Source organism: Pristis pectinata, chromosome 19, assembly GCF_009764475.1.
Source record: "Pristis pectinata isolate sPriPec2 chromosome 19, sPriPec2.1.pri, whole genome shotgun sequence".
Classification (NCBI taxonomy): domain Eukaryota; kingdom Metazoa; phylum Chordata; class Chondrichthyes; order Rhinopristiformes; family Pristidae; genus Pristis; species Pristis pectinata.
Genome location: NC_067423.1, coordinates 35,625,621 through 35,913,978, shown reverse-complemented (window position 1 = coordinate 35,913,978; position 288,358 = coordinate 35,625,621). Strand labels below are relative to the sequence as shown.

The 288,358-nt window shown below is 41.2% G+C and overlaps 3 protein-coding genes across 5 annotated transcripts; 1 reads left to right on the top strand and 2 right to left on the bottom strand.

The window, feature by feature from the left end:
* Positions 1–29,528: 29,528 nt before the first annotated feature.
* Positions 29,529–39,542, bottom strand: rergla (RERG/RAS-like a). The gene is made up of 5 exons (XM_052034007.1): positions 39,327–39,542; positions 39,149–39,205; positions 37,837–37,910; positions 36,840–36,988; positions 29,529–30,538 (listed from the first exon to the last, which is right to left on the bottom strand). The coding sequence occupies exons 1-5, from the start codon at positions 39,376–39,378 to the stop codon at positions 30,268–30,270; spliced, it is 603 nt and encodes a 200-aa protein (XP_051889967.1). The 5' UTR covers positions 39,379–39,542; the 3' UTR covers positions 29,529–30,267.
* Positions 39,543–109,228: 69,686 nt separating this feature from the next.
* LOC127580469 (serine/threonine-protein kinase 33-like) lies at positions 109,229–185,070 on the top strand. The gene is made up of 12 exons (XM_052033993.1): positions 109,229–109,482; positions 111,751–111,870; positions 152,076–152,189; positions 156,044–156,148; positions 171,468–171,606; positions 172,382–172,467; positions 173,282–173,375; positions 173,480–173,555; positions 175,336–175,448; positions 176,932–177,017; positions 179,105–179,284; positions 183,929–185,070. The coding sequence occupies exons 2-12, from the start codon at positions 111,754–111,756 to the stop codon at positions 184,100–184,102; spliced, it is 1,284 nt and encodes a 427-aa protein (XP_051889953.1). The 5' UTR covers positions 109,229–109,482; positions 111,751–111,753; the 3' UTR covers positions 184,103–185,070.
* Positions 185,071–186,784: 1,714 nt separating this feature from the next.
* On the bottom strand, positions 186,785–248,246 carry arhgef39 (Rho guanine nucleotide exchange factor (GEF) 39). 3 transcript variants are annotated; one of them, XM_052033886.1, is made up of 13 exons: positions 248,210–248,246; positions 245,189–245,282; positions 225,013–225,188; positions 224,808–224,902; positions 221,918–222,038; positions 220,999–221,117; positions 207,299–207,369; positions 203,737–203,865; positions 200,988–201,217; positions 198,242–198,330; positions 192,030–192,162; positions 191,756–191,853; positions 186,785–188,868 (listed from the first exon to the last, which is right to left on the bottom strand). In XM_052033886.1, exons 2-13 carry the CDS (start codon positions 245,229–245,231, stop codon positions 188,811–188,813), a joined length of 1,362 nt encoding a protein of 453 aa, XP_051889846.1. In that variant the 5' UTR covers positions 245,232–245,282; positions 248,210–248,246; the 3' UTR covers positions 186,785–188,810. The 3 variants fall into 3 exon arrangements, with proteins under 3 accessions (XP_051889846.1, XP_051889848.1, XP_051889847.1); XM_052033888.1 differs by lacking the exon at positions 248,210–248,246 and adding an exon at positions 229,436–229,531 and having other exon boundaries at positions 245,189–245,227; XM_052033887.1 differs by lacking the exon at positions 245,189–245,282 and having other exon boundaries at positions 248,210–248,245.
* Positions 248,247–288,358: the final 40,112 nt, after the last annotated feature.

Below are 288,358 nucleotides of genomic sequence, written 5' to 3'. Positions count from 1 at the left end.
TCTCATGTTGTCCCTCTTCATCTGCCAATTACCTTCAAAATGAAACCCACTGCTGGATTTAGCCACAAAGTACCACCTCGTTGAAAGGCCAGTTATAAGCAGTCTGGTGATGGCCACCTACAATACTGGGCATCTTGCTGATGTGTGAAGACATTCACCAGCATTCTCTGGTTATTGAAGCCAGGATAGTTAGCAGGCAGGAGGAACTTGATGCACTGTCAACGGTAGATTGACGAAGATCCCCACATCCGTCTGCGCCTCAAAGAGTCAGCGGGGGATGGTTATAGAGCTGATGGATGCCACAGAGGCAGGGCAGAGGAAGACCAGAAGTGATCAACATACCGAGAAAGGAATTTTATGTCGGAGGCAGTGATGAAGTGTGTGACAATATGGCAAGGACAGCTTACAAGAAATTCATCCCTGACTGGTAGAATTGAACACATTATGTGATTGTACCATTCCACTGAAGTCGATGAGTTAATTTCAGAGATAGAGTACAATGTGTTGATGCAAAAATATTGTGTCTAGCACTACTAACCAGTTAGATCTTGGAGTAAGATGATGCTAGCTCAAGTGACAGTTAACTCTTTGGTCAGATTGGTCTAGGTGAGACATACAAAGGTAAAAGTTGTGATTACTACTCCTGCCTTTGAACTTCACCTATCAAGAGCGTATATTAAGGAATTAAACATTCTGTATCCTGAAATATTCCTCTTATTAAAGTATTCTATTTTTTTAATCCCCAAGCACTTAAAATCCGAAAAATATTTCAACTTCTTGAGCATCTTTCCTCCTGAAATCTTGAAGCTGTTATGTCCAAAGTTTAACACCCATTATTCCTGTTTTATTCTATCTTCTCTTGTACCCTAGTGTAACCACATTTTGCATAATTAAATTCTTCACCCCTATTGAAAAGGAGTAAATAGATACGTTTTATATAGTGCAGGGGACAAAATGTTTGCACTCAAATTGTTTAAGAGGAAAATGAACAGAGCTTCTCATACCATTCTGTCAGATATTCCCATGTCAGGGTATTTGCCTACTTGGATCCCTACATTTGATGTATGTTTGAAGGTAGTGCATTGGTCCAGTCTGAATATTCCAGCACATGAGGTGTTAACTTGTCCCAATTAGGTGGCACAGCTACTAGAGCTGCTGCCTCACAGCTCCGGTGACCCAGGTTCGATCCCGACCTCGAGCCCTGTCTCTGTGGAGTTTGTACATTCTCCCTGTGACCGCATGTGTTTCCTCTGGGTGCTCTGGTTAGAGTAACGTTATTACAGCTCCAGTGACCCGGGTTCAATTCCAGCCGCTGTCTGTAAGGAGTTTGTACGTTCTCCCCGCGTCTGTGTGGGTTTCCTCCGGATGCTCCGGTTTCGTCCCACATTCCAAAGACGAACAGGTTAGGAGCTGTGGGCATGCTATGTTGGCGCCGGAAGCATGGCGACACTTGCGGGCTGCCCCCAGCACGTTCTCAGTAATGCAAAAAGACGCATTTCACAGTGTGTTTCAATGTACATGTGACTAATAAATAAGTATCTTATCTTATATCCCAAAGGTCGGTAGGTCAATTGGCCAATGTAAATTGCCCCCAGTGTGTAGATGAATGGCAAAATCTGTTAGGACATTGAAGGGAATGTGGGGGAGAATAAAATAGGATTAGCGTAAATGCCTGTTTAATGGTCAGTTCAGATTTGGTGGGTCAAAGGATTTGCTTCGGTACTATATGACTTCATGACTAATTCTAGCTGCCCAAGATTTTTTTTCTAATCTGAATCACAGGCTTCCATGCAAGTGAATGGCACCAGTCCAAGATAGATCTGAATTAAAATATCTGTTAGTAAGTAGTAAGTTACGATTGATTGGGAAAATTCAATGACAGAGGATACAAAGTGTGTAAAAGAAAATCAGTGCTGGAATAGTAGTAGTATTTAAGAAAAACACAGGCAAGATATGCTTTATTTCCAAAGCACATACTCTCTTGTTCTTCAATTGTAGAGCAATATCTCATTCCCCTATTCCATTAACTTTGCAATTCCCCTTCCTATTCCAATTTCCATGTTGCCTCTGGATAAAAGTGACAATTTAGTGTATATTTTCTCCCTCTGTGCATCTTTCACAGAAGCAGAATAAATGATGGTTTAATAAAATAATCAGAAGTATGCTTGCCCCCTAGTACCAATTAGTTTCACTCAGAAACCTAAAGAATGTTTTCATCGCATGACACTAGTTCAGGCTCCCTAATTAAAAAGGAGAGTGATTTGCCCTCTGGGTCAAGCAAGCCACAGCAGATGTAGAGTCAGAAATGGTGGCCAGTTCTGGATGTGAGGTTGGAGGTACCACTGTAACACGGTCGATCAGTACTCACATTTTAGCAAGACTCCACTTCTGCACCTGAGCCTTGTAGTCTGCCCTTGTCATGTTTTATTGAACAAACAGAGATCTATGGTGCATTATTTGTTTCAAATCTGTGCTTCAGTTTTTAACATGCAGTTTCTGACAGAAATATATCATACTTACTGCAGAAATATATCAAGTTACTGCGAGCTGATAGGCTGAGTTCTAACACCACTTTGGAAGGCCCAAGACTGTTTTCATTCATCATACTGCAACATTAAAAATCCCGGTGGAACACTGATATTGGATTCATTGCAGGTGATTTTAAAACTTTTGGTAATGGGGCAAAGAAGACAATATCAATTTACACACTATACAGCCCATAGTCACTAACATTGAAAAGGGAAGCAAGAATAACACACAAGCTGAAGTCACCCCTTTTTATCTGGACATCCTTCATGACCACAGAACATCAAAGAACTTTACAACCAATGAAATACTATACTTGTGGTAATGTGAAAACACATTAATCAATTTATGTGTATAATGTGATAAGTGATGGGATAATTTGAGGGATAAGTATTGGAGAAGACATTAAGAGCATTCAAACTAGTTACGTTGGATCTTTTGCATTATCTGACCAAGCAGACGGAGCCTGGGTTTAATCATCTGAAGCTGGTAGGTTCAAGGCCCACTCTGGAGACATTTGCTCCAAAATCAAGTCAACAACTCAGTGCTGCACTAGAGTGCAGACTCGATCTTAGAGCAAATGTCTTCAGAGTGGGCCTTAAACCTGCAAGCCTCTGACAGAGTGCTGCTAAATGAGCCAGGACTACAAGCAAGTGGGTGAGAAGCAATCTCCAGTCTGTAAACCAGCTGGATAAGGCATCTTAGAAACTTGCAATCCTGATATTAAGCATTAAGTGACTCTGACCTACTGCAGAGAATTCAGCTCTTACAATGAAGAATTGCTCAATATTAATTTTTTCATATATATTTCTATTCAGCTATCAATATTTTATGAGAAGGAGCAACTCTGAGTGCTTTAACAAGATTTGAAGACCATAAATATCTCTACCGCAGAATTTCAAGACTTTACTAGACCAAGAAATGATCAACAATTTAAATTTACTATTGATTATTACTTATTAAAACAATTATTTGGACCTAATAATTAACTTTTAAAATAGCAAAAAGAATGCAATGGAAAATAGCCAACACACATTTTTGTTACTTCTCCAGTTACCAATGAATATCTGGCTGCAAATTAATAACAGAGTCCTGCAGAGCAGAACATTTTTTTTGTGTCTGTTGGTATGGGCTATAAAGACTTACTGGTCAAAAGGCAAAGTTCCCACTACACACACTATTAGTAGGCAGCTGTTAACTTCTGTAGATCAAAAAAATCTATCCAAAGCAAATATATATTCTATACGTCAGAAGCCAAAACATTTTTATTGATGTAAACTTCCGTGTGATTAGATTATTGTCATAGCAATGCTATATTTGAACTCGTTGAGCCTTGGTTTCTCAATTTCCACTGTTACATTTGAACAGAAATGCCTCTGAAAGATACCAAATGATAACAGCAATTTGCATTGGCGCAGCATGATATTTTTATCTGCAAATTTGTATAGCATAAACCAGGCATTTAATTCAGGCAGTGTTGCTACAGATCAGTAACTGGTCATTTGACATCTCGTTCTTTCGTCAGTAAAAATGATGCGTCAAACCTACTTCTTGTAAAAGTTTAAAAAAAGGCACTAATTATTGTGTGACACTTGTGTTGGCCATGATGCAGAATGTGTGTGGAATTTAAATTGGAACTTCTCAGCTTAAAGAACAATTTATATTGTTGCCAAACTCAAATGATAATTGTTCAGTAATCACATACAATATTAAAATGTACAATATCTTTATTAGTCTATCTAAACTGTTCGCTATTACCTTTTTACCTAACTATGATCCTTTGCCTATCTTGGAGCCTCGGTGCCAACCGGAACACTATTCATGACCACATAACCTCGCCTATTGATCATTTAAAATCATATACATATCTAAACAAGGGCAAAATTAATTATTTGCACATGTCCTGAGTGCCTGTGCTCTGTGTGCCTTTTTCAGTGATGGGGTTAGTTAACAGTGTATATACTGGAAAGACTCAGATCACAATCCAACATGTGATAATGGAATATGTTTATAAACAGATTTTTGGATTTTACACTTAAATGTCTTCTTTTTTTTTTTGCAAGTGCTCCCTAGCATTTATTCTGACTTAATTGCTTGCTCACATGATCCTGCAAACGGCAAAAGCAGAGGAATGTGTGGCTCCTCAAATCCGCTCTGCCAGTCAATAGATCATGGTTGAACTGTCACATCTATATGACCTTCATCTCGCTTGATTTCTCCAGTGCCCAACATCCATCAGTCTTGACTATTCAGACTTTGAGTTTTTGGCCTGCTATCTAGAAGGACAATGGCAGCAATCACAATATCATCTACAAAACTGATGGAGAAATATATCCACAGTTCTTCACTGTCACTGAATCAAAATCCCGTAGCTCACCACCTGATAGCAGTGTGGGAGTACCTTCACCACGAGTACTGCAGCATGTCAAGAAGATGACCACCCACCACCTTCTCAAGGGATAAGCATTAAATGTTCAGCTGCCAGCAACACCCACGTCCCATCAGTGACTTCAAAACAAATATTTCTCATGCAAGCAGAGTTCTGATGTTACCTGCCTCTGCTGGAGAAGATCTCCTTGCCAAGTGGAGCACTATTCATGACCACCTGACTCAACTTATTCATTCAATCAGGGGCAATAGGTTACATTGAGTAATCACCCTTGCACATGCCCTTAATGCCAGTCCTCTATGTGCTTTCGCCAGTGCTACTGGCTCCATGCAATGTTCCTCCAGTGGGTCCTGCCACGCCGGTGGAAAGCAGCTAATTTGCAGAGGAGGAGACTGCAATAACAGTGGAGGGGGATCTCGAGCTCTTCTTGACCTAGGAACCCTGCTTCCACCATGTGGTCAGCAGTCTGATTGACAGGCAGCACCGAGGGCTCTGATGGAGTGATAGTGGTGGGATCGGGAATACTGTAATCCTAAAAGACTCGGCAGATATGTGGCTCAACCAAGTCTCTGTCATTCTCCTGTGATGGTACTTTAGCTTTTACCCTAATAAGCTTCTGGAACATGGGTCGCTAGAGTGCTTCAAAGAGCCATTGAACCCTGGAATTCAGAGCCACAACAGCAGTATTCAGAGCAATTCCAGTGTAGCACCCACAGAAGTGGATTTTTAAGCTGGAAAGGGTGCAGAAAAGATTTATGAGGATGTTGCCAGGACTCAAAGGACTGACTTATGGAGAAAGGCTAGGACTTTAGTCATTGGAGCGTAGGAAAATGAGGAATCTTACAGAGGTGTATAAAATCATGACAGGTAGAGATAGGGTGAATACACACAATCTTTTGTAGAATCTAGAACTAGAAGGCATAGGTTTAAGGTGAGAGGAGCGAGGTTTAATAGGAACCAGAGGAGCAACTTTTTCACCCAGAGATTGGTCAGTATATGAAATGAGTTGCCAGAGGAAGTGGTTCAGGCAGGAACATTAACAACATTTAAAAGACAGTTGGATTGGTACATAGATAGGAGAGGTTTAGAGAGATATGGGCCAAACACAGGCAAATGGGTCTGGCTTAGATGGGCATTTTGGTTGGCATGGACCAGTTGGGCCAAAGGGCCTGTCTCCAAGCTGTATGATTCTCTGACTCTAGGTAGAAAACTACAGTATACGATGTTGTTGGAAGTAAGGCGGATAAGATATTGCATCATCTTTAACCATCTTTGTGCTGCAAATGGCAACAGACTCTGTGGCAGCTACTGCAATCGTGACATGCACACCCTCCTCCCTTCTTGACCACTGAAATAGTGACACTCTGGAGGTCACCACCAGTCCATTACTTCTATCAGTTGACTGTGTTGATTTCCTCTCTCAACAGTAAAGGAATTGTGTTGGTGAATGTGTTACAAAGTTCTTGGATGATGTGCCTCTGATAGTTGAGTAGCTGGATGTATTTGGAAGCTGCATGATCTGAGTACATGCCTTATTGCAGTGTTAGTTCTGTGACGGTGGAGTGAGATATATTCATGTTAGGGAACAGCTGTGATTAATTGAGATTGTTGTTAGGCAATGTTCAGAGATCAGATTAGTTGATGTGACTGTGGTCACACCTATGGTGCTGCTAAACTTTTACCAGACCTACAACCACTTCCAAGCTCTTTACCTCTGACTGGCTTCAACTGCCATCACCTCTCACTGCTGCTTGTTTATGGACCTGGAGGCTTTCAAGAACACTGAAAGCAGGGAAAATCCCTTTGTAAACATCAAAGCAACTGGGTATATGTCAGAAAACTAAAGAGCCCACACTCTGCCCTGCTGCTCTATGGCTTCCAGCAGACTGACTTCTGTCAATGGTGGGAGATGATGAGTATTTTGCTTTTAAGAGGTCCAGTAATCATTTTGCACCAATCACAAAATCACACCCAGTGAATAAGTGCTGATAAAGAGCATGATTAGTGGTGGCCAGAGAGTCCAATCATGGTGAAGCCTGAAATGGCTTAATTGGGCACTTGATTCCAATGCACCTCTCCCAAACCTTATCCAATTTCTCCACTGATGTAGTTAACCACAAGCAGCTATGAAGCAGCCAATCAACATCATTCAAATGGGACCTTAAAAGAAGAGAAATATGAAAGGAGCAAATCTGACAGGCTGTAAATTTGATGATTGTAGGGATATGAATTATTTGAAAAATATATGCTAGAAATGTTAACTTGCAATGTGTATACTATGTTCAGGGCTCTCTGTACAATCCTGCGAGTACCATGTTGAAGATATAAACCTGTTTTGCTAACAGTCCCTTGGAATGCAGTGAGAGTGTGTCTCATGCATTCATGCTTGAATTTCACTGATAAGAAAATTCTTCCCTTTTGTTTTTATCTCAACATAAGTGAAGAACTTTCAAATTTTCCATAATGTCTTTACTCAGGGGATTGTTGGAGTACAGAATGTTTTACTGCAGGGAATGTCTTAAGTCAGAGGCTGTTTCATCTTTCAAGGGAAATGGACCCAGCATTTGAAACAGAGTAAATGCCACAGGACTGTGGGGGAGAGAGCAGGGTAATGCCATTAGTCTTGCTCCATCCATAGGCATAAGGGACTGAGTGAAGATGTTCTGTGCTGTAAGCTTCCTTTGAGTGCTTTACATCAAAGAATTCTGTAGTCGACCTTGTTATCACTGTGAACGGAAATTTCAATCAGACCATCTCAAAATGTATTGCTCAGCGTACTTGATTTTAGCAAGTCCTTATTTTTAACTCTAGCAATAGTCAAGTTGAGTTTATTGTCAAATGCACAAGTACTGTGAGGTACAGGTACAATGCAGCAACATCACAGGCAAGTAGATTCAGACAACAACACACAGAACATAAGTTATATGTAAATTATACAACATAGCAAAGAAAAAAAGACTGTAAAAAACAAGACATTAGTGCAAAAACACACAATCAGAGACAAGTCTGTGGTAGTGCAAGAGGTGGTCCATAGTGTTCTGTTGCTGAGGTAGGATTAGTTAATTCATTTCAGCAGTGTTCAGCTCTGTCAACCACTAAGGCACTGCAGTGCCCAGAACACTGACAGTACCCTCATAACATTGAAATATTTGTCAGGACTGGACTGAATCATAATGACCCTTCGTTGGGTTCTCTCAAAATTACTAATGCCATTGGCTGTCCTGGCTCATGGTATGATAGTGTAGCGGTTAGCATAACATTATGACAGCGCTAGTGACCCAGGTTCCATTCTGGCCACTGTCTGTAAGGAGTTTGTACGTTCTCCCTGTGTCTGCATGGGTTTCCTCCGGGTGCTCCGGTTTCCTCCCACATTCCAAAGATGTATGGGTTAGGAAGTTGTGGGCATGCTATGTTGGCGCCGGAAGCGTGGTGACACTTACGGGTTGCCCGCAGAACACTCTACACAAAAGATGCATTCCTCTGTGTGTTTTGATGTACATGTGACTAATAAAGATATCTTATCTTATTCTCTCTATAAACTAATTCCAACTCATCCGCCAACCATGACTGAACATGTGTTTTCTTGTAAATACTGTCACTTTATCTATGCACTTATAATGTTTAAAATTTCCACAAACAATTCCTGAGCATTCCCTTTTCCAGTGTAAGTAGTCTGCTTCTTCAGTCTCTGCAGACACTTAATACGAACTCTCAATTTTGTTATCCTTTCCAATATCTGAAAACCTTCACCAAACTCCAGTTTGGGACAAAGTGCACTCAATGCAATCACTTTCTGAAAGTTATGCTCTATTCTGGACAGACTGATCTACTTATTGCCTCATTACATCATGTCCTTTGTGTTTGCTTATACTGGCACTGTTTCGCTATCCTTTCCCAATTTCATGGCTTTGTAATATTTTCCAACTGGACAACATCATCTTCTCAGTCGCGCTCTCCAAACCCTCCTGATTCAGATCTCTGCCTGTTTTCTCCTTTCTCAACATGTGAGATTGTCCATTTTAGCAAAAAAAAAATGCCTCTTGTTCATTTTAGAAAACTGAGCAAGAGGCATTTTATCTAAATGGTGAGAGACTGCAAAGATCTGAGATACAGAGGGATCTCAGTGTTTTAATACATGGTTTGCATTAGGTAGGACCTAATTCGGGAAGTGAACAGAAAGTGATTGTTTCTTGCTGAAGGTATTAAATACAAAAGTAGGGAGGTTATACTTCAATTATATAGGATATTGGTAAGACCACATGAGGAGTACTGTGTACAGTATTGGCTTCCTTATTTAAGGAAAGCTGTTAATGCATTGGAAGCAGTTCAGAGAAGGTTTATTCAACTAGTACCCAGAATGGGTGGATTATCCCATGAGGAAAGATTGGACAGGCTAGGCTAGTATCCAGTGAGAAGAGTGAGGGAGGACTTATTTGAAACTTATAAAATCCAGAGGGGTTGTGATGGGGTGGGTGTGAAGAACATGTTTCCTCTTGTGAGAGATATGAGAACTGTTTAAAAATAAGGGGTCACCCCTTTAAAGAGAGAAATGAGGAGATTTTTTTTCTCACTGAGGATCGTGAATCTCTGGAACATTCTTCCTCAAAAGGCAATGGAAGTGAAGCTTGAATTAAGGCAGAATTAAATAGATCTGTGATAAGCAATGAGGTGAAAGATTACCAGAGATAAAAAGGAAATGCAGAGAAGAGATCAAATCAGATTAACCACAATCTTATTGGATGGTGGAGTAGGCTGAGACTAAGGACTCATGGCTTAAATGAAGCAGGGGTGAAGAGTTTTAGACATTGGGTGAAAGAATTATGAATGTGGGAAATCTAATTGCATTTTATAAACAAGCAACAGAAGTGCATATAAATGACATCAGATCTTGATCGCAATGAAATGTTTCAGTATCCATTCATTCTCTGGCACGATACAGTTTAGATTTGCACATAACTCAGTAACAAAGCCAGACCGGTCTCTGGAAGAAAGTTGAGTGAGATTCCCTGGAGGGAGGAGCCTCGTTCCGGTTTATTGTAGAATTAGTACAGCATCTGACTTCCATTTCAAGTGTGGCACTGGTGGGAAACGGTTTTGGCTTCACAATAATATTACACTTGTGGAGAGTGGCTGCCTATCAAATAATTTGGGGACATGCATGGAAATAATACTGTGCACTCAGAACAAAAAACGCCAGTATGAATTAAGATAAACTCCTAATACAGAGTTTAATTATTTTCATTCATGTATCATGAGGGCTGTTTAAGTTTAAAAATAGTTGCAAACATTTACATGTTCATATCATGAGGAGCCATTTTACTGCTAATTCTGCAAGCACATAACTACATGAACACAATTGTAATCTAAATGGATGTCCTTCCATGATTATTTTTGCTGATAACATATAATATGTAATTCTCCTGTGTCAGCATTGATAGTTGAGAAACAGGATGAAGCCACACTCGGCAGGTAGAATACAGTAACATCTGTGTGATCACTCATTTGAGATAGAAAAACACATAACCTTAATTAAATTGTATTATAATTATGAGGAATGAATGGGAGGTATGAACAGGAAGGAATGAGCTTTTGTACAACTGGGGCAAATCATTTAAAATTCTGTTTGCAAAATAATGTAAGGAGATGAATAATTCTGTGCCTTTATATATCTTCCCCACTTTGAAATGGTGTGAATATTTTTAAGAGAAATTAAGATTACATAGTGTGGATGTCTGAGATTGGCAAGGACTGACCAAAATAATAACCAAGGAGCCTGCTTACTATCACACACACTAAAGGAACTATCACCAGCATCCTTCAGCAGCTCAGGGAGAACATTGTATGAGATACAATGATTGTATGATAATATGATTGTACTGGCTAAATGCATCTTATTCCTTGCCAACTTCTGAGGAGTGTATCAGTAAATCAACACTTGCACTGTGATTGCAACAGTAGCTTCTGATCAGTGTTGATAAGAATTGATTGCACAGCAAGAAATTGTTTATAACATCTATGAGACATTACATAAATAAGTTAAGAGTTTTTCTAAATATATCTGAAGTCCAGAACAATGATTAAGGAGCAGGTTTACACCAATCAAGGCAGGAAAGAATACAAATCCTGGTGATTCAGCCCATCTTGATCATGCTGGCTGTTTAAAAGAGTAATCCAATTAATCCCACTTCCCCTGCTCTTTCTCTACGGGTTAGCAGTTTCTTCTTCAAAGTACTTATTCAATCTTCTTTTGAAAATTGCAACTGAATCCACTAGTGCCTCCCTTTCAGGCAATGTATTCTCGATTATAATCTTTAAAGCTATAAAATGATCACAATGTATTTGCACCCTGTGTAAAACCCAGGTTTATCACTGCAGACAATAATTCATCCAATAGCAGGGTGATGAGTAAAATTAAAACACTACAGAAACAAATCATTTGACCCAATCAGGGTGGGGTTTATGCCCCACTCAAGCTAAGGTAGCCAGCAAACTGTGAAGCATCACAAATCTCTGAACAATTTGTGTTGCTTCTTCATTAATCATTCACAACCATGAGCTGACCCTCAAACCCCCTGTGAATCTTAACTGGGAGCTAGTATTTAATAATGCAGGGAGCTTTGGAGCAATAGAAGTTCCTCCAAGAACAAATGAAACTATGGAGTCATCAAAAAATGTTAAGATGTATTATAAAGTTATACAGATAAATTGAAAAATGTTGTATCTAAATGCATGAGGCACTTGTAACAAGGTGGATGACTTAACAGCATAGATATAGGCATAAAATTTGACTGCCATTGTGGAGATATGGCTGCAAGTGATCAAGGCACACCAATGCCTCCACTTTCTCAAAAGGCTAAAGAAATTCGGCAAGTCTCCGACGGCTCTTAACAATTCTTACAGATTCATCATAAAAAGCATCCTATCTGGATGCATCACAGTTTGGTATGGCAACTGCTCTGCCCAAAACTGCAGGAGATTGCAGCTAGTTGTGAAAACAGCCCAGTATATCACACAAATCATCCGCCACTCCATTGACTCCGTCTACACATACCACTGCCTCGCGTAACATAATCAAGGACCCCTCCCACCCCGGTCATTCTGTCTTCTCCCTCTCCTGTCAGGCAGAAGATACAAAAGCCTGAAAGCACGTACCACTAGACTCAAGGACAGCTTCTACCCCACTGTTATCAGACTCTTGAACTGACCTCTCATATACTAAAGATGAATTCTTGATCTCTCAGTCCACCTCACTGTGGCCCTTGCACTTTATTTGTTCACTGCCCTGCACTTTCTCTGTAGCTGAAAACACTATCTTCTGTATTCTGTTTTCTTTTCACTGCCTCGATGTACTTATGATTGGCATGATATGCACAGATGGCATGCAAACAAAAGCTTTTCACTGTATCTCGGTACACGTGACAATAATAAGCCGATGTCACCAATGTTACCAAGGCTAGGAGCTAAATCTCCAAGGATTATTAATATTTATTGAGAACAGATCAAAAGGCAAAGGAGGTTGAGCGACACTGTTAGCAACAGATGAGGTCAATGCAACAATGAGAAAGGATGTTCGTTTATAAAATGAAGATATACCATCAGTCTGGGTGGAGCTGAGAAACACCAAGGGGTGGAAGACATTGGTAGGAGTTGTCTATGTGCCTCCAAACAGTAGTGGCAATATAGGGGAGAGCATTAAACAGGAAATTAAAAGTGTATGTAATGATGGTAGTTTAATCTGCATATAGACTGGCCAAACCAAATCAGCAGTAATACCGTGGGGGAGGAATTCCCGAAGTGCATATGGGATGACCTTTTGGACCAGTATGATGAGCGACCAAATGAGTAACAGGTTATCTTGGAATGGGTATTGTACAGATCCATTTGGGAAGAATGACCATAAGAAATATGGAATTCTTCAATAAGAGAGGTAAGTGAAGTAGTTAAATCTGAAAATGAGGAAGGAAACTATAAAGGTATGTGGAGTGGGTTGGTATGATAGCGAGGGTAGCTATATTAAAAGGTATGACAGTAGGAAGGCATTACTGGTGTTGGTATTGGTTTATTATTGCCATGTGTATCGAGATACAGTGAAACATTTTTGTTTGTGTGCCATCCAGGCAGATCATGCTATGCATAGGTACACTGATGTAGTTAAAAGAAAACAGAATACAAAATGTAGTGTTACATTTACCACCTTCCAATTTGCAGTGATTATTCCATTATCTGTAGAATTCTGGAAAATGATAACCAATGCATCCACTTTGTGCATAGTTACATTATCTAGTATTTAAGGATGCAAATTATCAGGCTCTGGAGATTTACCAGGTTTCAGTGCACTTAAGCAATGATTGCAGGAACAGTCTGGCACATAAATACAAAAGAGAAAGCAACTCATCTGTGGGGAACAAAAGTAGTTAAGGATAATATTAAATCCAAAGAAGAGTGATGTCAGATTGCCAGACAGAGCAGCAAACCTGAGGACTTGGAGCAGTTTTGAGTTTGGCAAAAAAAAGGAAAAAGATTGATTAAGTGAGCAAAAATACAGGGAATATAAAAGTGGATTTTAAATGATCCTATGAATATGTAAAAAGAAAGAGATTAGTGTAGTTAAGTACAGATTGCTTACAGTCAAAATAGTTGAAACCCAAGCCTGTACCCTGTGGTACCCCATTAGTCACTGCCTGTCACTTGGAAAAAGTCCCAATTGGGAAATGGCAGAGCAATTAAACAAATACTTTTGTTCTGTCTTCACAAAACGTTTTCCGAAAATGTTGGGGAACCGAAGGTCCAATGAAAGCGAGGAACGGAAGGAAATTAGAATGACTAAGAAAATATTATCAAGAAGTTACCAGCACTGAAAGCCAGTAAATCTCCAGAGCCTGATCATTTGCATCCTTAAGTACTGGAGAATGCAAATAGTGGATGCACTGGTTATCATTTTCCAGAATTCTGCAGATTATGGAATAGTTCCTGCAAGTTAGAAGGTGGTAAATGTAATCTGACTGTTTAAAAAAGGAGCAAGGTAACAGGAAACTGGAGAGCAGTTAGCCTAACATCAGAAGTGGGGAAAGTGCTGAAGCCTATTATCAAGAATGAGATAATAGGACATTTGGAAAATATTAAGAGTCAACATAAATTACTGGAAGGGAAATCATGCTTGACAAATCTACTGGAGTTCTTTAAGGATGTAACTGATAGAATAGATAAGGGAAAACCCGTTGGTGTGGTGTATTAGATTTTCAGAAAGCCTTTGATAAAGTCCAACACAAGATACGATATCTTTATTAGTCACATGTACATCGAAATACACAGTGAAATGTATCTTCTTTGCGTAGAGTGTTCTGGGGGCAACCCGCAAGTGTCGCCGCGCTTCCGGCGCCAACATAGCATGCCCACAACTTCCTAACCTGTACGTCTTTGGAATGTGGGAGGAAACTGAAGCATCTGAAGGAAACCCATGCAGTCATGGGGAGAACTTACAAACTCCTTACAGACAGTGGCTGGAATTGAACCCCGGTCACTGGCGCTGTAATAGCGTTATGCTAACCGCTACACTACTGTGCCTGCCCTGTGTGTAAAAAGCTGGTGTGTAAAATTAAAGCAAAATGCATTAGTATGGATTAAAATTTGGTTGACAGACAAGAAATAAAGAGTAGGAATAAATAGGACGTTTTTGGAGTGGCAGGCAGTGACTAATGGGGTCCCGCCAGGAACAGAGCCAATGCACAAGTAGATATGGGTGTTCATGGGCACTGAGAGCAAATGTAAAGGTGCAGCAAGCAGTTAAGAAGGCAGTTGATTAGCTGGCCTTCACTGCAAGAGGATTTGAATACAGGAGCAAGGGAGCCCTGCTATATTTATGCAAACCCCAGGTGAGATCACACAGAGTATTGCTTACTGAAGAAAGGATATGCTTGCTATAGAGGGAATGCAGTGAAGGTTCACCAAGCTGATTACTGTGATGGCGGGACAGTCGTAAGAGGGGAGATCAAGTTGGCAAGATTCAGACTCACTGGAGTTTAGAAGAATGAGGGGAGATCTAATTGAAACTTATAAAATTCTGACAGGGCTAGACAGACTGAATTCAGGAAGGATAATTCCGATGGCTGGGGGCACACAGTCTCAGGTTACAACGCAAGTAATTCAGAACTGAGATGGGGAGCAATTTCTCCACTCAGATGGTGGTGAACCTTGGAATTCTCTACAACAGAGGCTGTAGAGGGCAAGTCACTGAATATACTTAGGAAGGTGATGGATAGATTTCGAGACACAAAAGGTGTCAAGAATGATCAGCAATGATCTCATTCAATGGTGGAGCTATCGATCAGGTCTCCTCGGTCTGAGCCATCCAGTCTTTTTTGTTTGTGAGTGTTCAACGGAAGTCTTAGGTTGCACCTGAAAGTTCCCATTTATGATAGCGGTAGACTGAACGTCCATTGTAGCACCTCCAAAGTCATTAAGTGCACAAAAGCATCACAGAGCATCGAACATAGAACAGTACAGCAACAGGAACAGGACCTTCAGCCCACAATGTTGTGTCAAACTAACTAAGCTGATGATATCTGATTAAACCAGTCCCTTCCGCCTGCACATGGTCCATATCCCTCTATTTTCTGCATATATTGATGTGCCTATCTCACCTGTGCTAATGTGATTTATGCACAGAATTGCCCAGATCTGTTTCTCGGTGATGTAGTAAACTTCACCCAGAAATGTTTACCAGTGCCATTTCTCTGGGGTAAAGTAGCTTTTATGGATGATTTGATTATGAAAAATGAATGCAAATGGATCTAGTTTCTGGGTTTTCACATTCTACTTATTATATTTGATTGCCATTCAAAAACTGTTCTTAAGGTGAACTGGGAATAAAATATTTAGTCTACTGTTTTTCCACAGCTAATCAGTAGTCCCAAACTGCCCAGGGATCAAGGAACTAACATAATGCATGTTGTTTAAACAGTTAATTAGATGTTTATTCAAATGTGGTTACTGGTCCATAATGCAGAAGCACAAATAAAATTCATCTTCATCAATTGTAACATCTAGCAGAAAATGCCAATTAATTGGACTGCATTTCAAAAGCAGCTCCTTCAGAGTGCCTTCAAAATTGGGATTTATTGGTACAGAAATATAAATTCTTCTTACAAGCATTTAGTAGAGTTATTTTAATGTTGTGAAAGGTCCCAAATGATTTCTAGACTTGTTAATGGACAGACATTAAAAGAAAGGAGCTGGAAATACTCAGCAGGTCAGGCAGCATATATGGAGAGAGAAACAGAATTAATGCTTCAGGTCAATAACAGTTCGCCAGAACTGGAGACATGAGAGAACATGTGTGCTTTAATTTCGGAGAGGTGTGGGAGGATGGCGAGAACAAAGGGAATGTGGAGCTGAAGACAAGGATTATTCAGTAACACAATGCTTTTGGAGCTGTCTAACCTTGGTCTGCACCCAATTGCAGATGGTCACTTTGTTCTCTCCACCCATATCTCCACCCTTTCCTCATATCTCCCACTCTCTATTTCCTTACAATAAAAAAGGAGGCCATTCAGCCCATTGAGCTTATGCCAGCCCACAGAGCAATCCCATCCCCAATTAATTTTGCCTGTAAACTATTTCCCCACGTGTTCCCATGCAACTTAAAGTGGCCCAGTTAACCTACCAACCAGCACATTGTTGGGATGTGGGAGGAAATTGGAGCATTCGGAGGAAGCCCACGCAGTCACAGGGGAGCATGCAAACTCCACGCAGACAGCACCAGAGGTCACTGGAGCTGTGGGGCAGCGACTCCATCAGATGTATCAATATGCCGTCTGATGAAGAGTCATTAACCCAAAACATTAGTTCTGCTTTTCGCTCTCCACCTTCCATCATTTTTTTATTTTTCTTTCCAATTTCCAGCACATGCAATCTTTTTGATTTTCAATTAATGTTATCAGACTGAACTGACCAGGTTTATTTTTAAGAGGTAATTTTAATCAAAAAATCAGCTCTCGTATTTTGAAGAATGACTGTAGAGTGTAGAGGGGATGCACCAGGGTGTTGCCTGGGAAAGAATGTTTCAGTTAGAGGAGAGACTGGATGGACCAGGTTTGTTTTCCTTGGAGCAGGAGGTTGAGAAGCAGGACCTGATAGATGGCTAAGTTTGAAAAGGCCATTAAAGGGCCTCCACTCGGATGTTGCACACAACATCTGCCCAACCTCAGTTTTCAATGTTCAGGATAACAGAAACTGCACTTAGGAGTGCTCCCTTCACCAATCACATCCATTTTATATGTGCCATCTAGGCTGTATGTTGCAATCGACAGTTCCTTGTAGTGGCATTGGATCACAGACAGCACAGGACCCAATTGGGGCAGATCCTGACATGGAGCTTGCCCAGGTACATGCCCCCCTTCTCTCCCTTGAACCAGATGAACTAATGAAGGGTCTTTGACCTAAAAACTCCTGTTGCTCTTTCCACAGATGTTGCCTGACCTGCTGAGTGTTTCAAGCATTTTCAATTTTAATTATGCAAGAGACTAATGTAATGTTGGGATATTTGTCTTAATAACTTGTGTGTATTTAAATGTCTTCAGGTGTAATTATATGAATTTGTATTATGGATTTATTATTTAAAATTATTAGATTATCAGCTTTAGTATGTTTCTGAATGTCTGAAACATTCATGCTTAGAAACTCATTGGCAGAGCTCCATTTATTTCAGCATTGTGCTGGGAATATACTTTCTCGAGGACATAACATGATAATGGGGATTCCTCAATTTACAAAAGAGATGCATTCCTTGAAAATGTTTTGCAAAGTGAAAATTCATAAATTGGAGAGACTGGGTCAAATGCATTAAGGGAACTTTGGTACAGTGTCTTCCCACGTACAGAGTGGCTTGTTGTTCATTACAACAAAATTATATTTATAGCTCAAGGATACATATCCCCAAAGTGTCAATGGTGTTTTAGTGAATCATACATTTGTAAATTGATGAATCATTCTGGATCATTTCATAAAACACTGGGAAGCTGATTGGGAACTTCCTGTTGTAAACTGAATATTTAACATCAGATGTGCAGCAAATGAGGTCATTACCTGCATGATCAATCACTCTGCTTTCCTTATGCATCACTTGGCCATGACCTCACCAAGGTATGACCTTTACTTGCCTTCTATCCTTCAGATGTACCCCCCACATCTTGCCCCAACTGGATCGATGGACCCCTCACTGCTTCTTCATCCTTCTCCACCCCAAAACCCTGGTTGCCCACATCCAGACCACAAATTTTGGGCCAAAAGGGATTCTGGGACATGTTTTGACATAGGATGACTCAGTGCAGGACAGGAATGGATCCTTCTAGGCCAGGACTATCACCACCAAAGGATAGATGTTGACCATACCCACGATGCTCTAATCAATCCTCTGATCCATAAGGGACTGATGAGCTCCATTCCTCCATCCCGACACTAACTCAACCTCTAAACTCCAACCCAACCCCTTAAAAAGGGGTTTCCCCCCATCCCCCTCCCCAATGCCCCTCAGATCTCAAGACTCAGGCTCCAACCCATATTGCAACTGTTCCTTTTCATGTTCCCCAGGGTGTGAAGGGGAAAATGCAATGCTGGCTCTGTGGTGGCACTGATGTTTGCAATGGGAATCCATGATAAGAAATGGCCATTAGCTTCCCACACAATATCCATTTGGCATGCCTATGCCTATGTATTAACACTGCTGGGCTTTAGTATTTTGATAGGTTAAGCCGAGAACTGGAGCATGACTAAGTCAACATTCCTTTTCGTCCCCATAGTTGGTATGAAGTTATGTTGCAATGGTTAATTCCCATCACAGACCCCTCCACAACCTTTGAATCTGGCTCTTAACTGTTTCAGATGGGGGAAAACAATGCATGTACAAACTTTCTTCTCAATGGCAAGTGCAGACAGCTCATTGTTGACCTCAAATCCAGGACCAAAAGGATTTCTGGGATATACAGTGTCCCAGGATCATTCAGTGTGGGATAGGGTCTGGGACTGGACTTTGTCAGCCAGGAGTCTACCAACCAAATAGTCATGAAAATGAGAATAGGACTCTTCAGGTGCGAAGAAACGATTCCACTTGGAATGAAATAAAATAGAAACTCTCTTCAATAGCAATTAATACTGGGTTAATTGTTAATATAGGGAAATACACAGAGTTACATCAGCTTCAATTGATATAGTGTCCAAGGCTTTTGTTTGAATCAAGTTATGATTTCTGCCAACTGTGTGAAAAATGCCTGTTTCTAAATGTGACACTTACTAAGTGGAATTAGCCAAGCTGCCGCTATTTGAATGGCAACTGGTAACACTGTGGCTGAGTTCCAGGACAAGTAAATAGAGTCCTGGACTATTGAGCTGGAGACAGGAATTCCACGTCCCACCTGAGCAAATGGAGAACTTAAACTCGAGTAATTAAACAAATCTGGAATAAAAGGGCGAATGAAAATGAGTCTGCTGGATTGGTAATATAAAAATGCTGGCCTTGCCTGTAAAGCTCACATGAGTGAATGATCTTTAAAGAATGTGTAATGACTCACATGAATTAAGTACACACTAATGCATGCATTGCCCATTTTCTGCTGTGCTATGTAAGTGGTTCACATGAATTAAGTACACACTAATGCATGCATTGCCCATTTTCTGCTGTGCTATGTAAGTGGAGTATACTATAGGGTCATGAAAGTTCTTCAGCTTATCAACACCGGTGATCTTTGATATAAAGTCATTCTAACCATTGGCACAAAGAGAATAGATGTAAAACCAGCTTAAGGCAAGGTTAAAGAAAGAATTGGAGCAAGTAGTCCTTACCTTAAAGAAGCACTTTCTGAAAACAAGTCAGCCTCAAAATGCCTAATCAAAAGTTCATCAAACATGAACATAACATTTTCAAAATGAGATGATCAAAAAGATTTGTGATAATCAAAGTTAGAGTTGCGTGAGCTTAAAAGAGCTCTTTCTTTGGCTAGAGATAAGCAGGAGTGCTTTGCAATCTCACAGGTAAACAGGAGAGCTTGTTCTTTGATTTTAGATAAATATTATTTTTCTTAACATTATCACGTTATGTCATTTTCCTTCACTCAGCCTCCAGGGGCTTTTAGTTTAGTTTCTGAAAACTGTTCTTTAATTATATCTCATGTGTCTTCTTCCCTGTAATATTCTGCGAAATGAATCTTTTATTCCCCAATTTCATTCATTCTGATGAAAAGTTGGCTTCGTTTCTTTCCCCATTGATGTCTCTTGATCTGCTCAGTCTTACCAACACTTTCTTTTTATTTGTTCCTTTCATTTCTATGTTTTTTTTTCATTTCCCAAAATATCCGTGCAAAGGTAGTTTGCTCTCTGCCAAATAACTGACTGAAATAAAGAAATATTGTTTCAAGGTAAACAGAACTCGGCACTCTCTCTTGATAGAATATTCCTACCACTCCCACCCCCATCATAATGCATTATAAAGCATCATGGAAAATAAACCGACTGGAAATAGGACATAGAACAGTACAGCACTGAACAGGCCATTTGGCCCACCATGTTGTGCTGATCTTGATGCCATTTTATACTCTTCCTGTGTATCATCCATATCCCTCCATTCCCTTCATATTCATGTGTCTATCTAAAAGCCTCTTAAGTTCTACCAAACTGCCTGCTTCCACTATTACCCCTGGTAACCCACTCCAGCCACCTGCCACCCTCTGTGTAAAAAATTTGCCCCTCTCATCGCCTTTAAACTTCCTCCCTCTAACCTCAAAAACATGCCCTCTGGTGTTTGACATTTCTACCATGGGGAAAAGATTCTGACTGTCTACCATATCTATGTCTCTCATAATATTAAAAACCTCTATCAGGGCTCCCCTCAGGCTCCAATGCTTGAGGGAGAACAACCCAAGCTTGTCCAATCTTTCCTTATAGCTCATTCCTTCTAATCCAGGCAGCATCCTGGTAAACCTGGTGCACCCTTACCACAGTCTCCACATCCTTCCTATAATGGGGTGAACAGAACTGCATGCAATATTCCAAGTGCTATCTGACTCAAGTTTTATATAGCTGCAGCACAACTTCCTTACTCTTATACTCAACACCCTGACCAATGAAGGCAAGCATGCCATATGCCTTTATCACCTATCCACTTGCATAGCCACTTTCAGTGAATTATGGACTTGGACCCAAGATCCCTCTGTACTTCAATGCTATTAAGAAGCCTTCATTAACTGTATACGTTCTCCTTTCATTTGACCTCCCAAAGTGTAACACCTCACACTTGCCTGGATTAAACTCCATTTGCCACTTCTCTGCCCATGTCTGTAACTGATCTATATCCTGCTGAATTCTTCAATAGTCTTTTACACTGTCCACAACTCTACCAGTATTGGTGTCATCCACAAACTTGCTAACCCTTCTACATTTTCATCCAAATCATTGATATACATCACAAACAGCAGAGGTCCCAGCACCGATCCTTGTGGAACACCACTGGTCACGGACCTCCAGCTAGAATAACAGCCTTCCACCCCTACTCTCTGTCTTCTATGGGCAAGCCAGTTCCGAATCCAAACTTGCAATTTCCCCTGGATCCCATGCATCTTTATCTTCTGAATCAACCTACCATGAGGGACCTTATCAAATGCCTAACTAAAGTCCATGTAGATAATGTCCACTGCCTTACCCTCATCAACACCGTTGTCACCCCGTCAAAAAACTCAAGTTTTTTAGGCATGACCTGCCCCACACAAAGCCATGCTGACTGTCCCTAAGCAGGCTGTGCCTTTCCAAATGCACATAAATCCTATCCCTAAGTATCCTCTGCAATAGCTCCCCTACGACTGATGTGAGGCTCACTGGCCTATAATTACCTGGATTATCCCTATTTCCCTTCTTGAACAATGGCACAACATTTGCTACTCTCCAGTCCTCCAAGACCTCACCTGTGGCTAGTGAGGACACAAAGATCTTTGTCAAAGTCCCAGCGATCTCCTCACTTGCTTCTTTCAATATTCTGGGATACAGTATATGCCATCAGGCCCTGGGGATTTATGCATCTTAATGATTTTCAGAAGACCCAACACTACCTCCTCCTTAATCTCAAAATGTCCCTGCACATTAGCATGCCCCATTCTGCTTTCACTATCCTCCCAATCCTCCTCAATAAATATCGACGCAAAGAACTCACTTAGCATCTCAGCCACTTGCTCTGACACCAAGCACAACTTCAATCCTTTATCCTTGAGTGGACCTACCCTCTCCTTAGTTGTCCTCTTTTTCTTAATGTTAAGCATAAAATGCCTTGGGATTCTCCTTGATCCTGCTCGCCGAGGACATTTCATGGCCCCTTTTGGCCTACCTAGTCGCTGACTTGAGCACTTTCCTGCTATCTTTATATTTCTCAAGGGCCCAAATCTGAAAAAAAACACATGGAAATGCTTGTCAGGCAGCACCTGTGGAAAGAGGAGCAGAGTTAATGCTTCAGTTAATGAATTTGTTTTTTTACCAGTTGGTTGAGATGTCTGCCTATTTTGGATGGACGCCTCAAGGATATATGTAGATCACAAAAGGATCATAGAGAGCAAGAGCATGATTGCAAGGTAATTTTGCAGGTTAGAATGTCCACTGTAGATGGTCTTAAAAGTAAACTCAGTTGGAGGAGAAATAAGATATCTTTATTAGTCACATATACATTGAAACACACAGTGAAATGCATCCTTTTGCGCAGAGTGTTCTGGGGGCAGCCTGCAAGTGTCGCCACGCTTCCGGCGCCAACATAGCATGCCCACATCTTCCTAACCCGTACGTCTTTGGAATGTGGGAGGAACCCGGAGCACCTGGTGGAAACCCACGCAGACACGGGGAGAACGTACAAACTCCTTACAGTCAGTGGCCGGAATTGAACCTGTGTCACTGGCGCAGTAATAGCGTTACGCTAACCACTATACTACCATGCCTGCTCTAACAAATGAACCTAACAAGTGGAGAGAGAAACAAGAGTTAATGTCTCAGGTCTGAGACCCATTTCTGAAATGGGAATGAGAAAACTAATTAGTTTTCAGTTGCAGAGAAGGTGGCAGTTGGAAGCAGATTCTGCTTCTTTGTCTGTGTTGAGTGTTTCTAACAGCAGGGCTGTGGGACCTGCCCAACAGGTTAGACTATAATAATGGGCAGAGCCAAAATCACAGATGGATGACTGCTGGAAGTGATCAGTTCTGATCCAGAAGAAAAAAAATCAGTGAGTTACCCAAAGATGGAGAATCCAATATTGAGTCCAGAAGGCTGTAATCTGCCCAGATGGAAGGTGAGGTGTTGTTCCTCAAGATTGCGCTGTGCCTAATTGCAACAGACATGTCAGAGTGGGATGGAGAATTAAAGTGTCAGGCAACTGGAACTCAGGGTTGTACCTGAGGACTGACCGCAGATGCTCTGAAAAGCGATCACCCAATCTGCCTTTGGTTTCTCCAATGTAAAGAAGACCACATTGTAAACAATGAATGCAGTACTCTAGATTGGAGGAAACGCAAATGAATCACCGCTTCACATGGAAATAATGGCAGCATCCTGAGACATCAACTCTGTTTCTCTCTCTACTTGTTAGGTCCATTTCTCCTCCAATTGATTTTACTTTCCAGACCATCCACAGAGGACACTCTAACCTCTAAAATTATAGAGAGACCTTAGGGTGCAAGTGCACAGCTCCCTGAAAGAGGTGACACAAGTAGATGGGTGGTGAAAAAGGCAAATGGCATGCTTGCCTTCAAAGGCCAAAGCATTGAATTAAGAGTTGGGACATCATGTTGCAGTTGTACAAAACATTGGTTAGACCACATACATTGTGTATAGCTCTGGTTACCACACTGCAGGAAGGAAGCAACAGAGTGCATTAGAAATTTACCAGGAGGTTGCCTGGAATTTCTAATTCCAGGCAACTATAGTTATAAGGGGAAATTGGATAGGTTGGGTTTATTCTCACTGGAATGTAGGAAACTGAGGGGTGACCTTACAGAGGTTCATAAAATTGAGGGACATAGACAGGATAATTGGAATCTTTCTCCCAGGGCAAGAACTGGAGAGCACATGGTTAAAGTGAGAGGGGGGAAATGTAAAGGAGGTCTGAGAGTAAATTTTTTCACACAGAGAGTGATGAATATTGGGAATAAGCTGCCGGAGGAGGTACTGGAGCAGATACAATTACAATGTTTCAAAAGCATTTGGACAGGTACTCAGATAGGAAAGAAGAAGAGGGATAAAGGGCCTAATGCCGGCAAATGGGAAGAGCGTGGCTAGGCATCACATTGGCATGGACGATGTGGGCTGAAAGGGTCCATTTCTGCACTGCATGATTTAATGATTCTACGGCTATTTGAGTTGGCTGGATGGCATGCAAGGCTTATTTGCCTTGAGCCTGATTTTCCACCCTGTTGAATTGTGATTGAGGTTATCGAGGGAAGTCCAGAAACATGATCCCGAGGTAAAAGATCAGCCAGGACCCAACTGAATGTTGAAGCTGGTTGTCAACCAAAGGGCCTACTCCTACTGATGTGAATGGAGGGCATGCACGTGAAAAGGATCTGGGCTATCTTCAAGTTCTGCAATTTATTGAAAACTTCTTCAAAAAAAGCAAGCCACATTTATATAGTGACTTTCTTGAATTTTTCCAGACATCCCAAAATGCCTTACAGCCAATGAAGTTCGTTAAGCTGCAGGGAGGTGTAGACAAGGTGGCGGTGAGAATCTGTGGGTTCATGGCAGATATTGGTGGATAGTTTGTGTCCTGAGATGGATGGAGACAGATCCAAAAAGGAAGTGTCAGTTTGTAATTAACAGTGGGATGTTTGCCCAGTATCGCTCTTTCTTTTTAAACACTATCTTCAGACATAAATGATGGAGGTGTGCAGATGGGTTCATCAGTTTCTTTTAAAATGTATTATTAACGCAATTGGTCATTTGTAAGATAGCAACCTGATGGGAGCCAATGTAGATGCTGCCCACGAAACACTTCACAATTAGCTCCATCCACTTTGCGGCATCAGTTTATTCAACTCCAGCACATATTTTCTTGCTTCCACAAGAAAGAGATGCAAGGAGGCCCCCAGCCCGCAGCAGTGGGAGATTTTAAATCACAAGCCTAATCTCGGCATCTGCAACTAGACTCTCTGATGCAAACAGATCAACAGATTTGACTCATTTCAGCAAGGAATGGGTGGCTACTACAGCAGGCATTTACTTGAAAAATTGTTAAACAAAAACAGCCAGCCAAGATAATGACACACCCAGGGAAATCATTCAATCTCTGGAATGAATTAATTCACTGAAGGGACGAAAAGATCAACTGATATTCTCTCCTTATTTTGTTATGATTCCATGACACCGGATTGAATTGCAAACTCACAACATTTAGAAATGTTTTCTTCTGAAAATCCTACTTCTTTCCTCCAGCAGTTATAACTGGATAGCTAAAATTCTTGAAAAAATTCACGCTGTGATAGACTAGACTATTGTTTAGCATTAGGAAATAATAATCACAATAACCTTACAATATAGATAATTATACATGTGTGAATTATGTTTGTTCTTCATGAGGCTGCATGGGTTTTGTACTGGGTACTGTAGTTTCCTCCTACATCGCAAAAGGGTTAATTGCTTCCAGTTTAGGTGGGTGATAGGAGAATAGGAGGGGTTGAGTGGAATGTGAGGGAGAAAAGGTTACAGTGAATTAAGTGGGGGAATAGGTATGATGGGATTACCCTGAGGGCTGGCATAGAGTCTCCAGGTTGAATAGTCTTCTTGGAGACACAACAGATTGCAGATGCTGGAATCTGAAGCAACAAGATGCTGGAGGAACTCAGTGGTCACGCAGCATCTGTCGGGGGAAATGGACAGTCAATGTTTTGGGTCGAGACCCTTCGTGTGTCCAGATGAAGGACCTTGACCTGAAATGTCAACTGTCCATTTCATAGAACATAGAACATAGATCAGTACAGCACAATACAGGCCCTTCAGCCCACAATGGTGTGCTGACCTTTAAACCTCACCTAAGACTATCTAACCCCTTCCTCCCACATATCCCTCTATTTTAAATTCCTCCATATTCCCTCAACAGTTGGTACCTGACCACTGAGTTCCTCCAGCGTCTTGTCAATAGCCTTCTTGTATGTTGTAAGCAAATATGTCAAATGTGTGAAAACTGCTCAAACCTAAAAAAATGTTATGCTCTGTACATGAGTAACTATAATTAAGTGCTCTAAGGTGAGGTGCGCAAACTTCTGAAATGCTACTGTTGCTCTTTCATTTAAGACAGATCAACTTCACTGTTTCTTTCTTATTTAAGAATAACTACTCTGGAAGAAGCTATTATTCTCTTAAAAATCTTGGGAGAGGGCAATCTTCCTGAAACAAGAAACTCTTTATTTCTTTATAAAGCCTGGCAGACAAGACAAATGGGTTTATCATATCTACAAATCAAACAGAGAAGACTCATTCCTGGAAATAGCAGTTTCAGGTTGGAACTTTGCCCGTTCTATTCAGATGCAGAAGATTATTGTTGAAAGCTTATAGATAACATGAGCCCGGCCTCTTCGATCATTGGTGAGATGAATAAGCAACTGCAGTGTACCTATTGTCCTAATGCACTTGAATATTAATTTGAAGCCCAAATCTAGCACTTGTGCTTGTGTTCATTCAGCTATTTTCACAACCAGACCCTCATTCTCAGTCTGGCATAGCCCAGAGAGATCCGTGAGTTTATATACTAAAATCCTATATCTAGATTACAGCAATTCAGGATAATTTGGCAGGAATTTGTTTATAGGAAAAATAGGATCAGACTTGCATGTTTGGCTGTAATTTCTCAGTCAGAAACTGGTAATGAAGCACAATTGAAGAGAGAAGTATTTACCTATCAACACATAGCAAGGAGGAATAAAAACATCACTCATGATGTTGAAAATACAAATACTGGGCAGTCAGAGAAAGTATATTCTCCTGGGGAGATACAAGATGCGAAGTGGACAGTAGAGCAGGGAGGAGTATAAGTAATTGCCATAAGGTACATGGTTGCAACAAGAATCAAAGAATCCTTCCTGCATAGTTGGAGTCTCACTCCTAACGCATGCTGCCCTCAGGAAGGCTGGAGTAGGGACGAGATGATCACCCACCTCATTGTGGATTTGCAAAGGTCTGGAAAAGGATGCAAGGGCCCTTGTCGAGGTTCATCCCAAGCAGTTGCTGACCTATCAATTGTCCCCAGGGATGCATCAAGTCACTGAGAGAAGCATCAAGTGCTGCTGGAAGATCATCAACTCAGTGAAAGACGCACTTTGCTCTGCCCAAAACATGTTACTCTTCCAGTGCAATAAGATGCTGCTGACTGGCACATTCCAGGCTACAGGAGTACGTGCTAAGGTATGCACTAGTGCAGCCAATGCAAAGGCTTTGTGGGGAAGGACTTCAGTCTACGGTCCTTCTGCCACTAGACATTGCGGGGATAGTCCCTGTGTCAACTCTCAAATACCAGAAGTTTTGTATTACCCAAAGTGGGCCACATGGGTGGCAATGACAGTCTGCCTACAGAATGTACTCACACTACAGATGTATAGGCCCGATAACACTCTGAATGTACTGACTGAGTAACACTATGAATATAAAGAAAGCCAAGCACTGATTTTGTATTTCTTGTATGTTTTTACAAATAACTATTATTTTTTTAAAATAACTGCAATAAGTCTGCCTGTATTGTTATCATATCTCTCTCAGTGGCTAGGGCTTATTAAGGGCACAGGAATGGAGCATGCTGAGATCATAATTGATGGGGTAGGGGAACGGTAGTTTGTTCGAATGCACCGGGAGCATACAGTATGTTTTCCCCTCCCACTCCCCATCTTGCTTTCCCTCAACTCCATGGCACTCTATTGCAACAATGTTGTAGCTACAATGGAGAAGGTACTTTCAGGCTCTGCCTCACTTCCCAGCAGCCACTGGGGGAATGGCACAAGCTCTGTGTACACTTGCCAGCCAGATACACACAGCATTTTAATAAAGGGGAAAGAGTGTAAACCAATTTTGTAACATGTTTGTACTCTTGGTTCATTAGGTCAACATTAGATTGAGTTCGCAAAACTACTTACTGCACAATGACACAACTTATAGAGCTGTTGTCTCACAGCACCACTGACCTGGGTTCAATCCTGACCTGTGGTTCTGTCTGTGTGGAGTTCACACATTCTCCGTGACCGTGTGGCTTTCCTTCAGGTGCTCCACTTTCTCCCACATCCCAAAGGTGTGCGGGTTGGTAGGGTAATTGGCCACTGTAAACTGTTCCTAGTTTAGGTGAGTGGTGGAATCTGGGTGGGGGGGGGTGGGCGGTGTGGGGGGTTTATGGGAATGTGAGGTGAATAGGTTGGAGGGAAAATTATTGGGAAATAGGATTGCTCTCTGAGCTGGTATAGACTCAGAGGGCCAGGTGGCCTCTTTCCATGTCATGCAGAAATCTGAGAGGGAAATTCTTCCTTGGTGGCACATACTAGACGTGCACAGCAATATTGGCACGCAAACAAGCCTCACCTCTGTCTACACTTCCCGCTGCCTCAGGAAAGCAGCCAACATAATCAACGACCCCTCCCACTCCAATCATTCTCTCTTCTCCCCTCTCCCATTGGACAGAAGATACAAAAGCCTGAGAGCACGTACCACCAGACTGCAAGGACAGCTTCTATCCCACTTTTATCAGGACTCTTGAACGGACCTCTCATACGCTAATAGATGAATTCTTGATCTCCCGATCTATCTCATCATAGCCCTTGCACTTTATTTGCCAATGTGCACTGCACTTTCTCTGTAACACTTTATTCTGCATTTTGTTTTTCTTTTTACTACCTTGATGTACTTATGTATGATTCTGCCTGGATGGCGTGCAAACAAGAGTGATTCACTGTATCTTGGAACATGTAACAATAATAAACAAATTCCAATTTGACTCCTGAAGTTTGGTTCCACTGACTCCATCTTCTAGTTACCTCTCCTAATCTTTCAACAAACTGTCCGTTATTGGCTGAATAAACCTGTGGGGCACTTCAAGATAGTTTTAAGATAGTGTTGTATTTTGTTACCACTGTCCTCTTAAGAAAGGAAGTCCAGGAACATAAAATTTTTAACACAATACGCTAAATGGCATAACACAATAAGTGTCCTTAAAGGGACAGGCCAGATTACCACCCAAGTGCCACATGTAATTTCAGACCCCATGCCTACTTCAAGCAACATCACAGGAGATAAGTTATTATACAGGTCAAATTTTCACTCAACTAAAACCTCTGTGAGAGTAATTCATGCAACAGCAAGGAATAGGAAGAAGCAGCAGCAAAGGGTGTGTGTTACAATGGAGCAGCTCACTTGGCAGGAGCACTTGTCAAAGCATCACTGTACCTGCCCATAAGTTTCCATTAATTAATTTTATTGGTTAGAAATTATGAAGATCCCAGTATTTATTTCCAATATGTGATGGTCCATTGGCAAGCGCACATTTAAAATGTCCTTTGAAGGAATTTAAAGGACAACATTTAAAGGAATTTAAAGGAATTAAAAAATAACTGTTGGCACATGTTGGCAGTGTAAAAGGTTTTAATTGCACAACACCAATCACAATTGAAGTAGAAAAAATAGAAGGAATATAGAATGACTGGTTGCTTAATTACATAAATTGGTACAATAAGTATTATGATGTACAAAACTTTCACATATTTACACCAGGTGTATGACAAACCCAGTTTTATTTTTGTACCTTTGTGTGTCCTGAACACATGTTACAGATATAAACCCAAGTGTCAAAAGGAGCAGTGGAGGTTCATTTTGGAAAAGCTTGCTAGGTAGACAAACTATTATTTCATACAGATCAACCTTAACATTCACTTATAATCTGTCCCACAAAGTGATTACACTTAAATAGTTATCAAAATATATAACATTTAGATCTGACTGCACAATTAGACTTTTCATGATATTGTACCAATATGTATGGAAGTCACTGATAATACATCAGAATATCATAGATTAAAATTAGTGCTTCCAAAATGAGCTCTCCCTAAGGGGAGCGAATAGATGTTTGAGCAGCAAATCTTAGTAAAACCGGTTTTAAGGCTACATTATTCCCTACACACTGATTTATGCCAGGAAAGCCAATCAGAACAATCCTTATTTTACATTTTCATTCGAAACAAAAACATCTACTAAGAGTTTGCTTTTTTTGTTATTTCTCTGTTGATCTGGATTAAGAAGGTGGGAAACACCAGGTATTTTTGGAGGCCTTACATTTGTTATAACATGGGCATTGGGAGGGAAATTGCATTGTGTTACACAGATTTCCTTCTTTTACCAAACACATTGTTAATTAATTTAGCCATTGACTTTGAGCCACTGGGTCGTCTTCTACGATTTCCACTTGCATTCCTGATGGCCTTTGAAAACATCGTTCCTACCTCCTGGTGATCTTCAGCTGCTGACAGTTCGCAAAAGTGGCATTTGTTTTCTCCAGCTAAGAGCAGCCCCTCCTCCTCTCTCACTTCTCTCATGTGGCACAAGTCTTGCTTATTGCCAACTAAAAATATCACTGATGTAACATCTCTGTACAATTGAAAATAAATTTAAGTGTTTAGAACAGGCAACAAAATCTTAAACCTTTTAACTACACAAACTTTTCTGCAAACAAAGCCAAAAAATAATTACATATTTTCAGGTACAGCTCTGTAATTACTAATTTGCAATCCAGAGACACAGATTGCCTAAAGGACATGTTTTTGTTCATATATAGTTGCTTTATCTCATGCAAATAACTTCTGATAATGTTTCCAATTCCACTGTAATTTCAAATTCAGATCTTGTCTGCGTGTGGTTAGGCCAGAGACAGCTATTCATGGAGAAGACCCTAATTATACATGGGATGCTCATCACTTGTTGCCTGCTGTGGATAATCACTGGGAGAAATTCATCCTTGGTCGCTAACACCAATGCATGAGAGAGTATCAGCTGACCTTGCTCCTCTCCTCCTAACCTTCAACTTCTCTGACATCAACAGGCTGACTGCATAGAGCTGTGGGTGCATTTAGAGCCCACAGCAAGGGAGAAATGTCTCCCTTAAAGCTTAAGCTTTTCCCACAGTGGACTTTCTGATTATGCATATCGGTAAACTGCCAGCACTGCCCCTCAGTTTTGTACTGAGCAGGTTAGATACCCTGGGTCACTTAGAGAATTGACCCTCTGCATACAATGGACTAAATGACCATCAGATTTCTGAACGGTCCATGAACCCATGAACACTACCTCGTTATTCCTCTTTTACACCATTTATTTATTTTTGTAACTTATAGTAATTTTTATGTTTTGCACTGTACTGCTGCCACAAAACAACAAATTTCACGACATGTCAGTGATAATAAACCTGATTCTGTATTCTGTATGGTTACAGCAGATCACGATGTATGCAGTACAGGAAGTCCCCGACTTACGAACGCCCATACTTACGAACGCCCGTACTTACAAACCGACCTTCGTGATCAGTTTGTAAGTGGGCCCGGCCCCCGATCCTACCACGGAGGCAGTACACCTTCTTTGGCCCAACCCCGGGCCAAGTGCGTATGTGCGGCTGGGGCCATGTGCGGCCGCGATCCCCGGCCCAAGTGCGCATGCGCGGGCACTGTTCCGAGCTACATACAAAATTGGGTTACGAACAGTCTCAGAAACAGAACTCGTTCGTAACCCGGGGACTTCCTGTATATTTGTATGTTATAGCAGTGTACAGTGTATGTAATATTTTGGAGTGTTGGAACAGTGTATACAGTGGGTTGGATGGGACTCTGTCTACACTTCCTGCTGCCTTGGAAAAGTAGCTAACATAATCAAGGCCCCCACCCACCCCGGTCATTCTCTCCCCTCCCCCATCGGGCAGAAGATACAAAAGCCCGAGAGCACGAACCACCGGACTTAAGAACAGCTTTTATCCCACTGTTAAATGACTCTTGAATGGACCTCTCATTTGCTAAAGGATGAACTCTTGATCTCCCCATCTACCTTGTTGTGGCCCTTGCACTTTGTCTGCACATTCTCTTTAGCTACAACACTATATTCTGCATTCTGTTTTCTTTCTACTATCTCGATGTAATTATGTGTGGCATAATCTGTCTGGATGGCATACAAAATAAAAGCTTTTCATTATATCTCAGTACATCAAAGTCAAAATCTAGTTTATTCTCATATGCACATGTATGCACAGGTGCAATAAAAAACTCACTTGCAGCAGCATCACCAGCACATAGCATCAGAGAAACATTCATAAGAAAAACATAAATTAACAACATAAATTATACAAAAAAAGAACACAATTAGAACAAAAAAACAAAGTCCATTATAGCGCAGAGTGGTCACAGTGTTGTTATACTGAGGTAGTGATTAGGGTTGTGTAGGTTGGTTCCAGAATCTAATGGTTGAAGGGAAGTAGCTGTTCTTGAACCTGGTGGTGTGGGACTTCAGGCTTCTGTGCCTCCTGCCCCGTGGTAGCTGCGAGAAGATGGCATGGCCCAGATGGTGGGGATCTTTGATGATAGATATTGCCTTCTTGAGGCAGCACCACATGTAGATACTACCAGTGGTGAGGAGGAATTTACCCATGAGTTATTGGGCTGAGTCCACTACTCTCTGCAACTTCTTATGTTCCCGTGCATTCAATTTGCCATACCTGACCATGATGCAACCAGTCAGGATACCTTTAACAGTACATCTGTAGAAGTTTATTCATGTTCGATGACATGGTGAACCTCCTTAACCTTCTAAGAAAGTAAAGACGCTGGCGTGCCTTCCTTATGACAATAATAAACCAATACTATATATGTTATGTTTTGGAGAGTTGTAGCAGTGTAATAGTGTATGCAGTGGGCTGGATGGTTATAGCAGTGTAATTGTGTACGCAGTATTCTGGAGTGGGTGGCACTAATGCAGCAGTTAATGTTGTTGCCACCCAGCCCCAGTGACCCAAGTTTGATCCTGTCCCCGTGGGGTTTGCATGTTCTCCCTGTGACCACGTGGGTTTCCCCATGATGCTCCGTTATCCTCCCACATCCTGAAGACATGCTGATGGAAGGTTAATTGGGGGCTGTTAACTGCCCCCAATACGGGTTGGTAGCAGGAGAACAGAGGGCAATTGATGGGCAAGTGAGTGAGAATAGGTTACGGGGAAATAAGTAGGGGAAATGGGACCAATTCCTCAGAGAACTGACAGAGTTGGGCTAAATGGCCTCCTTCTGTATCACTGAGAAACATGAGACATATGAAGTATCCAATGTAAGCCCTGCATGACCTTTCCAGCTCATGTTCAGAACACACTGGAATTAATACCTAAAATTGGTCAAACCTTTCTTTAGTCCAAGTATTATATTATTGGTGTGCTACAAACATTTAAACACTGTCCTATTCAACTAACTGTGAAGTCGACAAATAAACTTGAAAAACTAAACATTTTTTGTTTCACCTTATTGAATGCCCTGCTTTCTAAAGCAACATAAATTGTATCACTTAATGCTGAATCATAGACATTAGAGGTTGTTAACCACTCTCCTAGCTAATACAGATTTCTGAAATGCTTTAGTATTAGCCTTGGCTGATCAGGAATACAAAAAACAAATCCAGGGCCTCAGCTATAAAGAATACGATGCAATTGTTTCACTGGAGACTTGCATAACTTTGGGAAAAATATTATGACTTTTTTGCAATTTTTTTTATGATCAATAATTACAATGGCAGATGTGCTGTTTTTAAATTGATAACTCCAATTATAATCTCATTAGTAAGAACTACTAATCAACCAGTCACCAGGGACTGGTGATAAAACTGGTCATTCACAAGGAACCTGCAGTACTGAGCATTTACCACTTCTCAAATCACTTCAATGACTCCCTATGAAATGAAGCTGTGATTGTAGTTTGTGTACTGTGTGACAGTACAACAAAATTTAAAATTAAAGTCACCTATTTACTCTTGAAAGCTAACGTACAGTATGAATTACTGTTGAAAAACAAGTGAGATGACTAAGTGTTTTATTTTTGGGATAAACATGCCTAGACTAATTTAAATAGTTACAATAGGGGCAGCACAGTGGTGCAGCCAGTAGAATTGCTGCCTCGCAGTGACCCATGTTCAATCCTGCCCTCCAGTGCTATCTGTGTGGAGTTTGCCCATTCTCATATGTGGGTTTCCTCTGGGAGTTCCAGCTTCCTCCTTCATCTCAAAGGCATGTATGCAGGCTGCTGGGTTAATTGCCACTGTAAATTGTTGGTAGAATCTGGTCAGCACAGAGTTAGTGGTCTAAAGGGCAAATTTCTATGCAGATCCTAAAATTAAAGGTAGCATTGACATCTTCAAATATGACATTTTTGGAATGAAAATCTTGTTTTGGCCCTTCCTGCAAGATGTTCCAAAATTTACAACATTAGGAGCCTAAAGAGATAAAATTGATGTCAACCAGACTCCACAAGAAAATAGATTTGCCAAAGTTGATACTTGTGGAAAACAAATGGTTTTAATCACATCAACCCTTTTTAGGTCAGAAGTTCTCAAAATGTTTCTCCTGTACCTAACTTTGGAGAGAATTTTCAAATTTCTTCTCTCCTCTCCAACCAAAGTGTAAGTTTTGAATTAAAACATCTGGTTTTCTAATTGCATTCCACTTTTAACTTGATCAGTTTGAAAACCTAGTCCATGCACTGGGCACACAGCCCACAAGGCTCATTTTATTTGCTTCCAGAACAGCAAGATTTACAGATTATGACAAAAAAAAGACAATTTAAAGCACATAAAATTCTGATTATTGCATATCTGAAGATGAGCCTAGATTTTCTAATAAAATTACACATTAGAAAAAGCAAGGCGATAACATGTGCACATTTCAACTTCACTAGTAATGTCCTGTGTAACCTAACTTTTTACAGATTTACCTTTTACCCATTCACAACAGAATTTTTTCTGCACTATTTATTTATTTTTGTAATTTGTGGTAAATTTTAATGTCTTTGTACTGTACTGCTGCCACAAAACAACAAATTTCACGTCATATAAGTCAGTGATAATAAATCTGATTCTGATTCGTAAATAGAGAAGGAAGATCGTGATTCAACTGTTTCATGAAATTGGATGTACTCACAGGGTAAATATGATGAGAAAACCTACGGAACAATAAAAACAGCTTTGAAAATTCAGTCTGTGTGTTCATTTTTTTTAATGATCGGTATAATTTATTCTTCAATATTTGTGAAGCTAATTAAAGGAATACAGTCACATGACAGTAACCAAATTACATGAGTGTCCTTTGTTCTCAGTTCTTCTTTAATTCTCCATCCCACACCCACTTCCATCTCGCTCTCAGCCTACACTCGTCCAGTGAAGTGTAATGCAGGCTCACAAAAAAAAATCTCATCTTTCTGTGAGACATTCTCCAACCTTACAGCATAACTTTAATCATACTTGTTTGTCCCATTAACAGCATCATTTTGGTCATTTAACCATTACTACCCTCCAGCTGATCACAGGCATTTCCTACTTGCTCTTTCTCTGCCACTTCCTTTCCCTCGGTTCTGTGTTTGATTACTTCTAGGTCTTCATCCCATTCCAACAGAAGGTTATCAATCGACAATAGTTAACTCTGGTGCCTTTCTCCGGTAATGCCGCCTGACTAGCGGTGATTCCCAGCATCTTTTAATTCTCTGTTTCTATAACTACTGCAAAAGATCTCATGCAGATGTTAGCTACTGGGGCATACTGATAACATTTTCAGAGGATGCTATTCTGAGCCTTGCTTCATGCTCAAATGCTACCTTGTTTAATATTCAACACTGGACCATTCTGCCTTCAGTTGTAGGTGACTAAACATCGGGTTCTGACAAAAGGCATCAACCTCAAATGTTTCTCCCTCTATAGATGCTGCCTATCCTATGACCATGTCCAGCATTTTCTAATTTTACTTCAGTTTTCTGGCATCTGCAGTATTTTGCTTTCCGATCTAGTGTTGCCTTATCGTTCCGTTCAAGCTTCCCTACTTTGCATGTGCACACACGAGTACTAGTTTTGCCAGTAACTCCCCATGTATCATCACACACACACTCACATAAGATACAATGATCCAAGACTAATATAATAACTATTCTTTGCTGCTTTGTCTTTCATTCCCCATCCCTCAATATGAGCTACTCCCGCAGCTCATATAGGACAATTATTTCAAGGATGGCAGCATTATTTCTAACACCAGTCTCACCTACTGGGGAGGGAGTGAAAGCTTCCTGTACTCCCAGATCAGCTATAAACACTTGGTCAGTGTGCAACACTTCAACCCAACTAACAACAAAAAAAAAACCTTCTGCAGAGTGCCCACTGCATATTTCACTATATTGGCTGAATGAGGCTAAGACTAGTTGAATACAGGACTTCTGATTTACTGCGGAGACTCTAGAATCTTGGATCTATATCCTGAATGAACAAAATACAAGCACATATATCTAACGAATTAACATGGCAAGTATGTGATGGAGCAATAACTGTGACAGTCTGGTACGAAGCAGAACATGCTGGAAATAGTGAACAGGGCAGGCAGTATCTGTGAAAAGAGAAGAGTCCGGGACCTGAAATGTGAACAGTTTCTCTTCCACAGATGCTGCCTGACTGGTGAGTGTTTCCAGCATTTTCTGTTCTTGTTTCAGACTTCCAGCATCTGCAGTTTTTTGATTTAGAGTGACAGTCTCATAATTGTTCAAATGAGTGGAAAATATAATAATTAAAAAAAGATTGTTGTAAATGAAATGGTGGGCAGACCATTGGGAAGATCCAAACCACCCAGTTTAAAGGGATGACCAGAGTTGAAGACAGTAACAAAATAATGTGCATTTACCTTTTGCAAATCTCACTATTCACTTCTCGTAGTCGTCGAATGAGAGTCTTCGCTGAGACAAAGGAGGAACGATCACCGATATCGTACACCACAACAAACCCATCAGCCCAGTTCACTTGATCAATTAGTGATGACTTATTCTCCAAATTCTAGAAGAGAGTCATTACAAAATAAAACTATTTTTATCTGTGCTTTAAAAGAGAATATTCAACATATTGAGCATTAATTCTAATTTAGTTCACAGTTACAGTTATTTGACTAAGTTTCTTCTTATAAAAAAGTGAAAACTTAAATAAGGTTGGTTAAGTAGAAACAAGAAGGCATAACCTTTGGTGATTAAAAAAAAGTGAGATAAGAGGCTGTGGAATCCATTGATAAAAAAAAGGAAATAAATCATCATTAACAATATACAAGGAACCTGTAATTCTTATCCACTGAGTTTTTTCAATGGAAGCAACCTCCCCAAACTTCACTCCTTTTCTCCAAGTCTTTTGACAGAGTTCCTTTTCAAATACTCTTACTCCTTCAATGATGTTTGTGGTGAGACAGTCACAACGCAATGAGGCTCTGTTACAACATTTTGTCCGCTTTTGCTCTCTGTTACTCCAACAATAGTTACAAGTTATGTCCCTCGTCACTGATCACAATTTCCTCCTGTAAATCCATCACTAATTTAAAAAAATATATTTTGCCTTCCAGATAGTCACAGACCCTACTACATCCCCAAGGACATCTGAAAGTGCTTTGTTTTTAAGCAATTACAATGCAAGCGGAGTCAATGGCATTTTCTGCAGGTTTTAAGTTTTTATGTACTTTTCCCTTTTTTGAACAGTGTGTGCAATGGTTATAACGGAACAATCTACATGTCTAACATAGCCAAAGAGGTCACATTATCAATATAATATGACTCAGAATAAACAGAGTTTTCTGCTACCAGCAATGAGTCATGTCCTCTGTTTCACAAGACACGAGAAATCTATTCGAAAGAAAGACTTACTTGGGAACATGGATCAAATATTTCTAAATTAATTTGCCGGCCGTCTATGGATAAGCGTTTTTTGTAAATGCACTCTGCAAGAATAATCAGAGGTTTAATCAGATTATTACACAGCAATATTACTGCTCCTGTCCCCAAATCTGTTTCAAAATAATTGTCTGAGCAATTAGACACACAGTTTAAAATGTAAAAACATTAAAAGCTGGCACATATTCTATTCTGAACTTAAATATGTCACGCAAATATTTCAATTTTATTGGCTGCAACTTAAAACTTGTATCTGAATAATTTTGAATACATTCTGGTCTTGTTGTTGCTAATATAAAAATCAGGCACATTGATCTTTATCAAGCCTTTATCACAGCATTTCCAAAAGAAGTTTAGTAACATTCTTTATTGACTGTGGTGTGCAATCACTGCTGTCATGTGGACAAACATGTGCACAGTAAGGTCCCACATTCTGCACATTTTTAAGCCACACTCATAGTTTGACAAGTTGTCTTCTGAATTCTGAGACAAGAACAGAAAATGCTGGGTAAATGCAGCAAGTCAGGCAGTGTCCATGGAAAGTGAAGCAATCAATGTTTTCCCAGTATTTTCTGTTTCCCTTTCAGATTTCCAATATCTGCAGTTTGTTTGATTTTCACATCTTGTAAAGCTGATGCCTGCCATGACTGAACAATTCTCATGCTGTTATTTTACAATGTTTAAAAAATGTAATTTGTTTAACACCAAGATTAAACGAAAATTGCAACAGAAATAAATGAGCAAAACACTGCCAACTGCATTCCTTGCTGGACAGGTTTCGACCGCGATATCACTCCCTCCAAAATAAAAACAGAAAATGCTGGAAACACTGAGCAAGTCAGGCAACATCTGTAGAAAAAGAGAATTAACCGTTTTTGGGGTTGAAGGGTTTTCAACCTGAAATGTTAACTCTTTTTCTACCCACAGATGCTGCCTGACCTGAGTGTCTCCAGCATTTCTTGTTTTTATTTCAGATTTCCAGCATCTGCACTTTTTTCAATTTCGTTTACTCCTTTCAATTGCTCCTACTGTGGAATATCAGCATCACTCTGCTTAAGAGATTCCAGGAGGCATTTGGTTTTTCAAGCTTCCAAAAACATTCAAGTGTCCAATTATTGAGGTCATATTATACAATTTCTTCTACGCTTGCAGGAACGATGCATTATGAAACAAACGCCTTAACATCTTGAAACCCACACATTTATCAGCGGGGTCGCGCGTTTACGCAACGAGAGCTGATATTTCCTGGAATCCCTGCAGCATCCCCAGGGTCTTCAGCGCTTACCTGAACTGGACGCGTACTCGCCAATAAAACGCTTGGTCAGAAAACGCACAATGAGAGCTGTGAACACAATAAAAGTCTCGTTACACCCAGGAATACACAAGAGGCTTCAGAAATGCCTTCCAGAAATTTAACGCAAAAACACTTATGAGAAGTGACCTGAGCAGCGATGTTCGCTTACCGGATTTCCCAACTCCTTCGGTTCCTAACACAGCAAGTTTGATTTCATTCATGCTGTCAGTGGCTATTAGTGAGCTCTAGTCAACCTTCCCTTCTGCGGGAGTTCTTAGATAGCCCTCGCTCTCCTGCGAGACTACGCGCATCAATAGAGCCCTATCTGTTTGCAGGCACCGCAAACCGGCGATCTCCTTTTGAGGGAGCGCCTCGGCTTGCGTCACTTGGGCGCTGTGGCTGTCCATCATCCTCCCGGGCTCCGGGGAGGCGGCGGTTTTCTGTTTGGAAAGCTTGCAAAAGTGGAAGGTGCTTGTTCATTCCTCTGCGTCTGCAGTGGGGGAAAAATAGGGGAAGGCCTGCAAAAAAGACCAGAGATAAGATTTTTCTTTGAATAATAAACATGTCTAAATAGATGGCAGGGCATTTCAAAACTATCATGGAGAGTGTGACGAATAAATCCTGGGCTGGGGAAAGGGAATAAAACGACTAAAAATAGCGCGGGGAAATAAAAACAAGGGATAATGTGGGAAGACTAATCCCAACTCACGTGGATGGGTGGAATAATTACAGAATGCAATGGAAAGTAAAGGTGCAGGATAATACCAGAATATTTATGTTAAATGTTAACGGAAAAAATATTACACACAGAAATGCACCTTGAATGACGTAAACTAGGCAATGGGGGAGATGCATTCAACTTGTGAGAGGGGAGTCCATGTTACGAAAAGTTTCAATAATGCAAAAGATACTGTGTTGCACGACTGGCGTTAAAAAATAAGCCTGAACTACTAAATGCACTGACTACCCCGAAACAAAAACTTTAGAATAATATTTCGGCGCCTCAGCATCAGTGGCGCCAGTGCCAGGGTTTTGAGAAGCGGTTTGTTCAGAGATGGAGTGAAGCTGTCAGTTGGCGCACTGGATAATGTGGCTGGGTGTGCTGGTTTGCTCTTTCAACATAACTTTTATGACCGATTGTAAGAGTAAACAAAAACTATTATCTTTTATCACGTGAAGTTACAGATGCCACAGTTACACCAGTGAAAGGTTGTCCGGTTCTTTCTTGGAGAGTACTCCTTCCGTTTCATGGGCTAACGTGAAAGGGCGTTTAGCTACTGGAAATAAAGCAGAATAATCCTTTAAACAATCTTTTAAACTTCCCGGGATCTGTGTCCGGGAGCGTCACTCTCAAGTGCACATCGTCGTTCACATGGATCAAAGGAGGTTTGGTGCTCCTTGTTCCAGGATTGGGAAACTCCAAACCATACACCAGGGTTGGATGACAATTCTGGGACTGCAAAGGGCCGCAGGTGATGTGGCACTTTTATAAATCAGGTCCTGAAAGAGTGAGGGAAGGAGCATCAATGCAAAATTGTAAACTTCCATTTAATCAGACCAAACTACAGTGGGATAACCAACTCCAATTGTCCTTGAGATTGATCATGTGACATTCTGATTTCATGACATAAGATTGGGCGATCATGTGGTATTTGTTGCATTTGCTTTATAAGGGTTGAATCCTCTGTAATTTTTTCGTGATCATTGCTTTATGCCATTACTATTGTTCGCATGAGAGGTGTTGTTTGATTCAGAATGCTGAAGAGTTAATAAAAAGATCCACCCACAGGAATGAGGAGGCATCATCTCCAGAATTCACCACCAACATGTTTCAAACATTTTTAATATGAATTTTTAATGGATAAGGCATCCACACCAGCAGTTAAAACTCTCAGCGGTGCGCTGTTTCAGCCTATCTAACTTCTGTGTGCAAACCAGCTGCTGTGTTTGCCAATATAAACAAGGTGATTGACTTTTAAAGGTGAGAAATTGATTGCAAAGTTCTTGGGGAAGTAATGAGGAAGTGAGAAAGTGCCTAAGATTTTTACCCCCTTAACTCCAGCCTTAGATGATTTTTCTCTTGGTCAAGCTAGCTTGAAAGAAACCAGTTCACACCTAGAAAAAGCTCTTTCTGAAAATGTTTCCCCATGGCAGGTACTGGTATTGGTTTATTATCGTCACTTGTACCAAGGTATGGTGAAAAACTTGTCTTGCATACCGATCGTACAGGTCAATTCATCACACAGTGCAGTTACATTGGGTTAGTACAGAGTGCATTGATGTAGTACAGGTAAAAACAATAACCGTACAGTACAAAGTGTCCCAGCTACAGGGAAAGTGCAGTGCAATAAGGTGCAAGGTCACAACAAGGTAGATCGTAAGGTCATAGTCCATCTCATTGTATAAGGGAACTGTTCAATAGTCTAGTCTTATCACAGTGGGGTAGAAGCTGTCCTTAAGTCTGGTGGTACGTGCCCTCAGGCTCCTGTATCTTCTACCCGATGGAAGAGAGAAGAGACAATGACCCGGGTAGGTGGGGTCTTTGATTATGCTGGCTGCTTCACCAAGACATCGAGAGGTAAAGACAGAGTCCAAGGAGGGGAGGCTGGTGTCCGTGATGCACTGGGCTGTGTCCACAACTTCTCTTTTTGACATATCTCCAATGAAGCAGTGTCTAATTTCTCAGGGTTTCAATATTTTAGTACAATTCAGCCTGAAATCTCAAAATGATCTCGCTAATCCCTGGATGGCATTTTCCAGCAGAGATGAGAAAGGCAGCCTCTTGCCCCATCCTGCTAGTCTCTCAGCTGCTCCTTTATAAGGGGAGGATGAACAATACCACATGCAGTATTTCCAGCAAGAGTTTTTTCCAAATACCTCCCGCCTTGACCTGCCCCATTTTGTGATACTCCTTGTGTGGTGTCTACAGAAGAAGAGGAAATTTGGTTACAATGAACTGTTAAGCAGCTGAAATCACATGTGAAAGTTGGGTCAAGGGTCAAATAATTGGCTGATGGTCAGAAAGATGCCATTGGATCATGGGTTTGGGGATGGGACCAATCAGACCATATCAGTAATCAAACTATCATCATATCGCTTGGGATATCACTTCCTTTTGAAGCTTGATATTGCAGTTGGGTTTGAATAAAGAAATTCACTGACCCATTCATTGTGTGTTATTCTTTCAGAACACCAGCTCTACTTTTTTTTCCCCTTTACAGCCTTCAGCTGCATCCTAAATAATGTCAATATCCTGGTAGGTTGCCTCTCAGACATGTTGATGTAACATGTAAATTTTAGCTACTTAGTCATACAAAGTTAGCAGCAACTTAAAGATCACAATTTATTATACTGGGTTACACCAATTTGTCTTATAATGCTGCAATTTTACAGGCATAGCTTCAGATGTCAAAAAGTAAATTGCATTCTCTGTCAGACAGAATTTTACTAAAACCATTTTACACTCTAATTGAGTAATAAGATTGCATTTTCTTCCATATCTTTCACACAGATAAAATGTATTTATAAAGCATGATTTTACCACGCAAGCATTATTATTTATTATATAAAAGAAATGAGTCATGGCATGAATGCAATAGGTAATGTCATTCAGGACACACAAACCACTGGCATGGCAAATGTTCCTTCACTTTAAAGCAAAATCTGCTGGAAAAGGAATTTTCATCTTTTGGTCAAAGTAGCCAGTTATGTATGGACAGCATTTGGTCTAATATTTTTTAGATTCAGTACAATCCCATAAGTGAGTTTTAAGTTTAGATTTGTTGGAAGGAAAAGTTGTCTACTTACAATTTGCCACCCTTCGAAAGGCTCTTTGGCTTTGTCACTGCCTTGACATGACATGAGCCCATTTTATAACGTTTTCTAGTGTATTTCAAACCTGTCTCCATCATGTACTCCAATGACTGAATCACTAAGTCATTCACTAAGTACTGTTACAAATGTTTTGCTTCATACCATCGTAATTAACAGTGCCAAACAAGTCCATTTTGCTAAATTATCTCTCTAAAAGGGCTCATTCTCTTTCAATAGATATAACTGCAATGTACTGGTGGGTTCCTATTCTAACTGCATGTGATGCATTATATTCCTGGCAATGCAAGGAGCCAGATAACTGCTAAAATACATGTTTCTTGTTTATTCCACTCTCCCCAGCCATACTATGCATTTGCACACACACAGACATATGTCACATGTTTATATACGCTACCCTGCTTTCTCCTAATTGAAAAAAATCATTCAGCCTCTCTGCAGGGTGTCTGAGTCTTTGGTCTTGTTGTTGGCATATCCACACAAAGGAAACCATTACTTCTTGACTCAATTCAGTCAAGTTAGGTGTTGTTCCTTCCATAATCTCCATTGGACCAGTTTCTAGGATACCCTCAATCATATAATTCTCGCAGGAATGAAATAATCCTAGTCCTTCCAAGCAGTTGACCCGGGTTCAATTCCTGGCCATCGCAGGCTGTTGATTTTTATGGCGGTATGGTAGTGTAGCAGATAGCATAAAGCTATTACAACGCCAGCGACCCGGGTTCAATTCCCACCACTGTCTGTAAGGAGTTTGTATGTTCTCCCCATGTGTCTGCGTGGGTTTCCTCCCACACTCCAAAGATGTACGGGTTAGGAGTTGTGGGCATGCTATGTTGGTGCCAGAAGAGTGGTGACACTTGCGGGCTGTCCCCAGCACATTCTCAGTAATGCAAAAAGATGCATTTCACCGTGTGTTTTGATGTACATGTAACTAATAAATAAATATCTTAATTTTGTCTCCTATTTTTGCTAGATATCCCTTCATAGCAGATGCTTCAACTATCAACTAACATCCCATTTCTGAGTGTTAGATTGGCTAGGTAGTGCCCCTCTCCATGGTTTGAGTCATGGTTGTGTTTTTGCCTCAACCGCTACTCTTTGGCTCTCCCCTTAAGATTAAACTTAATCATGTTCAAAGTCTTCTTCACTCTAATAACTCGGATATAAATCTTTGTGGAATATTGCACTATTCCGTAGTTCAGCTGAAAGTTTGCATCACCACTTGGTATGGAGGCTCCAATGCGCAGGATCAAAAGAGGCTGCAGACGGTTGTAGACTCAGCCAGCTCCATCAAGGGCACAACCCTCCCCGCCATCAAGGACATCTTCAAGAAGTGGTGCCTCAAGAAAGCGACATCCATCATTGAGGACCCTCACCACCTGGGACATGCCCTTTTCACATTACTACCATCGGGAGGAGGCGCAGAAGCCTGAAGACTCAATGTTTCAGGAACAGCTTCTTCCCCTGATATCTCCATCATCAGATTTTTGAACGTTCCATGAACCCATATACACTACCTCATTATTCCTCTTTTGCACTATTTATTTATTTTTGTAAGTTATAGTAATGTTTATGTCTTTATGTCTTGCACTGTACTGCTGCCACAAAGCAACAAATTTCACAACATATGTCAGTGATAATAATTCTGATTTTGATTCTGATGTCTCATTGTTAAAGTCCACCACCTTTGTAACTTTTAGTACTTCTATTTCTGCACTGTGTCCTTATTCACTGATGCCTTTATTGCACTATTTTACATTTAAGTGACATAGTAAAATAAGCCTGGGCTTCATACCATTTTGTATCAAATACTCAAATAGAAGTGAATACAACTGGAATAATTACTGAGTCTAGTTGTCTTGGTACACTAAAACACGAGAAAATGGATCTAATTCTTCAACAATATGCTCTATGTAGTACCAGACTCAAACCAAGACAAGTGAAGGTGTTGTTGAACCCTTCCTCACAACAATCAATATGTACATTTGGGAAAGGTTCATTAGCTATTTCCTGACGGATACAGCAGCTACAAACTCTTCAACCCATCCCCAGCCAATAAGCCATACTTCTGGCTTACTTCCATGCTCTCTTTACCACAATGGTTAATGTGAAACTCTTCTGATATCTGTTTCTTCAATATACTTGGTATGACAGCACAAATTGTGTTCTATCAACAAATCATGCCAGCATTTATAGTACACTCTGACTTCTTTCTCCGTCACAACTTCTTTGTATACTCCATCCTTTCATAACTTCTTCATATACTCTCTGCTGAGGATTTAGTTTATGACAAGCAAGGCTTCACAGAAAAAAATCGTTGTGATTACCTGTTATCCTCATTCGAAGACATTGTAGCTAACTACAAATGAATGACATTTCTGCACCTGCAGAAAATTGCTGAACTACTATGTTAATTTTCTGGAGAATTGTCCATATGATATTTTAAGCCTTGAAGCATTGTGAAAAGCATGGATGTGACCTTTTCAAGAGCAATAATTAGCTTGGGCTGATGAACTGATAATCTCACATGACTATGCAAGAGCAGAGTTTGAAAATGTGCAGTGCAGATTTTGTTTTAACCAATGAGTGGTGTTGGAGGATAATTTTAAAGATGAAAAATTCTATTGCAAGTAAGTAGCTTTAGAATTTCTCTAAACTGGACCAGGATTGGCGCAAGTTTAGTTTGTGATAATTCTACTGATCTTTCATGGAGCCCTGTTCATTACTTCCTCCCTCAGAGGGTCTCCTAGTGCAGAAGGTGGCACCTTCTCTGTCTACTTTCTGCAGTTGCGACACTCTTCATTTCTTGCTGAGATATGGTAATTGGACATCAGACCATCAAAACACATCTCAATCCTGTCTTCTCCAGATATCTACACAGTACAAGCATAGAAATGTTAACTGGTGTTTGATATTAAATTTGAGAAGGACAAAGATTATATACAAGATTTCACCTTAAATAAGACAGATTTCAGCGGAATGAGTCGTACCCTCCACATTAATCACAGAATAGATAAACCTGTAGTTCAACAATGGGAAGTTTTCAAAGCAGTAGTTAGATCACACAACACCAACATGTGTATCAATATATCTATAAATTCTGTATGTAATTACTATAATGTTTGAATTTTTTAAATTTTGTTAATAAATTGTAGTAATATGTCTCATTGTGCTGCAATGCCATAATATTCAATATGTAATTAAATGCAGAAAGTAGTATTTTTTTCTTCATTTTGAGTTAGTAAGCTGTTTAAAGCTCAAAGCTTAACACTGTCCAGGACAAAATAGGCTGCTTAATTGGCACTGCATCAACCACACTAAACATTCATTCCCTTCACCACTGGTGCACTGTGGCTATAGTGTATATCATCTGCAAATGTTTCTGCCCAGGCTACTCCGAACTACCACCAAGAAAGATAAGGACAGAAGGTCCACGTGAACACCACCACCAGCAGGTTTCACTGACAGGCATACTCCACCCTGAATTGGACATACATCAATAGTCTGTTGGTGCTACTCCGTTTAGTGCCTGGAACTCCCTCAAGTACACCAGAAGGACTGCAGTGGTCCAAGAAAATGGCTCACCTCTACCTTCTCAAGGGCAATTTGGGATGGTATATGAATGCTGTCTTTGCTCTGCCACTAAGTCCCAAGCAAATTCTTGCATTTTTAAAATCATGATTTTACATTATTTTTGTATTTCAAGCTTCACTTTTCATGTCACAGCTGACTTTTTTAAAGGTGGAAGCAATTTGTAAAGGTTTGAAATCCTCGAAGACAAGTTAGACTCAAAAGTGTTTGCAGGTTTGTTGCTGTTATGAAAAAAAACACCTACTAAATTCCGGAAGTGGAGTTATTTAGGCATATCTGACAGGATTTACCTGCAGCTCCCACAGTTCACTTGAGAAGCAATCCTATAATTTTACTATCTCCAACACTTCATCTTGTGACCTGGTACTAGACAATAATGCAGCAGTTAAATTACTGGACATGATAATGTCAGGATTAACGATCCAGACACCTGGTTTAACAATCTTGAGACTTTTCTAATCCGGGACGGATATGGAATTTAATTTCATCAGATTAAATAAAGTGGAATTAAAATTAAATGTGGCTTCTAAAATTGAGCAGGAAACCACTGGCTTATAAGGAAAACCCTTCTAATTCACAGATCTAGCCTATATGTGACTCAAAACCTGGTGCAATCTGGTTTTCTATTAAATTCCCTTTGAAATGTTATAACAGCCCATTCAGAATTAGAATCAGAATCAGATTTATTATTACTGACATATGATGTGAAATTTGTTGTTTTGTGGCAGCAGTACAGTGCAAAGACATAAAAATCTATAAATCATAAAATAAATAAATAGTGCAAAAAAAGAAATAATGAGGTAGTGTTCATGGGTTCATCAATCGTTCAGAAATCTGATGGCGGAGGGGAAGAAGCTGTTCCTGAATCATTGTGAGTCTTCAGGCTCCTGTACCTCCTCCCCGATGGTAGCAATGAGAAGAAGGCATGTCCCGGATGGTGAGGGTCCTTAATGATAGTTGCCACCTTCTTGAGGCACTACTTCTTGAAGATGTCCTCGATGGTGGGGAGGGCTGTGCCCGTGATGGAGCTTGCTGAGTCTATAACCCTCTTGCGATCTTGTGTGTCAGAAGTTCCATGCCAGGCTGTGACGCAACCAGTCAGAATGGTCTCCATCATACATCTATAGAAATTTGTAAGAGTCTTTGGTGACATACCAAATCTCCTCAAACTCCTGATGAAGTAGAGACACTGGCATGCCAGCGGTTTTTCAGTTGTATGAAAACTGTTACATTTAAGTAGAAATGGAAAAGAAATTTAAACATTGAATTCTACTACTTCCAGCCCAGTCAACCTTATAAAATATTTCTGGGAACAGGCCTCTTTTTTGGGAGAGCTGTACCACAGACCAGATAAATAACAGCCTAACCTAATGACACTCACAAATTCATAATTTAAATACAATATGCTGAAAACCTCTATCATATTCCTTGTGTGAATCCTTTCCACTGACAGAGCAGAGCCATTAGAGGGACTGATACAGTGATGAATATGTGAGAGGCAATAGCCCTGGGAATCCTCAACATTGACCCCAAACACGGTGAAAGTCTCATGACAACAGGTCAGACATGGGCAAGAAAACCTCCTCTTCACCACCAACAAACCAAATTGATTTGGAAATATACAGTATATTGTTGGTCCTTTATTATTTAATCAATTTAAATCCTGAAACTTTCTACCCAACAGCACTATGGGAACACTTTCACCAGAAGGACTGCAAGAAGCAACTCCTCACCATCTTCTCGAGGGCATGTAGGGATGGGCAACATGCACTGGCCTTGTTATTGACACTCAGACCCTGAAAAGTTAATAAATAAATAGAAAGGCCAACTCCAGCTCTTACTTGCTAGATTCTTATTTGCTTATGTACCAGACTTCCTTGATTGATGGATATTGAATAATACTTGGAAGCAGCATCTAGGGTAACAATAGCAAAGAATGCTCTTTATTTGAGGGTCTTCAAGAGTGGCTTGGTAACAACACACCAGTCCAAATTGGTCGGGTCATGAAGGACATAGATCCCAGATTGGATCCATGGCAGCTAGTGAGCCAAAACATGAGAGATAAAATTATCTTGACTTCATCCTCACCGAGGTACCTGTTACAGATGCATTTATCCTTCACAGCATTGAAAGCAGTGATGACAATACAGTCCTTGTGGAAGCAAGGTCCCATCTTCACATCAAGGACACTGTCCATATTCTGGAACACCAAGGACCACCTGATGCACTGCCATGGATTTGTCCCTGATTGTGTCTTTATTTTGCACTCAGTTTTTGCACACAGTCTTTTGTTTTCTCTCTCTCTTCACTGTCTTGTATAATTTATATTCTGTGTATTGTCTGTATCTACATGCCTGTACTGCAGCCACAAGCAAGGTTTTCATTGTACCTATACTGCACTGTGCTTGTGTACATGATAATAAATTTGACTTGACTTGAGGTGCTGCTACCGCCATGCTAAATGGGATGATTCACAGCAGATGTGACATGTCAAAACTGGGCACCCATAATGTGCTGTGGAAATGTCCATCACCGTCAAATGCAGACTGAAGGCCCAGCAGTTCCCTCACTCTACATCTAGAATCAAGCCAGGAGGCCAACGCTGGTTCAATTGGAAATGCAGAAAGACATGCTGGGAGCAGCATTGGATGTACCTAAAAATAAGGTGAGGCTGCAACACAGGAATATATGGGTACCAAACAGGAGAAATAGCATGCAATAATCAAAGCTAAGTAATGCCACAACCAGATCAAAACTCTGTCTTCCTGCAACTTCCAGCCATGAATGGTGGTGATCAATTAAATTAACATGACATACAGGTTCCAAGAATATCCCCGTCCAATATGTAAGTACCAAAGTCAAGGCTGAAGCTTTTGCAAACATGTTCGGCCAGAAGCACTGAATGGGCGGTCCATTTTTGCTCCCTCCCAAAATCATCACCATCCCGGAAACCAGCCAATTCTATTCGCTTCATGTGACATCAAGAAATAGCTGACGGCAGTGGGAACGGCAAGGGGGTCAGAGAATCTCCAGGCTGTAGTACTGAAGAGTTACACTCCAGAAATGACCATGCTTCCCACTAATGAGCTCCATTAGTGAAAGACTAAACCATGAAAAAGTGAAATCCCCTCACAGTGCAGAGTAAGAGCTCTCTGCCATCGGAGCAGAGTTTAGCCATTAAGCTTTGACAGTCAGTGACCCTATAAATGTAGCAGTGGAATGCAGACTGGTTAATCTGATAGCTCTCATTAGGGCAGCTTGAAGGAAGCATTAAGAAAGTATCAGTGCAATATTTATTAACCATGCTTCACATTCTGTAAATGAATACTGTTTTTCTCTCCCCTCAAATGCTTCCTCTTTTAATCTATCGCCACTGTTATTCAATGAAAGGAGAAAATTTGATATCAAGGAATGGCTCTCAGGATGCAGTTGGCTGTGCATGTCCCTGAGTGGGTTCAGAAAGTTCCACTGGGACTGATGCCACTACTTACTGGGCTGTTGTGACTTCCTGCGCACATGTAACCGACAGCTCTGGAAAGAGCATTGTAATTCAACCATGCAGAAATGACCAAACAACAATGACCAGGTTGTTGCAGTACAATTACAACACTGATAACTGCCTGACAATGTGGAAAATCACCCAGATCTGTTCTGTCCACAGCAAGCAGGACAAACCCAATCCATCTAATTTTGGCTCAATCAACTACCCTAAATCACCAACAAAGTTACAGGAGGTAACAAGCAGTACTCACCAATAACTTGCTGACCGATACCCAGTCTGGGCTTCACCACTGGTCTCTGGCACACTCAATATTCACTTCCTCTACCACCAGTGTACAAAGGCTGCAGTGTGTACCATCGACCAAATACAAAGCAATTATTCACCCAGGCATTCATACAGCACTTACCAAATACACCTCTGCCACCAAAAACAACAAGGGCAGCAGGTGCGTGAGAACACCATCACCTGTAGGTTCCCCTCCAAGTTGAACACCATCCTGACTTGGAAATATATTTCTGTTCCCCACTATGGCAAACTGGGAAATAAAGTGCAATCCATTTGGTAGTCTCTGGATTGTTATTAAAATTCAACTGCTTTGTTAGTTTCCATCAAGGAAAGCGGGTCATTGACCTTATCAAGTCTTGCCTGCATATCTCTCCTGATAAATACTATGAGGATGACTCTTCACATGCTCGGTGCAATTTGAGAAACCAGGACCTTTAGATGTATTAAAATTGTTATTCTCTGGGTTTCTGAGCGGGGCACTTAAATTACAGTGGCAAACCTTAATGCTTCCTTCAAGCTGCCCTAATGAGAGCTATCAGATTAACCAGTCTGCATTCCACTGCTACATTTATAGGGTCACTGACTCTTCTTTGTCAAAGCTTAATGGCTAAACTCTGCTCTGATGGCAGAGAGCTCTTACTCTGCACTGTGAGGGGACTTCACTTTTTCATGGTTTAGTCTTTCACTAATGGAACTCATGGACTTTCAAGCCCTGCTGCATAACAAGAGAACTCAGCAGAAAGTATCAGTGCAATATTTATTAACCATGCTTCACATTCTGTAAATGAATACTGTTTTTCTCTCCCCTCAAATGCTTCCTCTTATAATCTATCGCCACTGTTATTCAATGAAAGGAGAACATTTGGATATCAAGGAATGGCTCACAGGGTGCAGTTGGCTGTGCGTGTCCCTGAATGGGTTCAGAAGGTTCCACTGGGACTGATGCCACTACTTACTGGGCTGTTGTGACTTCCTGCGCACATATAGCCGACAGCTCTGGAAAGAGCATTGTAATTCAACCACAAGGTGATGGCATCAGGCTAAACAATTCCAGCAACATTGAGCTGGAGGGTGACACAGTGGCTCAGCTAGTAGAGCCACTTCCCCACAGTGCCAGAGATCCGGGTTCAATTCTGACCTCTGGTGCTGCCTGTGTGGAGTTTGCGCATTCTCCATGTGACTGCTTGAATTACCTCTGGGTGCTCCGGGTTCCTCCCACATCCCAAAGAGTGCAGGTTGGTTGGTTAATTGGCCACTGTAAATTGCCATTAGGCTGTAGCTGAGTGATAGGTCCTGGGGGGAGTTGAAGAGAATGTGGGACAATTAAGAAAGGGATTAATGCTGGATTAGTTGAATAGGTGGTCAATGATCATAGAACGTAGAACATTACAGCACAGTACAGGCCCTTCGGCGCACAATGTTGTGCCAACATTTTATCCTGCTCTAATATCTATCTAGCCCTTCTCTCCCACATTACCCTCCATTTTTCTGTCATTCATGTGGCGATCTAAGAGCATCTTAAATGTCCCTGATGTATCTGTCACCACAACCTCTGCAGGCAGTGCATTCCACGCACCCACCACTCTCTTTTTAAAAAAAACTTACCTCTAACATCTCCCCCATACCTTCCTCCAATCACTTAAAATTATGCCCCCTTGTGTGAGCCATCTTCGCCCTAGGAAAAAGTCTCTGACTGTCCACTCAATCTGTGTCTCTTATCATCTTGTTATCAAGTCACCTCTCATCCTCCTTCGCTCCAAAGAGAAAAGCCTTAGCTCGGTCAGCCTATCCTCATAAGATATGCTCTCCAATCCAGGCAGCATTCTGGTAAATCTCTTCTGCACCCTCTCCAAAGCTTCCACATCCTTCCTATAATGAGCTGACCAGAACTGAACACAATACTCCAAGTGTGGTCTTACCAGGGTTTTACAGAGCTGCAACATTACTTAGCAGCTTCATGTTTCTTTGCTGTATCTCTTGCTGTATTATACAGGTAAAATAAAATAAGTAATTAAATGATAACTATTTAGAAATAAAGTTAATTAAAACACTAAATATATTTAAATTTAAACTAAAGTATAACAATTATTAAAATTTACTTCCCTTGCCCTTTATCTCCTGATTCCTTTTGAAATCATTTAGGATAGGCTTGGCCTGGTGTAGGATCAAAGGGCCAATACCCCATTGTAACAGTGTGGAATCCAAGCAAGGCTAGACTGCACCACTGGTCTTCATGCATGGTCCAATGGTGGAGCATGAAAACAGATGCGGTGCCATCTGTTGCGTAGTTGATCTCAGAGATCCGCAGCACATGTATAAGAATCTGAGACTTATTGAAGTTTCAGAGTCTGAAAGATGGTGGTTCCAAATGGAGCCATGGCCTCCAGCCTAGGAAAGTTCACCACAATTAGAAGCTAAACTTATAACCTCTGCCAAGTGACACAGAAGTGCACTGAGGCATTGTGGATTATATTTATATTTATTTTATAATGCAGTGTGGACAGGAACTCAAGAGAAACCAATATACATCCCTCACATATGCAATTAGTCTCACACTAGTGCCGTGCCTTGATAGTAGTGAGCGCAGTAATTGCTATGGTTAACACAATACTGTGGATGTGGTCACAGCTGTGGTGCAGAACCATGTTTTGTACACAGCTTCTGGATGATAGCAACGTGACTATTCAATAGGGAAGGGTGGATCTGATTGTACACCTAGCATAGAAATGTCCATTTTATTCTGTGCCTTATTCCAAGTCCCTGCCCACAATTCCCCAGCTCACTCTGCCTCTCACCATCACTGTCAGTTTGCTCACTAGCCCAAGTGGTGTCAAGATAATTGCAACACCCTCACTACCCACTTATCTAGGATCAGTTAATTTATCCCACTGTTCAAGTCAAGAAGCTCCTGGCCATGTAGCTTAGAGCCACACTGCACATTTAGTTTACTCACTTGTTCATCCAAGATCTATGGATCTTTTATAATGTCATTGCTGATCTATTTCTCTTCAAAAAGTTACAGATACAGGAAATGTGTCAGATGTGTGCATCAACAAGAATTAAAGTCATTTTATACTGGAGAAACAAATGTATGATATTAACAGTCGCTGCAGTGGTTGCATTGATCTCTGAATATTTTACAGAAATAATTGCTTATAATTATTGATAAAGATTGTGTTCCTCAGATATAATTTACGGAATTTAATCAACTCTGTGCATAATGAATAAGCATTCTAATTAAAATGTATTAAATTATTCATTAAAATCCCTAACTGGATAATCAATATAATTAAAGTTCTGCATTGAGAGTTATAAGAAGATATTCCTTTAAGAAATATAGCTTCATGATGTCTCCATATCCACAGCATAGTTCATTTTTAAATATCATCCTTCTGGCAGTTAGCAAATTAACATCCACGTCCTCGAAATGGAAGAGTTCAGCCCTCAGAAGTTGAGTTCTGGACATCTTACACACTGTTTAATAAGACATTGTAATCAGGGGTTGTAAATAACTGCCTATGTCCATAAAAATATCGCAAGCATTTCACCAAGCAACAGAAGGATTTATGCATGGATTGAGGCAATCAAACATTAGAAGTTAATTTGAAATCCTTCTTTGCTCTTACAGCAGAAAATGTTTCTTGGGTTTGGTTGACCTTGAAGGCAGTGGAAAATCAGAAGTTCACAAAATCAGAATGAATTTTTTCATTAAAATTTAGTTTTCTTTATTAGGTTTATCTTTTCTCAGCAAGTGAAGTGTATTATGAATCATATACAACGAGAATGTTCTGCTTCATCTACCTGGAAATCCATCACTTTGTGCTTGTCAAAGTGTCATTATTTATGGGGAATGGAATTCTTTTTGTCAAGCGGGTCCAAGGCAGATATGGAATTGCCCCTGCCAGGGAATCTAATCCTGCTGTTCCTCCAAATTGGATAGCGATTTTTTTAAACCAAACCATATTGTAGCTCAGAGATATGAGAATTTTCTCTCATCATTCTAGGCTGGATTCGAAACCAGATCTCAGAAATTAGAGGTCAGTGTCCAATCCATCACGTCTCCCAATTCTTTTTCTAATCTTGTGCGCTTTCATTTCCCTGGTATTTGCTAAACATAATGCATTAAAATTCCAATAATCTAAGGTAAGATATCTTTATTAGTCACATGTACATCGAAACACGCAGTGAAATGCATCTTTTGCGTAGAGTGTTCTGGGGGCAGCCCGCAGTGTTGCCACGCTTCCGGCGCCAACATAGCATGCCCACAACCTGTACATCTTTGGAATGTGGGAGGAAACCAGACCCACCTGGAGGAACCCCATGCAGACACACGGGGAGAACGTACAAACTCCTTGGAAACTCCTTACAGGCAGCGGCGGGAATTGGTTACACTAACCGCTACACTACCATGTCTGCTAATCTGGTACCTTTCACTTTTTTCACATGTTACATGGTAGTATAATAAATTTCCCAGTGAACTCGGTGAGTTTAAAGGGAATGAGACATATACAAGCATGTCCTGGCTTTGACCACAAACCTACCCACATTTGTGACTCCTGGTGTTCTGGATTCCAATCCTGGTCTGATTGGATCCTTAGCTCGAGCTGGACACCCTACTTGCACTCTGAACCCTCTGAACTCACACCTGAGTGAGCTGGATGCTGGACCATGAACATATGAATGCCAGATTATCAGAGCTTTACTGCACTTTGCACTTGTATAACACCTGGCATTTTCCTTAACAGCAACACCAATTGGCCAGAGAAATAAGACAGAGTTATGTGAAAAACCTGATTGAAAAACCCAATGATTGGTTGACTAAAAACAGAATCTCCAGTTTTTGCAATGCCCTGCTATGCATTGATTTATAGGATTTTCCTGAGGCAGTTTGCATAGGTTAATCTTTTATGAATGTGGGTGTACTTTCATTTATTTTCTCCAAAATGTGGAAAAGAAAATCCACTTTGCATCATTTTTCAAGTTTGATTTATCGAGTATGCTTCAGAAAATTCACTGTAATCTCCTAAAAAGAACGTCATCTGATTCAGGAACATTGTGATGAAAAGTGTGACACATTGCATGAGTGTCTTGAACTCATTTAATCATATGTAGTAAACTGGATTACTCATGTTGCAACATTTTGTGTAAATCATAAATCCAAAATGGAACCAAACATTTGAAACAAATCCAGTGTGTAAGGTGCTCAGATTGTCAGGGCAACATGAATTCTGTAGCCTTGCTGTAATACTTTCCTTCAGCTACTGTATCAAAGTAACTTTGTTCACTAGGTTTCCTGGATATATTCAGTAAGCTTCACATTACCTTCTTTCAGATTCAGATTAGTTTATTTTGATTAGTACACCAGAGAGCAGTGAAATTTATTGTGGTGGGTTGTGACGGCAGTGAAGCAACAAACTAGTAATGGGATACATTCATTATTTGATCTGTAATAGAAACTAATTAAAATGTATGTACTTTTGTGGGTTCTGCATACAATCTTGATTCAATGGTGACTGGTTCAATCTTAAGTTTCCAAAAACCAATTGCACCGGTGAACCTGAAATTGCATCTGTATAGGTCAGTTTCTTTTCATGTGCATTGTCTGTAGCTTTTCAGAACTACATAAATAATATTGAACCCTGATACATTCTGAAATGCCAGAATGATGGAATATGTTCAAACTTTTAAACTACAAGTTGGACTTCATACTCCTGTGATCTAATGCTCTGGAGCCTGGATTTTTTTTTGGCCGACAATCAAATTAGCCTTCAAAAGGAATCTTTAGAAATAAAAATGATTCCTTACCTTCCATTTGTTGTTTCTTAATGTTACAAGACTAGCTTAATTACAAGCTATTGCTGTGTTTTTTCATTGCAGCTGGTACAATATACACACTTCAATGTAATTGGCAGTGAGCCTGGGGCTGTTTTAGCCTTACGAGAGGATACAATATTTTCTGTTTTAAAAACAATTGCTGCCCAGGGCCTCCTATCTTGCAGAAAGACCTCTTCCTCCAGAAAATGTACCTCTGCCAGTGATAACCACCAGCTGGGCCTGCTTAGGACAGGATGATGCTGTCGCCAGCTGAAAAGTTGTAAGCATTACTCGAGCCAAAAGAGCAAATGTGAAGAAGGATATTCTTACTGTAGGAAAATCAAACAACGGTAAGTGCTTGAAATCTGAAATAAAATCAGAAAAAGCTGGTGACACTCAGCAGATCAGGCAGCATCTGTGGAAAAAGGAACAGAGTTAACATTTCAGGTTGAATGGTTAACTCTGTTTCTCTCTCCACAGATGCTGCCTGCCCTTCTGAGTGTTTGCAGCATTTTCAGTTTCTTTTCTTCACTAGGATGTTGCCTGGAACAGGGAGCTGTAGCTACAAGGAGAGATTGGACAGGCTGGGTTTATTCTCACTGGAATGTAGAAGGCTGAGGGGTGACTCAATGGAGGTTTGTAAAATTGGGAGACACATCAATGGGATAGATAGTCAGAATCTTTTTCCCAGGACTGGGGAGTCAAGAACTAGAGGGCGCAGGTTTAAGGTGAGAGGGGAGAAATTTAAAGGAGATCTGACGGGTAAATCTTTCACACAGAGGGAGGAGGGTATATGGAACAAGCTGCTAGAGGAGGTGGTGGAGGCAGATACATTGGATAGAAAATGCAGAGAGGGATATAGGCCCATTGCGGGCAAATGGGAATAGTGCAGACAGGCATCTTGGTTGGCATGGATGAGGTAGGCCAAAAGAGCCTGTTTCTGTGCTGTATGCTTCAATGAAGTTACATATCACTTTGTAAATAAAACTATGTACGTCGACTCTCATTATTTAGACCTCCACTGCAGCAAGACAACATGGAAAGGATAATATCCAATTCCAATAGATAAGATAGGATAAGATAAGATAAGATATTTATTTATTAGTCACATGGACATCGAATACGTTATATATCCCATATCTTGTACATCTTTTTCATTGATTACATGCACTTCATGCTTTTTATTACACACCACACAACATCACCCATTTATTGTCACACTTGGGAAAGTTCAGAATAAAATACCAGAGAAGTAAACTTCGAAGAACTGGGTCAGGGAAATGGAGAAAGTCACTAAAAACTACTAATGGGAAATTGCTTGAGATTATGTGAAAGCAAAACTGTGAGAGATCTGGAGAATTAATCAAAAAAAATTGAGAATCAATTAAATCAGTCGAGCTTGGTACGTTGCCTCATCAAGTACAATTTTTTTATATAAGATATCTTTATTAGTCACATGTACTTCAAAACACTGTGAAATACATCTTTTGCGTAGAGTGTTCTGGGGGCAGCCCGCAAGTGTCGCCACGCTTCTGGCGCCAACATAGCATGCCCACAACTTCCTAACCTGTACGTCTTTGGAATGTGGGAGGAAACCGGAGCACCCGGAGGAAATCGACAGGGAGAACGTACAAATTCCTTACAGACAGCAGTCAGAATTGAACCCAGGATGCCGGCGCTGTAATAACATTACGCTAACCACTACACTACTGTGCCTGCCTGATTTGAAAATTTTAATATTCAAATCAACAAAATGCAAATGTCAAAAATTATTTGTCTCACAAGGACTTGATTATATTTATACATTGAGTTTTTAAAATTGAAAACCACAGTCTGGGCTTGAATTTAATGGGTGCAATTTCAAACCTTCAATAAGAATGCAATGGAATCAGTGATGGTGAACAGTAATGACAATGAGATAAGACTGTTAGTACAACACTGCTCCAACGCAGCTTCTGGGTTTAATGGGGCACATTGGGGTTGTGTGAGAAATATTCCAGCTGAATTCTGGCATTTCATATTTGAATATGGGTGACTACTTGTTGACTAAACCAACATTCTTCAGAGACATCAATGACCTTTCTGAAAGTTTCTTTCCAATTTTAACTTGAGCAGTGTAGGGTTCCTGGAGCTGAAAAACCAACCAGAGAAAGGTACAATTTTAGCTAACAATCCGGAAGTGTGTTTAAACGTACAGTTGTCACACAAAAATAAGTACCTATTTACTATAGTGACTGCCTTAGTTCTGTCTGGGAGATATGCGGCAGGAAGTGTTTTGTGGATGTAACTTTGTTCACCTTTGAGGATTTCAGGTTGACAGGATCAGGATGGAGAATCATTGGGTGTGTTTGATAACCCCATCAGAAATGGAAGAACTTTGCCAGCCTCAATATTGATGGTGTTCTGTGACATGACTTGCCGATGTGCACAAGGGCGCTGTTTAGGAAAGGGTCTGAAATCCTGGTGTCCATGCATTACCAGTGGCAGTGACCTGTGCTTCACCCAGAACATTACTTTTGTTATTAATTTTTCATGTCGAGGGGCACCCCTGGTGAGACCAGCATTCATTGCCCATTCCTCGTTGTGCTCGAGAAGGTGATGGGGATTATTACTCCAACCTAAAGAACCAATACGAAGCAGAATACTTGTAATATGTTCATGTTACATTTCATGTTGGAAGTATAATTGTGTGCATAGTGCCTCAATATCTATATCTCCACTGTAGCAAAATACCATCACCCTTCTCTGGGCTGATAGCAAATTGTTCCAACCACTCTGCTGCCAACCAGATAGGTGACGGTAAGTGATACAGTATAAGTTAACTGTCACCCTGGTTATGATAGGGATGTGGTGAGGGGTATGATCTGCCTGCACTTGATTGAGAGCTCCACAGTGGCAGCTGCTCTCTCTGCGGCAGATATCCTTGCAATTCTCCACACTGCCAGATCATCAACGTTTGATTTGGATTATTCCTTTCCTTCTGCTGTTGTGGAGAGTGTGCATGCACATCTGTCCCCTGCTAAGGTGCCAAAGCACCTCTAATATTCTTCTTTGAAATAATACTACATGTGTTCAGGCACCCAGCTCCTTGTAAAACAGAATCATTGCACCTTATCCTTTACACGATGTTTGTCCATGCTCCTCTTTAAGGCATGAAGCTCACTACATACAGTATGGACCCTTCAAGCCGTAAGTGTTTTCAGAAGGAATGAGGTCCTCTGAGGAAATGGACCTGCTGTGGTTCTCCCAACAAACACCTGCCTGTACATAGAGCAAAAAATAAACTGCTGGAGGAGCTCAGCAGATCAGGCAGCATCTGTGGAGGGAAATGGACAGTCTTGGGTTGTGATGTCCAGATAAAGGGTCTCGACCTGAAACATCGACTGTCCATTTCCCTCCACAGATGCTGCCTGACCCACTGAGTTCCTCCAGCAGTTTGATTGTTGCTCCAGCTTAGCTCACATGGAGCTCCCTCTGTAGATGCAGACAGCTTGGTGAGGTGGTCGCTCACTCATTGCAGTGGAGGTGGTCACAGATGGGTGTGAAGGGTCTCAATGGCCCAACTTCAGCTTACGTCATCTCACCATGAGTGCCAGTGAACTGGCTGGCTGATTGAAGGGCAACTGTGAATGGATGCTCAAAGTGGGAATGGTAGGAGCATGAACATTGTCAGCTTAAGATAGGGCAGCAGAAATGTGGTCCACAGGAACCGGGGGATCAATAATCCTACAAGATCTTGGAAGATAGATTGCTGGAATGCCATATGCACCTTCATAAGCTGATACAGAGCCATGGAGGCAGCAGTCTGAGTTGGACAGTAACCCTCATGTATTGAGCATGTTTGCAGTGGAGGTTGAGAAGGCACAGTGGTGCAATTAGCAGAGCTGCTGCCTCATGGGTCCAGCCACCCAGGTTCAATCCTGACCTCTGGTGCTGTCTGTATGGAGTTTGCACATTCTCCCTGTGACTGTGTTGGTTTCCCCCAGGTGCTCTGCTTTCCTCCAACGTCCCAGAGATGTGCAGGTTAATAGGTTAATTATCCACTGTAAGTTGCCCCTAGTTTAGGTGTGTGGTAGAATTTGGGCAGAGTTGGTGGGAATGCGAGCAGATTAGACTACAGGCACAATTAGTGGGGGGGGGGGTAATGGGATTGCTCTGTGTGCTGGCATAGAGTTGATGGGCTGAATGGTCTCCTGTGTCTCAGGAAATATAGAAAATGAAAGTACGGAGACATTAGTCAACAGGTGCTGCACCTTGGTTGGGTTTCTAGGAGCTGATGTGGTGAAAAGGACAAGTTGCAGGGTCCATGCAGGGGTGCAAGATTGGAGCTGCGTTCCCCATTGCTTCAATAGACATCCCGTGCAGACTTCCAGGAGGGTCAGAACATGGACAAACATGTTTATGCCCATCAGCCTTGGTCCATTGATTACCCCATCCCTGTCCTTTGGAGTAGAGTTGGTTCATAATGTTACCTTCTGAGGAGCTGATCACAATCTGGGATGAGGGAAGAAAGATTCAATATGAATCTACCTCCACCTTTGATGACCTCCTGCTGGCCAGCAGCTGTGTCAAGCTTATCTGCATCCTACCTTCTGAGTGGCTCACCCATGGGCAAGGTAGGGCCCCTCTTCTGTCTGATGCTGAATTTAATAGTGGCTTCCCACTTTCTCCATCAAGAGAGAAGATTGTTAGTGGAACTGTTACAAAGCATCTATGGTAAAAGTGATGTAGTATGAACAGCTGGTACATTGTAAAGGAGTGGGATATACATGTGAGTGGTAAGGGTGTGATTGTACATGCACATGCTAGGTGTTGATAGATTATGATTGTCATTAGGTCAGTAATGGAAGTGAGGGGGATAGAATCATTGAGTTACACAGCATGGAAGCAGGCCTTTCAGCCCAACTTGTCCGTGCTGACCAAGTTGCCTACCTGAGCTAGTCCCATTTGCCTGCATTTGCCCCATATCCCTCCTAAACTTTCCTATCCGGGTGCATTTGTACAGTTGCTGACAAGTGTAAATTCATTAAATTTCGAGCAGTTCCTAGGAACAATGTTGCAGGCACCTCTTCATTTCTAACCTAGAGGGCTTCCTGGGACCCTAAGCACACAGGACCTCCTTCCTGGTGTTTTGGACTTAGAGCATCCCTGAGAGACACAATGTTAAAATGGTGTCTGTTATAGTACACAGGCTATAGTAGAATCACGATTAAACTAAGCAATTCAGAGTTCTGGACCGTTGATTGAGGGACATGAGCTCAAGTCCCATCACAGTAACTGCAGAATTTACATTCAAGTAGCTCAACAAGGTATGGATTTTTCAGATAAATTAGTCTCAGTAGTGGTAGCCATGAAGCTATTAGATTTTTGGAAAAACACATCTGATTCACAAAACTCCTGCAGGAAACGATATCCCTAGACTTAGCCCATAGGTAGCTACTGTCTCATCAAAGTGGCAGATTGTAACTGGTTTCTCAGTCCAGGGGTGATTAGGGATGGACAATAAATGCCACCATTGACCACAATGTCCGCATTCTGTGAAAGGACAGACTTTAAAAAGTTATTCTCATCGGAGGCGGCTGTTCTTTCTGTTATCTCTGACAGTGGCTGGTGGTGGCGACATTTGTCTATGTATTACAACATGGCTCCACTATTCTCCTCAGAGCTGCTGATCAATCTTGTTTGACACATTAAGGAGACACAAAGTAGAGGTCAAGTACTTCTCACATCATCTGAGCATTCTGTCATTTAAGTCCCACTGGTTGCTGACAAGGGTCACTCACTGTGGGGTTTTGAAATAGCTGAACAAAGATGAAAATAATGCCATTTATTTTAAACAGAATTCAGTGATTTCTGTTTGATACTTTCCTTTGCTTCACAATCCATATTTCATTGCCACCGTGGCTTTCTAAATCAGGACATACATTTCAGTATTTTATCAAATTTGACACCCAAGTGATCTATCGTTTATCATAGAAGCACTCAGCGCAAGCTGCTGAAACATTTTAATGTACTGCAAATTATTGTGAAATATCTAATTAAAGCTCATCGTGTAATTAATGTGGTAAAGTTCAAAGCAACAGAAGGGTTATTAAAGACTGCATCACTGCCAATAATCATATATTTAGACTGAGCTAAGCTGTCACATTAGAGGGGCCTCTCTCTATTTTTCATCCATTAAATCAGAAGGATCTTCTTGCACACTTAAAACATAATGTTTTCATAACTACACTAATTGTATAGATTATTTTAATCATACAGTATCCTTGAGATACTGTGATGTATTGTTTACACCATTTATATATTTTGCAAAATTCAGTGCTGGAAGGTCTTCAGAGTCAATAAAAGAGCTGCCATGTTGGAGGAGTGTTTTCCAAGTTGTTGTGCCAGTTTCCATAGATCATTAATCTTTACATGACAGCCAATCAGCAAGGCAACCAAGTAAACATGACAGTTCAGACTCCTGGGGCCAAGGATTAGTCTGCTTTCCTTTGAATATTTTGTTTTGAATGTGCATAATTAGACTCATTAAACCAGCACTGTTAAAAAGGGTAATGCTCTGGTGTTATACTTGATTTTAAACCTGTTTCAAAGACTTAACATCAACTCTTGCAGATTGCTCACCTTATCTTGGGGCTATTTGAGCCTTGCTTTTGTTTACATTGGATACAGGTTGAAGAGGACAGCCTGGCAAGGTTGCAATACCCAAGGGTCCAATTATGGAATGTGAAAAAAAATTATACAGCAATTTCTCAAGTTATGTGTTTTCTTTATAATGCCACCAACTCTTTGGTTACATGCCTTTGATTTACAGAACTGCTTTTCACTACAACACCATTCTCTATGTGTTGAAATGCGTTGTACTAAAATGCTCACAATGCTTTTCAACCGGCCTTTCATAAAATATTGCTCAATATATTTTTTTCCAGCAACTTATTCCTTTTACAAATTGATGGAGTCAACAAATTAATGCAATTCAGCAGGAGAATGTTTTGACAAAACAGAAAAGAATCTATTATTTAAAACACTGAAACATTAACTCTGTTTCTCTCTCCAGCCTGACCTGCGGAATATCTCCAGCATTTTCTGTTTTGATTTGTATTTCAAGCAAATTTTTGTTAAACAATTAGCATTCAATATAATCCAATATTTGCCACCCGTTACTTGTATGATAAAAAATTGTGTTAATGAAATAGAAGACTCTTCTTATGTTAAAGTTGCAAGACTGTGGGAAACCTCAGACTATTATTTCAGATCCTGTATAGTTTTACTACATTGTAGGATAAAATGCCTTTGTGTTGAATTTATGGGATAATAGCTTTATTTCTGATAGATATTTCCCCGTGGAAGGAAAATATGTCTCATATTCCTACTTCTGCAGAAGTTCTGATAACATGCAATAATGTGGGACTGAAAGTCCGTTAATCTATGAATGCATTCTCTCAGTGGCACTGTGCGGGGACCCATGCCAACTTGTCCCAGTGCTGTGAGCATGTGACTTTTCTGTGCACCCCTTGTGTAAGGGCTCATCAGCTTAGGAATTATTATTTACCTTGCTTCCCCCATTCGTTCACACTAAATGCAAGTAGATTCATGAGTGTCGCACATCTGTTGAAATGAATCTGTGCCAATTGATGTTATATTTGTACATTTTAAAGGGAAGGTGATCACTGAATCCAATCACTGTGGAAATCACTGTGCAGCTTGGGGAGGTGCAGAGAATAGGCACAGGTGTACAGATCCTGGTGAAAGAGGTGGACACTGGAGAGACGTCCAGCAAGGTTTGGTACCCTGGAAGCCACCAAGGACCAAACCGAAGATCTACCAGGAGGAGGTGACCAGAGATGTCAACACGTGATGTTCCCATGACCACGAGTTTAGTGATGTCACACATGAGGCCAATGTTATTCAAAACAATAAAAACCCCACAAACAATACTCTCCCAACTACTACACTCACACAATTAGCACTACAGCAACACTTGCATGTGCAACCCACCCTTTACTTGTGCTTCCAGCCATTCAACTATGCTAGGAATATCATGTACTTCCATACCACTAACCAATAGCACAGACCAATAACCTTCTGTCCTTCTCATTGGAGAAGGATACTTGCAGTCGCTTTCCTACAGCAGACAACTGCCAGTGATGCCTTCAGAAAAGAGGGTACTGTCAGTTTATCGGCTTGACCAACAGAGTCAGCGGCAGTCCTACATTCGTTGCTCTTACCTGGTGAATCTACTCAAATCCCATTCGCTTGGCAGTGGGGCAGGGGTTAATTGCCAGCTAGTGAACCAGAGACCCAAGTTCAAATCCCAGCACACCAGCTGTGGAATTTAAATACATATCAATAATGTAGTATTTTGGAAAAACAAACAACTGATCTCAGGAATGATGGCCATGAAAGCTCCTGGATTATTGTAAAAAAAAACCATAAATCCTTCATCAGAGGAAATATCTCAGTCTGGCCGACATGTGACTCCAGATCCAAACGTTGTGGTTGACTCTTAAAAGGCCTAACACTCAGTTCTGCAAGGTACAACAGAGCAAAGTTCCCATCTCAAAATCTCTTCTCCCCACAACATTTAAAATGGGGGAATTAATGTTTCCCCTCATTGTTATTTTTAAAAGCTTCCCTACAACCAAGATTAAACTGGCCTGGGATTGCCCTCCAAGCCCTTAACCTCTTTTTAGAATAAGAGCATTACATTTGCCATTTTCCAGTCCTTTGGGACCTCCCTTTCACCCAGGGAGTGTTGGAAGATTTTTTTAATCTCTATTGCAATCTACATTCCTCTGTACTGCAACCTCAAGGATCCATCCCATTGGAACCAACCTTTCTCAGACCTCCTCTTTACCAATTTTCAATCTATCCATCACCTCTAACAGTTCTTCTTCCACTAATATTTTGGCAGCATCCTCTTCCTTAGTAAAGACAACTAACCCACAATATATTTACAATAAATTATGTTGGGGAGGGGCTAAACCATTGCAAAGAAGAATCATTAGTTTCCAAAGAAAAATGAACTGAGGACAATGGATCTGATCTGGAAAGGCCCCAATATCTCATGATAGCTCCATGGTCAATGGGTAAGGAAAATCACATTAGGAAGTGCATTTTGTGTCTTGTTAATGTCCAAATCAATGGATAGAAAATTGAAGTGAAACAGAAAATGCTGGAAATATATAGCAGCATCCATGGAGATAGATACAGAGATAACTGATGATGGTCTGGTACAGCAATTTGAAAGCGCAAGAACATAAGAAGCTGCAGAGAGTATTGGATTCAGCCCAATACATCACAGGCACATCCCTCCCCACCATTGGTAGCATCTACATGAGATGCTGCCTCAAGAAGGCAACATCCATCATCAAAGATCCCCACCATCCGGGTCATGCCATCTTCTCGCAGCTATCATCAGGCAGGAGGTACAGAATCCTGAAGTCCCACACCACCAGGTTCAAGAACAACCATTCAGTTCTTGAACCAACTGGCACAACTCTAATCACTACCTCAGTATAGCAACGCTATGACCATTTGGACCACTTTACACTACAATGGACTGTTTTGTTTATTTCTAATTGTGTTCTTTCTTGTTAAAATTGTGTATAATTTAAGTTTTTCTCATGAATGTTGTGCCTCTGATGTTATGTGCCTGTGATGCTGCTGCAAGTAAGTTTTTCATTGCACCAATGCATAATGTACTTGTGCATCTGACAATAAACTCGACTTTGGACTTTGAACTTTGAAAAGTCATCATCCGATGGAAGATCTTTGACCTGAACTGTTAAGCTTCCTCTCTCCACAGACGCTGAGTATTTAGCATGTTCTGTTTAATTTCAGATTTCCAACATTCCGTCCTTGGATGGAAAGTTTAAACTGTGACATCCTGGGCAGCTGTGGTCCAGAAGGGATGGAACTTAAAACTGTCAATGATTCTGGAATTCCAAAAACGAGGAGCCATTTGAAAAGGTGAACTTCAAATACATGATAGGAAGAACTTAAGTACATTGAACCTGGGAGATTATTCAGTATTCCAATAGAACACATTGAAGGAGAAATGCTGAACATGCAATTCATTATTCCAAATACTAACAAAAACAGACAAATATAATCCAGAGAGCATCAACGAACATCTCAAACTGAAATAAACAACAGACATACCTTACGAAACTTGTAGTGAGAAAGAGGATTTTTCCAAGACCAAGAGCAGTTCAGGCATAGCATCTCCAATTATAATACCCCACTCACAAACAAACAAGTGTTCCCAAGGCAACAGTGTTATCACATCAGCCAAATTTGAGATTCTCTAGCAGTGCTGCTTACATAAAATCTCAGTTATCCAGCGTATGTTGGACTTTTCAGACGCTGCTTAACCTGATGGTAGCTCATGTGCTCCCTCCGTTGGCCCACCCACTTCCCTCCAAAGCATCAGCTACTGAAGTATGCTGGTCAGTGAAGGGGTGGATAACTGTGATTTTCCTGCAGTTCTTAAACCCAGACTAATTCTGAAGAGAAATGAAACTTTTTTCCTACGCTGGACCCCAATGCTCAATTCAGTCTTCATTTATTCTACAACTACAACATCACTGTGAAGCAAAATTACTCCAGAATCACACTGCAGATGTAGCTTGTTGTGGAACATTTTATGTGAACAACTCACCAGCACTCAAAAGATTGGAGAACACTTAACCATATTTTACTCAGTAGCTGAGGTAGTCAGGTTGAACAGTCACTATCTAGTAATTGTAGGATGGTGTTCTTGGTTACTATGTCATTCACTGTCTACTGTAGTATTTACACTTGCAAAATATTGGCAATGTTTCATGTTATGGAAAAAGCATACAAAGCTTATTTTCCCCTCAATGTAATGAGAAGCTATGACTGGCATGCACTCATGGAACAAAATTTAATGGACAATGTTAATTCAAGAAAGGGTTGTATATTACACAATCTAAATATAGCTGTCTAACAAATATCATCCTGCATTATCATTTTTAGAAGCTGCTATCCACGTCAATACTAAACTGCAAAGCAGTCATGCAGTCCTTGCTTTCCATTGCAATTTCTTTGATCTCTGGCTTTGAATGATCCACATTCACAACCCTCATTCTGCAAAAGCCCTTAAAACTTGCTAAAGTATTTCTAGTTGACTTTCATTGTTTATTTTCACTCTTATTTTATCAATTTCTTGGTGACCCTTACCTGCTTTTTAAAACCTAACCAATCCTCAGGCTTACATTTGCAGGCTTACTTGAATCTAGTGCTACCCAGTTGTTAATCAGCTGGTACCATGTTTTCAGGAGAGATTTTATCCCTTAAAGGAATGCACCCTCATGATATCTTTACATGTTTGGCATTCCTTCCTTACCATCAAAACTGTTAATCTAATTTTGCAAACTGCCTTGACCAAACTGCCCCATATATCTCCATAATAATAAAAGCAGAAATAGTTTGAAGTGAATAACCAATACTTAATTTGCAAAATGAATGATATTAAGCAAATGTTGCATGGAAACGCATTAAGCTATTGTGGAAATTAATTGATAAGACGAAATGGTTGAACATTTGATAATTCTCTCTGACTGAAGAACCACAAGGAAGACTGCAGTAGGAATCATAAAGATTTGAAGCAAAAGCAGAAAATGCTGGAGCATTCAGCAGGTCAGGCAGCATCTGGAGAAAAACAGTTGACATTTCGGGTCAGGGACAATTTTTCAGAAGAGTATTGACAAAGGTCCCAGACCTAAAACATTAACTATTCCTCTCTACACAGATGCAGTCTGACCTGCTGAGTGTTTCTGGCATTTTTTGCTTTTATTTCAGATTTCCAGCATCTGCTGTTTTTTGATTGTCTTCCAGTCATAAAAATCTGCTTTGATGCGACACAACCATTCCTCTGAATGCAAGAAATTGATAGATTTCCACCTTTGCTTATCATGCAAGGAGAATACACCAAAGATACTCAATGTTTTGAAGGAGCATCTAATCATGAAGCACAGAAGCAGGCCTTTCACTCCACCCATTTACACAAATCCTATTTTATTCTCTCCACATTCCCATCAATTCTTCCCAGATTCTAGCACTCACCTGTACACCAAGGGCAAATTAACCCATCAACCTATACATTCACGGGACGTGGGAGGAAACCCACATGGTCGCACAAAATGTGCAAACTCCACACTGACAGCACCAGTGATCAGGACTGAACCGATGTCACTGAACTGTGAGGTAGCAGCTCTAGTAGCTGTGTCACTACGTTGCCCAACAAATGAAGCCACAGAGAATTCCTAATGAAACTTACTAACTACGTCATTTAAATTTCACTGCCTATATTCCATAGGTAACTTTCCACACTCCACGCGAACTATTGCTTTCCACAAGCACCCATACAAGTCCTCAGAAGCTTCAATTATCTCCAGGCATATGAACTGAACGGATCTTGACTCTGCACCTGAACATGTCCGAGGAGAATTTCTGTCATAAGCTTCCTCCAAAAGAAAGATACACGCAGGAAGCATGTTTGGAGATTCCAAGGTTCCAACACATGATTCCAGAGATGCCCTTCCATTAGTGGGCTAAAAGTCCCTTCCACTAGTTCAGAGAATTATCCTTGATATATTCAGTTCTTGATACATTTCAAGAATGGACAAAGAGTTCAAAATCCAATGCATTTTATTCACTCAAAAGCCAGGCTACAGTGACAGTGAGGTTATTAAAAAAAAGAATTGTTAGCTTGAAATATAATTGTATCTAATTTGATTTCTCTGCAGCTAATTTATCTCAGCACAAAGAAAAATATTCTGCTCATAAACTACCAGATAATAATTTATTAGGTATTGAGTATAACTTGGAATGGCAAATAAGAAATTTGAACAACTTTATTCTTTCTTTCTTTCATAATTCTCATGATTTATTTTTCATGAGAAAAATAATTTTGTTTTTGAAATGCCTTCGTTAGAGATGCGATCATTCAGCTTTCATGTGTGCCCTCTCATGATTAAATGTGTTGCTCATTGTCATCACCACAATTATTAGGATGAGCAATGAGATGGATTTATTAAGCACCACACAGTGAATAAAACAAAAATCCTCAAATGCCTCAGCAACGTAAAAGGTTTGAAAGGATGAAATGGAAGTGGAAAGATGAAAAACATAAAAGTATGGCTGAAAGTGTGGCTGTCAGCAGGGAGGGTGATGCGCAGGCAGTCAGAGTTGGAATAACAAGGAGTTTGCTGGGAACCGGTGGTTGGCGAAGGTCACAGAGACAGGTGTTTGGTGAGATCTTGATGGGATTCAAACATGAGGGTGAGAATTTTAAGTTTGAGGACCGGTGGGTGGGGGAGGGGAAATGAAAATCTTAAGTAAGTTAGCAAGTTATATAGAACCATGGAGTTGTTCACCACAGAAACAGGCTGACTTCATCCATATGGACTATGATACCTGTCCATCTTAATCCCATTTGCCCTCATTAGCCCCGTATTTCTCTCTGCTTTTCCTATCCAAGTTACTGTCCAAATGCCTTTTAAACATTGTAATAGTATCTGCCCCCACCACCTCCACTGACAGCTTATTCTAAATATTCACCACCCTTTGTGTGAAAAAAATTATTCTTCAAACCTCCTTTAATTTTTCTTTAATTTCACCTTTAAATTTAAAATTAGGAATGATAGGTGAGGAGGACTTATTGTATAAGGAACAGAGAGAGGACAGGGGGTAAAGAAGCCACGAGTAGTACAGGATGGGAATGACAAGTATTCACGAGGTTAAGTGGTGGATCTTTGTGCTGGAGTGGCCATCATGTTGGAAGCGATGGATAGGGAGAGTATTGGAAATTGCGCCAAGAGAACTAGGTTTAATTACAAAAACAAAACGTGAAATTCAGGACCAGATCCTGGACAAGCAATCTGATAATGTAGAGGAAGTAGATTTGCTGAGACAGCTAGTGGACTAATAGAACTAGGTGCCATCTTCTTGTATATGGAAGCGCAGCCAGGGTTTCCTGATAGCTTTGCTATTGTGAGATAGGTAAACACAGCAAAGCTGGGAATGCTATTGGTATTGGTTTATTATTGTCACTTGTACCGAGGTACAGTGAAAAACTTGTCTTACATACCATTCGTACAGATCAATTCATTACTACCTCAGTGCATTGAGGTAGCACAGGGTAAAAACAATAACAGGATACAGAGTAAAGTGTCACAGCTACAGAGAAATGCATTGCAGGTAGACGATAAGGTTCAAGGTCAAATAAAGTAGACTGTGAGGTCAAGGGTCCATCTCATCGTATAAGGGAACCATTCAATAGTCTTATCACTGTGGGACAGAAGTTGTCCTTGAGCCTGGTGGTGTGTGCCCTCAGGCTTCTATATCTTCTGCCTGATGGCAGAGGAGAGAAGAGAGAATGACCCGGGTGGGTGGGGTCTTTGATTATGTTGGTTGCTTCACCAAGGCAGCGAGAGGCATAGACGGAGTCCATGGAGGGGAGGCTGGTTTCCATGATGTGCTGGGATGTGTCCACAACTCTCTGCAGTTTCTTGCTGTCCTGGGCAGAGCAGTTGCCACACCAAGCCGTGATGCATCCAGATAGGATGCTTTCTATGGTGCATTGATAAATGGGCAGTATGGAAGGACAACAAGACTGTAGATTTTGAGGAGGGGGCATTGATAACTCTAAAAGGGAGAAGTACATGCCTTGTGGAGAGGAAACCATGTCAGCTAGAACAGGTACAAGGAATGCTGGGCCATCAGCACTTCAGTGGGAATGAAGTCAAAGGAATAGGATGTGAGCCATGTTCATGAGAAGAACTTGGAGATGAGAGATGGGAAGAAGCTAATTAAAGCATGGATTCAATCAAAGGAAAGCTTGAGAAACAAAGGGATGATCAGATTAACAGTATTCTAATGAATGTAATCCATCAATATGTACCAGTGCAGTCCAGCAACATACAAAACTAATTTGCATTGTTGCATTGCATGTGCGAATGAACCCATGACATTGAGAAAAAAAATAACATATATTTCAGGGAAAACCTGTTGAAATAAAGTAGTAAGGAAAGATTTTTTGAGGGAGAACAGCAATGATCTACTTGTTCACCATTTTATCCTTTAGATTCTGTTAATATCATGCAATATTTTTGAAAACGTTGCTGCCGATTTGGTTTATTGACTTAATCATGTTGAAAAATGATACTCTTCACATATGCTAGATTGATTACCCCAGTATCTGACTAACTTTTGCTTCCTAATATATTCAAAACACATAACTTTAGCCTGTTATTTTTGTATTGGGATGTTCAGTGATATGGGAAAATCTATTTCGAGAAAGCTAAAGTTAGACCTTCAAAGGCAAACAAAACATTGTGACCCTGTTATCAGGAAAGGAGACAGTTCCAAGTCTGAATGTTCAAGTGTAGATTGTGAAAATCTTGGCATTTACAACTGAAAAGCAAATTAAGATCCATTTAAAGTAACAAATACAAGGTCAAACATTGATTTATATCAAATTTAGAATAATAGCCAAAATATAGTTCTAATCACACATACCATTTCCATATCTCTTTAACTTATTTCCAACATCCATCTTTCCAATCTCAACATTATTCCTAATTACAGTGTGTTTATTCATCTCTTTTTTACCTAATATTAGCAAAAATGCAAAGAGACGTTTCATTCCAGCATTTCATTTCAATTTATTTAACTCTTAGTTTAACTCACCGGATGCAGTTTTACCTCCAGACTAGATGAATATATACTCAGACCCCCCTTAGAATGCAAACATATAAAACGACAGAACTGCAGGAAATCCAAAGTAGTTGATGACATGCTACAGAAATACAAATTTGCTGTCACCTATGCATAATATATTTTGGAATCATCTTATATACAAGTGCATAAAAAATTAATTGTTAGGGATATATTTTGTCTGACTGTTAGGACAACACAGATGAAGAATCCAGTGCTGTGACATTTATATTAAGCTCGAGTACAATTTGGCAATATTTCTGGTTTGACATTCCTTCATTTTGGGGTTACCTGGTGCATAAAGCAGTTTCTTGCCTACAGTAAAAATCCCTGTTTTTCATCCATCATCATTGTTACCCATACCATGAAACAAACCTGACGTGGTATGACAGTTGATGCAAGTGTGTTGGTGGGATTTAGTTTTATGAAAGTTTGCGCGAATGGAAATAACTCCTGCCCACTGGAGGATTTTTTTTCTCCTCACTGTTCCCATAAGACACAGGAGCAGAATTAGGCCATCCTGCCCATCAAGTCAACTCCGGCATTTGATCATGCATGATTGATTTTTCCTTCTCAGCACTATTCTTCTGCCTTCTCCCCATAACCTTTGACAACCTTACTAATCTATCTCCATTGACCTTTTGGTTCCTTTGGAAGAAAATTCCTTTATTCCTTACTTCTACTCGATTTAGGATTCAGATGGTAATGACAGTTCAGATGCAAAGATGGAAACAATTTCAACTCTTCATTCATAAATGTAACCAAAGAGATCTTTATGAATGGTGTTAATGAGATAATGAGTATACATACATTTGTTCTGACTTCCAAGTAATCTATTTTGGAATCATCAAAAATTCCAAACACTAAGACATTTATTGGTGATATATTATGTCCAGCCTTTGGAACAACGTAGACAGAACAGGAAACATAGATTAGAGCAGGAAACTAAATTCAGCAATGCACAGGTAAACATCTGAAATAGGGAAAATGTCACTAAACCATTTAGTTTAATGAAAGTATGTGCTAATTAAATTATGATAGTTAAATTATTCTTCCCTGGTCTTCATGAATTGCTATACTCCTTTATTGCAGTTGCTAAAGAGAGCTTATGAACTAGTTTTAGTAAATTACATGTGATTTACTGTGTTTTATTAAATGTGTGTTGTAGGACAGATTTTTACATTAATATCACACTGACTTTCCTCTGAGAAACTGATGACTCATTTGCTTTGACAAAATAAATGAATTTATTCTATTATAACCCAAAAAGTAAGAAAATAACATGACCAAAATGTTCAAAAATGACATACAGATGTGAAGCAGTAACAGATGTGAAATGCTTCAAAAGTATATATTATGAATTAATCCATCCCATGCATTGTAAATCTGTACTGCTTCTGCTATTCAGCTCTAGATCTTGAGTCTCGACTTCTACATTTTATATTTATACAGGGAGGTGTCACGAACCAGCAACAAAAGAAACACACTGAGCATGATTCAGTGTTAAAAACTATTTTATTAATCACTACTTATGATAATACGTAAAATAAAGGTAAAAATGTTAGTATGTTAGAATTCAAAAATGTTAAACCTCGAATGTTAACCCCAAAACTAAACTCGTCGTTTGTGTGTGGGTGGCAAAGTCCAAAACTCCCAGTTCCGGAATGGTTCTTAAAGTTCAGTTCCGCAAGCCATAAGGTGAAACATGAGCAAGGGCTTCTTCAACAACCACCGTTGTCAGAAGATAAGACGTAGACGTAGAGAAACATAGGGAGAGTAAATACGAAATCCAAATGTTCCATGATGGAACCCAAGCGACACTTCAGCGTTTACTCGGTAGTGACTTCCTCACCCCGAAAAGCATCCGAATCGTCGTCGTCCACACACAAATACCTGTTTCCTTCTACAGGTCAGCAACAAAGTGAACTCCACCAGTTTACTTCCAACTTCCATACATGGATTTCTATGGCAAACACAGTTATTGTTTCTCATCCATCGATAGAGAAAACAAGCAGGCTGGTGTCTCTCTCCCTTCTCTCTCTCTCTCTCCTTTCTTCTTCAACAACGTCCTTACGTCCTTTATCTTCTATTGACGTAAGCACGCCCCACACACACATACACACACACTCTCTATCTTAAAGGGACTTTCACTGAGTCCGTAACAGAGGGTTGATATACAAATCAGAGAGTTCTGCTCAGCTGCTTGCTGCTTGCAGTCACTGCTATCCTGCCTGCTAAATCCTGTCTTAACTGGTGTGGTCCCTGGCATTAACTTTGCAAAGAAGCCACCCTAAGATGATCAGCAATACCGGTTAATCCTAATGAAATACTAAGGAAATGGCAAAGGAAATTTAGCATGTCCCCAATGACCCTTGCCAGTTTTTACAGATACGCCATAGAAAGTATCCTATCTGGATGCATCACGCCTTGGTATGGCAACTAGAGAAGCAAAGGACTGCAGATGCTGGAATCTAGATGAAAAACACTATGATATTGGAGGAACCCAGCAGGCCAGGCAGCATCCGTAGAGAAAAGCAGGCAGTCAACCTTTTGGGTCAGGACCCTTTTTCAGGTATGGCAACTGCTCTGCCCAAGATCACAAGAAATCGCAGAGTTATGAAAGCAGCAGAGTCGATCATGAAAACCAGCCTCCCCTCCATTGACTCCATCTACACTTCCTGCTGCTTCGGGAAAGCAGCCGACATAATCAAAGACCCCTCCCACCCCAGTCATTCTCTCTTCTCCCCCCTTCCATCAGGCAGAAGATACAAAAAGCTTGAAAGCACATACCACCAGGCTCAAGGACAGTTTCTATTCCACTGTTTTCAGACTCTTGAATGGACCTCTTGTGTGATAAAGATGAACCCTTGATCTCTCAAACTACCCTGTCATGGCGCTTGCACCTTATTTGTCTACCTGCACTGCACTTTATCTGTAACTGGAACATTATATTCTGCATTCTGTTCTTGTTTTTGCTTTTGTACAATCTCGATGTACTTGAATGATCTGTCTGGCTGGCATGCAAAACAAAACTTTTCACAGTATCTCGGTACATGTGACAATAATAAACCGATTACCAATTATTTTCACCCGGTGCCCCCGGACGAAACGAGCTTTCAAAGCTTGAAATTTCTGCATGCCTCACAAACATTTAAAAACATTCAAGAACTATTGAAAATTAAATGGATTACAAAATATTTTAAATAATAATATTAAAAAAGATTGTAAACATAAAATCGCTACACACACTTAGGATAATACCATAAGATAAAGGAGCAGAATTAGTCCATTCGGCCCATTGAGTCTGCTCCGTCATTCAATCATGGCTGATTTTTTTCAACCCAATTCTCCCCCCTTCTCCTCATAAGCCTTAAGCCCCTTACCAATCAAGACCTATCAATCTCTGCCTTAAATACATCCAAGGACTTGGCCTCCAAAGCCCTCTGTGGCAACAAATTCCACAGATTCACCATGCTGAAGGAATTTCTCCTCATCTCAGTTTTAAAGGGGCATTTGTTTATTCTGAGGCTGTGCCCTCAGATCCTAGACTCTCCTACTGATGGAAACATCCTCTCCACGTCCACTCTATCCAGGCCTTTCAGTATCCGGAAGGTTTCAATGAGATTCCCCCTCATGCTCCTGAACTCCAATGAGTACAGGCCTAGGGACAACAAATACTCCTCATCCGTTAATTAAATACGTAATTAAATACATTTAAGGTAACTCAATTCAATCACTAAATTAATGTACCTCTCTCCCTTATGGTTATTCCTCTCCATTGGCACAAGGTCAGTCAGCAGACTCCAAAATGCAAAGCTGGAAAACCGGAAACTTCGTCCTCTGTATCTGGAATTCATGAGAGGTCTAGCTTTGGAGAGTGGTGAGTTTGCAGCAGTTTGGGACTTAGATTGTTCACACACACACACACACGCACACACGCACACACGCACACACACCCCGCAGGAGCCCCGAGGCTCCACACAGTTAAAATTCCACATTGAGCTGTGGAAGTTTCAGGCAATAATATAAAACAAAATGTATAGGCCCCAAGTGTGTTTTTGGAGGTCAGCATCACCAAATATACAAAATGGCAGGAGGCCATTTGGCCCATCGGAGTCTGTGTTTATACAAATTCTTCAAATGGCACAATCCACTTCTAATCCCAATCTTTTGCTTTCAAATGCATTTCAGACCTAGCACACATATTAAAATGCCTTTGCTCATCTGCAAATGAGCAGAAGTTAATTTTACAAACACTGTAGAGCTTTTGGAGTTTTGTCATCAGAATTTATCTACAGAACAAGCAGCATTTTAACACAATGAGCTCTCGGTGCATTAAGGTAATATAAATAGTCTTTCCAGTTGAGTAATAGGATGGCTATTTGAATAAGGCAATGAAGTAGAAAGATACACATTATACTCCCATTTCCTTTCGTCATCACATTCCTGCATGAATAAATTCACACAAAGTTTGAAAACACACAACATCCATTATAGAATATTTGGAATGCAAACTTCTGTACGGGAGGGTAATTTGACAATTCAGACTTTACAAGAAATCTACAGGTCACGCTAACCTTCACAGATTTCCTCTATGTAATCCTGGTGAAAGAAGCTCTGCACCAAACACACCAATTTTTTAAGCTCCCTTACGACATTTATATGAGCAGAGCTGTTGTACAGATCTGTAGTCCAAGATTACGGGCAAATCCCCAGCCATTCCATCTTGATTTAGTCAGATCCAGACTGGGATATCCTTGTGACCAGACATAATTAGTAACCACTAGTTAATGTGATAACTTATGAGCCACTCCCTGTTGAAAGTCTTGTTGCATTTGCTGTTAGCCTACTTATTGCCCCCTATCACCCAAAAGTCTGCACCTTTTGATGTTCTGCTTCTGAAGAGCTCATTCAGTCCTTGATTACTAATGCCTGTTAGGTTTTGATTGCTCTTCAAAGGACTCTAGAGGGTGACATCATCATTTGTGATGAGTTCAGATTTTCAATTGTCTTTATTTACCTACAGAAAGTACACATTGGATTTGGTGTTGTCTTGGTTATTTGTTCTGACTTCTATTTTTTAAACCCATGACTTTTTTTAAATATTAAGAGGTTTATTTACAAATTCACTTCTATATTACTTTCATCAGAATATTTACATGGTTCTCAAATAAAGATATTGTCGTTCCTGTCCAGGATGCACTTCTGCCTCTTTGGAACCTACCAGTCGCGGAAGAAGGTGCCGGTGGACACAGCATACTCCCTCTCCAGGGACATCCAGGCACAGTCGTATCCCCGGAAGAGGGGCAGGCAGTCGGCTCGAGCAGAACTGCCGATGGCCTTTGCTTTTCTCTGGGTTTTGGTTGACCGTGCTCCAAAATAACAACCTCGGGATATCCCTGTAGATATCCTCCCCACCAAATTGAAGCAAAAATCAGACAACTAGTTTTCTAGTTACTAATTATCATCCAGCCTGCTACACCATTAAATGAATATTCATTTGGAGATAGCTTATTATTGTTTGGCAAGTGGCGCTGACTCCCAGTAGACCTCTGCATTCCAAGCTCCTAATTAAAATTTGAAAAACAATACCACTTGAGGCTTTATTCATAGGTATTAATTAGCTCATAACCCCTTTTCTGTCAGAGAAACTTTAGAAGTTACACTCTAACTACCAAAAATTAATAAGAAGCATTGATCTGCCACAAAATAGAAAGTTTGAAATGGGATCAGTTAGCACTCTCATATCATTCTGGTGCTTATTATCATTTAAACTTCTAGCTTGCACCAAAAGTCAGTCTAGTTATAGGAGGGGCTAATCCATGTTCATCACAATGAACCTTGCATGAGGGTAAATCCAACACTCTAAGCATTCACTCCCTCCACTACCAGTGCAAAGTGGCGGTAGTGTGTCCCATCAACAAATTGTACTGCAGTTACTTTGCCAGTTTATTCCAACAGCACCTTCTAAATTCACAGTCTCTACACTGAAACGGGCAAGGGCAGAAGATGCAAGGCAGCACCACCGCCTGCAGGTTCCCCTCCAGGTCGCACACCCTCGTGACTGAGAAGTATATCAGTTGTCCTTCATCATCATCTGGATCTAAATCCTGGAACGGTGGGAGCACCTTCACCAGAATGGACTGGAGCATTCAAGAAGACAGCTCACGACCACCTTCTAAAGGCAATTTGGGATTACTAGTGAGGCTCCAATCCAAAAAATGAATAATGAATAAAATTAGCAGGAAGTCCTCTTGTGACGTCACCCTGTACATGTCAGAGTTACCATTAGGGTTTTGAATAGAATATTGATGTATCTTGTCATATGAATATATAGTATATTTCCCATCCTGTTGCTCACATTAGTAATGCTAAGGATACTGAGGAATCAGAGGTGGGGCATGTAGTAAGTGCTGCATGCTTGGCAGTTGCCTTTGGATGTATCATTCATGTATTATTCCTACTGTTAACCATTAGGCTGTTTCCCTACATCATACTGGGTCTACTGTAGACCAATTAATTAAGATTGATTGCTTTAGTAAGTCAGCAGACCCAGTTGCACCAGTTACCCATCAGATGGTAGGAAGTAAACCAGATTGACCATGATTATTTCTCATCCAGTACTTTTATATCCCCTTTCTGGGAGTGAGCTCAAGATCTTGCAGTGGTCTGTTGGGAAGGCAGGGTCTGACATCATTAAGAGCTAGGCTTCTTGGATTTTGTAGCACTGGAAGAGAGTGTTCCACACTTCACTCCAGGAATGGAGGCAGGATATGAGATCACTCGAAGGGGGAGGCTCGTGCCTAAGCACATAGAGGGAAGTCCACTTGCAATGCATGGAACCATGAGAGGGACTTTGGGATCAGGACCAGGATGAGCTGAGATTACTGAGTGCTGAGTAAGCAGTGATGGCAAGTCGAAAGAAAGAAATCCGAAAGTTCAGCAGGAATCTGGAAGGTGAAAAGCAGGAGTCTTAGTTCCTAGGTATGGAAGGGAGTTTAGTCCACTAGCCTTGCAAGGAAGGAGGACCGGGTGAATAAGGCCAACACTTCCATTTTCCCCTTTCAAAACATCAGCCTTTGGCAAATACCCAATACTTTTCTGATTGAAAAACACCATCATGCTGGAGGAACTCAGCAAGCCAGGCAGCATCCATGGAGAAAAGCAGGCGGTCAACGTTTCGGACCAGGACCCTTCTTCAGGACCCTTTTCTGATTGTCGGGCAGACAGAGCCTATCTTTCTGTGCTTTCTACAAATATTTAAACTTAACAAGATAAATAGTGCTATCATGGTATTTGGTTTCTTGATGTTTATTATTAGAGTATGCAATGGCAGTAAATGATTACCTCAGATCATCTTAGTGCATTTGCCAAATTTTTTTATATAAAATTGTTAAGTCTCAGAAATATTTCAGGAGTGATTATTTTTTTAAAAAACCCATCCTCTGATGAAATAATTTGCCTTCTTTTCCAATCAGAGAGTGCATAATACAGCTGTAGCTTATTCCCATATCTCGGTTCTATTTTTGTACAAAGGGTTCATGAAAGCTAAGTATAGTTGCATTACCACTATATTAATTCATCATTGATTTGAAAAAAAAACCTTTGAAAATGTACTCTTCAGCTAATCTTTTGGATATAAGTAAAGAACAACTCAAACTTTTGAGGATGAGTGTCAACCCCCATTGTTTGAGTGCTAACAGCTGGTAAATTTGACAAACTCCACATGCTGAGAATCTGTGGATGTGATTAAACTTCTTTCTTCATTGTTGCTGTGAAAAGAATTATCCAGTCAAAGTTCAGACGGACACCCTCAGGTATTCACTTCACCAATACATTTTGTCAGGACAATATACAGGCGAAGAGGCGGAATTTGCTTCACACTGCTGTCCAGCAGTGGGCTGCCTTTTATGACTAAAGATCTTCACAAAGGATTAAATAAGAAAACTCTGTTACAGCACCACCCGCAGGTGTCACATGCAGTCTGTTGTAATTTGTTCTCAAGATGTTGGCCATTTAGATGTCCAGAGATTGAGGAGCACATTAATGTGACTGAAAAGCTTGCTTTTACAGGCTATTTCAGAATAAACTGTGTTGTTATGGGATTGGAGTCGCATATTAGCTGCACAAGGTGAGGACATGAAAACATTCGTGAACCAATTAGCCTTTAAGATAAGATAAGATAAGATAAGATACCTTTATTTGTCACATGTACATCGAAACACACAGTGAAATGCACCTTTTGCGTAGTGTGTTCTGGGGGCAGCCCGCAAGCGCGTCACGCTTCCGGCGCCAAAATAGCATGCCCACAACTTCCTAACCTGTACATCTTTGGAATGTGGGAGGAAACCGGAGCACCCGGAGGAAACCCACGCAGACACGGGGAGAACATACGAATTCCTTACAGACAGCATCGGGAATTGAACCCGGGTCGCTGGCACTGTAATAGCATTACGCTAACTGCTACACTACCATGCCTGCTTTTTATGACAATCTGACAGCTTCATGGTCATTTTTACTGATAATACTTTACATTTCTGGATTTGTATTAGGCTGCTTTCAAATACAGCTGCCATGGTGGGAGCTAAATTCACCTTCTCTAAATTACTAGTCTTCTACTGTAATCATTATACTACAGCTGTAACAACAATCTGGCCTCTATTAGTTTTCAAATTTCAATAAGAAATGTTGACAGGTGACAGGACATACCCATTTTATTAAAACACAAAGAATATTTTTTTTTCCAAAGCTATTTTGTAGCAGATGTTAGTTCCAACAAAACTACCATGCTGACATCTGAACAGATCACTCAACGCAGGGTCAATATTTTTAAGTGATACAGAAGCTGAACATTGTAACCCTTCATACCACATGGAACCATTTTATGCTCCTGTAATCACCTGTATTCTGTGGTATAATTTGCAGTGTAAGTATTATCAGAAATATAAAATATTACAATTGTCACCCATCACAAATGGACTCGTGGATCTCCTGGATGTAAGTGATGAGGATATTTGGCCCATTGCCTGTTCCTGGGGAGCAATTCCATTCATTCCATTTCCCCTCTTCTTATCTCCCTGTACCTCAGCAACACATTTCCTCTCATAAATGCCAAACAACTCCCCTTTGGTTCATTTTGCCACTAATTTATACCATGTGATAATTTACAGTAGACATTTAACCTACCAGCATGTCCTTGGGGTATGGGAGGTATCCGGAGCACCTGGAAGAAACCGACACAGTCACAGAGAGAATGTTTTATCCAAGTATGCTGACTTTTTGCGAGATGACTTCAACAGATCCATTCATTACATTTATTATTGTAATCATTCTACTCTTTTAAATTTCAGTTCAACGAGTGTCAGAATTACTAGGAATGTTCTCTTAAATCTACTTGCATGTCTAATGTCTAATACTAGAGGGTATGCATTTGTGAGAAGGGACAAGTTCAAAGGAGATGTGTGGGGCAAGTTTTACTTTTGCACAGAAAGTGGTGGATGCCTGGAATGCACTGCCAGGGTGGTGGTGGAGGCAGTGTCCTGATAGAGGTGTCTAAGAGGCTCTTAGATAGACACATGAATATGCAGATAATGGAGGGATATGGGCTTGTGAAGGCAGAAGGGAATAGTTTAGTATGCTTTTAATTACTAGTTTAATCAGTTCAGCACAACATCATGGGCCAAAGGGCCTGTTCCTCTGATGTTTTATGTTCTAGGTCTGGCAATCTTCCAACCACCAGGAGTGACCGAAAGGATTAACTCGATCTCCCAGTCTACCTCATAGTGGCCCTTGCACCTTATTGTCTATCTGCACTGCACTTTCTCTGTACTTTAATACTATATTCTGCACTCTGTTTTCTTTTTACTACCTCAACATAATTACATACAGCACGATCTGTCTGGATGGCACGCAAACAAAAACTTTTCACTGTATCTCAGGTGCATGTGACAATAAACCAATACCAATGTGTGAATTCCACAAAGGCAGCACCTGAGGTGAAGATCGAGCCCGGGTCACAGGAGCTGTGAGGCAGCAGCATTAACTGCTGCACCATGCACCGCATTCTTGTGGGAATGTTTCTTTCAGCAAATATTCCACAAGAGAAATATCCTTCAGGCAACAAATTACTTTGTACCGGAAAATTATTGCATTGTTAACCTTCTGCTAAATAAACAGAATTTGATGATTTATCCCTTTTATGGACGGGTAACTTCAAACACCTGTTTAATAACTGGTTATGAAAGGCAGGAAAAAAAATGACCACGTTTTTGAAAGGCAAAATAAAACCCTGCAGATCCTGGAGATCTGAAATAAAAACAGAGAATGCTGGAAATACTCAGCAGATCGGGCAGTATCTGTGGAAAGAGAAACCAAGTTAAGGTTTCAGGTTGATGAAGTTTCATCAGGACTCTGCTGAGAGGTTCAGTTAGGAGGTTATCACCCTGAATCGTCCACTTTGTTTCTCTCTCCACAGATGCCGCCTAACCTGTTGAGTGGTCTAGCTTATCCTGCTTTTATGGAGGGATATGGGCCAGGTACAGGCAGAAGAGTAAATTTAATCAGGTACGTTGGCTTAAATAGTTTGGCACAACATTGTGGCCCAAAGGGCCTTGTTCCTGTGCTATACTGTTCCATGTTTTATATTCTATTTTCAGACCACCAGTTTACGGACGGGTAACTTCAAACACCTGTTTAATAACTGGTTATGAAAGGCAGGAAAAAAAATGACCACATTTTTGAAAGGCAAAATAAAACCCTGCAGATCCTGGAGATCTGAAATAAAAACAGAGAATGCTGGAAATACTCAGCAGATCGGGTTCATCTTCCTAGCAGCCAATGGCCTCCTTCTACTACAGAGTTCACTTAGAAGTAGCACATACTTCTCAGTCTGCCTGAAGTTACTTAGAGGCTCTCTGGTTGCATCTGGGAAGTTACCCCAATAGACTGCAGTGTCTTTGATGAAATGAGATTATGTGACCTTGTGCTAAATAAATCAGAGATGGAGAGTAAAAGTCAAGTTTATTGTCATGTGCACAAGTGTATGTGCACACAGGTGCAATGAAAAACTTACTTGCAGCAGCATCACAGGCACAGAGCGTCAGATAAGCAGCATTCACAAGGAAAACATGAATTAAACATAAATGACAGTGTTTGACAGGGCAGAAGCTGGGAGAATATTTCCACAGGCTGGGGTCTAGAACCAGGAGCCACAGTCTCAAAATAAGAACATCCAGAATAGAGATGTCCAGAAATGCCTTCACTTAGAGGGGGTGGAACTCTTTACCCCAGAGTGCTGAGGAGCTCAGTCACTGAGTACATTCAAGACAGCTATGGATTGACTTTAAATGGCAAGAAACTCAAGGGATATGGACTTAATGCAGGAAAGTGGTACTGAGGTAAAAGATCGGCCATGATCTTATTGAATGGCAGGGCAGCCAAGAGAGAACAAATGGCCTCCTCCTGCTTTTGTTTCTTATGTTTTTCAACCCACACTGATAAAGACTTACACTGACTTCCCAACTATTAAGCAAACAATGGGACAGTTTGCTTGATGAGAATAATTGGCAAGCCCCCCAAAAAAAACGAGAAATCTCATCTTCCTATCAAAAACTATGATGAAAATTTCTTCCCATTTGAATTACAAGTTGGGAACATTCCCAATCTGGACAATTGTCAAAGTCTCAAAGATAGTTATCGCCTAGCCAACTCTGATCCCTCTGCTTTGGTTTAGGATGGATCCAAGGCAGAGTCAGAGGACATTGCATCTTTGAAAGTTCCACTGAACTGTAGCAAGTTAAGTCAAGAAAGTTAGACAGCTAACTCAAACAGCTTGGTCCGTGGAGAACACTGACCATCTATCGAACTGCTCCTGTCAACTAATGTTTCCCAGCTGAATAGAGAGCTGTAGATCACTGCAAATCAACATGAAAGGGTGAAATTAAGATTCCAGCAACAACAGATTGATGTCTCCACTGCTAATTGCGTCAATGTCTATGGAAGTGAAAGTGAATGAGAACCCATCTGCTGGTCAGTTTTACCTCAGTGACAATTAGAACCAGAATACATCCAGAAGGACTGCAAGAAAGAGCAGCACTCTGAGCCAAAGAAATTTAATCAAATGGTCAAAGAGATGAGTTTTAAAGTCACAGAATCACACAGCATAGAGACAGACCCTTTAGCCCACTGAGTCCATGTCAACCGTCATTCACCCATTCACGCTAACCTGCTCTCACCTGATTTTTTTATTCTCTCCACATTCCTTTCAACTCATGCCTAGATTCTGGCACCCTTACACATCAGGGGAAATATACAGTGGCTAATTAACCTTCCAACCTGCACATCTATGGCATGTGGGGCAAATCCATGCAATAAAAAGGAGAATGTGCAAACTTATACAGACAGCATTGGAGGGTCAGTATTGAACCTGGGTCACTGGAGCTGTGAGGAAGCAGCTTTACTGGCTGAGCCACTGTGCTGCCTGCAACAAAGGCTTTTATAGAGGAATGGTAGCTGCAAATACAAGATTAACAGGTGTCGCTGACTGTAGACACAGTCTTTTGTTGTTTCAAAAGCAATGGAGTCAGGTGGTGGGGGAGATGTTTCAGAGGCAAACGTTGGGGAAACAAAGTATTTTGGAATTTATTGGAACAGAATAAGGTCAGGACAGGAAAGAGTGAAGTGAATGGGAGGTGGGGGTGTTAAACATTAATTGGGGAACTGTGAGATAAATGAGATCACCCAGCCAGAGAACCTAAAGAAATCCTGACTGCACCACCAGCACTGTGACAAAGCCAATTTAAATTTTAAAAAACTTTAAAAATTATTTTCTAAAAAATTTTATTTGCAGCGTGGTAACAGGCCCTTCTGACCCAACGAGTCCGCGCTGCCCATTTTAAACCCAATTAACCTAACCGTATGTCTTTGCAATGTGGGAGGAAACTGGACCACCCAGAGGAAACCCACGCAGTCACGGGAGGACATACAAACTCCTTACAGACAGCGACGGGAATCGAACCCCGATCGCTGGCGCTGTAATAACGTCACACTAACCGCTACGCTACTGTGCCACTATTCTCTATTTAGACTCTACTTAGTCTAAATATACTCTATTTAGACAACCAACTTCTGAGCTTGTAAATCACTGGGAAAAGCAAGTGACTCTGATAGAACGCTCAAGTAACATCTGATTTACAGGTCCTGATTTTACTGCAGGTGGGTTTATTCTGGCTGAATAACAACCTTTCCAAGCTTCAACATGTCATTTTTTAATGCCAGACTTCACGTTCACATTTAGACCAAAACTGCTGCCAGATTTCTATTGTTTTTGTCTGACTGGCTGGAGTGAGAATTTCGGCATTCAAAGGCCACTTTAGACTTCAGGGTGAAGGACCCAGGTAAGTGGTGTGGAGGGAGGGAATTGGTGAGGGAAAGGGAGTTGATGGAAATGGGAAGAGAAAGGCCATTGGATATAAAAGTGGTCCACTCCTTGACTGGAATCTGATTGAAGGGAACACAAACTGGGTGCCTGCAGGGAACGACCAAACCAGGCTTCCAGCTGAGTTGTGGGGAGGGTTTCCAAAAGCCTCAGTAGGACACAGGGGAGGCCACAACATTCTCCAAGGGATCTGCTAAAGGGCTCTTGTTCTGCTCAACAAGAGAATTTTTTTTAGGCTTACCAGAATAGGCTGGGGATTCTGCTCAAGGGAAATCGATGGTGTCTCCTAAACTCCCAGATAAACCAATGTCAGGTCATGGTGACATAATAAGACCCCAGTTTGCATAAATTTATGAAGTTCCTGCCTAGACCAACCATAAAATATAAAAGCAGAATTAGGCTTTTTGGCCCATCGAGTCTGCTCTGCCATTCAATCACGGCTGATTTTTTTTCAACCCCATTCTCCTGCCTCCTCCCTCTCACCCTTAACCCTTTTACCAATCAAGAACCTCTCAATCTCTGCCTTAACTACACCCAATGATTTGGCCTCCACAGCCCTCTGTGGCAACGAATTCCACAGATTCACCACCCTCTGGCTGCTTTAAGTGGCCACAGTAAATCTTGCAGATAAGTGGTAGAAGTAGTCAAGATCTGAGTAGGAGAGAAATCTGCTTGTTTATAACAAACTTCTGATAGTCAAGTACAATTAAAATTAGGTATAGAGGTCATAGAATTACATATAAAAGAGCAGGCCCTTCAGCCCACTGAGTCTGTGCTGACCATCAAGTTCCCATTTACACTATCCAGATTCAGATTTATTGTCATATACACCAGGGTGCAAAGGAATTCTTGTTCACATGAAGTTCACAGAGTAAACAGTATGCGGGGCAATAATAAATACAACAATAAATACAACGATGAGCGCAAAACAACAAAATGGTTCAAAGATTGTACTGCAATCCAAAGTAGTGCAAACAGAAATGCTAAATTGACAATAATGGAATAACCAAGTGATGTTGCTGAAAATAAGTTTTTCATTGCACCTGTGCATACATGTACTTGTGCATATGACAATGAACTTGACTTTGATTTTAGTTAGAATTAAGAGTCCAAGGTCACATTGTCATAACCCACATTAAGTGCAGTTTACAGTGACCAATTAACCTACTAACTTGAGAATTCAGCGACTAAATTGTCGAGGGAGCCCACTGTCCTGAAGTGCTGCCGGTGTTGTCTCCCTTTGAGAGCTCTTTCACTGTATTGGCTCATGAAAAATTACCCCAGGAATGAGCTTGCTGAGGAAAGAGTGACAAAGCTGGGGGGGGTGGGGGGGGCTGGAGTTTAGAAAAGGGAGCAAAAACTGGAAGGCACAGAGACTGTGTAAATGGCACTTCGGAGTCGAAGAATGGACCAGGAACACTGTGGAGTGTTGGTGGCAAACCTCTGAGGCAGAACTAACAAACTCACACATGAATAAAAATAGCCTTGGCAAGAAGAAAACATAACAATTAAATCATGGCCTCTCAAACCCCACAAGAGGAGAGACAGTTCTATTTGTCTTCTTCACCCTCCCTTTGAATCTGTTATCAGGCACAGCAGGACTAAAAGTTGAGGCTGACTTCTGAAGACCATAAATGGTAATTGGATGGCAAGCAACTGACATGGCATTCACTTCTGAAATTATCTCCATAGGTTACAGTGTCAGTGTTAATGAAACCCTTGGATAAATCCATTGGCATTGTTGCCCATTTGTTAAATAGTGGCTTCAGATATTTCAAAACATTTATGAAACCTTTGACATGCAAAATCGGATTCAGTGATCTCACTCTGCAAGAATGCCACCAGAGACTCCAGGCAAAGGAAGTTTATCTCCTTTATCTCTGCCCATTCACTGACTAATTTCACTCACTGTCACAGCCAAGGCTTCAAGCAGTATTTGCCTTAGAATACGGCAGCTTAGGACAATTTCCCAGCAGGACAGTTTTTGGAGAATTTGGAGAATATCTTAATTGCAGCTTGGTTTCTGTTGATTGTGGTCAACAGGGTGTAGACTGGGCAGGCTGAGTTGAATCCCACCTTTAAAATTCAGATTGCAGAGCGCACGTTTGTGATTGTGTTGTAGACAACCAGTGATAAACAGTGGAATTGAAAGAAAGACCTAGCATCTATATTGCACCTTTCACATCCTATACTGGGTAAGGTTGGCATTAGAGTGAGGCTTGTACAGGGCGAGGTTGGTATTGGAGTGAGGTCCACACTGGGCGAGGTTGGCATTAGCAAGGACTGTACTTGGTGAGTTTGGTGTTGGAGTGAGATTTGTGGGGAATGGAGTTGGTATTGCATTGAGGCCTGTACTGAGTGAGGTTGGTATTGGAATGAGGCTTGTATAGGGTGAGGTTGGTATTGGAGTGAGGTCCACACAGGGTGAGATTGGTATTGGATGAGGTTTTGCGTTTTCAGTCCCCGACCTGGAGAAAAGTAGTGTGTGTGTTTAGACTGTACACCACTTTCCTTATCCTGTTACTTTACAATTAATGCTTATTGGTATTCCAATATCAGACATACTCCAACAGTAGTAGCACAGTGGTGCAGTGGTTAGCACTGTTGTCTCACACCTCCCAAGGACCTGTGTTCAATCCTGATTTCTGGTGCTGTCTGTGTGGGGTTTGCATGCCCTCCTTGTGATTTTGTGCGTTTCATCGGGGTGCTCCAGTTTCTTCCCATGTCCCAACAATGTGCAGTTTGGGAGGTAAATTGGTCACTGTAAATTGCCTCTGATGTAACTGGGTGGCAGGGGAAGCTATGGTGGTGTTGAAGATGATGGGGACATGAGAGGAAAAATGGGATTGGTGTAGCTAGAAGTCAATGGGACAAAGGGTCTCTTTCCCTGCTGCATAACTCTATAACTATGACCAAGAGTGGAGATAAAGCATGAATGGCAAGAGGTGGCCGGAGGAATAATTGGAACATTGCAGGAAATAAAATCATGACCTCACTTGTTTTGCTGAGGTTAAAGATCTGCTTCCTTTAATAGTAGTGGACAAATGCAGCCTTGCAGCATGGGTGCAAACACACACACACACACACACACACACACACACACACACACACACACACACACACACACACACACACACACACACACACACACACACACACCTACATGCACACACAATCACCAGTGCAGGCACAGTAGTGTAGCAGTTAGCGTAACGCTATGACAGCGCCAGCGACCCAGGTTCAATTCCTGCCGCTGTCCGTAAGGAGTTTGTACGTTCTCCTTGTGTCTGCGTGGGTTTCCTCCGGGTGCTCCGGTTTCCTCCCACATTCCAAAGACATACAGGTTTTGAGTTGTGGGCATACTATTTTGGTGCTGGAAGCGTGACGACACTTGTGGGCTGCTCCAGAACACTCTATGCAAAAGATGTATATCACTGTGTGTTTCGATGTACATGTGACTAATAAAGATATCTTATCTATCTTACACACACACACACACACACACAAACACACACACAAGAGTAAGCGAGCTATCAGATAACAACAAAATAACCCACAATTTTCAGTCAATGGGCAACAACTCGAACGTGTCATTAAACCTGTGTTGTTCCTCCAGTGAGAACTGAGGAAGAGAAGCCACTTTATCACTCACAGCCTGCATTATCCCATGTATAATTTCATCACTCTGGAGGATGTGGAGACCACATGAAGTGCACCCACAAACAGGGAAGAAACCTTTGAAACCCAGCTAAGCCACTTCTCCAGCCTGCATACCCTGCGCACAAGTTCCAGCTGTAATTCTATAGACATTGTGAAATCAGTAGGATGACCAGGTTCTACAATTCAGCCACTGAAGCATCAAAATGTACCCACACAGTACTCAAAAGCTCTGTACAAACTGAATGAATTTCCAGGCCCATACACATTCTGTAATCGTAATAATTTTTCTCAATGTTACTGACACAAACAGGGTGTAGTTTGTCAACTCTGATAAGTGCTTCAACTAATCTGGATGCCAATTTTTTACTCCAATGGTTCATTTTCAAATTCCTTTTCATATCTAAATGGCACTCAAATCCCTGTTTCTATTCACAAGTCTGCTCTCATCTGATTTTATAATCATTATAAATTCATGTTCATTTTATGAACGCTTTTCTTTGGAATTGATGATTTGCTCATCAATGTTTTGTTCCAATCTTTGGCCTCCTTTTTATAGCCCACTTAACCCATTAACTTGTCAGATTAATTGGCAATTAATACACATTAATGCTGGGTTTAAAAAATATTACATTTCTCTGTTTGGCTTGACACCAATGACGCACCAAGTTAGGACAAGTTCTATAACAGAAGCATAAAAGCTCAGGAAACAGATAAATTCAGTCAAACCATGTTTCGAATAATCTTCTTTACTGAGCAAAAGTTGCTTTGCTGCAAGCTTTTGTGAGCTGTTTTTCATATGGATTATAAATTAGACATTCAATCAGGTGTGGCTTGATAAGACTCTGCAATACTGGAGCAAAGTAACATCTAAATATCTGTTTGATATGATGCGTGGCCATGGACAGAAAGGCCACGCGGAGTTGGTGTTCGAAATAACGGGTGATTTATTAAAACTGGTGCGCACCAGGAGACCAGTCAAAGCAGATCTACCTGAGCGCGAACTTGGTACAGCTTCTTGGTTCAGCAATTCTCAGCTGACAAGATTACACAAAAACTTGATTAATAGTAAAACTAGGTTTGGATAACAGAATGGTGACTACAGAAGGACTTAATAACAAACTAGGTCTTGATTACAGAATAAAGTGATTATCCACAAGTCTAACAGTAAATCCAATTTTCTATTACAACAATGGGTGCATGCTATTATATAATTAGTGAAGTTCCTGAAACTTGTGTGTTGTCACTGCTGCAGTCCATGCCTCTACTTGTAGGGTTTGCCTGCGGTTCCCTGTTACCACATCAGCACAATCCACATTCCTATTTACTGGTTATTAGCCCTTACTATTCTTTCCCTTACAACAGGCTATGAGTGAAGGATGAGGAGCAGCTTTACCACAGGGGTTTTCCCACCGTTACTTAGGGGATGACCCACAGGGATTTTAAGAAATATAGTGAAAAACTCCACGGACTCTGATATGCTAAAATGTTGACATAACTAGCTCTCCCATAGAGTCGGAGCATGTACTGCCTATAAGAAACAGAACATAAAAACATGAGAAATAGAAGCAGGAGCAGGCTATTTAGTTCCCTTTTATCAATGCAGTCATTCACTAAGTTGATGGCTAATCTTTTACTTTAGCACCACTTTCCAGCACTATCCTGATATCCCTTTATTCCCATAATATCCAAAAATCTATCAATATATTCAGCGATTGAGCCTTCACATCTCTCTTGGGTAGAGAATTCCAAAGAGTTACTGCCCGCTGGGTGAAGAAATCTCTTCTCTTCTCGGTCCTGAATGGTCAGTTCCTTATTTTGAGACTGTGAGCCCTGGTTCTAGGCACCCCAGCCAGAGGAAACACTGACTCCTCACCTACCCTGTCAAACTCAGTAAGAACTGAGTATATTTCAATGAGGTCACTTTTCATTCCTCTAAACTCTAGAAATTATCGGTCCAATCTGCTTAATCTCCCCATAGGATAATACTGTCCATCCCAAGAACCATCTTTGCATTCCCTCTATCGCAAAGTTGGGAAGACCAGACCTGTAAACAATATTCCAGATGCAGCCTGAGCCCTATATAATTTCATTAAGAATTATCACAAAAGTAATAAAGTTTGTTGATTAGTTAAACTGTTTGAAAAGATAGAAAACTGAAACCATTTGTTTCTTGAACCAACGGGCAAAACCCTAATGACTACAGTTTAGCAACACTATGACCACTTTGATCACTTTGCACTAAGATGGATTTTTTTGTTCTAATTATGTTCTTTCTTGTAAAAGTTGTGTGTAATTTATGTTTAATTTATACTTTTCTCATGAATGCTCCTTATACGATGCTATGTGCCTTTGATGTTGCTGCAAGTAAATTTTTCATTGTACCTGCGTATACGTGTACTTGTGCATATGACAATAAACTCCACTTTGACTTTGACTTTGATATGGTGTTGGAGGTGGTATGTGCATATGACAATAAACTTGACTTTAGACTTTAGACTGCAGAAGAACTGGATCAAAATCATGGAACTACCTTTCCGCAGCATTCGAGAACTACCTTCACAAGGACGGCTGCAGCAGTTGAAGAGGGAAGCTCACCATTATCTTCCCAGATCCTGAAAAATGAATGAAGTAAAAGAAAGATGAATCATACCACTACACACTACCTGGAGAAGAAGTGTTAATGTTTGCCTGAGAAGTTTTGAGACGACTGAGAACATCTTGCTGTAATACTGCATGTTTCCACCAAGTGGCAACATTGTACTTTGTAAATACCTCCATGAAGCGTTCAGCACACAGTTTTCATTATGTAATCAATAGCTCACTGATACTTTGTCAGAGGTGGGTGAAAATTCAGCTCCGTTTGCTCACAACTTCTTAAAGGAGCAACTTTATTGCTTTGGAAGTCAGTTGAATAGAATGAACAGAGAAAATCATAGCACATTAGACATATGTAACATCTTCGCAAATGTATTAAAAGTTCACTATGCTTACATCAAGAGAGCTGTGGGTTATTTAATGAGGTGGAACACAACCTATATAAGTGTTGAGTCTTCACACTCCTACTACAGACTGAGTTTTCCGGTCAATGTTATGTTACTATAGAGCGGGCACACCATAGACTCTCCTGTCCACTAGAGTCACAGCGTGCTAAACACATAGAAACAGAGATCACAATATATCCATGTGCTACACCTTCAAAACCTGAAATAAAATGCTGGAAGCACTCAGTTCTGAAGAAGGGTCTCTGATTTGAAACATTATCTTTGTTTCATTCTCCACAGATGGCACCTGGCCTGCACTTCCAGCATTTTCCATTTTATTTTGAATTTCCAGCATCTACAGTTTTGTTTGGATTGTCATAATCCTCTAGATCAGTGTGCCTTTGGAAAAAGACTAGTTGGGAAAAAGGAAAAGAATAGTGGGATCATCCTCTCAGATCACATGAGAAAACATTCATTGAGAAGAGACTTCCAACAAACGGGAATATTTTAGCTGACCCAAAGCTGTTACCTGACAGGAAAGGGAGTGGAAGAGTACTCCTGGCTCCCTTTGCAAAGGCTTTTGGATGAGGAATTTCTCCTCAAATTCTCTTTCACATCCATCTGGTGTTACAACATTGAAGCATATGGTACAAGCAGCTGAAGGATGAAGGTTGGTGATACTCAGAGGGAGATGTTTAACTCCATGCTTGACCTGACACCATGGAGACCACATGGGCTCCAGAGTCAACGGGCTGGATCAAGCTCGATTTGACCCACACCAACGGGCCATGACACCAGCCCAGGATGAACGCAGGTTGCCATCAAGCTGAACCTTGAGGCTTGTAGCAGGGTGTGGTGAGGTGACTAGGTATCATGTTGCCCTGATAGCCCTTGACAGGAAGTCGGGTAGGGGCGGTGCTTTCTGTCCTGTCAATGCTGGGAGGTATTTTTTTACAATAATTGGATACCAATTCTTTAAATGCATTTTAAAAATAAAAAATAGACAACTAGATAATCAAAAGTATTAAAATAAAGGAGAAAAATAAAAATGTAACCTTTTTTTTATTCACACCACCAGGCTGGAAACCACCAGTCAAATGGTGTCTCTGACACCTTGCTTGGAATAGGTTTAGCGAATTGCCGTAAGCTAGTGGTCAGTTGCCTTTTTCTCTTGGTGGGGGTGTCAAAGACAGGAGACATAGGTATAAGGGGAGAAGTAAGAGGTTTAGAGGAGATGTGAGGGGGACTTTTTCTCCCCTCGCACAGAGTGTTGGATCTGGAACTCATTGCCTGAGGAGTTGGTGGTGGCAGTTACTCTCACAACATTTAAGAAGCATCTAGATAAGAATTGCCAAGGCATAAGATAAGAGGTATCTTTATTAGTCACATGTACATCGAAACACACAGTGAAATGCATGTTTGCGTAGAGTGTTCTGGGGGGCAGCCCGCAAGTGTCGCCACGCTTCCAGCACCAATGTAGCATGCCCACAACTTCCTAACCCATACGTCTTTGTAATGTGGGAGGAAACCGGAGTACCTGGAGGAAACCCACGCAGACACGGGGAGAACGTACAAACTCCTTACAGACAGCGGCCGGAATTGAACCCGGGTTGCTGGCGCTGTAATAACATTATGCTAACCGCTACACTACTGTGCCTGGACCAAATGCGGGTAAATGAGACTAGTATTGATCTAGCACAATGGTCAGCATAGACATAGTGGGCCGAATGGACTACTTCAGTGCTGTATGACTCTATAGCTCCCCTATTTGCAACAGGTTCACCTAAGTCTTGAACGTACTTACTGAATGCCAGTGGTCTCCTTTCATCACAACCAGCATCAGGGTTGAGGATTCCTGGAACACTATCTACCGTTTCTTACCACCTGGGATGAATCTGCCTTGCCTGTGGGACAGGTCACACTCAGGAATCATTCTAGATGTAAGATATGATACTGTGTGTCAGACAGTACAATGCAATAATGTTGCTTCATTATTGCATTGTACAGCTCTCCCACTGCAAGCACTTGGCCCCAAATAGTGAAGAAGTCTTTGCCGGGTTGACTGCAGGAAGGGTGGGGGGGGAGAATCAGCCTTTTCTTGTCCACATTCAATGCCGGGTGATCTCTCAGTTTTATCCTGTGTGGTGATTTAGGAGAACCAAGTGACTTGCTTGGCCAGTTAATTCAGAGTTAAGTACAATGAAGATAAAAAGAAACTGAATGTGCTGGAAACATAAAATAAAAACAGAAAATTCTGGAAACACTCAGCAGGACAGGCAGCATCTGTGTAAAGGAAAACAAAGTTAATATATCAGGTTGAAAACACTTTGTCAGTAACTGGGATAGAGAGAAATCAAATTAGTTTTCAGTAACAGAGAAGGTAGGGGATAACTACATGTTACTTTGAATGTGAAGTCATTCGTTAGCCAGAGTGGGTTAGGACGCTAGGTTTCTTTCCCAAAGGACGTTAATAAACCAAATATATTTTTATAATAATGCAGTTGTTGTCATCATTGGTACCGTAGCTTATTATTCCATTAAATCTTCTGGTTGCGACGTTCCTGGATCATTAATCCAGGCCTTTGGAATACCACTCCAGTAACATAACGGCTACTCTGCGTACAAGGAATATGCACTTTTATTGAGAAAGAATACAGACAAGGAATATACTGTTTTACACAGATACAGGACCCGTCTCTCTGTTACCCCAAACCATGAGTTCTTGAATCTGCTCCAAGTTTCCCCAGCCTTATAATTGCCCAAGAGCTTCATCCCACTTATCCTAGTCATCTCAGTGTCAGCCAATCATGACACAATTCCTAGCAACCTCCATTTCCTCTCTATCACTCATTTCACCAAACTCAAGTATTGACATCACTGTTCACATTCCTCCCACTTTTATCATTGCAACTTCCTCCAGCTTCTGTTTTGATAAAACTTGATTGACTGAAATGCTAACACCCTTCTCCTTTTCTCCCTTCTCAGATGTTGCCTGATCTGCTGACTATTTCCAGCAGATAATGTCTGCCAGAAGTATACAGAGCAAGGTCAATGTATTACCCTGTGTAATCTCATGGGCCAGTACATCCCTCACTATACCATTATCATTAAGTCAGGGGACCATCCTTGGCTCAGTAAGGAGTGACCTAAGATCCGGAGGGCTACCTAATAATAACACATAGACCATCGGACTAGGTGCATGCTGTACTGTGGAAATGGGATGTAATAGGTATAAGTAAGCACTCTCACAATCAACAGATCAGATCACAGCTCCACATTCTTTGTCGTGAAAGGTGGTGGACAATTTGCTCACAAATGTGAGGACAGGTTCCTTGAGCATCCCCATCATCAATGAGCCCAGCATGTGAGTGCAAAAGTCAGGGCTGAAGCCCTCTTTAGTCGATTCAATTAATTCCACTTGATGTCAAGGAAGTATGGAGGCTGGAGGGGCAGATTGCACAGTGCTGACTGGCAATATTTGTCCCTCTCCAAGGGCAAGGTGGTATATCACTGATGGCAGCAGCATCCAGCTAGATGGAGTCAAGCATCTTCCGTGTGTCCTAACCCCCAAGGAGGAGTCAGCACAGGCCATTATTGGGATACCCATTGCTGAGACTATGGCTCTACAGAGTCTGAAACCATAAAAATCAGTCCCCGTGTACCTAATCCTCTGTCTCCTACCACAGTCTCAAGATGAGGTGCTGGCTATTCAGGAACCAGAGAGGGTGGTGAATCTACTCAAGGGGGCTGTGGAGGTTCAGTTGCTGATTATATTCAAGATGTAGATGATAGGTTTTTGGTTATTGAGGGAATCAAGGGATACAGGGTTGGTGCAGGGAAGTGCCACTGTGGTATAAGATCTCATTAAGTGAGAGAACAGTCACAAGGGGCAGAATAGTCTCCTTCTGCATCCATTTCTTATGTTTTTACATGCATTTAGCAGTTCACGTAATGCTACTACAGCGCCAGTGATCGGGGTTCAATTCCGGCCGCTGTCTGTAAGGAGTTTGTACGTTCTCCCCGTGTCTGCGTGGGTTTCCTCCGGGTGCTCCAGTTTCCTCCCACATTCCAAAGACGTACGGGTTAGGAAGTTGTGGGCATGCTATGTTGGCGCCAGAAGCGTGGCCACACTCGCAGGCTGCCCCCAGAACACTCTAAGCAAAAGGTGCATTTCACTGTGTGTTTCCATGTACACGTGACTAATGAAGAAATCTTATCGTATCTTATCTCAATACCTGCTGCCTTCTGACTTACAAGGCCACTGCACCTACCTCTTTCCCATCCAAGTCACCATATTGGTGGCCCAGTGGCTTAGCTGATAGAGCCACTGCCTCACAGTACCAGAGACCCAGGTTCAATCCTGATCTCAGGTGCTGTCTGTGTGGAGTTTGCATGTTTTCCCGGTGACCATATGGGTTTCCTCTGGGTGCTCTGGTTTCCTCCCACATCCCATAGATGTGCGAGTTGATCAATTAGCTGGCCACTGTAAATTGCCCCTGGTGAGTAAGTGAGTGCTGGAATCTAGGGGGAGTTGATGAGAATGTGGGGAGAATAAAAACATGAAATTATTGCAGGATTGGTGTAAATAGGTGGTTGATTGTATCACTGCCAGGGGTGGCAGTAGAGGCTGATACAATTGGGAAATTTAAAAAAGACTCTTAGATAGGCACATGGATGCAAGAAAAATGGAGGGTTATGGGCTGTGTAGATTGATCATGGAGTAGGTGTTTATATAGGTCGGCACAACATTGTGGGCTGAAGGACCTCTACTGTGCTGTACTGTTCTATGTTCTATTGTTGCATGGACTTGATGGGCTGAATGGCCTGGTTCCATGCTGTATCTTTCTATGGCTCTACCCCAATACATTCCTGTACTTCAGCCTCACCCCAGTCTTCTGAGCAGATTTGAACACTTAGCTGGATGTGGTCTCTCTAGTCATGGTGTATTTTAAGTGGAATGCCCAGTACTGAACGCATATCTTGGAGCAATCAGCTGTAGTAGAAGTCTTGAGGCCAAGACATACTCCTCCATCGCATCCCATTTCACTCCTGTAAACTTTAAAATAACGATGAAAATCATCAAACACTTATAGAATCATAACAACAACCAGAAGAGATCAACTCGCCATTAATATGCATGTAGTTGGCATAACTGACATGGCTGGTGTCCTTCCTGATGAACAATCAAAAGGTGGATCTAGGCTGGGGAGTTCCAAAATGACAGTGTTGATATCAAATCAGTGTTGTACATTGAGCGACATGATTTGCTTACTTTTCTTAGTTGTGTATTCCCAACCTTTTTTCAATCTGGTAGCCAACTCAGTTCACCACAGATATATGCCTGTGTTAGACCATAAGACCTTGAGATATAGGAGGAGAATTAGGCCCTTCAGCCCATCAAGTCTGCTCTGCCATTCAATCATGGCTGATGTCTTTTCAACCCCATTCTCCCACTTTCTCCCCACAACCCCCTTACCAATCAAGAACCTATCAATCTCTGCCTTAAATGCACCCAATGACTTGGCCTCCACAGCCGTCTGTGGCAATGAATTCCACAGATTCACCACCCTCTTGCTGAAGAAATTCCTCCTCATCTCAGTTTTAAAGTGGAGTCCCTTTATTCTGAGCCTGTTCCCTCGGATCCTGGACTCTCCTGCTCGTGGAAACATCCTCTCCACATCAGCTCTATCCAGGCCTTTCAGTATTCGGTAGGTTGCAATATGATCCCCCCTCATCCTATTGAACTCCATTGAATACACGCCCTCATACGTTAACCCTTCCATTCCTGGGATCATTCTTGTGACCGTCCTCTGGACCGTCTCCAGGGCCAGCACATCTTTCCGTAGATACGGGCCCAAAATTGCTCACAGTATTCCATATTGTCCCCACATGCCATCCGTGACCCCCGAAGTGGGCACTACTGATTCCAATTTGGCATACCATCTGTCTTTGCTTGTTTCCACCAGACTGCTCAATGATAAAGACGGAATAAGGAAATGTAAATACTTACCTGTTAATGAGGCACCTATTCCAATAAAGCCCACAGGATGCTTCTCTGTGAGCTGAATGGTTTAATTATTTTCTTTAGATAAGAGGAGCAGACTTTGGGGTAACTTTTTCTCCAGCAGCAAGGTGTAAAGGATTAACAGTGCTAAATATGTGGAGGAAAATTGGCAGGGTCCACCCTGTCTCCTCATTGCTCAATGGAAGCAGGTGGTTGGCTAGTTCCTTTAGAGCTTCTCCTCCACTTCCTCACCTGGTTCTTTCTGCCCAAGCTCAGCAGGTGAAAATCTACCCCCAGGACTGTCTGGCAGAATGAGTTAGCCACGTGACTTTCTATGGACAAACCTGACTCCTAACCTCGTGAGTGCCATAGGAAAAAGGAGGGGGAGGGGGGAAGGAATTAGAACCACTGGACTTCAGGGACAGAAATAATGTGTTCTATTGCAAGAGAAATGGTTTGATGAATTATGCATTGAACAGTCCATTAGCCTCTTTATCATATTCACGGTGGCAATATTGAAGCATATGCATAAAGGATGTAGTAGTCACAGTTTGCTCAAAGCTTGTTTGGATTCTATGGAAGCTCAGGGGACAATATGTACATGTTTGTTTTGCCTGGACCTTTTGTGTTCAGTAATGTTGATTTAATGATGCATTTGTCTACTCTCAAGCACACTTACTTTTGTGCATTGTGCAAAAAGGATTCAGCAACAACTGCTTGCATTTATATCGTGCCTTTAACGTGATAAGACATTCTGAGGCACTTCAGAGGAGTCAAACACAATTTGGAGCAAATAAGGATCTATTGGGGTAGATAGACTGACTTTAAGGAGCCCTTTGAAGAAGGGGAGGTAGAGAGGTTTCAAAAGGGAATTCTGGCCTTGCCAGCTGATAGTGGTGGATGTTCCAGAGGAAGCCACACAGCCCAGAGATTTGTAGGTAAAAAAAGAAATAGAGAAGCAGAGCCATGGATGAAATTGAAAATAAGGATGGAAATCTGAGATTTTTGGAAGTTCCCTATATTTGGAGTGGTGACTATGGGATTCAAAAGCTTGTACTACCTCACACAGCTTCCATCCAGGAGGCCTGGCAGACTTCCTTGCCAATCGACCATGACTGGAAAGATGCAGAGAGGCCATTCAGTGCAGGATAAAGTGCTAGGAGGAGAGAGGGAGAAGAGCTCTCCATACCTACAGTCAATGAGATCCATAGGAGGCGCTGAGGGAAATTTGAAAAGTGTTGCAGCCTCCAACAAAGCAAGGCTGGTGGTGGCCAAGGTGAACACATTCCATCATTTTTAGAACATAGAACAGTGCAACACAGAACAGGCCCTTCGGCCCACGATGTTGTGTCGGACTAAGTAAGCTAATGACACCTAATCCCTTCTCACCTGGAATACTGTGAACAGTTTTGGTCCCCTTGCTTAAAAAAAGATATGGTAACATTGGAGGCAGCAAGGCAGATTCTCCAGACTAATCCCTGGGGTGAGAGGGGAGTCCGACCAAGAGAGACTAAATAGTTTGGGCCTGTATTCCTTGGAGATTAGAAGAGTGAGAGGTGACCTTACACAAACATATCAGATCCTAAGAGGGCTTGACAGGGTAAATGTTGGCATGTATTCGCTGGTGGGAGTCTCGAACAAAGGAACATAACTACAAGATAAGGGGCTGGTCATTTAAAACTGAAGTACTTGGAAATGTCTTTTTGCAGAGGGTGGTGAATCTCTGGAATTCTCTGCCCGGGCAGGTGTTGGAAGCTGGATCATGAGCAGTATTTAAAGTGGAGGCTGACAAATATTTAATAGACTGAGGAACAGAGGGGTACAGAGAAATGGCACAGAAGAGGCCAGGAGCAAATCAACCATGATCATGTTAAATGGTGGGCCAGGCATGGAGGGCCTGATGTCCTATTCCTGTTCCCGTTTTCTTGTGTGGGGATACTGAAATAACTGACTAGATCTGCTGCAATCCATTGAGGCAATATATTCCTTTATGTCCTGAAATGTTAACTCTGCTTCTTTATCCACAGATGCTGCCTGACCTGCTGAATATTTGCAGCGTTCTCTGTTTATTTTTGGATTTTAAGCATCTGTGACTTTTTGCTTTTGTTTCTTTTTACAAGCTCAGCATTGTGAGAACAAGGAGGCAGGCTGGGCCCTGCAAAGTTTGGAAGCATTTTAGAAGCTGGATCATACCCTTCATTTGTGGAATGGCTCAGTTTGAATACAAACTTTATAAACATAATGTTGCTGTAAAATCAACCACATGGGCTAACAGTGATCTGGCAATAACAACAGGACATATCTATATCTCAACAGGTATAATGTCACACTAACAAAATAATATTGAAACACAATATCAATTGATTTTTGGTGACCTTTTAAAAAAACTACAAAAACGCTCATTAATCTTTGTTTTGTCAGGTGAGTTGTAAACTATTGCAAGTATAACAAATTGAATGTCATTTTCAGCCATGTGGTATGATGTATATCACCACTCATGAGGTGACCATAACTCACTTCCAACTTTCTCATTTGAGAGTTCTCTCATCAAGCTGCACAAATAATGATATATATCATTTCTTATGACATATCTGCTTTTTTATACCTAAAAACAATTCAATGGAAATAAAATAAAGCAACTTGTAAAGCGAGAGGGCAAGGCCAACTGTGGCTCGAAAGCAGGTAGAAGAAAAAGCCTTCAAAGTACGTGTCAAAGAAGTGAAAGGAAGATCTTGTGGGGAAGTGAGATATTGCACACTTCAGCTTGTGATAGGATTTAGATGCAGCAAGATGATAAGCATCTCAAGACGTATGCTGTGACGTTCAGGTGATATAGCACTTGTGAGAGAACCTGTGGCCTAGCATTCTGACCGACACAATCTGGGAAATTATGGGCCTCACAGACTGTGATCAGGCCAAAGTTCTCAGCCCCTTTTCTACTGAGGTCATTGGATCACAGTCTTTCACAGAGTAAGAGCTTTATTTTTTTTGTAAAATAGAAAATCTTAGTGGGATAGGCTGAATATAATTTTGTAACATTCACTGGAGATTCAGTGCAGTGAGTCATTAGATGGATATTTTCCCTTTATATTAAGTGGGTCCAACAATGAATCACACATTCCTTGAGTGAATGTCACCTTGACAGGATCTCAAGTATTTTATAAAAGCTTTGTGTTTGTATTGTGCACTTAATGGCCTTACTGTGACCAAAGGCACATTCTATGACTTGACTAGAAATTAAAACAGCCAATGTGTGCAGAGCAAGATCTGACAAACAACAGTAAGTGAGTGATCGATTTGTCTTTGTTGATGCTACTACAACTTTGTAGCAGAGATAGGAGTAGCAGAAGAAAATGTGTCCATTGGAAGGAAAGCAAGGAGGAATTATAATCATTAAGCATTAAACTTGAATTTTGTATGTGTCAACTATAAGGCTGGAGGTTGTGGAGGGGAAATCTGAGGAAAAAAGGTCCACGACTCTATGACCTGATGTATGATGAAGGGGGTCATAGTCCAGAGGGAGGTATGATGATGCATTAGGCCTCTGCAAGATAGGGGTTAGTTCTCCAGACCACAAAAGCTTCACCCTTGTCAGCAGTTTAGATTGATAGTGGGGTCTTGGTCCAGATGCGGTATCCATGGTCAAAGATTTTGTGCCTGTCTTCACAATAGATGCAGGAGAAATAATGGGGAACTAAGGGTCTAATGACACAGAGGAATTTAAAATAATTAATGCTGCAAAAGAAGAATTAAGGGGACTAATAGGCAACAAAGCCCTTGAACACTGTAGACATCTACACATATAGTGGATGGTTTAGTGATGACCTTCCTCAATTGACCAGATTCTGAATCAGTCCCAGCAGATTGCAAGGCAGTGAACCTAAGGAAGGGGGGAGGGTGGGGGTGGTGGGAAGTTCAGAATTAAAGACCAGTTAACCTGAAATCAGTTGTCAATGAGACGTTGGAATTGATTATTAGGGATGTGGTAACAAGGCACTTAGGAAATCATGATATGACTAAGCACACTGAACATGATTTTTTTTGAAAGGGAAGTCATGTTTGACAAATCTGGCATAATTAGCAGGGCAAGTCAGGGGAAACCAGTTCATTGTGATGTACCTGGGTTTTCAAAAGCTAGCTGATAAGGTAACGCACAAAATTCGTTGCTGGTAATCGGTAATTGGTTTATTTTGCAGGCCATCAACACAGATGGCATGCACAACCACATCAATACATTGAGGTAGTACAAAGGAAAACCAATAACAGAATGCAGAATAAAGTGTTACAGTTACAGAGAAAGTGCAGTGTAGACAGATAGTAAGGTGCAAGGCTATGACAAGGTAGATTATGAGGTCAAGAATCCACCCTATTGTACAAGAGATCCGTTCAATCATCTTATAACAGCAGGAACAGTGGACTCATGTGCTGGATCACACTCATGTTTTCCATGGAGAATGGCCATTGACATCTTCCTCATAGAGCGAACCTGTCTCTGACTTCTGTCATTGCCTACTGAAATGTGGAGATCGGAGAGAAGCTGGAGGTCAGATGTTGCTAGCCAGTCTCCGTACACCTGTTTTTTAATGTGTGTTGGGTGACAATTAAAATGGGTATCAGTCTCTCATCTAGGTCACTGCTCCTCGCCATTGGGTGAAGGGTCACTCAAGCAACAGGTGGATGCAACCGTAATTAGGCTGACATTACAAATTTAAGACGTATATGCAAAAGATCATGCGCCAAAGTCACCAAGGATTGATAAAATTCTGGCAGGGAGCTGAGTGCTTCTGTGAAACATGGTACTAATGGCTGCTTATGAGATGAAAATAGGAACTTATGAGAGCCAGTGCATCTGTGCAAATGCCAAGCCTCTATTTTAAATTTCCAATTTGTTGGCCTGTCTGACATCTTCCTGGATTTTAGCCATAGATTGAAGTAGAAAGAATAGTTCAGTGATGAGAAAGCTGTCAGGATAAATTAAATCATTAATTTGTTGTTTGGATGTTTATTTTTGAAGTGGGCTATAAGCAATGAATAAAGAGAAGATGGTAATGTACTTGGCAATATGTAAATAATATATGCTAAAGTCCAAATGCAGGAGAGAAAATTGCAATCAAATGAATCTCATCATACATCCCTGCTATTATTCAATAGATAATAATATTCTTTGGGGTTAGCTAAATGGAAATATAATCATCTCTAATGAGAGAATATTTTCAATGCCTTTTCAAAATACCCATGTTAATGACTATAGTGTTTCGTCCAGGAGTGCTAACTCTGTAAATATTACACTGAAAATAGCTCATTTCATTCTGTTAAACTGTATTGCAGTTTTTCCAACTCAATTTAGAAACTGTCTCTTCCTGACCTTTACGTTAACTGCTTGTTTTATTGACACAATGCAAATGATGGGCACAGTAAAAAACACATACGCAAATCTTTACTCATTTGATTGCTGGTTTCTGAAATGCATTGGATCATTTTACAGCTGGAGATTGCGATTAATCACATTTTTAATGAATACCCCACTGCTTCACAAATCCAAAAGGGTTGCATTATGATGCTAAGCAATTATTTTCATTGTACCTTATCACTTACTGCTGATAATTTGAAGAGACTTTGAAGGACTAAAGTATGTTTGGCTGTAGGCTTTTCTTGAATTCCTTTCAATTTCAACTGTATTATACGTTTCTTGAACTAGAGGCAAACATAGTAAAAGCTACAAATTTTATTTTAATAAGGAAACAAATAAATTTTTGAGCAATGATACCTGAAAAACTGATAATTTCAGTCAAGATACCTAAAAGTCTGTTATAGATTCAGATATTCCAGGCATACATGTATAACCCAGGAAATTTTTGTTATCTTTTACATGATTGAGTCCCCGATGAGCATTTTAATCATAAACTGTAATCACAGAACAAGTGAGGCAGATGGTGCAATCGCCACACTACTGGCAATTCTTTGTTAAAAGTGCTCAAAATTATGCAGAATTTTGATGGTGTAGATAAGACAAAACTATGTTCACTAACAGGAAGTTCAGTAATGAGAGAGTATAGATTTAAAGCACTTGTCAAAAAAATTCCCGGGGAACAAAGAGGAGATAATTTTTAAGCAACAAGTCATTATAGTCTGGAACATACTGCTGAAGGGAACCAGATTTGAGAATAAATTTCAAAAGGCAATTAGTTCAGGAAAATTTTCCACCATTATAGGGAGAGAGCAGGGGAGTGGGACCATAGAATTGGTCTCTCATAGGGTTGGCAAATACAGTCTCGTTTGTGTTGTATAATTCCATGATCTTTAGTCTTTCTGCAGCCACAGGAGATAAAGTTATCTATTTTAAATTTAAAAGAAACATTTATCTGTTCTAAATAAAAATTTTAAATGGAAACAATTAGCAGGTCAGGCAGCAAATGTGGAAAGAGTAGCAGAGTTAACATTTCAGGTCAAAGGACCTTTATTAGAACTCTCTATTTTCTCAGTCTTAGTGGAAACACCTGTAAACATAAACATTCGATTTGTTACATAGATATTCATGTTTGAGGTGTACACAGAAAATTACTTCATATTTTCCATAGAAAGACGAGTAAGCCTACTTGGAAGTTTTGCTTCCAACAAGGTGCCAGTTTATTCTTGAGACCTGTATATTTACCAGACTTGTTAAAGCATAAAGAATAACGGAATCATTCTTTTGTTTTCACAACCTGGGTGGTAAAGTGAATGGACGCTTTGCGTAGCTGCTACTGAATTAATACTATGAAAAGCGGGAAAGTTTTGTAAAGAGCAGGCAATTGTCCTGCCAGATTACTGCTCAGCCCAATACCTTCCCCTGTTTCTCATACAATTCACAGCAGGGTTTGTGTTGTGGTAGCGTTAAATTTGCTCAATACCCAAAGTATATTGTAGGTAATGAATATGTGAAAAAATAATTATTTTTTAGTCAGATCTATGCCAGATCTGTCAAAAGGACTTCAATGTGGATAAGTAATGTGCATGCAGAGGTGCAACAACAAACATGTACAGGCTGAAAAGAAAGCAGATTTGGGATAAACCGTTGATGATCCTGGAAACACCTCAAAATGATTGGATTAAAGTCAAAAATCTTAGGTCATGGAGATCATAAAGAGGTACAGCATGGAAATAGGCCCTTCGGCCCACTGAGTCCATGCCAACCATCATCCACCTATTTACACTAATCCCAGTTATTCTTCCCACATTCCTTCAATTCTCCCAAGATTCTACCACTCACCATCATACTAGGGACAATTTACAGAGACCAATCAACCTCCCAACCTGGACCTTCTTGGGATGTGAGAGGATACCAGAGCACCTAGAGGAAACCCACACAGTCACAGGAGAGAACATGCAACTCCACACAGACAGGGCCCAAGGTCAGGAGTGAACCCAGGCAAACCAAAGCTGTGAGGTAGCAGCTGCACCAACTGCACCACTGTGGTACCCACATCTTATACTGATTCTCGTCGGTTCAGCAGATGACCCACTTAGAAGATGCTTTGGTCAGCCGAGAATTCCATGGGTGGCAATCCCAGTGGCTTCACTGGAAGTACAAATGAAGGTGCCCCCCCCCCCGACCCCCCAGGAGTGGGATTGAACCACATTTGCCTGGAAGTGGCCATCATAAACATTACCTTTGCTGCATATGCCCCCTACTGTTGATAGATTCATGCCACTTACTGACCATTAGAGAAAAAGGATGCGGAAAACAAATCCCCATCCAGAACCCACCACTCATTCAAAGGTCCATTTCTTCCACCTAAATTGAATCCCACCAGTGAGACCTATACACTTTTGGAAGACAGCTAAGAGAAAAATACCTTGTTGTGGTCCTGGAATCATATAGAGTGCAGACCCAGCAAGGGAAGGAAAATTTCTGCGGAATATTCTTCCAGTTCATGGCAAAATATGCATGGACAGAATAAACTTGTGCTGCTGTTTATTTCTTCTCACCTTAATTTTTTTTTAAATTTGTAAGTCCTTTCATTGCTTCAGTGCTTTTGATATCACCATCATTGTTGGAGGTCCGGGGCACATTCCACTTAAACGTGGCACTCTCAGTTAGGTTCAACAAGTTCAGCAACAAATTAATCAATGACCAGTGCTTGCTTGATCTTTGTCATGCTGTAAGGAAGAGGCTGGTTTCAGTTTTGCTATCTCCAGAGGTTACTGTAGCTGATAGTCCATCTCAATGTTGCTGGTAGATCTTTGCACTGGATTTCTTTTTTCCAGCATGCTCACCTCTATTATCTACAAGAACATAAGAACAACATAAGAAAATAAGAGCAGGAGATGGCCACAAGCCTGTCCAATCAGTAAATATGATCATGGCTGATCTGCATCAGATCTCAACTTCTCTTATGTGCCAGTTCCCAATATCCCTTAATTTCCCAATTTTCAAAAAAATGATCTACCTCCTCTTAAATACCTTCAGTGATCCAGATTCACTGCCTCTGGGAGAAGAAATTTCCTGCACACTTCAGTGTTAAATAACTGCCCCCTTGTCTTGTCACTATGCCACCTCATTCGAATCCCTCCTTTCGGTAGAAAATTCTCAACATCGATTCTGTTATGTTCCTTTAAGATGATTTGTTTCAATAAGATTATCCTTTATTCTTCTAAACTTCAAAGAATACAGATCTAACTTCTTTCTTTAGCTATTTGTCAGAGGACAACCCTCTCATCCCAGGCATTAGCCAAACCCATTTCTTCTAGACTGTCACCAATGCTAGTATACCTTTCCTTAAATGAATCTGGAGAAGGATCTATTCTTGACCCCTCTCTATTGTCTCACCTTGGTCATTCTAATCATTCACTGAAGAATTATTTGTTATTCTTATCATTAAACATTATATAATTAAATTTAATCAAGTGTTAACTTCCATAATGTATTTGGAGATCATGGCATTTTAAACCTTTTGTAAAGTAAAGGAATTATAAAACAGGAGGCCATGTAAATTGTCTTGGGTATCTCACAGGAATAACACCCCACCTCAACTCATTTACCTGTAAATGTTTGATCTCTGGTAGCTGCAGGCTTGTCTTGGAGATTATACCTCACTGTGTTTATGAATAAAGAGGTTGAAAAGAGCTCAAGGATAATTTGCCCCATCTTATTCTACCTTTCCTTATCTTGCATGCAATACTTTGAAAAAATGATAAGCAAAAGAGAGCCCACGCGATCCACCAATCTCCCCAAGGAATTGCCTTTACAAATGCACCTTTGCATTTCTTCTCAACATGATTCCCACTATAAAGCTTCACTTGGATAAGCTGTCCTTTATGCAAGTGGGATTTTTTTTGATGTTGGGTCGAGATATTCTTCTTTAGAAAAGTAATAACATACTCCAAAGTTTCATCAAGGTGTCTCGAATTGCAAATGTTTTGAGCATTGGCTGGTACACTCTAAAAATGCTTGTAAAATAGCCAGTGTTAGACAACTGCTTGGCTGCACTTTTACCTTGAATTGTTCATTATTAAGGAGACGTTCAGAAAAGTTGTTGCTGCCTGTTATTGGTCATACCTCTATTCTCTGGAGCTCAGAACTCCCATTACTTATGTTTGTATGTTTACCATTCTTGACTCAGATGGCGTTCAGCTGTACCAATATGATGAAGGCACAGATTGATTTGTTTCTGTCAAGGTCACCAATATCATAAATTAGTTTTACATATGCTAAGTCATTCACTCAACACCAGACTCCAAGTGTGTATAAAACTTCATTCCTAACAGACCTGGGTTTATTTACAGTGTTGAAGATTCCAGTAAGAGTTCATTGAGATAAGGATGCTGACGTAATTCCATTTGTAGTACCCACTTGACATTCAGTTCACAATCTCAGACAACAGGGCAGCTTGTGATGGAAGAAATTCCAAGCCAGCCTGCTGGCAGATGTATCATTCTTAAATGTCACCCAATGTGTCTTCAGGGAAGGTTACATGTTGAAAACACTGGTGCTGCTCTGTCAAGACTTTTGTCTTCAGGTACATCTCTCTAAGTATAAAAAGAAAACTGCATGAATATTTATTTAGGTGCAGTTTTACAGTAACCTTCCTGCACATAACATTCTTCACAGACAACTTTTCTGAACGTTTCCTTAATAATGAGCAAATTCAAAGGTAAAAGTGCAGCCAAGCAGTTGTCTAACACTGGGCTATTTTACAAGCATTTTTAGAGTGTACCAGCCAATGCTCAAAACATTTGCAATTCAAGACACCTTGATGAAACTTTGGAGTATGTCATTACTTTTCTAAAGAAGAATATCTCGACCCAACATCAAAAAAAATCCCACTCGCATAAAGGACAATTTACAATGTTCACGACAGTGATCGATACAACCAATAAAGCAGCTGTAATTGTTCTCATTGTCAAGAGTTCAAGCTGCTTAAGTACTGCCCTCACCCAGAAAAAGAATCACTTCCATTAAATGACATTGATGTTAAAAATTAAAATTCACAGTTAGTGATACCATAGATTCCCCAACATGAATATAATGATTGCACACTTTAGTGAGCTTAACTTAATAGCCTATTGAGTTAAAGGGACTAGTTGCAGACCAAGATGTATTTCAACCTATTCCTTGGCATTACTGATCACCACTAAAGTTATGACCTCAAGATTTAAAGTGGCATTGTTCTCAGGAATTTATAGCTGATAGATTACTACAATAAACAAACCTGCAATCCTTTTCCTGATTACAATATTTTAACCAGCCAATCATTTACAATATGTTAACACATAAAGACTAACTTCTATTAAAACACATGGAGGGGGAATTCTATTCTGTATCCAATGACAGTGCAGAATGCAGAACAGAAAGAGAATTAAGTTAATATCCATCATCTATGGCCACCAACATTTATCAACTAGACATTTCCGAGGATACCTATTAAATCCCAAAAATATATGGCGAATTAAGTGTGAATAATGTGTAGCAGATTACATCCAATGGTGCTTATGAAGATGTGAAACTTATAAGTTAAATATGCTCCTGCCTAAAAAGAGAATAGAAACAAATTGTTTACAATCAGTAACTACTAGTTTTTTCCCTGAAGAAATCTGGCAAGGTTCTAGATGTGAGCTGGCAATTGGTAGGTTGGTCAGTTTCATTGGCAGTCTCATTACATAAGCTGTAACAAAGACTTGTAGAAGCAGAGTACACAGGAGCCACATCGGACGTTACCATGCAACGTGAAACAGGTTGTGAGACAAGGAAGTATTAGGTTTCTATAAAAAGAAAGCCTCTGAGCAGATTGAATAGAAAATTCCATGGAAATATGATCCAGAAAGAAGGAGATGGAAAGTGATTAGAGTCAGCTTCTCAGTTGGGTGACTGGAAATTAATTTTTAGAGTGATGTTTTGCAGTGTGACAGTTCAGAATTATATACTTGTGGGAGCTCATTATCAGAAAGAAATGAAGATGTAAGAGATTTTTTTTATGCTGGTCTCAAAATGTCAACAGTGTAAGTATTTTCAGATCATCATGTTTATGCAATGCTTCCACATCATGTTTTCTGTTGATTTACTGTTCCAGCAGACAATCCCGGTCACAATGAAGCTGAGCTGTAATTGCCTTTTCCCTTCAAAACCCCAATTGTAAAAAGCTCTGAAGTGTATCTACCTAAACGCTGTTCATGCAGTACACAGGCAGGATACATCTGTGAATTGTGCAGATATAATGTGATCTATTGGACTACTACCAACCGAGAACTTGAGGCCGGCTGATAGAGTTAAACCTATTTCGACACAATTGCTTTAGTTTCAAAAGAAATATTTAATAGTATTAAAATAGATCAAGTCATTGGAATTGAACCATTGTGCCCTGATATTTTAGAAAATGCAACTGTTTTTGTGACTGATTCATACATAGAACTAAAATTAGAGTTCGACTGTGAAAGTGCAACACCAGCGTACACTCTCAATGTGATGAGGTGTAGGTTTGTAAAATTTATATCTTCCATTTTATTTCTTTTTGATTTTCAGAAAATAGTCCTGTATGGACATACACCTTAAGTTCACACTTGATCATAGCACAGCCATCGACATTGTCAGTTAATTCCCTGAAATTTTAATCGATACAGCACACGGAGGAAAATCTCCCGATTATTCTAAGTCATCAAACCACCAAGCTACCCGGTTTTCAACCCTTTCTCCCATCCTGGATGCAATTTCTTTTCCTTCACTGGAATGGTAGAAACCAGAGCCAGGACAAGGCTCCATCCTAACCCCTACCTCAAAACCCTCCCCCGATAGCCTTCACCAAGATGATTAACTCCAACCATCTTGTTTAATTACTCGGTGGAAAATAGCCAATCTCCTTGCAAATGCTTGTGTTTAAAGAACATGTACAATTTTGTTCCACTCTGATAGAGGCAGATGCCGCGGATTTTATCATTAGAATCATATGGCAAACCAGAACTTATACCTGTTTCATGACCTTGTCAATGTATCAGAGTGATGAAGCACTTTTTAGATGTCGTTACCATTGTAATTTATGAACATGTGGCAGTCCAACAAATAGCAATGGATAGATTACTAATTAAACTGTTTTTAAGGGAAAAATCTTGGGCAGGACACTGGAGAACACTCTGAACTTCGCTGCTCATCTTTGAAAAGTCCTCTGCGATCTTCTGTACCTGAGGATGTAAATAGGGTAATATTCCACCTGAAAGACAATACTTGTAACAATGTGGGACTTCTTTAGCACCATAGCTGACCGACCATTTAGAAACATCAACAGGATTGTGCAGGAATCCCCTCTGCTCTATTTCAAAATGAGCCTTGGGTTCTTTTATAACTGAGAGGTAGACGGAGTTTCGGTTTAATCTGATTCAAACAATGGCATAGCGGACAGTGCTGCCCTAAAGCTTCAGCCTATGTTATGTGCTCAGTCTCGAGAGTGGGACTTGAATCCTTGACATTCTGATTGAAAGATGAGAGGACTAACACTGAGCCAAGGTTTAGACAACAAGGTTCACACTATGAGGTAAATGTTTGAACTATTTTCCCCTCAGGTTAAGCTCTGGAGTCATTAAGACGTGTTTTCTGTCAGAAGCAGGTATCCTCACTGGACTAGAGATCAGTTCCCTGGCTAGCATTTCAGTATATAGATATACATACTTACTTAAAGTACTCCAGTGATTTTCTGCTCTTGAGAGGAGACGATATTTCTTATTGAAGGTAAGAAACATCCAGTTTGAAAATGACACAGTGGAAGGCAACCAGGGCAGAGCAGAAACACAGTCATACCCCTTCTCACTCAAAGTAAGGTCAAACTGTGGGCAGTGTTCATCTTTTTGTGTGTTCTGGAAATGGTTAACTTCTCCCTTGGAACCTGACTCTCCACTTACCTTTACTCTAGGTCCTTGAAGTGTCTTAAGTAAATGTTAAAAAGAATGTTGTTTTCTATTATACTTCCTTCTAAGGCCTCAATTTGTGTTTGGTATATAAAGCAATACTTATCAACCAAAGTCAATATGATTTCCCTTGGTTCCTATTGATCCAACCATATTCAATGAGGTAAGTCATTAAGAATCAACAAAGACATTCTCCGCTGACTGCAGTCATACCTAAGGCAAAGAAAGATGATTGTGGTTGTTGGAGGTTCAATCATCTCTCAACCATAGATATCACTATTGGAGATCCTCAGGTTATGACAAATATAAATAGAGCCTAACACCCAATGAACACAAAATAATATATTCTGTGCCATCTGCTTTTTTCATTAAAAGGTAATGGTTGAACAGGAACTTGATTTTCCTCACACAAAAATGGCATTTCTGCGAGCTTCTTCCGATGGCTTGGAGACAGCTGTACCCCACACAAGGATAGAGGATGAATCTGTTATCAAGGTAGAGTCTCATGACCTTTTTACTTACATTTTAAAATAACCATGAAAACTACCACCAGCATCATCACTTAATTCCCAACAAGAATAAGATGATGTAATTTCGTAATCTTCATTTGTGTGATGGATTTGCAGATTATTCCTTGTTATTGAACACAGGTAAAATGTAAAAGCTTATCATATCTCAATGGGTGCTTTAAACTGCAGTCACCCAAAATCCATAACAATGGTTCCATGTTCAACATAAGCTCTCTGGAAGTCAATATCAGAGAGGATTGCAGATGCAATATGTTTCGATGTGCTCCACGGTTGAAAGGTTGCATATCGAAACTTCCACTGAATCAAATCTCATCCCCGAGAGATTTAAGTTTTCTAACTAAATGTACAAAAATAAAGAATATTATTTTGGTAAATAAAGAGAAACTACATCCACTGGTGGGAGAGTCAACAACTACAAATGCAAGATAAAATAATTAGAATACAGATTAAGAGAAAACCTTTTACTTCATAAATTGTGCTTTGGAATGCACTGCCTGAAAGTGTGGTGGAAACCTATTCCATAGTAACCTTCAAAAAGAAATTGAATGTATACTTGGATAAGAAAATCCTGTAGGCTATAGAGAAAGAGCAGGGTAATGGAAACCGTTTAATAGCTCATTTTATAAGCTGGTATGGATTCAGTGACTGGAACAGTTTCCTTCTGTGCTGTTTGATTCACAGATTCCATGAACCATACAATAAGAAAATATCATTAAAATCACGCTAATTGTTAGATTTCCCCCAGACAGTTCAGATCACCAATAAAAACAATAACATGAACCACTTAGCAGGTTAGGCGGCATCTATAGACAAAGAAACAGAGTTAACATTTCAGGTGGATGAACTTTCATCAGGACCTACTGAGCATTTCCAGCATTTTCTATTTTACTTCAGATTTTCATTATCTCCAGTTTTTTTTTGCTCTTCAATTGAAAATCTCCTCTTGGTCTAGCTTTGTGAAAGTGCAGTGTCAGGATATAAATGGAGTTGTCTGGAAGTATACAAGCCAGGTTCAATCATTGGCCTGCATCGTTTGGCTTCAGTTGGGTCCCAACATGGTAAAACTCTTTGTCCAAAAAGTTTTCCCTTATTTGTTTGGAACTGCAAAAATCTGACCACTGGGAGGACTGGAGATGACTTTGATCCATGGATGCTCAACTTCCTTTCCATGGTTAAATATTCTCCCATGACATCTTTCAAATGGAGGCTAATTAGGTTTTTACATAACGAAAATATGGAAATCGTAGGATTGTATCACTGTAATCTTTCTCTGCTAATTCAGGATTCTGTATCTTCTTCTTCTTCTTCGGCTGTTTCTTGGGTTGAGGATGATTTGCTTTCAATCTGGTTTTCTGAGGTCACTGTGGGACCACAGGTGGGGCAGCGGTGGCTAACGGGATAAGGGAGTGGGTAGGTTGGGAGGTGATGTGCTCCTTCTGCCTCTTCGATTGGACCTCTGTGTGCTCCCAATGTACAGACTTGAGCCCCTCAATACCATGCCCAATGTTCCTTCTCCACTTTGGGCCAGAGATTCCCAGGAATCAATGGAGATGTACCACTTCTTCAAGGAAGATTTGAGCACATCCTTGACATTTTTCCTCTGTCCTCGGGGTAATCTTCTCCCACAACAGAACTCAGAGTAGACTATCCGTCAGGCATGCCAATGACAAGGCCAGCCCAACATAGTCAACTAAGAGTAACTAGTGTCTCATTGCTGGGGATGTTCACCAGGAGCGGGCACTGACATTTGCTACTCCTTCCAGTGAACTTGGAGGATTTTGCAGACACATCATTGGTGGTATTTTTCCAGTGCTTCGAGATGCCTGCCTTAGCGATTCCAAGAAGCATATTGGAGAGCAGGGATCACTGCTGCCTAGGAGACCATGAATTTTGTTCCAGGTCTGAATATTGATCTTCAAATATCATTTTCCTCAATTGACCAATGGCTGTGCTGGCGTATTGGAAGTGCTGGTGAATTCTGACATTGATTTCTGCCTACACAGGCAATTTAACATCAGTGCGGACTTGATACCACTTCAGCCATAATGTCAAACTTTCAATGTAGAATAATTTCTTTCTCTCTCTCTCTCTCTCTCTCTCTCTCTCTCTCTCTCTCTCTCTCTCTCTCTCTCTCTCCCTCCCTCCCCCTCTCCCTCCCTCTCTCTCCCCCTCTCTCACGCTCCACCAGTTTATAGCCTTGCAGTCCTTAGATAACACACACACTACTACTACTGTCCAGGTGCCTTAAAGGGACATTCACCAAGTAGCGACCTGGCTCATTACATTGTGCTGCATGACTCTATGTCTCTAATACTCCATGTCTTCCACCTCCCTAATGGAGCTGCAAATGTATCAATGAACAATGCAGATGGGAAAGTCCTGGGACTCATTCCTGCTCTGCTGGCTAGTGAACAATTAACCTCAACATCTCCAAGTCAGTGCCTGGAAAGCTCATGTGCAGTTCGAGTCACCACACTACAGGAAGGATCTGGAGGCTTCGGAGAGGGTGCAGATGGTTCACCAGGATCGGAGTGTATCAGCTATAAGGAGAGGATGGACAAACTTGAATTGTTTCCACTGGAGTGTTGGAAGCTGAGGCCCAACTAATGGCAAGAAGTAAAATTATGAGAGGCATTGACAGGGTAGATAGTCATAGTCTTTTTCCCAGAGTGGAAGGGTCAAATGCTAGAGGGCATAGGTTGAAGGTGAGAGGGGGAAAGATTAAAGGAGATTTACAAGGCAAGATTTCTTTTTACACAGAGAGTGGTAGGTGCCTGGAACCCTCTTCCAGGGGAGGTGGTAGAAGCAGATATAAGAGTGAAGTTTAAAATGCATTTAGACAGACACACGAACAGGGAGGGAATAGAGGGATACAGACCACGTGCAAGCAGATGGAATGAGTTTAGATTAGCATCATAGTCAGTGCACACATGGTGGGCTGAAGGGCCTGTTCCTGTGCTGTATTGTTCTATTTTCTATGTTCCTGCTTCTGACCCTTGCCAATTGAAGCATGCAAGGACTCTCAGTGGAGGAATTAGTGTGAACTCACTTTACAGGTGTTGTGTCTTCCTGAATTGAATGGCACACTTCTCACTATTAAAGTATAATTCCCACGACCAGATGCTTGCTGATGTGGATCTTTGGCACAACCATGGATCATTGTCTTCAGAAAAGGAAGAAAGAGGAGTCAAAATTGTTATGCCGTGCTCTTTCTTTGAAACAATTCAAAGCATTTCAGGTTGGCAACCGGGAGGAAATGCTGATGAGCTGACAGTCAACAATCAATGAGATCAATCACAATGGTAAACAGCTGAAGTGTTTCTCAGACACAGAGCAGAACTCACCCCTTTGAATATAACTCAACTCTCAGTGAGGGCAGTGGGAGTACAAGTGAAGACTGATTCACACCCGGAAGAAAAAAAATCCCTCTTGCATACTCACAATTTGTGTGATGCACAATCACTTGCCCTCATTATCGGAATACTTTCACATTGGGAATAAAAATTGTACCAAAGGACTTCTAATAGGTCCTCTCTTTACCATGCAATTACTGTAGATGACAATAATGAATATATATGAATTACTTTTAAACAATAATGGGTCATGGATGCAAATATTCCTAGATGGTAAAACCATGTTTAGTTAGAGTGGAACTGTCAGATTAAAAGAATCATAACATTACCTTAATCATTTTGTGGTGTCTGTTAATGACTATTATTTTGCATTTCCCAGAACGTCTTGCGCTGCATTGCAGACAGAGCTAATTAAACCAGTGTTCTGTGCTCCACACTTTAATCATTCTGCATCTTATTCCAGTCCATAACACTCCTAAATGTTTATTAGACTAATAACACTGAGTGCCACTAACATTCTAACTGGTTTCTGATCATCATATCCAAGGCTGCTGTTAGGGAAATGGAGCAGAACATAAGACCACAAATAGACCATTCAGCCCCTCAATCCTGTATCAATTGTATCATGACTGATCTGCTCCTCAACTCCTGTTACTGCCTTAGGTTTATAATCCTTGTTACCCTTACCTCAAAAATAAGTTGAATATTTCAATTGACTGAAAACCTGGTCATTTAGGGAAGAGTTTTCAAAATGTACACTGCATTTTGTGTGGAAAAATGCCTTGAGATTTATTCATATGAGCCTGGCTGTAATTTAAGGTGGCACCCCTTACACTGAATTTGTCCGCAAGAGGAAAGAACTACTCTGTAACCACCCTTCCAGAAGCCTTTGCTATTTAAATTCAGAGAACCATAAGCCAAGCTTATGAAGCCTGAATTCATAAGTTAACTCTTTAATTCCTACTAACATTCTGGTGAAACTGCAATACCCCACACCACCCACTTCACCTTCACCACGTCAATCTGAACAGATGATGTTCAGAGTAGATAAGGTCTAATGAAGGTGCTAGACAGCTGAAGGATCACCGCTTCTATTTGGAATTCTATTCCTCTTGCAATAAATTTCATTTTTTAATGAGATTTCTTAACTTTTCTTTGTGATTAAGCACAAGATTTCAGTCATTCATGTCCATGAACACTTAAATCCTTTTGGACTTCCACCCTTCCTGGTCTTTTATTCCAATCTGTCCTGCTTGGTTCCAAAGTGGTTGACTTTCCCCCTTGCGTTTAACTGCCACAATTTTGCAAAATGTGCCAACAAGGAGTTGGTCAAGGTGGTAAGGTCTTAAAGGTCAATTTAATGACAGGCATTTATCATACAAAGAGGCCTTTCCTCCGCATGATATTACAGAACCTGGCCTGGGACTTATAGCCCTGACTCAAACTCACACTTCTTCCTGAACATCACAAAATTACCCCCCGAGTTTTTCAAAATAATGTTTTTTTTGTTTCCTTTTCAATGACAGTTTATTCTGACTGCCAAATTATGTACTAATGATGACTGTTTTGGTGCATTTTCCAAAGAACTTGATGGAAAAAATTAACTTAAAATATATATTTTATGTGTCATTATTAAATATTAAATTATGGATATGAAATTAAAACTGAAAATCTATCTTAAATGATGTACGAAACTGATTATACTTTTCATCCTTAAATTCCTGTTACCACTGAGATGAAGATTTAATTATATAAAAGACCATGGGATTAAGAATGGGCTGTTATACACTTGATTGAATGCAATAGTGTCCCGAGGATATTAGATCCCTTCATCACTGACTTGAGAGAGACACTGACTAAATTTAACCTTTTGAAAATTTCAGTGGCATTTCAACATTAAGCATGAAACAAGACAGTGATGTCCCAGAACTCTGAAACCTGTACAGGATGCAGGCTTTCACAATGAAAAATTGAGCACTGATCTCTCTGTCCATTCCTCTGATCTGCATTCTTAACTAAAGAAGTTTATTAATAATGACAATTATAACTTACCTTTACGTCTTGTAGTATCTCTGTATATTCAAAATAACTTCACAATGCACTTTGTTGAAAGGCAATGAATTAAGGCTAGATGTGCTGCAAAATATTTTATTTCTATTATGAACTATAAGCCCAGCTTCCCTCTGTGAAATTAAAAAAACTAACATTCAGCATATACTTCCTGTTGTCATATTTCCTGTCATAATTTTTTGCACCTCTGTCAACCTTATGCAATGCCCTTTACTATCTGTAATTGAAAGATGTAAATTAGTATTTATGATTATACTTCGGTCTTCCAGCATAAGGTAAAACTATTACCTTTTCAAATCAATTTCCACAGCCAGGTTCCCTCTGGAGAAGTTTGTTGTAAAATTTTAATTTGCTTATTAGTTACTCTTGGCTTCAATGTCCCCAGCAACAACTTTCTGGACCATCTCTATGTTGCGGTTGCTTTCCAGTTCTTTGTCCAGTTATATCATTCAAAACAAAATAAAAACTCCTCAAAAAATATTGGCCAGACACTTGCACAGATCGTCAGGTTAAGTGCAAACCGCTTGTAAAGAAAGTAATGCACCTTTGTTGGTGTATTTTAATTTTTAATGTCAGCATTAGATCCAGTGAGGTTGTTTACTGTGGCAAGTGGAAGCAAAATCGGGATTATTGGCTGGGCATTTGATTCTAATAAGTGCTCTATTATATTTAGGTAGATCTCTTTGAGAATGAGTAAATCATCCTAATATAAGATTGCTATGTGTTAATTAGAATTATACCTTTGGGTGTTTCCAGCCAGTGGAAAGAAAATTAGAGTTTACTTTTACAGAGATGCCCTGCTGCTTGAATGCCTACCGAGACTGATTAACTATTTGAGTTTTCAGACAGTGAGCCTTTCTTTGTCTGCTCATTGATGTTTTAGGCACTGTTAGCAGGGAAGTATGCTTGAATTATGGAAGACACGTTTAGTACTATCTGCCCCAGAGGTGCGTTACCATGCTGCTGCCGCCTGCACACCTTGACTTTGGCAGCTTCAGCCTTGTTTTCCTTTGCACTAAGGACATATAACTTAGGGCATCTTATTAATTCACTTTCTTTTTAAGTTAAGAGCTAACCATCTCATTAGAAGAAAATATGCCTCTAGTACAATAGACTAATGCACCATGGATGTATGCTGAAAGCTTTGTCACTTCTTCAAGCCCTTGAGCCTTAGAGAAACAATATAGAAACACTGGAATTGGGGAAGGCCATTCAGCCCCTCGAGGTTGTTCTGCCACTCAATTAGATAATAGCTTTTGGAAAGAAATGATTGACAGATCAATCTGTCCAAATTTTTCAACGTGGGACTTGAGATTTAGGGATTTTTTTTTTGCCCAAGTTTTTAATTAAACACAGCCAAAAGTGCAAGCTAATTTCAAGGGAGAAAGATTGTGTGTGGAGAAGCTTAGTACAGAGAGTGCGGCTATGCAGCTAATTAAGCTATTTTACCAACTTAAACAGAGACCATGCAGTTTCTGTTGGAACATAGTTTAAAGAATGCAACTTGTAATGCAAAACTAAAAGCTCCCACGGTGAAATCAACCACTATTGTCTTGCTATCAGTCTGAAAACTCCTACAACAATTATTATGATCAGTTTTATAAAATTTTTTGCTTTCTTAGAGCTATTGAAATAAAGTTTTGTTAAAGATGTATACTGTTACTGTGAAATCCTTGGTCTCTGGTAAGCCAAGGTTTACATGGTTCTTGCCAATGGCATGTTGCATTTGTCATTCATAATCTGTGTTATTTCAATTCATTTTTGGGTTTAATTTAATGTAAGAAACCTCGACAAGTCCAATACAGTAGCCTATACAAAGAGTCTGTATAAACAGACTTGCTGAGGTTACTTACATTAAATAAAAAGAAACTGCACAATTGTCCCTACATGTAAATAATAGGAGTAAAAACTCATTACAACATTAAATATACAATTCTCAAGCACAGCACATTTACTATTATATATCTCAATACTACAAATCTTATACTTAGTGAAATTCTTCCACAACATAACAAATTCTCTGATATTGGGTCAGGATTGGTAATGTGCACACACATGCAGAAACTTACTGAGAAGACTGTAAAGAGAATCAAGGGACATGTGGCAGGGTGAACAAGTCCAGTTGAAATGGAAGACAAGCAAGGATCTTACTGTAGATCAGATGATCTCAAGATGCTGAGAGGCCTTCTTCTGCTCCTATTTTCTTATGTTCTTATAATGGTGTCATTGCTGTGAGTTTTCTATAACTTGAACAAACATCTGCTGGATACTTAGAACATAGAACAGTACAGCACAGGAACAGGTCTTTCAACCCACAATGTCTGTGCCAACCATAATGTCAATTTTTAAGACTCAAGGATTTTTTTATTCCAAAATAAACTTTATTCATCATAAAAAACACTCTATATACAATAATAGAACAATGCAAACCTTTACATTCGTGTCCTGATCAATCATTAGTGTTACTGTTTTATATAAAAAACACAGCACCGATGCCACTCGTGTGGCTCCCTGGGGTGCTACCCCAATCCCGTATTTACAATATTCAAGGAGCTTTCTCGCCTGTCCCCGCCCCTCCCTCTCCAGTGGCAGAAGAACCCTAAACTGTAGTCCTTCCCCACCGAGCCTTTGCATTAGACTCAAGTATGTCTTACTTTCATTTGGTCTTCTGGACTAGCACCGCTGTCTTGGTCTACTAAGGTTTGTAAGCATACCTATTGAACCATATTACATATACGGTGACCATACTGTTGTGGATCCTTTAACATCAGCTAACCTTTTTAAATTGTTTCAACACTCACCTCCTGGTTTCCAATTGGCCCATGACTGTGCCAAGAATTAGTTGCCCCTTTGCAGTTAGTTCATTTGTCTGGTGTTATCAGTGAAAACAAAATTACATTTCCCAGATCTTCAGTTTATAGTATATCACACCATTAAATGAAAATTCTTAAAAAGCATGGCAAATGAATCAGTGATTTTATACAATACTGCAGTGAATTAATATTGACTTGTAGCAATTAGTTTTCATGAGTGATGCTCTAGAAATGTGAAAAATCGACAAGATATTTTAATATCTCACGTGTTTAAAGTCAAAATGCAATAATATTGAACACATGGGAATCAAGCAACATGTTAAATTTAATCTGTAAAGAATGTGAGAAAATAAAATAAAATGGCACTTCAATTGAAGGTTGCTTGAGTGATGTGCGTGAGTGCAGACCCAGTCACAGGGCAGACAAAAGCTTGTTACTTAACATATAAAAAGCCAAGAGAAGAAAAGTAATTCACATAAAAATTAATTTGGAAATAGTGAGTTGATAAACTCTGGTATGATATAGTAATGAATCTGTAGATAATATACTAAATGGTAAACTAAATTGTGTACGGTTTGAATGCACAATTATATGAAGTATACTTCATTTAATATCCCTTCATTCTTTTGTTGTGCTGGGATTTAAAGCCTCTCTCAGTTTTCTTTTATTATCCATTGATTCCTTTCATTTTGTGCATTTTTTTAGCTTTCTCTTTGTACTCATGCCGATGCTTTCTATTTTGCAAGAACCCTCTCCACATATCTCAGCTCCCCCTTCAGAAGCTGTACTTACTTTTAATCAATTCCCTCTGCCTCTTCATTCATTTTGAATGGAGCACTTTGTTTTTTTTTGTTGTTTGGATATAAGCTATGTCTGAAGCAGTGAAGGTGAACAAGAGTGACCGGCACACAGAGATGGTAAAGAGAAGAGAAGATTGAAGACGGGTAGGATGATGGGGATAGATTGAGAGTGTAAAAGAAAATCAGCCAGGACTGGTGACAAACAGTTCAATAATATATTTGTGACAATATGAAACCCCTAAGGCTTTGATGTTTTTTTGTTTTTTTTTACTTTAAACTTAGTGTTGACACTTCAACAGTGTTAACAATAATCTACAACCTTGAATGTTCAGTTTGGAAAAATAAATGAACAAACCATAATGCTCTGTTTAAAAATTTCATTGACCTTTGTCTGATTATCCTACATTGTCATATGTTGTTGAAACTTAAGACAATTTTAGAATAAAAGTAATGTACAATATCCTGATTTGTGTGTTGAAACATTAGTGAAATCCCAGTGGTAAAACTCGAATGGAAACAGTCTGCAGATCAGGCAGCAACTACGGAAAGAGAAACAGAGCGAACATTTCGGGCTGAAGACCTGAACAAGGATGTTTCCAGAACTCGAGGGATTGATTCATAGAGAGAGGTTGAGCAGATAAGGACTTTATTCAGTAGAGCGTAGGAGAATGTGGGGGAGAGGGGGGTGGGGGGTGGAGGTCATCTTTCAGAGGGGTATAAAATCAAGAGGAGCATATATAGGGTGAATACACACAGTCTTTCTCCCTGGGGTTGGAGAATAAATAGTGAGAGGGCATAGGTTTAAGGTGCGATTTAGTAGGAGCAACTTTTCCATATAAGAGAGTGGTCCTTATATGGAATGAGCTGCCAGAGGAAGTGGTTGAGGCAGGTGCATTTACAACATTTAAAAGGTACATGAACAGGAAAGGATTAGAAGGATATGGACCAAATGTGGGCAAATGGGACTCGTTTAGATGGGCATCTTGGCCGGCATGGTCCATTTGGGCCGAAAGGCCATTCTCTGTGCTGTATTACTCTGTTTCAAAGACCCTTCACCTGAACTGGGAATCAGAGAGACTGAACGGGCCGGATCTCTTGACTGTATGGTACTCCACCACCCCGACAAAACTGAATCTATTCCCAACCTCATCCCCACATGGAAACATCTTCTGCCTCACGGATAAACATCCCTACCCACTGAACATTAGAAGTGGAGCTTGCTACCACATGGTGGAATTCAGAAAAGGAGCATAGAGGCCTAGAAGAAAAGTAAATAAGTAAACAAAGAAGAAAGAAATAAAAGGATAGACTGACAGCATTAGATGTAAACTAAAACAGGAAATGCTGCCAACACTCAGCAGGCTATTATTTCCAGTATAGCTTCATTTTCTGTCTTATCTCAAATTTCCAGCATTATCAGTAATTCACTCTTAGAGCTAGACGTAAGACTTTTAGGAAGAGGCTCACGTGGAGCATAAATAATGGCACAGAGCAGGTAAATTAGTTTATTATTGTCACGTGTACTGAGGTACAGTGAAAATCTTTGTTTTGCACGCCACCCATACAGATCATTTCATTACAGAAGTGTAATAAGGTAGTACAAGGGTAAACAATAACAGAATGCAGAATAAAGTGTTACAGTGACAGAAAAAATGCAGTGCAGGCAGACAATAAGGTGCAAGGCCTTGATGAGGTAGATTGTGAGGCCAAGAGTCTACCTTATTGGTCTAGGGGGCCATTCCTTGAGCCTGGTGGTACGTGCTTTCAGGCTTTTGTATCTTCTGCCTGATAGGAGGGGGGAAAAGAGAGAATGTCCAGGGTGGTGAGGTTATATTGGCTGCTTTACCAAGGCAGCGAGAAGTATAGACAGAATCCATGGAGGGGAGGCTGGTTTCCATGATGTGCTGAGCTATGTCCACAACTCTGCAGTTTCTTGTGGTCATGGGCAGAGCAGTTGCCACACCAAGCCGTGATGCATCTGGATAGGATGCTTTCTACCATGCATTGATAAGAATTGGTGAGGGTCAAAGGGGATATGCCAAATGGACTGTCACTATGCAGTAAGTTCCACATGAAAAATAATTTATTTGGTGAGATTCCCATGGCAACATTTCATCACATATTTTCTTTGCTATTTGAAACCAGGGAAGAATCAGATTTTTGAATATTTTGGAGCTTATCAGAATCCTGAAAAAGTAAACTGAATTTGGATTATAAGTATGGTATTGAAATAAATGAATGCATCTTAATTAAAGAATACTAACTTGTGGGTCTTTTGAGATAAGATAAGATATCTTTATTAGTCACATGTACATTGAAACACACTGCAAAAATGCATCTTTTGCATGGAGTGTTCTGGGGGCAGCCCACAAGTGTCGCCACGCTTCCGGCACCAACATAACATGCCCACAACTTCCTAACCCGTACGTCTTTGGAATGTGGGAGCAAACTGGAGCACCCGGAGGAAACCCATGCAGACACGGGGAGAATGTACAAACTCCTTACAGACAGTGGCCGGAATTGAACCCGGGTCTCTGGTGCTGTAAAGCCTTACGCTAACTGCTACACTACCATGAATTTACTCAGACACCAGCATTCTTGCTGCACGATTATAAAGTTTTGAGTTCAAATCAAATCAAGAATTTGAACAAATAACCTACGCAGTACTAAGGAAATGCAGCACTGTCAGAAGCACTGCCTTTACTGTGGGATGATAACTCAAGGCCACAAATATTTTTGTCGGGTGCAGGTAAAAGGTTCAATCTACAGTTTAGAAAAACATTTCCCTGATGGTTCAGGCTAACAGTCTGCTCTTGTCGTTACCATCACACTTCATTAAGGCACCAGTTTTCATTGGCTCTTTGTGTGACCTTGTAAATAGGGGTACGACATATACAGTGAATGGTAGGGCCCCAAGGACTGTTGATGAACAGAGGGGCCTTGGAGTCCAGTGTTCTCTGAAAGTATAAATGCCGGTAGATGTTGGCATGCTCGTATTCATCAGCCAGGACAGAGAATCTAACAGTTGGGACGTTATGTTGCAACTTTACAAAATATTGGTTTGACCGCACTTGTGTGCAGTTCTGGTTGCCCCACTATAGGAAGGATGTGATTGTGCTGGAGAGAGTACAGAGGTGATTCACAAGGACATTTCCTAGATTGAAGGGTTTTAGTCATAAGGAGAGATTGAATAGGCTGTGCTTGTTTTCCCTGGAATGAAGGAGGTTGAAGGTGACCTGACATATAAAATTGTAGGTGGCATAGGTAGGACAGATCATCAGGATCTTTTTCCTGTGGTTGGGGTATCAAGAACAAGAGACCATAGGTTTAAGGTGAGAGGAAGGAGTTCTAACAGGGATTTGAGGGGTAAGTTTTTTTTAATACCTAGAACTCGCTGCCTGAGGAGGTGGTGGAACCAGATACAATCACAATGTTTAAGAGATATTTAGACAAGCACTTTAATAGACAAGGCATAAAGGGATATGGATCTAATGCCGGCATATGGGATTTGTGTAGTTGGCACAATGGTCAGCATGGATGTGATGGGCAGGAGGGCCTGTCTCTGTGCTGTACGACTCTATGACTCGATTTTTTTCATTTCAAGATTAGCTAGTGGAAGAGACTCAAGGGGCCTAATAGCCTCCACTTGCTTCTATGTTCCTGCGAGTCAATTTTTTTTTTGATGATGTTATTAGCTGCACCAAGAATGAAAAAAGAACTGAGGAGGTCTTATCCAAGACAACATCACTGAAGAAATACTGTGAGAAGGGATGAGAAGTCCCATGTGACAGTGACAGTGAAGAAAGTGGGGGTTACAACTTAAACCTTCAAACATTAGCTTTTTAACATAAAATCCATTACTTGGTGGAATTTAATAAGAATGCTGTTGGCCATTCAAATTAAAAAATAGCTTTAATGAGGTCTCAGTCCTCGATTTCAGTATCGATTTTTAGCACCTGCTTGCTATAAAGAACCATAATAATCCTCATGTCAAGCAAAGCAAGCTGTGGGATGGGTATTGAGGCAGAGTAAACGAGAGAGAGAGCAAGAATGATGTGAATTCTAATCATCTTTAACCTTCAATGTTACTCTTCTTAGTATTTTGGTTTTTATTAGAGATCATTTGAAACAGTCAGAAATTGTCTATACCAGAACATGTTTTTCTCTCCAGTACCTGTGGTCTTACCCAGAGGACTCAATTAAATGTCTGTGTTGGTAGCTGCTAACTCCCTTATTAGGCTTATTAATTTCAATGGAGAAAGTCAATACCTTCCACTGTAAATTGGGCTTTGCTACATTTGGAGAGTGAAATCTATTAGACACCTCTTTTGTCAATATAGGTTAACAGTTTTAAACTGAATATATATAGTCTGCAGAGATGATTCAATGATCCCAGCTCCCAGTGGAAAAATGTACTCATCTATTGTGTGGATTGGAAAGAGGAACACGAGGTAAAATTTTAACATGTTGACACAATGGGAGAGGGAAGGCAGAAGGGATCTGTTAGCACACAGAAATGCAAAGGGCAAGGATGTACAAGTGATTTTTTTTTAACCCAGTAACTGTATTAGTACATTAGAACTGGGCTTCCTGATCAATATGTGCGTGTGATGATGATGTACGTGGGGCCACAGTTTAAAAGGCTGTTGCAAAGCTGACATTTATTGGCTACAAGTCGATTGCATGAGGAAGACTAGATGCTGAATGCAGATACACTCAGATTGCCCCTGGGTTTAGTGACTTGTCTATGAACATAATGTTGTGGGGGGTACATGGACTCATCACCTTTGAAGAAGCCCATTGCCGGATTTGAACGCATAACTCATGCTGCTGTTTTGATGTAGTAGAGAGGGAATGCGGTCCTCTCAGATCACAGGCACTTGGAGATGGAGAAATGTGTGTCCAATAGCCATCTGGAGGAAGATTTCAATTGCATCATATAACACACATTCACTCAAGTGGAGTGAAGTCAGCCGCAAAGGGAAAATGACCTTTTGCATTTTGATAAACTTAAACATTCCCACAAGAGTTCAATGTCACCTTTTCTAATCTCCACCTAACCTGCAGAATGTGCACGAGGTAGATGGCTTCTCATCAGAGGCAGGGTTCACTCCCTCTCGTGGCTAGAAAGATAGTTGGGGCTTTACCTGGTGACTCATGGGTTACAACAGGGAAAGAACAAAAATCAGGGAAAGGAACAGTAATTGAATGGTCCTGTAGTACGATAAGATGGACTCCTGACCTCACAATCTGCCACGTCAAGGCCTTGCACCTTATTGTCTGCCTGCACTGCACTTTTTCTGTAACTGTAACACTTTATTCTGCATTCTGTTATTGCTTTTCCCTTGTACTACATCAATGCACCGATGTGATGAAATGGTCTGTATGGGTGGCATGCAAAGCAAAGTTTTTTACTGCACCTTGGTTCATGTGACAATAATAAACTAATTTACCAATTTCATTGGAGGGTGCAAAACTGTCCATCCCTGCTCAGCACGTAGATGTAGCAAACCATGTCAATGGACAGGAATAATCTGCAGCAGATGTACGGCCAGGTGTCCTAGCCATACTCATGGAATCAGTAGAGCAGTGATGTAATATAACAGGTCTTTGCAATGATGCCGTTGCCCACGGAAAGAAAGACTGTCTACACAAAGCATCAAGCACTGCAGTGGTATGAGTGAGTGGCACAATGGTGCAGCTCGTAGAGTCACTGCCTCACAGTGCCAGAGACACAGGTTCTATCCTGACCTTGGATAGAGTCATTGAAAGATACAGCATGGAAACAGGCCCTGAGACAGATAGACACAAGCTGAGTCCATGCTGTTAATCAAGCATCCATTTACACTAATCCTACATTAATCCCGTATTTATTCATCCTCACAGTCCCATCAACCCCCCCCCCCCACCCCGATTTACCTCTCACTTGCACAACAGGGACAATTTACAATGGCCAATTAACCCATCAACCCGCACGTCTTTGGGATGTGGGAGGAAACCAGAGGACCCGGAGGACACACAGACAGCATCAGAGGTCAGGACTGAACTCGGGTCTCTGGTGCCGTGAGGCACTGAGTCTGCTATTGCCTCACTGTGCTGCCCTATCTGTGTGCAAGAAAGTGGTGCTAAGGTAACATCAGATTTTATTGAATTGGGCACAAGAGGTTGACTAACCTACTCCTGCTCTTATTTCTGATGTTACTATGCAACCTGTTCTCCTACTGAATACTTTTAACCTAGGTATCAAACGCAACCAGGGCAAAGTCACCTCTAAGTTCCAACACATGTTTTATCTACTGAGAGTGCAGCTCTGATATATTCCTAGGACAGAAGCCTGAATTTGGCAGGCAGCTATACATCAACAGTATTTTCCACCGACATCAACAAAAACTGTCAACAAAGATGGGACAGATCCCAGTTGCACGGACTTTCCATTTTCCCAAGTCAGTTGTTGCCAGCTCTCAGTGTGAGGTGATCCTTGGCATCCAGCAGCTGTGATGTCATCAAGCAGGCTGATTAAACAATTACTTTGAAGAAATCTGAGAGGAAAGGAAAAGCTAATATTTTTAGTATTGGTATATTATTGTCACTTGTACCGAGGTACAGTGAAAAACTTGTCTTGCATACCGATCGTACAGATCAATTCATTACACAGTGCAGATACATTGAGTTAGTACAGAGTGGAGTGCACAGGTGAAAAAAACAATAACAGAGTACAGAGTAAAGTGTCACAGCTACAGGGAAGTGCATTGCAGGTAGACAATAAGGTGCAAGGTCACAACAAGGTAGATTGTGAGGTCAAGAGTCCATCTCAACAGATGAGGGAACTGTTCAATAGTCTCGTCACATGGGATAGAAGCTGTCCTTGAGCTTGGTGGTATGTACCCTCAGGCTCCTGTATCTTCTGCTCGATGGGAGAGGAGAGAAGAGAGAATAACCTGGGAGGGTGGGGTCTTTGATTATGCTGGCTGCTTCACCGAGGCAGCGAGAGGCATAGACAGAGTCCATGGAGGGGAGGCTGGTTTTCATGATGCGCTGGGCTGTGTCCACAACTCTCTGCAGTTTCTTGCGGTCCCGGGCAGAGCAGTTGCCATACCAAGCCATGGTGCATCCAGGTAGGATGCTTTCTATGGTACATCAATAAAAGTTGGTGAGTGTCAAAGGGGACATGCCAAATTTCTTTAGCCTCCTGAGGAAGTAGAGGCACTGGTGAGCTTTCTTAGCCATGGCGACTATGTGGTTGGACCAAGACAGGCTATTGGTGATGTTCCCTCCTAGGAACTTGAAGTACTTTGCATTCTGTAATATAAAGAATGGAAGGAACAAGTAAAATTAGTGTAGTATACATATAAAATTATAACTTTATGTACCATTACAAATTCATCTATGCTTCATGAAAGGTTTCAGCTATTTTCCAGTGAGATCAGTTAGCAAATACCTGAAATTTTCATCAATTTACTAATTTCATTTGGTGGAGAAGATGGCATACCAGCACAGTCTGTAGTAGGGTGTTGAATCATTAATGTGAGCTTTGGGATTTCCAGGTTAAACTACAAAAGCATGGAAATCCAAATGTTCCCATCAGAGTCAGGGTGTAATGGCAGGAATACTGATAGTGTTAACATTGTTACAGCCACAGAATTGGGCCAAAATGGTTAACACAGAGCTGAATGTATTTTCTTATTTAATGCTGAGATAGCAAAGCAATGATATGATTTTGCCTTTCGTATTCACTTCAGAAAAAGCCACCTCCTCTTGGAAATGACTCAAAGATCATGTTTGAGATGAGAAATTTCTTTATGGCTTTCGGTGAAAACAACAGAACAACTAATAGACAAATAACAATGGAGAAATGAAAGACTGCAGATGCCAGAATCTGGAGCAACAATTCAGATGAAGGGTCTCAGCTCAAAACGTCGACTGTCCATTTCCCTCCGCAGATGCTGCCTGACCTGATGAGTTCCTCCAGCACCTTGTTTGTTGACATAAATAACAATGTCTAGATGTGCAGTCAGCTTAATGTTGGAAATGTCAATATCAAGTTATAAAAGCTTGGTCAAAATAGTCTTCTGTTTATCACCAGCAATTATCTGTATTTGGTATTAAACTATGAATACCACTAATTTATAGTTAATATTGAAGAGGCTTTAGGTGCAGTTGTTTGAACCCGACTACTTTCCATTGTGGTTTCTTTTTAAAATGGACATGAGTTCTGATAATGTGGACAAAATGAAATGATGAAAATCTGACCAAAGTATGATAAATGCCAAAGTTATGGACTGGATAATGCACACAAAGAAAAATATTGGTTAACATCCCACTCCCAAACAACTCACTCTCCCCTCATAAGGCAAACACATTGTCCCTGGAACAAATCTAGAGAATCTTCGCTGTACTCCTTCTGTGACAAGTGCTTCATTTCTTAGGAAAGAGGATAAAAACTGTTCACTTTACTCCAGGTGTGGCCTCACCTGGGCTCGATTCTATTACAATAAGATGTAATGCTGTATTCAAATCCTCTTGGAATTAAGGCCTCACACCAGGTGACTCCTCAATCGCTTGCTGAATCTGTGCTTTGGTCTTCGGTATCTTGTGTGTCCTTTGAGTATCAACACTACCCAATCTCTAACCATTTAACAAATTATCTGCTTTTCTGTGGAGGACTTCACATTTTTCTACCTTTATTTCCACCCATCATGTTATCGCTAACTCACTCAACTTGTCCATTTCTCCTTGAAGCTCGATGACTCTGCTCAACCCTATTATTCTTTCCCAGATGTTCTCTTTTTACATCCTTCATTAGAGATTCATCCATTTTGCTGCCACTGACATTCAGCTAATAATTTTCTGTCTCCCTCCTTTTATAAATAGTGGGGTCATATTTGCTCTTCTCCAATCCACAGGAACAATCCGAGAACCTTTAGAATTTTGGAAGATGATAACCAGAGTATCCATTATCTCTTTCAAAACTCTGGGATGTGGATCATTGGGCCCTTGGGGTCTATCTACACTCAAACTCACTCACTTCTCTAGTACTACAGTTTTATCAATGCATATTTCTTTCAGGTTCTCATTCTGAATGGACTGTTGATTCTTCAATATATCTGGAAGGTTTTGTGTGTCATCTTCTGTGAAGGCAGATGCAATATAATAGTTTAATTACTCTGCCATTACCTTATTCCCCATTATAAATTCTCCTGTCTTTGTCTTTAAAGGGCCCACATTTGCTCTTGCTGATCTTGACCTACCTATAAAAGCTCTTATACTCTATTCTCATGTTTCTCACTGTTATATTCTATTTTGTCTTACTTTATTAATTTCTTGGTCCTCCATTGTTGATTTCAAAATTATTCCCAATCCTCAGGCCTACCAGTATTTCCAGGACATTTCTAAACCTCTTACTTAGATTTAATACTATCTTTAATTTCTTAGGTCAGCCAGAGATGAATCAATCTTTCTTTTGTTTTTTTTTGGTCCCTTAAAAGATATGTTTTGCAATTTAGACATTTCTTTAAATGCTAAATATTATCTGTTCACTTTTAAACTTATTATTGTTTTTTCTGATCTCCCACAGCCAACTCTCCTCTCAAAACTTCATAGTTTCCTTTGTTTAGAGTTAAGACCTTAGTTCGCATTGAACTACAATGCCTTCAAATGCAATGACTTTCCCTTGCTGGTTCCTCAACATATTGTTCTCAAAGCTATCTAGTACAGATTCTGTGAATTCACCTTCAGCTTTATTACAGGAAAATTTGATCTATTCAGTCTACATTCAGGTTTAAAGTCTCTTATGATTACTCTATTGTCCCATTACATGCACTTCTAATTTCCTGATATATGCCATGTCTAATATTACAACTACTATTCAGTGGTATAAATAACACCTAGCAATGTTTTCGATCCTTTGCTATTTTTTGGCCAGACCTAAATGGATTCTAATCCTACATCATGATCTGTCAAGCCAAGACCACTTCCCACCACTGCACTAATCTCTCTTACTGATACACACTTACCTTTTTGCCTGCCCTTCCTAAATGTTTAAATATCCTTGAATATTCAGCTCCAGTTTTAATCACTCTGCAGCCACTTTTCTGTAATGGCTACTAGATCAGACCGGTTTATTTCCATTTGTGTTTTTAAATTCATTTATGCTGTTGCAAACATTCAGATACAGCAGCTTTAATTTGTCATGTTAATATTTTCTGTACTTTGACCTTCCTTTCAGATGTCCCTTTATAATTTACCTCTTTGACCAATATTTGGTTAATTGTCCAAACATCTCTTCTGCTTCTAGCATCAATTTTTAGCAGGTAGCACTAGAGTGATGCATCTCAGAACAAATTGGCGATGTTAAAGATGCTCTACAAATGAAATTTGTTCTAAACTGTAAAGGTTAGGCCAGACTTTTCACTTCCTGGGAAGAGATGTGGAGCAATGAGAGGAGAATAAAAATTGCACTGAGTTCCATGCATTTTGTGCTTTGGGTTGATAAGAACTAGGCAGATATACAAGCATTTATGAAGAGCCATTTGGCTCCATTTTTCAACAGTAATATACATAAGACTATACAAACTCAATTCACTTTGGTCCTGTACAAATAATAAAGAAAGATTCAGTGGAGCTATCTGACCTACATGTGAACCAGATTCCGGGAAGTTAAATGACAACATTGTAACCAATTACAGTAGGAGCTCACTAGTCACTAGTCACTTCCAACGCCACGGCCAAGAAAGCTCACCAACACCTCTATTTCCTCAAGAGGCTAAAGAAATTTGGCATGTCCCCTTTGACACTCATCAACTTTTATCGATGCACCATAGAAAGCATCCTATCTGGATGCATCACAGCTTGGTATGGCAACTGCTCTGCCCAGGACCGCAAGAAACTGCAGAGAGTTGTGCACACAGCCCAGTGCATCATGGAAACCAGCCTCCCCTCCATGGACTCTGTCTATGCCTCTTGCTGCCTCGGTGAAGCAGCCAGCATAATCAAAGACCCCACCCTCCCAGGTCATTCTCTCTTCTCTTCTCTCCCATCAGATCAAAGATACAGGAGCCTGAGAGCACATACCACCAAGCTCAAGGACAGCTTCTATCCCACAGTGATAAGACTATTGAACGGCTCCCTTATACGATGAGATGGACTCTTGACCTCACAATCTACCTTGTTTGACCTTGCACCTTATTGTCTACCTGTAATGCACTTCCCTGTAGCTGTGACACTTGATTCTGTATTCTGTTAATTGTTTTTTACCCTGTACTACCTCAATGCACTCTGTACTACCTAAATGCACTGTGTAATGAATTGATCTGTACAAACAGTATGCAAGACAAGTTTTTCACTGTACCTCAGTACAAGTGACAATAATAAACCAATACCAATACCAATACCTTTTACTGTCACGAGTATTTTGTCCTGCTTTTAATCTGTGAAACCCCTTTATGGCACAAAATGATGCAGATTTTGTTATTTGGAGGAAGGAAGTGGCTGATCTGCATTTTCCAGACAGCTCTGGAAGGAACAAGTGATAGGAACACGCTGTCATTGTGCTATTTGTTGCAGAGACAGTGCAAGTTCCCTGCACAAGCCTTGCCCTTGTTGCACTGGAATTTTATATGTAATGGGAATTCAAGTCAACTGACAAGCTCAGTATATGGTCCAGTGATCGCTGGGTGTATATACTGAAGTGGCAATTCACATCCCTCTGCAATTACTCTGCAGATTTACTTTGGCTAGAAGTACCAGCTGATACATCAATCATCACAAGCAAACAAGCTAAACAAGTTCAAATCTAATTTTTGTCATCAATACAAGTTCAAACAGCCAATAAAAATTCTTCAAGAGTTTCAAAGGAGGGTGATTAATTCACTCCTTGCATTCTCCCAGAACAGGAATAGATCTGTCCACTGTACTTGACCTGCACACTCTTCAGGTTAGATGAGTGACCTAAGAAATCAAATCACTACACTTTTATCAAGAACTGCCTGGTTTGCTTTAAATCTAAGCTTCAGGATTTTTGGGAGATTTCCACTTCAACATTCTGAATTAAAGTATTTGAGAAATGCTTAATCCAGAGAACTTTGTACTTTACAAGTTAATAGTTAATAGAAAATATTGTTCCCAGGTGTCTACCAATTGTTTAATGAAATAACTGAGATTCATGTCAGCCTAATGGAACTCAGATGTTTATTTTGTATTGTTTAGAATGTTAAATTACTTTTAGCTTATGACAAATAATTCCACCAAGCCTTTGATATTCAATCTGACATCAGTCATATTGTGATTCAATCCCCTGGAAGTATTTGATTAGCAGCTTGAAGTTACTTATTCCCTTCAATCTTACACCAGCTTGACACGCAAACCTAAGTTATGCAAGAACTGGTCATTATTTTCAGATTCCATAGAATGAGGCCAAAAGAATATTGTGGTGAATTTGTTAAAAGTTCCGTGATATACCACACCCAGCTACATCACACCAGAAAACATGGGTCTTTAAAAAACAATTTTTTCAACATTGGTATCATTGTAAGTTGTTAAAAGTTAAGGATTTGAAATCTTTAAATGCAAAGCCATTGTTCATTTTAGTGTCATAGAAACTCTAATGTACTAATAGGTCTGTGCAAGACCATTCCAAATGCCTGAGATATATACCAGCAGCTCTTGAGAAATTGTTCATAGTCTTACATTTTATCAATGAGCAACACTTCAGTGGCTTGGTAGATAAATGATGAAATGTGGGTGGGCTTGGTGTTGTTGTGTTTAGGATTACCAGGTCAACCTGTGGCCTTACTAATGATCCCGAAAAGAACTTATGCCCTTAAACCTGAATGGATTTATACTTACCTCAGTCATCAGTTGGACTACCCCTCACATGGAAAAAAACAAGCTCCCTCAGTCAAGGCTAGCACCTGCCTTTTACTTGTAGCAAATTGCATTCAATTCTGGTTGCCCTATTACAAGAATGATGTAGAGGATATGGAAAGAGTACAGAAGAGGTTTATCAGAATGCTGGTTGAATTTGAGGCAGGTGCTCCAGGAAGAGGTTGGACAAACTTTCTCTGGAACAGCAGAGGCTGAGGGGAAACCTGAGAGTTTATAAAATTATGAGAGGCATAGGTGAGTAGACAGCCAGTATCTTTTTCCCAGGGTCAAAATGTCTGATACTGGAGGGAATGCATTTAAAGTGAGAGAGGGAAAGTTCAAAAGAGATGTGTGGGGCAATTTTATTTTACACAGAGAGTGGTGGGTGCCTGGAATGCGCTGCCAGGGATGCGAGTGGAGGCAGATACAACAGAGGCATTTTAAGAGGCTTTCAGATAGGTACGTGACTATGCAGAGAATGGAGGGATATGCACCACATGCAGGCAGAAGATATTAGGTGTCATTAGTTTAATTAGTTTGGCATAACATCGTGGGCTGAAGGGCTTGTTCCTGCGCTGTATTGTTCTATGTTCGATGCTCGAACAAGCAAATATTGCCGTAGATCAAGCTGCCGTGGTCCTACTACTAACTTCGTGAGATTAAATTGCTCCTTGGCTTCGGTGCAATTCAAGTTCTGATTCTACAGGAGGTTAGAAGAGGGCCAAGTATTTCAAAGAGCTAATGAGGGGGAATGGAGGCAGATGGTATGACAGAGTTAGAACCAATAGTCTCAGGGATGGACAGGAGTTACATTTGTCATTTGGTTTTAACCATTGCTAATTGGACTGGAACTGCATGACTGGCCAACTCCTAGCCAGCTCTTGCTGGGAGTCATTTATGTGTAGATCTACTTCAGGTGTTTCTTCCAGGCAACTGGATATATTCATGTAAATCTACCAAACCTAAGGCTTATGCAGGACAGAGACGTAAGCTAGCCTATCTCAGTCCAGATGAAGGGTCTCGACCCAAATCATCACCTGTCCATTTTCCTCCATGGATGCTGCCTGATCCACTGAGTTCCTCCAGCATCATGTGTGAAGCCTATCTCATGTTCATTGTGCAGGATCAGTGGAATTGCCCTCCTCACTATGAATGTCTGATGAACTGTAAATTAATTAGCAATCTAATTTGAACATCACCATCAAATATTTCTCATTAAGTGGACATTGACTGGCCAAGGTTTTGCACAGGAACAATGGAACAATATCTTAAATTACAGTTAGGTTGGATTGATATGAAAAAAAGTTTACATTTACATCAAGGTCACTTTATACTTTCTAGATCCAATGAATACGTACTAGTATTTTGATATTACAATAGAAAGATTTTACTCACTAGGATTCCTTCTCTCTACTAAAGTACATAGACTTCCAATCTCTGACTTCAAGGCTTCATTCTAACCGGTCTAGTCAGGTCCTATTTGTGTCAGTATTTATTTTTTATTGATTGTCCTGTTAGAGTTGAGAGTTTGAGGATTTGGAGAGGGAATCCTTGGAGCACTTACCTTATGGATGAAGTGTTCCTAAACCTGAAGACCGGAACTGGTTAGTTTTCACAGTTACACAAGTTATTGGAAATAGAATTAAATAGTCCCAATAGACCACATAATGTGGCTCTCAGCGTAAAAGCCTCAACATGCTCAATGCAGGTGGTTGTTGAACGATGCCATTTTACTGGCATAGATCTTCATGAGAAGCAAGCATGGAGTTAAATCTACAATGAGCTTATAGTTCCCATTACCATGGCTTCAAACTGACACTAGAATCTAATGATGTTGCTACTTGAGTATTTCATTAATACAAAAATAATCAATTGATTAAAAATATCAAGTCAAAATTTAGTTCATTATCAGATGCACAAGTACATGTACGCACAGGTGCAATGAAAAACTTACTTGCAGCAGCATCACAGGCAGATAGAATCAGAGACAACATTCGCAAGAAAAACATAAACATAATTATACTCAATATATAAGAAAGAACACAATTAGAACAAAAATAAGTCCACTGTAGTGCAAAGTGGTCATGATATTGTTATACTGAGGTAGTGATTAGGGTTGTGCAGGTTGGTTCAAGAACTTAATGGTTGAAGGGAAGTAGCTGTTCCTGAACCTGGTGGTGTGGGTCTTCAGGCTTCTGTGCCTCCTGCCTGATGGTAGCTGTGGGAAGATGGCATGGCCCGGGTTGTGGAAATCTTTGATGATAGATGTTGCCTTCTTGAGGTAGTGCCTCATGTAGATACTTCAGATGGTGGGGAGGGATGTGCCTGTGATGTAAAGGGCTGAGTCCACTGCTCTCTGCAGCTTCTTCCATTCCTGCTAACCTGCAGAAAACACTGTCTTTGTTTTGTATAATCACCATGGAACAAAATAGTGGAATTGCGGCAAGTTTTTAAAAATATGCAAGCTTCTTGAGGAATTCAATATACTGTTTCAGATGCTACTGGGGAGAAGAATATTTACAAAGACAACTCAATCACTTTGTTAAGTAGTTCTATGGGATGTTGAGCATCCACTTAGACAAGAAGAGATCCTCAGTTTAAGATCTCATCCAGAGGACAGTAACTGTAATGTAAAGTGGAAGATCTAAGAGTAACAACCTACTGCTGGATGTTAACTTTCTGTTCCATAGTTTGCAGGGAAGACACACATAGCAAAATGGAATGTGTCAACCTGTCATGGAAATTGTGAAACTGAATTTTTTGCCTTGTTAATTATTAGATTCTATTAAATAGCTGTGTAGTCCACTCATGTCCTTCAAGGAAAAAAAAAGCTGCCCTTCCCCCCTTACTTCATCTGACTCTATGTAACTCCAGTCCCACTCTATTGTACTTGATTGCTAATGATCTCAGGACAGGTAGGAATGGGCAATAAATGCTTCAATTCAATACAATTTTGCCAGGGTAAAGATAACAGAAGCATGGGGCTCTACTAATATTATTGCCAAACTGAGGTAATGCCTTCAAAAAGCACTACTTGTTCTTTCTCACCCCACTGCATTTCCTCAATTATTCTTGCATTTCTTGGCAACAAGAGTTAATTGTCTTTTTTTCCTGTGGGACATTTTCAAGCTTGTGTTTTATGTACAATATGTTGAAAAGCAGATCATCCATGAAATCAAAACAAATGATTACCATGGAGGTCAAAACTACCACTGTTTGAATCAGATGCCTGTATCCTATTAAAAGAAAACCGAGCCGAAGCCAAAGACTTGAATTAGCATTTTATATCATCACTAATTCAGCTCAATACAGGAGCATCAAGGTAAATTGCCAAAAGCATAAATCCAAGTTTCTCTTTTGTCAGTCTAATAAATTGTCTTCCAGGACACAGTGACTCACAGATTTACGCTTTAAAAGAAATGACATACAAGTTGTGTGGAGTTGCTACTGTGATATATTGTACAGTGGAGATGATGTTTATCATGCTACCTGTAACATTTTGATTCTTACTCAGGGAAAAAGAAAGCATCGACTTTGAAGATCAGGAACCCAGCTTTTTGTTAATGTCTCTCCACTTTTTTCTTCTTGAAGACAGCTCATTAATGCTGCTTAAGTATTGTAAACTAACAATTCCACAAAAAAGATCAGGCTCGCTGAATATAAAACAATCCTTTGAAAATCTCAAGACTCGTAAACCAGAGATTTAGGAGTTCATTGTAAATAAAAACTGACTAATTTGCATTACAGCCACACAGTACTCAGGGAGGATCAGGCTGTTGTGCGTCATGAGAACCGTAAAAATAGTTTGAGGAATGTTATTATAAACTGGTGAACATTGTCATAAAGTTTTTGCACTATTTTATCACTGATATTGAGTATCTGATACTGTGTGACACTTCCCATTTCTTTCCATGTGGCAAATGAGCTACCTGTGGAACAGCAGGAATTGTGTTTCTACAGCCTCTTTCACAATATCGGAAGGCTTCTGATGCAGTCCGTCTGGAACAAGGATGAATAACTTCCACTCCGGTTTTGTAGGCTCTTAGGTGGCTGATGAAGGCAGTGTGGGAACTGCAGATTCTTTCACCGATGGGGCAGGTAGGTTAGTAGCCTGTGAGGTCTGTGCTCCTTCTGTGTGGTCCCAATACATAGACTCGAGGCTCCAATGCCATTCTGAATGCTCTTTCTCCACCTTGGGTGGTCATAGAACATAGAACACAGAATAGTACAGCACAGGAACAGGCCCTTCGGCCCACAATGTTGTGCCGAACCAATAACATCAGTAATAAAATGCCCAACTAAACTAATCCCTTCTGCCTACACTATGTCTATATCCTACCATTTCCCCTCACATTCATGTGCCTATCTCAGAGCTTCTTGAACGCCCCTATCATATCATGGGCCAAGGTTCTCAGGAGCTAGTGGGGATGCTACATTTTTTTCCAAGGAGACTTTGAGAATATCCGTGAATATTTTCCTCTCTTCACCTGACAGAGTTTGGAACAGAGCGCCTGTTTCAGGAGTCTGGTGTTGGACTTGCCTGACCAAGGTAGCCAGCTCTGTGTAACTGGGGCATCAGAACTGAGGATGTTGGCCTAGGAGAGGGAACTGATGCTTGTTCACTTGTCCACCCAATGTACTTGGAGGATTTGCCCAATATTGACAAGATGTTACCAGAGTCTTGACATGTCTGCTGTAGGCAGTCCAGGTCTCAGAAGGATAGAGGAGGGCAGGATCACTGTTGCCCAGTAGACCCCAGGTAGTTAGCACAAGTGGACTTGTTTCTTTTCTGGAAGATGGTCATGATTATAGCATCTCAGAAGCATATTCTACTTTTCCCAGATATGAGCAATGAGGCTGTGGATTTACAACTGAAGCTTTTCACTGCCGTGTTTTAGGACATCAGCAGGAATGCTGTCTGCTCCCAAGGCCATTTTATTTTGAGTTGGGATATAGCTTTCTTAACTTTTTGTTAGTCGGCAGTTGCAGTGAGGCTGACCCTGATATGTTGCTGTGGGAAGGACTCAAGGACAAAAAGTGTCTCTTCCATCAGGCATAGACTGCCTCCCTGTCTCTAATGATTTCACCTCTGAACCTGGACCTCAGGGAGTGGAACCTTTGGTGTTTGGGTTTGTAAATAGCTTTAACAATAGTGAAGAGTCCATGCATGTTGGTGAGTTGCCCATCGTGCCTCACTGGAGGATTGCATCCCTTCCCCCCTTAGCTTTAAAAGTTGCCCAGGAGGATCAGTTTGTCCTCCTTTTGAGACGAGGCTAGGATTCCTTCAGGGTCATGCACATCTCCACCCGCCATCTGTTCTTTAAGTCAGTGGGTTTTTGCTGGACCTCTGCCTTCAGGTGTCTATAGAGTCGTTTCTTTCCACTTGAATAAAGATGAAGCTTCCAATTCAGGAATGCCTTACACTTTCAGTTAATTAGCTCCTTGATCTCCTCATCATTCTCTTCAAAATCAGTCCTGGCTCTTCTTGTGAGAGAAGCCAAGAACTTCTCCACAGGTGCCAATTATGCCAGACTTCAGGACAGCCCATAAGCTGTGGGCTCTTTGCTACTTTTGCAGGCTGGGAATTGACAGATTGCTTGTGAGGCACTAGCACTGTATGATTATCTTTGTGGAGTACTTCAGAGCTTCAACATTGCTTCAGCATCAAGAATGAGCTAGTCTGGTGTCATAGTAATTCTCCCTGCTGAAGTAAGCAAATAACCTTTGATACTTTAGCTCTGGCACAGAACCAACACACAATAGTCAACAGTACATTCACACCAAACTTTCAGACAAGGCCAAGAAGGACGATATCAGAGTGGAAGAGACTCAATCATCAGCAGGTGTCACTGGCAATGAAGGAGGAGGAAAAGCTGACTTCAACAGGGTCCTTCTCTTAACATCATGCTTGGAGCACAACTTTGTCATAACAAATACCCTGTTTCAGCAGAGGGAATAAACACAAGACCTCATGGCAACACCCCAACCCAAGAACTGGCACCTGTTAGAAATATATCATCCTCTGATATGCCCAGCTTGTTGATGTTTTCCTGTAGTTTTGCTGAGGTACTATGCACAGTTCCCTCGTGCATGGAAGAAAACAGTACTACATGAATATAAATATCTTCACATTGTTCTAAAGTGATTCTAATGCACTGCAAATCCTGCAAATTCTTGAAGTGGGATATTATATTTTTAAAAATTTAATCTCAGGATGTGGGCATTTAAGGGGCTTGTTGAGAGAAGGTGATGGTACATTTGAATATCTTGTAAACCATTTCAGAGTTGACCATATTGACAAAGCATTGCACTCAAATTGATAAGGAGAGTAGGATTCTTTCTTAAAGCAGCATTAGTAACTGATGGATCTTTATAACAATGCAACAGCACTTGGGTCACCTTTACTGATAGCAACTTTTTAAAATACTATTTATAAGTCTGATTTCACACGTTATTAATCACATAAAGTAACCACCACAACATGTGTACTGATGACAATCCAATATTTTTAGATTTATATTTGTAATCTACTGTCTTCAGAAATGGAATATTTTGCTATTTTGCCATGGTTGAGGGTGAATTAGTCAACCCAAAATTGTCACTAATCCTAGTGACCAAGGTGGTGCTGTTTTAGTTCTAAACTGAACCTCAACCTCATAGAAAGTGAACACTGTTCCCTGCCACTTCCTCAAACTTTCCACTGACCAATGACCCCAGCACAAAATATCAGGTTATTGTTTCCTTCTGAGCCATAAGCTCATTTCCTAAGGAAATCTTCTCTCCCCAGCCCCACAACATGCACAGCCCACTTCCACAACACCCCTAACACCTACAAGAACGATGATCCCAGTAGATGCATCATTTCAGATTGTTTGTGTCCCAGAGAACTAATTTCTTTCTACCTTGACTCTATTCTTTACCCCCTTGTCCAGTTTTTTCCCACTTACATCCACATAACATCTGACTCCTTTGACAGTTCCCTGTTTCCTAGTCCCAAGTAGTTTGTTTTTTACCATAGATATCCAATCTCTTTAGGTCTCCATTCCACAGCCTGAAGCCCCTTCACTTCATCCTTAAGACCCGACTAGACCTCATCAACCATAGCCCACTTCACCTGAATAACTCACATTGAATAACTTCTCCTTCACCTCCACTCATTTCCTCCAACATCCAACTTTGGGAACCTGCATGGATCCAAACTACGCCTCTCTCTTTGTGCAATAGCTGTATCAGTTCCTGTTTCAGTCGTCTTTCAGTATCCCTCCCTCACCTTGAGGAACATCAATACCAATATTTTTTCTGCTTCCTGATCTTATACAGAACTTGAAAGTTTCATTACCTTGGCTGCCAACTTCCACTTTGCATTCACTTTCCTGTGGTCTATCTCTGACTCTTCCTTTCACTCTCCCAACTTCGATTTCAAGGAGTAGGTTAGTGACTAATATCCATTACCAGTCCATGGACTCCCACAGCTGCCTAAACTATCCTTCCCCTCACTCTGATCCCTGTAAGGTCTATTCTCTCAATTTCTCTGGCTGTCACATCTATTCCAACAATGCCATTTTCCACACCAGTGCTTCCCTCTTCCCTTGACCACAGTGACAGGACTCTCAACTGAGTCTATTCCATTCCATTCCATTCCCCAAACTTGTCTTGGCCCCTCTTCTCTCACCCAGCACAAGGATAAGGTTTGCTTTGTCCTCACTACCACATGGACGGCAATGGAAGCCTTTACCACCAGCCTCCACATACAATGGATCATCCATCCTAATTTCTGGCACTTCTAACATAATGCCGCCACCACCAGAAAAAAAATCCCCTCCCATCCTCCTTCAGAATTCTGAAAAGACCATCCCATCTCCACATCCAAATGTAATACCTAATTATGGAAGTTAATGAGCTCAATAGTATTGTGATTAGTTATCCTACTAATGATCTCAGGTGCAGACTGTGTAACGAAGGCTTTATTGCCTTCAATGCACTTAGAAAACATTATAATATGAACCATAGCAAAGTAATTATTAAGGTGCAATACGTCTGTTGCAATAGAGTGAGTCGTTTCCATTCTTTTGCTTGCTATTATGCCAAATGTGCTGCCCTTGCTAATGTTAACAAGCCAGTTGAAGTAGATGGAATAATTGGTCCAGAGCAAGGGGAAGTTAGATCCTTTAATTGCTCCACTTGCAATATCTCATTCAGTACAAAGAATGGCTTGGGGCAGCACGAATGAGATGTGCATCCAGGTATTAGGAATACTAAATTGGTAAATTGGTTTATTATTGTCATATGTAAGAGATACAGTGAAAAACTTTGTTTTGCATGCCATCCATACAGATCATTTCATTACAACAGTGCATTGAGGTAGTACAAGGGAAAACAATAACAGAATGCAGAATAAAGTGTTAGAGTTACAGAGAAAGTGCAGTGCAGGCAGACAATAAGGTTCAAGGTCATAATGAGATAGATTGTGAGGTCAAGAGTCTATCATCATACTAGGGGACTGTTCAATAGTTTTATAACGGTGGGATAGAAGCTGTCCTTGAGCCTGGTGGTATATGCTTTCAGGCTTTTGTATCTTCTGCCTGATGGGAGGGGGGAGAAGAGAGAATCCGGGGTAGGTGGGTGGGGTCTTTGATTATGTTGGCTGCTTTATTGAGACAGTGAGAAGTGTAGACAGAGTCTGTGGAAGGGAGGCTGGTTTTCATGAAGTGCTGAGCTGTGGCCACAACTTGCTGTAGTTTCTTGCAGTCTTGGACAGAGCAGTGATGCACCCAGATAGGAATCTTTACCTGCCGTACAGAAACTTATTAAATGCCCACCAAATGTGGTATGTCATTGGGCTGACCACAGTGATCTCAGGACATCACTTTCTCATAGGTGTCAAAGGAATTGGTTAGGCAATATCGTTCAATTATAAATCCATGTTCTGTGCTGTTACTTAGGTAATTACTGTAAAGGTCATCATTAAGCAGACCCTATTTAATCAAGCCATTATTTTTACACAAGATTGATGAGACGAAGTGTTCTGTAGTCTTCTGTGTTGGGGTATATCACTGTTTTACAATGTATGCACAATATTAACCTGTATCCAATCTCCTTGTACCTCCCTGGTGTCCACTGATTCAAACTCGATAACATGTCAATACCTCAAACATTTCTCTCCAATTTTTCTGCATTGTGCTGAGAGATAAATATTGGCCAGGGTAACTTACTTCTGTTGGTATGATGCTCTGTGACGACAAGGCTTTGGTTTACCCACTCTTCAGAAAGACAACAGGACTGACCATACACCAGTTCTCAGCTTTATGCTGTGCTAGAGTCATAGAGTTATGCAGCACGGAAACTTGCCCTTCAGCCGACTGAGTCCACACCAACCAGCATCCATTTACGCTGATCCATTTTTTACTCTCCCCCACATTCCTATCAATTCCCCCACGATTCTATCATTCACCAACTCACTCAGGTCAATTTACAGTGACCCATTAATCTACCAATCCATACGTCTTTGGGATATGGGAAGAAACCAAAGCACTTGGGGGAAACCCACGCGGTCACAGGGAGAACATACAAACTCCACACAGACAGCACCTAAATTCAGGATTGAACCCAGGTCACCAGAGTTATGAGGTAGCATTCTCCTAGCTGCACCACTGTCCCATGGGCATGGAATATTTGTGGTGTACTCGATAATGGAAGATGTTAGTGGAAGCCATTCAAAGGCAAGAGTTGGAACAAGAGCAGTAAATAGGGATATTTTCTAAACATGCACTCTTGTTTTGGTGTGCACCCCAATTACATTAAAAGTTTGGTGGCAGCTTGTTTGAAATAAAATGTTAGATTAATCTTGTCTTCCTCCAAACCGACCAGAGCCTAACTTTCCGGATAAACAGAACACCGCGTTTGGTCATCTTTGCTCACAATTGACCGTATACTCACTTGGATACATATTATATCTGCTTGTTCCTTCCTTCAATACATAACTTCTTCTCTTTCAGTCTCTTTCAGTATGAAATGTATATTAGAAAAAATGTGTAGTCATATGTTGCAAATTGCTTTGCAAGTTTTAATGATACAAAGCCAATAAAATCTGTTCTTTTTTAGAATTAATTACTCTGGAAAAAGTCATCAGGTGGGTAGAATATGCAAAATGTCTGTGTTGCTGCTGATGTGACAACAATCTGCTCTAAACAAATGGCCAGATCTGCTACTATGGTAACAATAATTACCTTCTGATGATATTTGTTAAAATGAAAGAAGGATATCTGGAACAATTTTGCAAAGCGGCGCCGATAGATTAAAATAAAATGATAGATAACGTAACCATAACTTTCTGAGCTAAGAAAATAAGCAGAATATTAACAGGCTTGTTAACCCCCTTACAAAACCGACACGTTAATTAGGGTCTAGCCCTCAAAGAAACTGACCACTATGTATAAGAGCATCCAATTTAAAAGTAAATGTAACATAAGAACTTCCAAGTTGGTAGAGCCAAGGGCTGCAAACAGTCAAGTGTGCACGGAATTGCCTTTGGAGATTAACCAGCTGAAATCATATAGATTGGTGGTACCAGGAGTTGTTTCTAGCCTGTGCGCAGTCATTATAGAGATAGTTATTATGGACGTAACAATTTTAGTAAGCCATAGCCATTACCTGCTTCAGTGCCACACCAGATCCCCAACAGTACAATCACAGCTACCGCTGGATAGGAGGTACAGAAGCCTCAAGTCCACACCAGCAGGTTCAAGAACAGCTACTTCCCTTCAACCATTCGGTTCTTGAACCAACCGGCAAAACCCTAATCACTACCTCAGTACAGCAACATCATGACCACTTTGCACTAAAATGGACGTTTTCTTTTGTTCTACTTGTGTTCTTTCTTATATAATTTGGTATAATTTATGTTTAATTTATGTTTTTCTTGTGAACGCTGCTTATATGATGTTATGTGCCTGTGATGCTGCTGCAAATAAGTTTTTCATTGCACCTGTGCACACATGCACTTGTGCAGATGACAATAAACTCAACTTTGACTTTACTTCCTTATTCCTAGAGTGGGGAATACCTACATCCTTGATTCGACACATAAATTGTCCTGCTTGTGTTAGTGTGTGTCTGTAAGTTTTAAGCCCCAAACTTCACAATGTATATTCACAGAGCAGCACATTTAGAACAGTTCACTCTGTGCTGAGAGTTGGACAGTGTGGTTCATCTATTGGGAAAGGACAACAATAACAACAGTGTTAACATAGTACTCATGCAGAGCTGTACTTGAGGCTCATTTTGGGTCTGGCTTGTACTTCTTTCAGCCTAAATATGTGCTCTGTAAACCATTTGAAATGCCTTGGTGCGACTGACTGTACTAATGCTTATCAATGGGTCACATTATTTGATGCACAGTAAAAGACACAATTACATTCTCTTCCAAGTTCCAATTGAATGTGTAATTGTTTCTTGAGAAGCCTAAATAGATAAATAAACTCATGACTCAGAGAACCTTTCATGGCACCCTCCTTTAAAAGGCAAGGCTGCCAACGTCTCTGCAAAATGACCGAAGTCTGGTACCAAATACACATCAGGTAATTGTTTTCCTCTGCATAATCTGAAAGCACAGTTTTGCATTATTCAGGGAGAGTTTAGATTAAACATTATTTCAGGCAGGCTTCGTCTCAGCAAAATTAAGGCATGCGGGGAACTTCAGCAAATGGCATGTATTATTAAGTACTGGAGAATCATTCATAATTTAGAGGATTATATTTCAAAACATCAATGACTCAGTAATATGGTTTACATAAAGCTTTGACCAGGTTTTTGCCTCCTCACCGACTAAAAGGCTGACCCAACCACAAAATAAGCATCCAAAAGGGCACTCGGTGGGAGCCACTGCCTACGTTCAGCAATGCAAAATGATTAATAATGAAAAGCTGGGCATCCTATATCTCTCTTATTATTAGTTCCATTGGCACCCCTTGCATAACTACATCGCTTGTCACTGTCTAACTCGTGGTGTTAACACATAATTTGGCATTACTTCCACCTTTGAGGAGCGAATGCTCACACATGCCTTTCGATTCTTTGCAGAAAGAATGTCTTGAACCTGGCACTGACGCTGACTAGGGACATCCTCTTTCTGCAGTGATCAGTTGATGGTTTCGCTCACCAACCCATATAACATGCAAACTCCATCAAGACAAACTGTAACCTGAATATCGAAGAGTAAAAAGGTTTTGAAGCTAGCAAAAGGCGGAGGGGTGGCCCTGTTAATTAATGACAATCTTAGCACTATCGAGAGAGCTGACTGAAGTTCAGGAAACAAGGATGTAGAAGCAGTTTGGGTGAAGTTGAGAATTAATGAAGTCACCTGAGGGAGTGGTGTGCAGACTGCTTAAAGATAACAATTCAGTAGAACAGAATACGAAGGGGCTTGTCAGAAAGGTATGGTGATAACAGTGGGGGATTTAGACTGGGAAGTCAGATGGGCAGGAGGAAACCTAGATGAGGACTTCATAGTGTTTTTTTGGGATACCGTCTCAGAACACAAGACTGGAGTCAACCAGGAAACAGACTGCACTGGACTCATTATCGTGCAATGAGGAAGGATTAATGAATGACCTCATAATGACCCCAGGTAGCAACAATCACAATATGATTAATTTTTACATTCAGTATGAGGGGGAGAAGAAGGGGTCCAAGGCTGGTATTTGAACCTTGAATAAGGGCAACTAGAAGCCCATGAAAACAGAGCTGGCTAAAGTGAGCTGGCAAATTAGGGTAAACGATTGGTCAATTGAGATACGGTGGCACACATTTAAGGGATCTTTCAGGATCCATAGAATGCATTCAACAAGAAAGGAAAATTCCAAGGGGAGGACCCATCATCTGTGGTTAATTTTAAAAAAATAAAGATGGTATCAAAATTAAAGACAGAGCATTTAGTTTACAAAGACCTGGTAAGTTAGAAGAATTGACAGAATATAGGTAACAGCAGAGAATGAGTAATAGATGAACAAAGAAAACTAAGAATGCATGATAATGTTGAAGTAGAATTGTAAAAACAAGTAAGAGTTTATTTGGATTTTTAAAGCAGAAGCAACTTGACAAAGTAAGCAGTCGTCCTGTAGAAAGTGAGTCTGGAAAATACATAATGGAAAATAAGGATTCGGCAGATGACTTAAACAGGTATTTTGCATCAGTTTTCATTATGGAGCATTCATGTAGCACCTCAGAAGTAGCTATAAATTGGGAAATGGAAGAGAGGGAGGAATTGAGGAAAATTACAATCACCTGCGCAGTGCCTCAGCCCATGTCCAACCTCACACCAGTAGAAGGTTAAGAATAGTCAGGAGAAAACGTTTTCATATTGATGACTTAGTGGAACTCTTTGATGTAAGATTGTACAATATATATACATCATCACCAAAATACAATGCAGGTTGCTGACCATATGCAAACATTATCTGTGTGGCTGGAACAGCATTTTCAAAGTCAAAGTCGAGTTGATTGTCATATGCACAAGTACATGTGTGCACAGGTGCAATGAAAAACTTACTTGCAGCAGCATCACAGACACATAGCATCAGATAAGCAGCATTCACAAGAAAAACATAAATTAAACAAAAATTATACACAATTTTTATAAGAAAGAACATAATTAGAAGCAAGAGAAAAACATAGTCTGTTGTAGTGCAAAGTGATCAAATTGGTCATAGTGTTGCTATACTGAGGTAATGATTAAGGTTGTGCTGGTTGGTTCAAGAACTGAATGGTTGAAGGGAAGCAGCTGTTCTTGAACCTGGTGGTGTGGGACTTCAAGTTTCTGTACCTCCTGCCCGATGGTAGCTGTGAGACACTGGCATGGCCTGGATGGTGGTGATCGTTGATCATAGATGTTGGCATCTTGAGGCAGCGCCTTCTGTAGATACTACTGATGGTGGGGAGGGATGTGCCCGTGATGTATTGGGCTGAGTCCATGACTCTTTGCTGCTTCTTATGTTCCTGCACATCCGAATTGCTGTACCAGACCACAATGTAACCAGTCAGGGTACTTTCAACAGTACATCTGTAGAAGTTTGTTGGAGCGTTCAGTGACAAGCTGAACCTCCTTAATCTTCCAAGAAAGTAAAGATGCTGGCACGACCTCCTTGTGATTACATCTATGTGCTGGGGCCAGGACAGGTCATCCAATATTTAAAGCTGCTGACCCTCTCTCCATCACTGATCCCCCGATGTAGACTGGCACATGTTTGCCCTCCTTCCCCTTCCGGAAATCAACAATCAGCTCTTTAGTTTTACTGACCATTCATATCATCACCATTGACCTTAATGCAGTAACCTGATGAATTAAGCTTTGTGTGTGGAGGGGCACATAAGATGGCAAATGATTAACTCAGCGCTGGGGTCAGGAACAACTGAAGATAATTGTAGAAATAAATCAAATCTGACCAAATTAGCGAAGCTAAAGGGGATGAACAAATCACCAGGACTTGGAGGATATTGAAAGAAGCAAAAAGAGGCAAAGGCAAAAGATCTTCTCTCAATCAATCAATGCTGCACAAGCATGGTGCCCGTGTAAGTGGAGAGTAACTGATGTCATCGTCCTTGCTCAGGAAGAGGGAATGATTAAATCGAAAACATTAGTTATTCTAACATCGCTTGTCGACTAAATTTTGGAATTCATGATTTGAATTAAATGAAAGGGAAGTGACAGTTGACTAATTTGAAGAGGTGATCAATTGGTTAGGTAAAGGGAATACAGTAAATGTCATGGACTTTCAAAAGGTTTTGATATTCCACTTGCTTCTCATGCATTGTAAAGGAAGACCAGAATGGAGGAGAGGTTAATTGACAGAGTTAGGGTAAATGGGGTGATTTCATGATTCAATACTTTAAGTGGTTCCTCACACACACAAAAAAATTATGAAGTCAGAAATTCTACTGAATGCAAAAGGATGGCTGGATGCTTGCCCTTGAACTTGCAGGAATTAAAGATTAATCTTCTGGAAACTGCTGAAACCAGGCAAAATTCTTGTAGAGACAGACATTACAGCATGTGAGATTTCTGTTAGACATTTGAACACTCTAATTTCTGTTGTAGAAATATCAAACAAGGGATAAGAAGGATGTTTGTCCAGCAGTTAGGTATCAACCAATTGATAATTAAAAGGCTGTCTGCTTTCCCATTGGCCTGGGAAGGCAGTTCATTGTGTCAGGTAACCAATAATAGAAGTGAGACAGTGGGGCAGAGGTCACACGGTGAAAGATACAGGCGTACGCACATTCAGGGTTGGCTGACCTCTATTAAAGTGCTGTTTTCCGCTGGGACCATCAGGTGAATATTTCTGCTCATCCTCTGAGAAAAATAAGTAATCCATTTAAATCCAATTCATGGGTAAACTGATTCAAATAAAATTTTGTTCTCCAGCTAAAGGTGTTTCCTAAATTTTGAGGTCCAAATACAGCAGGATCAAGAAAATTCCAGCACCAGTGAATATAATGAATTTTGATTAATCGTCAATACATTTTAGTGCAATCATTTACTTGGAGTGTTTCACTTTTCTAGGGCAGGTGTATAAATATCGTCTAGACGGACAGGAAGGAAGGAACCTCACTCTGTTGATTGTATGGATCCAAAGCGAAATGAAATCAGTTTCAACATATCTTTGGGGGAACATGAAAAGTACAAGGCTGCTCATTAATTTAGTAATTAACGTAATTAAAATTGTAATTTTATTCAGAGATGCCAGAAGGCTGGTTGGAGAGGGGAAGATGGGAATGTCACATTAGTGCACGTTATTCTGAGCTCGCATTTAAAACTCACGGGGATAGAGGATGAAATTATCTTTTATTTTAATTCACGGAATGTAGACATTGCTGGCAAGGTCAGTCTTCCCCAATTCTCCTCCAGGAGGTGATGAGACATCGTCTTGAGGCTCGACTGTCCCAACAGTGGAGATACACCCACATTGCGGTTGGGTTAAGTATTGCAGTATTATGATCCAATGACAATGAAGGAATGGCAACACTTTTCTAAGTTACAGGTTGCAAATTGGGAGATATTTTTGAAGAAAACATGGCACATTATCTGAGTGCATATTGTTAATGCCACACATGGCACGGCAGGACTGCAGAGGGCTCCTTCTGGAGCTTAAACCTTGAGCACTACAGATAAGGTATGGTAAGGTCCCATTTTCAGGTGGCTTCATGAGGTTCAGGATCAATGATGGGGACTCCCTTCCTTACTGTACGCCACTTTGTTGTCACCTTTGGAAAATCTGTCATGCCTGTTGGAAGGACATACTAAAGGACATTAGGTGAAGCTATGATCTTGTGAATGTGATTATATCAGGCTGTTACTTAGCTAGTTTCTATCAGTAAGTTCCCTACCATTGGCAAAAGACCTCAGATGCTAGTAAAGAGGACCTTGCACCATTGACTGGGCTGGAAGTGCTTTTGTAATGTCCAGTACCTGGGTCAATGACCCATATGGCTTTCTTGTTATTATTGATTTCCCCAGCAAGCAGATAATAACGTGTCTTACAGACATCAGTTACAAGTTTGTAACGTTGGATCGTGGGTCTGGAGTCACATAAAGGCCAGGCTGGGTAAGGCTGACAGATCTCCTTCCCCAAAAGTCCAACAATGAACAACATAGGTTTTTAACTGCAGTCCAGTAGTTTCATCGTCATCTTTACTAGCACTGGCTTTATAATTTCAAGTTTATTTAATGATTTGAATTTAATTTCTTCATTTGCAATGGTGAGATTTTTAACATTACAGGAATGTCAATTGGCCACAGCTAACCACAACGTTACAACCAAGGAGGCCCACTGCACATGATGTATTGAATTTCAACACCCCCAACTTAATGGTGGATAATTTGTTGCAGCACTCTCTCTTGCTGTGTGCTTTAGGGTGACAATGTCACTGAAAGATAGATGTACCTGGAATGATTATCTAGAGTCTCTACAAGTACTCCTGTGCATGTCTTGTGTTAATGTGTTGATATGGTTTTGTGTTAATGTTAGGTACAGTTGAAGGTTGTTGGCTGTGGTGTCTCCTGTAAATATGGGGTACAAGTTGTAACAGAAAATGTTTTGTTACTGTGAGTGTACACAGCCAATCCAAAATATTTCTCATATGCATGACAACCTGAAATATCACCTGGAAACAACGCAAATTCTCTTATAAGGTACTTCTCCTATCTAGTAAGGTGCATGGGAAACCAGGAGGTGAAAAGAAGGCGAGATGACCTTGATACGGAAACACTCTGTTCAGTATTTTTCATTCCCTCTGCACTTTCCTGGCCAAACATGGGCTGGGATGACACTTTGATATCTATTGACCATCACTTCTTGTCTGTTGATTGAAAACTATGCATGTTCTCTTAAGATTGTATAGTCTGGTATTGGCTTCCTAACACTTTCAAAGGATGTTGGCTATTACAATCACAGACAGGTGATTCCTCCAGGCTTGTGGAGTAGGAGAGGCATGTACTAGAATATGGCCATCCCTGGACCAATGGCCTCATAGAATTCTGCCACAATTCGTTATCTTTGTTTTAATTTTGGCTCTAAAGTTTTTGCCCACATTACCTTATCTCATTCCTTTTTTGTATCAAAGTGCTAATCCATGATAGTGATTGTTTCCTGTGATTCTTTCAAGACAAGTGAGGGCAGTAGTGGGCAGCATGGAAAAGTGGTGAGGGAAGTTGATAATTCCCACCTAATTGGACATTCTTCATACTTGGGGATGATGTGTGGACTTTTGCCTCCAATGTTGAGGTCCACCAGTGGAGCAGGACTATAACACGTCCCCAACTCTAAGTGTACCTGATCACTTGCTGTAAAAAAAAGTGAAGTTATTTCATTCTATTGTGCTGACGTCTCTCTTGCTGAGAAACTATAAATGTGCGGCAAAAATCCTTTCAGTGCAGCCACGTCTGTGGAGGGAAGGTCACTTGGTGGGGCAAACACTGGAAACTCAGGCTATCATTTCCCTTGACTTCTCATTCATACCTCCCAGCAGAGGGGACAGTACACAGGAGCGTGAAGTTGTCCTGAAGTTCCGAAACTTTGCCACTTGGGTTCGAAAAGCAAGATATGTTTTAAAAAATTAACAATGTTAGCTCAAATGCCAGTTGAGATTGAGGTTAAATTGGGTATTCAAATCTATGACCCATTATGTATTCAGATCTATGACCCATTATGTTAATTATACTTTTAGCAGTATTGTGTTACCCTGCAGTGAATCACAATGACTCTTCCAATTGTTTTTCAGCAACTATACCAGTTTGAACAAGATCTGGGAAAAGGCAGCTTTGGCGTTGTTATCCAAGCCACACACATTCCCACAGACACCAAGCGGGCCATCAAAATACTGAACAAAGAAAAGGTAAAGTCCTTTCCAAAAAAATAAGTACATTTTCCATGTGTTTTAGGACTGACTAAACACAAGGCATATCAACTGTGGGAGTGGAAAAGGTTAGGAAGATGGGCTGGAGGTGGATATTGGTTGGAAGCAATCTCTGCACTGGATAATCTGAGGTCTGGTTAGCCTTGATGGACGAGGCCATCTGAACACCCTGATTGTCCATCCTCAGTGTGTGCAAGTTACTGTCATCATCCTCTTGCAACACCTCCTACAGGATAGGTATCGGCCCAATGGAAGATTTTACAGGGAAGTGCGGACAAGTACCCATTGATATTTCCTTCTGTAATTGACAGCAGCTTTTGGAATTCTGCGCAAACTCAATGTTTCAGTCGGGCCAAAGGGCTTGTACTGTGCTGTAATGTTCTATGTGATTAGTGTAAATGGGAAATGGGTGATTGCTGGTCAGTATGGGTTTGGTGGGCCAAAGAGCCTGTTTCTGTTCTCCCTCTTTCTGTGACTCCAGGATAATATTCTGTAAACTGTCTTATTTGCTTAATATGCATTCTAGTCTTTTGCAAATCATCCACGAGGACATCCCAATTCCTCTGCATCTCTGGGTGTCCACAACAGGATGTGAACATTCAGCAATCTAGAAAACACTGGCTGGACCCCACTTGGAGTATTGTGTGCAGTTCTGGTTGCCACACTGTAGGAAGGATGTGGTTGCACTGGAGAGAGTGCAGAGGAGGTTCACCAGGATGTTGCCTGGACTGGACCACTTTACTTATGAGGAGAGATTGGACAGGCTGCGCTTGATTTCCCTGGAATGAAGGAGGCTGAGGGGTGATCTGATACAGTAAGATTAAAAGAGGCATTGAGGTAGATAAAGGCATGAGGTATCTACCTCGAGACGTAGGCAGTCAAAAATCTTTTTCCCATGGTAAAGGATATCAAAAACAGAGGGCATAGGTTTAAGGTGACAGTTTTAAAGGGGATTTGATGGGTAATTTTTGTTTTACACACAGAAAAGTGTGTGATATCTGGAGCGCACTACTAAAGGAGGTAGTGAGAATCAGATACAATGACTAGGTTTCAGAGACATTTAAAAAAAACATTTAAATAGGCGAAGCATAGAAATATATGGTACTAATACAGACATATGGGATTAATGTAGTGGGCAAACAGATCACATGGATGTGGTGAGCAGAAGGGGCTGTTTCTCTGTTGTAGAACTCCTTGACTCTATCTCTAGGTATATGCTTCTTTTTTATATATTTTCTGCCAAATGCACTTCCATTTGCCAGATCTTTGCCCTTTACTTATATATATATACAAGGGGATATATATATATATCCCCTTGTAGTCTCCCTATGTCCTCTTCCCAACTTATTTTCCAACTCCTCTCTCTGTGTTATGACCATGAACCAAACTGCACTGCAGTTACGAGCCCAGGCTGCACTGATAGCACCTCTCAAACCTGCGATCTCAACCCATCAAGAAGAACAAGGGTGGCATGTGCATGGGGACATCACCATCTATTGGTTCCCCTCCCAGTTACATGCCATTCTGATTTGGAATTATATCGCTGGTCCTTCAAAGCTACTACATCTAAATCCTAGAACTCTCTCCCCAACAGCACTGTGGGAGTGTCTTCAGCAGAAGGTAAACCGTGGTTTCAAGACCAGCGGCTCACCATCCTCTTGTCAAGGGCAATTAGGGGACGGGCACAAGTGCTGGACTTGTCTGTGACAGCAAGAGCCTGAAAAAATGAATCAATAATACAAAATCCTCCTGGTGTATCTGCAAGCTAAAATCCATCCTTAAACTTTTGTTTATAAAGCCAAGGATCCTGTTTGCTACGGTTTCTATTTTTGCCCTTCCACATATTTAAGGACACCTGTTCCTGTCCCCCTTCAAAATTGCACTTTTAATTTACTACCAAAATATACCTCTCTCTGCACTTTTCTGGATTGTTTGATTTGTCATGTTTGCCCATTTCTCCCATCAGTTTATGTCCTCCTGAAACCTCTTATTATTATCTTCTTCATTATCTATTACATTTCTGAACTTCGTATCATTTGCAAACATTGAAATTATGTGCTGTGTACCCAACTCTAAGTCATTAATATTTAACACATAGTGCAATGGTCTCAATACAAACCCTTGGGAGACACTTTTACTTCCCTATGCTTTAAAATATAGCTGTTTGCCACTACTTTTTGTCTCATGAAAATTTTGTATTCACGCTTGCACTGCCAACTGAATCCCATGAGCTTCAATTTTGCTAACAATTACTTCTTGAAGTGGAGTCATTGTAATAATAAAATGTTACAGTCAATTTGCACGTAGCAAGGTCCCACCAACGGCAATTTGATACTGACCAGATTATATATTATTTTTAAAAGTTGCATGTTCAGTTACAGCTTATGGTTACAACCAAAAAGTCTAATAAAAGCAATTTCCTTGAAATGCACCCTCGGTCCGTAACACTAAATATGTTATATAATAGCAATTGCACACTGCACTCTGCCTTGGAAATTTAGTTCTATTAAAGTTCATGGAACTTCTAGACATAATTCCATAAAGTGATAGTCAGGGCATTTGAGAAGAACTCTTTGATCTGTGCAGGAGAGTTTTATATTCATACCTGACACCACCAACATTGCAAAGCTCCTTCCATTTACACTTCAGGACCATCCTGAAGGTAAGAAATAACACTGCTACCTATATATCTAATGTGATTCTTTTAAAAGCCTGCATTACGTTTTCAGGTCTCGGGAGTGGAATTTGAAACCAATAATTCTATCTGTTCTTATCAAAGTAGATGTTCACAGTCCTCCCCTTTATACTCCATCTGCCACCTTCTAACCCAGTTACTTTATCTTTCAATGTCCTTCTTCCAGCCTCCTTACAGCTGACTTTCTAACCAATTTGGATATATTAAACTAGATTTCCACCCCCCAACCCATCTTAGTCATTGATATAGATAGCAAATGGCAGAGGCAGTCCACATCACTCCTCCACTAGTTTGTATCCTCCCAATACAAAAATGACCCATTTACTCCTACCTCTGCTTTCCACCTAACCCAGTGAGCTGTAATCTTGTCTAATGACTGCTTGTGTGGCAGGTTATCAAATCCCTTTCAAAAATCCAAATATACTGCATCGACAGCCCAGCGGGTCGCACCCTCACAAATCTCTACACAGTTTTACAAAGGCTGACAGTTGGCTGACTGCTCTGTTTTCCTGCTCCCTCGTTTCTTAAACAGCAAGGGTATATTTGCCATATTCCAACCCACAAGGGCAACTTTAGAACTAAAGGAAATCTTTAAGAACAAAACCATGTGTGCACTAACTCTGCAGCCACCTCGTTTTTATGGTGAATATTTTGGGTGGAGTGCACATTGTGTTAGAAGATTGAATAGATACTTGAACCAATAGATGATGGAGAGGGATCTACTTATAGTTTGACCAGGTGGCTTGCAGAAACGTTTTGAGAATGGTCCCTTGAAGAAACTTATCTTGTGTTACTGAATTTGCTCTTAAATATTTAGCAATTATTTGTTTTACTCTCCTGCTATAACACTATGGGAGGCACTATTTTTACCTGCCTTGACACTGTGTGTTGATGAACTATTCCTCATTACCAAGCCATCATGGATATTACTCACACAATGCCACCTCTTTCTGAGCTCACTGGATAGCGATCATCAGCAGTGCCTCTGGCTGACTGTAAACCCAGAGACCCTGAGATCAATTGCAATGTCTTGGGTATTGGCTGAGAAAACAATGAATTCATATTTGCCTTGCCTTAGTCTCACATTCATACTGCCAACCATCGCAGTTTTCAAGTGACTTTTGACTTCTTGTTTCAGGCTGGAAGCTATGCTGTAAAGATGTTGGAGAGGGAGATTGCCATCTTGAAGATGGTGAACCACGAACACGTCATTAAACTAGAAGAAGTTTACGAAACCACAAAGGTAATGGATCTTTAACCAAGAACTTAAGAAAATATGCTTTACTTTTTAAATCTGTAAGATCTCATCAAGATCTAGTCTGGTTCATTTTTGGACACTGAGGAAATATGTCCTGCATAAAATTGGGTTAACTTATCAAAACTATTTGGAACTTGCATTGTATGACGAGTTAGGATAGAACATGTTATGTTATACCTCATCAGATCTCCAGGAAGGTAATTACCATTAATAAAAGAACATTTGATAACATATAATTAGATTGTGGCTGAACCACATCTTTACTGCTAATCTAACAAAAATCTTTCCAGACCAATTTGAACTTTTCAACTGGCTCACTGCTTTGCACTGGAAAGTGCTCTGATGACATAACTGATCTTTCTATTGCGTCACGTGTTTTCTCTAATTAAAAAGGATTTATTTATCCCACTTTTCTCTCTTATTTGCATTCAACAGCATTTATTTCTTCTTATTTTCTTGGATATGGGCATCACTGGCAGGGCCAGCATTTATTGCCTATCCCTAATTGGTCTTGAGAAGGCGGTGGTGAACTGCTGTAGTCCTGCTGATGAAGGTGCTCTCTTAGTGTTATAGGGGAGGGAGTTCCAGGATTCATACCCAGTGACAATCAAGGAACAGTGTTATATTTCCAAATCAGGTTGGTGTGTGATTTGGAGAGCAACCTGCAGATGGTGGTTGTCCTATGTGCTGTTGCCTTGGTCTTCTTGTTGGTCGAGGTTGTGGGATGGAGAGGTGTAGGTGGAATAGCCTGGGTGAGTAACTGCAGTGCATTTAGTGAACGGTGCACACTGTGACCACTGACCACCAGCAGTGGAGGGAGCGAATATGAAATGGTGGTGGATAATGAGCTAATCAAGCGGGCTGCTTTGTCCTGCATGACGTTAAAGGTCCAGAGAGATATTGGAGCTACATTCATCCAGAAATTCCATTATGCTCTTGAATTGTGCCTTGTAGTTGATGGAAAGGCTTTAGGGTATCAGGAGGTTAGTCACTCACAACAGTATACTCAGCCTCTGATTCGCTCTTCCAAGTATTTACTGTATGTGGCTGCTCCAGTTGAATTTCTGGTCAAGCACGAGCCTAAGACATTGACGACAGGAACTCGGTAATGGTAATGCCATTGAATATCAAGGGTGGGTGGTTGGAGACTCTCTTTTTGTAAATGGCCATTGCCCGGCACTCCTGTGGCATGATTGTTACTTGTCACTTATCAGCCCATGCCTGAATGTTGTCTAAGTCTTGCTGCATGCAGGTATGGACTGCTTCATTTGCTGGTGAATTGTGAATGGAATTGAACATTGTGCAATCATGAGCAATCATACCACATCTGAACCTTATTGTGGAAGAAAAGTTATTGATGAAACAGCTAAGATGGCTGGGTCTAGGCCACTGCCCTGAGATCTTCCTGCAGTGAAGTCCTGGAACTGGGATGTTTGACTTCCAACAGGCACAACCATTTTCCTCTGTGCAAGGTATCGACTTTAACCACTGAAGTGTTTTCTCTCTGATGCCCATTGACTTCAATTTTATCAGGGCTCCTCAATGTCACACACAATCAAACGCTGCCCTGATGTCAATGGCAGTCACTCTCACCTCAGCTCTGGAATCCAGCTCTTTGGTCCATGTTTGGACCAAGACTGTGATGAGGTCTGAAGTGAAATGGTCCTGGTGAAAGCCAAAGTGGACTGACTCTCAAAGGGTTATAATTAAATAAGCAGTCCACTGGTACATCATCAAATGGCCACCTTGCATGGCTAACTGTAACTTTCAGCTGTGAAACAGTGGAACTAATGAATTGCCAATTCTTTAAAAATATAACAAGTTAAGAGATAGAAACAGAGGTAGGAGTAAGTCATTCAGCTCCTTGCAGCTGCTTCACCGGTCAATGGGATCATGTCTGATCTTTTATCTTAGTGCCATTTTCCTGAACTAGCCCCCTATCACTTGATTCCCATTATATCCAATAATATGCTGATCACTGTCTTGGATATACTCAGCGATGACCCTCCAGGGCCTTCTTTGGTAGAGAATTCCAAAGGTTCACCATCTTCTGGGGAAAGAAATTTTCCCTCATCTATGTTCTGAATAGCTGAACCATTATTTTGAGACAGTGATCCCTTGGTTATGGACACAAGAGCAAGGTGATACATGATCCCTGCATTTACCCTGCAAAGCCCTCTAAGGATGTCATAGGTTTTAATGAGATCACCTCTCATTCTTCTAAACTCAAGACAGTATAGTCCCACTCAGCTTAACCTCGCTTCATAGCACCAACACCAGCATTCCAGGAATCAACGCAGTGAATATTTGTTGCACTTGCTCTATTGCAAGTAGATCCTTCCTTTGATAGGGAGACCAGACCTGTAGACAATATTCCAAGTGTAATCTTACCAGGGATCAATATAATTGTAGGAAGATGTCTTTACCCTTGGATCCTCTTGCAATAGGGGCCAACATATCACTTGCTGCACCTGCATGTTATCTTTCAGTGATTCGAGTACAAGGACACCCGGGTATCCCTGAACAACAGTGCCTTTTAATTCCACAACATCTAGGAAACACCTTTGTTTTTGCTACTAAAGTGGAGGATATTCTAGACACGATATTCCACCTGCCACATCCTCGCCCATTTACTTGGACTGTCTGTATCCCCTTGCACCTTTGCATCTTCCTCATTACCCACACTTCCACTCAGCTTTGTACCATCATAAGACTTGGATATACTGCACTCAGACCATCATCCAAATCATTAATATAGATTGGATACAGCAGGGTGCAACCTTTTAGTCACAGTCTCCCAACCTAAAGCCGACCCACTTATTCCTGTTCTTTGTTTACAGTCCATTGAACAATCCTTAACGCACCTTAGTACATTAACCACCAACCAAACATGCTCTCTCTTTCTGTTTAATAAGCTCTTGTATGGCACCTTATTAAGGCCTTCCAAAAATCCAAGTATACCACAATCACTGGTTCACCCTCATCTATATTGCCACTTATAACCTCAAAAACCAAACAGATTTGTCAAACATGGTATCCCTTTCATCAATCCATGTTGACTCTACTCAATCCCATTATTTTTTTTTAAATGTCCTGCTCCACTTCTTTAATAATAGATTCAAGTCACTTCCTTCCTACTGATGTCAGGCTAACTTATTTGCAGTTTCCTGTTTTCTCTTTCTCTCTTTTCTTAAATGGTGTGGTTACATTTCTTACCTTCCAATCTTTGAGAATCATTCTAGAATCTATGGAATCTTGGAAGAGCATCTTTTATCTCCACAACCATCTTTTTCAAAATCTTGGCACGTAGGTCATCAGGTCATGGAGATTTATTGGTATTCGATCCCATTAACCTCTCCAAAACTTTTTTTTATTAAGATCAATTTCTTTCAGTTCCTCATTCATTATCCCATTTGCTCAATTTTCCTTTCCACTGAGGATGGCAATTCATCTTTTTACATTCTCTACCAAAGTTATTACCTGGAAGTTCATCACCTGTGGGTGTTGCTGAGGGTCTTATATTCTGCCACTGAAACCCGAGTTCCATTGGCTTCAGGGGAACTGAATTTCAGACACGAATCACAAGGCATTGACATGATTACATCGGACATTTTGGGCCACTACATGGGGATAAATGTCCTCCCTGTGTGTCAGGGACCTATAAAGGTAGAAAAGTTGAGATAAATCCTGTTCTTACCCAAGGTCCTCCCTCACAATCAGGATTGGATGTCCTAGACAACTTGCCTTCTTTTCCTAGGCAAGGCAAATGTGGTACCCCAGCTACTAGTTTGGGTGAGATGGGCTAATGTGGCTTGGACAGGGAATTACACCTATGATTTCCCTGCCAAGGCACCTGGTGAATGGTAACCTCACCCTCTGAACTATTAACAGATCATATGATCTTTTAAAAATATTTGTGTTGTTTTGAAATTTACCAAACCAACTGACATTAAACACCACAAAGTGAGCACTCTGGACATGCTTCATGGACTTTGCAATAGTTTCTCTCCTTAACTCTTCTCAGACCAGCTGCAGCACATACGTGCTGGGTCCTGTGGTTTCGAATGTCTGAATTGGATGAAGAATGGACATATTGCCCCATTCTCGACACCGATTTGTCTTCAAGTAATAGATGGTAGCTTATTGCCTGAAATCTCTTTAGAAAGTCAAAATGTTAACCTGCCAAAGAATAATTTGAGTGATGCAATAGTATTTTTTGTATACCTGATGTTCAACGTTTAAAAATAAATCATCAATCAAAATGATCTTGTAGCAAAAAATATGCATTCATCTACACTCTATATTCAGTTTAAAGGGCCAAAATCAGAAGATAATCCATTTTTAATCAGTCTACTAAACACAAACAAACCCAATGTTTATATTAGAAGGGAATCATTACTGATCATAGTCATCCATAAGGCTAATTGGGATTTTCCAAACTTGCTACTGTTGAGAGCATTGGTTGCTGGCTGCATATGTTGGAAACTCTGGGTACATCCAGTAGGGAATTCAGGATAGGGTTACCCATTGGCAAAGTAGGCTCAGAATATTTCTTCCATTTATTGCAGCTAATTTCAGGTTGACTCCTATTTAGGTTGCAGTGGTTAGAGTGTATTACACCAAACTAAACAAATCATACTTTGAAAATGCCATGAATTACACAAAATTTGGGTGTGGTGCTTCCAAAGTTATTGGTAAAAAGTGCCGGGTGAGCTATTGGATTCTTTCCAATTTGTAGAGACGATTGATGGGACCAAATTGACTATAAAAACAAGCTTGCCTTTTTCAATCCTGTGTTATTAATGTTTGTTTGTGAGCAGAATGTCTGATTAAAATGCAACATACCAGAGGTTCTGAATACTTAATATTTCCTGCAGTCTCAAGACCTTTTGAAGTATCTCTCCTCCGTGATTCCCCTGTGCACTGAGTTGTTGCTGGTCAATGCAGAGTACACCTATTACATGCAAGATTTACTTTGACTTTACTACATTTACACACCTCATCCTTGTCTCTATATCAGTAGGTCCTTGATTTAAGTATCTGCCAACAATGCCCACTCTACATTAAGGGAATAATAATTAACTGCGACAGAAATGTTGAAGGGGTATATTTCTCTGTTAATAGATCCCTTTTACTTTTGTTGCCACAATCAAAAATCACATTTTCTGCAGGTGATATTTTAAAATTGTTAGTGTGTTGTAAATAATAACAAACCAGGAATAATTCCTCTCATTTTCCCAAATTTGTAAATTAAGCCTGAGCTGAACAGGTGGTGGAAGCAGTTTGCACGGCTTTGGGAAAAAGCAGTCCCATGATATATTGCCTCCTAAAGGAATGAGAAGTTTTGTGATTATGTGTATGAGAGAACAAGAGCAGTTGTAGGTGAGTTTGTGTGCGAGAGTGCATATATGTGTGAGGGAGCGTAGTGTGTGACAATGTGTGCACGAGTGTGAGCCTGTGTATATAATAGAAAGCACGAGTGCCTGTGAATATATATGAGTGTGTAAGAAAGAGAGTGTAGTATTATGAGTGTGTGTATGCGTGAGAGTGAACATTTCTACATGAGAGTATATTTGTGAGACAGCACTGTGAGTTGTGAAAGGGTGTATATGTGTGCGATAGAGAGCAAGTGTGAATGTATGAATAATAGTGTATTTGTGCGAGATTCTGAGTGTGTGTTGCCATCACAAGATCACAAGACAAGGGAGCAGAGGTAGGCCATTCGGCCCATCGAGTCTGCTCCAAGGAAAAGGGAAAAAAGAAAAAGAAGTGAGAAATGGGGGGGGGGGGGAAGAAAAAAAAATCATCTGTGTTTGAGCAAAGAGAGGTGTTGACAATTCTTGAAAGACAAGAGACTGCAGATGCTGGAATCTGGAGCAACACACAAAACGCTGGAGGAACTCAGTGGGTCACGCAGCATCTATGGAGGGAAATGGACAGTCCATGTTTCGGGTCGAGACCCTTCACCTGGACTGGGAAAAAAAGACAATTTTCTTTTAGACAATTCTTGAGATAGTTTGCATGCAAGAAGTGATAGGGAATGTTCATCAGAAGGTGTGTATAAGGGACTGGAAACAAGTTTAACTTTTATTGCTGGAAAAAAAACAAGGCAACTGTGAATTGGAAATCATGGAGAAGAGAAACAGGCAGGTGGTTCGCTATCTCTCATTATTAGACTACTGCTGATTGTTAAAGGAGCTCTTAATGTGTGAGAGTGAGTGTGTGCAACTGCAAAAGATTATGTGAGTTCAAACATATCTGAAAGCAGAGGAATTTGGTTCTAATTCTAGGAGACCCCAGTGGACGTATTTAGTTTAGTTCTTCCCTAATGAATTGGAAGGTGTCACCCAACTTCTCAGTAAGAACCTTCAGCTCCAACAGACACGACTAATTGCATCAGTTAGGCTGCTGGAAATCTGTATCGTGCATTCTTGAACTGTAAAATAAGAAAATATTAATAAACTTGCAGAATGGATGTGTATCTGCAAAATGAACTACAGTACAGTTGAGTGTGAGGTGATAAGAAGCATAAGAGGATAAGCTCCCTGGAAAAATGTGCCTGAATGAGGTAAGAAAGAGATGAATCTGATTCTGCAAGCAAATAAATCACAATAATCAGTGATAAGGGCAAGGCTGAGCAAACTAAACACTAGGGTTTCTTACTGAAGGGACAGATCTAACACAAGAGCAGAGAATTTATGTTAAGCTCATTAAAGCTTAATTATACCTCATGTGGAGCTTTGTCAACAGATCTGGTCACCATGTTATAATTGGATAAGATGCAAAAATTAGGTACTGGAACAATACCAGAAATAAGAAGTTATACCCATCAAAAAAGACTGAACACTCTGGGATTCTTTTCTCCAGGAAAGAGAAGTCTATATGAAATAGTTTGATTAAAAAGTCAGAAGAAAGAGGTTTCCATGGGCGCTAAAAATCAGACAGTCACTCATGGATCCAGTAGGCAATTCAAGAGGAGCTTGTTCACCCAGAGAAAAGATGGAACATGGACTGGCTGAGGTGACTAATTTAGATGCTTTGGAGAGGAAGTTATTTAAGCTATGAAGGAGGACAGAATAGAAGAATAAATTACATGACTTAGAAATTAGTTAGATGACTAGTGATCGGAAGCTTATGTCGAGCATAATTAGCATCATAGGGTATTGAGCCAAATGGCTTGTTTCTGTGACATAAATACTACAACCACCATAAACCAGTCTCCAGCAATTAAAACTCATCAGACTATCTGCAGAAATCACTGTCCAAGGGTTCCCAGGAGCTGACGGATGAATGGTTCAAAATATGAAAGGATATGGATAACCAATACACTCTAACCCAGACAATATCCTGGTGAACCTCTTCTGATTCCCCACATCCTTCCTGTGATGCAGCGACCAGGACTGCACACAATACTCCAAGTGTGGTCTGACCAAAGTCTCATACAGTTGCAAGATGACATCCCAATTTTTATACTCAGCACCCCAACCGACGAAGGCAAGAATGCTGTACACCTTCTTTACCACCCTATCTACTTGTGTTGCTACTTTCAGGGAGCCATGGACTTGTACCCCAAGATCCCTCTGTACATCAATGTTCCTGGGGGTAATACCACTAATTGCATATCTCCCTCTTACAATTGACCTCCTAAAGTGCAGAAAATTACCCACCAAACGTACTCCAACAATATCAAAGGGCTTTTACTAAACTAAGGACCAATTAAAAACCTGGTAGCATGTTTTCAAATGGACTGGATCTGACACTAGCTTATCTATTTTATGGTCATACTAGTATGATGAGGACTCTCCAATACCAACTGCCCTCTAATCCTTGTACAGAGATGATTTATTCAAACACCTTTGACCAAGCTGGAATGTTTTGTTCTTTCCTCTAACAGTGAGGAGGATTGCCATTTCAGGAGGAACCCGGCCAATGCCAGCCACTGGCTTCCTGACAGACAGCTGATTCCCAGTATGCTGACGCATTCAGGTGATTTTAAGCCAATTCACCAGGGAAAAGCAATGGTGTAGGGTGGAGAACTTGCTTGGCACTCTGCTCAATATTGCCCTATATTGACCGGCAAAGAGTAAAATTACATATGATGTAATGTTAGAACTACACCTGATCTCAGCAGCTTCCCAACCAACAGGTTAGATTAATATTGCCCCAATATTTCTGTTGGTGGATGATGACACTGATAATAGTTAGGAATTACCATTTCTTTCCAAATTCAGTGCCAGTGAATTTAAGCACTAACTTGCTAGCTGATTAGAAAATAAAGTGCTCCTCCAGTTTAAATCTAAACCAGTGTGTGGCCGACAATGAGGAGCTAAGCAACCAAGAAATGTGACTCTTTCCTTCGCAAATAGTGAAATTGGTCCATTTCAAGAATATGGTCATTTTGGGGCAGAACTTCAGGAAAGAAAATCAACCACAAGAGCTTTCTAGATGTTCACTGAAATCCTTCATGGACGTGAACCTGACCAGTATGATCAACTTAAATCCAGTCCTCAGGTCAAGTCAAGTCAATTTGAGTTTATTGTCATGTGCACAAGTACGGTGAGGTACAGGTACAATGAAAAACTTGCTTGCCGCAGCATCACAGGCATGTAGGTTCAGACAACACACAGAACATAAATTATATCAGACAGTGAAGAAAAAACTGTGCAAAAGAAGAGATTAGTGCAAAAAAACATGATCAGAGTGAAGTCCATGATAGTGCAAGAGGTGGTCCATAGTGTTCCATTCCTGAGACAGGGTTAAGGTTGTGCAGGTCAGTTCAAGAACCTGATGGTTGTAGGAAAGTAAATGTTCCTGAACCTGGTGGTGTGGGACTACAGGCTTCTGTACCTCCTGCCTGAAGGTGTATTACATTTTTGATTTTATATTGTGGATTCCTAATGCCCTTTGAACTGAGCAATTAAGGGGGTAGGGAATTGGCAGAATAAACACAGATTTGCTGGGATCATCCACACCCCACCAAGAACGGGCTGCCATCTGATATAGTAAATGCGGGCTCACTCTTGAACTTTAAGAATAAATTGGATAGATACATGGACGGGAGTGGTCTGGAGGGTTATGGACTGGGTGCAGGTAAATGGGACTAGTGGGATAACGTTTCAGCACAGACTAGAAGGGCCGAATGGCCTGTTTTTCTGTGCTGTAGTGTTCTATGGTTCTAAATTTAAAGATACCAAAGGAACTTCTGCAAGGAAAACAAAGTGATGTGAAAATCAAAAACAAAACTGCAGATACTGGAAATCTGAAATAAAAGCAGGAAATGCTGGAAACAATCAGCAGGCCAAAGGCCATCTGCTCATTGTCACCTTCTGTCAGATTTTGTTCTATGAACAAGAAAAAATCCCAGGGCTGTATAATTATGTGACACTGCCGTGACCAAAGACTTGATAACATGACCTCCAATGTTTCAACCTGCTCTGATGAGGTTCCATCATCAGAAGGGCTGCAGCAGTTCAGGAAGAAATAGCTCACCAGCCCCAAGGTCAATACACACTGGCAAAACCATTGCAGTTTGATGCTAGTGGGTCATTTCAAATGGCAGTTGAGAGTTACCCCACTGATGTGAGTCTGGAGTCACCTGTTGACCAGATCTATTAAGAGAGGGAATTTCCTTTCCTGAGGTCATTAACAAAGCAGATGTGTTTTGTTTCAGTAACGTAGTTCTTTAGGTGTTTCTTTTGGAGACAGCATTTTGTTTTCCCACTGAAAAAGGCCATTTTTTAAAAATGTATGGCCAAATGCCCTTCAACAGCTGCTAGCTCTCACTGCTATATCCCAGGCACGGTAGTGTAGCGGTTGGCGCAACACCATTACAGCACCAGTGACCGGGGTTCAAGTCTGGCCACTGTCTGTAAGGAGTTTGTACGTTCTCCCCGTGTCTGTGTGGGTTTCCTCTGGGTGCCCCGTTTCCTCCCACGTTCCAAAGACGTGCGGGTTAGGAAGTTGTGGGCCTGCTATGTTGGCGCCGGAAGCGTGGCGACACTTGTGGGCTGCTCCCTGAACACTCTACGCAAACGATGCATTTCACTGTGTGTTTTGATGTACACGTGACTAATAAAGATACCTTATCTTATTCTCTCCAGGTTCTTGTCATATTCCATAGCATATCAGACACTGGGAACCCAGCTTTTATTATTGGGTGCTGACGTCTAAAGAGGGTGCAGGCACACGCAACAGAAGTGAACTCTTTAATGGGCACCACAGTCACAGGGGTTTAAACACATAACACCTTAACTTCAATGAACTACCCTATACTTGTCCAAATTGGAAATTGCCCATTCAAGATTAAATTAGAAACCTACTTAAAATTATATGCAAGCCTCATTAAAATCACTAATTGTAGTTAGGAGTGCAAAAGTGCTGAATCACATTTTGTTAACTGAGCAGCAAAATTGTTTTTTTAATGTAAGTCAAGATAACCAACAACATCAACAACATTACAAAAGTGATCCTTTGAACGCTGCTCGTATTCTTCCCCAAGCCCATCTGGTGAATATCAAATGACAAAGAGTTCTGCTTAGGTCATCGTTTAATTGAAAATAAAGTCACTGAGAAATGCCCTCCCTCCACTGGTGCTGTAATGGGACTGATCTGGGAAGAGGGAGGGTTGCGCATGGAACTATTGAAGTGGAGAAGGAAAGAAACTAATGCTTTGAGCCATTTCCCAGTGGCCATGGTAACATTGCTGGGATACACACATTGCATTCACACTAAATGACGCCACCCTTCCATTTCCTTTAAATCAGTCAGCTGTGCACAAACTGTAACCTTTACTCCTGTGCATCTGCAGTGTGCTTGGATTGCTACAGGTATGTGGTGGTTATGTGAAAGACGGGCATATTGCTGAATGATTTTCATGATAGATATGTTACCCTAAGAATCAGAACTGTGAACAAACCCTTCATAATTTGAGTTTTGTGCTCAGACACTTTTACTGGGACTGTTCATCTACATTTCACAAGCATTTTCTGTAATTGTTTTCTGTTTCCATGGTTGATGAATCAATCCAAGACCCTGAGGGCAGCACAAGTTCTAACTAAACAAAACCCAGATTTTAACATGCTTTTTCCCAATTCTCTCAGGTGAAATATAAACCTAATGTAAAAAAGTTATCGATTGGTAATCTTAATATCCAGCTAGTATCTAGGAAAGCTCACTGGTGAAATAGAGAAAATGGTAATTAAAGTTAACAACTTACAAGTTTCAACTTTTCCACCAACATAACAAGTGATAAGACTGTAGATTGTTACAGCCATAGAGCAATACAGCACAGAAACAGGCCCTTCGTTACAACTCATCCATGCTGACCAAAGTGCCCACCTAAACTAGTCCCATTTGCCCGCATTTGGCAGTATCTCTCTAAACCTTTCCCATCCGTACACTTATCCAAATGTCTTTTAAATGTTGTCATTGTACCTGCCTCAACTACTTTCTCTGGCAGCTCGCTCCATACACGCACCACCCTCTACATGAAGAAGATGGCCCCCAAGTCCCTTCTAAGTCTTTCCCCTCTCAACTTAAACCTATGCCCTCTAGTTGTTTGTTCCAAAGTCTTGTTCTAAGTCTATTTTTAAAATCACTGTCATCAGTAATGAGACCATTTGTGAAACCAGAAGTTAACAGACAATCCAAACCAATGCACTTTTGCTGAACATTAGCTTTAGAGTAAAGATTTGATGCTTAAAAATGTGTCCTGGGTTTCTAGTGCTGTATGTACAATATGTTCATGTCAATGCATTATAGTCTGCCTCTGAAATCCATTCCATCCCTTTCTATTCCATTCTGTAGACCATCACTCTGTTCAGGCTACTTTGAATGCCTTTTGAGAGATCGAATGCTGTCTCCAGTCTTTCCCTGAGCTTCCACTGCACGAGATTTTTATAGTCATCAAGTAATACAGTATTTGAATACGCTGTATTTGAAGCAGTTTTATCTATCAGATGTCTGATTTCTCTTCTTTCTGAAAAATACGTTCTCCAAGACTTCCTTTAAACAAAATATCACATCATTCTCAATGCTAATTGGGTCGTAGGCTTTGGTCTTCGGGGACCTTGGGTTTTTCAACATCCTTAACCAGACTTCAGAAAATCTGAAGTTGTCTTTCTCTTCCCTTGTGCTCATATGCTTATAGGCAAAGGCCTTGCATTACACGACTCACCTTAGGTTTGCCTGATATTACCAACTTCCTGTAGAGTGGCGAATATTAAACACACAATAAAGGTTTACAAATTTAGTGTCATTTAATAGAATTAATTTTGACGGAAGCATACAATGTGCTCTGAGTGTCTTCCCTCATTAGGAAGTCCCTTGGGATTGAGGATGATTTGCTTCCACTCTGGTTTTGTGGGTTGCCTGCAAGGTGTTATGCTCCCTCTTCCATTTAACCTGGGCTTCTATCCACACCTGATGCATGGACCAGAGGTATTCTATACCATCTTGAATTCTCCTCCTCCACTTTGAGTGGCTTGGTCCAGAGATTCCCAAGGAACAGTGAAGATGTTTGATTATTCCAAGGAGTCTATAGGCATATCCTTGAATCACAGAGTCTTGGAATCATAGAGTTACACAGCACAGAAACAGGTCCTTCGGCCCAACTAGTCAATGCTGACCAAGATGTTTTCCTGTGCTAGTCCCATTTGCCTGTATCCTCTGAACCTTTATTATCCATATACCAGGATCGTGATGCAGCCTTGTTTGACAGCCACCTTCACTGAGAATGATTCTGTTGTAGACTTATTGGTTAAAATTATGGCTTGCATGAGAAGTCGAAGCAAATGTAAGATGGAGGTGTATTTCTGTGGGCAACTAAATTTGAGGAGGTTGCTCCACTGTCCCTCTCAGATGATGAACTCAAAGGCTTTCAGGAGGTCAAAAAAGGCCATATATAGTGTTTGATTCCTCTCCCTCTACTTCCCTTTGAGTTTTCAGTGTAGATCACGTCCATGCGAAGGATGGAATCCACACTGCAGTGATTTAGCCACTAGGTGGAGGTGTTGAGGAGGCCTCTAAATATGGATCATTCCATGCTACCTGAAGGGGGTGAATTTCAAAGCAAGGTTGTTCTTACAAAGCCTAATTCCCCCCAAAAAGCATTCTCACATAGCAGTTCTTCACAAAACAGGTTGTACCCTGGGATATAAAAGGAAGCAATTCTCAGCAACAATAATCTTTACAGGCTAATATATTTTATGGGCAAAACCAAATCAATTAATTTAAAATTTGAGCATTGTTCTAAAGTATTTGTGCTAATGGGTATTATGACAAAGAATGAGTAAACACTGCTGAAAACCTTTGTTTTCTTAAATATGCCAGCAGTGTGTCAGCAGTCAGAGTAACTACAGGCTCGATGTAGCCAAGCTCTGTTCTGAATGTATTGAACTTCCTTTGAAGTATGGACTGCCTTCTCCAATCTTTCTCTAAGCTTCTTTAAAGTGATCATTTGGATACGAGGCAGCTACATTTTTCACAGATCTGATCTGATTCTTTCCAAAGCAGGAATTCTATACAAAAAACTGCATCAGCGTAGAAGTTAATTAAGCAGTAGATTTGTTCTTCAGATGACTTGGCTTTTACACCTTTCATGAGTGAAGTTTTTACCGCAGTTTCTGTAGAATGTTGACCCAGAGGCTGTGCCTTTCCTTCTTCAAGCAGGTTCACAAGTAGAGAACAAGCTTCTCAATAGCTTTTCCGAAGAGGAAAGTGCCTAAATATTTGAAATTCCAATCAAATCTCTGTTCTGTATTGATTGCCTGAACAAGGTGTCCTGTGGAGGAGAAAAGTATCATTACACAAGTGCTGGATTTCCAAGCAAGGGTGGATGTCAGAAGTTGCCATAAGTTTTATAGAATAATGATGGCAAGAGCTAACAGTTTCACAATCATTGCAGATACTAGCCAGTGGTCTTCAAAATGCTGCTAACTTTATGCAAATACAGTTGTCAAATCTACCTACATTTTCTTAAAAATTAAGATTTTTTGAAGTTTCTATTTTTGGTTACCTAATTGATTATTCACCGATCTATTTGATATTACTTTCCATAGAATTTGTGTTACAGCAGTCAGGATAATGAAACCTGTGTTAGAATCTAATCAGACTTAGGGATTTCTATGAGCCATCTATAGAATCAGAATCAGAACTAGAATAAAGTTTATTATCACATCTTATATGTCATGAAATTTGTTGTTTTGCCGCAGCAGTACAGTGTAAAGACATTAAATTACAATAAATTACAAAGTATTGGTATTGGTTTATTATTGTCACTTGTACCGAGGTACAGTGAAAAGTTTGTCTTACAAACCGATCATACAGGTCAATTCATTACACAGTGCAGTTACATGGAGTCAGTACAGAGTGTATTGATGTAGTACAGGTAAAAACAATAACAGTACAGAGTAAAGTGTCACAGCTACAGAGAACGTGCAGTGCAATAAGGTGCAAGGTCACAGCAAGGTAGATCATGAGGTCAGAGTCCATCTCATTGTATAAGGGAACTGTTCAATAGTCTTATCACAGTGGGGTAGAAGCTGTCCTTAAGTCTGGTGGTACGTGCCCTCAGGCTCCTGTAGCTCCTACCCGATGGAAGAGGAGAGAAGAGGGAATGTCCCAGGTGGGTGGGGTCTTTGATTATGCTGGCTGTTTCGCCAAGACAATGAGAGGTAAAGACAGAATCCAAGGAGGGGAGGCTGGTGTCCATAATGCGCTGGACGGTGTCCACAACTCTCTGCAGTTTCTTGCAGTCCTGGCTGGGCAGAGCAGTTGCCATACCAAGCCATGATACATCCAGATAGGATGCTTTCTATGCTGCATCTGTAAAAGTTGGTGAGAGTCAAAGGGGACAAACCGAATATGAAAAGCAATAATGAGGTCGTGTTCAGGGGCCATTCAGAAATCTGATGGCGGAGGGGAAAAAAACTGTTCCAAAATTGCTGAGTGTGGGTCTTCAGGCTCCTATACCTCCTCTCTGGTGGTAGTAATGAGAAGAGGGCATGTCCCAGATGGTGAGGGTCCTTAGTAATGGATGCCACCTCTTGAGGCACCATCTTCTTGAGGCATCACCTCTTGAAGATGTCCTCAACTGTGGGGAGAATTGTGCCCATAGACGAGCTGGCTGGGTCTACAACCCTCTGTAGCCTCTTGCAATCCTGGTCTTAAAAGGTATTTTACTTATCTACTCATTCTTAATATGACTAATCCCTTCTCTTTGGGCGATGTCAATGAAATTAGTGCAGAAGTTTAATCATTGATTAATGCACACTCTACCCTTCTCCATTTCTCATTACTCACTTAGAAAGTCTATCTGGTTATTGAATTCTGCAAGCTCGGGGAGTTGAAGAGAATTCTGGCAGAGAAAGGCCATCTGACTGAATCCGAAACGAAGCACATTATCTCCAGCTTGGCAAGTGCAATCTTTTACCTCCACAAAAATGGTAAGAAGTTCTGTACATTAATAGTTGTAGCATTGTATATATTATCACAATTGCTTATTATTTAGTATTATTATTCAAAGAGAAGTCGAATGATTTCATTAACTGAATCCACTTGCAATCGCTGTTCACTTCCTTCTCAAGAAAGCAGGCAGCTTTTGCTTCATACTAACCTCACTTAAATAAAGTGCAAAGATCCACCTGTGAAAAGCTGGAGCAGTGTTTGTGTGTGAAGGTTTGTGCACACAACACAAGCCAAGAGTCTGTGCTTTGGGCATGATCAGCAATCCAGGTATAAAATGCCCCCAAAATTTCAATACTTTCTTTGCTGGTGTTCCCACTCAAACCCATATCTGCAAACATAACATTTTCCAGAAGCCAACTGGGCAAAGTTTTAGACTGTATTTTTTATATAAAAGGGAAAAATGTTTTAAATATTCATTGATATATTTAAGAGAATTCACCTGGTGAATTTGTTTACTACAGCCACTAATGGATTTATCACAAAACAAACATTTATATTTAGTTATTGCATTTAGTCCAGTAGCTGTAAGAAATCTGATTTTAAATATAACAAATGGCACTGTTTACTGATTACATTGCTGTGGAGTAATTAGTTTCTTAGTTTATTAGAAAAAAAAACTTTCAAGGTAACTGTGCACTTTAAAAATATTAATTTTGAGAGCCACATCAAATTCAGAATCACTGATGTATTGATCCCCTTCTTTTAGCTGTTCTACTCTAGAATGCTCAATGTCTTGTTTATTCTCTTCTTTAGATATTATTCACAGGGATCTGAAGCTGGAAAACATCCTGGTGAAAAGTAATGACAACACAGATGAAGAACTAAAACTTAACATCAAAGTAAGTCGTACTGATGGTGCGAACTTTTCCCCTACAGACTTCCCCCTCACCCCTCCATCTATTCACAACAGAATTGACACATTGGAGCTGACGTATTGTAATAAAAACAAAATATGCTGATAACACTCAGCAGGTCAGGAATCATCTGTGGGGGAAAAAGTAAACTGAGTTATTGTTCCAGGTCCAAGGCCTTTTGTTCTGGCAATCCCAACATATTTTGCCCATCCCTAATGCTCTTGAACTATTAAGAGGCAACTGCATTGGTGGGTCTGACACAAATAGGCTGGACCAGATAAGGAGCGAGGAGGGATATTAAATGGTTTTTGTGGCAATCCAGTAGTTTCATGCTTTCCACTACTTACAAAAAGTCCCGGAATATTCAATTACTTGAATTTAACTTCCCCAGGTGCCATAGTGGGATTTGAACTCAGGTCACTGCATGAGTGGTCTAGAAGTCTGGCTCCACACCTGAGACGCTGGAGGAAATCAGTGGGTCAGGCAGCATCTATGCAGGAAAATGGACATTTGACATTTCAGGTCAAGACCATTCATCTTCATCGCTCGACTTATATATTAAAAGGCTGGGTTTCACGCCCAGGAGATGGTGGTAGAGGGTTTGCAGTGCCTTCCCAATGATAGAGTATTAGATAGGCTGGCATTTCCCAGTCAAAAGATGAGGGATTAATAGATAGATGACCTCATTCTCCAGGATGGGATTGTAGACAGCTGGCATTTCCCAGTCTCTCTGCCTTCAGGGAAAGGGGAACATACTGTGCTGAAAGCATGTTATCACTTGGTTTTGCTTTCTTCACAGGTGACAGATTTTGGCTTGTCCGTGTTGAAAGATGGTGCTGGAGTTGGCCGTGAATCAATGTTACAGGACACCTGTGGTACACCTTTATACATGGGTACGGGGCTGGCACTTTAATCAGATCACACAGTGGAAACTAACATTGAAAACTATCGTTGTTTTCCATTTAACATTTCTAATACTTGTTCTGTTATTCAACAGCCCCGGAAATCATCAATAACTATGACTACAGTCAGCAGTGTGATCTCTGGAGTATTGGCATCATTATGTACACTCTGTATGTACCCACTTCACTGTATTTTGTTGGGATTTTTATGTCACTTCCCAACCAATGTGTCTTAAACAATCTATGAGCTGAATTAATCCAGATAATTAAGCTCAGGATCTATCTGTGCAAAGGAAGCTGATACACCCCAGAATAATCAGCACAAGCTACCCTTACATCCATGAAAATAATAACTAAGCCTGTTGCAATCTCCTTGATACATAACTCTAGAGTATTAGAGAGATACAATGCAGAAATAGTCCTTCAGCCCACTGAGGCCACACCAACCATCAACCACCTATCATACATTAATCCCTTCTTTTTATTCTTCCAACATTCTCTTGATTCTACCATCCACCTACCACCAGGGGCAATTTACAGTGGCTAGTTAAGCTACCAACCCATACATCTTTGGGATGTGGGAGGAAATTGGAGCACCCAGAGGAAACCTAAGCGATCACAGGGAGAATGTGCAAACTCTACACAGACAGTAGCCAGAGCCAGGATTGAACCTGGGTCTCTGGCACTTTGAGGCTGTTGCTCTACTCTCTGCGCCACTGTGTCACTTGAGATGCCAGGTAGTGTGAAATTGGGATTCAAGGGCCAGGAAATTGGGAACGGCTAATTTTAGGGCAATAATAAGGCAAAATTCGGCTTTTCTGAATTCTTGCAAAATATGGTGAAGTTTGGAGGGCTTCATGCATAAGAGCCTGATAGAGGGCTTTAAAATTAAAAAAGGATGTTCACAAGGTAAATTTAGAGGTTTTCGTTTGAAATCCTGTCCAAAACTAAAACATGTGATAGTGACAAAGAGATGCAATACAGATTCTCCCTTGATTACTGATGCTCGATTTATGGACACCCTGTACAGATGAACGAGCGTTTGGGAGACCGGCGGGATGGATTTGCCGGCTGTTGCGGGGCTGCAGGCACCTTCTGCCTGGTGGGGACAAGGCGTTTCCACCTGCCTTCTCGCCCCGCCACCACCTCCCTCCCGAGCCACAACAATCGGGGCTGGGTCGAGCCGAGCGGACCTGGGAGCACTTACTCACTGACCGAGGGGTTGCTCTTCTTGCACCTGCTCCCTCTTCCATCACAGCTGTGATCATCTCTCTCTCTCTCTCTCTCTGTCTCTCTCTCACACACACACACGCCGTTTTTGTTCACTTCTGACTTAGGAACAGTTCTCAGGAACGGAACCCGGTCACGACCTGGGGATTCTCCGTAAGCAAGTCAGGGCCAATGATGAGAATGTGGCCTTTGCATGTGGGATAGCGTAGGCAAGTTAAAGGCAAAGAAATGTACGCGGATAGCATTAGATGAAGCAAGACTGTCGGAGACTCTTGGGAAGCATCTGCACAGAAGTACGCCAGTTCGTATATTTGAACTGCAAACATCAATATAATTTCAATGATCTGGAAATCTAATTAGTTCTAACTAATGGCAGCCAAGGGCTTGTAATCCTGTGCAACCACACGAACAAGAGTTTTACGCACCCGTGAGGAGGCTGCGATATTTTATGCCCACACTCACGAATGGCTTTGTTGATTGTCAGTGATACTAGGGACCTGCAATTAAAGTTGGATCAGGACTGTGTCACAGGTAGTTGTTTAATTTCCACTGCCAGGTTTCCACCTTGGAATTGGTTTTACCTCAAGGAAACAAATTAATCAAGATCTTTGACTTAACTCATTAGAGTGCCCAACTAACTACTGTGCCCCACATGTCAATAAAAATACTTTGAGCTAGTGGTGAAGGTAAAATAATAGGAATTCTTTATTTTGTTTTGTAGGCTGTGTGGTCAGGCTCCTTTTACAGCTGCAACATCAGAAAAACTGTATCAGGAAATCACAAAAGGAGAGCTGGATTTTTCTCACTCATCTCTGCAGTCACTTAGTGAGAGCGGTAAGATCCTTCAGTGCAAGGCTTTTCAAAGAAGCTCCATGCAACAATTCAGCCAAGGAGTGACCACACTGTTAGGATTTGTTACCAGTTTGGATGAAAGGTCTTTGACCCAAAACAGCTACATGGATTATGTGGGGAAATGTTGCCATTTACTGCAGAACTGTTGATAGTTCCTGGTGAAACTGCAGACAATTGCTGCATTGTTGCATGTCGCTTTACACTAGAGATTTCAGTGAGATTTCCTCATTAAGTGGTCAGTGACAGTGTTGCAGTGACGTAGCTGGTAGAGCTGCTGCCTCACGGCTCTAGTGGCCCAGATGCAATGTCTGTGTGGAGCTTCCATGTTCTCCCTACAACTGCGTGGGTTTCCTTTGGGTGCTCCAGTTTCCTCTGACATCCTAAAGATGTGCGGTTTGGTAGGTTAATCGGCTACTGTAAATGGTCCCTTGTGTGTAGGTGAATGGTAGGAACTCGGGGAGTTTATGGGAATGTGGGGAGAATAAAATGGGATTGGTATAGAATTAGTGTAAATGGGTGTTCATAGTCGGTGGTGACTCAGTGGGTTGAGAGGTCTGTTCCTGTTTTAGTCCCACCAAACATTGCAGGACATAATAACTAGTAAATGGTAATTGGTTTATTATTGTCACATGTATCGAGGTATAGTGAAAAACTATGCCATCCATACAGATCATTTCACAACATCAGTACATCAAAGGAGTACAAGGAAAAAGCAATTAGAGAGTGCAGAATTTAGTATTACAGTTACATAGAAAGTGCAGTGCAGGCAGACAATAAGGCACAAGGCTTTGACGAGGTCAATTGTGTGGTCAAAGGTCCATCTTATCATTGCAAGACGTCCGTTCAATTATCTCATAACAGCGGGATGGAAACTGTCCTTGAGCCTGGTGGTACATGCTTTTTGGCTTTTGAATCTCCTGCCCGATGGGAGGGGAGAGAGAAGGGAGAATGCCCAGGGTGGGTGGGGTCTTTGTTTATGCTGGCCCTTTTTCCAAGCAAGTGAGAAGTGCAGACAGAGACAATGGAGGGGAGGCTGGTTTCCGTGATGTGCTGAGCTGTGTCCTGTGGCCTAGGTGAGATACCATAAAGGCACAAGCTCTTTCTGCATACAGAAAGTATCTTTATTCCAAAGAGCAGATGGAAAGTCCAAGTTCCCTGTCAGAAAGGCAAAACAACTCTGAATAATCCTCCCAAGAACTTACCATGCGTGCAAGGCATGCAAGATGTCAAGTCCCTGATTATAGAATGCTTGACGTTTATATGAAGATGTTGAACAAGGAATGAATAGCTACACTGCTGGGTTTCCTGTGGGCCAACAATTCTTATAGCCATGTGATACCATTCAGTCAATCTTTGTTACAGTTCTACTGTCACACATGAAAGAATTGTTTTAATGTACTGGAGTTCTTCTGGAAATTTTGCACAACATGAATAATGCATTATATTTTGGATTTCATTTCAACAGGTCACTGTGTGTTAAAAGGCCTTCTAATAGTAGATCCAGCCCACAGAATGACAGCTAGTGAACTGCTAAATCACCATTGGATAACAGTGAGTGCTTATTAATACATAGTTTTGTAATACTAGGCTGACCATAGTGGACAAATGTGCTTTGCTTATTCAGCCATATATATTCAAGGAGGTATAACTGTGCAGGTTTTGCCTTTTTCATTTACAGTTACTATATATTTCCTTGTGATAATAGTGGGCCATTTCAGCTCATCGAGTCTATGCTGGCTCACAGGACAATGCTGTTCCCCACTAATTCACCCTGTAACCTATTTGCCCCACAGTCCCATCAACCTCCCCCCCCCCAGATTCTACCACTCACCTACCCACTAGGGGTAACTTACAGTGGCCAATTAACCTACTAACATGCACATCTTTGGGATCTGAGAAGAAATTGGTCACAGGGAGAACATGCAAACTACACACACACACAGCATCGGAGGTCAGGATTGAACCTGGGTCCCTTGGGCTGTGAGGCATCAGCTCGACAGGCTATGCCACCCACTCTGGTATCCTTACCATGTTCACAAGTTCCAATGTTGGTACACATGTGCCAATCCACGGAGGGACAGAATTAGTAGGGCTCAATCAATGCACTCCTCCAGCAAGTCGTCATTTGACTATGAAGAATGGTTCTGTGGACCGAACATCAAGTAAAGGCAACGCGTTACCTTGACAAATTATGGGGAAGTTGATCAAAGAGGATTACAGCATTACAGTTTTAAAAAATTAAAATCAAATTGATAATCATGTCTCTGTGTATTAGAACACTAAGGAATAATTCATTTTATAATATCTTGTTGGAGAGTGGTGGGAATTTTTAACAAGACCTTTCACCTCACATTGCTTTGCTTCCACTCTAGTACAAAAGCATTCGAGCTACAGGAAAACTCTGATAATCTGTTCGGAAATCCTGATGATGTGGCATCAGGCTGTCATGAGTCCAGATGTGAGCTGGGGTTCCAGAGTGTAAGTGATGGATGTAGTCAGAGCCAGGAGTTGAAAGTGTGGCCAAGACCAGGATCTGGATTTTGGACGGGTGTGCGCTCAGAGCGGGTATTGGGGTCCAGAACATGGGTAGGAATGTGACTGGAGCCAGGGGTTTGGAGTGTTTGTATAATTCCTGCTCCTTTTAAACTATCTGGGTTCACTACTGTGCAAGATGTTAAGAAAATTTAAATGAAACTATGTTAACGTATCAATAGGAAATAACATCCAATAGTTTGGAAAATCTGCTTGTGTAAAGTCCCAAAGGTGTTGGATTATTGGTGTTTTACTCAATATCAAATTTACTTAAACCTGGCTTAGAGTTTGGAGGAATGTTAGGTGATCCTCACTAAGGCAAGCAAGGTGCTGAGAGGAGAGAGGCCTGGAGATTATGATCTCAGGTGTTTAGTAGTGGAGGCAATGGTTTCAGGGTGGGGCATTCAGGCACTTAGATCTGAATTAAGGAGAAACACCTTTGTGGAGAGAGCTGGTGATGGACATTCAAGGCCGAGACTGAGATGATGGGAAGCCGAGAATGGACTTGAGGCACAGGATGAGCCCTGATCTTTTCAAAAGTTGCAACAGTCTCAAGAGCTCACACAGTTCTTTTACCGAGTACAGAAGAGCAGACAACAAACATTTTGACAAAGAGCTGGAGCTCTGTGTGAAATGCTGTTCAAAGAACTATCTGAACTTTTCATGATAAAATTTGATCCATTTGGTTAAGGTGGATATGGGTAGAAAACTCAAACACAAGTCAGGAGTTAAAGGGGTGGTGATTGGCAGGGAGAGTTCAGAGATCGGCAGGACTCATTATGGACTTGAATAGCCACATCAATACACAGGAGTGGAAAAGGTCACAGTCCAAATGGGCCACACACTATTCTCAAGAACACTTATTTTGCCTCATGGAGTCCAATGTTTAAACAAATAAAATGGCATATTTTATTAATATTTCCAAAGACATTGAAGATTTGGGTAATGTGTAGAAACCTGAATGTACTTGATAAGAGCATTTATACAAACGTACAGACGGGGGCTTTGCAGATCAACAGGTTGTCGTTGGTCCGTCTTTGCTTTTGTCAGCTCCATTCCATCAAGGAAAAGAGGATTTGGTGCAGTTTAATTTCTGTTGTTTTCAGGGAGATGCCAGTAAGAAAGAAAGACCCAAAAATGTATTGGAAATGATGAAACAATGGAATCTAGAAGCAAACAGCGAGGGTGAGGAAACGATTGAAGAGAATGGAGAGGATGAAGACAACTTAGCTTGTCCAGCAGCAGACACCAATGCCAATTTGAATCCTGATAAGCTTACAACAAAGGTATTTATTGTAAAGCACCATTAAAGAATGACTGGTATTTGCATTCACTTTTATGAAATGCCTTAAAGCCTCCCAGGTAAATTGAAAATGCAGTAACAAAGCTGGTTTATCTACACATAGGAAGAGTTCACAAAAGAAATGATTGGATCCATGTGTGGTTAAATTATTGGATTGACTGCCAGAGTTTAGACCAACAAATGTAATGACTGAAAAAATTTTAATTCAAGACATTGGATACAATCTGGAATTTTAAAACTTTTCATGTTAGCAGAAGCCAGATTCTTGAAAAATCTTGAGTCAATTAATGTCATTCATGGAAGGAAATCTGCCATCTTTATGGTTAGCGTAACGCTTCACAGCGCCAGCGACCCAGGTTCAATTCCGGCCGCTGTCTGTAAGGAGTTTGTATGTTCTCCCCGTGTCTGCGGGGGTCTCCTCCGGGTGCTCCGGTTTCCTCCCACGTTCCAAAGACGTACGGGTTAGGAAGTTGTGGGCATGATAAGTTGGCGCCGGAAGTGTAGCATCACTTGTGGGCTGCCCCCAGAACACTCCACGCAAACGATGCATTTCACTGTGTGTTTCGATGTACATGTCACTAATAAAGATCTGATCTATAAGTGACTCCAGACCCACCAATGTACTTTGCTCTCAACTACCTCCTCTACTCAGGGGCAATTACAGATGGACAATAAATGCCAGCAATAGACTCAGAGCATGGAAGCAGGCTTTTTAGTCCCTGACCATCAAACCCCATTTACACCCCCATTTTATACTCCCACATTCCCATCAACTGGCCCCAGATTCTACCAAGTCACCTACACTAGGGTGATTTGCAGTGGCCAATTATTGGCCACACTGCACCAAACTACACATCTTTGGGATGTGAGAGGAAACCAGAACACCCAGAGGAAACCCACGTGGTCACGGGGAGAACAAGCAAACTCCACACAGATAGCGCCGGTGGTCAGGATCGACCCAGGACACTGGGGCTACGAGACAGCGGCTTTACTAGCCGCCCCACTATGCCAACCCCCTCCCCACATCCCATGAGTGAATAAATAAAAATAAAAGTAGATCAGGGATAAAGAGGTCAGGAATAAGAGGACACTAGACAACTGGGCTTCTTTTGAACAGTAGATAGGATATTGAAAGGGATCTGAAAGAGGCATATAAAATTATGGGATTCTTTAAATAACTACCTTAAAGATAAGCTACTTCCACTTGTGTATGAGTGAGGAGCTAGAGGGCAGAATCTACCACCAAAAGTTACAACTGGTATCAGTACCAGACTGCTGATTCACTGTCACCCATTTTTTGTCGGGTACAAAACTACCCCCATGTAGAAGTTTGACTTCTTTTTGCAGGTGGCTACCAGAACATAGATCACCCTCTCGGAATTAATGGAGAAAACTCCAGAATTACGCTTCAAAAGGCAAATGAAGGAAAAACAAAGGAAGGGGAAATAAAATGAGGTGAAGACCTTTACAGAGCTGGCCGAGGGGTGTGGGACAAACATTTCGGTGACCTGCTATGATCCCGTGCAGTTGAGTCCCGATGTTATGGAGAAATACGTCATAAATTCTGCAAGAACCTAAGAGTGGTTGAAATATCCAGGCCTGGGCTGATAGGTGGCAAGTAACATTTGCACCAGACAAGTGCCAAGGAATGGCCATATCCAACAAAAACAAATCTATCTATCAGCCCCTGACATTCAATAGGATTACCAACACTGAATCCACCAATAGCAATATCATTGGGGTTACCATTGATCAGTAACTGAACCAGAGTAGTCATAAGCAGTGGGTCAGACATAGGCTAGGAATCCTGCAGTGATTCACCTCCTCATCTCCTACAAAGCTCAGGCCAGGAGTGTAATGGAACACTCTCCACTTGCCTGGATGAGTGCAGCTTCAACAACACTCGATATGCTCGACACCATACAGGACATAGCAACCCGTTATGATAGGCATCCCATCCACAACCATACACCCAACTCTACCACTGATGCACAGTAGCAGCAGTTTGTACCATCCACAGCATGCACGAGACCCCTTAGACAGCACCTTCCAAACCCACAATCTCTACCAGCTGGAAGGAAAAGGCAGCACCACCACTTGGAAGTTGACATCCAAGCCACACACCATCCTGACTTGGAAATATATTGCTGTTCTTTCACCATCACTGGGTCAAACTCCTGGAACTTCCTTCCAAATAGCATCGTGGGTATACCCACACCACACCACCACCTTCTCAAGGGCAATTAAATGCTGGCTCAGCCTGAGAAGTCCGCATCCCTTGGATGAATTAATAAAAGTGCAGACATCTCCATCACACAGGGTTGTTGTGATAAAGAACAGAGAGGAATCGAAGAGGATGGCAGACAGATACGAGGGGGAAAGGAGTGAGAATTAAACATATAAGATGCGCAGAAGTTTGTTCAGAATATAAACACAGGTTTTGACCCATTGGCCAAATGAACAGTGTAAACTGAAATAAAAACAGCTCATCACTATGGCAACCCTGGCTTCAGTCTAACAGAGGAGATATTCACTTTGTCCCATCCATCCCTCCCCCAACGTAAGTCCAATTGTTTTCTCTTTCCCAGTTCTGATGAAGGATCTTTGACCTGAAACATCAACTGCTCCTTTCTCCACAGATGCTGCCTGACCTGCTGTGTGTTTCCAGCATTTTCTGTTTTTATTTCAGACTTACAACACCTGCAGGATTTGCAATCCTGCAATCCTGTATTGCAGGATTGGCTGCCAATACAGGTAGGGATGCAGAAATTGACTTTACCTTTGATTAAAGGATTAACCCAGGAAAGAAAATGTCCCTGTCCAGATACACATGGTGCTAAGTGTTACTGTGAAACAAATGCAGGAATGTAACTTGCCTAGAGTTTCCACTCTGCATGTTGAATATAATCAGTGCATTAAATGGAGCATTATAATTGAAGGGAATCTTTGATGGCAGATTCATATTAGGATTAAAAATGTTACTTCTGCAGTTAAGCGTAGGAAGAAAATATATCCACAGTTTGCCTGTTTAGTGTAATCCTTTTATAAGCTGTCTTTTTATTCAAGTAGTTAGAATTTTCATATTGTGCTATTACATGGAACCCAATTGTTTCTGTGTTGGCAAGGCTCAGTGTTGGTCGGTAGCTTCTCATGTGATTTACAATTGAGCACAGATCGTACTGTCCAGCACTGTTGCATCCAGCACATCTTTGCAGGCATGTTGGACTGAATAGCCTTCTTCTGACTAAATCAATGCATGATCTCTACCGCTGGACAAAATTGGAAGTTCCTTTAATGAATGGGAATTTTTAAAAAAATATTCCTTACGAGTTCTGCTGACCGGACTCTGAGCCGAAATATTAACTCTGTTTCTCTTTCCACAGATGCTGACCGACCTGATGAGTGTTTCCAGCATTTTCTGTTTCGATTTCAGATTTGCAGCAGCCGCAGTTTTTATTTTCAACACTCACCTAACCAATGATGGTTTGATTTTACAAATTGTTCACTTCATTTAAATTCCACAGCTACTGTGTGGCTTTGAAGTCAGGACCTCGGATTAGTTCAGAACTCTGGATTGCTGAACCACTGCGCCACCGCCACACCCAACAGTGGTGGATTCACCACCCCGAGGTCTGGCATCCAAAGGATAGAAATAAGCTTGGGATGGCGCCAGAGACAAAACAAAATGAGCGGTTAGATGATTCATCTGGTTCAGTAATGACTCTAAGAATGAAAAGTGTCAGCCCGATTTCATGAAACGCACTGAAGTCTGCAAGACCAAGTGCAGACTAGGCCCCACTTTGCCGAGCATCTGTGCTGTCCGCCATGGCCTTCTGGAGCTCCCAGTTGCCAGCCATTTTAATTCCCCTCCCCATTCCCACACTGACCTGTCTGTCCTCAGCCTCCTCCACTGACTGGGTGAGGCTAAATGCAAACTAGAGGAACAGCACCTCACATTCTGCCTGGGTAGTCTACAATCCAACGGCATGAACATTGAATTCTCCAGTTTCAGGTAAACTGCTCCCTCTCTGTCCCTTTTCTCTCTTACCCTTACCCAAATCCTCCTGCATTCACCAGTTCTCCATCACCGTTTCTTTCCCCTCCTCCATCTAAACCATCACCCACACTGGGTCTCCTCCCGCTACAGTTCCCATCTGCACATCCCCACCTCCATTATTTGGTTCCATGCTCCACCTTCCTTTCCTATCAGATCCCATCATCTGCAGCCCTTTGTTGCCTCCATTCGTCACCTCCTGGCTTCTGTTGCTACTTTCACTATTCCCCCTTCCTATCTGCCTATCACCCCCCTCACCTGCCAGCTCTTGCTCCGCCCCTTCCCCTCACCTCTCTATACTGGCCATCTCCCCTCTATCTTTCAGTCCAGATGAAGGGCCTCGACCCGAAATGTCGGCTGTCCGTTTCCCTCCATAGATGCTCCCTGACCTGCTGAGTTCCTCCAGCGTCTTGTTTGTCGAAGTCTGGATTCAGTGTGGTCGTTTCTAAAGCCTTTCGGGCAGAAGCTACAATCCAGAGTTCTGGGTCAGTTTTATTTTTGAAAAAAGTTGGAAGATGTTTAAGAACTTGAGCAATAAATTTTTATAGAGGTTTGTGTGGTTTTTGTGTTTAGTCAACAGGCCCAAGGCAGAAGCGTTATTCCTTCGACAGCTCGCCACTGCACACTGCTTCAGGATCTAAACAGGCTCCACAGTTAAGTAGAAAAGGACGGAGGAAGTCTGAATCTGCAGCAAATTCAAGAATATTTAACAAAGTAAACACCCACCATACTCTGCTTAAAAGATAACCCCTTACCAAGGAAACCTATCATCTAACACCAGGGTGCCAGAGTTAAAGCCATTGCACAAAATGGAACAATTTTTCAGCATCAAATCAATTGTCAACACTCATCTTCCTTGTTAAATTATTTACCTGGAGTGTCATTCTACAAAACAGTGTCAGCTTTTCACCTCCAGAATTTGCCAACTTTTCCTAACAGAGGGATAAAACTGGGTCCCACCCCTTTAAGAAATGCAGTCTCTTGTGATCACAATCTGTATGGGTCGTGCCCATGGTTTCTTTTAAATGAACCTGCCTCAGCTGATATTAATCCCAAATCTTCTTGCTGTTTGAAAACCGTCCAAATTTTTACCCACGAACCAGAAAAACCACACAGCTGTGGAAATCTGAGGTTTTAAAAGAGAGTTTAAATTTTAAACAGTGACTGATTATTCTGCCAAATGTTCTAGCTTTTGTTTCAAATTAGCCTGTCGGAGAGGGGAGCCTTTAAAAAGCTTCTCACCTCCTGCTTCATAGGTTTAGTCTATGACATCTCAGCGTGGGTTTGCTCTGGCATGGCACCGTCTCCAGTCACTGTAATTGGCTGATTCTCTATTGATCTCACCAGCTGCCAGTTTATCCCAGCTCTCTAAAATCTGTGCGACTTTTCCATGTGCAAGCCCTGCTTGAGACACAGCATGAGGCCTCTGTTCAACCCAAAGAATAGTTACTCCTTTTTAACAACTTGGCTTCTTATTTTGGAAAGCAACTGTTCAATGTAAGAATGTTTTATTTACTGTTAATCTTCGTTGACGTCCAAATTCTTATCACACTTAAGTATTTGACATCCTGAAAGTATGCTTCATTTAGGACAAAAATGTGAATTTATCTGCAATTGTGCAGTGAACAGCACAGAGTGGGAAAAATATCACAATTAAATGGATGAGAAATGAAAGTTTATCGTTCAGTTTTTGCTTTAAAAAGAGCCTAATTACATTTCCGACACGGAAACAGACTGCATGTTATTTGCATGATTGAATTTTTCACCTACATGTTGCAAGGTTAATGTTGAAAGGAAAACAGGCAAAGAGGGAAGTACGATAATGATGTAAACAGCACTTCATAACTTTACATGAACAGAAAAGGAGCATTGGAAGACCATTCTGCCCCTCATGTCTGCTCCGCCATTCAGTAGGATCGTTGCTAATCTTCTACCTCAGTGGCATTTCCTACACCAACCTGTATCCTACCACTCCCTTAAATTGGTCTTGAATATACTCAACAACCGAGCCTCCACAGCCCTCCTGGGCCTAAAGTTCCAAAGATTCACTCTCCTCCAGGTGAAGAATTTTTTTCTCATCTCAGTCCCGAATGGCTGACCCCTCATTCTGAGATTGAGAGCCCTGGTCCTCGACACCCCAGCCAAGGGAAGCATCACCGCTGCATCTATCCGGTCCAACTCTTTTGGATTTTTCATATTTGATGCAATCATCTCTTCCTCTAAATTCAAGACAGCATGGGCCCAATCTGCTTAACCTCTCCTCATACAACAAAACCAGTCTGGTGAACCTTTGCTGCACTCTTTATGTTGCAAGTAAATCCTTCCTTAGGTGGGGAGACCAGACTTGTAAACCATTTTTCAGATGCAGACTTACCAGGGCCATATACACTGGAGTGAAACATCTCCACTGTTGTACTCAAATCCTCTTGCAATAAAGATTAGCATACTGTTTGCCTTCCTTAATCTTGCTGTACATTCATGTTAATTCAGTAGCTTGCAATTAGGACACTAACATCTTTCACTCATTCATCATTTTCAGTTTGACACAAAATTCTTAACACCCATGTTAGCTTTCTAACTCGTACATCTTTGGAATGTGGGAGGAAACCGGAGCACTCGGAGGAAACCCACACAGTCACGGGGAGAACATACAAATTCCTTAAGACAGCGGCAGGAATTGAACACTGATCACTGGTGCTGTAACAACGTTACGCTAACTGCTACACTACCGTGCCACCCCTTGGACCTGGTTTTTTTTGGGTCGTAGAACCATAGAGATATATAGCATAGGAACAGGCCCTTCACCTCCTCATCGGCACTGAACATCACTCATTTTACACCAATCCTGCATTTGTCCCATTTTTTTATTCCACCCACATTCTCTTCAACGCCCCCCCCCCCCTTAGATTCTACCACTCATCTACACACGAGGGGCAATTGACAGTGTTCACTTATCCTACCAACCTGCACATCTTTAGGATGTGGGGAGAAACTGCAGCAAACGCACATGGTCACAGGGAAAACACACAAGCTCCACGCAGAGAGGTCCAGAGGTCAGGATTGAACACAGGTCTCTGGTGAAAATAATTAAAAATCTCACTGATAAAAAAATATGCGGCATTTTCTGAAGGCGGTTGGCAGTCCAGTCTTTTGTAGATTTCTTCCTTATTGACAGTATGTACGTGATAGCAAGCTTGCTTTGCTTTCCTACTCCCTCACCACTACCTTCTTCTTTTGCTTAGGGACATTGCCCTTTCTCCAAGCAGCCTGACCTCAACTAGAAATCTACTGTGTTGGAGGCTGCAGGCATTAACCTACATCCCATTCATGGTTGCAATCACCCTGACTTCATGACACTGCTCATCTGACAACCATTTTTGCAGTCATATTTGATTGTACAGCAAAAAAAACAGAAGATTGGAATGCATTTCAAAGAAAGAAATTTATGCGCAAGATTTAATAATAATATAAATAGTTTGACACAAAACTTTCATGCAACTTCATTCTGATTTAGTTTGCAATAGAGGCAGTAACATTTCATGTTCACAATTGTCCTAGAAACTGTGGCATCATTCAAAGCAGTTTTGCAATCTTCATTGCAAACCAATTTGTGCAACTTAAAGCTAACCCTAACCAGTATTTTTCGTGAAGTTTTATTTAAACATTGATTCTACGACATGTTCAAAATAAAAAGTGCGAGTTAAGCGAATATGCCTGAAAGGAGCTGCAGATCTTCTTAAAAATAACATGTCTGGTCACCAGATACTTTTAACAGAGATTATATTTTTGTTTGAAGAGATGGGGGGAGGGGGGGAATTATCAAAAGCTTCAAACATTTTTTTAAGAAATAACTGACAGTGCAGCCAAAATTGGCCAATATCTAACAAAACCACTCAGCAAGACCACTGAAGATTTTTTTCCTTCATGTTCCCTGCAAACAAAAAATCATTTTAATTTCACATTTCTTTAAACAAATAAGACACTGAGTAAAATAAGGGTGATTTATGGAGCATTTCAAATTTTCTCTAATATTCTCCCCACCCCAATTCCTGAAAGCACAGAAGCTCACAACTTGGCAAGCTGTATTTCGAGTGGCATTCAGAATGAAGGATTGAGCTCATATGTTGCTAAGATGTAGCATTCCCAGCCTAATGATTATAAAATATCTGAAGAAATCTCTTATTCATTACCCCGTACCACAAATTAATAGCCATTTTGGTAATGACCAAGTAAGGAACATTAAGCAATTAGCACCAATATAATCAGTGGTGATCTATAATTGAGGAGGCAGCATTAAAGCATTAATTAAAACTTGTTCCTTGTTTGAGGTGGATCTGTCCTGGCTTGTAATGTGAGCATTCAGGGTCTGCTCATTAAATAATAATGTATTTGGCATTTTCAATGGCACAAGTATCATACTGGCTTAATCAAAATCACTATTGCATGCACTTTGATTAGATTCTAAACTGATCATTTGCATGGGTATATGTCTGGGAATTCAATGACAATTTAAATTGCTTTCAACAAGGGTATATTTCTTTTTGGTGTGCCATGAGTGCAAGATCAAGGTATTTAGATGTTCACAAAGCATCTGTAATTTGAAGACAAATTAGTCTTGATGTACTCTATGTTAACAAATTTCTGGCTATCAACAATGGCTCCTTACCAAAAGTTCAAAGGTGGGAGCAATTGCAGGTTACTGTTTGGGAACTTACCTACTTAAAATTGCAAGTATCAGCACCATCTTTCAGCTCAAATCTCAAACTCAAATTCCAATACAGAGCTCATTTCTGATCAGCTTTAAAAGTCCTTCTATTCATGCCAAACACTTGCTGCCTCCCTTCACGGCAATGCGTCACCATCACATAATGTCCTTTACATAAACGATATCAAACTGTGCTTGTAATTGTGCTAATCCAACTCAACATTCAACTTCCTGTTAACATGCAATGGCTCAAATTGCTCACACCAAACAACTTCTGTGTTTTCATTTGGAATATATCCACTGATATAGCAGTGGTACTAAGAACAGCTTTTTCCCAACCTCCAGGTCCATGAAATTCAAACAACAAACCATGAGGGAATCTATAGGACTGAACTGCTTGTGGTTCAAAGCTAAATCTGCTGGGATTCATAATGGAATAGGTAGCTAATATTAAAACCAGCATTAACACCAACTGCAAGGTTGATTCTTCTCTCCCCGCAGAAGATACCTTGTTGAAGCACTGGCATTATACAGCAGGAATCAGACACTGAGCCACATCAGGAAACCTTCTGGGCTTGTACATTTCAAGTGTACCATCTTCTGTCGGTTTGGACAATGAGGCAGCCAGGTACAAATCAGCAGTTCACGTTTTGAATCAAGGTGTGTTACAAGCCTTCTTCATTCCGCATAAAGAAGATGAGCTTGAACGTACCATGCTTGGAGTCCAGTCCTTCCTGACCCATGGAAATTTTACAGAATGATACAACTGATACCTGTCTGTTCCACACTGGGGCCAGTCTCATCGTGCCTGGAAAAATCAATAGTTTCTTCTAAACAAATGTGCTAATAACAGAGGAGCTAAACAACGTTCTAAAACAGAAGGCATTGCAAAGATCGGTCACAAACAATAAATCACAATTTTTATCCGGCTGTCCTTTACGCAACACAGCCTTCGCCCGAGAACCATTTATGGTCATGCATTCCAGCTTGACCAGCCCCCAATGTGTAAAAAGGCCTTTAATTTCCACCCCCACCTCAGTTCCAGTGAGGATCCTAAATCTGACCCCAGCATGAGTTACAGAATAAAGTACAGGCCGCCAACTCGAGGATTTCCACATCACTTTTACAAACAGAAATACTCCTTGTAAAACCATGCTGGTGATGCATTAAACTCCATGTCACTCCTTACCGCACCCTCTACCCAGTCCCGTGCAATTGTTGACCATGCAGTTTCAATTGGACACTAATAAAAACAGCTGCCAGGGATGGTAGTGGAAGCAGATAAGATAGAGGTGTTTGAGAGGCTCTTAGAGAGGCACCTGGAGGCGCAGAGGATGGAGGGATATGGACCACGTGCAGGCAGAAGGGATTAGGTGTCAATAGCTTAATTAGCTCGGCACAACATCGTGGGCCCAAGGGCCTGTTCCTGTGCTGTACTGTCCTGTGTTCTATGTCAAGAAGCTTGAAAGATGGCTCTACTTCTTTTCACCCATTTTCCTTCCCTCTTGGAGGTACTGATTTTTTCGTTATACATTCGCAGGCAGCCAGCGTTGATTTCCAACCCCAACTGTTCTTCAGGTGGTGTGTGATGGAGGCACTCCCGAGTTTTGGTTCAGGAGTTCTTGGATCTTCAGCCAGCAAGGAAGAAGTAGTGATGTATTTCCATTTCTTGGTTGACCAACGTGATAGAATTTGTGGGTTTAGGAAGCATGGTGAAAACAGCCTTGGCAAGTAACAGGCGGTGGGTGGATGATTGATCAATGGATGGTCAATCAAGAACCAGGGCACCAATACAGTGGTGCAATGGATTAATGGCACTGGGTCGGATCATCCTGGATCCAGACCACTACCCGGACTCATCACCCATCTACCCTGCTGCCACACTTGCTTCCACTGGATGCAGAGCGCTGGTGAACTGACCACATCATTGAGGAGCATCTAGCAAAGTGGAGTGGATTCAGAGGGAAGGAGAAACAGAGACAGAAAATGCCACAAACACTCAGTAGGTCAGGTATCATCTACAGAAAGAGAAACAGAGTTAACCTTTTGGGTCAGAGACCAGTTAACTGTTTCTCTTCCCACAGATACTTCCTGACTGCACCCCCACTCCCTCGCATGATTGTTTCAAGTATTTTGTTTTTATTTCAGATTTTCAGCATCTGTGGGTTTTTTTAAAAAAAAGTTTAGAGCGAAGTTGACCTCTGATAGCACATCCTCGAAGCCTGGCGCCCCTCAGAGCGCCATGATTGTTTTTGACAGGGACACAGTAGAACATGTTCAAAAAGATCTGAATAATGACAAATAAAAATGATTACAAAAAAATAAAATAATAAATTTAATTACAGACACCTTAATGTTTTCAATTATAAGCAAAATAACTCAAACACTAATTACTTCCATGGTGTCGATGACCCCAGTTCAACGAATGGGGTCCTGTCTGTCTGCTGGCCTTGGCGTATGTAAAGCTGATGTGCACCCAGCCACTCTCCTCCGCAGGTCAGTGCTCCACTCCTGGGCAAGTCCAGCAGTGGAGCAGGAAGTTGGACTCACTTGCGCCTACTCTTCAGCTCCAAGAAGAGTTCCAAGATTTCCATGGTTCTGGATCAGTGTCCAACTGAAACTGCATGGTCAGCAATTGCACAGGAGTGTGGTGAGGGTGAGGTAAGGAGTGACGTGGAGTTTAATGCATCACCGCTGTGGATTTACACAGAACGTTTGTGAAAGTGATGTGGAAATCCTTGAGTTGGCAGTCTGTACTTCATTCTGTAACTCGTGCTGGGGTCACATTTGGAACTCGGGAGGGGGTGGAAATTAAAGGCCTTTTACACGTTGGGGCTGCCTGGAATGCTTGACCATAAATAGAACCATAGAACAATACAGGACCTTCAGCCCACCATGTTGTGCCAACCTTCGAACCTTCAAAGACTATCTAACCCCTCCTCCCACATATCCCTCCATCCTAAATTCCTCCATATGCTTATCTTGGTTATAAATGGTTCCCGGGCAAAGGCAGTGTTGCATAAAGGATGGCTGGATAAAAAGAAACTTACACAGGAAGGGAAAGAAAAAGTGTGGAGAGGCAATGCAGTGGGATGGGGAGCTAGCATGTAACAGTGGGCTCATGAGCTTTTTCTGTGCTGCCAGATCCACAGGGTCGGATTTCCACAGGGATTCTCTTGGTTACATCCCTGAACTCGCACTGACGGCCTACACTTGTAGCCTACACCTCAGGACACTTGTAGCCTACACCTCAGGGCTTCTGCGACTCTTCTTCCAAAGTTAAACAAAGGGGCAGGAGGGACTATGGAAATTCACTGCCTGCAGCAATCTATACAATGTACTTGGCCAAGGGCGGGAAACACTGGTGCTTCTGAGGTGATGACAGGTCTGGCTTGGCTGGTGGACCAACACATTTTGCAGCATCTGGGAGGAAGTCGTTGCATTGACTGATTTAAGATATGACCTGTTCCAACAGTCTTAAATAACAAGTCAAATTCAGATGTGTGTACTTTGGAGCCACCTTGTGGAAATATCAGCAAAGTACAGGATAGTATTTAACTATTTAAAATTCGATATAACCTTTTGACCAAAGGAGGTTGTTTTAAGTTCAATGCATGTCCGATCCAGGGTCAGTGGGATAGTCCTGAAGTTCAAATCAGTGCAAAGGCACAAATAAAGGAGTGGTATAGGATTACCTCACAGTGGGGTTTGGCATCAGCTTAATTCGCTTTGCTTCTGTCCAGTCATTCTTGGTATGACTGTTTGTGCTTGGATCTGCCAGTGGTTGATCACTCTGTCAGGAGATTGGAACAGGAACGGAGGGAGGTGTGAGTTAATACGGTAGTTGTAATACCACAACATCCCTATTGTTCAATCATTCGCATGCACCCTTCATAACTGAGCTTATAAAGCCACCCCATGGTGGTGGGGACTTCGGAGTCTCCTTCATCTCCAGGAATAAATTCTTACCAAGTATCTCTTGCTGCCAGCTTTAGGGGTAGTTGAGTCGGTATTTATCTGAGTTGAGTTTTCAGCCGACCGTAATGGTCTTCTTGCTAGATTGTCCTTCCTCTGGATGACAGCGGACCGGGATCGCAACTGTCTGTGGCAGTACAAAGTTCAAACAAAAAACTTTATTTGGTAATCAGTTGCATTTCTCCTGTATCACACATACTCCCGGAACCCAGAGAGGCCGAGGTCAGCGGCTGAGGCTGCACCAAGAACAGGCTCCCACCATGTCTGGTTTGGGCATTGTTCTCGCAATATTTGCCTTCACTCTGATGAACAAAATTCAAACCCAACTCACAAACAGTGCAAGATTCACAGACTGGCCTCCAAAATGGGTCGTGACTACCAGCCGGACAGAGAACATGCAACAAGGGCATTCTCGAAGTCTCCTTAGGGGAAAAAGCCCAACATCCTCACCCACTTGTGGGAAGTCCTGACTAGTGACCATATAGAACGGAGACAAGCAGCAATCAGTCTGGACTCGCAGTGGTGGTATTGCGAGCATCTGGCTGTCTCAAAGTCACAATGCCACCAAGGTAAAATCAAAGCTGTGGGCTTTTTTTTAAATTTTTTGCGATAAAAAGAAAAGAATTTACTCACAATGTCTAGTACCACGTTCAAGAGCACTGTGCTATTGGACTAGTAATCCAGAGAAACAAGCTTAAATCCTACCGCAGGAGTCTGAAAATTTTACTTCCATTTGGAAATGAAAAAACAGTCGGAGCCGGTTTCAAACAGAAGAGGGAGGATGCAATAGTCAGATCATCGCAAAAACCTAACAGGCTCAGTGGCAAGTTATTGTATGCACAACTCTTTTTTCACATCAATGCTTCTGGTTCTTAACTGTCCTCTGGAATGACCGGGCAAGTCACTTCATTGTACAAAATCACCAGACAGCAGTAACAACAAAGTAGAGAGGGACAAGGTACGTCCACACCCGAAAACTTAAGAAAGAACTGGAGACACAAGAGACTGCAGATGCTGGAATCTGGAGCAACAAACAATCTGCTGGAGGAACTCAGAAGGTTGAGCAGCATCTGTTGGAGAAAAGGAACTGTCGAAGTTTCAGGTCAAAAACCTGATTCGGGCAGTCCTGAGGCAGAGTTTTGACTCCAAACGTCGACAATTCCTCTCCCTTCACAGATACTGCTTGACCCACTGAGTTCCTCCCACCAGATTGTTTGAAGAACTCGCTCGGCTTTCCATCTTGTGGAATGACATTTTGGGAATTTGCCTGCATTCACTTGCTGAGGAAGTTCGAGCAATGAGGCCCATTGGGGGTGACCAAGATCAAGCTTACCTCAGAGCCAGAAGACCAGGACGTGTGGTGGGGGAAGATCTCCCTTTGAGTGGTGCTCCTTGTGGCATGAGGCAATTGCGTTCAATTAACTGAGGGGCTGACCATCTAGGACTGAGGCAAGAAACTTCTTCACCCAGAAGATGGCGAATCGTTGACATTTTCTATCCAAAAGGTCTGCAGACACTCAGTTGCTGTACACTCAATACGGAGATGGATAGATTTTTGGATGTCAAGGGATGTGGCATAGAAAAGTAGCACCATGGTGAAACATCAGCTGTGACCTCACTGAGTGATAGAACAGCCATGAGGTGCCAAATGGTCTATTCTTGCTTCTGTTTCTTACGTTCTAATGATGATGCATCTTCGTTAAAAATGGGAGTTTTATATTCTTTACCTCCATTCAATAACGTACGTCCTTCCTCAAAAGTAAAAGTAAAAATAAAGATAGCAGCCTGACCTGCTGAGTATTTGCAGCATTTTCTGTTTTTATTTTAGATTTCCAGCACCTGCAATTTTTTTTAAACTTATCGTTCCTCGATAAGCTTTCAAAACTCCAATACGAAAAAGAAAAAGAGAGAAAATAGACAATCATATTAAGAGAACTTCCCAGATGATAGAGTAAATGAGAGGAAATTATAGAAGTACTCTGTGCACTGCCATGCAAGTGATGTCACAGCAAGCACCAAAACAAGGTCATGGCCAGCGGGAAATGGCCAATCCGATTTTCCCCACGTAATTACTCCACACACATCTTTCACGATGAATTCCCTTTGGAGTTGGGAGTCAGTAAGGAGGGAAACGAGGAACCTAGATTCACACCAGCGGCAAGGTGAAAGACTGGTCCTTGGAAGAATTGGATGAGAGAGAAACCAGGACACCAGAACTCTTGATTCACAGTCACAAAGCACGACTATGCTGACACTGTTCTAAAGTCCAAGCTTGTGGAACCATGTTCTGGGAATCTGACTGCACTTGCTTGTGCAGGCGTCACAGGGGAGCACCATAACACAGTGGGCAGAGACCCTCAAGGCAAGCACACCACAGGATCACCAGGCCAGCTCCTGCAACACTTGGTGGGATTCTCCCTATCAGCGCAAGACTGAGTAATCAAATAACTCAAAATAAGGTTGCCAATAGTAGTTAGGAGCTACTGTTAAGAATATCAACACAAGTTTGTGTTATGATTCTAACACCAAAGGGACTGGCCATCTTAGACCCAGTATATTATTCTGTCTGAAGCACGGTGGCCTCTATGAGCTGGGGAGGTGGGGGCAGTGGAAGTTGGAAGTTGGGGGGGGGGGGGGGGGGGGGGGGCGGGTGGGGTGTATTGATGCGGACAATCCTGAAGGCAGGCTCGGATGCTCCACCACACACAAGGAAGTTCTTCTTCACCCCCCCACGGACGTGGGGAAGAGGCGAGCAAGGAGGGGAAGGGATCGTAGAGTGGGGTTGTACAGATGAGTGGGAGGGTAGGGGTGGCAGTCACGAGGGGTTGAGGTGGGGCCAGATGACCAGGAGACCAGGCTGGGAGTAGTTGAGTGCAGAGGACATCGGCAATGGGAATGGGCGCACTCAGTAAGTGATGTAAAAGTAACGACAACGTCTGCCTGGAGGAAGATGGATGCCTCGAACTCTGGTGAAAAGCCCTCTAACCAGCATTAAAATTTCCTGCTCCATTGTTGTTATAAGACTATGAAACAGCCTCCTTGTCCGAGAAGGTGGACTCTTAACCTCACAATCTACCTCGTTATGGCCTTGCACCTTATTGTCTGTCTGCACTGCACTTTCTCTGCAGCTGTAACACTATATTCTGCATCCTATTGTTGCTTTTCTCTTGTACTACCTCAATGCACTGATGTGATGAAATGATCTTTATGGATGGCATGCAAAACAAAGTTTTTCACTGTACCTCGGTACATGTGGCAATATTTAACCAATTTACCAATTTTAATTTTCTCACGAGCCTCACTGAAAGGCAGAACTTCGTACCAGTGGTGTCACGGTTTACCACGTGACTCCACTGCACATGACCTGTGGCCTCTCCACACTAGCCCACCAGACAGCTGGACATGCTCGCAACACCCTGGGCCGGCAGCCCTTTGATCGACCGGTTCATGGCCAAAAGAGGTGGTGGTGAGAATCACCAGGCCAGAATCCAGTGACCAGGGTGGAGCTTCACCAACCACATCAGGCTGAAGTCTAACTTGTACTCTACAGTTAATAACTAATATTTAAAGCCAACACAAGCTTAGGAATTGTATTTCACCTCACTGGATGCACCACGTAGCTACTGCGTTACACCTTTGAGAGTTGTGGTCAATGTCCCATGGATGGACACACCAGTAGTGCGCCCAAAGCCCTGCCACTAAACAGGCTTGCACTCTTCACAGAGGAAAACAGGCCGCACATCAGCAGTGCCAGAGACCTGGGTTCAATCCTGGTCTCCAGTGCTGGGTCTGTGGAGCTTGCACCTTCTCCCAGTGACCGTGTGGGTTTCCTCCCACACCCCAAAGACATGCAGCTCTGTAGATTGATTGGCCAGTATAAATTCCGCTTACTGTGTAAGTGAGTGGTAGGAGCTGGGGGGGGGAAGGCAAGGCGGGAGTTGATGAGATTAAGGGGAGAAAAGAATGGGATTTGTGCAGGATTAGTGTAAATGAGTGGTCAATGGTTAGTATGAATTTGGTGGGCCGAATGGCCTGTTTTTGTGATGCATCCCTCTACGAAAATGTGTTGCCGGCCAGAGGTCGCGAGCCATCTCGGGAAGGGGTTTGAAGTCGGGAGCCATCCCAGGAAAGGGTTTGAAGGATGACAGGGGCGAGAGGGGTGGTGGGTTGGGACCTGGACCGATCAGCATTGGGCGTGGTAGGGGGTACTTAGAGGGATAGATTGGGAAGGAGACAGGATGAAGGGTACAAAGCAGAAGTATGGAACTTATCCTAGTTCAGGGAGGATCTACAAAGACTTGAATACATAGAAGTGAGCCATAGTCCCTCCTGGGGCAAGAGGGACTACATTCCCCAGCAAGGGGATCATTGCACAGGGAATAAGTAATCTGATGCACATCTGCTGTGGAAGTAGCATCACACTTGTCAGAAAGTGCCTGCCCAAATCCTGGAGCGACGGGAAATGATCCAGCGATGGCCATTTTGTGCCAACTATATTTCCAATCACACCATGCCGAAATATAGAACGCTGCATAATTACATTTCCCGGCCATGGACATTATAATGGAGCTAAACAACAAGAACATTAGAAACCATCTCTTGGTGAATGTACTGACTGGTATGCAGGTGAATCTAATTGCTGTGACTAAACCATTCGCAGGACAGGGCTGTCAATCAGTGTATTCTACCCGAGATTACTGGCAGGCAAAAGAAAAAGCCTTTAACGACCAGGCTACATATTAAACTGGTGAAACACAAACATTTCAACCTCATTAGGCAAAACATGGAGACTCCTAAAGGAATTGAACTTGCTCCAGAGATGTACTGAGGTGACCCAAATTCAACATGTCACCATACCACATGTAAGGGAACCCAGACTGGTGAAGTACAACACCCAGTTAACAGGCAGGTGAAGATTCTGCTGGAGAACAGATGGGTGAACAGCTTCTAGCTGGCAAATACTACGTTGCTTCATCTTTCAAAATTACTTTTTAAGCTCCTTTTCCCAGTTCTGACAAAGGGTCTCCCACTTGAAACATTAACTCCGCTTCCCTTCCTACAGATGTTGCCTGACCTGCTGAGTACTTTGTGTCTTTTTCTTTCAGATTTCCAGCATCTCGAGTTTTTTTTTAAATTTTTGCGTCATATTGTTTGTCTTGCAAAGGTAGCGGTTCCAGGAAATCACATGACTTGCACAATTCAGTAAAATAAAAAGGTCCTAAGATGCATCTCGGGATTCCAGCAAGTAATCAGGCTTTACAAGAGTCCCAGAATAATTTCCCCCTTGGCTGTTGCGATCTTTTATAAGGTATCAAGCATGTAAAGTTGGCGAGTGGTACTGCAGTGACACCCTTTTGCACAGCCCCACTCAAAGGCATTACATTTCCTGTCTTCTCCAATGTGGGGAGCAGTAATTTGAATTAAATAACTAGAAGCAAGCAATTATTTAAGATGTTAATGATATTGATCCCAAATTAAGCAATTTACCTTTGACCATTTGTACACTACAGAATGAAAAGAACAAATTTAATATTCTAGGGATTGTAAACATTCCTGTCAGTGAGCAAGGCAGTATTAAAATAAAACACTAACTGTTCTGGGCTATTAAACAAAACTTTCAAGGACTTGATAACTACGGCTAACAGATGCTTTGACAATATCATCTATAACAAGGCAAGTAAAGGGAAACTTTTAACAAGATGCTGTCGCTCTTGCAGGCTGTCTGGTGCTCTGCACCCCACAGCGTGCATTTTATAGCAGGCTTCTTTCAGGTGGAAGGGTTATGCAGGCTTGCAACACATTCTACTTAGGGTTCAAACTGTGACCCTGCCGGCACAGATACAGCAGGGGTGACCTCAGTAATGACCAGTGAGCAGCCACCACGAAGCTGGTCAGTGCCAACTGATTAAACTTTTAACAGCATCCCTTGTGCGATAAAGGGCAAAACGACAACTTTCCCCCATCGCCAAGGTGTCTGTATAATAAACTAATTAGTAAACCACACAGTCTGTGGAGCTTTTAATGAGCACTATCGGCTGATTTCTGTAATAATAACCCACGTCTGGCCCCTTTTGGGATTCAATTAAGGGAAAGACTGTCATACGCTCGCTCTGGCTGATCAATGAATCCATTCCGACCTTTTGTCGGGAGTTCTTCCCAAGGTCAGCGGCTGAAGCAAGGACAGCCAGCTTGGCAAAGGGACCTACCCAATGGCAGCAGACAGGCACCGGTACCAGTTGTTGATATCTTCTTGGTCATCTGACATTACGAGGATCTTTTCCTCAGGAAAGGTTAGCTGGAAGACAGATTTATAAAAGGAGACGTCACTATAGGTTTCAACTCAGAGCACTTCTGCTGTTTCAACACAGCCTTCTGAACTTTTAAACAGAATGCCACCAAAATTACGTTGGTCAATAATGTTCAAGTTTTTCCAATGTATTCTATGTTTAGATCACGCATCATGAAATATTCAAAACCATTTAAGAATGCAATAGCATGTTATCATCAATAACCATCATTGACAAGTTAAACTTGCACCAAAGATTAGTGCTTTCAAATAAAATCAACCATCCAGTCAAAGACAACAGTATTTCTTTGTTACAAAAATATAAAGGCAGCTTTATGAGGAGGATGTAAGTGCACAAAAATTATGGATGTTTATTGTACCACTAACAAATGCCTGGATTTCTTGCCCCAATTCCTTCATTGAATTATGTCTGGTTAACTCTAAGGAAATGGTCAACTAAATATATTTTGCAGTAAAATATACTTGTACCAGAGAATTCAAAATGAATAAAGATTTCAAATGTGCTGTCATCAATTGTATTATCTAATTATGAAGTTCATTGAACAGGCCAAGTGAAACTGTTGATAATGTTAGTTCCTTGCCTTCTGGGAATACTTAAGATTTATGCACAAATAGATCCACCGTCTGTGGAAACACAGTAATTAAGAATTTGTCAAGGAAATTTGGCTCTCTGGGGCAGAAATTACATTGTAACACAAGAACAGCAGTGCACCAGCATTTGTACTGGGCATAATTCAGGTTGATTATTTATACATCAAAAGCAACCCACAGTAGCTGCGATATAATATGAAAGCGTGAACACATTATGGACGGCAGAGTCTGCTGAATTCTCTTTCAAATCTGCGTGCGAAAGTGAAAGATATTTTCATGAATCATTTCATTTTGCATATAAATTGGGGCGCAGATTGTGCCTCTGAATTTAATGCTGTCAAATTTAATTTCTCTTTAATTCTTCAAGTTAAGATGCAAGTGGCTCATGTTGCCGACTGCAATTTTCAATGCTTACAGGTAGCATTCAGATTGATAAACTGACTTAGTGAGGGAAAGAAATTGAACAATGATATTATTGCATTATTATCCTATAAGAAATTTGCTTCGCAGGATAATGGGATGATGGAATGGTAGCAGAGTTATTAGAGAAAGCCAAATACTTAAATAAAGGGCTTGACAGAATTGGCAGAGACAGACTTGAACACATAACCAGCTCTAAACATTTAAATATCCCAGTGAGTGAAAAACTGAAATTGAATGCTTTTTCCCCTTCACAAAAAGGGGAAACTTTTAAGTCAATAAAATTATCTGTTTCATTTGTATCTCAAGGCAGTCCACGTTTCTGATTTTAATCTGTTAAAATTACCTGGTAATTACTTTAATAATGAAATGGCTGAAAATGAAATTGCCTTTGATATATACATGTGAAATTACTACATTAATAGCCAGATCTTACTGATCTTTATATTTATTGACACTTGACACTTTTTGTAATAGAAAAAGAACAGGTATTGTTTGAAGTGTCAAGGGTCAAATATTTTGAAGGACAATTGTACTCATCCCTACAAGAACAGGCAAGAAAACAGGAGCAGGAGCTGGACACTTGACCCCTCAAGCCTGCCCCGCCCCTCAATACGATTATTGTTGCCCCACCTCAGGTCTCAACTCCTCCTTTGTGCCAGTTCCCCATAGCCCTCAATTCCCTGATCTTTCAAAAGTTGATCTGCCTCCTCTTTATAAGCTGGTAGGTGATAATGCCTCCATAACCCTTCAGGGTAGAAAATTCCAAAGATTCACCAACCTGTGACAAAAGAGATATCAAGACACTTCAATATTAAATGACTTCTCCCTTATAACTAAGTCCTTCCTTTGAGATTCTCCAATTGGTTGAAACATCTCAACACCAATGCTGCCCATGTCCCTTTCTGGAGCCTCAATAAGTTCACCCCTCATTCTTCTAAACTCATAGGAATCAAGATCTAACTCTTTTAGCCTTTCATGATAGAACAAGCCTTTCATTCCAGGAATCAGCCAAATGAATCCCTTCTGGACTGCCTCCAATACTAGTGTATTCTTGAATAAAGGGACCAAAACTGTACACAATTTCAGTTAAGTAGTCGGTGAGAAGATTCAAAGTGCAGTGATATTGATGTGGCTTGCAAGATCAATAATATGGACAGATTTGTTTCAACTCATGCAAGAAGCGAGTGGCTAAGTGAGAACAAACACTTATGGATTGTACTTAAACTAGGTCACCCCATTCGTACTCTGTAAGAGACACCCACCCTCCCTGCAGCTTAACGAGCTTCTTTTGCCTCCTTCCCAATTCTAATAAAGGGTCTTCGTACTGAAACGTTGACTCTGTTTCTCTTCCCACAGATGTGGCCTAACCTGCTGAGTATTTCCTGCACTTACTGTTTCAAACTAAGTCAGTTAGTCTTCTGCAAAACTCAGCCAATGACCGGAAAGTTGAACATTTCTCTCTCCGTAGATGTTATGTGACTGGCTGAGTATTTCCAAGCAGAATCATGTTTTTTTTTCTTTGAAGAAACTCTTTCACAAAGCCGGTCATATCGGGAAATCCATGGAGACAAGATCTCACTAACAACTGGCATTGGCCACTATTAAAAGCACATTTTAAATTGAAGACTTACACTAATCAGCCCTCCCCGACTCTCGGTGTGTCCGAAGACTTTCTCTATAGTGCCCTCAATCAAAGGGTAGGCCTTCTGCCAGATAAACTTGTCAGAATGCACGGGGTGGAGTGGATGGCAAGGTTTGGTCATCAGGAGAATATCCGAAAACAGAAAGAACATTTTGTGCTTCAACTCCTCGCCCTTAGATGGTACAGTAGTCAGCCAGCCCTCGCGAATGTACTTCCTTCCTGTGGTAACAGAAAGATGAAAGTTGTTCAGATAAAACTTGGTAAAAATTTTGGGAAGCACAAAAAGAGTTTGTGCTTTCGTTCTGCAGCTTCACTGGAGAGTACATGAAGCCCACAAAGGGCAGATCTTCCTCATTAAAAAACCCACTCAAAGACTTAAATCAAAGGGAAAATTCTCAATTGACATTGTTGATTGCAGCAATTTACTTTCCCTTATTTTTAACTGTAGTTAACAATTATCAGACTAAAAGTAGCTTAAAATTTCTCTGTGAAAGGACAAAAAACACATATTTTGATGAACATACTTGGGAAAGAAAGTAAGGGCACACTATCCGATTCTGTAACTGTGCCAAAGAGCTGCAGAGCGAGTTAACCCCTTTACTCCCATAACCAACAAAAAACTATTATGTCTCTATTGTGTTTTTCAGAACCCCAGGATGTTGTTCAAACACTACATTCCTGTTACAATGTGAGAGTTGGTCAGCCAGACTGCAAGCTCTCCCTTGTTGCACAGTGATATTGACCACATTAGGGGTGTGGTCTGAGGGACAGAGGTTGATGCAGATTAAAGGAGAATACCCCTGCTAAAAACTTCCATTTTCCAGGATCTTTTACATCCACTTAATATTGTGGGTTCTTTGGAAGTCCTGTTGGCTCTCCAAGGTGGATCTAAAAGATCTCGTAACAAAAATAATGTAAGGGGGATCTTTTAGATCAGTTATAGGGAAGACGGAGCTTTCTAGCACCCTAAAATACAGCATACACAACTCTCCCTCTGTACCTGTATGGATTGCCCGGGTCTAATCCACAACCTTCATGACTCGTACAACAGGTGAGTGCCACCACTACCTATATCAATCTTCTTTCAATTAAGTATGTGATTAACAACAACTACTGGTTAATGAAGGACAAGCCTGTCCTTCAGGAAGGGAACCTGCTCCTAAAGCTAGTTATAGCTACAACGATGCAGTACTTATTCTTCAATACGCGTCTTCGATGGCTGCTACTGCCAGCTGGGAGATTTGAATGGCAAAATTAGCCATTTAATTGTCAGTGAAAGTGCAGCTAAAGGGCATCAACAACATCTGGCAGTTGTTCTATTCCAGCACTGGGAACATCGATGGCCAGCATTAACTAAGCACAGCCAAGTTCAAATTGAAGGGATCTAAGAAGTTTGTGGTCAAACACAGAAGCGTAAAAAAAGGTTGCAGATAAATTACACCAGAAATTGCTTTCCGCTTAAGGCAATATTCGATATTCATTAGCCCATTCTGTAAAGCCTTAAAAGACAAACAATAAAAGGATTGTGACTCTGAAGAATGAAGTTAAAATAGTTTGCAATTATTTTAAGCCCGTCTAAAATTAGTGCGCAAAGGAAAATCCGCTACTTTTCCACAAATGCCCATTTTTGAATTAAATTAATAAAGACAAAACTTCAGAGTGCTGGAGAAAATGATGGATATTTCTAAACCTGACAGCAGCCTCTACTAACTATCTCGTAATTATTAAATGAATGAGCAAGTTTTTAGCTATTCACTTAAAAAAAAGGGTTAAAATAAACTATTTTTGGGTCTGGATGCAATGAAAACACAGATGCTCATTATCAATGATTTATTCTGTACTCAGCGAGCCATGGACCTGTCCATTATTGCCCTCCCTAGTACTTTAAGCAGGACTTTGAAAGGGAAAATTCAAAGAGCAAGACTTTCATGCTACCCTTTCCATGTCAAAGACTTTCAACTTCTGGTTTCAAAGTAAAACTCAGCAGCTGTTCAAAGGCTTGCAGGTTTGCAGGGGGCAAGGACAGAGCAAAAGGTTGCTCTACGAAGTCTTAGAACTTCCCTGCAATAATATCTTATACAGAAGTTAAAACCCGTAAAAGTAAAAACAACATATTGAATTGCTGTAAATGTAAACACTTTGCTTTGCTTAAAATTATTCATCGTTACAGAAGGCAGAAAGAAAGTATACAGAAGGCTTCTGTCTTAGTTAAAAAAAACTAGTTGCCTATTAATATCAAACTAAATGAGAAGATTGAAATTGAAAAATCCCAGCTAAGTTCAGCAGGAACACTTAAGAAATGCCTACAAATATCTAAAAAAAACCTGCTTTCTACATGTCGGGTATTCATCTTTCTCTCAGTCTCTCTCTAGCCTTTTTATCTGTCTGCCCACAAGATTTGGAGCACCATTAATTGGTCCTCAGGGAGGTTGACAGGCCCTGGCTTTCATGACTAGACTCTTTGTGCTGTTACACATGTGGGCATCTCTCAGGAGATAAACAAAAGGAGAACGTGTGGGGGGGACAAAAAAAAAGGCCCAAACTGTGCCTTCAATAATCTAGGCCCAAAGCCTTCAGGAAGGCGACAAAATTAGTTAAGACAATTCTTGTTTATGCCTCATTATTAGAGCTGCTATAATCAACACAAAACCCTGGAGAATTCCTACTCTCACATTTCTACAACATTCAAGATCATTCTCAAGAAAAATAAAAGGGAATTGCTGATCACAAGAACAAACCTGGAGCCAACACCTTGCTCCTTTGTCCTTTCAACAGTTTCTGCACCCTTAACACCTGCAGGTAATTCTCATGCCTCCGAGCCTGGTCTTGAATGTGTTGAGAAGCTTCGGAAATTGCTTTCACCGCATCTGACAATCAGAAAAAGTAGCAAAGACAATTTTGTTTTAAATAAATTTGCCTTCTGAAAAGAAACAGAAGATTTACTGAGTTACATTAATGAAAGCATGTGCTTTGATTGTTAGTGTTTTTCAAGTCTTCAGCTTTTCCAATGCCTGCCTGCAGACTGAGGGATTGATTTTGTGATTCAGTACTCCAGGCAAGGAGCAGCTTTATCAGGAGTGCACAAGTTGGCAAATCCTAGCCAAGGAAGATCTTGAATTAAGTGAATATCAAAGCCCGTTGATTGAGTCGGTGAAAATTTAGCACTCCTTTTTGTAAAATCGTTAAATAACTCTTATAAATCTGACATGGAATAGACTCAGAACACTTCTGTTATCCACAAGGACCATCAGTGGCAGCAGAAATACGTAGCCCTTTGGACCGGCATATCCCCTACGCTACTAGTAATATTAAACTATGGGATTAGTCCTGGTTTGATGAGGATTGCAGAATTCATTCTGCGAGCAGCTCCAGGTGTCCCAACAACCAAAAAGCTGGAGGAACTCAGCGGGGTCAGGCAGCATCTGTGGAGTGAAATGGACAGTTGACGTTTCAGGTCGAAATCCTTCACCTGAACTGAACGACAGAGGGGCGATAGCCAGCATAAAGAGGTGAGGGGAAGGAGTGGAGCAAGAACTGGCAAGCGATAGGTGGATCCGGGTGAGGAGGGGTGATTGTCAGATGGAGGATAGAAGAGTAGAGATAGCCAACAGAGACTGGGAGGTGAGAGGTGGAGGCAACAGAGGGCTGCAGGTGATGGAATCTGATAGGAAGGGAAGGTGAAGCATGGACTCAAATTAGGGAGGTGAGGTGGACAGATGGGAACAGTGGGGGGAGGAGTCCTAGTGGGAGGAGTGTGTGGTGATGGGAAGATGGAGTGGGCAGAGGAGGAGAAAGAATCAGGGTGAGGGTAGGTTGAGGAGGAATTGGGTAAATCAGGAGGAGAAAGAGAAAGTACAGAGGGGCAGCAGTTCCCTGAAACTGGAGAATTCAATGTTCATGCCATCAGGTGTACCAAAATGGGACACTAACCTGATGAAGCTCCAGTTTGGGACTACATACCTGCTAAAAGGCAAGTAATCAAGAGGGCCAAGTGACCTCACAACCAGTGGATCAGATCAATGCTCGGCAGCACTGCCATATTGAATCGTGAATGGTGATGGACAATTAAACAGCTAGCAGGAGGAGGAGGCTTCATGAACATGCCCATCCTCAGGGGTGGCAGGACCTAGCAGCCGAGTGTGAAACAGGAAGCCGCAGCATTCACAAGCAGTGCTGGACAGATGATCTATCTTGGCTTCCTCCTGAGTTCCCCACCATCGCGGAAGGCAGACTTCAGCCAATACAGTCCACTCTGTGTGACATTAAAAAATGCCTGAGAGCAGTGGATACCGCAAAGGTTACAGGGAACACCCAAGCGGTAGTACTGGAGGCCTTTGCTCCAGAACTAGCTTTGTCTCTGGCCTATTTATTCTAGTACAGTTGCAACACTGGCATTACCCTGACAGTAGGGAAAATTGCCCAGGAATGTCCAGCTCACAAAAAGCAGAATAAATCCAACACAGCTAATTACCGCTCAATCAGACTACCTTGAATCATCAGCAAAGGGAAGGAAGACATTGCTGAGTGCATTCACTGGGCATTTCCTCACCAATAACCTGCTCACTCAATGCTCAGGTTTGGGTTCTGTCAGACCTTATTACAACAGGGACCAAAGAACCAAATCCCAGAGGTGAGGCGAGAGTTACTGCCCTTGAAATCAAGGAAGCATTTGACTGAGTGTGGCATCTAGGAACACAAACTGAAGTCAATGGATATCAAAAGGGAAAACACTCCAATGACAAGAGCCATGCCTCACACAATGAAGATGGTAGTGGTTATTGTAAGTCAATCATGCCAGCCCCAGGACATCACTGCAGGAATTCCTCAGGGCAGTGTCCTAGATCCAACCATCTTCTTCTGCTTCATCAAGGACCTTACTTCTGACCTTATAGTGGAAGTAATGAATGCACAATGATCAACTCCATTTGCAATTCCTCAGGAAATGGAGCAGTCCCTGCCTGCATGCAGCAAGACTGAGACCTGGGTTGATAAGTGGAAGGTACCATTGGTACCACGAAAGTGCTGGGCAATGATCATCTCCAAAGTGAGGAAGTCCGACCACCTATTCTTGCCTTTGAATGGCATTACCATCACAACCACCCTCTACATCCAGGGGGCTACCAGTGACAGAAGCGCAACTGAAACAGTCACATAAATAGCTACAAGAGCAGGTCAGAGGCTGTGTATCCTGTGCTGTGTATCCACCCCCTGAACCCCAGGTCCTTCCTTCCATCTACAAGACACTTAGCAGGAGGATGATGGAAATATCCTCCACTTGTCTGCATGAGTGCAGTTTCAACAACAAGCACAAAGCTCTATGCCATTGGGTTCAAAGCAACCCACTTGATTGGCACTCCATCCACCCTCACCCACCAGTTTTTACAGATGCACCACGGAAAGCATCCTATCCGGATGCATCGCAACTTGGTATGGTAACTGTTCTGCCCAAGACCGCAAGAACTGCAGAGTTGTGAACGCAGCCCAGTCCACCGCACAAACCAGCCTCCCCTCCACTGGCTCCGTCTACACTTCCCACTGCCTCCAGAAAGGAGTCAATATAATCAAGGACTCCTCTCACTGCAGTCACTCTCTCTTCCCCTCCCACCCTCCCATCAGGCAGAAGACACAAAAGCTTGAGAACATGTACCATCAGGCTTCTACCCTGCTGTTATCAGACTCTTAAACACATGATAGAGATAAACTCCTGATCTCCCAATCCACCTTGTCATGGCCCTTGCATTTTATTTGTCTACCTGCATTGCACTTTCTCTGTAATTGAAGCACGATATTCTGTATTCTTTTTTTTCCCCTTTGTTCCACCTCAATGTACTTATGCATGAAATGATCTGTCTGGATGGTACACCCACAAAAGTTTTTCTCTGCATCTCAGTACATGTGACAATAATAAACCAATTACCAAATAGCCACACCCTCCACCAACGGCACACAGTGCCTAAATATGTACCATTTACAAAATACACTGCAGTTACTCCAGCAGCACCTCCCAGACTTATAACCCATACCATCAAAGTGGACCAGGCAGATATGGGAACACCACCACCATCTCGACTTGGCAATATCGCGCTGTTGTTTCACCATAACTGGGTCTAGATCCTAGAAAGCTCAACTCCATAGCACTGTCGGGGCATCTTCATCAGAAGGGCTTCAGGGGTTCGAGAATGCAGCTCGCCAACACCTTAGCAACAAATGCTGAGCTTGTCAGCTGTGCACAGCTCACGAAAAGTAAAGGAAGAAAAAAAAATCGACTGAAGGATTCCAAAGTTGAGAAGGGCGACTTACTTTTGAGCTGCTGGAACTCTGGATCATCTGGGTTGGTGTTTCCAGTTAAATCTCTCAGCAGATGCTTGTATCTGAAATAAAATATATATATGTTTTAAATACTATTATTTTTATTACAAAAAATGTACATGATTTGTCAGCACAAGTTAGCACAGTGGGGCCGCAGGTAGTGCTGCTTCACAGCTCCAGCAACGTGGGTTCGATCCTCACCCCGGGACCACTCAGGTGGAGTTTGCTCCTCCCTGTGACGGTGTGGGTTTGCCCCAGGTGCTCTGCTTTCCTCCCACGTCCCAAGGACTTGCAAGTTGTTACTTTAATTGGCCACTCTGGACTACCCCCAGGGCACATTGGTGTTAGGAGAATCAGTGGGAGTTACTGAGGATGTGAAAGAAAAATAAGTGGGAGAATTGATGGGATTGCTGCAAGCTTGCATGAATTCAATGGGCTGAACGGCCTCTTCCTATTCTAAAACTAAGAGGCACAGGCTTAAGGTGAGAGGGGAAGATTTAAAAGGGATCTGAGGGCAACTTTTCCAATAGAGAGGATGGTAAGTATATGGAACAAACTATAAGAGAAGTGGTAGAAGCAGGTACAATTCCAATGTTTAAAAGGCATTTAGACAGGTATATGGATTGGAAAGGTTGAGAGGGATATGAGCCAAATACAGGGAAATGGGTTGGTGGACACCTTGGTCAGCATGGATGAGCTGGGCTGAAGGGCCTGTTTCTGTGCCATATAACTCTATGTCATGAAAATTATGAATAGGAAACACTGATAGGATCAAGCTCAGAGCTTTCAACTTTCTTTTTTCTTTCTTTTTTTCCTACTTTCTCCAGTTTTGTTGGTCAGGCTGGTACAAGAGTGCAAATGGCTTCAATAATATAAATGGCCAATATTTATTGGTAACAATGGACTGCATGCACTCAACTGTAAAAGGCATCACACCCAGATCTGACTCTGCAATCACTCCCACTCCCCCCACACTCAGTGTGCAGTCGATTACATTTCTGAATTTGCTGGGGTTGTCCAATTTTATTCCAGGGAGTCACCCATCCAAGCAGAGCTATTTTTTGGATTGTTGATTCCAGCTCCCAAATACCGAAAAGTCCTTCTCAATGCACACCTGCTGCAGAGTCCCATACTCTAATTTCGGTGGGGATTCTAGGACAACAGGAAGGCAAGTTCATTTTTTAAATTATTTTGTTTTTAAACTAATAACACATAATTAGAAAATATGAAATCTTAACTATGTTTTATTGGTTAACTTTTTCTGAAAAAAACAAATATTAATAATTTTCATATTTTTACTTCTTTCAATTTCAACCATAGTAGTTTTGAAGATGAATGGAATAGCCCCCACCCCAAGCTTTCCCAGCTGCTTAGTGGTGGATACTCCTCACAGCACCACTCGAAGTCTGCTTGCTGACCAAGCTATAATCGCTGGAGTCGGAAGCACTGAGGGCCAGCGGTCAGGGGGCTCTCTGTATCTAACCCAGCAACTTGCGAAATGATTCCAGATGGAGGGGACAGGCCAGTGCAATCGGGCCCGATGTGACTTTGCACCGGTCAAACATGTGACCTGTCGAGTCTAATGTGGTCCTAGACCTCATTCTCTTGCACCTTTTGCTTTTTTTCAGCACTGTTCATATGATTAAAGTTTTCAAGTAGGAATGTTTCCAGATTGTAACAACTGTCCAAGAAATAGTAATTGCTTTAAATACATTACCAGAGGGAATCCCCAAACCAAACTTAACTGACAGTAATGAGAGGCAAAAATGACAAATGTACTTATGGTTTTAAGATGTGACATTCTGATATAGGTTATTTATCAATGTTCACGTTTTAATTAAAATGAAGCACAATGACATACCACTACTGGGAATATACAACTTGTGGTCATCGTCTGTTAGTGATTGAATGGAAGAATAATATATTCACAAGGTAACCAACATTTCATGGACCTTGTGTAAATTGGGAACAAATGCATACTTCAAAAAGACATTTTATTGTTATGGGGAGAGGTGCTAGAAAGGGGGTTGTGGGAGGAAGCTATTCTTCAAATGTCCACTTGCATTCTTTTTCATTTCTTTTGCAGGATTTCCTTCCAATTGTTGGGACACTGTCAGAACAGTATGTTTGTTCTTTCCATAGATGAATTGCCAAGTGACAGCAGTCTTTTTAACTTCTGCACACAATGGGAGAGATGCTTCATGAGATCTCATTAGGCCCCAGGAGTCAACAAAAATGAGTGGCGTGCAAGCCAAGGTATTTGCTGGATTACTGACTCTAGCTCCAGAAATAACGAAAGGCTGTGTACAATGATAATGTAATCATCTACCAGAGACAACTGTCAAATTAGGCCTAGTCTTTGCATTGCTATAAGTAACTTAGATCTAAGTTATACATAGAATTTGTAGGGAATTATATGCCACATGCTGCATTTTCCTACCAAAATTACCCTGCTTTTACAGGGAGAAGTTGCTGCAGTTTCGATCATAGTGATTCCTGTTTCCTCTGCGCTATCCTGAGTAAACTAATAGTCCTGACGCAGGGTTTCAACCTGAAACATCGACAATTCCTTTCCTCCTACAGATGCTGCTCGACCTGCTGAGTTCCTCCAGCAGATTGTTTGTTGCTCCAGATTCCAGCTTCTGCCGTCTCCTGTGTCTAACATTTTTGGTGTACAGGTCCAGGCACATGTCTGGTCTGCCACCAGCTCATCAATAACAGAATGTCCCCAAGGACACACTGGTAAATAAAGCAATGTGTAATGAGGAATAATCTCTCCCCTCACAATCAACTACAGCTTGGAAAAAGAGCACAAAGTGAATGAGTTAGAAATAAGATGTTTGTTAATCTATTGCAGAGTTTGTATCCAGCAGAGGGTGAAAATGGGAGAAAGAGTAAAGATGCCTTGATTCAATCAAAACCAAGTTTGATAATTCATTAAAATCACCCTGAGGGAGAGATAGGCAGCCAGTAAATGTTCGAGAGATGTGGATGACTCTAGAATGCATTTTGCGAGGAGGCTGTTGAAGATGGCCATGGGGGGGTGGGGGGGGGATGGAAGTCAGGGTGACAAGCACAGAGTAATAAGAAATGGCCTCATGGAACAAGCTGAAAAAGTTAGTCAGCTTCGTTGTTCCATTTTTGAGATCTGGGTGCCTGTGGCAAGTATAGCATTTATTGCCCATCCCTAATCGTCCGAGAAGGTGGTGATGACCTGCCTTCCTGAACCACTGCAGTCATGCTGGTGAAAGTTCTCCCATAATTCAGCCCATTGAGTCTATGTTAGCCCACAGAGAAATAACATTGCCCCACTAATTTTCCCTGTAACCCATTCTCCACACATTCCCATCCCACCTACACCAAGGGCAATTCACAGCACCAATTAACCTACCAACCCACATGTTTTTTGGGGATGGGTGAGAGCAACTCATGCCATCACAAGGAGAACATGTAAATCCCACCACAGACAGCACCAGAGGTCGGGATAGAAACTGGGTCGCTGAAGCTGTGTCGCCTGACTTGAAGGGAATGTGCCTGAAGTCTTTGTCCTTCAGGAGGTAGAGGCAGCAGTTTTTGGAGGTGCATTGGACTAGCCCAAGCAGATAAATACAATGCATTTTGTAGATGGTGAACACTGCAGTGGTGAACTGAATCAAAGATTAGGTGGAAAACTAATCATGGTTTGCTTGGTCCTGGATTGTGTTGGGCTTCTTGACCTTCTTTGAAACTGCACTCCTTCTGGGAAGTGGATACTTTTCCATCTCACTCCTGACTTGTGCCTTGTAGATGGTGGAAGTACTTCAGGGTGTCAGGAGGTAAGTTACTTGCTGCAAGATACCCAGCCTCTGGTCTGCTCAGTCCATTTGAGATTCTTTAAAGGATTTGTCTTCTGCCATGATGGGAAAAAGCCCAGAGGAACACGAGAACTGAACCAGTGGTAAATGTCAAGGACCTGAATGGAAAAACATTAGGACTTGACTGCTGAACCCGGTGAAGAGCAGAACTCAACATTAACCAGGCAAAAACGACTACCCTGGTCAAACTTTTCTGCCTAATTTCAAATGCACTTCACTATACGTACATTATACAATATTGCTCCATCTCCTTGTTTTTATGAACTACTTGCCAAAACTTTTTCCTACTAATCCAAGCTACTATTAGAAAGAGTTTCTGAGCTAGAGGATCCAACAAAGTCTTTTTTTTTAAGCCTTTTTCTCTAACAGTAAAGAAAATCTGAAGTTGAAATAGGCTTTGGATTTCCCCTATTTTTCTGTGTGAAATCATAAGACATTGGGTGCATCAATAATTGAACAGAATCTGCAATTTTTTTAAAAATCAATTTGCATCATTGGCTTTGCAGGATAGACTGACTAACGAGTGGTAAATGTTGGCTGGGGCAGCACACAAACAGCATGAGCTGAAACAAGTGATAAGCTCATTCTAATGACCCGAATCTTCCTGGATTGGTTCACGTCCTGTGGTCCCTAGTCCCTTGTCCTTGTATCCAATCTACCTTCAGCAGGTCACCTGGCCTGAACTCCATGCAGGAAGCTGACTCCACCCTGATGGATTAGCACAGGGCTTTCCCCAGGGTAAATAACAAGCCCTACCAAAAACCCAACGCATTGCCATGACAGCTGGCTACCCCATGCCTCAGAAGTTATCAGATCTCGAAATTGTTACATCAAATTCAAAAACAATGGAAAACTGAACACTAGAATGTGGAACAGTACAGCACAGGACCAGGCCCTTCAAGCCCATGTTGTCCACGATGCCAATCCAAACTAATCCCATCTGCTTGCACATGGCCAGGATCCCTCCATTCCCTGCCTGTTTATATTTATGAACCATTTTATTTATAAATTATCTTCTACTTATGTATCGTTCACCTCCATTCAAATGAATGGACTTGTTAACCTTGCAAAACAATGGTCAGACTTCCCAGAAGTGCTGGAAAACTGCAGGAAGTTTACACTCGGTGGCTGGACTCCACAAGGATTTTGATGTGGGAGAGGAGTGGCTCTGTCGGCTAACAATTAACTGAGTCAACATCCAGGACATCCTAAATCTTGACACAGTTACAAGGGTAGCTGATGGAACGAGAAACAGTTAACCCTTCAGGTTGAAGGCCCTCTGGATGAAATGACTTCAGCCTGCAATGTTATCTCTGTTTCTCTCTCCATAGCTGCTGACTGATGTGCTGAGCATTTCCAGTTTTTATTTCAGAATTCCAGCATCTCCAGTTTCTTGATGGGATTTTCAACGGTGACTGATGTCCAGTGCAAAATCGCCAGCTTCTTAAGCAGAAAAATCTGGGTCAGTTGTCCCCCTTGAAGAATAACTCGTGTCAATGCAACACTCCATTTAATATACATTTGGTCTTGGAGAAGTCCCAGTGCCAGCTGAAACAAAACTGGCAACAACTTACATCCTAATTAAAACCAATGCTACAAATAAATTCAACATGACAAAATATTCACTGGTTAAACAATACACCATTCAATCCATAACTCCGATAAAACTTTCAACAATTTGAATGATACCAGACAAGTGCAGTCAAATCTGCACTCTTCAGCATGCACACAATGGGAATCTAATTAGCACACATTCAACTAGATCAACAACCCCTGTTGTTGGCATTCCAGGAGGAAGAGTATAATGAAAACATTACAGCCTTGACATACAGGTCTGCTGTACAGAAACTGGTCTACATTTTGCTTCTCATATAATTAGTGTATTTTGTTATTGCCTGATAGATATTTTCTGGTAATAAAGGGCAGCATAACGCAAGTTTGAACTCCTCTGGGCCTAATACGCCAATGGTGCACGACTGTCACTGTGGGAGTCTGTCAAATGTGGAGTGCTCCACTGTGCTGGTCCTCTCTGAACAGTGGCAGCAGCTGGCTCTGGCATATGCTTCCATGAGCAGGAGCTTCCCCAGACCTGCTGCTTTCATCACTACGGAGATTAATTACTGTAGAATGGTGCCAGTTGCAACTAGGCTGGGCCTAAGGGAGAATCCCATATTACATACAGCGTGACAGGAGACATAATGTGTTGTGTCATTCACAAGTCCAGTGCTTACTTTTTTTTAATAAAATAAAAAGCTACTCTAAAGGCAAACCAGAAATACTTGAAATCTATTATTTGTAAAAGCCTTTGATGTGGTAAACTGTTTAAAATCCAAAAGTTTTGCAGAAAAAAAATTCAAAAAAAATGCCAACTTGACAGTTACTGAAATATGGACAGAGATAAAATAAATTTAAAACAAAAAGATGTTTGTGACCTGGAAAAGGTATTGATTATATGTTATATCTAACTATTAATTGTATGTGCATTTGGTTGGTGAATAATAGGAATCCACAAATGCACAAAGTTGTGTTGAAGAGAGCTCGGCAAAGATCTACCAGAATGGAACCTGTACTTTAAGGGTTAAACTACAAAGAGAGATCCCAGAAAACAGGATTACATTCTCTCGAGTTTAGGAGTTTAAGGGAAGTTTTGACCAAAACTTGCAAGATATTAATGAGGAAAGAGCTGGCACAGAGACACAAATAGTAGAGCTGCTTTTCACAGATCCAGTTATCCATGTTCAACCCCCATCTTCCAGTACTATGCGTGTGGAGTTTGCACATTCTCCATGTGACTGGGTGGGTTTCCTCCTGTTTCATCCCACAGCCCAAAGACTTGTAGATTGGGTTGTCAATTGGCCACTGTAAATTGCCCCGAGTGTATAGGTAAGTGGCAGAATTTGGGAGGAGGTGATGGTGGAGAATAAAATGGGAGTAATGCAAGTAGGTGCTTGACAATCATCATGGATTCAGTGAGTTGAAGGGCCTGATTCTGTACTGTATGACATACCAACACAAATACAAATGTCCTTGCTGGGGACTCCAGGAGTATCAGGCATATAGAGCCCAAAGGTTTGAGCCAGAACTTTCAGAAATGAAGACAGGAATACCTCTCCATCCAAAGGGCTGAAGTTTGGAATTCTTTTTTGCAAATGACAATCGAAGCTCAATCAATGTTAATTTCAAATCAAAGTTTAATCGATTTTTGTTAAGCAAAGGTATTGAGGGACATCAGGGCAAGAATACAGTGTTAGATCATTGAATGGCACAACAGACAGGAGGGACTAAATGACTTACTCACGTTCCTAAGTACAGACTATCCCTGAATAATGAGCTCCATTTTTACAGATGTCTTAAGTCGATTTTGTCCATAAATCAGAGAATGCACAAAAATCACTTGATATGGTAACCATATCTCCACAGTATTGTAATGAATGTCAAAGGCACACAAGCCTGATAACAAAGAACTACTAAAAATGGAGAGAAAGAGGAAACTAGTTCTGCCATGTGTAGGAATGAATGTATGTACATCCATCAGACTTTTGAATTTAATAATATTATGGGAGCTCTTCGTATGTAGGGATGTCCATAAGTCAAGCATTTGTAACCCAGGGACAGTCTGTACTCATCATCTATTACTTTACCCAACACAAAGACACAGAGCCTTAGAGTGGTACAGAACAGAATTGGGACCTTTGGCCTGCCATGTCCAAGTTGACGTTTTTACCCATCTACACTAATCCCATTTGCCTACATTAGAACAGTATCCTTCTATGCCTCGCCTATTTAAGTGTCCACTTAAATGCCTCTTGAACATAGTGATTGCATCTGATTCCACCACTTCCTCTGGCAGCACGTTCCAGATAACAAGCACTCTCCGCGTAAAACATTTCAGATCTCCTTTAAAACTCCTGCCTTGCACCTTAAACCTTTGCCCTTGTTTTCTCATCTTTTCCTTCAGATTGCAGTGCTGAAAAATGGTTCAAGCCACGCATACTCAAGTGATCACTAATACATTGATGCAACAAACAAGAAAAGCAAGAATTAATTCTTTTAAAACCCAAGACAACGATTGGAGTTTAAGTTGCTCTCTGTAATCTCTCCCTGCCTTAGAAACCTCTTAGATCTGTGTTCCAAGGATTCTGATCTCTCGCACTCCCCCTATTTAATTGGCTCCAGAGGCCAAGGAGAGAAGAGGAAGGAAAGATAAAGAGAACCGATGAGCACAATATTTTAAACATCCATAAGCAATGCTACTTCTGAATTTTTAACTAGTTTATCATAATGTCCCTCATACTTGATTGCCAACAAAATTTGAACATCAAATGTCAGATTTTATAAATCAGAATTTTCTTTCACCCAACTTGAATGGCTGCATTGAATTATTTTGATTAACTGGAGTCAGTCATTTAAAAAAAAACCTTGTGCTTATTTCCCCAGAGGTGATCCTTCTATGCTTAGATCATTGGAGAGTTCAGCAAAAAGTAGTCACCCTTTCTGTCTGAGGTGACGGAAGACAAAACCAGGCTATGATGATACAGTTGCACACCCAAAGCTCTCAGGGCAAGGAACGTGAGATCTCCTCTGCAAACAGTGCTGCCAACTTTCAGGTGGAGTTCAAGCCTCTTTACTGGATCTTTCTGGCTTGATAGACAGCACCATACAAGTCAGCAGCTTCATTAAAACAAATCAGCCACTCTGAGTGCCATTGATTCCAGAGCTATGCCTTTGCTCCTGCATGTGTTGGGCATGGGGACAAAATGCTGGCATACTGCCACCTAGGTCACACATCCGAAGCATACTAACACTTGGCATCGACTTGGAGGCCATGCAGCTTGGTATCCCACTGGATACCAATATAGCAACACTGTATTGGTTTAAGCAATTTGCCTGCCCACAGTTGGCAGGCGCAGTGGAGAGGCTGGCAAGCTCCGTTTTCACTGATGTAGGATATAGCCAGGGTTGCATCAAATCCCCTGGTGTGGAAGGCAGAGCAAGAAAGAACAATCCAACCTTTCTATGGCTGATGTGTAATTTTACCCAACCTGCATTGTACTGAAAGATCCTTCAGGTTTCAAAGGATCAATCACCTCTCTGTATGTTCTGAATATTGAGTATATTCAGAGTATACAGGAACAGGCCCTTCGGCCCACGTTGTCTGTGCCGACGATGAGATAAACTAATCTCATCTGCCTTCACATGATCTGTATCCCTCCATTCCCTCTACGTTCATGTGCCTGCCTAAATGCCTCATAAAATGCACCATCACATCTGCTTCCACCACTGCCCTTGGCAGTGTGTTCCAGTCACCCACCAATCTCTGTGTAAAAAAAAAACTGAACCCGCACATCTCCTTTCAACTTTCCCCCTCTCAGCTCAAAGCTATCCCCTCCAGTATTTGACATTTCCACCCTGGGATGTATGAGAATGCAATGCTTCAAGAAAATTTTTTGCATCAAATGGACCTGATTGCTTATAAAACTCAGTTATATCCATATAGCCTGAATCAACAGTAACTTATGAAGCACCTTTGCATACATAACAAGAAAGATAGAAAGATTAAGAGTAGTAAACCAAAGCTTGATTGAGGAGATAGACTTGCAAAGAAAGGGGAGCGGAAGGTTTAATGGGGCGGAGAGGGTAGAAGAGGGGAAAGAACTGCAGAGAGTAGCACCATGAAGATGTAACCTGCAGCAGTGACTTGATAGATGAATGGACAAGAGGACCGTGTGAGTGTGATGGGGGAGGGTCCTGAGACACGGGAAGAGAATGGCGAGACTCAAGCAAGGACAGAAACCAGAAAGGAATCTGGAGGACTGTGTTCTTTTATCTGAGGCTGGAAAGAGGCAAAACCAAAGTTAGTATGAGGTTAAGAATACAAGTGAGTGAACTCGATGTATGGAAGTTTATAACCAGCAGTTTTGGATTTAGATTCATAGAATTATACAGCACGGAAACAGGACCTTCAGCCCAACTCGTCCATGCTGATCAAGGTGCCGAGCTACACTAATCCCATTCGCCTGCTTTTGGCCCATATCACTCTAAATCCTTCCTATCCATGGACCTGTCTAAATGTCTTTTAAACATTGTAACTGTACCAGCCTCTACCACTTCCTCTGGCAGTTCATTTCTCTCTGTGGAAAAACTTGCCCCTCAGATCCCCTCTATATCTTTCCCACCTCACTTAAACCTATGCCCTACCCTGGGAAAAAGACTGTGAGCATCTACCCCATCTCTGCCCCTCATAGTATTATAAACATCTTTGAAGGTCACCCCTCCTTTGCTCCAGAGAAAACAGTGCTAGCCTATCCAATCTTTCCTTATAACTCAAGCCCTGCAGTCCAGAGAACAGCCCTGGGAATCTTTTCTGCACCCTCTCCAGCTTAATCATATTCTTCCTACAGTATGGCAACCGGCTCTGCGCACAATACTCCAAGTGCGACCAACAACTTGTACATAAATAGTACAAGGGATAAAGAATGTGTGAGTGGCTAGAAGACCATTGGCTTAACTGAGATGAACACAAATTACCTCTGATTTTTTCCTACCATGTACAGTCATCATAAGTTACAAAATATTTCACCATTGTAACAAACTTTGGGATGTCCTGAGGAGGTGAAAGGTGCAACAGAAATGCAAGCCCTTTTCCCCTTTCCTGTGTCCTCAATAAGACCAATGTTTCCATTTTAAATGGCCATAAATATATTTTCTTTATGTAATTTATTTCTAAAATTCTCTCGGTAGAAGGGTGTGTCACTGGCAAGGCCAGAATACAAGGCTCACCCCAAGTGTCACTCAAGGTGATGAGGTGCTTTCCTGTCCTGCTGCATTAGGTACTGAGTTCCAGGATTGAGAACCAGCATTAAAGAAACAGTAATCCATTCCCAAAGTCCACCTTGGAACAGAACCTCCTCATTCCATTGCTGTCATTGTCCATTCAGGTGGAGATGTTGCAGGTTTCGGAGGTGTTGCCAAAACTTTGGCAACTTGCCAAGTATAATTACATGTTTTTAAAAACACCAAGTAGTGTCCTGCTGGGAACAACTTCTGTGTAAATTTACTTCTATTGACATTAAGCCTAAGGATTTCTGCTGATAATTCTCCACTGCTCAAATGTTCATTTTACGCAGTCTAATAATCTGAGGTCTGAGTGTTGCACTGGGGGAGATAAATTAATAATAAATGAGCCTTTAATTTATGAATGACAGTATACAAAATCTGATGGAAATTGTAGTTCCTCAGAGAAACAACACCCTCTTAACCAGAATATTAACATTTCCCCATGGACCAAGACAGTAAATCTTGAAATTTGGCAAGACTAAAAAATGTGTTTCTACCAGCAGAGATAAAATAGCCAAGGGGAAAAGGGGTTATTTATTCAAACATTCACCTGGTCAAAATCTGCAGCAGAGACAAAGTAGTAAGGTGTTGCAAAAGTGAGACCATGAAAACCTGAAACCGTGTGCTCTTGTTCTAGATAGTCCCAATAAGGGGAAACTTAGCATTGATCCTGTCAATCCCTCAGAATTTTGTGTTTCATTAAGATTATCTCTCGTTTATCTATTTTCCAATGAGTATATGTCCAACCTTTCTTCATATATCAACCTCTTCATCCCAGGAATCAACTGAGAGAACCTTTGTTATGTTTCGTCCAAAGCAACTACAGTATACCTTCCTTAAATATGGAGACCAAAACTGTCGTCCAAGTGCAGACTCACCTGCACTCTGTAAAGTTGCTTCAAAACTTGTCAACTCTTATAATCCACTTGTCTTGCAATTGCATAGATAAACTTTACATAAGCCTTCTTAATTAGCTGTTATATCCTTTCATCAAAGATCCCCACCATCCGGGCCATGTCGTCTTCTTGCAGCTACCATCGGGCAGGAGGTACAGAAGCCTGAAGTCCCACAACACCTAGTTCAAGAACAACTACCTCCCTTCAAGCACTTGGTTCTTGAACCAACCAGCACAACCCTAATCACTACAGTTTAGCAACACTATGACTACCTTGATCACCTTGCACTAAAATAGACATGGTGTTCTTTCTTGTAAAAATTATGTTTAATTTATGTTTTTTCTTGTAAATGCTGCTTATCTGATGCTATGTGCCTGTGATACTGCTGCAAGTAAGTTTTTCATTGCACCTGTGCGTACATGTACTTGTGCATATGAAAATAACCTTGACTTTGATATTCAAATCCCAACCCTTTCCATTTCATGAATGAAGACCCTCTCGAACCCTTTGTAGTCTCATTCCATTGAGATAGTAACTTGCTTTTCCATTCTTCCTTCCAAAGTGGATAACTTCACATCTTCCCACATAATATCTATCAACTTCTTGCCCACTCACTTAACCTGTCTATATCCTCTTGCATGCTTTCTATGTCCTCCTGTCAACTTGATTACCCACCTACTTTTGTATCAGGAGCAACTGATCAACACATCCTCTCAAAGAGCAAAAATGAAATAAGGAAAGTAAAGATCCTAGTCAATCTGAAAATTGCAAAACAAAGATCAGTGGCAGTTGGTACTAACCTTGAAACACAAAAGGATGGGGCATGAGATTTGAGGGATCTTTGGACTCTTGAAAGTGACCTACAGGACAACTGAAAGATCCCAGTGGGGGTGATGTGGTTCTCATTTTTTTTTTATATGAAGGTGCAATCCCAATGCAAGGAAGGAGCAAACTGCATTCATATAGTGCCTTTCTGAAACACTTCACACAACATGCATTGCAATTGAAGATTTGACAGAGGGGTCTGCAGCTTTGAGTCAGAGTAGGTGTAGGAGTGGGAAGGAGGGCCAAGGGTGTGGAAGAAGGGCCGATGAGAAGGAGGAAAGGAGGCCAGAAGAGGAAAAAGGCGACGAGAAAAAAATGAAAATAAGGGCGAAAGCATGAGAGAATAGATAGAGAGATAGAGCCATTCCATTCTCGCTGCCATCAGTACCATAGTGCTAACTCTAGTAACTCAGCAATGTTCCTCCAACAGCAACGTGTGCAAGCCCATGACCACTGACCTCAAGTTGGGAAAAGGGTCACGGTGCATGGGCATATGATCACCTCCACGTCACACAGCAACCTGAAAATAAAACATGTAACATTGCTCTCTTGTGGGTCCAGACAGTGGACTGAAATAGTATTGTGCCTGTAGCGGTTTAAGGTAATGGCTGACTGCCACCTTTACAAGGGCAGCTGGAGATGGGCAGAAATACTGGCCTTGCCAGCAGCCACTAAATGGAGAAATGTGCACAGGCCCAGAATTCCACCCCATGTGAAAAATCTGTAGCACTAGGCAAAACATTAATTGTCACAAAGTTAGTTGCTGTCAGGATAAAGCAGACTCATCCACAGTACCATCCTCCAATAATACTCTTCAAATTTCTTACCAAAGAGCACTAGCGTAGGATTGTTAGGCACCAGGACTGGAGTTTGACATGTAGACTATCTGTAATGAAAGTTAAGTAGGGACCACGATTTGTTTGATGTATACAACGAGTCATGAAATTAGAAATCAGGTAATAACTCAAGATCATATGTCATTTGTGACTAAAGGTGTTAAAATATAGCCAAGAGACTGGGGAACACATAAGCAGAAGAGTGAATAATTCAAAATCAATCAACTAGATTCATCTGGGTAAGTGCGATTTCATCTGCACAGGCCCTAATGACCAGATGAATGAGAGTTAGGACTAGCTTCAATTCATTTGCCACCAAGAGATTAAATTCACAAATTTCTATGGTCTAGCATTTAAATGTTAGCAAATAACTTAACGGCTTGTGCGAGTTCGTGATGAAAAAAATAATAGGGAAAAGATTACAATAACCGGAGCCTACTTACTGATAAATACGCTTATGAGGCAGTGGAAGCAAATCTTCTAATTTCAACCCTTGGAATTCTGGTCGAGATTCTTGAAGCTTTTTAAATCGTGCAAATTGTTTATTTTTCTTAATTTGTCCCTAAAACAGAACATGAGATGCACATTAATTAAAAGACCATTAGACACTGATAAAATATGTTACTCTCACACACTGAGAAAATATTTCATAACATTTTTCGATTTAAACTAATTTCACAGGGGCACATTATTATGCACAGGGACGATACTGAAGGTTGAAAAGGACAAACCTACCACTCTTTGTCACATCGTCCTAATTATGCAGCCCCATGTTCCAACAATTACATTTATGTAGACCCACTGTTAAAATCAATGTTACTTGTACAGCTAGTCCTTAATCAATGAAATCAGTCAATTTACCATGGTCACATCCTTCTTCTTAATTAAGACAGTGATATCTCTCTCTAGCTCAGGGTCTCAAAGAGATAAATAAGTACATAGGTTGGGAACTGTCAAAGAGGTGACTCCATGATTTTACTCCTTCAACCTTTGAAGGAGCAAGACAGTGCCTTCATAACGATAGGGGTGAAGGAAAGCTGAGCAATCTGTCCAAGCAAAACTAGAATTCATTAAGGAAAGAGCAAGTTTCACCAAAAGATGACAGCAAAGACCCTAATGAGCAAAGATTGTGAAGAATTTGCAAAGTCTACATTAAAATGGGTGTATCACATGCCAAATTTAATTAGAAAGGGGGCAAACTTCATTGAACAATTAGCCTTACTTTAAAAAGATTGATTTCAGTTTAACGTCATCTTCTTCTCCTCAACAGGATCACTGAGGGACGAACAACAAATTGAAGGTTTGTACATACTTTTCAATCATTGCAATCGTACCCACAATGGCTCATCATGGTTGCATTACCTGCAAGACTTTGAGAGCATGCTCCATGTTATCTGTGTAGGTGGTATACAGTTGCAGGTGAGGGCAGAAGTTGTCAAAGCCCAGCCCAAATTTCCCATCCTCAAGATCACTCAACAGTGTCCTGTGTGAGATCCAAATAAAAAAGTATGCTGCTGAGTGACATGCCTCACATTCTAATTATTCTTTTACAACTTCATAAAATTAATACTTTATTCTCTGTGGCAGGGTCTATAGTTTCTTTATAAAGGAGAGATGCAATGAAACCACACCCAAGGGGGTGGAGGTTGGAAAATCAGAGATACAATGCTGCCATCATGTCTTCAGCTCTTGGTCAGATGAAGCCCAGATCACTTGTGCTTCTACAATTTGCAGTCTGGCAGGTGGACTCTGACCTCTGTTGAATTGGAGTCGGCCAGGTAGGTTCTGAGGAAGGATTCCTGAAGCCTATCATAGTAAATTTGGAAAGCCAAGTATATTCTACAGTTCTCAGAATATACTGCAGATACTCAAATCTGACAATGCAGAAAACGTTGGGCATACTCAGTGGTCAAGCAGCATCTGTGGAGAGAGAAACAGCACTAATCTTTCAGATCAGTGACCCGATTTTTTGAAACTCTTTTTTCTCCCATCTCCACAAATACTGCCCAATTTATGAAGCAATTCCATTTCCCATTTTGTTTCAGAATTTCATAACTTTATGGCATCAATCTAGAGACATAAGAGACTGCAGATGCTGGAATCTGGAGCAACACGCAAAGCGTTGGGAGGAACTCAGTAGGCCAGGCAGCACCTATGAAGGGAAACGGACAGTTGATGTTTTGGGTCATAGACCCTTCTTCTGATCCCTGGATTCAGACGAAGGATCTCGACCCAAAATGTCAACTGTCTATTTCCCTCCACAGATGCTGCCTGACTTGTTTCGGTCCTCCAGCACTTTGTGTGTAGCATCAAGAAGTGTAGCTGCTGAAGAATAGGCCATCAAGTCATTCAAGCCCGTGCTGCTATTCAAAAAGATCAGAGTGGTCTTCTATCTCAGCATCATTTTTCTGCACTATCCACATATCCCTTCATTTCTTTATTAACCAGAATTCTATCAGCCTTTATTTTGAATGAACTCGATGACTGAGCCTCCACAGCCCCCTGCTTGGTAGAAAATACACAGTAATCATCAACCTATGAATGAAGAACTCCCTCATCTCCATCATTAATGGCCTACCCATTCGTCTAAGTTTTGGACCCCTGGTCCTAGATGCCTCAGCCAGAGAAAGTACATTCACTGCATCCACCCTGAGAAGCTGAATAAGAACTCTGTAAGATTCAATGAGAGCTCTCATTTCTGTAAGCTCTAGAGAATGATGGCTTACTGTATTCAATCTCTCCTCAGACGGCAAATGCATTCTCTCAGAAACCAGCAGTGAATCTTCACGGCATCCTGTCCATGGCAAGTACATGCTGTTTTAGGTAAGGAGACCACATAATATTCTCGATGCAGTCTCACCAAGGCTATATAAAATTGCAGTGAGACATTTTAACTCCTGTACTCAAATTCTCTCATAATAAAAGCCAACATACCACTTGTATTTCTAATTGCTTGTTTCACCTGCATGTTAGCTTTCAGGAGTATGTGTAAAGACACCAAGATTCCCCTAAGCATTGATGTTTCTCAATCCCTCACCTTTAAAAATAATACTCTGCTTTTCTGTTTTTGCACTGAAGTGGATGACCTCACATTTTTCTAGGTTAAATTCCATCCACCATGTTCTCATCCACTCATTGAGCCGGTCTGTACCTCCAAAGCATCTTTACATACTCCTCCTGACTCACAATCCCACCTAGTTTTGTATCGTTAGCAAATTAGCTCATAGGACATTTCGTCCCCTCACTGAACTGTTGACATAGATCGTGAATAGCTAGGATCCAGGCAGCAATCCCTGCAGTACCTGACTATACACAGCCTGTCAACCTGAGAAAGATCTATTAATTCCAACTCCTTGCCTTTTGTCTGTTAACCAATTTTCAATCCATGCCAGAATATTACCCATATTTCCATGAGCTCCAACCTTTTTGACTTGTGAGGGTTCTTATCAAAGCCTAAAAAAAAATGTGTGTCACATCCACTAGTTTCTATTCTATTATCTATTATACCAGTTATATCCTCAGGAGTTTCTGAATAGAATCTTAAAGGCCTTTGGCCCAATGCTAGCCTACAAAAGTCAACCAGGTAAAATGGAAAATAATACAGAGGAGCATCAGTTTGGATTGAACCGATGACAGTCATGTACAGACTGTGAGGATGATGTGTCCAGCCTGTTCGAGCACAGAGGGTATAATCTAAGTTAACATCTCACAGCAGACCAGAAATAGCAGAAAGTGCAGAGAAGGTACATCATTGGAGTTTAGATCCATTGATTGACTTTAAACTAAGGCCAGAAGATAATGCAAGCGGGAGTCAAGCCTGCCCTTCCATTCAATATGATCACAGCTGATCTACGCTGGCCTCAACTCCACTTCTGTGCCAGTTCCTTATAACCCTCAAATCCTTGCTCTTTCAAAAAAATGTGACTCCTGCTGATTCAAGCAAAATGAACACATTCATCTTGAGGAGGAATATCCAGTTCTTCTCAATACATGCTTCACTCAACCAATCGCACCATAAACTCACTGCCTCAGTTGGTGCCTTTTTGAGCTTTGGTTTTCTCTCATTAGTTTTCATCCTGACTTTTTTTTTCCTGAAAGGTAAGAGCTTGCATTTATATAGGGCCTTTGGCATACCTTTAGGGCATCTGAATGTGCTTCAGAAGCAACAATTGGCTTTTAATTTCACTAAGAGATCAACAAGCAATGTTTTACAGAGAAAGGAATTTAAAACTAACATTTTAAAATAGTGTACCTATTTACTGAATGGATGGACTTGAAGGTGCAAAATATGGCATCTTGTGCAGCTGGTCGCAGAGTCCCCTTTGCCTTTAAAATCTCTATAAAATACTAAAATATAAGACTGTTAAAACATTTATGAGAATGTTTCTGAAAAGAGAAACTGTGAACGTAGCATGTGGTCATACATGTTTCGGCAGAGCTCTCCATTACATCCTTACCACTACAACCAACTCCAGCTGTTCGAAGTACCTCTGTTCAGTCTCAATTAACTCTTTTGCCGTCCGAATCCTTTTTCTTTCCCAGCGCGCTCTCTGCTCCTTTATGGCGGTTCCTCCCGCTAAGTACTTCAGTTGAGCATGACTTGCCATCAAGGTACCAGGTTGATCACTGGAAGCTGGTTGTGGGAAACAGTAATTACAGAACAATGTGTGGTAAAAAGAAATCATTTAAAACCCAACATCTAATTTCATTTCCATTAGATACAAACAAAAGCAGTAGCTCCAAGAAATGTTCACTTTTTCTCCCTGTTACTATTAGAATATTTATTTTAAATATGGTTTGAAAAAATTGACCAACATTTGTAATTTTAAGCCATAAAGTTAAAGTGCATAATTCTCAGGACAAATTTAGTAAAGACAGTCTACAATCCATCTAACAGCTTCAATTTGAAAACTACAACAGTGATGCAAAATAATGGCCGCATTTCTACAACATAAATAGCCTACATTTAACTTGTATCTGGAGAGCACAAAGCTGCTTTATGTTTACCCCTGACATTTTAAGCAACTGAATAACAAAAAAAAAGACCAAACACACAGTTAGCTTTGATTTTTTTTTTGCTTTGCTTAGGGGAGACTGATGTTGGTAACCAGATCAGAAGAGCATATTGATGAGGCTCCTTTGCTGCTGATTTATGATGTTGCAGGCCAACTTATATCCAATGACCACCTGATGGTGTGCCCAAGATTAACAATGCAGTTTTATAGCAATGACCTCAGGAAGAATTACCAATCCACCACAGAAAATAACAAAAGTCAATTTGTAACTATATTAAAAAAAAAGGGGAAAACAAGTGGAAGATTTCAAGAAGCAAGGAAACAATTCCAAACATCATAATACTACAAATTCATTGCGTGGAACAAAACAAAGCAATAAATTACAGGACTGAAGGTTTTTGCAGCAGGAAGACCAAAGTTTGCTTTTTTTTTTGTAAACCGGCAAGTAGTATTATAAAAATAATATTCAGAAGGCTCTGCATTTTTCAGTAACAGCAGGACACGGAGTAACCTACGCCAGGGAAAGTGTGTATTGTGGCATGATAGCAATTGGCATATCACTGTCATATTTTAGCAGTAACTGATCTATAATGAATCTCTCTGTGGGAGAACCACTTGTGAGTAATGAAACCATATCTCACAAAAACTGGTGTGGCTAGAAGTCTGCTGGTCCAGTTTCAAAGTCATTCGACCTAGAAATCCATTGCTCTTTTCTGGATTCTGTGGTGTCCTTTTAAACTTCACTCTTTTGATAATTTGGCTCTGCCAGGTAAGAGCTAAGTCCCAGTCCAGAATTTGAACACTTAGGCAAACATCACAACAAGATTTGAAGAAGAGGTTTCTCCTGATGTCCATCATTACTCTCCAGCTAACAAAGATTAATCCATCATTCACCTTGTTGTTTACATAACAGTGCTGATCTTCAGAAGTAATTAATTAAATGTTAAGTGCTTGGGACAGTTCCAAGAGATGCGAGAAGGTGATGCATAAATAAGGACTTTTTTTTTAAACTTGCAATTTATTTTCTCTTTCCATTTCTGTCATTTTCTTCATGAAATAAAGTTACTTTAGGTAGAAATTTTCTTTACACATTTTTACCAAGTGCTTTCGAGGGACCAATGCACTATACATAGAACAACAAATAGCGAGGGAAGTAAAGGACTTTGTCTAGGTATACCAATTACAGGTGACCTGCTCCCCGCCCCGTCCCTATTCTCGCTCTCCTCTTATTTACCCAGTTCCTTTTACACACACCCACACATCCCCCGATCACCCCATTTCTTTCTCCTCCTCCACCCACTCCATCACCCATAAATTCCTCCTACTACGTCCCCCCACCCCACCTCCTTTATTTGGTTCCATGCCCCACCTTCCTTTCCTATCACATTCCATCTGTAGCCCTTTGTTGCCTCTCCTTATCACCTTCCAACCTCCGTCGCTATTCCACTCCTCCCTCCTCCATCTGCCAATCACCCATCCTCTCCTGGATCCACCTATCACTTGCCAGCTCTTGCTCCACCTCTTCCCCTCACGATACTGGCCATCTTCCCTCGATCTTTCAGTCCAGATGAAGGGTCTCAACCCGAAATGTCAACTGTCCATTTCCCTCCAAAAATGCTGCCTGCCCTGCTGAGTTCCTCCAGCATTTTGTTTTTACCTCCGGATTCCAGCATCTGCAGTCTCCATAATGACAGAGGAGTCTGGCAGGCTGCCTGTCTCCAATGATTCTGTGAATACACTACGTCAGGCTGTTGCTTGACTAGTCCGTTGGTTAGACTAATGTCCCCAGAAATGTGTGAGAAGGACTTTGCAAGATTGTCTGCACTGGAATTGACTTTACAACACCTGAATTTGGTGCCCAGGGCAAGCACTAGGTGATCCATTCACTTTCATTCTTTTTCTGCTTTAACTTGTTAGTAATGGTCCCACAGTGCATTTCCCATCCTCTTCAGTGGATACTCAATAGTCAACCACATTGCTGCAGGACTCCAGACACTTCAAGGCCACACTGAGTAGGAAGGGCAGATTCTACCCCTACTCAACCCAGATGTCATGAATAAACCTTGTGGGGTTTATTTTTCCTGATAGTCCTACAAGTTCTGTGGCCATTATTACCAAGACTATTTGCTTTTTTACCCCTTTTTTTTCCAGATAAATTGGGTGATAAAAGAAAAAACTGCCATGAGTGAAGTATTTCTAAAAAGATAAAAACAGATTTTGTTTACAGCAGCAAAAGGCATGCTCCATCATTTAAATAAGAATGGAACTTGATATGCGTCAATACAGAAAGTTATGCTGCGTAATATAACCGTTGAGAGAGAGAAAAGTTTGGAGGTAGTGCTGCACAAGGATGATAAAAAGCAAAAAAATTCTCAAAAAGAAAAGAAACAAGTTTAAAAACTTCAAAATGTTCCCGCAGGCGCAATCAAGGTTGTGTCCACCATTCTGGGGAATGTTCATGAAGAAGAGGGAGGAAGAAAGGGTGACTCTGCCAGCCAGTTAGTCTGATACCAGTTATTAGGAAAGTACTGAGGTAAGTTATTGAGGAGGTGATACAGAGCAGCTAGAAAAAATACTTAACATGTTAAGGCAGACTTAAGACATAAGGCTATGAAAGGGAAACCATGTTTAGCAAATTTATTAGAGTCTTATTTACCCAGCAGGGCACATGAAAGGAGAACCAATAGTTGCTGTATATTTAGACTTTCAAAAGGTATTTGATAAGACCATAAGATATAGGAGCAGAATTAGGCCATTCAGCGGATCAAGTCTGCTTGACCATTCAACCGTGGCTTTTTTTAAACCCCATTCTCCCGCCTTCTCCCTTTAACCCCGTTACCAAACAAGAATCTATCAAGTCTCTGCCTTAAATACACCCTTGGCCTCAACAGCCCTCCGTGGCAACGAATTCCACAGATTTACCAGCCTCTGGCTGAAAAAATTTCTCCTCATCTCAATTTTAAGGGGACATCCCCCTTAATCTGAGGCTTTGCCCTTGGATCCTAGACTCTCCTACTCATGGAAACATCCTCTCCACGCCCACTAGTGTCACACAAAAAGGTTGTGCATGAAGGAAGGGTTCATAGTGTTGGGGTAATATATAATCATGGATAGAGGACTAATGGATGGACAGAAGAACTAGGAATAAAGGTTGTCAGACTGCAGCTAATGGAGTGTTGCCAAGATCAGCGCTTGGGCCTCAGCTACTTTGAATCTATGTTAATCATTTAGATAAAGGGACCAACAAAAATTTTCCAAATCTTATGATGCAAAAGGTAGGTAGAAGAGTAAGCCATGAGGACAAAGCAAAGAGGTTGTCAAGAAATGAGGCAAATTAAGGGACTGGGTGAGAATGTGGTAAAAGTGTGCAATGAGGAGAACTGTGAAGTCATTCACTTTGCTTGGTAGAATAAGAAACAGTATTTTTATTTGGCTAGAAACAGGCAAACGTTGACATTCAGATATTTTTGGGTGTCCTCACACATGAATCAGAGAAAATCAACATGCAGTCACATCAAGCAATTAGGATGACAAGTTGAACATTGGCCTTTATTGTAAGGGATTTGGAGTACAAGAGCACGATAGTGTAGCGGTTAGCATAACGTTATTACAGCGCCAGCGACACGTGTTCAATTCCCGCCACTGTCTGTAAGGAGTTTGTACGTTCTTCCCGTGTTGTGTGGGTTTCCTCCGAGTGCTCCGGTTTCCTCCCACATTCCAAAGACGTACGGGTTAGGAGGTTGTGGGCATGCTATGTTGGTGCCGGAAGTGTGGTGACACTTGTGGGCTGCCTCCAGGACATTCTACGCAAAGATGCATTTCACTGTGTGTTTTGATGTACATGTGACTAATAAAGATATCTTACCTTATCTTATCTTGGAACAATTGCACAGGGCTTTGGTGAGATCACACTCGTAAGATTTACCAGGTTAATTCTTCGGATGAAGTAGCTGCCTCCTGACTGAGCAAAATGGGAAATGATCTCTGGAGTTCAGAATATTGAGAGGCAATCTCATTGCAACATACAAAATTCTGAAAGGACCTGACAGGATGGATGTTGAGATTCGCTGGGAAGTCTAGAATTCAGGACATGGTCTTAGGGTAGGGGTTAGACACAAAACTGAGATCATCTATTGGGTTGGGAGTCTTTAGAGGGCTGCTCGATATTTGTATGTATTTATGGCTGAGATTGATAGCTTTTCCATGTGTGTAAATGGAGTTCAGGTAGAGGACTAACCATGTGGCCCACTTGTGTTCCTATGAACAGGAATGTTGGAGGTTTCTGTTGGTGGGATTGACCAGGCTCAGATGCTGGTGGGAATCAACATTTCAACTTCATTGGGCAACAAATGATTGCATGGCCAATTACTGATATCTTCTTCACTGCAACTTCCCTCCCATCTCTGCCTTTCATACTTCATGTCACAAAACCAAAGCCTTTTGAAATGCAACCACTATTTTCACACCAGTTGCAAACAGCAAAATGCTATAATAGCCAAGAGGCCAACTCATGTGTTTTGGAAGCCTTGGACGAGCGATAGATACTGGCCAAGGAATGAGGAGAGTGCCACTGAATATTTCTTATATGTTTTGTTTCAGTCAAACCCAGTCAGGACTTTCCTCTTTTTCTGTGGAATTATCTTTCCTCCAAACTCAGTAACTTCAATTTGGAAATGGAAAATCTTCAGAAATGAAGCAAGTGAACATTTTCTGCTGACTGAAGTGATGAACCTCTTCCAAAATTAGACTCTGGATTTTCCAACCCTTCCAAGTTAACCATTCTCAGCGAAAACAAACCAGTCTGAGCATAAATTTTTGATTCTAGCATTAATGGAGCATTTTGATCTGGTCTGTGCTATACATACTGAAAAGGAGGTCCTTTCCTGGAGTTGCAGCAAATATTTGTAGCTTTTGAATTTATTTTGGTCTAACATTTATAAATGTATCGAGTAGATCTTTTAAGATAAAATAGCAATTCTATCTTGAGCAATAAGTGATTTTAAAGCAATAGGAGTTGATGAAAGCATCTATCACCTTAAGTCCACAGACAGGTCACCAAAGCTGTCAATTTCAATCTGCTCTGTAATTAAATACATCACTAATATGGATTTTTCTAAGATTGTCACTAGTTCTACAGACATCAAGACTGTGACAATCACAGTTTTCAGCCTTGAAGGTTTCAGCAACTTTACCTTGGTTACACAAATCCAATAAACAAACACAATGCCATAACATTTGAAATTCACAGATGATAGTCTGCCTTAAAAAAAATCCTAGAATACATTTTGAGCTGAATGTGAACAGAAGGATGATCCTAAACTCATGGCACCATTTTGATGTTAAAATTTTCACCCACTCAGTACTGGTTACCCAACTCTCAAGCTTTTAAATGCTTCCTTATATACGATCATCTTTGCTGAAAATGGGTGCGTATAAATGGATAATTAAAATAAAGTCACACTTCCCCAGAGGTACAGCAGTAGTTCGGATATGAAGATGCTCCACAATGCATCTCCAAGTATTTCTCCTTCAAGTTATTGCAACAAAACTATGTGGAATTCAATGTACAATATTAATAAATAGAACAGTTTAAATGTTAACTAAATTACTTTTCTGCACTTTCAGCAAATGCTGAATGGACCTTTTAGCATTTAGTTTTCATATTTGTTTAAACCTTTGCTTTAAATTTTCCCTATGTAACAGAAAACTGATTTCTTTAACTATCCAGATTGCAGACCAAACCCAGTTCAATCGGAAGCAGAATTGGGTGCACAAAGATCAGTGATAGGCACACCTTAGAATAAGGTATGAACCTAGTGAAGTTTAGCTGTCTGAAGGGTGAAAGATGCAGACCACAGACAATGTGCCACACACAGCATTTGTGGGAAATGTAGTGGACTCCCAGGCATGTAACAGCAGAAGGCATCTCCATGAACACCCCCACCCTCAAACAAGTGAAGCCCTGCTTGCAAGTGGAATAAGCAAAACTGAAGAGTTTGAAGGTATCTTTAGCCCAGCGTGCCTACAAGACGAGTCCTCTTGGCCTCCTTCCAAAAAGCCCAATAACATAGATACCAAACTTGCTGATGTTCAGAAGTCACTGAGTACAATGACCTTGGTATCATAAATGTTGTGCTGAGAACGTGTGGGCTACAGCTGGACTTTCAGTAGTTATGTCACTGCCATTGCTTTAACAGTATGAAGGATTACCCATCCACATCTGATCTAAACCCTGAAACATGTCCAACATCATCAACTACCACATTACCAGCCACATCTCAATCATCCGTAGAGTCATGGAAGGGATCAGTGGTGACAAAACAAACAACATCACTCACTGATGTTCAGGTTGGACACCTCCAGGATCATTTGGGTCTAAATCTAACCCATAGCTTTAAACTGAACGTGGTTATAAAATCAGAATGCCAAGGAATAGGTGGAAGTAACCATCATTGACAGCAAGGCAACATTTGACCAACTGTGACAACAAGGAACTGTAGGGAAACTTAAATCAGTGGAGGGGGGGTAGGGTTCAAAGGCTGGGTCTGTTGTCCTATCTAACGCAAAAGGAGATGCCACAAATGGAGCCCAGTTACCATAGCCCCAGGAATCCACTGCAAGAGTTCCACAGGAAGGAGTCCTCAGTTCAACCATCTGATTCTCCAACAACTCCCCTTTGTTATAAAATCAGCACTAAAGTTCTCAGCTGAATGATTTCTAAAAAAAACTTTCTTTTTTAAAAAAAACTTTTCTTTAAAATTTTATTTACAGCACAGTAACAGGCCCTTCCGGCCCAACAAATCTGCACCGCCCATTTAAACCCATGTTAACCTACCCATAGGTCTTTGGAATGTGGGAGGAAACCGGAGCACCCAGAGGAAATCCATGCAGACACGGGGAGAACGCGCAAACTCCTTACAGACAGCGATGGGAATTCAACCCCGATTGCTGGCACTGTAATAGTGTCACGCTAACCGCTATGCTATCATGCCGCCTGCTAACCAGTTCCTTTTGCAACTTGTCTGACAACAAAGTCAGCCTACAAAAGGACCAACACACTGTCCAGCCTTTGTCAAGCATGTAGAACACAAGTACAGGAAATTATTTTCTCCGACAATAGAAAGCTCAGGTGCTCACTCCCCATTGGTACAACAGAGATCTGAACAACATCTCAGGAATCAGCTTTAACCAGAAGGTTCACGGGACTAGTCATGTAAAAAATCAGATCAAGCTGGTCGGCTGCATTCAATTACCTGGATGACTGCAGTTCTTTCCTTCTCTGGACCAAGTGTCTGCCACTGGTCCCAAAGTCTACCCCTCCAAAGCTGCAGTGAATACAAGATGGATTGTAACAACTCACTGAGGTTCCTGAACAGGTTCACCCTTCCCTGTGACCTCTGTCACCAGAGGCAATAATTACAGCAATGTCATTGGGACACCACTACCCTAAAGTACCCGAAGTGGACAACACACCATTCCAAATCAGATAAGCACCATGACTTTTTCACCTGCAACTTCCAGTCTGACTGCCAGTGTGGACACAGAAGGCTTTCATGGCTCACAGTGGCCAAGAGTACCAGTGAAACAGAGACTTGCTCACATTGCCCACATCTTTAAAATCGCTCAAAAATAATTCCTTTCAGCTCAGCTAAAAAAAAATTAATCACCAGCATCACAATTCAGAGCAAACACCTACATGAAACTGAATTATTTAAAGACAGCGTAAGATGTCATGAATTTTATTGCATTTAGCCATTTTGTAAATTTTTGGCAGACTTTCATGTTAAGAAGAGTCAGACCAAAGAAGGAGACAAGGCAGTGCTGTCAGATCTGTTTCAAGCTTGCGTTGACTGAACACTTCTTTATATTTAGCTTATGGATTGATGGAATACCATGACTGAGATGCAAAGAATACAAATGGAGAATAAATTAAGGACGAGAAGGAAAGAATAGTTCTCTGCATTATTTAAACAAAACATCAGCGTAGTAACTAGCTTTCCACACTTTACTTGGATTTTTATAAATTGCATAGAGAATTAAAACAAAAATTACTGAGAATGTGAATGCTGGAGTCTGGAATAGATCTGAAACAACAAAGGGGTGAGCTCCACTGAAAATTATCAGCTCCCCATAATTAGCTGGATAAATCTCTTCTGCGGTGCATATCCACGTAACAAACAGCGGCTGCAGGTAAAGCCTGCAGGCAATAGGTTGTAGAAAATCTCACACCATCGCACTTTGTTACAATAAGTGAATGAATTACAATAACAAAACTATAAGAATTGGGCAAATCGGGTTTCACATCCCTTCTGGGCTGGACATTCAAGCTTCTGGCCACAAAATCCATAGACTGTAAAGCCACCTGTAGATAGCCGATGTCTAAGAAGATACATCATGGTTCTAATTGAGGCTCTCAGTGAAACCTGCTTTCCAGTTACTGTCATACCAATTAAAATAAATAAATAAGCCTTACCACAGCTCCAGCATCAAGCAGGTACAGGTTACTTAGATTAGTCTCCTAGAGCTGGTTGTTCCATTACTTTGCTCAGGAGCCGAGGGACTTTTTTAAAATTTATGAAACATTGCCATTTACCATCATGTTACTGTAGAACTCAGCACCCAGCAAGCTAAATTCAGTTGCTCAATTTACAAGCTTTTTCACATAACAACCCTTAAATAAACCGTACCCACTGTTACCAACTTTCAAGACATTTGTCATCTACAGGTCTTTGCCATGAAATAAGAAATTTCAGATTAACTGTGTATTTCCTTCATTCATAAAGTAGCAAAACAAAAATATTAATATGTTTGACTAAACAAGTCGCAGTGTCTCCTTGTGTATTCTGTACACACAGCTCTACAGAAACATCAATCTCAGCAATAAATTTCTGCTTCCCATGCGCAGCAAGAGTTCAGTGCAAACAGTACACCTTCAGTTTACTTGCTTACAGTTGTAAAGCTTGCATGCCTGTTGAGAGGTTTTAGACGATACTGTTGAATATGTTAGAAGAATGACTTATCATTTTCCATCAATAACTAAGCAGCAGAATCACAGTGAAAGGTGGCAGCCATTCAACTCCTTGTTAATGTATCTACTCTTAAAGAATGATCGAAAAACTATATCCTCAATTCTTCCTCCACAGCTTTGCACATTTTCCTTTTCAACCATTTATCCAATCCAATTGCCTTTTGGAAATGATTCAAGAAGGGGTACTAGGAAAAATAACTGATGACTGATTGGGAAAGAGGATGGTGGGAAAAGCTTCCTAGAAACATAGTTAATCGGACGGAGGAATAGGGAAACTTGGTTGCTACAATGATATTTTACCCTCGACCAGACAGGTTATATCAGCATATATTGGGCTGTCAGTATTAATTAAGGAACAGTAAATCCTACAAGCACTTGAAACCATCTCATTCCAACAAATGAAAATTAGATCTATGATACACAGTAATCTAACCAAATATCTACTTAAATGCCAATTGGTCACTCAATAGTAAAGAAGTTCAAATGGCTTCCCTGTTATTAAATGACACAAACAATTTTCCCCTTCATGACCAAAAGATTATCCATGTATTAACAAAACTTTGGCTACCATGTCAAAATATAATTAACTGAACTAAATTCCTGTTGCCTACTTAGCAGGTCAGAACAGCCTGGTGTGTGGGTAAAGTATGAACTATTACCTCTGAAAGTTAGAGATATGATGCATAAACTGCTGTAAAATAGTAAAACTTGATCTGATACAGATAGGCAAGCAGTGCGTTTATAACAGGACATCATGCAGTACTTTCAGACGTTAAGTTCAACTTGAATTCACAGAGTATTCCAAAAATTGAAGAACAAACCAATCCAGACACCCACTTTCTTGTTGCAACAAACATCAGCCAAGTCCATTTACACTAGGATTCTACGTACAAAACTGGAGCAGCATAGACGCAGGCTGGAGACAACTCAGCTCTTTTGCTTTTCATATAATACTTTAGAAGACCATACAGCACCAGATATTTACTTCCAATTGTTTATCTAGATGCTTTATCACCTAAATTAGTTCAAGCAGAGGCACATAAGCATTTGGTTTCCTCTCACTATCAGGATGCCAAGCTGTAGGTGGTAATTGGCTTCTCCAGGAAATGTATAGTGAGGTGCTCAGGAAATGCAAATAATAATCCCTGAATAATCTTCCTCTCCTTCGTATAATTTGCCCTGTAATATTCTTCCATTGCTATGTGCCTGCTGTGACTAGGGCATATAATGGCTATCACAGAAAATGTACAGCATTCTTTTTGAAGTAATTTCCCTAAAGTACTAACCATCTTTATCCTGGTCAGATCCTGTTATACAAGGCCATTGGCAAAATCCTGCACCCTTCAGCAACTCACTTACATTGTCTGTTCTCTCTCTCCCCCCCCCCATTACCACACTCATTTAATGCTCTTCACTTTGCTTATGCAAATTGGAATATAAAGGATAAAAAGGCACCATTTGCCAAATTAGGAGGCGCAATGAGTAAAATGCTTTTTTTGTGCCAAAGTTGACTTCAGTTGGAGGTCATCCTTAAAAGGTAAGCTGGCTGAGAAAAGGAGGGAGCAAAATGTTTCTGCCTCGCGTCCTCACTTTTACACCAACAGAAGTTTCAAAATTCTTTCTATCAGAGATTCCGTATTGTTATCGGTCCAACAGGATGTTACAAGACTCCAATCAGCCCCCAGAATTCAAGTTCACAAGTACTTTAAAAGGCAGGGATACTTCAAATGTAAAATAGCAAGTTAAACAGCACCAATACAAGAGGCCACAGCCTAGAAACTGTTTGTATGGTTCATTTTATGATTTCAACCAAAGACTATTTGGGAGAGGAGAGGGAGAACACCAGATTCATCAACCCAGATCTCAAACTGAGCACTTGCAAACATGTCCTTCCCTTCGCATTTCAATTCTTCTTCTGCTCTCCTTCTCTGTCCAACTTCAAGTCCAATCTTCCCTTTCCCACTCTAAATTGGGTCCACTGTGTCCATTTGACCAGAATACTTAACTGGGTCTTGACCCACCGGAACCAAAAACCAGAAGATAGATCGACTATACAAATCTTTAATCTGCACACACTCCCACTCAGCTTTCTGAGTAAAAATTCCTGCAATGGAAACTATTCCCGTTGGCAAACGCAGACTGGCATTGCACCCTCACTTCCCTTCCAGTGGGAGTGCTGTTAGTACCAATTGTGCTTCCCATCTCATTGAAGACCCACATACTAATTGTCTGGTCCACGTACACCTTCAAGACCTTATGTTCATTTTATGAGGGCAGTTTGTGCTGTGGGTCTGGTAAGGAGGTGTTGTGTTGGGAGGGTTGGTGGAAGGAAACTGCTGATATCCTTCCCTGAAGCACATTATTGAATCAAATTGGTGTTTGCAACAACACAGCAGTTACATAGCCACCACTGTGGTACTAATCTTTAATTCTAGTTGTATTTCATTTATTAAGTAATAAATTTCATTTAATAAATTTCATTTATTAACTTCTTTAAGTTTCCTTACAGCAGTAGTGGGAACATGAACAAACATCTCAGGATCCCCTGGATTACTGGTCCGTTCACTTTCTGTAACATTCCTGATCATTAAAACTCATTCCAATTTTACATTACAAACAGCAGAAACAAAGTCAGAATTTTCTTAATTCAATTTCAGGGCTTTGCTAGCAACCAGAGGCCTAGACCATTGATTCAAAGACACAAGTTCAAATCCCACCATAACAGCTGCAGAATCTTAATTCAAGTAAATAAATAAATTTAAATAAAAAGGTACTATTGGTAATGGTAACCATTAAACTCCTAGGATTGCTGTAAGAATCTATCTGGTTCATTAATGACCTTACTCAGAATTGCCAATAAGCAAAAACCACAAATGAGGTCGACTCTTAGCTTCCTCCCCAGTTCGGGGGCAATTAGGGATGGACGCTAAATGCTGCCATTGTCAGTGATCCTCAGGTCGTGTGAATAAAACAAAACCTCACCAGCTTTAATGCAAAAATTCCCTAATTATATCATCAGCGCATAACCAAACACAAAATCCAGTGTCAAACAAATAGAAACCAGCGACAATTGGATCTCAGGGTAAGCATGGAACACAGTCAGTCCTCCATTTTGTTAGGCATTGCGAAATTAAAATGGTGTTAAACTTTACACCCAGCATCTTTAAGGAGATGCAACCACTGAAGGTTTCCCCCCTCCAGAACTACAGATCCTCATCTAATAAGGCATTCAAATACACAGTGCAGGTCTCGGAACCATGAAATAATGTTGAAACATCAAAGAAAAAAATAAAAGATGGAATTACAGAGTGATAGAGGAAATTGACTTTCTTTGGAGGAGGGATAATTTGGCAGTGTCACAAACTATAAGTAATATATCATGGTGTCTTCCAGTAAAACTGGATTAAATCTGTAAATTTCCTCAAAAAAAATCACATGCAACTGTGTGCTGTATAAAGGTAAAACATTTCAGGACATTCTAGGCCACAGCTGTTATGTTCACCATAGACTTTACAACTTCAGATCCAGTATCAAGCATTTCTTCATCAGACGTTTTCAATATTAAGTATTATCTAAGGTACATTTTTCTTGCCTTCCAACAAAATTTTTGGAAAAAAATGCATCTAAATAAGACTTAATTAATAGTGAATTGTCAGCTCTCAATACCCACAGACAGTGCCAACTTAATGGGGGCAGCCAAAAATGATTGCATTAAGAACTCTCACTAGAGACACTGAAAGACAGATAAATTGATTGAAAACTTGAGTCTCAGACACATGTCCCTGTACACAGCCTGCTCCTATATTCAGAACAGTAGGAATCCAATGAACCTTTGGAGCACTTTGTTTAAAACATTTCTATATAGTAATCCTTTTGTCAATGCAACTGTCTAAAGATTGCCTCTGACTCGAGTCAACAAATTCCTCATTTTTTTTTGTTCCTTCTGGTATATGGGTGGCATCTGCAAGACCAACATCTGTTATTCATCCCCAGTATCTCTAATGCATTCATCCCTTTTTATTCACTGTTTTGACTATTCGTGATCGATGAGGAACAATGGGGAAAATACATGATTCTCGAAGCTTCAAAAAGCACCACAGTTTTGATATATCATGCATTTCCTTGCTCACTCATGCATCGTAGCACCTCTCGCAAGCCTGTTTTGTCATCTTATCAAAACACACCAATTGTTAATGAATATTTCTTGTAAGCCATGGCTCTGAAAAGACAATTACAGTGATAATAGTGAACCTAGTTTTGCAAATGTGGTTAAAAACAGGAAAAACAGATGATGATTCGTGCAGCTGGTGCAGACACTGCCTCACAGCGAGAGACCTGGGTTCAATCCTGACTTTGGGTGCTGTCCATGTGGAGTTTGCACATTCTCTCTGTGACCACATGGGTGTACTCTGGTGCTCCAGTTAGCTCCCACATCCCAAAAGGAGAATAAAACATGGAATTAATGTGGGAAGTTAGTGTAAATGGGTTGTTGATGGTTATCATGGTCCAGATGAGCTGAAGGGCCTGTTTCCGTGCTGGTTCTCCCGGACTCCAACACAGACAAACGAGTTGTTCAGTAAACCCGTGCTCAGTACCTCAGCTGTTGGCATGGAATGTGGCTTGAATAAATCAAATGTAGGTCCTATCAAAAGAGAAAGAAATTTGTGATCGTGTTTCCTCGGGTGTTCCTGAAAGTGCAAAAGAGTCACAGGTGATATCTGATGAGATTACAGTGAAAATGGATGGGATATTAAGCACCTGATGGGAGGATATGGACCAAAAGAATGTTCCTGTGGACAAGAATGTCATTCATCAGAAAGCATTTAGCCTTTATGAACACTTTCATGAATCAACCAGATGTGAGGGAGCAGGCACCAGCAGCGCATATTCCTTTATTGAACACTGAGAATGGTAAGAATGTGGAACTTAATACAATGTAGATGGGCGAACACCATCAATGAATTTTAGAACAAGGGAATAAGAACATGAAGGAGGAGGAACAGGATGTCCTTAAGGGTTAGATGAAGTGGGATGGGAGGAGGAAACTTGTGAAGCACGAAAATCAGCATAAAGCTGTAGGGCTGAATGCTCTGCTATTGTCCAGTAAATTCTCCGACTGGCAGAGGTTATATATTATATATAGTTTCATCTCCTGCGGTGAAACTAACAGCAAGGCAGATCACATGCAGAGAATGGCCCTTCTGTGGCCCATCTCATTTCAACAAATCGGTAACAAGCCAAGTTTGAAAAATGAATGCTTTTTTGATGTTAAAGCAGAAGGAAAAAAAAGCCTCTTACTTTATTTATCAGCCATACAGCTAATAATTTCTATTTGTAAGTTCTAATGAATTTAATGGGCTACTTAAGGAATTCCACGACTTAATAATTCAGCAATAAAAATCATTTACTTGCCAGGAGCAAAGCTTTCAGGAAGAATGAAGTGTGTAGGAAAAGGGGGGAAGGGATTAGAGTGAAAAGTTGCAATGACGGTTAGGAGGAGAAAGAGACCAAAAGGAGAGATGAGGCTCAATTATGACCAGGAGAGTGACACAAGGGTTGCCAGAGATAGTTGCAATACCAATCAGTTGGCGAAATGGGTAAGCCAAGGCAGAAGGCAAAGGACAGGTGGGGTATTTCTGGTTGTGAGCCAACACTAACAAAGTTGAACAGGCACAAATGATCCAGGCAGGTAGAGAGAAATCCTGGGTATGGTCCACAACATTTAAATATGAGGATATGGGGCAAAAACTAAAATAGTTTTCTACATTATCGCCATGTAACAACAGTGTAAGCATATGGAATTTTGCCACCCTACAACATTGATAATGCTTTGCAATTATAAATTATTGTTGTATTGGCATGAATATTATGGCTCAACATTGTAATTCATAAAACCAATTAAACTTGAGCAAGAAATGCTTGGTTCCCAAAGATTTAATACATTAGTAAGTGTTGACCTGGAGACAACTAAGACGGAGTAGGATAATTAGATGAAGATTTGTGTACTTGAATGTCATAGTCTTGTTCTTACTTTGTGTTAATAATACTCAATCAAATAACAAAGCTTCAGGAAATAGAAATGATTACAGCATTGGAGCTTACAATGGCAAGAAAACCTGACAAACATACATCCAGGTACACCCATGATATTAAATAGTGGAGCAGGCTCTTGAGCCTGTTCCACCATCCCATATCAATGGTAAAACCCCTACCTCCACTCCTGGCCTGTCAGCACATCCCAATTCCCTTATGGTACCAAGAAATCCATCAATCTAATTTGAATACTGAGCATATGTGGCCTCTGGGACAGAGAATTCCAAAGAGCCACAGAAATGAAAAAGAACTTCTCGTCTCAGTGTTAAATGTCCATCTTGTAGCCCTGAGACGGCAACTCCAAGTTCCAGACTCTCCATCTGGAAGAACTGTCAAGGCTTTGTGATGTTCTCAATGAATGAGATCTCTCTCACTCAAATTCCATAGAATTTTGACCCATTCTGCTCAACTTCTTATTAGGTAGTCTTCCCATTAGAGCAATAAAACAAGCAAACCTTCATTGCAACTCCTCCAAGGCAAATATTTATCCTTCCTTGGGGAGGGAGACCAAAACTGCTCACAAACCTCCAGTGTATTCTCACCAAAGAGCTTTATAATTACAGCTGACAGGCAAGGTGCACAGGAATACCAAGAAGTGCTAGAAATTGTAGGCAGCATTACAGCTCACTGTCACAGAGTTACAGCATTAAATATAGTGCACCTGCAAGTCTATGGATCTAATGCTAGAAGGCGGAATTAGGCTGGGTAGAATTTTTTTGTGACCAGCACAGACACAATGGGGCAAAAGGCCTGCTTCTGTATCACAAATTCCTTTTAGGATTCTAATGCAACACATCTGTAAATGGCTCCTATTATAAGAGATAGTTTATACCAGTTGCTCAACACTGGTAAACAGCTATCTGGGATAACCAGAGGTGTTGTAACAGCTTTCACGTTTGTAGAGATGTTCTGAATATAGATTTTGAAATAGACCAATTCTGATAACAGTAAGTACTGATCAAGATATATTAGTTAAAGAAAATGATAAATTAAACTACTTCTTAAGCTATATACAATTCTGATACAAAAGACAAAGCTGTGGAGCTGGATAGAAAGGGTAAGGAGATGATTCCCCAACACAATGCAGGAGGTTGGCCTCTTTTAGTGCCCATTTGAAGTAACAATTGTGCTTGTTTACCTATAGTGGGCTGAGCATCATCATGAATTTTCCAGCAAGAAACAAAAAAAACAGAGATGATTTCTTACAAATTTCCATTGAAATCTTTGCAATGGCCACACACATCCTCCACTCTTTCCAGCAAGGAGGGGGAGCATAGGTGACAGTCCAACTATTAGCTCACCATGAGCAACACCAGGTACCTGCTAGCTGTGTATTTAGGCAACAATTAGGCAGATCAAGGACCTGATGACCTTGAGAAAGCACCATTTTACAACTGACGAAAATGTGAAAGACTTCCACATGCACAATGTACAATTATAGGCTGACAAAGCCAACATCAAGTAGTCTTAATTATGTGATAGCCTCCATAATATAGTATGTCAGCTCCACTCCAAGCCTCTGTCACCTTAATTCCAGTTTCACCACAGTGCCATTCACCTCATGCTTTCCTTAGTAGTGTCGTTTTTAATGTTGCAGCAAGGCTGCATTGTTAGTTGGCACTAAGAGTTTAACAGTAATTAACCCCTGCTCTATCCCCAGGGAGCTGTACATCAGCGACTTGCCAGAACACTGTAAACAAGCAGCTTCTGATCAATGAAGAGCCGTGCTGGCTGAAGAGCACAGTAATAATGGGAGCAATTTCTACATGGATAAACCTGCACAACTAATGATTCAAGTGTGACATTATCTTCAAAAATAAAAATGCTGCAAATGCCGAATTCCATTTTTCAATGCATAATTGAGACCCAAGATTATAGTAAAAGATTTGAACACAAATAAAACCAGATGCTTTCCTTAATATAGATATAGTAAGTGGGCTATTAACGTGAACATGTTGCAAGCACTTACTTTGCCAGATAACAGAATTCCCTCCTACACTAAAATGGTATACAATGAACCTATGTGCTTACTGGTGATAGCTTTTAAAAATTCTAGGCACTAAAGGTTTATGATCTCCCTCAAATTCTGTCACTTAATAAATTAAAAACTTAATTCCAATTTCACAAACCAGAAGCAGCAATAGCTAAGGGCTGAGGATTTCATATCAGCAAATCCCGAACAACACCTCTGACTCTTAACTGTCAACTCCAAATGATTTCGAAATGGAATGGACTCTTAGCATTAACAATGTCACTGCTGGCAGCCACAACACAGCAATGAGCCATTGTTAAACTTAAATCCATAATTCTCTCCTTTCTTTCATCCACATCCAAATGAGCCTCACTCCCAAGTCTCTGAAAATGTTGCTACGAGTCTGTTGCTAAGAGTTCATTGAAGCAGACGAGGGGCACATGATTGCCAATTGCCCCTCATTCTTTGGCCTGAACCCAATAGCAGCTTCTCACTGACTATTGTCCAATACTGCCAGGTAGGCACCATGTTGCTGCCAATTGTGCTAAATCCAGAGGCAGGGCTAGTCTCCATGGAAACCAGCATGTACATTTGGAAACCAGGGCAAATCCACACATGCTGTAAGCATGAGGTGAATGGAACTCCAGTGAAACTTGAATTAAGATGACAAAGGCCTAGAATGAAACCGACAATGGTGATCATATCAATAAGACTGCAGTAATTGCAATGATGGAACATACTGATGTCAGTGATGGCTGAAACCACCAATCATTTTGATTCAAAACAACAGAAGTTCTGACCCAAATTAAATTTCAGGCCAGGGAACTGACATGCCATTATGTAACTTTTCTTTTAAAAAAATGTTTCCCCCCTCTTTCTCCATCAGTTCAATTGCAGCCAAAGCAAGCTCAATGCTAGTCCCAACCCTGACATTCTTCTTCCCTCCTGGGGGTCAAAACCACAGTTTCTGAAAGAATTACTTTCTTGTTAATCAGGAAGAGTCAGATTACAGATTAGTGGGAAACCAAAGGGGCACTCGGTAAAATATAATTATCAGAATTACCAGATGTCAAGAAGACAAAGAAATATAAATATCAAATGAAAAGAAATATCAAATGGTTATGAACCAATAATTAAGAGACTGGAATCTTAGGGATGTAATCTCCAGAATCCTAAAAATTAAACTTTGATCTTTGATTATTTTAATTAGGAGATGTAAGCGACCCTCCAAGTTTTTAACCCACTGATGCAGAACATCGTAAACTGGACTTTGAAATATCATTTCCCGTCAAAAGCACTCAGCACCACTTCCAAGAACATTCTCCATGCAAAAATGTTTACCAAGCATGTTTCATTAATCAGCGGCAAAATGGAATGAACGCATGGCTTTACTGGTGCAGAATCCTTTGACCATTTGTCCACAGACGATCTAGATGCAAGTTAAAATTTCAAAGGGGTAATAGCTCAGCGTCATGTTCTATTGATTGAGTGTTTCATTCCCCAGCAGGAAAAATGGCCATTTTGGTAGCTTGATTCTTTGAGAAATAAGCACTCTGCGCCATGAACACTGGAAGGCTCAACATTTTTCAGACTACCCAATGAGGGAATAAAGTTGAACAGTCATGCTGAGGAAAGCAGGGCTAGTATTTGAAAACAAAGCCACACAGGCACAAGATATAGGAGCAGAATCAGGCCATTCTGCCCATCAAGTCTGCTCCACCATTCAATCATGGCTGTTTTTTTCTCAACCCCATTCTCCCGCCTTACCCCTGTAACCCTTAACCAGTCAAGAACCTATCAATCTCTGCCTTAAATACACCCAATGACTTGGCCTCCACTACCCTCTGCGGCAACAAATTCCAAAGATTCACCATCCTTTGGCTGAAGAAATTCCTCCTCATCTCAGTTTTAAAAGGGTCATCCCTTTATTCTGAGGCTGTGCCCTTGGATCCTAGACTCTCCTACCACTGGAAACATCCTCTCCATGTCCAGCCTATCCAGGCAGCAAGGTAAGAACAGGCTGTGAAGGGAAAGTGGGTCTACTCCAATAATGGTGAGCAGCATGCTTTTAATGTTGTGGCTTTCTTCTTGGTATTGACAAAAGAATAGCTTATTCTTACCTAATAACGGATCATAACTATGCCACAGTATTTTCCCACTTGAAGCTCATGATTCACATCAAATTTGGTCTCACTGGCCTTTGAAGAGACAGAAGAGTTGCACAAGACATGCAGATGTATTCTACATGACAAAGTAGGTCCATAATTATACTCGTAAGACTTGGTACCAAATGAGCAAGTTATAAGGCAACGAGACTGAGTAATGCAACTAAACCCAAGAGGCCATAGAGATCTGAATGCTCAACACATCACTCCTCTTCAAGGAGTGTGGTCCTCCACAAACTGAAACTGATGGACTTGGGCGTTTAGCCGAAAAATGTTTAATTGCATTTTTGAAAGCAGGTTCATTACAACAGGATTAAAACAGGGCTTCATTCAACGTTATGAACCAAAAGAATCACTTACTCAGGTGCTGTTTCATTGGAATGTGATACGATGATGTCAACATGAGTGCAAGAAGGTAACTTCTTGTCTAACCTCTTAGCAAGCAAAGAACTACCTGGAACAAAAAGGCAGTGAATAAACTTTGTCAGTATTCACTTTGGAGATGATAAAGACATGAATTAACATATCTTGTACTTCAATACAGAAGGTTCAGTGTATTTGTAGAATTCAGATACACTACAAGAACATACTTGGTACTGAGGATGCTGCCATACGAGTAGACCATATGGGGCCCCTCAAGCCTGATCCACCACTTAGTAAGATCATGATTACTCAAGTCCACCTTCTTGCCTTTTCCCTATTACACATGGCTCCATGCAAGTCCAAACATCCATCTGTCTCACCATTGAATATATTCATTAACTTGGTCATCAGAGCTTTCTGGTGTACAGAACTCCAAAGATTCATAACGCTCAGGAGGAATTCCTCCACATTCATCTTAAAGTAAGTAATTCTCTTATTACCAGACGATGGTCATATTGTCAGTGCTGGTAATCACCTCTCTCTTGTGGAACTTCAAGCACAGAACCGTGTTATTTATTACTGGTTGCTTGCTGAAAGAGTGAATTATGAATGATAAGGCGGCAGCAGTTCTCTGTATCAAGGAGCGGGGCTGATGGTGAGCCAGCGCTCCCAGCAGTTCTCATGGGGAATTTGGCAAGTCTAAACCATGCCCCCTAACTAACAATGCAACCTAATGCTGCTGGAAATGCAGATTTTTAATACAAATTGAAAAAATAGCTCTTTTTGAAAGCCAGTAAGACTTCTTTATCCAATGTTGCAAAGAAACTCCACCATCTCGAGGACAACTACATATGGCCAATAAATGCTGGCCTTGCCAGTGATCCCGTTACCTCCAAAATTATTTTGTTTAAATAAAACAGAGCAGTGTCAAAACTGAAATGTAACATGAGGGACACTAATACCTCTCTGAAAAATAGCCCCAACTCCAGCTTTGTTGTAGCTTTTCTAGACAATTTGCTATCTTCTCCCTAATCCCATACCCCTTAACCACCCCTTTGTACCTGATTTAAAGCTTTGCTAATGTCCAGCTATAATGCATCCGCTGAAATTCCTCATTTATATCTGTTACTTTTTGTTTGAAGAATGAGGCTTTTCAAAATGCATAAAGGCCTCTTACTACTCGTTACCAATCTGAAGAGGTAACAATTTCATCCCGAAAGATTGAGACTTTCATTGACACAGATAATACGCTCAATGGCCTGCAATTAGTTGGATCACTTGTTTCCTTTTCAGAAATGGGCACATCTTCGCCACACTCCAATCTGCCAATGTATCCATGCTCACAAGAACGTTGTAAAAGAAAGGCCCTGCAAATTTTTCCTCAAGATCATAGAGTATATATTTTCCTTTTTATCCATTGTGATCTTGTTCCACTCAGATCACAAAATCTTAAACTCACTACCTCTTTACTGGAATAAACAAGAGAGTACTAAATCCAGACCAATAATTTAGTTTGGTAATGGGGAAGCACACCTCAGAGGTTCTGTCTTTTATCCAAGACATTCAACCACTCAGAATGATGTGAAATAAATCCCATGGGATTTATTTCAAGGAGGCAAGCAAGGCTTTGAAGGCATTAGGACACAATGAGAAGGCCATTTAGATTCTTATTTGTATATCAAGACAGGGCCTACAAAAGGAAGATGTGCAAAACCTTTATTGGGAAAAAAATAAAGGGACTAAAACCAGAAAAGTTGCCAAGACCCAGTGGCCTACATCCAAAGGTTTTTGAAGGAGATGATTGCAGGTTATACAGCCATTGGTTGAAGATTTTCAAAGTCCCAGGACGGTACCAGGAAATACTACTACTGAAGGCAACCCACTAGATATTCATCGGGTTAATGCCTGGGATGAGGCAGTTGCCTTTTCACAAATGGTTAAATCTGTATTCTGTGGAGTTTAGAAGAATAAAGGGCAATCTTACTGAAACAAATAAGATCCCAAGGGGGCACAACAAGATAAATGTCAAGATGTTTCCACTGGTGGGAGAGTCTCAAACAAGGGGCACAGTTATAAGATAAAGGGCCATCATTTAAAACTGAGGTAACTTCTTCTAGGCAGATGGTGGTAAATCCCTGAAATTCTCTGCACTAGAGAGCTCTGGAGGTTAGACCACAGTGGGTGTTTAAAAAGGCAGAACCTTTTCTAAAAAAAAAGGATCAGGTAATTGAGGTTGTGGGGAACTGGCACAGAAGTTGAGGCCTGGGGCAGATCAGTCATGTTCATACTGAACAGCAGGGCAGACTTGAGGGGACAGATATCCCACTCCTGCTCATATGGTCCAGTTTTTAAGAAACCAAGGCCGATCCCATGGAATCTGTTGTACCAAGACCCCACGCCAACACTGCCCTGGTGGTCTTTGACTGCTCCCTACTGCGAAAGAAGTTTTTATGATGTATATAATGGAAAAAAACAATCTGAATTTAGCTTTTTATTGAAGGTTAACGAGCCCATTCAAATGAATTGCGGGGAGTGGGGGGAGGGAAGGGGAGTCCACTTGTCGGTCAGCCAAGGGGACAAATAGGAAGCGTGTCCCAGCCCTCAGCCCAGGGGGAGTCCGGCTGGATGCAGTGGGAGGGATGACGCCTCGCAGCCCTATCTGCGTTGCAACAGGACAGGCTGGGAAGCGTCGCCCGCCACGGAGCCCAGCCTGGCCGGGCCGGGCCGGGCCAGTACGTGCGGGGAAACGGGAGCGAGCACCAGCCGCCCACCAGCAAGGTCCCGCTCACCGCTGGCGGCGGGTCCGGTCTATTTCCCCCTACATTAGGCCTGCGGTTCATTCAAACAGCCTGACCCTCTCTTGCACTGCCACCGCCGCGGGTTAACCCCTTGGTGCAGGGAGGCTCTGGTCCTTCCAGAGGCGGCCGGAACATTTCACAGCAACTGCGAGCCCGGAGACTCTGCTCCCGAGTAAGGGGAGTTAACTGGGTCCTAACAACCGCCCAACTCCCCCCTTACCTGTAGCCACTCCGCGCCTTCTTTTCAAACAGCCGACTTCCTGCTTTTGGCAGCCTCTGATTGGCTGAAATGTATCCAATCCTGCATCCGATAGGGTGCGTCATCATGAGAGTGAGGCTATAAGAAGGGGTAACTCACAAAACGTTAGAGGAACTCGGCAGATCAGGCTGGAAACGTGGACTGTCCATTTCCCTCTATAGATGTTGCCTGATCTGCTGGATTCCTCCAGGGTGTTGTGTGTTGCCCAGGGTTCCAGCATCTGCAATCTCCCATGTGAAGGGATGAAGGGTCTCACCCAAACCATCAGCTGCTCATTTCCCTTCACAGATGCTGTGCTTTCTTCACTATCTTATATAATTTGTGTATAATTTGTATTCTGTGTGTTGTCTGTACACACGTGCCTGTGATGCTGCTGCAAGCCAGATTTTCATTGTACCTGTACCTGTACCTTGCTGTACTTGTGCACGTGACAATAAACTTGACTTGACCTGCTGAGTTTCTCCAGCATCTTGTTTGTTCATCCTGAGCTCAATGCAAGGAAGGATCTCATTTGCCTTCCCGTTCTCCATTTCTGGGAGAGATCCCGAAACATATTCCCTGTGGGAAGAGAGAGGGAATTCTCCTCCTTGCACTCCATGAGTTATACATTGATGGAGGCAAGTACTCTCACAGCATTTAAGTAGTACCTGGATAAGGCATGGAAGGCTATCAATCTCGCCTTGTTATACAAAATGCCCAGCATGAACATGGGCATCTGGAGTTCCTGTTTCTGTGCTGCATGACTTTGACTATTTAAAACTTTTCCTTTACCCCTTTTGGCCACAAACCTCTCTGTCGATCAGGATCTATGCTCAAGCAAGAAGAGCCATTGGAATAGAGATGTGCGCGGGGACCAGCAGGGACTCCTCCGCTAATCATCATTCAGGGTCTAGGCTGATGTGTCTAATGTTTTCTGTTAAATGTGTTCCTCCAAAAGTAGTAAAAGCACAGCTCAGAGTGCAAAATCAAGTAAATTGATTCTACTGCTGTCGTAATGTGGAAGCAAATCTCCTCCTTTCCATTACATGATCAAAACCGAAGCAAAAGTTTACAAATTGTTATATTGGCTTAATGCTGCTTTAAAACAAAAATCATCTGGGATATGCAGGTGTCACTAAGGTGAATATTTGTTGCCCTTGAGAAAGTGGAGGTGAGCTGCCTTCTTGAAGGCTTGTTTGTTTGTTTGTTTATTTGTCATTGTACTGTTGCAACAACAACACAATGAGATTACAATGCCACTCCCTTGCCTAATAAAAACCAAAACAGTAAATTGATAAGAGCAATTATAACTATACAATAAAACAAACATACTTACACAAATATAAAGTATAAAAAGGCAGTGTGCAAATGAACCATGATAATAATAATACTGAGAATCATCAGCATATCATCAATATATTAAATAACACTATAATGAGTCCAGTTGGTAAAGGGGTGAAGACATAGTATGTGTATGTATGTATATATGTCTAGGAGGTGTCAGTCCATGTTCAACAATTTAACAGCTTTGGGGGAAAAAAGCTGTGTTTCAGTCTTGTAGTGTGTGCATGTATTGTCCTGTATCGCCTACCAGAGGGGAGTAGTTTAAAAAGGTAGTGAGCAGGGTGAGCTGGTTCTTGAATGATGTTTAAAGCCCTGCTCTGACATTGAGCCTGATAGGTGTCTTCCATCACTGGTAACTGAGTCCCAATGATGTTTTGGGCCATCTTGATGACCCTCTGCAGAGCCTTCTGCTCCTTCCTAGTGCAGCTGGCATTCCAAGCAGTAATGCTGTATGTCAGGATGCTCTCCACCGCACACCGGTAGAAGTTTACCAGAATGTTCTGAGACAGTCTGGCTCTCCTCGATTTCCTCAAAAAATAGAGGCATTGCTGTGCCTTCCTAATGACAGCTGAGGTGTGTATTGCCCAGGAAAAGTCCTCGATGATGTATGCCCCCAGGAATTTAGGACTGGAGACTCTCTCCACAGCCTCGCCACCAATGAACACTGGACCAAGATCTATCTTCCTTGATCCTGAGCTCAATGGCAGGGAAGGGTCTCATTTGCCTTTCCCTTCTCCATTTCTGGGTGAGATCCCAAAACACATTCCCTATGGGAAGAGAGAGGGAATGCCCCTCCTTGTCCTGGGATGACAGAGGGAATGCAGTCCTTGTGGTGAAGGTACTTCCATAGTGCCACGGGGTAAGGGGTTACAGAATGTAAATCCAGCATCAATGAAAAGTCAGCAATATATTTCCAAAACTATACCGTGTGGCTTGGAGGGGAACTTGCAGATGTGGTGTTGGTTTGCAGAAGCTGTCCTTACCCTAAGTGGTAGGTTTAACAGCAAGTATTGAAAAAGCCTTGAAGTCGCGAGAGACTGCAGATGCTGGAATCTGGAGCAACAAGCAATCCGCTGGAGGAATTTGGAGGGTCGAGCAGCATTCGTGGGAGGTAGTCTCCCAGACTTGATGGAGGGTTCGACTCAAAACATCAACATTTTCTTCCCCCGGACCCCCCCCCCACCCCCAACAGATGCTGCTCAAACTGTTGAGTTCCTGCAGTAGATTGTTTGTTGTTGAAGAAACCTTGGTAACTTCATTGCCTATAAACAGTGCAGACCGCAGCCACAGTTGGCTGGCGGAGAGAGTGACTGTTCTGGAAAATGAATGCAGGCGCCTCACATGCAGGATAGCCATGAGAAAACTCATAACTGAAGTTAAAGGTTCTGAGTGTTACATCCCCTGATGCCAGGTGGCAAGGGGACAGCAAATCATTCCAGACAGGCAGCACTCTCAGTATCTACATCCAGCACAGAAATCCAGATGCTGTTGCAAGGCAACATGTGCATGGAGAGCATTTTTTAAATTGATTCAGAGCTCTCATGTAACTGAATTTTTTTTAAGAAATGCACTGTATTGGTCAATCTGCAAATAAGCCAATGGTGCAGTCCTGAGCTCTGTTAATGTCAGTGAATCACAACTGTTCAACAAAATGAAATGCATCTCCTTGGGACTCTACAGCAGGCCCCTTGAAGACCCAATTGCTGAAAGAATCCAAAAAAGTGACTGAGAATATCTATTTGTTTGTGAGCTTAAAGAGGCAATTTCAAACTAAACTGGAATCACAGATGGACGCTCGACAGCTGTGGCAGGGCTTGCGCAATATTACTTCATAAAAGGCGAGCTCAGTTAGCATAAGCGGCAATGACCCATCACTCCCAGGTGCTTTTTGCCTCAATGCCTCAATCCTCAAGGATTTTTTGCCTCAAGGCCTTTTATGCACACTTTGATATGGAGAACTATGAGACACTTACACGAGCCCCCATATCTCCAGATGACCCTGTACTCTCAGTCTCTGAGGCTGACGTCTGGGTACCCTTCAATAGGGTGAACCCATGAAAGGTGTCTGGTACAGATGGCATACCTCGCTGAGTACTAAAGGTCTGGGCAGACCAACTGACTGGAATATTGAAGGACATATTCCACCTTTCACTTCTGCAGTCTGAGGTTCCCCCTGCTTCAAAAAGGCATCTCTTGTACCAGTGCCCAAGAAGAGACTGGTGGCCTGCCTCAATGATTACCGTCCAGTAGTGCTTACATCAACCATAATGAAGGGCTTCAAGAGGTTGGTTTTGGCGCGAATCAACTCCCGCCTCAGAGGTGATCTGGATCCACTTCAGTTTGCCGACCACCACCACAGGTCAACAGCAGATGTGATTTTTCTCGGTCTTCACTCTGCTCTGGACCATCTGGACAACAGGAACACATACGTCAGGCTGCTGTTCATCGACTGCAGTATGGCATTCAACACAATCATCCCATCCAAACTCATCATCATGCTTCAAGACCTGGGCCTCAGTACCTCCTTCTGCAAATGGATACTCGACTTCCTCATTGGCAGAGCTCAGTTACTGAGGGTTGGTAACAACATCTCCTCCTTGCTGATCATCAACACAGATGCACCTCAAGGCCGCATGCTTAGCCCCCTGCTCTACTCCCTATACACACATGACTGTGTAGCTAAGCACAGCTCCAATGTTATGTACAAATTTGCCAATGGCACCACTGTGGTTGGATGAATCAGCTGGTGAGCAGTCAGTGTACAGGAGTGAGATAGGACATCTGGTTGAGTGGTGCTGCAAGAACAATCTCTCACTCAACATCAGTAAAACTAAAGAGTGATTGTTGACTTCAGGAAGGGGAAGGAGGGCAAACATGTGCCAGTCCACATTGGGGGGTCGAAATTGGAGAGAATCAGCAGCTTTAAATTCCTGGACGTTAACATATCGGATGACCTGTCTCAGCCCAGCACATAGCATTCTGACCAGTTGCATCACCGCATGGTACGGAGGCTCCAATGTGCAGGATCAAAAGAGGCTGCAGAATGTTGTGAACTCAGCCAGCTCCATCACGGGCACAACCCTCCCCGCCATCGAGGACATCTTTAAGAGGCGATGCCTCAAGAAGGCGGCATCTATCACTTAAGGACTTTCACCATCTGGGACATGCCCTCTTCATGTTACTACCATCAGGGAGGAGGTACAGGAGCCTGATGACCCACACTCAACATTTCAGGAATAACTTCTTCCCCTCTGCCATCAGATTTCTGATCGATCCATGGACCCATGAACACTACCTCATTATTCCTCTTTTGCACCCTTTATTTATTTTTGTAACTTATAGTAATTTTTATGTCTTTATGTCTTGCACTGTACTGCTGCAACAAAACAACAAATTTCATGACATATGTCAGTGATAATAAACCTGATTCTGATTTTAGATGCAATCACAAGGAAGGCATGCCAGCATCTTTACTTTCCCAGAAGGTTCGGCATGTCACTGATCACTCTAACAAACTTCTACAGGTGTACTGTTGAAAGTATCTTGACTGGTTGCATCATGGTCTGGTACAGCAATTTGAATGCACGGGAATGTAAGAAGCTGCAGAGAGTAGTGGACTCAGCACAATGCATCACGGGCACATCCCTCCCCACCGTCGGTAGTATCGACATGAGGTGCTGCCTCAAGAAGGCAATAGCTATCATCAAGGATCCCCACCATCCAGGCCATGCCATTTTCTCGCAGCTACCATTGGGCAGAAAGTATAGAAGCCTGAAGTCCCACACCATAGGTTCAAGAACAGCGACTTCCCTTCAACCATTTGGTTCTTGAACTAACCTGCACAACTTGAATCACCACCTCAGTATAGCAACTCTGTGACCACTTTGCATTTCAATGGACTTTGGGCTTTTTTTGTTCTAATTGTGTACTTTCTTGTAAAAATTGTGTATAATTTATTTTTAGTTTGTTTTTCTTGTGAATTCTGCTTCTCTGATGCTATATACTTGTGATGCTGCTGCAAGTAAGTTTTTCATTGCACCTGTACACACATGTACTTGTGCATATGACAATAAACTCGACTTTGACTTTGAAAGATAGAGGCAGCCAATGCATTTGCCCACTGAATTACCTTCCATTTGATGCTTACTCAGGGTGAGTTCTGATATAGTGGAAGAACTATTGGATTCACAACAAAATAGTTAGTCAAAACAGAGGCTTCTGATAAATATAATTAATATACAACGAAATAGATCCATTTTTTAAAAAGGCTCATAAAGGATTATAATTTACAGATCACTGTTTTGTTTTATTGGATCCACTTTTTTGGAAGGTATTTTGTTTAAACAGTAATTATCAGGGGTTAGTGGGTGAGTCTTTTCTTTGTGCAATGATTAATAATGTAATTTTTGATTTGATTTTCCTTTTGTTCGAGGCATAAGGTGTGTGTACTGTGACCAGCTTGTCACAACTGCTCCGTCGCAGCCAGCTAATTGGTTTGTTGTCCACTGATAGCTGACATTGCCCAATGACATTGTTTACCTAGCAAGGTGGATGGCAAGTTGAGAAACAGAAAGATCTGATCTCATGTATGCACTCAGTTGACATGAAAGAAGATGCAGCAGTTAACCTGGCATTGTTCCTGTTCTATGTTTCAGGCTCTATAACCCTGCTGACCATTAAAAACAGTGATATCTTCTGCACTCTTAAAATGACAGTCAATGAGACTCAATGTAAGGATGCAACTTTTTTATAACAGGGTTTACAGTACTGAAATTCTATTTAGTATTGTTTTTCTTAAATTAAAATAGAACAGCTTTATGTTCAACCTCATTTTGCTTTTAAATAATAGAGAAGAAATGAAATTTGGATATAATTTGATGCTCACAAACTCTCACCTCAGAATTAAATGATACAGAAAAGCAGCATTTTGTAAATGATTGTAATTGGTTATCTCAAAAAATTATGTAAATGCAACGGGAAGGTGACATTTTCGGTTAAACAATAATATGTAAAGGAAAGAGCATAAGCAGTCATTTTGACAGTACCATTTACAGAAGCTTGTATTTATCAGTTTAAAATGAACAGTATAATTGCCTGTGTAGGAGGGAGAAAATTAATAGGAAGTGCAACAAATTGGTCAGATTTGTGGTGATACAGATGTGTATGAAGAGGATTCAAAACTGTCTCTTCGCAAAAGTTGTGTTTGATTACATTCGATAATTTCAGGCACTGCAAAAAACACCAGATTGAAAATAACTGAAAGGTAGGTATTATTCAGGGAGCCAAGAATTGGCCATTCAGACCGTCTCCCATTCAATAAGATAATAGATCAGTATTCTAACTGTATGTACCCACCTTAATTCTAAACCTCATAACATTGGTCCTACTTTAGCTGGCAGTTCCCAATTTCCACTAATCTCCGTGTGAAGGTTTATCACAATGTTTTTTTAACTTACTGGATGTATTTTATAAAATAAATGCACAAAAAAGAACAAGTCCAGCCTAGGTGATTCCAGCCCCATAAGTGTACTCTCAATCATCAGCAAAGTGTTGCAAGGTGTCATTAACAGTGCCATCAGAGCACAGGAAGGAGATAGAGAGCTTGACAACAACCTTTCCCTCAAAGTCAACAAAACTAAGGAGCTGGTCATTGACTTCAGGAAAGGAGACGGTGTACATGCACCTGTCTACATCAACGGTGCTGAGGTCAAGAGGGTTGAGAGCTTCAAGTTCCTGGGACTGAACATCACCAACAGCCTGTCCTGGTCAAATCACGTAGATGCCATGGCCAAGAAAGCTCCCCAGCATCTCTACTTCCTCAGGAGGCTAAAGAAATTTGGTTTGTCCCCTTTGACGCTCACCAACTTTTATTGATGCACCATAGAAAGCATCCTATCGGGATGCATCATGGCTAGGTATGGCAACTGCTCTGCCCAGGACCGCAAGAAACTGCAGAGAGTTGTGGACACAGCCCAGCACATCACGGACACCAGCCTCCCCTCCTTGCACTCTGTCTTTACCTCTCACTGTCTTGGTGAAGCAGTCAGCATAATCGAAGACCCCACCCACCCAGGTCATTCTCTCTTCTCTCCTCTTCCATCAGGTAGAAGATACAAGAGCCTGAGGGCACAGATCACCAGACTTAAGGACAGCTTCTACCCCACTGTGATAAGACTATTGAACAGTTCCCTTATACGATGAGATGGACTATGACCTCACGACCTACCTTGTTGTGACTTTGCACCTTATTGCACTGCACTTTCTCTGTAGCTGTGACGCTTTACTCTGTACTCTGTACTTTATTGTTTTTACCTGTACTACATCAATGCACTCTGTACTAACCCAATGTAACTGCACTGTGTAATGAATTGATCTGTACGATCGGTATGCAAGACAAGTTTTTCACTGTACCTCGGTACAAGTGACAATAATAAACCAATACCAATACCAATCAAGTGTTAATTGTTCAACAACAAGCCCTTTCCTGATGCTCAGTGTGGGTTTCGCTAGACCACCCACCACCAGACCTCATTACAGTCTTGATTGAAACATGGTAAACGTGTTGAAATCCAGAGGGGAAATGAAAGTGATGTTCTTGAAATAAAGGCAACTTTTGACAAAATATGTTATCAGAGAGCCTTAGCAAAATTAAAGTCAATAGGATTTGAGGGTAAAACTGTCCACTGGGTGGAATCATATCTTACATTAAGGAAGATGGTTGTGGTTACTGCAAGTCAATTGTCCCAGCTCCACTACATCACTGCAGGAGTTCCTCAGGACTGTGGGTGGCCTAGGTTCAACCATACTTCATCAAATAATCTTCTCTCCATTATAACATCTGAAGTGAGGATGTTCACAGACAATCCTTCATTATAAATCAGTTAATGCCCAGATACAGGAAAATCTGGAAAGCATTCAGCCATGGGCTGATAAGTGACAAGTAATATTCTCACCACTCTGAGCAAAGTAATGGCCTTGTCCAACAAGAGAGTGACATTCAATGGAATTGCTATCATTGGGTTCCTTATCATCAATATCCTGGAGTAACCTTGGATTTGAAATGTAACCAGACCAGCCAGATACATATTGTAGCTGCAAGAGGAGTTAGATACTGGCTATTCTGCATGAGTGTCACACTGATCACTCCCCAAAGACTTCCTTTAATCAAGACACAAGTCAAGGGCACGATGGAACACTCGCCAGTTGCCTGGATGAGATGAGCTCTAACCACACCATGCATGATATCTAGGACCCTGGCCACAGACTAAGCCTAATTGGGATCCAATTCTCCATTCTAGACATTCACATTATTTACTATTGATACAATGTAGCAGCAGTCTGAACTGTCTACCAACTTCACTGCAGCAATTCACCAAACATCAACAGAACCTTCAAATATTTGACTTTTACTACGTAGAAAGAAAAAGACAGTAAGGACACAGCAACATGACTACCTTCATGTTCCTTTCTCATTGACATGTCCCCAACTTGGGAACATATAGTCAATCCCTCTAACTACTGGAGGATCCAAGAGTTCTCAAGGTGAAGTGGTGACAGATAATTGATGCTGGAACTGGTGACAGATAATTGATTCCGTAGATGAATGAAAGGATGTCTATACGTACATAAGCACATTTGGTAACTGTGCAGTTTCTACAACCGGCCTCCTTCCCTGCCACCACCCTGCTCACCATAATCCTACTCCCAACCATCCTCAGGTTTTTCACGTATTCCAGTGCCTCAGTCTCATGGTGTTTCATTTCTCATTGTTCCCAACTCCCTCCATTTTGATCACTTCTGTAACTCCCACCTCTTTGATCTCTTCACCCTTCAATTCTCACTGACTGAGCACTTCTTCCTGGCTTGCCATTTGTTCCTTCATAAATTCCTTTTCTCAATATCAGCAACAATAAACCCTTGAGATAAGTAAAGTCTCCTGTTAACCACAATAGTTCTTTTCATCTTTTATCTAATCCTGTTTAAAATCTTAAAAAGTTTCATGTGCTAAGCTATTTTTATTACTGTTGCAAGTTATTATGCAGATTTTTTTCATCTCATAAGTACGAGATTCATCCTTCAACTGTAATTTAAACTCAGAATCATTTAAGATAGAATTTCTGACCACCTTCTCAATCAGTAGCAACCCACGCATTAGCTCTTTTTACAAGTGTCCAAATCAGTTGATAGAAAGTTCATGGAAATTACTGCCATGAAAAGTTTTCAATGTATGTGCAAAAGATGTTACCATTCACACATTCACCATGTTTTACCTTTTTGCAATAGTTCATAGTTTAAACTTAGCCTAGAAAAGTCAAAGCCAAGTTTATTGTCACGTGCACAAGTGCATGTATGCACAGGCGCAATGATAAACTTAGTTGCAGCAGCATCACAGGCAGATATTATTGCTTCAGCAGCATTCACAAGAAAATCAGAAATAAAACAAATTAGCTGTTCTTGAACCTGGTGGTGTGGGACTTCAGGCTTCTGTACCTCCTGCCCGATGGTAGCGGTGAGAAGATGGCATGGTCCGGATGATGGGGATTTTTGATGATGAATGTTACCTTCTTGAGGCAGCGCCTCATGTAGATACTGCCGATAGTGGGGAGGGATGTGCCCGTGATGACAGAGTTCACTACTCTCTGCAGCTTCTTGCATTCCTGTGCATTTGAATTGCTGTACCAGACCACATTCTGTGGAAGGCTCATATTGGTGTGGTCATAGGATGTCATTCTATGAATGGCCCCTTTGGAAGGAATCTATCAGAGGCATCTACAATGCTCTGTTGCCTGAACAGTTCTGCTTGCACTGTTTTTTAACAAAGCAACCTCTAACCAAAAGTTTTAAAACACAAGACATGGAAACACAGATGACTCGGTGGCATCGCTAAGATGTAAATAACAATGTCAGCTTAACAATGTGAATGACTCAGGCTCTCATTGGATACAAGTGGAGCTCAGAAGCAGGCCATTAAGTCCTTGATTCTTCACCCCTATTTCATGGGTTGCTATTTCTTCCTTTATGTATGCAAATCCGTGCTGTTCTAACATTCAACACTCTGACATGAACATAGCTTCCTGTTTAGAAAAAAATTCCCAGAAGATCAATTTTTCTTCAGTAAATTGAAATTGATTTAATGGAGGCTTCTCTAGATTAACATTCCTGCTCTTGGCTGCTGTAGGCCATTGTTGGATAGACTTTTAACAGGCTCTGGAGTTGCTGCTGTAACTTGTCAATACAGCTTACTTAGTATGAATATTGATATGTAGCGAAATCTGAAATTGGTTTTACTGCATTGGTAGTCCATTGCTTTACTGATGATTAATACTTCATGATGACAATTTAAAATTATGAATGCAAGCTACCCAAGTCCAATGATGTTGTGATTTATGCACCGGTGCAATCTATCTGTGGGCCTCAGACCACAGATCTATGATCCTGCCCATTGGAAAAATTCCATTTCAAATATGTTTACATTTGACAAGTACTCAGAAAAAAATAGACCAATCTATTTAATGCATGTGGGTTTATCTGTTGTCATAGAAACTAGGGTTGAAATGTTTGTGATTGACAATTCTTTACATGCATTTCAATATCTGGCTGCCAGTGCTTTGAATCCAATGCAAAGAGAAAATTTCAATTTCTCCTAACTGTAAGTATACACTTTGCCTTATCCAGCCTGATATTGAAACCCTGCCAGGAAGTGTTTTGAGACTGGGCAATGTGTGCGTCCAATTCCTTCCCCCACTCCCATGGGGGGACTAAATTTCTCCATCCACTATCCTACCACCACGCTTCTCTCCATTTCAAAAGTAGAGATATTCCAAGGCATTCCACAAGAATGCTGGAGGAAAATAGGCATTGAGTCTGGAAAAGTAAACATGACTGAAATGTGTTTTGAGCACGTTGTTAGCAAGATAAGGAGGCTTCTCATGGGCATTGTGGGAAGTAGAGCCAACAATGAGCAGAAGGGAAGCAGGGGTGCACAGAAGATCAGGTTCCAAAGAAGAAAATGTTTGGGAGACAAATAAACCAGAGATGTTTTTGCAGAGGGTGGAGGCCATGGAGGATTGTGGCAAAGATCTCACATTTAAGGAAATTGGCCATGAAGGAGAGTAATGCTAGGTTATCAGGCAAGTGAGAGTGATGCCAAACAGGGAATGTAGAGCAGCATTTGGAACGGTTTATGGAAGTTGAGACACCAGCAAAAATACATTGGAATAGTCAAACTTGGGTGTCAGAAAGACACATTGAAGGTTTTCGTTGGTGGTGTGGCAGAGGGTTGACGGTATTCTGGTACCTTGATAGGTACTTAAACTCAATGGCATTAATGTTCTTTACATTAATGTTGAACATCTATTCAAAAAAGACAGAAATTTTATTTCATAACCTCTGGATTTTCCAAAACACTCTTACAGCCCACTAATTATTGTTTAATGTGTAATTATTATTGATTTTAAGAAACACAGCAACTGTTTTATAAACTTTAAGGTCCAACAACAATTGATAATGACGAGATAATCTTTTATTTGAGAGATTAAGATACGTCAGGATACCATGGAATAATCCTCTGGCATGGGGAATCTTTTACTTTCACCTAAGAGTCAAACAGAGCTGAATGTAGGGAGGATGTTTCCCCTAGCTAGAGGGTCTAGGATAGTCTCAGGATATGGAGTAAGACATTTGGGACTCTTCACTCAAAAGGCAGTGAAATTGAAGAACTGTCTAGCACAGTAAACTGTGGAGAAGTTGCTGAACACATATTCAGAAGGAGATAAACAGACTTCTAGACACAAAAGTCATCAAAAAGTACAGGGAAAGTGTGAGAATACGGTTTGAAGAAAATGGTTCAGATCATATTGAGTGGTGCAGTAGGCTCACTTGTTCCAAGTGGCCTATTCTTGCTCCTAGTTTTCTGTTTCAATGTAAGAGAGGAAAAATGGCTAAAATTTTGAGTATTGATCAATTCTTCCAGGCTTCATTTTGAGGTGTTTAGTGATAAAATGTGACCCTTCCTCTCTCACATTCTGACTGACCTGCAGACCATTTCCAGCATTTTATTGGAGGTCTATTGTAAGCATATGCCTGATGTACTCTCTTCGGTAAGCACAGTCACCCCTGCCAGTACAAGAAAGCAAAATTAGCCCTCTGTTATTGAGTGGCATACATTATTCTTCAGGAAATTTTGCTGGATGCTTGACTCGTTACATTACCCAGAACTAAAAAGTGTAAAGAACCTCCAGTGCTTTATTTATAAAATCAGACCTGTATCCTAGAACACTTTTAAGGAAGGTTGGAAGTGTAAGGTTGACACTAATCATTGTTAGTGAACTGTGAAGCATTAACATTACACTTTCTAATTTAGCATATTGTTTGCACTGCAAATTCTGTATCTGACAGCTGCACTTCGAACGTGAGAAAATCTGTCTTCTCTGCGGGAATGATTTTGTTTCCTGTTAAGACGATGGAAATACTTCAATAAAAAATTACCCACAAGATAAAGCAGATTGGTAAACGGGAAATTGTAATTAACTAGCTGCTGAATGAGACCAGTTTTTCAATTTTTTTGACCTTTGGATATGTTAGATGATAGGAAGAAGAAAGGTAGGGGGCCAGAAACCTGGATCTTCCAATTTGATTTACCCCATTTAAAATACATGAGTGGCTGCCAGCAACAAAATTTGACTAATTGAAAATACATTCTATTATCCCTGGATATGATCCCATTATTTCATCCTAATTTTCTCTTCTTTGCTTTTTGTTGATAGTTGCTGGGTTTCAGGTGTCAATATCCCACTTGATGTTTTAAATCTGAGCAGTAAGAGTTAGCAGCATTGTTTTTTTCTGCATTAAATCATGGCTGAGGTTGATTCTCATCAACTAATGTCTACAAGGGTCTACCTTCCAGCAAGAAGCTCTTGATCATAATCAGGAGCAACACCCATTGGCTACAACCACCCTCACAAGCAGCCCGATGTTCCCTAGAACTTAAAGCATCGTCATCTGTCTAATGTCAATGTAAATAAAGCATGATTGTGAATTCCAATGGGGAACTCATCTACAAGTTCGCAGATGACACCACAGTAGTGGGCTGGATCTCAAATAATGACCAGATGGAGTATAGGAAGGAGATAGAGAGCCCAGTGACATGGTGTCAAGACAACAACCTTTCCCTCATTGTCAGCAAAACAAAAGAGCTGATCATTGACTTCAGGAAGAGGGGCAGAGTACACGCCCCTGTCTGCGTCAGTGGTGCTGAAATGGAGATGGTTGAGAGCTTCAAGTTCCTAAGTGTCAATATCAGCAATAGCTTGTCCTGGTCCAACTATGTAAATGCTATGGTCAAGAAAGCATACCAGTACCTTTACTTCCTCAGAAGGCTAAGAAAATTCGGCATGTCCTCATTGGCACTCACAAATTTTTATGGATGTACCATAGAAAACATCCTATCCAGATGCATCACAGCTTAGTATGGACCCTGCTCTGCCCAAAACCACAAGAAATTGCAGAGAATTGTGGACACAGCCCAGTGTATTACGAAAATCAGCCTCTGCTCCATTGACTCTGTCTACACTTCCCGCTGCTTCGGGTCTGGAAAGCAGCCAACATAATCAAAGACCCCTCCCACCCCCGTCATTCTCTCTTCTCCCCCCTTCCATCGGGTAGAAGATACAAAACTTGAAAACACGCACCACCAGGCTCAAGGTCAGCTTCTATCCCACTCTTGAACAGACCTCTTGAACGATAAAGATGAACTAACTCTTAATCTCTCAACCTACTTTATCCTTGCACCTTATTGCCTACCTGCACTGCACCTTCTCTGTAACTGTAGCACTATTTTCTACATTCTGTTATTTCTTTTCCTGGTGTACTACCTCAATGTACTTATGTTTGGAATGATCTGTATGGATGGCATGCAAAACAATGTTTTTCACTGAATCTCAGTACATATGACAATAATAAACCAATTCCCAAACCTATTTTGGCTAACTCCAATTTAACAAGTGTCATTGTCAATGACTACTCCCATAAGCAGACTTCATTCCTACAAACTACAAACTGTCTATCTGCCCATTGTCAATGTGAATGTAGAAAGATCCTGAAATCCAACAGGGAACTCTTGTCTCTGTGTTGTGACTTGCTGGAATCTATCATATGTAATTACTGAAACCATTGCCCTTATCAGATTGACTGATCATACATTTATCATTATAGGCTATACAATGATATTCAATAATAATTCCTTGCAACCTCATATTAACCTCTAAAATATCAGCTATTATTCCTTCCATATATTCATTTACACATTGTCCCTTGACAATGTCATTCACTGATAGGTACTCTGGGATTTATCATTCCATCATCACTAACAAACATGAGCTATTCTTAATAAGTCCAGTTCCAAAGAAAAATTATCATGCTGAAGCATTAACTCTGTTCTCACTGCACAGATGGTACCTGACCTGCTAGGTATTTCCTGCATCCCTGTTTTATTTCAAACTTGCAATACCCACTGTGTTTTTTTTTGTCTTAACAAATCCATGTATTATTTTTCCCATCAGAGCAATGGGAATTTTTCAGTGTTCTACCATTAAGTATTGATTCTACTAATTTTCCTTCAACATTTAATAGGGGAACTAATCTATAACTTCCTTGCTCCCCCATCCCTCCCCCAAGCTCTCTTAAAAAACAGTGTGATAACTGCAGTTTTTCAATCTTAAGGAATATTTTCTGAAACAAGAGAATCTTGACTGGCTGCTTACATACAATTTGTCTGACAACCAGTCTTGGATGAGTCCTGAATCATAAAGCCTGAAGCCATCATCTGCTTCAACATGATAACTTCTTCCAGCTCTTCCACTCTCAACAATACTCATCTCTGCTCCTACCTTAGCCCATCTGCCATTGAAACCACTGTAAATCTCCTCATCACAACTCCATGTTATCCTTACAGCCTTCCATTCACCATCCCTCGACTTGCCCAAGACAAGCTCAACATGTCCCATACTAATTTTTTCTCATTGGTAACCTGAATTGTTGCTGACTAACCCACCTTTTCTCCCCTTCCCTCCAGTAAGCTCTCCATTATACATGTTATCTTCTCCTTTTGCTCCCATCATTACAGACTTTTGGTTACTTCTTCTTTAACTACCCACCCTCTGAACCTCTCTTTCCCCCTTTAAAATAGCTCTTAAGCTTTGACGAAGCTTTAGGCTGCTCTTCCTTCCCCCATCTCTTCCTGTTGTTTTCTGTCTGCCTGTGGGTAAAGTATCTCAGGAAGTGAAAGGTACTTTAAGTAAAGAAACCATACTAGTGCATCTCCACTAACATTATTGCTTTCCTCCAAATACTGTGAATAAAGCTTCTTGTCCTGAGCTACCTCAATCAAAGATTGGTCCTAAAAACTGTCACTCACTCTTATGCATTTATTTAATCTTTTGTTTTGGACATGGGAATTGCTGACAAAGCCTGCATTTATTGCCCATTCCTTATTCCCTTTAGAAGGCACCTGCTTGAACTATTCCAGTCCTTCTAGTGCAGGGACATGCAGAATGCTGTTGGAGAGGGAGTTCAGGGATTTAGATCATAACTGGACTGATGATGAAGGAATGGCAATATACTTCCTAGTCAGCATGGTTTGTGATTTGGTGGGACACCTGCAGGTGCCCGTGCTAGCATATGCTTGCTTCTTTGTCCTTCCTGGTCGTGGAGGTTGTGGGTTTGGGAGGTACTGATGGAGTACCCTGGATGAGTAAGTGCAGTGCATTTTGTAGCTGATACACACCCTGAAGCAGGGTGTTCTGGTGGTGGAAGGAATTAATGTTTACAGTGGTGAAAGGGGTACCAAATAACGAGTTCAGTCTCTTTCCTGATTTTGATTATGAGTAGGAATTAGTTACACCATCTCCCATCCTTTGAGCACTGAAACACAATGATAATAGATATGATGAGATGAAAAGGTTGTCACATCTAAGGATGGTCACACAAATACAAATGTCACTACCATGAAGTTCAAACACATCCCTCATCCTCTCAAGATTCAACTTAGTGCAAGTGACCTGATCTACTCATCTTGCTTAAGACTTTGACTGGGTGTTAGATTGGTCCCCATGTAGTGTAAAGCTACCAATGAAACCACAGACCAAGCCCTTCCCAAGTAAACTGCACCTCTTGTCATAGAGCTATCTGGTCATACAACATGGAAAACAGGCCCTTCAGCCCAACTCGTCAATGCCAACCACCCTATTTAAGGTAGATGGTTGGCATTTTAGGTGTTCAAATTGACCTGCTTGCTCATTTTATATAAGTTGCAAAATAGTTCAGTTTTCTAACTTAATCTTTCCTTCTCATAGGGGCTAATTATGGACTCACAGATCACTTGGATCTATTTTGAACATTCTTCTCTGTCTGGCTTAATATGCCACCAAGTGATATATTTACTCACTCAATTGTTGGGGGACCTGCATTTCTTTTTAATATTCATAGCTGATTGATTCTGACACAAAATCAAACAAACAAGAAGGTAAAAGTAAATATGGATTATGTAGACAAAACACAGTTTACAAGATGGATCGAAGTTTCACTTGAGGACTCTTATCACAGTAGCATTACACCTTACCTCTACTTGCACTATGCAGAGGCACACTCAGCCACCAGGCAGAATCTAAGATGCTGTCTAAGATCAGGGGACAGGTGCAGTGGGTGAGAAGGGGAAGCATTTTGATCAGAGCCCTGACCTCCATGACTCCTGCCACCAATATCCCTCTCATAATCTCCCACACTTCCCTGCTAGCAACGAGGTGCAGAGCACCTCGTTGTTGATCAGTGGGGCATGGAATGTCCAAGACTTGGATATCTGTCACGGTACTCAAGATGCCGTGTAACTCTCAATGGATGACATACTTGATGGTTGACACCCTGCAAAGATGAAGACAGTCACCAAGGCCCATATAATCTTGAGATGAGCTTCTCCAGTCTCTCTCTGCAAGGAGTGACTGGGACTCTTTGTTGCTGATGCCAAAGTATCCTATTCTTGATGAGCTTGAAATGCGGCATGCGATCAGGTGAGCAGCTAGCGCCATCTCGCACAGGCTTTCTCTTGCTGCTTCTGCCTACTGTTGATTGCATTTCATTGCGATATTGCTGAAGCATAATATGGATATCTAACCTAGTAGGCACATGTCTTATGATGGTGCACCCTCAAATTGAGTGACCACCTCCGAGATGGAAGAGTTGCTGATGTCTTGTGGGTGATAAAAGGCATGAACTAAAACTGTCAGGATATTTAATGATCATCTTTCACTTGCTGTTGACTCCAAATTCACATGAGTGTGCCAAATGCAATATGGTTGGATGAGATGGAATTCAGTCCCTGTTGCAATGTGGCCCCCAGGTCCCTGTCTCTGGGGCCAAGCTTTCAGTCATGCCTGTTATCTCAGAGTCTCCTCCTCTCTGAGTGTTGTTGGTGAAAAGCAAGAGGGCAAACTTTGTCTCCATTGCCTCTCTCAGTTGCTCTCTTCTGCGAGGATGGAAAGGGGGCCCCCAGGAGCCAAAGCACATGAGACTCACACGGATAGGAAGAGGAGATCAGTGCATGGTTGTCATGAGGGAAAAGTATGACATTCGATAAAGATAAGCCTGAATGTTATTCTTGGTCTGCTGCTTGGAGGTATGAGGAACCACACTTGGAAGGTTTGCTCTGTGTGAGTTGATGTGCTATAGTAGACAAGGGTGGGGCACCTGAGGAGCTTGGAGTCACCAACACATCAGATAACAGTAACTGAGTGACTGTGAAACTTTCCTGATGAGGTTATTTAACAGCTTGTGGCACTGAACCCAGCAGCAAGAACCACTCTTTACTGTTGATGATGACTTCGATGATCCTCTTCGTATCATTGTTTCTTCCATATGATATATCTGTGTGAGCTTATTGACCCAATATGAGTTCCAGTCATAGAGCCATAGTCATAGAGTAATACAGCATGGAAACAGGCCCTTCGGCCCAACTTGACCATGCCAACCAAGATGCTCGCGTAAGCTAGTTCCATTTGCCCATGTTTGGCCCGTATCCCTCTAAACCTTTCCTATCCATGTACTTATCCAAATGCCTTTTAAGTGTCATTATTGTACCTGCCTCAATGACTTTCTCTGGCAGCTCATTCCACATATGCATGAAGAAGTTGCCCCTCAGGTCCCTTTAAATCTTTCACCTGTCATCTTAAACCTATGCGCTCTAGTTTTTGGTTCCCTTTCTCTGGGAAAAAGAATGTGTACATTCACCTTATCTATGCCCCTCATGATTTTATACATCTCTATAAGGTCACTCCTCAGTTTCCTACGATCCAAAGAATAAAATCTGCCTGACCTCTCCTATAACTCAGGCCCTCGAGTCCTGGCAACATTCTCATAAGTTCTTCTTTGCACTGTTTCTAGCTTAATGATGTCCTTCCTATAACAGGGTGATCAAAAGTGTACACACTCCAAGTGCGGCCTCACCAATGTTTTGTACAACTGCCCAAAACCGCAAGAAACTGCAGAGAGTTGTGGACACAGTCCAGCGCGTCACAGAAACCAGCCTCCCCTCATTGGACTCTGTCTTTACCTCTCGCTGCCTTGGCGAAGCAGCCAGCATAATCAAAGACCCCACCCACCCGGGTCATTCTTTCTTCTCTCCTCTTCCATCAGGTAGAAGATATAGGAGCTAGAAGGTACATACCACCAGGCTTAAGGACAGCCTCTATCCCATTGTGATAAGACTATTGAACGGTTCCCTTATACAATGAGATGGACTCTGACCTCACGATCTACCTTGTTGTGACCTTGCACCTTATTGCACTGCATTTTCTCTGTAGCTGTGACACTTTACTCTGCACTGTTATTGTTTTTACCTGTACTACATCAATGGACTCTGTACTAACTCAACATAACTGCACTGTGTAATGAATTGACCTGTACGATCAGTATGCAAGACAAGTTTTTCACTGTACCTCAGTACAAGAGACAATAATAAACCAACACCAATACCAATACCATAAATCTGTAAACCATGGGCCAGCTTTTGCACATCAGTAGCCAATGTTATCAATTCGTTACTTGTACAGCCATCTGTAGGATCCCTCAGACGGGATATTTACAATATACCTTTATGTAATGGGCTGAAAGTGAGTTGCAGGTGTTGCAATTGAGCCTGGTCAGCCTGCACAGTTAGGAAATCCAGAAGTAAAATTCAAACACTTCTGCTGTGTTAACATAGCTCAAAAACTGTGAGAGGAAATTTTGTCCCCCACTTCTGGTGAGCCATTCTGGTCCCTCCGACACTTCCCCTCCCTACTCTCTGTACATCAGGGAGTCAAACCTTAGGTTTGCTGACAGCCTGGTTAATCGGACTTTCGGATCGCCCTCTGGAGCAGTGACTCAGGTTTGCTTCATTATTACTCCCAGTCAGCACCTATTCAATAAGCCACATGCTGCCATCTATCTTGTGATTGAGGAGGCCAAGGGAATTCTGATGGCATGCATCAGGAAGAAGCCATCTCATTGCCAGCAGCCAGATGTTCAAACACAGTTGATGCCTTCACCTGAATGAGGTCCCTGTTCATTGCAAAAGAGTCCCTCCTTGGCAACTTCATCAGCTCATTTATTTGTTGGCATGCGGTGCTCTATCTGTCACTGCTTATCCTCCCATTAGGAAAATATCCTGCTCCTCCTACTTCTTCTCACAGATATTTTCCCCACTTGCCTAAATCACAATGCACATGTGCAAGCTTTTAAAGGAAAATTAATCTCCATGTCTTCCTGTTTTTGTTAGCACCTTGCTTCCCTCTGGAACCTATAACTGCTTGCTCTTTCAGTCTGAAACTCTAGATCTTACTCTGTACTTTCCTGGTGATAAGGGGCTGATGCTTTCCAGAGCAGAGCTTTGGGGCACCCTTAAGAAGGAATGATAAGGTTACATTGCTTCGTCTCATTGGAATGTGACTGGAATGCAGTTGTAATGGAAGTGAGAACACGTGCAAGTAATGAATTGTAAGGAGCTCCATTCTTGCCTTCACTTTAGGGGGTTGATTAAACCAGTTTGCAGCAACAGAAAGAAACGTGAAAGATATTGTGACAGTTCCAGGAATGAAATGTAAAGGGTTTGAAATAGGAAGGGCAAGGTAAGTGGTAAAGTACTGTGAAATATGCTTGAAAGGTTGCATGAGTACAACTTTCAATGTGTAGCAGTCGGAGTTGGCAGCATTGGGTGGGACCTGGTTGTGGTGGAGTCATATGCACAGCTAGTTAGAAATCAGAGCCTGGGAGCGAAGCCAGGATGGAGTGCCCTTGGTGACAATTGGAAAGGGAAGTATGGCAGCAAAATACATACGAGGTGAAGCTGAAGATTGCTTGTGTGCATTGCACTATGAAAATAATAGGGTGGCGAGGTAATTAGGTCTGGCATTACTTTCATTTGGGGGTGGGAGAGAGGGTTCCAGGAGCAACCTGCTTACACCTGCCAAGTTTTGGCTTTGCAACAATAACAGCCTCCATCTCTACTTCTTTAGATCACTCTGAAATACTCTCTAACAATCAATGATGTAGTCTCGTAAGCATCGGATTAGGTTCAGGTTGTCAACAAGGTTTCATGGATGAAAACGCTACAAATACACAGGTAAACAAATGAACCTCGGAATAATGAATAAGTATGCATGAGTGACACAAGGACACTAATTGGATACTGGATTGTATGGGTAGCTGTGTTTCCATTCTCTCCTTTGCAAAGAGGCATACATTTTTTAGATGCATCTATTGGAGGATCGTAGGATGTGTAAGCACTTTGTCACCCTTTGGCAGTACCTGTTGGTTTATCAATCCACTTTACTACCACACCACCTTCATCATGTGGACAAACCTTACATAAATTGCAAACCACACTGTTAAACAGTGACTTGAAACAAATTGTACACAGGGAAGATTTCTGATTAAATTGCACCCTTTGCAAAATTGACCTGGGTACCTCCAGCTGTAATTCACCTGAGTGTGGTTCATATATATCTGGCATCTGTCATGCACCTGATAAAGTCACAGGTCATGCAACACATATTTCCTCCATTGCCAGTAGAATATTTTTGCTTTTGGGGGCACCTATGAGTTTCACAAATTACACAGAAGAAAAGCGGAAGTACATTAGAAATGAGATAGTATGCAAAGGCAAAATCTGCCATACATCTGCCAACCTCAGTTTTCAATGGGCAGGATAATAGACACTGCATTAGTGGTGCTCTGTTCACCGATCTTTTCAAGCTGCACATTGAGATCACTGGCCCCTTGATCAGCCCACGCCTTCCAGTGGTGTGGGGCCATTTGGGAGGAGATAAGGGCAGGCCTGGAGAGGAGGTGGATTGCGGGGCTGGAGGGTGATAATCAGACATGGGAGACCACTGAGAGCTTCTCAGACCACACATATTTCCTCAGCTGTATGGAAGTCTTTGTGCAGCTATACTGTGGCTGTCATGGGGAGATTTCCTTAAGCTCTGATTTACCTCCCAGTAGTCTGTACACTAGGTTAACCAACCACTGTAGGTTACTCCTTTGTGTGGGTTAATGGTAAATGTATCAAAGGGGAGTTGATGGGCATGTGTGAAAGTGAATTAGATGCAAGCATGCAGGGAAATGGCGGATGGCGGCATTGGGACAAATGGTGTTGAAGATAGAACATGGAACATTACAGCACAGTAAAGACCCTTCAGCCCATAATGTTATGCTGACATTTTATCCTGATCTAAGATCTATCTAAACCTTCCCTCCCACATAGCCCTCCATTTTTCTATCATTCATATGGCTATCTAAGAGTCTCTTAATTGTCCCTAATGTATCTGCCCTCACAACCTCTGCCGGCAGTGCATTCCACGCACCCACCACTCTCTGTGTAAAAAAACTTACCTCTGACATCCCCCTTATACCTTCCTCCAATCACTTTAAAATTATGCCCCCGATAGATGACATGGATCAGATGGGCTGAATGGCCTCTTTCTTTGTTGCTGAACAATAAGCTGACATGGCAGCTGGGAGTTTTTCAGGTGGCCCTCAATGGGAACTGCACAGGCTCCATTGTTGCACATGATTTTTGTGCAAATTGTCACAGCTCTGCTTTCAATCGATATTTGCCCAATTCCATGAATATTTTGTGGATATCTGAGCCAGCTATATGCAGCTCATATTTAGAGTACCAAAAGAAAGTGAAATCCAATTTCTTGGCAAATATCTTTTAACTACCGAATCCTGCGTGTGAACCTAATCTAGATTGATGGAACATAAATCTGTTTCTCTAATGGTTCTGAGCAAAATTAGCTTGAATTTTGTATATGTGTAAATATATATGTATGACATACATATAGATGTAAATTTGTCCATAATTTGGCATAATCTAGTTATTCTTTTCAAAGAAGTCATTGGGAAGTTGGTGTAGAAAGTAAATACCTCAATCTCTTTGTGAGGAACTCCCATTTTAAATCAAATTATATTGAGCTTATCTCCATGGACAAGAACCTTCTCGAGTTGTGACTGAAAGGCACGTTACAGCAGAGTCAAAGAAACTCGCACAGCACCTGGCATCTATTCCACTTTATTGTAGCTGGTTGTGCAAAGTATCCCTGCACTCCTGTTTGTGCATGGTCTGTGTACACATTCCTCTCCCTGCACACCTCTCTGTACACTCCTGTCCCTGCACTCCCATAATTCAGTGCATACCTTCTCTAATCTTTCAGTTTGTTTCTGCTTATCTTTAGGTGTAAGACTTAGGGCATACACACAGGTTCTGAATGCCAGCTATCACCCTTCCTTTAATTTTTTTTTGCTTACTGAGTGCATATTTGACACTACCATTGGAACAGGACTGAGCAACAGAGCTGCTGCCTCACAGATCTGGTTCAATCCTGCCCTCCGGTGCTGCCTGCATGGAATTTGCACGTCCTGCCTGTGACCATATGGTTCCCTCCGGGTGCTCTGGTTTTCTCCCTCATCCCAGGGACGTGTGGGTAGGTAGGTTAATTGGTCACTGTAAGTTGCGCCCAGTGTAGGTAGTGAAATCTGGGGTGGGAGTTGATGGAAATGGAGGGATTTAACAGGTTATAGGGAAAACTAGTGGGGAATGGGATTTCTCTGAGAACTGGCATGGACTCAATGGGTTGAAATGGCCTATGTCGTAAGAAAAATGAAAATAAGATGGAAATTGTATCTTTAAGTAGGTTCTAATGAATCTATCACCCCATTTCTACCAGTCATTTAACAGGCTGTTAACCACTGCTGTGCCAATGCCCTTTGTCCTTGGTTTCACCTTTGAATTTTACACAACCTCCACACCTCCCTGGGCAAATTTTAAACCAAACCCTCCCCTGTCAGGAATTCTACTCCACTAACGAGCACCCCTTCCTTTCTTTGAAGCCATCTGTCCTTGGGAACTTTATAGCAAAGCCAATGCTTCCATCTTCAGAAGTGACTTTTTGTACCAGCATCCACAGCATTGGAATTAAATGTTTCCTTGCTCTCTCTACTCTGGTCCTGAATAATTAAAGTCTGTCAGCATTTATAACCCAATAAACCTGCATCAGCCCCTATTCCTTTTACTGTGAATTCTGTACTGCCACTAGTGTAAAATTTTAGCTTTTTCCAAAGCTCACATATTACTCAAAGGGTCAAGAAATAGAACAGTTTTATTGGTTCATAAAGGAAATTACAGTCATGGTAATTTCCACAATATAATAATGCAAAATAAACATGTGACCGGGGTGGATGTGGTAATTCCTTTGGGGTGGATTGGTAAAACAGTAAACAGTGAGCTTTTTCACCATCAGTCGTGGATGATCAAGGTATTAAGGCAAAGCAATATGAAGGAGCCACCTTGAAAACATTCAGTTAGTGGCCTGATTTTTACAATGTGTGTATAAACCTAAATCTCCTATTCAAAGGAGTTGTCAAATTGTTTCCTGTCTATTACTGTACTAATTACCTTACTCCATTAATGAACAGGTACTCCAATTGACTCATCCTTGATGTAATCATGAGCCTTCCTCATCTCAGGCTTCACTCTACTGGTCCCGATATGTCCTTTTCAGACAACCATTTCAGATAAGCCATCAACTTAACTGACTGGACTCTCTTATCCCTCTGAAGGTATTGACACCAAGGTCTCCCTATTCCTTATCTCTGTCCTAGCCAGCATGACATGTCCATCTATTTCCTAAAAGAAAATGCCTGGCCTTATCTGGATAACAAGAACTCAACCTGTGGATTTCAGAACACTGTTAAAAAATGTCCATTGAAACATTTATTTTAAAGGATCATTCTTCCTTTTCTTGTATAAGGACCTCCCTCAGCACAATATCTTGGCCATTACTATTATATTATATAGCTAATATTTTCATACTATGACTGCAACTACCTTTCTTAGAGTCATAGAGAGACACAGCATGAAAACTGTCCCCTCAGCCCACCAAGTCTGTGCCAACCATTTACACCAGTCCTACATTTAAATATTTTTTGAATCTCCCCACATTCTCATGAACCAACCTCCCCCCCCCAAAAAATTTCAACCACTAACCTACACAATAGGGGCAACTTACAATGGACAATTAACCTATGAACAACTTTGAGATGTGGGAGGAAAGTGGAGCACCCAGAGGAAATGACACAGCCACAGGGAGAATGTGCAAACTCCACACAGACAGCACCAAAGATTTGGATTGAGCCTGGGTCTCTGACACTGTGAGGCAGTGATTCTACTTGCTGTGCTGCTGTGTTGTCCAGCAGTATTTCAAATTACTTCAACGTGAAGAGGTGGAGTGTGGCATATTTTAAAACAAAAAATACAGGGCATCATGTAAAACAGTGAAGCAGAGAAGCAGAGAAACTTCAGGAGAGACAAAGAAGTTTCCATGTAGAAATCTTTACAAGTAGCAAGTTGGTAAAGCTGTAATTAAAATAAAAATAGGGCTTGTGGGATGAAGGCTTTACAAATATGTTTATAATATAAGATAAGATATCTTTATTAGTCACGTGTACATCGAAGCACACAGTGAAATGCATCTTTTGCATAGAGTGTTCTGGGGGCAGCCCGCAAGTAAAGAGTTCCCACGATAGCCACACAAATCATAGGTTTAGGTCTCATTGAGAATATTGGTCCCAATTTAGCTGCCCAGGATCACAATTGATTCACATATTTTGCCTGAACTTAACCCTTGAAGATCCCCTGGTGTCAGTTTGCTACTTATTGGCAGCTGAACGTCGGTAACAGGACTCTGAGTGATGGCAGAACATTGCACACGATGTTGCCGAAACTCAAGGGACTGAGTTATGGAGAGAGGTTGTGCAGATTGGGACTTCATTCTTTGGAGCAGAGGAGAATTGGAGGTGATATTACAGAGGTGTTTAAAATAATGAGGGGCATATACAGGGTAAATGCCCACATTCTTTACCCTAGGGTTGGGGAATCAAAAACTGGAGGGCATAGGTTTGGGTGAGGTGGGAGAGATTTAAGTGGAAACTGAGGGGTGATTTATTCACCCAGAGGGTGGTCTGTATATGGATTGAGTTGCCAAAGGAAGTGGTTGAGGCAGGTACATTAACAGCATTTTAAAGGTACTTGGTCAGGTACATGGATAAGGATATGAGCCAAAATTGGGCAAATGGGACTAGCTTAGATGGGAATCTTGGTCGGCATGGACCAGTTAGGCTGAAAGGCCTGTTTCCATGCTCTATGACTCCATGTAAATGCTATTAACTGTAAAGGGCAGAACAACTCTTGGCCATGAAAATTCTGATGCTCAGCAAAGATGCATCCACGTCAGAATTTATGAATGCATCTGAAATCCAGAAACATCTAAAAACTTTGCAATATTAATTATAAATGCTAAAAATAATCATTTAAAAATAGACAACAACTGAAGCATCAACAATTTAAAAGCAATAAGGCTCTTTTAAACTTTTAAAATCATTTAAGTGAACTCAATTCATTCAATCAAGTGTACCTTGTAGAATACCTACAATGGTTCCTTGCAACCCTTCCTCTCCATTCAGAAGGTAAATGCTGTTCCTGTGCCAGTTTCCAGTGCAATTGAGAAAAGGTTGAAGAGCAGACAGTGACTTCAGTACCAGTGTGTTCATGTGCATATACATGGAATCACAGACCTGACACTTTGGAAAATGCCCACAGCTTAAATACAAAATGCCACGAAACACAGGTGGTTTTGTTTTAACCTCACACTACAGAGAAGGTGCAGAAATGATACCAGGCATGAAAGGCAATGAGAAAGTTACAGTGAGAACTCATAGAGGTGTACAAGGTCCAATGAACAATATTGTGAAAATCCATTAATCTACATCAGAAACTCTGAGTCATGGATCAAGGACTGCAACCAATCATTGATTGTAACCCTTTCCACAGGGCTTGGGTGCCTGTTCATTAGAATCCAGGCTTTTTTTTTGAATTATTATCATCAGAACTTGTCAGAACTAAAATAAATTTGTAAATGAGAATGTCAAACGACATATTGCAATACTAAATATAAGCAAGGCTTGTGGAAGCCTTCTTAAGTTCAGAAATGTCAAAATAAGGAAGTGGGCAGTTTACAGAACTCGTGTGTGCAACTCTGCAATTCAACAGATACCTACCATCAGTCAAAGTATTAAAAAGGCTGCCTTTGTCTTTCCATCTTTATACTTTGTTTTATTTGTGTGATTACCAGTAATAAACAATTAATATCAATTGATGTGTATACATGTTAAGTCATTGTACAATTATTTAATAATTTAGTTGGGTGCACTAAGTGTTTCTAAAACCATGAATCATATATTGTGCTAGCATGATGTAAAAAAAAATGTGCTATATTTCTGATGCTATTCAGTGGTCTCTAATTGCATTACAAGGCACAGCAGTGCCTGAGAGATGTTAATTCATTTATATCTAATTGAGTTAAGTGACTGACCCATTTTAATGCTTTTTTTTGAAGCCGTGAAGAAAGACATGGGAGATCCATTATTCAATAAATTATTATTATGATTGAAAATTAACCATTCCACCCATAAAAGTTATTAAGGGTAATTCTGTGTTCAGGTGCTCCATGAGTGTTTTGCAAGAAACCTGAGATTTTCATTTCACTTAATCCAAGTGGTTGGAAAATACAAGAGTGCACCCACAGTAACCTTCTTGCAGCAATACAATAGAACCAGTTTCAAAGACCCATGCAATATCTTTATACAGAATTATATTTAAGTTGTCTTAAGCTGCTTATTTTTAATAAAATGTTTGTGAGAATAATTTTAAGTACTGCTCAGATAATTGGGCATTTAAAACCTGTTTTAATTAAGATTTAACTGACAAAATTCTTCCCCAGATCTCCCTGCTCCTGGTTCATTCCTCATTAGCCTCTAATGAGTAGTTATTATTTTCATGTTTAGGGCTCTCTTGCTTATTTTAATTTTAATCTTAATTATTTTCAACCAACTGCAACCCCAGCTTTAATTTGCTTAATAAGACCCTCAACCACAACTATAATTAAACTCTCTGGCCTAGAAATTCAATCATCCATAACAACACATGCTAAAATGGCGCTGCAAGAAAGAGACTGCACCAGTCTATCTGGTGCCATTTGTGTGTGGTGCCTTGTGTAATGACTTGAACACTTAAGTTGAACCGACTATAATATTTTCTCCTCTGTGTCCGAGATCCATGAGTAATTTCAGGAGTTACATGCAGCAGCACATACATATCAAGGTGAATTGGTCTCAGTTCAATACATCACGGGCAAATGCCTCTCCACCAACAGTCATATCTATATGAGGAGCTGGCTCAAGAAGGCAATGTGTATCATAAAAGATCCCCACCATCCAGGCCATGCCATTTTCTCACAACTACCATGAGGCAGGAGGTACAGAAACCTGAAGACCCACACCACCAGGTTCAAGAACAGCTACTCCCTTTCAACCATTCCGTTCTTGAACCAACCTGCACAACGCTAATCACTACCTCAGCAACACCATGACCACTTTGACCACTTTGCACAACAATGGACTTTGTTTTCTTTCTGTTTGTTCTAATTGTGTTCTTTCTTGTATAATGTTGTATAATTTATGTTGTTTATTCATGTTATTCTTGCGAATGTTGTGAATATGATGCTATGTGCCTGTGATGCTGCTGCAAGTAAGACCTTCATTGTTCCTGTGCATACATGTACTTGGGCAGATAACAAGAAACTTGAGTTTGACTTTGACTTAATTTCCAGAGGAGAGGGGCCAGAAGGCTCAGTATCAGGACTGGTGGGAATCTGGCCTCAGTGCCCAAAATTTAGGACAACGCAGTGGCTCAGTTTGTAGAGCCACAGCCCCACAGTGCCCAGAGACCTGGGTTCAATCCTGTCCATAGAAGCTGTCTGTGCAGAGCTTGCATGTTCTCCCTGTGACAGTGTGGGTTTCCTCTGGATGGTCCAGTTTTCTCCCATATTCTAAAGACATGCAGGTTGGTGAGTAAATTACTCCCAGGGCATAGGTGAGTGGTAGATTCTGGGGAAGTTGATCAGAATGTGGTGAGAATAAAAATTGGGATGAATGAAGGGCTAGTGTAAATGGATCATCATGGACTCGGTGGGCTGAAGGGCCTATTTCCATGCCGTATCTCTCTAATCCTCCTTCGCACATCTCACTTCCTCCTCATCCCACTTCTACCTCGTAAGACCCAGTTGGTCTACATATGCTCCTCTCCCCTGCCCGCGACATGACCATTTCCTGATATCACAGGAAATACCATCTATCAAGGTCCCAGATGGTGATTCCATCTCAGCTGCTCCTACCTGGACTGACCTGAAGGCTAAGACATTTGGAACAACAGCATCTTGGCTGATCTTGCAAGAATCAAAGATTCATACAACATGGAATCAGGCCCTTCAGCCCAACTCATCCATGCTAACTAAGTTGCCTAACTGAGCTAGTCCCATTGGCCTGTGTTTGGCCCATATTCCTTTCCTATCCAAATGTCCTTAAATGTTGTAATTGTAGCTGCCTCTACTACATACCAGGCACCCACCACTCTCTGTGGAAAGAAACTTGCCCCACACATCTCCTTTGAACTTACCCCCTCTCACCTTAAATGCATGCTCTCTGGTATTAGACATTTCAACCCTGGGGAAAAAGATACTGGCTGTCTGCTCTATCTATGCCTCTCACAATCTTATAAACCGCTATCAGATCTCACCACAGCCTCTGCCGCTCCAGAGAAAACAACCCAAGTTTGTCCAACCTCTCCTTATAGCACATGCCCTCTAATCCAGACAGCATTCTGGTAAATGTCTTCTGCACCCTCATCCTTCCTATAATGGGGCGACCAGAACTGAATACAATACTCCAGATGTGGCCTAACTGGAGTTTTGTAAAGCTGCAACATAACTTCTCCAGTCTTGAACTCAATGCCTGAACTAATGAAGGCAAGCATGCCATATGCCTTCTCTACCACACTATCAACCTGCATAGCCACTTTCAGGGAGCTATGGATTTGCATCCCAAGATCCCTCTGCTCATCAACACAGTTAAGGGTCCTGCCATTAACAGTGTACTGTCTCTTTACATTTGATCTCCCAAGGTGAAACACTTCACATTTGGCCGGGTTGAACTCCATCTGCCATTTCTCTGCCCATATCTGCAACTGATCTATATCCCGCTGTATCCTTTGCCAGTCTTCTATGCTGTCCACAACACCACCAATCTTCATATCATCTGCAAAAATAATAACCCACCCATCTACGTTTTCATCCAGGTCATTTATATTCATCACAAACAGCAGAGGTCCCAGTACGGATGCCTGCAGAACACCACTGGTCACAGACCTCCAGCCAGAATAAGTCCCATCGACCACTACCCTCCGTCTTCTATGAGCAAGCCAAATTCTGAATCCAAATGGCCAATTCATTGTGGATCCCATGCATCTTAATCTTCTCAATGAGCCTCCCATGAAAGACCATGTCAAATACCTTAATAAAATCCATGTAGACAACATCCACAGCTCTACCTTCATCAATCACCTTCGTCACCTCCTCGAAAAACTCAATCAAGTTAGTAAGACGTGACTTGCCCTGCACGAAGCCATGCTGACTGTCCCTAACTTGGCCATGGTTTTCCAAATGCTCATACATCCTATCCCTGAGAATCCTCTCCAATAGCTTCCCTACCATTGACGTGAGACTCACCGGTCTATAGTTTCCAGGATCATCTCCATTTCCCTTCTTGAATAATGGAACAACATTAGTTACTCGCCAGTCCTCCAGGATCTCACCTGTGGTTATAGAGGACACAAAGATCTTGGTCAAGGCCCCAGCAATCTCATTTCTTGCCTCTCTTAATAACCTGGCGTATATCCCATTAGGCCTTGGGGACTTATCCACCTTCACGTTCTTTAAGGGACCCAACACTACCTCCTTCCTTACCTTGAAATACCTAGAAAATTAGTACGCTCCGCACTGATCTCCCTATTCTCCACATCCTTCTTGGTAAATACTGATGCAAAGTACTCAGTTAGGACCTCACTCACATCCTCTGCCTCCAAGCACATATTCCCTCCTTTATCCTTGAGTGGTCCTACCCTCTCCTTGGTTATCCTCTTGCTCTTGATGTATGTCTAGAATGCCTTGGGATTCTCTTTAATCCTACTTGCCAAGGACTTTTCATGGCCCCTGCTGGCTTTCCTGATTCCCTTCTTGAGTTCTTTTCTGGCTTCTTTATAATCCTCAAGGACTCCGTTTGATCTTAGCTTCCTAAGCCTTACATATGTTTCCTTTTTCTTCTTGACTAAATCCACCACCTCTCTTGACATCCAAAGTTCCCTAACCTTGCCATCCTCGTCCTTCCTTCTTACTGGAACATACCTGTCCTATGTTCTGTGCAGTTGGTCGTTAAGCACCCTCCACATGTCAGATGTGGACTTGCCCAAAAACTGCTGTACCTAATTAACTCTCCCTAGTTCCTGCCTAATACTCATAATTTACCCTGCTCCAATTTAGTACTCTCCCACAAGGTCCATACTTATCCTTATCTATAGCTAGCTTATATCTTGAGTTGCAATCACTCTTCCCTAACTGTTCTCCCACTGAAAGGTCAGCCCAGCACCAGGTCTAGTACATACCCTCCTCTTGTCGGACCATCGACATATTGATTTAAGAAACCCTCCTGGATGCACCTAACAAGCTCTGCCCCAAACAAACTCTGCCCTATCTAAACTTCTTGCACTAAGGAGGTCCTAGTTTATTATTAGGGAAGTTGAAGTTCCCACTACAACAACCCTATTGTTTTTACACCTTTCACTAATCTGCCTGCATATCTGTTCCTCAATGTGCTGGAGGCTATTGGGGGTTCTGCAGTATAATCCCATCAGAATGATTGCACCTTTTTATCTTTGAGTTCTACACATAAAGGCTCAGTGGATGAGCCCTCCATTATGTCCCCTCTGAGTGCAGCTGTGATGTTGTCCCTGGTGAATAGCTCAACTCCCCCCTCCATTTATCTCCTTCTCTATCTTTTCTAAAACATCGAAACTCTGGAACATTAAGCACTCATTCCTGTCCCTCTCTCAATCAAGTCTCTGTTATTGGCTATAACATCATAGTTCCCTGTACTGATCCATGCTATAAGTTCATCACCCTTACCCATGACACTCATATCATTAAAATAGCACACTTCAACCCATCCATCCCATTGAGTCTATTACTTTGATCCTGCCTGTTCTTACTGGTCATAACATCTACCTTCCTCTCAATCCCTCCACTTTGTGACCTGATGCTCTGGTTCCCATCCCCTGCCAAACTAGTTTAAACCTTCCCGAGTAGTACTTGTGAACCTCCTGGCCAGGATATTGGTTCCCCTCCCAGTTGAGGTGCAACCTGTCCTTCTTGTAAAGGTCACCCCTGCCACAGAAGAGGTTCCAACGATCCATGAAACTGAAACTGCACCAGTTTCTCAGCCACTTATTCATCTGTTCTATCTTTCTATTCCTGCCCTGACTAGCACGTGGCACCAGGAGTAATCCAGAGATTACTACCTTCGAGGTCCTGCCTTTCAGCCTTTTTCCTAACTCCCTATACTCACCGCGCAGGGCCTCTTCCCACTTTCTACCTATGTCATTGGTGCCAATGTGCACCACGACCTCTGGCTGCTCACCCTCCCCTTAGAGAATATTCTGCAGCCACTCTGAAACATCCTCGACCCTAATGCCCAGGAGATAACACACCATCCTGACATCTCTTTTGCGGCCACAGAACCTCCTGTCTGTTCCCCTATCTATCACGTCTGACTCTCATTGCTCTGCCTGACTTTACCCTTCCCTGCTGAGCCACAGAGCCAGCCACAGTGTCACTGATCTGGCGGCTGCTGCTGTTGTGCCCTGATAGGTCATCTCCCCCAGCAGTATCCAAAGGGATATATTTATTGCTGAGGGGAATGGTGACAGGGGAACCCTGCACTGTCTGCTTACTCCTTCTGGTGGTCACTCATCTATCTGAAGCCTGTACCTTGGATGTAACTGCCTCAATAGAAATCTCATCTATGAGGTTTTCAGCCACCTGGATAGTCCTGAGTACATCCAACTCCAGCTCCAGTTCCTTGACCAGGTCTGCCAGGAGCTGCAACTGGGTGCACTTCCTGCAGATGTAGTCATCAGGGAAACTGTGAGGTTCCCCTGACTTCCCACATCTTACAGGAGGAGCATTCCACTGCCCTAACCACCGTCCTGCCTACACTGATTCAAAGACTAAGGATTTACAGACAACAAAATAAAAAACCTTACCTGTTCTTACCTGTGCAAGCCTTTTTTATAGAGCTGCTCTCACTCTCCACACCTGGGCCACTTACTCCACCTCTTCACGCCAAATTCTCTTGAGCCAAACTCTCAGCTCCCCACTCTAACACTGACCACTCCAATACTGGCTGCAAGCCTGCAAGTAATCGATGACTCATGTATTTACCTGTGCAAGGGAACACATTATGTGGTGATTTTACAGGGAGATGTCAACTGTGGCAGTGAATGACATCAACCTTGTATGCTCTGGACATGGGCATGTTACATGCACAGAATCATGCAAACAAAATGCTCAACTCATTAGGTACTAAATGCACAAGGCACCAATTACATTTAGTGAAAAAAAAATCCACTCTATTATTTGAATTCCTTGGCCTCCTAACGTTAAATCTTCCCTCTACTTATCCCACAGTGTGGCCTCAACAGCTTGCTTCCCTGTCATCTCTTCTTCAGTCCCTTTCACTCAGAAGCTATAGCAAGAGAGAATCTACGTTGAATCATAACCGTCTTGGCTTTGCTTGCAATCTGTTCAATCAGCACATGTTCTTGGCTGTAACTTCATATCACTCTTTCTCTCAGCATATGTTGGTTCAACTCTCTCATCTTGATCACTAATTTAGTTAGCAAGTCTATTTGACATTTATGGGTAGCCTGGCTGAGAAAGTAAAGATTGTCCCAGCCAACCTGGAACCTTCTCTAATGTATATGACCTGCCTTCTCATAATCAATGAATGGTAAATTAGAGATTATGAGTCACCTACTTTTGTCATTGGTTTTGTTTTAGCAGACGTACTTAGACTTTCACCCAATTAGTTTGTGAAACCCACTCACAATCAATTGGAACCACAAAGGGGAACATAGTGAATGCACTAGTTTATCTTCCAATTAGAGGTAACAGCTTGTAATCAATAGGTAGTGTATCCGGGGAAATAAAATTCATTGCTCACTCATTGGCTCTTGCTTGTAAATAGTAAATTGGATAAAGGGCATCAAGGAATATTTTGTTGGCAAATTTGTTTTAGAATGCATCTAATGACAATGAAGATGGTTCTTTTTGGTGTTCCTCATTGTACATAAGGATACTGAAGATCTTGTGGTGTGCCACTGACACAGCCAGCACCTATCTCCCATCTCTGACTACACTTGAGAAGGCATCACTGAGCTATAGATGCAATGCACAAATAGCCCCTTCAGTGCATCGAGTCTGCACTTGGCAGAGAAACAAAACCCGCCCCCTGAAACAAAATTTGATGGACAGCTAAGCCACACCCATTGATTTAGCCAGAACTATCAAAGGCTATTGAATATGAACATAAGAAAATAGGCCTAGAGCTCACCCACACATTTGGGGCAATTTACAGTTGTCAATTAACCTACCAACCCATACATCCTTTGGATATGGGAGGGAGATGGAGCACTGGGAGCAAACCCACGTAGACACAGTGAGAACATATACATTTCGCACAGATAGCACCCGAGGTCAGGATTGAACCTGGATTATGGAGCTGTGAGGAAGCAGCTCTCCTAGCTGTGCCAGTGAACCACTTTTCCTTCATTTAGCAAAGTGCCTTTGCTTTTAGTTGGGATGACAAGAACACAAGAAAATGGGAGCAGGAGTAGGTTACCTGGTCCCTCAAGCCTGCCATTCAGTATTACCACGGCTGATCTACCCCAGGCCTCAGCTTCTCCTCTGTACCAGTTCCTCATTGCTTTCAATTCCCCAATCTTTCAAAACTGTATTTAAATATTTTCAATGGTCTAGTATCCTCAAACATCTAGGTTAGAGAATGTCAGAGATTCACCACCCTCTGCAGAAAGAAATTTCTATACATTTCCATTTTAAATGCCCAGTTCCTAATCTCATAGCTGTGTCCCCTTTGATCAAGACCCTTCACCTACTTTGTTGCGTCCCCTTAGGATCTGATATGTTTCGAACTGGGTTATTTCCTGAGTGGTAAGACATGCATGGGCGAGAATAATGAGGGGAAATTGTCAGGAGTTCAGTGGGGAAAAAGCTTGGAAAAGGCAGAGTGAATAGGAGGAAAAGAGATGGATGTTTCAGAATAAAGGAAGTGGAGAAGATGAATGAAAAGTTAAACAAGAGCTGGTCTTGGCCACTACACTGCCTGTGGTGGTATTTCTCTTTTTGTTATATTAAGGAAAAGGGCAGAGATGGGCCAAAGTTATTCAGCATGGTTGCAACCCAGTGCAATGTGTTCATGCTGACTTTCACGAGAGCAACCTTGGTAGTCCCGATTACCTCTCCTTACTTCCCTGTGCCTTGTCACCAAGTGTCTTTTAAGCATGCCTATCAGCTACTGTTTAAATCTATTTTTGCTATTGCCCTGTACTAAGGGGTAATGTACGGTAGCCACTTCATCTTTGGGAAGTGGGAGGAAGCCCCAGTAGGAGAATGTGCCAACTCTGAACAGACAGCACCTGCCATCAGGATTGAACCTACGTCATTGAAGCTGTGAATCAACAGTACTAACTGCTGCACCACCTACGTAACCAAACAATTTGATTTAAGGTGAGGAAGTAATGGAGATAGTTGACTCCAGTCACACTCAAAACACAACAGCAGTGAGGGACAGGCAATAAATGCTGGTCTTGTCAGCACTATTCAAATTCCTCAAATGAAAAAGAAAACTCCCAAGAACGTCAGCGGTTCACAACATCCCGAGCCATTTCCTTAACTTTGCTCCAAGCATTTTCACCCCAAGGAGATGGAATATTTTGGTAGAATGAATCACGAGGCAGCAGGAATTCCAGCTGGGATCTTTGGACTCACAGTTCACAAACTGAAGTGTTAAACATGACTCAGTTGACAGCTTTCTTGCCTCAGAGTACAAAGGCTATGGTGTCAAGTCCTGCTCTGAATACTTGAGAATAAAACTTCAGTGGCCATAACTAGTAGAGCAGCTGCCTCACCATGCCAGAGACCTGGGTTCAGTCCTCACCTTGGGTTCTGTCTCTGTTCCATGTTCTCTCTGTGAGCACATGGGTTTCCTTCAGGTGCTCCGATTTCCCCCCACCATCCTAAGATATGTGGGTTAGTAGGTTAATTGGCTGATTTACATGCATTGTAAAATCTGAGGAGAATGTGGGGAGATTAAAAATGGGATTAATTTGGATTAGTGTGAATGGATGGTTGATGGTCAGCATAGACTTGTTGGGTTGAAGGGACTGTTTATGTCCTGTACAGCTCTATGGATATCTATGACTCTCTGATATACATCAATGTAGCTCAGAGGGAATGTTGCATTGACGCATTGACTGAAGTGCTGTCTTTCAAGTAAGAAATTAAACCAAATCCATCAGTCCATTAAGGTGTATGTCTAAAAACTTCTATGGCACTTTTCAAGTTCTCTTCACCAGTGGTTATCCCTCAGACACGAGAACTATAACAGATTGTTTGTGGCTTCTGGCTGTGCACAAACTGTCTGACATGTTTTCTAAATTACAATACAGGCTCTGCTTCAAAAGTACTTTACTGGCTGGAAAGGCCTTCAGGACGTTGTAATAGTTGGCTCCACTCCGCAAACAAAAATCCTGTGCAATCATTTGATACCATTAACAATACACTTGAAGGACAAGTGATGGCAGTGGAGCAGACAACTACCTGTGCTGTGTACAGCCACTTACCAGAACTGCAGTCTGCCATGGAGCTCAGGAAATTTGCAGAGGTGACTAATGGAGCAAGCTCTTGCATTGGTGAATACCCATGCATAGCCATTCAGATGGCCATTGGCAACATCTCACTTTTCATTTTATTATTTAAAAAAAGATGGAAACAACAGCATTTGCTTTGTTGAAAAAATGCCTCAAAACCCACTTGATGGATCATGCAGCACAGAGGGAATTAAGGTGCTGAGATCCTATATGCTCTTTAGAAGAAGCTTGCTAAAATTTGCTTATCTATTGATTTGCTCTGGAACTTTACAGAATATAAACTAGCTGCTGGACTTGCCTACATAATAACGGTGATGGTAGCTTAAAAATTCATTGGTTACAAAGTGCTATAAGATGTGACAATATTTTATACTAGTTCTTCTTAACGCCAGGGAATATGAAAATGTCAAATTCACTGCGTGGGTTAGAAGCTGCCAAGGGTGGATGCTGTTTTTAATCACGATCGTGCTTGTGTTAAGTCTTGTCCCTGGCATTTAGCAAGGCCTCATCCTAAGCTAAAAACGTTGCCAGAAAATAGAACAGGGAAACATCTAGCTTCTACCACACTACCAGTGAGCCTGCCAATTTATAAAAATGTTATGACCAAAAATATCCAAAATTACTTGACACAAGAACATAAGAAAATGGAGCAGGAGTAGCACTTTGAGACTGCTCTGTCTTTCAACAAAATTACGGCTACCATTTCTCTATCCTCTTCCCATCTTCTTTGATTCCTTAACATCCAGAAATAACAGTCGTACACCACGGAAACAGGCCATTTAACACACCTTTTTCATTTGTGGATTTGGACAAGGCCAACATCAAGCACCTATTTACACTAATACCACTTTAATTCTCCCCACATTTTCATCAACTCCTCCCAGATTCTACCACTCACCTACGCACGAGAGGCAACTTACAGTGGCTAATTAACCTGCTGGTCTTTGGGACGTGAAAGTAAACTGGAGCACCAGGGGAGTCACAGGGATAAGATGCCAACTCCGCACAGGTAGCACCGGAGGTCAGGATTGAACCCAGGTCGCTGGAGTTATGAGGCAGCAGCTCTACTCACTGCACCACTGTGCCATTCTGTCCTATTCCCTTTGATTCCTTAACATCCAGAAATCTAGGTCAGCCAGCATCTGTGGATAAAGAAAGAGTTAACATTTCAGGTCAAAGCAGCTTCTTACTGAAACTTCTTACTCTGTTTCTCTTTCCACAGATGTTACCTGATCAGTTGAGTGCTTCCAGCATTGTGTTTTTTTTATTTCAGATTTCCAGCATTTGTAGTTGTTTTTTGATTTTCAGAAATCTATTAATCTCATATTTGAGTGCAATGTATGACTCCACCTCCACTGTTCTCCTGGGTAAAGAATTCCAAAGATTCACCACACCTTGAGTGAAGAAATTTCCCCTCACTTGAGTCCAAAGCGGTCTCCTTCTTATTTTCAGACCTAGACTCCTCAACAGTGGGAATCATCCTCTCTGCAAATACCCTGTTAAGCCCTCTAAGAATTTTATGTGATTAAACAAGGTCATTGCTCGTTCTTCTAAATTCTAAAGATTAAAGGCCTAGCCCACTTTTCCTCTTCTCATGTGACAGACCCAGGTACCAAGCTGGTGAATCTTCACAGCACAACCTCTATAATCTTTTTTTTAGGTGAAACAAAACAGTTGAAAGACTACTACTGATGTTCTTTCTGAATATAGGTTTAAAAATGTGCCTTTAAATCTCAAAAACAATTCAACGAAAAAATATGTTCAATTTGAAGAAATGATTTTGAACAATTACAACCAAAGTAATGAGGCGATTGATTAAAATAGCATTTTCGATATACAGTTTGTGGTGCAGAAGATAATTCTCTGAAGTGGTTATCTGTGAAGAGTTCATAACAGAAAATGCAAAAGTCATCACTTGCCAGACAAAAAGCTTTGAAAATTCAGTCTGAAGTTACTTACTGTCAAAATCTTTTGGATAAAGCAACGAAGTTTGAAAGTCTCACAGGATGAGGACACATAACACACAGCATTGAAGACATGATAATGCTCAGATTAAATATCAGGAAATTCTGCAGAATTCATATACTGAGAACACACTGATGTAGCTGAAAGCTCTCTCTCTCTCTTGGAACATCCAGAAAGTAAATTATCTTTTCAAAGCTCAGGCCTTGGAGCCAAGCTGAGGCCTTGAAGTGAAAATACAACTAAGGTGTTAAAGGCACAGGAGTGTGCTTGTTTATGAAATTTCATAATTTTATTGTGTATTTTACTTTGTTTATGACTTCCCATTGAACATTAGATATTGTCAAAAGAATTATTTTATTAGGAAGAATCAGAAATCTTTCTCTGTGATTTGTGGAGCAAAGGTAATGGCCCAGATCTTGCTGCAACCATGTCATGATTTCTATAGCTGCAATGCCGACTGCATTTCTGCAGCTGTGCACAAGTCTGAAATCTGGAAACTCAGTCAGTGGTCACCTCTGGGAAGCCCAAATACACTCCACCTCTGCATTGCTCAGGCAGTTCAGCATAGGAGTAGGGGTTTGGTCAATATACTTAGTGCATGTGATTTACACTTGCCAAGCAACCTTGTGCTACATGAGAAAAACATAATAAGGGTTTTCCTCTTGGTTTGAATGGAGGGGAATGGATGGATGAACCTCAGGTGAGCGTTGGTGTTAAAGAGATTTTTAGATAGGTCCATCGCTTATGGCTTTCTAATGGCTTATAGGACCAATCTGTAAGTTGTTTAACCATAGAACCATAGAACAATACAGCACAATACAGGCCCTTCAGCCCACCATGTTGCGTCGACCTTCAACCCACTCCTAAGACTATCTAACCCCTTTTTCCCACATATCCCTCTATCTTAAGTTCCTCCATATGCTTATCTAACGATCTGTTGAATTTGACCAACGTATCAGCCTCCACCACCACCCCAGGCAGCGCATTCCATGCACCAACCACTCTCTTGGTGAAAAACCTCCCTCTGACGTTTCCCTTGAACTCCCCCCCCCCCCCCCATTACCTTAAAGCCATGCCCTCTTGTATTGACCATTGGTGCCCTGGGAAAGGGGCGCTGGCTGTCCACTCTATCTATTCCTCTTAATATTTTGTACACCTCTATCACATCTCCCATCATCCTCCTTCTCTCCAATGAGTTCATGTGTTCAAAGAATGTTTAAAAAAGATATTTTAGAAGTGTTTTGCAGGTTTAAGGTATTTTAGTGCTTTTAAGTTTGTAAAGAAAATAACATTTAAAAATAATATTCGAGTTTCTTGTTTTTTTTTAATTTTAAGTTTTTTAA

What these genes read in the sequence shown, in the direction of transcription:
- rergla (XM_052034007.1), bottom strand. Translation starts at nt 39,378, where the DNA reads ATGAATGAAATCAAACTTGCTGTGTTAGGAACCGAAGGAGTTGGGAAA. An exon ending in CGAGTACGCGTCCAGTTCAG is followed by an intron (nt 37,911 to 39,148) that starts GTAAGCGCTGAA and finishes TTATTCTTGCAG; the next exon opens with AGTGCATTTACAAAAAACGC. An exon ending in AATAGTGAGATTTGCAAAAG is followed by an intron (nt 30,539 to 36,839) that starts GTAAATGCACAT and finishes TCAATTGTACAG; the next exon opens with AGATGTTACATCAGTGATAT.
- LOC127580469 (XM_052033993.1), top strand. Translation starts at nt 111,754, where the DNA reads ATGGTTGAACAGGAACTTGATTTTCCTCACACAAAAATGGCATTTCTG. An exon ending in AAATACTGAACAAAGAAAAG is followed by an intron (nt 152,190 to 156,043) that starts GTAAAGTCCTTT and finishes TTCTTGTTTCAG; the next exon opens with GCTGGAAGCTATGCTGTAAA. An exon ending in CTGATAAGCTTACAACAAAG is followed by an intron (nt 179,285 to 183,928) that starts GTATTTATTGTA and finishes TTTTGTGTTTAG; the next exon opens with TCAACAGGCCCAAGGCAGAA.
- arhgef39 (XM_052033886.1), bottom strand. Translation starts at nt 245,231, where the DNA reads ATGTTGACATCATCGTATCACATTCCAATGAAACAGCACCTGA. An exon ending in ATGCTCTCAAAGTCTTGCAG is followed by an intron (nt 221,118 to 221,917) that starts GTAATGCAACCA and finishes GTTCTGTTTTAG; the next exon opens with GGACAAATTAAGAAAAATAA. An exon ending in ATGCCAAACCCCACTGTGAG is followed by an intron (nt 188,869 to 191,755) that starts GTAATCCTATAC and finishes TGATTTTTCCAG; the next exon opens with GCACGATGAGACTGGCCCCA.